General features: G+C 47.1%; 9 protein-coding genes, 1 long non-coding RNA gene and 1 pseudogene across 27 annotated transcripts; 8 read left to right on the top strand and 3 right to left on the bottom strand.

Moving 5' to 3' along the window:
- The first annotated feature begins 4,117 nt into the window (after positions 1 to 4,117).
- ZNF502 (zinc finger protein 502) lies at positions 4,118 to 27,933 on the top strand. 6 transcript variants are annotated; one of them, XM_088798224.1, is made up of 6 exons: positions 5,961 to 6,210; positions 10,183 to 10,261; positions 10,770 to 12,514; positions 17,829 to 18,080; positions 19,911 to 19,985; positions 22,596 to 22,818. In XM_088798224.1, the coding sequence occupies exons 2-3, from the start codon at positions 10,216 to 10,218 to the stop codon at positions 12,341 to 12,343; spliced, it is 1,620 nt and encodes a 539-aa protein (XP_088654350.1). In that variant the 5' UTR covers positions 5,961 to 6,210; positions 10,183 to 10,215; the 3' UTR covers positions 12,344 to 12,514; positions 17,829 to 18,080; positions 19,911 to 19,985; positions 22,596 to 22,818. The 6 variants fall into 6 exon arrangements, with proteins under 6 accessions (XP_088654349.1, XP_088654348.1, XP_088654346.1 ...); XM_088798223.1 differs by lacking the exons at positions 10,183 to 10,261; positions 22,596 to 22,818 and adding an exon at positions 24,247 to 27,933 and having other exon boundaries at positions 4,118 to 6,210; positions 19,911 to 19,929; XM_088798222.1 differs by lacking the exon at positions 10,183 to 10,261 and having other exon boundaries at positions 4,118 to 6,210; positions 19,911 to 19,929.
- ZNF501 (zinc finger protein 501) lies at positions 22,956 to 24,250 on the top strand. Its single transcript, XM_074312524.2, has one exon. The coding sequence runs from the start codon at positions 22,977 to 22,979 to the stop codon at positions 23,817 to 23,819; it is 843 nt and encodes a 280-aa protein (XP_074168625.1). The 5' UTR covers positions 22,956 to 22,976; the 3' UTR covers positions 23,820 to 24,250.
- KIAA1143 (KIAA1143 ortholog) lies at positions 24,492 to 30,718 on the bottom strand. The gene is made up of 3 exons (XM_019724096.3): positions 30,529 to 30,718; positions 26,902 to 27,046; positions 24,492 to 26,252 (listed from the first exon to the last, which is right to left on the bottom strand). Exons 1-3 carry the CDS (start codon positions 30,634 to 30,636, stop codon positions 26,041 to 26,043), a joined length of 465 nt encoding a protein of 154 aa, XP_019579655.2. The 5' UTR covers positions 30,637 to 30,718; the 3' UTR covers positions 24,492 to 26,040.
- Positions 30,719 to 30,751: 33 nt separating this feature from the next.
- Positions 30,752 to 77,353, top strand: KIF15 (kinesin family member 15). Its single transcript, XM_019724074.3, has 35 exons — positions 30,752 to 30,911; positions 34,419 to 34,461; positions 34,989 to 35,172; positions 37,547 to 37,623; positions 39,761 to 39,798; positions 41,581 to 41,678; positions 42,817 to 42,996; positions 44,071 to 44,280; positions 46,105 to 46,230; positions 46,397 to 46,519; positions 48,010 to 48,133; positions 48,675 to 48,751; positions 48,981 to 49,190; positions 50,027 to 50,204; positions 50,567 to 50,732; positions 51,451 to 51,592; positions 54,361 to 54,558; positions 55,376 to 55,483; positions 55,873 to 55,978; positions 56,937 to 57,102; positions 59,741 to 59,891; positions 60,105 to 60,190; positions 61,150 to 61,219; positions 61,574 to 61,660; positions 62,258 to 62,362; positions 63,186 to 63,308; positions 65,993 to 66,139; positions 66,757 to 66,858; positions 67,156 to 67,320; positions 68,718 to 68,827; positions 72,404 to 72,485; positions 72,974 to 73,011; positions 75,989 to 76,154; positions 76,421 to 76,552; positions 76,871 to 77,353. The coding sequence occupies exons 1-35, from the start codon at positions 30,893 to 30,895 to the stop codon at positions 76,928 to 76,930; spliced, it is 4,197 nt and encodes a 1,398-aa protein (XP_019579633.3). The 5' UTR covers positions 30,752 to 30,892; the 3' UTR covers positions 76,931 to 77,353.
- On the top strand, positions 75,390 to 75,498 carry LOC141567360 (5S ribosomal RNA; annotated as a pseudogene).
- A 4,752-nt stretch (positions 77,354 to 82,105) lies between the features above and the next one.
- TMEM42 (transmembrane protein 42) lies at positions 82,106 to 98,226 on the top strand. 3 transcript variants are annotated; one of them, XM_088798207.1, is made up of 3 exons: positions 82,106 to 82,318; positions 83,995 to 84,141; positions 97,191 to 98,226. In XM_088798207.1, the coding sequence occupies exons 1-3, from the start codon at positions 82,151 to 82,153 to the stop codon at positions 98,061 to 98,063; spliced, it is 1,188 nt and encodes a 395-aa protein (XP_088654333.1). In that variant the 5' UTR covers positions 82,106 to 82,150; the 3' UTR covers positions 98,064 to 98,226. The 3 variants fall into 3 exon arrangements, with proteins under 3 accessions (XP_088654333.1, XP_088654335.1, XP_088654334.1); XM_088798209.1 differs by lacking the exon at positions 97,191 to 98,226 and adding an exon at positions 84,900 to 85,404; XM_088798208.1 differs by lacking the exon at positions 97,191 to 98,226 and adding an exon at positions 84,805 to 85,404.
- Positions 87,525 to 133,497, bottom strand: ZDHHC3 (zDHHC palmitoyltransferase 3). Of its 7 annotated transcripts, none has more exons than XM_019724063.3 (9): positions 133,276 to 133,489; positions 131,186 to 131,270; positions 117,848 to 118,177; positions 108,712 to 108,836; positions 101,570 to 101,666; positions 100,802 to 100,883; positions 100,603 to 100,698; positions 98,221 to 98,351; positions 87,525 to 90,078 (listed from the first exon to the last, which is right to left on the bottom strand). In XM_019724063.3, the coding sequence occupies exons 3-9, from the start codon at positions 118,151 to 118,153 to the stop codon at positions 89,836 to 89,838; spliced, it is 1,080 nt and encodes a 359-aa protein (XP_019579622.3). In that variant the 5' UTR covers positions 118,154 to 118,177; positions 131,186 to 131,270; positions 133,276 to 133,489; the 3' UTR covers positions 87,525 to 89,835. The 7 variants fall into 7 exon arrangements, with proteins under 7 accessions (XP_019579622.3, XP_019579623.3, XP_019579620.3 ...); XM_019724064.3 differs by lacking the exon at positions 131,186 to 131,270 and adding an exon at positions 130,424 to 130,712; XM_019724061.3 differs by lacking the exon at positions 131,186 to 131,270 and having other exon boundaries at positions 133,276 to 133,415.
- On the top strand, positions 118,177 to 128,163 carry LOC148758215 (uncharacterized). The gene is made up of 2 exons (XR_016021262.1): positions 118,177 to 122,288; positions 124,577 to 128,163. It is a non-coding gene; the product is annotated as an uncharacterized LOC148758215 (long non-coding RNA).
- A 5-nt stretch (positions 133,498 to 133,502) lies between the features above and the next one.
- Positions 133,503 to 155,286, top strand: EXOSC7 (exosome component 7). 3 transcript variants are annotated; one of them, XM_088798210.1, is made up of 8 exons: positions 133,503 to 133,640; positions 137,996 to 138,097; positions 138,401 to 138,495; positions 145,431 to 145,596; positions 149,477 to 149,547; positions 152,880 to 153,003; positions 154,248 to 154,403; positions 155,002 to 155,286. In XM_088798210.1, exons 1-8 carry the CDS (start codon positions 133,584 to 133,586, stop codon positions 155,197 to 155,199), a joined length of 969 nt encoding a protein of 322 aa, XP_088654336.1. In that variant the 5' UTR covers positions 133,503 to 133,583; the 3' UTR covers positions 155,200 to 155,286. The 3 variants fall into 3 exon arrangements, with proteins under 3 accessions (XP_088654336.1, XP_019579628.1, XP_019579630.1); XM_019724069.3 differs by having other exon boundaries at positions 133,504 to 133,640; positions 155,046 to 155,286; XM_019724071.3 differs by having other exon boundaries at positions 133,504 to 133,640; positions 154,856 to 155,039.
- A 7,203-nt stretch (positions 155,287 to 162,489) lies between these two features.
- On the top strand, positions 162,490 to 171,120 carry CLEC3B (C-type lectin domain family 3 member B). The gene is made up of 3 exons (XM_019723705.3): positions 162,490 to 162,757; positions 166,660 to 166,758; positions 170,456 to 171,120. Exons 1-3 carry the CDS (start codon positions 162,649 to 162,651, stop codon positions 170,854 to 170,856), a joined length of 609 nt encoding a protein of 202 aa, XP_019579264.2. The 5' UTR covers positions 162,490 to 162,648; the 3' UTR covers positions 170,857 to 171,120.
- Positions 171,121 to 190,538: 19,418 nt separating this feature from the next.
- On the bottom strand, positions 190,539 to 240,109 carry CDCP1 (CUB domain containing protein 1). Of its 3 annotated transcripts, none has more exons than XM_019723716.3 (9): positions 239,534 to 239,748; positions 215,359 to 215,565; positions 210,007 to 210,369; positions 208,776 to 209,144; positions 202,070 to 202,291; positions 200,631 to 201,017; positions 198,503 to 198,865; positions 196,385 to 196,472; positions 190,539 to 194,058 (listed from the first exon to the last, which is right to left on the bottom strand). In XM_019723716.3, the coding sequence occupies exons 1-9, from the start codon at positions 239,613 to 239,615 to the stop codon at positions 193,626 to 193,628; spliced, it is 2,514 nt and encodes an 837-aa protein (XP_019579275.3). In that variant the 5' UTR covers positions 239,616 to 239,748; the 3' UTR covers positions 190,539 to 193,625. The 3 variants fall into 3 exon arrangements, with proteins under 3 accessions (XP_019579275.3, XP_074168613.2, XP_074168614.2); XM_074312512.2 differs by lacking the exon at positions 239,534 to 239,748 and adding an exon at positions 239,892 to 240,109 and having other exon boundaries at positions 193,490 to 194,058; XM_074312513.2 differs by lacking the exon at positions 239,534 to 239,748 and adding an exon at positions 239,892 to 240,109 and having other exon boundaries at positions 193,490 to 194,055.
- Positions 240,110 to 244,118: the final 4,009 nt, after the last annotated feature.

The following is a 244,118-nucleotide window of genomic DNA, read 5'->3' as shown; positions in this document are numbered from 1 at the left end:
TGAGTGGGGACCCAGGGGATGGGGCAGCTGGCAGAGGAAGAGGGAAGAGCCCGAAGTGGGAAGGTGTGCTGGGAACAGAGGAGGAGAGGGCCACGGTCTGGAGCGATGGATCGGGAGGACACGCTGTAGTCCAGCACTGGGAGAGGACGTGTTGGGAGGGAAAGCGAAGGAGAGGCTGCAACACGGGTGGGGAGTGAGGGAAGTGTTGGGGCTGAGGCCAGGGTCGGGCAGGGAAAATCGCCAGTGGGGATGGGGCAGAGCGGAGACGTGGAGGAGGAGGTGGTGTGCAGGGAAAGAGGGAAGACGGCAGGTGTGTGTGGGGTGGGGGTTGGAAAGGAGGGGCTCAGACCTGGGCAAGGGTATCTTCCAAGACCCTGAGACCCTCGTCCTACCCAGCTCATTTCTCTGGCCCGCGTTGTACGATGAAATTATGAGACCTCATGGCGGGGAAGAGGGCATTCGAGGCTGGGCCTGCCTCACCAACAACCCAGGACAAATCCCTAACCTCCCTGAACAGTCCTCCCTTCCCGCCTCCACCCTGGGTGTAAGGCTGGGATGACGTGAGGGGTTTGAAATGGCTTTGTAGCCATTAAAGAGGTGTCAGGTTGCACAGGCTCGCCATATTCCTGCTGGAGGACAGGGTGGACATAGATTAAAAATGAAGCCTTACTTGGGAAAACTTAACTTTCACAGTTGATCATGGGCACAGTTCCCTCTGACTGCCTTACGCCTAGTTGTCAGTGGGAGTTGCTGTGAGCAGCCATTCCTTTTGTCCCCTGGTGGTGGTGGGCCCTGAACTGGGCAGAGACTGGAGCCAGCAAAGGCTTCAGCTTAGCACAGTCCTTCCCATAGCACTGGGCTGGATTCCCCACCTCTGCTGTTGGAAGAGTTATGCCAATTTACCCAAAACTTAGAGAGTAATAAACAGAGGCCTTGGCTGATGAGAGGACAGGAAACAGGTCAGGGAGTGGAGATATGAAGATATAACTCCGGTCCCAAAAAGCAGAATCTGTCCAGAATCCAAGAACCCACCATGCTGAAGAAGGAGCCAGATGGTTCTGTGACCCCCTGAGGCCAGAATAAGCCGCAAGGGGATGTCTCAGGAAGTAAGAGTCTCTGGCAGGGTCTGGACCTGAGGCAGGAGCATGATGCGTGGTCCCTGATCCCAGAATGGCCACCAGAGGCCAAGATGGGCTGGAGCACATCTCCTTCCTTCCATCCTGGGTACCACTGGGTCTTTGGAACAATGGGTGCCCATTGTTGTGAGCTGTGTTCATAGGGGGTCCCAAGGCTGGCCTGGCCTCCTTCGGTAGCCGATGACCCTCAGATGGGCCAAGTCTCTGGTGAACAATGTTTACTGTCCCTTCAGGTAATACTCCATGAGTCCAAAGAGCCACCATCAGGAACACATTAGGCTTTCCTCTGCCATCACTTGGGGTCACGTGAGAATGAGATACACACAAATGAGGACAAGACTTGTGAGCCTGAAGGAGGGCCAGCACCTGGCCTTGGGAACCCCTCCAGCAGAACTGAGGGTGGGCATTTCCCATTGCAGCATGGTGGGTCACACAGAAGGTGAGAGGTGGGAAGATGGGCTGGCGCCAGGAGAGGGTGGTCAGAGCACCAGGGGTGCTGGGGTAGGGATGGGACTCATCTTCCAGCCCTCTCATAAGCTATTGTCCCATCATGGGCCCTTAGATGTGTGAGCCTAGATGCACTGGGCTTATTTCTTACTAACTCAGTGTCCAAGTGGTCAGCTGCTGCCAAGCTCCAGGCATCTGTGGCAGGACAGGTCTGTAACTTCAGGGCTATAGTATTGCTGTGATCATTCCCTAGACTGAGCTGCCCATCCAACAAGCGACGGTGTGCTCTTTGGGAGTGATGCTTCCATGAGTGTACGGGACCAGTATCCCCCCTCAGAGATGACTCTTCAGTATACGCCTTTTTGTCTTCCGGTCCCAGACCTTGCCTTGTACTGACTGTGGGTTGTTCCCACTGCACACCAGCCAAGAGAAGGAGAGAAGGTAGAGCCAGCACTTTGACCCTCTTTAGCTTCCCCTCTCAAGGCCAACTGTGGAGTTCTCTCCAACATTTCTTTTGAGGTGTCAGACCCAACCTAGCGACAGCAGCATGAGATCTGGGATGAGAAAGTCACGCTGAGAGCAGGGCCAGGACTTACTCTGACTTCAGCCCTCCGAGGCCACCTGCTGCCTGGGACCCATCTGGTTCCTGTCCCGAGGGCCAGTGCTGGGGAAGTGCTGCTGGGACTGAAGCGAGGGACGTAGGTAAGGCTGCAGGCTAAGTAAGGCTGCTTTCCACTGGCCTTGGCCTCCACCCTTCTGACATTTGGATGATAGCAGTGTGGGCCTCTTGGGACCCAGGTTTCTGGGCGTTGCCTTCCCCCAAGGCTTCTAGACAGGGTCCTTGTGTCTCAGGAAAGGCTATTTACCTCCTGGTTTGTTAGCAAATACCTCTTGGAGAATCACACCATCATGCCAAGCTGTCAGTGGATGGAGGCACCAGAGCAAATGTGGCCCACAGCTCTGTGAGCTGACCCTGCTCCAGATTCCAGGCCAGGCTGGAGGCCACAAGAGTTCTGTTTACCAGACACCAGCGGCCCATCACGGCACCATCATTTCACGTTGATTAGTCAGGTTGCTTTCCTGGGCTACCATCCCAAATTCTTTTTAAGGCACCCACAGTGAGACCTGCTCGGATCACTTAACCGTCCAGCAGGGGGCGCAAGACCAACACCAGGCCGAACTGGCTGGTGGCAAGACGCAGAGGACAATGGAAAGTTCTGACCCGGGTGGAGCATGAATACGGGCATTTGAGCCCAACCTTGAAGTTGGGGTAGGATTTCGAAACTTGCCGGGGAGAGTTGTGCCTAGGAGGATATGTCTGGAAAGCCAGGAGTATGTGGGCGTACAGTGTATGGTGGATACTGGAAGTGCTTGTACCGTGTGGGTTGGAGGGTCCAGGAGTCCCAAGCTCTTTCAGCGCTGGCTCCTTTTGTGGTGTGAAAGGTTTATGAATAAAGAAAATGTCTGTGCGTCCATTGTCACTAAGCAGTGTTTAGCTTGAAACACCAACGTGGCCTAATCTAGTAAGTAGAACACAGTCCAGTGTTCAGATGCCCTGGTTGCCAGTGATATCAGTCACTTTGAGGGCTACAGTCCTTATTCAGGTGTCTGTCCATGGCAACTGGCAGTTTTACACAGATGCCAAGTCTCATGCCAGCTAGAGTCAAGAAGGTGCACAGCCCATTTGTGCAAGCACACGACACTGGCTGTTGCTTTCATGAATGCCCGGGTGGGTGTACTCACCCTACACCTCTGCTTAGTAAAAGATGTTTGTATTGGATTGGTGCAAAAGTAATTGTAGTTGTTGCAGTTATTTTTAACCTTTTCAACCACAATTACTTTTGCACCAACCTAACAATAGGAGCAAGCACCCTGGTTCTTGCCCGAAGTAGTAAGGGGGAAGTGCTTTGCATGAAATAAGGATTTTTCTTACACTTTAGATGGTCCTTGAAATTCCAATTGCTTGTCTACTACACAGCTTGAGCCAACAGTCAAGGTTCTGGGGCTCTGAGAGGCTGACTCCTGTCCAGCAGGTTTTCCGCAGGTGCCCTGTGGGGTCGTAAAGTTAAGGCTTAGAGGAGAGCTGGTGGGGTCAGGACAGGAAGGGGGTGCCATGTTGCTTTTAATCCCCATGGCTAGGAGAGTCTGCAACTATGAGAAGGGTTGGTGTTCTCCCTTCATTTCCGATTAGCAACTGGACATAGTGTGATTAACCTACCCATATTCCACAGCAGGCAGACGGCAGAGCTGAGCCCAGAATGTGGGTCTCCTCCCTCCAGTGTTTCTGTACAGTAACACCCTCAAACCTCCATCATGTGGCTGTTCTCACATACCAATACCCTCAGGCTTCCTGGCACCTTCACCCTTTGCCAGGTCTGCTCCCTGCCTCAGTGTCAGGTAGGGGCTGTGTCACCAATAGCCTCAGAAAGGATCCATCCCTCTGGAAAAAATGGGGCTTGAAGAAAAAGATCCCTGTCTCTAAAGCTATGGAGGACGGTGCAATAAAGGAGGAGAAAAAATGGAGACCAGACTATTACAGGGTCAGGAGCTCCTGTCCTCTTTTCCCAAGGAATGGCGAGGATGGGACGCAGGGGGGGGTACCTCTCTTAGGTATTTTCCCAGGTTAACAAAAAGTATTAGCCAGCTAACAGTTGCCTGTCTTCCAGGAACTCAAAATGAAGTGCAGTGCGTTATGTAAACAGATAAAGTACAAGTCAAATTGAAATAAGGGAAGGCTCATGAGGGAAAGAAAGATTGCTTAAAGCTCAAAAGTACATAAAACAACTACCTAAGGCTTCCTGGAGGAGGTGGCATTTCAGCTGGGTTTTGAAAAGAGCTGGGGTTTCAAAGGGTAGAGAGCTTGGAGGCTGGCCATTCCAGGGTAAGAAAACAAGATGGGCAAAGACACAATGGTGGAAATCAGTGTGTTGGAAGAAGACTGTCAGTGTTATTTGGGGTGTAGTGGGAGAAAAAGCTAGAATGGGAGTGTGGGGACAGAGTCCCAGAGAGCAGTTTCCAGGTTCTTGATCTCACACGGAAAGGTGCTGGCTCAGTTATTAGATGGCCATCAGCTGTGATCAGATGGCCATCCGCTGTGGCTGGGTGGCCATCAGCTGTTACTGGTTAGCCATTAGCCACTAATACACCTGCTGGGATCAAGCTACGGGCTTCGTTGGTTGGCAGAGAAGTGGACAGCAGATGGCAGACCGTGTGGCTCCTGCTTCCTGTGTCTCCAACCCAGCCGCCAGTGAGAATATAGTGGTATGACTCCCCTATCTATGGCTCCGTGGGTGTTCCTTTTTGGCCTCACCATATCCTGCGTTCTTGTCCCGGGAGCGGGACCAGAGACCCTGCCTTACAAGGAGACCGGTGTCAAATCAGGTAGGGCCTGGAGTGCCAGGCAAAGGCCTTCAAATTTTATTTAAAAGGTCAAGAATTGTCACAGGGCAAGTTCTCTCTGGTGTCTGAACAATAGAGAGCCCAGAGATTTTTGATGGTGCTTAATGGTTTTCCTAGATGGTGTTCCTTTCAGATGTACAGCTAGCTTGTTTTCTGGAGTTAATCTCTGACACTTGCGTTTTTCAGTTTCTCAAAGATGCAAATCTAAAGTTTACGTGTATCTGATTAATGAATATAACAAGTTCTTATTGAATACCCTCTCTGCCAGACACTGCTAAACACTGGGTTATAATGGTAAATAATAGCTCCGTATAACTGGGTACCAGAATTGTGTACAAGTGAATTGGATCCTTCATAGTTGCCCTTGGGTGGAATGTTACCGTGTATTACTCCCTGATAATGTATGAAAGTGGACACGTGTGTATTTAGGAGGCCGCTGAATAGGAGGCCAGCTAGAACTGGAATTACTCATACAGGGTGATAATGGAGTGTAAAGACCAGTGCAGGCAACAGCCAAGGTGGTCAAGTAAGGATTGGCAGTGGCTTCTCAAGAACCAGTATGACTTGAACGGCCGAGATGGGGGAGAGTAGGTAGAGAGGAGGGAGAATATTCCAGAGGGGCAAATCCTGATAAAAAGATGTAGCATTAGAAACAGGCCAGAGATGTCAGGGGAATGAGATGGCACGGGGAATTCAGTTATGTTCGACGAGGACGTGTATGACAGCAGAATAAGAGGTACTTGTGATTGAAGTCAGTGTATGGAGGTCTAGATTGGGATTTGTCCAGTCTTCTAACTAAACGGGATCATTCAAGGTGCTTAAGGGCTTTTAGCAGGATATACCAGCACTAGTCCTTTGCTGAGATGGTCCATTCTGACTACTGCCCAGGACTCTTTCCAACCCTTACGCCCTCAGGTAGTTTTCCTTAGGGATGAGGTAGCCACTGTGTTCCAGGCCAAGGTGGTATTTAATCGGATATCAGGAACACTGCTGGGTTTGGAGAGAGAGCAACCCCGAATCCCCTTCCTTGAGGCCTCCATCGAGATGTTCCTCCCGCTTCCTAGAGAAGCAGCCCAGGGAGGCGGGAGAGGAGGGGCACAGGCCGCTGCTGACGCACTACCGGACGCGCCACTGCTCTTCCGGCTGCGGCGGGGAACCGGGCGTCCCGGGGTTTCCCGCACCCCTGAGACCGCAGTCACCGCTCGGAGGGTATCGCCTGGAGCTCACGGTGAGCGGCGGGGCCTTGGGAGGGGAAAGAGCGGATCCGCGGGCAGCGATTAGGGGGCGGCCGGCCGGAGGCTGGTGTGGGAAGCCTGATGGCTTCGTTCTCCCCGGGATCGCTGCCTGTGCGTGCGACCCGGAACTCCCGGCGCCCCCAGCACTGCACTCACCGGGGCCCAGCACCCGCCCCGGCCCAGAAGAGACGCCTGCGAAGATGGTGGAGTGAATGAACGGATGGATGGTGATCTGAGTGGTCCATAAATGATGAAGCGCTAGGTCCCGTGTTCGGAAACGAAATCCCAGGGCCCAGAGTTCTCGGTCTGGTACCAGCTACTTCCCCCAATCAGTCCTGCAGCTCAGAAACCTTCATAGGGACCCTCGTACTAGGAGACGGCAAATAGTGCTAAGCGCACAAGATGGGGAGTCTTGAGACCTGGGTTGTAATTTCCGAGGATACAGAGCCTGTTCGTTGATCTCTAAAGTTGAACAGTCTAATAATCCCTGCCTTCCTTTCTTTACAAGGCTCAGTCGACAGCATGCATGTGATAGCACGTATGCAGACGTCAAATGTTTTCCATCAAAATTTTACTATCCGTTACTTGCCAATATTGCAGTGAATTCAGGGGCGGGGTTACAGAATGAGTGACGCTGGAGCCTGCCAAATGAGAAGATGCTTCCAGTTAGTGCTGGAAGATACATATATGTGTCAGCAGATTTTTATGACTTTACACTGCATTTATTTAGCACTTAACATGTACAAGGCATTGTTTGAAGCAGTTTTGCTAATTTATTTAACCTTCCCAACAACGCATTATCTATAGTTTTTAATGAGGAAATGGTGAGAATACATAACTTGTCCAAGGACACATTGCTGGTAAGCAACTCAAGGTTGCAAAAGAGATAGATCCAGTGTGCAGCTGCAGCGTCGGTGAGTATGTTACTTTGGCCAACTGACAAATCCCAGAAAGATTTCAAAGAGGAGTACATTTAAATGTGGGCTTATTGAAAGAATGGTGGTTTCAAATTTTTGAAAAACCCTACTGGGCTTGCCCAGAATCCTTTGAGGGGGATTATTGGGGGATTAGGAGGTAGCAGTGGGGAGAAATCTTACAAGGTATCAGCTGCCTATTACTTTCAACAGGATGAAGCTATTAAAAGCTTCTTTCCTTTTATCCTTCACTGTAATGCGGATCTCACCCCAAATCTGGATTCAGACAGAGCCTTTTAGCATCTTAAAATCACTAAAAATCAGATTATTCCACACTAGGCATTTGTGGAAACATCTGTAAATTCTATTCTGGTGAACTTCCAGATCAAGGAGATAGCAAACGGTGGCCATTATTTTTGTACTACCTGTTTTTTTTTTAAAAAAGTATTGAAATAGCTTTTGTTTACATATTAGCTAGTTCTGTTTTCAGACGATAAAGGCAAAGTTGAATAGTAACACAGAGTGAGATCATATAGCCCGTTTAGCCCACGAAGGCTAAAATGTTTGCTTTAAGCCCTTTGCAGAAAAAGTTTGCAGTTTGACCTAAACAAACTTCTGACAGCTCAGATGATCCACAGTTGGAGGGGACTGGTCGTTACCAACATGTCTTTTCTTCATAGCTTTTAGTGTAAAACATAATAACAGCACTTAACCAGTGTTGAGTGCCTACTTTGTGGCAGGTTTTCATAAATGCCTTCTGTGAATGAACTCATTTACTCAGGGATTCACAGAATGTTAGAGCTGGAAGAACTCATGGATATTGTCTAATTTGTCACCTTTTTCAGGTAGCCTGTTATGTAGGCGCATTCACATGGGCTATGACAGAGCAAAGTTTCCTGACTCCCAGTCCAATCCACTTGAATCTTATTCTGAATGGGAGGTCAATAACCATATCCATTGGGTCTGGCTTTTGTTTTTGTTTCTGTTTTGGGGGGTATTGAAATCCATGAGTGAAATTTGTCATTTTTAAAATAACTTTTTCTGACTATAAAAGTAATGCACGTTTATTGTAGGAAAAGTGAAATATATAGAAGAGTATAAAGGAAAAAGGAAAGTAACTTGTTGAATGTCCTAGAGATCAGTGTGTTAACATTTTGATGGGTTTTCTTCTGTCCTTTGTGTGTGTGTGTTATAAATATCTCTATATATTAATAATAGTTTCTGTTTTTTGAATGCTTACTTAGTACTGGTACCATGTTTTCCCGAAAATAAGACTTAGCTGGACCATCAGCTCTAATGCGTTTTTTGGAGCAAAAATTAATATAAGACCCGGTGTTATAGTAAAATAAGACTGGGTCATATATAATATATATTTATATATATATATATATATATATTTAAAGATTTTATTGGGGAAGGGGAACAGGACTTTTTTTATTGGGGAACAGTGTGTAATTCCAGGCCTTTTTTCCAAGTCAAGTTGTTGTCCTTTCAATCTTAGTTGTGGAGGGTGCCGTTCAGCTTCAAGTTGTTGTCCTTTCAGTCTTAATTGTGGAGGACGCAGCTCAGCTCCAGGTCCAGCTGCTGTTGCTAGTTGCAGGGGGCGTAGCCCACCATCCCTTGCGGGAGTCGAACCAGCAACCTTGTGGTTGAGAGGACGCACTCCAACCAACTGAGCCATGTGGGAGCTCAGCCGCAGCTCAGCTCAAGGTGCTGTGTTCAATCTTAGTTGCAGGGGGCGCTGCCCACCATCCTTTGCGGGACTCGAGGAATTGAACTGGCAACCTTGTGGTTGAGAGCCCACTGGCCCATGTGGGAATCGAACCGGCAGCCTTTGGGGTCAGGAGCATGGAGCTCTAACTTCCTGAACCACCGTGCTGGCCCCGTGGGTCTTATATTAATTTTTGCTCCAAAAGACGCATTAGAGCTGATGGTCTGGCTAGGTCTTATTTTGGGGGAAACACAGTATATGTGCACATATTTTTGTCTTATGTTTTGTATCCTCTTTTAACATTGTATTTTCTCATGAATATTCTTTGAAAACATTTTTAGTAGTTTCAAAATCTATCATATTGATATGCCATCAATGTTTATTTGCCTGTGTTTTTACAATTATAGTAACAATGTGATCTTTGTACATAAATCTCTACTCATCTGTTTATATTTTTTCTTTTTTTTTTTCTGATGACCCAAGTTTTTTTTGTTTTGTTTTTACAGGAAAATTTTCAAGCATTACAAAAATATAAGCTTTAAAACAAAAGTTTACCATAATCTTATTCCTCAAACTGATCATGGTTAACTTTTGATATATACTGTTAAGAGATTTAAGACATTTTTGGATGCCCAGGTGTGATTTTGACATTCTGAACACCAGAAATTCTCTGTATTATTTTTGCAGCTCTTTTGTAAGTCAAGAACTATTTCACAAAGTGCTTTATTTAAACTGCAGCATACAGTCTTATATTGAGCTGTGCCTGAAGAAAAACTGTTTGATATGACTTTTAGAATAAAACACAATCAGTGTATCTCTAGGTTGTAGGAAATGGAGAGTTCCCTAACTACTATCCAGTTCCTTGGCACATAGTGGAGGTGGGTGGATCGGACTTAATGCATTAGCCTTGCTGTGAGGCCATTTTCCCATGCAACTTTTTATTTTGTCAATTAACTTTTCATATAGATTATAGTATAATGGACAGAGTATACTAACACGAATATTCCTATCCACTTTGTAGTTGTCTTTATCATTAAAATAACATTCTTGATTATTCATCAAGCACGGAGTGTTTGTTAATATATCAGTTTGTCTGGCTGTCACTTTTTAGACAGCTGACAAAGGGAGTTTGTAAACCTAGAAGGCTGAAAGCCATCCCTGATTCTTGCTGATGAAGTCACATTGCTATCCTGATAGGGTCTATGTGAATTATTAGATTGTATCCCTAGGCAACAACTCTTTCTCGTTTTTCTGTTTACTGGGACAATGATATCCCCTACCCCACTCCTCCCCTCCATGAGCAGGACTCCCAGTTTTCCAACCTTGAGGTATTTTTACAGTTAAAGCAGAGAGAAGATTTGTGGATATTGAATATGCAAGGAGCTGAAGAGAGAGAGATTGGAAAAGAGATTTGTCCAGGTGAGTGATTAAGGGACAACCCAAGGGAGAAAAGGCAGGGCTTGGGACGATTTACAAGAGGAACTGAATGAAGCTCAGGAGATAAAATTACCTTCTCTTTTTACGGATGTTGGGGCAGATGTGGGTAAGCATCTCTTGGGGCCAACTTTCCCCCAGGACTCATTTTCTCTCTCATCTCCAGCATTTGCCTTTTAATATTCTTTCACTATCCTCCATTCTTTGAATATAAACCATCTTTGTTTCTTGTCTTGCCCTAGTCATTAGCCTATTGTTGTTTTGCCCTTGTCTCCATTGTCTCTTGGTGTCTGTAGCTGCTCTTTCTGTGGGTTCTTCATTTATGGTGATCACCTTATAGATGTGGATCTATTTCACCACTTGCAACTTTGAATTACTTGTCCCACTTGCTGTTATTGGTCCTTACTGAGACCTGTCAACGTTAGGTCCCAGAACTTCAGGGGCCTCCACCTTGCTCTGCACAAGATATACTCATTCTGATGGTTTCTTTCAGGTTGGGTGAACAAGCCTGCACCAGAGCAGGATGCCTCTGAAATTGATTCACCAGGGATAGTAGAAAAGAGATTCCAAGAGGATGAATCGCAGGATTCTATATTCGAAGAAAAATATGCATGTCAGAGCATGAAGGAAAACTCTATGGGAGAGGTTCCTGGGACGTGCTTTTTTGAGGAAGGAGTTTTTGAGGGAATAACTTTCATCCACAAGGAAGCAACACCTGAAATGATTAGCCAAGAATATAATTTTGAGAAAAGGTTGCTTTTGACCTCAAGCCTTGTTACACATCTCAGGGTTTCTACAGAAGAGAGTCTACATCAGTGGGAGACAAGTAGCGTAAACACCAATGAGATTTCAGACCAAAGTAGATGCCCAACCCTCTCCACACGAAAAAAGTCTTGGAAGTGTAATGAATGTGGAAAAACATTTACTCAGAGCTCATCCCTTACCCAACATCAGAGAACTCATACTGGAGAGAGACCATACACATGTGAAGAATGTGGGAAAGCCTTTAGTCGTAGTTCATTCCTTGTTCAACATCAAAGAATTCACACTGGAGTGAAACCATACAGATGTGAGCAGTGTGAGAAAACATTTCGATGTCGATCCTTTCTTACTCAGCATGAGAGAATCCACACTGGAGACAAACCTTATAAATGTAATGAGTGTGGAAATTCCTTCCGCAATCATTCACATCTCACCGAACATCAGAGAATTCACACTGGAGAGAAACCTTATAAATGTAATAGGTGTGGGAAGGCATTCAATCAGCATACACACCTCATTCATCATCAGAGAATTCACACTGGTGAGAAACCTTATTTATGCAATGAATGTGGCTCTTCTTTTCGCAAACACTCAAACCTTACACAACATCAGAAAATTCACACGGGGGAAAAGCCCCATAAATGTGATGAATGTGGGAAAACTTTCCAAACAAAGGCAAACCTCTCTCAGCATCAGAGAATTCATACTGGAGAGAAACCCTACAAATGTAAAGAATGTGGCAAAGCTTTTTGTCAAAGCCCATCCCTTATTAAACACCTGCGGATTCATACTGGAGAGAAACCCTATAAGTGTAAGGAATGTGGCAAAGCTTTTACTCAGAGTACCCCACTCACTAAACACCAGAGAATTCATACAGGGGAGCGACCCTACAAATGCAGCGAATGTGGTAAAGCCTTCATTCAGAGCATTTGCCTTATTCGGCATCAGAGAAGTCACACTGGAGAAAAACCCTATAAATGCAATGAATGTGGGAAGGGCTTCAATCAGAATACCTGCCTCACTCAGCATATGAGAATTCATACTGGAGAGAAGCCCTATAAATGTAAAGTGTGTGGGAAAGCCTTTGCTCATAGCTCATCTCTTACTGAACATCATAGAACTCACACTGGTGAGAAGCTCTATAAATGTAGTGAGTGTGAGAAAACCTTCCGCAAGTATGCACACCTTAGTGAACATTACAGGATTCACACTGGTGAGAAGCCTTATGAATGCATTGAATGTGGAAAATTCTTCAGACATAGTTCAGTCCTTTTCAGACATCAGAAACTTCACAGTGGTGAATAAACCTGGTGTTAGGTTATGACAGTTTCCCTAGAAATGGTGGGTAGGAATCTGGCTGGGAGAGGGGCAGGTTGAGTTCCTGGAGTGACGGATGAAGGAGCCTTGGCGACTGCACTCAAAAGAGTATTTCCAGAAATGTCGGTGGGATCTTGGAGAATGCAAAGCCTACTCCAGGTGGGCATCTTGGGAGTACAGGGTAGAAAAGTTCCTGCTTTTTAGATAAATCCTTGCTGCTTGCCACTCTCCCTGTGACTCTCATACCTTGAGGTGCCGTTTGTTAAGTTAGCGCTTACTACACCCCTGCCCCACTTTCCCAGCTTGTCACGTATGTTCACTGACTAGTAGGATGAGGTGCCTTTTTCAAATACTTTGTCATTGAGAAAGTGGCAGCAATTCTGAGTTAGTGCTAAGCAGCCTCCAGATGTCTGAGGCAGCTCTCACCATGCTAGTGTGGGGGAGGCTGCTTAACCTGTGGAAGTGGTCCCAGGGATGGGAGACAGAAACAAGTGAAAGACAGTCCATATTCATTCAACAAATAAGGGGATACGTGGCAAGAACTGGGCTGATTGCTACAGCTACGTTGGTAAAGAAGGCTTTTATCAGGGTGAGGGAGATCTTTCCTGATCTTTTCAAAAAGCTGGAGGGTGATTTGGGGTTAAGAAGGAAATAGGTCAGTTGAGACTTCTAGATTGATACCAGGTTGTGGGAAGGGAGATTCACTCAGAGGGCCATGGAGAGGAACACCCAGCCTTTGTCCCAGAGGAATACTGGCTTACCCAGGAAGGACATGGCCTGTGCTAGGCTGCTGGCGATAAGAGGCCGCCGAGCAGGAATCCTGCATGTGACTGAGCAAACCACCAACATATCTCTGCGATGGACTGAGATGACTGAGATATACAATTGTCTCGTAACTTTGGGTGGATCGCTGGTTCACAGGGACCAGTGGGGAGGGACCCACGGAGATTAACAGTTTCTGAGTGAAGTGGGTTTTGGTTTGTTGGCTCTTACGGAGGAGAAAGCATTAGTGATGAAGGAAGACAGCCTTTTAGGTTGGCTGTAGTTGGGGGCTGCTGGACCAGTCCTTAATAATATGTTGATCACTGTAGCAGGGAGGGCTGGGTTTCACGTAATTATGCCATTGGTGCTATAACTATAGATTTGTTAGATCTCAGATGTTTCTTTTTTTTCTTGGGCCTGTCTTATTCCTGGATATTTAACCTTCCCTGCAGGTTAGGGGTGTGTAGGGAAACACTTCTCAGGGGATGAATTTGGAAAGCGTTATAGAGGATTACTTCTTTTTCAAATCCCTGAAAATCAAGATGTCACTGGTTGCTACTGACTTTGATGGTATTTTATTCTTTTGAGAGAAAGGGCATGCTTTTTTCTCTATTTCCCCACTCCCTTTCATGTTCTTAACTGCTACCCAAAGATTCAACTCGGGAAGATTAAGTGAGGATAACCTTTGACTGGTACTTGAAACCGTTCCTATGCTCTGAAGCTTATACAGTTTTAAAAATATATGATTATTAAAAACAAAAGTAAATTGATTCTGGAATGGTTGATTGTTTGGAACTGAGCATTGAATTTTTTTTCCAGAGCAACTATAATGCTTTGAGCCGTTAATTACCATTAATGGGAATGTAGCGGAAATATCACATACACTTGTCCCGCAGCTGTGAAGATTAGGTTCTCAAAACCTGGCACAGAGCAATTTATGTTTGAGTAAATTAATATTTTATGGGCAAAAATAACCCAATGAGAAGTTTATATTTTATACTCATAAAAATATACATACGAGTGCAGTCTACTGAAAGCAAATGTCAACATGTTTATACTTTCCAAATGAAAACTAACTGTAGAATTTATTGCTGGCACATAGTAAATGTTTGATATTTATTTTTTGAATTAATATATTCTAATAAATCTTTGCCCTCCAGAAACTTTAGGAACTTCCGGATATGTAAGTATTTAGCATAATATCTATACACTGCTATCTTTGGAGTCTTGAGTGGAGATAAAGAGGGTGTAAGAGTTTTCTTGAGGAAGAAATGGTAAAACCTTAAGGGTGAAAGATGTTAATGTTTTTGTTAGAAATATTTTCTGAAATGGAATGGGCACAACTCTTGAGTTTTTAATCTTCAGGCTGAGAATCTGGTACCATTTTCACTTCCTGGGGAAACAAGAAGGAAAAGAACGCATCATCTTTCCACTGCCCTTATCCTGTATTCTCACATTTGCACATATTTGTTCCTAAGTTTCTCTCAGTTGCCAGCCCGTTGTGTAGGTCACTCCAGATTGGCCCCAAGAGGAATTTCTCTCTTCCTCAATCTTCCTTTTTCTTCAGTCTTCATATTCAATCAACTATTATATGCTGTTGACATTATCTCCTAAATCTGGAAGCCATCTTTACTTCTGTTGCTTTAGTCCAATTCACCAGTTTATTTCCTAGAGAATTTTTATATTTTCCTAACCAGCCTTTAAGTTTCTTGCCCCACTAGGCCATCTTTCACATTTATTCTGGATGTCTTTGCAAAACAACTGTGGCAGTTCTAGTGTTCTCTCTCAGAATAAAATTCTAGCCCCTTAAAGAGGCTGCACAGGCCCCTCAGCTGGCCTGTGCCTACATCGCCGTTAGCTGCCATTCCTGCCTTGCACATTCTGTTCCATAGCACACATTCTTACGATTCTGCATCACTACTGGACTCTACTGTGGCTCCTCTGTACAAACTGCCTATTGCCTCAGTAACCTGCCCTGCTTCTGCTTGCCTGGAAAGCTCCCATTTGTCACTTATAAATGTGTTCAGGCAACATCACCTTAAAGCTGTCTCTGACCTTACCTATTTTTAATTATTTCTATATTTTGTATCTTCATCATTTTCATGTTACATACATTGGGCCATGTGCTATTTTATTCATCTCTGTATCCACAGTCTCGCACTTACTAGTTGTTTAATAAGTATTTGTTGAGCTCAACTAAAATATTGAGTCAGACAGTTCTCCATGCCAACTTGTGACTCTGGCCCACAGAAAGGAGGTGTAGTGAGTACATGAGTGTGTCATTAACTGTTTGCAAGGAGAATTCTAAACCTTTCTGTGAGATACAGAGTGTGTGGTTGTATTAAGCAGAGGATCCCATAAAAAGAAATGGTTTGTAGCAACAACAAAAAAATTTGTGTTAAAATTAGGCATTTGAAAGTCCCACCACAGTTTAACAAAGTACTTTCAGATATGTTAGTGTCAGGGTCAGCAGGAAGAGGGAAATTCATGCAGCTGTGGAAGCATAGCTATGTCAACAGGAATACCCATGAAATAGCACACGCTGGACAGTGATGCTGGCCCGGCAGGAGAGCAGTTGAGCTTAGAATTCCCAACATGGAAGTACTGAGCTCATGGTTTTCCTTAGGCTCTGGAATGATAAAGAAACGGAATGTGCCAGGGTGGCCGGTTAGCTCAGTTGGTTAGAACCTGGTCCTGATAACACCAAAGTTGCTGGTTCGACCCCCGCATGTGCCTCTGTGAGCTGCGCCCTCCTTAAAAAAAAAAAAAAAAAAAAAAATGTGTAGCTTATTCGGAGTATGCTGAAATGTAAGTAGTGACTTCAGAAGGACCCCAAGGGATGAGGCCACATTTGATTCTAAAAACAACAAAAGGGAAAACAGGTCATTGGAATTGCCAGGGTCACTTAGCTAGTAAGTGTTAAGTGAAGTTGTTCTTTCTGGCTTTTCCTTCAGATTTCTCTGTTGGTTGTACGTCTGCTACATGATGCCTTGTTACTTGTGTCTGTTATAAGACACAAGTATATTGGCCACGTAAGGCTCCAGCCTTGCCCTACTCCTAAGGAGGGGAGGAGCTCACTTTAGATCAAGAAGCTTGGGCTCTCAGAATCAGACCTTCCTGCATGTAAGTGAAGGTGAGAAATAAGTTGACTTTGCATTTTGATCCCACCATTCTTCCTACGTAATGCAGAAATCTAGCCTTTATCCCAGGTGGTTTCCATTTTGTGGAATGGTTTTGGTGTCCATCACTTCCATCCATTTTCTACCTTTCAGTGAAAGGAGTTCAGCCCAAATTGCTGTTAGCATGATTTCTGTTTCTAGTAACCTGTTCTGCCTCCAGATGGGGTCACCCTGGAGGGTGCCCCCCTCCAGGATTAGTTTCCACACAGCAGAACCTGTTGATTTAGAGATTCTTTGAAGCTTAATGAAAAAAATACTTAGCCCTAGCCTAGGCTCTCTGGCCTGTGGGATGTTAGGGCCGGGGTTAGAACTTGCTATCTGATTCCAACATAGACACTGGTGAAAAAGGCAAGCTCAACATTGTTCCCTGGCATTTCAGCTGACAATTCTACAAAGGGTCCTCTTTTACCGGAAGATGGTTAGTGATGGTTTCAGTCTGTGGCATCTGCACACCTGATTTCAGCTCCTAAATTAGGGGCTCCATTTTGGGAAATCAGCCCATCTGGAAATTTGCTGCATCTCATTCATTTATTCAAGTGTTGACTCGGTGTGTGCTGCTGCACACTAGGGATGTGATGCTGAGCAGACAGCCCTGTTTTCCTGAGCTTACGCATGGGTAGGAAGGCTTGGAAGTGGATCGGGTGCTCTGCTGCCTGTGCCTTTATCCTTGGGGCACATCAGTCAGGATTTGCCCTCACGTGCAAAGTGTTCCTGAATGAGGACCAGCAAGATCTGAAGTTTTGCAAAACGGCGGGTAGGGCCACTAACTTGAGGGCTGAAAAGCTCAATGCAGAACGACTGGCTGGAGCTGGGATTTGAGAAACACAATAGGATGAACATTACTGAACATTTTTTAAAAAAGGTTACTGTAGGATAACTTTTTTTTTTAAATTGGGGAATATTGGGGAACTGTGTTTTTCCAGGACCCATCAGCTCCAAGTCAAGTCGTTTTTTGTTGTTGTTTCTTTCAATCTAGTTGTGGAGGGCGCAGCTCACTGGCCCACGTGGAAATCCAACCGGGGACCTTGGTGTTCTGAGCACTGCTCCAACCACTGAGCCAACCAGCCTTCCACTAAACATGATTAAACACCAGAAGTTTTTTGTAATTTACACGAGTTAAACTTATTTATTCCTCACAAGAAACTCATTTATTCCACCCAATGAAATTGAGTACCATTACTATCTCTGTTTTATCAGTGAGGAAACACGCAAAGAGAGGTAAAGTGTAAACTTGCCCAAGTTCACACACAGAATCTGGGACTTAAGCCCAAAACAGAGCTCTTGTTCTTTTGCCTAGTTGTTGAACAAAGAGTCCAAGGCAGCAGGGTGTTTGGAATTGCTGTGAGGGAGCCAATTTTCAGGCAGGTGAGAATGTAAGGAAGGTTGAAGCCAATTTTCTGAAGGTGTTGAGAAGACCTCCAAAGGACAGTAACACGGACATTTTTAGGAAAATAAATGGAGTCGTATTACAGGACGAATTACCCTGTAGTAAGAGCTTCTTGTGGTCGGCCCCCACTCTCACTTCTGTTTAGCCTCCCTATTTCGGAAAGGGGCGTGTTGAGATGGGTTTGCGCACTTTCTGGAGCCGGGCTCTGCAGCTCTGCTCTAAAACCCCAGGCTCCGAGCTGGGAGGAACCACCGAGATGAAGCCGCTCCTGCCTTCCTAGAGAGGCGGTGGTAGTGGTGCCCGACCGCGGCGCGGCCTGGTGACGTCATGGAGGCCGGGAGCGTCAGGGACTTGTAGCTGCAGCCCGGGAACCGCAGACTCAGCGGGGTGTCGCAAGGTGCGTGTGGGTGGCGCCTCGGGGAGCACCTGCCCAGCGCTGTTACCCTTGCCCGGCTGCGGCGGCTCGGCTCCCGCGCCGCTGTTGGGCCCCGGGGCAGGCGGACGGCGGCGCTTCTTCCTTCCGGCGAGCAGGCACCTTGGGAGTGGAGACCAAGGGTCCGGGGCCCCTCGCCCTGGAGAGGGAAGGAAGAAGGCTGTTGGAGAGTCCTGGTCTGGGAGTCGGGAGACCTAGGTTCCATTTGTATGTACTTGAGCGGGCAAGCGAGCTTCTAAGTCCCACTTCAGGTTTCTGGTTTCCAGAATCGAATACTATTCCTTGCTTTGCCACTTCACAAAGTGGTGCAGGTTGAATGAGTGTATCACATGTGTTATTTCCTTCCTTTCATTAAGTTTTTATTCTAACAGCAACAGAATAGGTACTGTGTGAAGACTTATCAATAATGATTAACTGCTGAGGTACTATTGGTTGAGTGCTTACCAGCCTGTAATGTACATGCAGCCCACGTATTAACTCATTTATGCATCTTCACAATCCTATGAAGTAGTTACTATCTCCATTTAACATTTGAAAAATTGGAAGACAGAAAGGTTAACTTACCCAAGATCATTTAGTTAATAAGTGTCGGAACAGGGATTCGAACCTAGAGAATGCTCGCTCCAGAGCCCACGCTACACGTGCTTTCAAGTTTAGGAGAGGGCGACAGATTGTCATCAGTATTAAAACGCTGGAAAGAGCTACAGTAGAGACGAGTGTGAAATTCATAATTTTGAGGAGGAAGTGCCTTGGAACCATTAAGAAAACTTTTCCACAAGGAAAAGAATTGGTGGTTCACTTTTCACCTGAATATTAAAATTTGACTAGAAGTTTGAAAATAATTAGTTCCATATCAAGAGGTGCTAGTGGGTTGGGCTGTTTTAGACTGGAAACCAGGTCTCTGCCTTTTAATAGTGTTTGTTCCTTTCTCTTCAGAGGGCTTCTTAAAATCTTTCCTCTTAAGAGGGGTCCTTAACATCTTCCAACAGATGCCCCTTGTTCTTTTTGGAGATTCTACTTCAAACAGAGGCAGTCTTATTTTCCTGAAATCCCTCTACCTCTGATTTCGGGAAAAGAACTGCTGGGGAGTTTCCCTGCTGATGTCTCAGCCCATTCTCAAAAGGAAGTGGTCTCACTGCTTGACACATAGTAGCTGCTCAGTTAGTACTTTTCAAATAAAATAATGAACCAGGGTCAATCAAAGAGGGACTGGAAGGGCTTGATTTGAGGGTTTTGCTTTTTTCCTATCTCTTTTTAGAACCAAAGAATCACAGAATGTTGGTACGAGAAGAAGCTTTAGATACCCAGTTTTTCAGTTTCATTTTGCACATAAAAAAAATCGGTTGAAATTGAGTGACTTGCTTCAGGTCACTGAAGTGGCAGAGGGGAGACTAGAACCTTGACTTCTTGACTCAATCCAGGGCTTGTCTCACTGCCCTTTATCGCAGCCCCACAGTCTTTGACTTTTGAAGTAAGTGGCTTCTCTACTAGATTGGGGATGGGGGGCTTTGGGCTCCAACCTTATCTCCTGTAGAATAATTTTTACCGCAGGATGGTTAGTCTTTTGGTGCACCTGCCCTCTTTCTTTGTGCATTGTCACATTTCTCTGAAGTCAATCACCGACATTTTTGTGCTTCGTGATAATCTAGAAGAACAATGATATTCTTTCATTTAGACTTAAAATAGTCATTTGGTTAGGGATGGGATATTCCTGGGATCCCCCCCTCCCCTGAATCCAGCGTATGAAGGAAGTAGGCTGACAATTTATGAGTGTTCTTTCTCCTCTGTGTCTAGATTCCTGCTCATCCTCAAGGTGAGTCCCCAGGAGACAAACCAGTGTTACTTGTGCTTCTCACAGCTGGTCTCTGGGTAAGTGACATCTAAGTGGAAAGCCAGGATTGGTTGTCATGGAGGTTCTCAGCAGTGGTGGCAGACCTACAGTGGGACCCACTAGTGACCACTGTACCTAGACCCTTCAGACTGAAGACACAGAACCTTCCAGAAATGGGACCATCTTATTCAAATCAGAATGAGAGTGGCCTTGTGGAAGAAGGCTATGGAGTAATTTAATTGGTTATAGGACAGATCAGAGTGCATACATTTCTTACCACGTGTACTTAACCTGTAGCAAGACTAGCCATCCCCCTCTGCAGTCATCTGGTGGGACACCCTGAAACCAACTCACTGAACTTCTAAGTATAATGCCTTAATGGTATAGTGGTCAGATCAGGGAAAACTGATACTAAGTTACTGGAAGACTCAGTGCAAAGGTGATTAAATGTTTCCTTAGAGAATATGCAATGGGTTCCTGGTTCTCTTAAGTAATCACAACTGTCATTGTTACTGGCCTGGGTATCTGTTAAACTAGCTAAGAATAGTACTGGGTGAATTGGATTTTTAGATTATGGGAACTCTGTGAATACATCATGATTATGTCCTGAAAAATACAGTCTAGTCTAATATGTACATATAATATATGTACATATATGTCTCTATATATGTATATATGCATGGAGAGATGCCTAGAAGAAAGTTCATCAAAATACCACCTATTGTGGGCGGCCGGTTAGCTCAGTTGGTTGGAGCGCAGTGCTCTTGGCAGCAGGGCTGCTGGTTCGATTCCTGCGTGGGCCACTGTGAGCTGCGCCCTCCACAACTAGATTGAGGCGACTGGTTGACTTGGAACTGATGGGTCCTGGAGAAACACACTTAAAATAAATAAAAGTTTAAAAAAAAAAACACCAACTATCATGGTGGCAGGATTTCAAATAATTTCATTTTTAGACTAAGTGTTCCAGAATGAACATGCATTTTTTGTATGATAAAAAAGAAAACCTTGTTATTTTGGAACAATAAAAATAAAGGAAATAAAAGTGTGGTTAGAGTTTTGGTTTTATGTTTAGCTGTTTAAACCACTTGAAGTTTATTTTTATATATAGTACATCCATACTGGAAGTTTATACATGGCAGCGAGAGATGGGTTTAGGCAACATAGTATGTTTAACAACCACTGTGGTACAGGACTGCCCCATTAACTCAGTCTCTAACCATAAACAATTAGTGCAGATACACCAGTGTAAACAATTTGTGCAGATACACCAATTCATTCTCATCCCCAGTAGATCTGTATGTACCAACATGAAATGATCTCTAAGACACATTCTTTAGTGAAAAAAAGGGCAAATTGCATAGCAGCACCTATAGAATTTTATTTATGTAGAGAATCAAATGCCATATGTGTCTTGAAAAATATGTAGAAATAAAACTCAAAGAATATACTCCAAACTTAATGATAATCTCTGGGAAGGGAATGGGTTTGGGTAGGGTGGGGTAGCGATTGTTATACAAATTACTATTTTATCCTATATATTTCCATATTACCTAAATATTTTTAAATGCATATATATTCATGTGTAACATACGATTAGAAAACTAAAACAAAATGGTGCCTCACAGAATAACAATGTGTCACTGTCTCCAGCACCATCCTGGTGAAAGATGGCGCTGATGCGCGGCGCTTCAATATCTGTACTCTGATTCCGTGTGCCTTCATTCAGGGCACCAGGATTTCAATGTTTGATGCCATTAAGATTATCTAAGTATTCCACTCTCTAATTATGTGCTTCCTACAGAGTGTCCTGATGACAATGATTTGGTTCCCATATAATTTTTCTATAGTGGAGAGAATGTGTTAACCAGCTGAACACTGAGCATAAAATTTTTTCAAAAATTTTTAAATTTTCAAAATTTAAACTTTTCTAAATTAGTAAAGGGACTTTCTGTTTTCTGTGTCATTCTCCTTGTGAATTGATAGTATACATCAGATTGTGAACCATTTCTTTGGCTTCAAAAATGAGGGCCAATTCCTGGACCCTGATGCTACAATGAAGTTACTGTCCAAATGGGAGTTTCTTCCCTAAGGACCACCTGTATCTTACTTTTCTGTAAACAAAATACTGATCTTATTTTCTTTCAGTAAGCAGGACTTTAGTTTTCAAACCTAGAGATTTCCCAGTTATGCCTACGGGGAGAACTATAGATGCTGAATATATAGAGAAAGGTCCAAAGAGACACCTGTCAAGGTGAGGGAGTAAGGAAAGATTGATGAAATGATCCTAGTAAAAGTTATAGCCTGGATCACCTTTGAAATCTTGAGAAACTCTTCAGTTATCACTAGTCTACCAAGATATTGCTTATAAGCAACCTAAAGAAACATAATTACTTTTTACCTATTTTTTGAGGAGTAAAGACTATGGGTGGGTAGTAATTTTCCCCGACACTTAATTTACCCAAGATTAGTATATTTATCTCTTTCACATTCTGCTATTGTTTATCACTGTGTGATCCTAAATTACTTTGATTGGTTTTTAGTATTTGAGTGTTCCAGAATCAATCATGATAGGGAATTTTATAGATTTCCCCAAATCTGTCACTACGTAATCCCTTTCTCCCTATCACCTATTCTGATCTTTCCCCCAGGTCATGGTGACCCTTTTTATTATTGAGAAGAGGATAAAAATCAAGACTCCACGTGCAGGTCCCCTGTTCTGCACAGAGGACATTTTCCTTCATGGATTTTTTTCAGGCAAGACCAGCCCTGATGGCACAGTGTCAGATGACTCGAGGAAGATGTGGAGTCAGAGCCTGGTCATCAGGGGTTCACGTTTGGAGAAACTGAAGATGCATGCTGAACAAGGAACAGGAGGCGAAATCCTCCAGGAATGAGTGAGAGGACGACACTGCACACATACAAACATTTCTCAGGAGTGTTACTCTTAACGGTAGTCATCTTTGGAAAGTACCTTGTTAGTATCATGAATTTGAGAGAAAGTTTCCTCTAAACCTGTGTCTATTGGACAGATGCCCCTTCACCGTGTTACAAGTAGCATGAGTTCCAGCCAGATTTCACAGCAAATGAAACATCAGAGACTTAACATGCAGAAGAAACCTTCCAAGTGTGGTGAATGTGGAAAACTCTTTACTCAGAGATCATCTCTTACTCAGCATCAGAGGATTCACACGGGGGAGAAGCCCTGTGTGTGCAGTGAATGTGGAACTTGTTTCCGTAAACAGTCAAATCTTACTCAACATCTGAGGATTCATACAGGAGAGAAACCTTATAAATGTGATGAATGTGAGAAAGCCTTTCAAACAAGAGCAGTCCTTGTCCAGCATTTGAGAACTCACACTGGCGAGAAACCCTATAAATGCAATGAATGCGGCAAAGCCTTTTGTCAGAGCCCATCCCTTATTAAACACCTGCGGATTCATACTGGAGAGAAACCCTATAAATGCAGCGAATGTGGCAAAGCCTTCAGCCAGAGCATATGCCTTACTCGTCACCAGAGAAGTCATTCTGGAAATAAACCTTATAAGTGTAATGAATGTGGGAAAGCCTTCAATCAGAGTGCATGCCTCCTGCAGCATCAGAGAATTCATTCAGGAGAGAAGCCCTACATATGTAATAAATGTGGTAAAGCCTTCACTCAGAACTCCTCCCTTGTTGAACATGAGAGAACTCACACTGGAGAGAAACTTTATAAGTGCAGTGAGTGTGAAAGAACTTTCCGCAAGCAAGCACACCTTAGTGAACATTACAGGATTCACACTGGAGAAAGACCTTATGAGTGTGTCAGATGTGGGAAACCCTTTAGGCACAGTTCAGCACTTGTGCGACATCAGAAGCTCCATGCTGGAGAATAAACTTGGGCTATAACCAGAGTGGAAACACTTGTATGAAAATGCCGTTTTTCCTAAGTTCTTAGGAGTTTAATTTAAGACTCAGTGTTCAGTTGGGATGAATGTTTTGTATGTTGAGCAAGTGTCAGTGTGTACTAAAAGTTAAGGAAATAGACTCAGTACTAGATAGCCTTGAGTTTGATGCCTTCTCTGCCACTTACTGTGTGTGTGACCTTGTCCTCTGAGTCTCAGTTTTCCCCACCCCTTCCCCCCAAAGAATGAGGATACTTGCTAGGGTTGTCTTGAGAATAAAATGAGATGTATATTATAAATAACTGTCATTAATTGGTTTTGAGTAGTAGATGTTCCAAAAGTTTACAAATGTGGCTACTGCAAACAAGCAGAGTTCAACATTAGTTACTTTTGCTTCTCATATTGTATTCTTTCTTAGGAACATTCTTGACATTCCTGAGCCATTGCCATCTCCTAAGATTTTGGCGACTTCTGACTTTACTGTGCTGCTGTCCCTTCTCTACCCCAATACTTAGATAAACCTCTCATTCAGATGGTCCTTCAAGTAAGTGAGAAACAGATGTGGTTCAGGGACAATGAATTATTCAAGAAAAAAATATGTCAAAATAAATTCCAGAGGGAACAAAGTTTAAAATGTAAAAATAAAAACAAAGAACAAGAGAATATAGGTGATTCTTTATCCAATACAGAAGTTGGGAAACAGAACAACAACAAAAGACAGATTACATAATTTACAAATTATAAGAAAAATATGGCTATACTAATCGAAAATGAACAAAAAGTTAATTCAAAAAAATACAAAATAACCTGTTAATATATACAAAACAGTTTAGCTTCCCTGGTATATCAAAGAAAATGCCAATTAAATTTGACTGTTAAACACCATTTTCAATACGTCAAATTGACAAAAATGAAATGGCTGGTGCCAGCCTATGGCTGATGCACTGTTAACATGGATGAGGTAAGTGGGCTCTTGCAGATGATAAATGAATAAAACGGTAAAAACCTCTCTGGAAAGCAATTTGAAAGTAAGCATCAAAAGCTTTAAAAATATTCAAATACTTTTCATTTCACAATAGATGTAAAATCAAACCATTATGCTGATGCCTTAAACTTATACCGTGATGTCATTATTTCTCAATAAAACTGGAAAAAAATATTTCTAAGAATTAAAGAAAAAAGTTCAAATATTTTGATCCAGTAATTCTGCTCCCATGAATTCATCCTACGGAATCATCAGAAACACATTTTGAGGTTTTTGTACAAGCATGTTTGACCACTGTCTTACTTAGGCTGCACGTAGCACAAACTTGACAGGGGCTTAAATAAGAGAGTGTTTATTCTTCTCATGTATCAGTTCCAGGGCTTGGCAGCCCAAGGTTGGTGCTACAGCTCCTCCAGGCATGCTATAGGATCTAAGCTCCTTGAGTCTTTCCACTGTCCCATCCAGAGCAAGTGGCTGCCTTCCTTATGCCTAGAAATGGGCCTGGTACTCCTAGGTTTCATGTCTGGGCTCCAGGCAGGATGAAGACAGAAAGACAAAGGTTCATGCCTGCCAAATCTCTCCTGTATCAAAAAACCTAGAAGTTTTACTAAGCATACTTCCACTTGTATCTCTTTTCTTTAGTGTTATCAGCTATAGTCACCAAGTTGTACATTAGATCCTAACTTGTGTCAAGATCACTTGTATTAATTAGATCCTTACTTGTACGAGACCCACTTATATCTCCTAGCTTGCCAGGGATGTCATACGACTACAGTTAGCAGGAGCTGGGGAAGTATTCTTAACTACACACATGATCGTCTTCCCCAACCAAAGTGGGGTTCTGCTCATGAGGAAGTACAACAGCGATCTGTTTAATTACAAAATCTTCTGTAGCTATTAATGTCAGGAGTTTTATTGACCTGGAAAAATGCTCACAATATGATGTCAAGTGAGAAGCAGTACAGAGAACATACATAATACAATCTCAATTTTGTTAAATATAACTTACATACACACCCACATGGGAAATAACATGTTAATAGTTAACGTCTACAGAGTTAGCATTTCAAATCAAAGGTATATTGAGGGATGGCTATAGTTTTTATCTTACAAAATTTTTCTGTATTTTCTATGATGAACTTGTATTATCTTTATAATAGGAAAAAATAGTATTTTTAAAAACACTCCATAAACTCTTAAAGACCAAGTCCAAAATGTTTATACTTACTAATTTTCATCTCCACTGTCAAAAGAAAGGAGGCTACTGTTTTTTATTTGCTTTTGTGAGTTCTTTTTAACCGAGTCCTCCTTATTTATTTTATCTTCATTTGTCTTCTTCTTTTTTGAGCTTGCTGTTAAACCTAAGTATTTTTCATCTGGGGAACGCTTGACTGGTTTTCGATACATGATTCTTCCATCAGCGGAAGCTGGTTCTTCATCTGCAGCAAAAACAAAGAACTTCTCTCATTATTTTGCCTTTATTGGAGGATCAAATGGCAAGAAAATCTCATTCTGTATTTAAAGATCTCCTGGAGTCAGTTCAGTCTGGTCTTCTCCACTGCCTCTAGCTAGATGCCCAGAGACACGCAATCACTTCATAAAAATTCACTTACTGAAGTATCCATAATATTGCTGGTCCTCAATCACAATCAGATTATATTTTTAACTATTTTGAAAAGTGATTGTTTGGAACTGCAGCATTTTCCCTTAAAGCAATGTAATACATATTTAGGAATAATGAAAACTATACTGTATAGCATACCATACTTCAGGCACTAGTTATAATAGATCGATCTCTGTGGACTGGTTTGTAAACCTAACCACCTACTTTTTAAAAACAGGATGCTTTTACTTAAATTCACACTTAATCCTCTTCACAATCCTATATGTTAGACACAATGATTGTCTCCATTTTACTGACGAGATAACTGAGGCTGAGGTGAAATAACCTGTTCAAGGTCACACATCTGGTAACTGTTACAGGCAAAGTTCGAACCTAGGGCTGCCCCCTTGAAACAGTTATATAAAATAATTTCATACTCCAGTCTCTTTAAATTGGTAGAAAAGCCAGATTACTTTCAGACTTACCTGCTTTGGCAGCCTTTATTTCTTCTTTAATTTTCATGACTTCTTCAGCTGACAGGTCTCCCTTTTTTAAAACCACCACTTGGGGCTGTTCATCTTCTTTGTCACTGTGGTCACCATCTTCATCTGGGAGCTGGGGCTGGATTCTCTAGGGGAAAACACAAACATGATATGTAGGTTGCTGACCTTGAACCAAATACAACCATTGTCTCTGTGAGAAACTAATTACTAAAGAAGGGTAACTCTTGACTAGATTTGGCAATGAATTTTCAAGTACCTCTTAAGAACCTAAGCTGTCAGGTAGGGAAGAGGTCTAGCTGCCAGTTACCCTTGGGTGCCTGTCCTACGAGATGAGTTTCCATGTCGGCAGCATCCCATCTTAGTCCCCAGTGTCTATGAGGGGCCCTCTGCTTCACGTGCTGCCGGCGTTCCCAGCCTACGAAGGCAGTGCGGAACCCCATCAGTTCTCTGCTCTTTATCAACCCTTTGCATTTCCATCTCTTCTCAAAGTGTGCCAAGAAATAAGCAAACACCACCGAGGCACAGAAAGCAGCAAGTAAAAGGTGCTCTTTCTCCCACCTCTGCTTACCTGTCCTCCCTTCCAACAGCTTGTTTGGGAGGTATCCTATCAGCTATTTTCTAAGTGTATAAAAATAGAGAGGCATCTAAAACATTTTGTATAGAAACAGGATACTATAGATGCTACTATGTGATGTGCTTTCTTTTCTCTTTAAATTATGAAATTTCCCCAAAATAAAAAAGTATAGAGAATAACATAACAGAAAGCATGTACTCACTATACACATGTAACAAATGGTAACATTTGTCCAGTTGATTGAGATTTTTAAAAAATGTCAGACACCATAAAAGCCCCACTCCCCTAACCTTTTACTCAAAAAATATCTTTGCACAATACCTTGAGATACATACGCAATTATCTATTTTTAAAAATCACTGCCTAGTATTATATATATGGCCATCTCATGGTTTTTTTGACTAGTATCTTGTAAATAAAAATTTTGGTTGTTTCTTGTGTATTCTACTACGTTAAAAATTTTGTGCATTTTTAATTCACTTTTGCAAACTTATATGTAAGTAAGTTCCTGACAGTGGAATTGCTGAGTTGAAAGGCATGCACACCCATTACACATTATTCAAATAGCTTGTCAGTCCACCTCTCACAGCTTCCTGGTCTCCCAAACGTGACAACAACGCCTTGCAGGATCAGGCCTTGCCCTATAACCAGAGCTTTAACCACGCTCATGGCCTCTGGACTGCAGCCAGGTTTGCATACCGCAGATCCATGAACATATTAGCTCCTCTGCCTCCTCTCGTAAAGTTCCCAGTGTCTAGAAAGCCAACTCCTACTCAAGCTACCTTCTAGCCTGAGATCCTTCAGAAGTGCTTTCCTGATCTCACCTCTTCTTTCTCACATGGGGCCTAACTCTCACAGGAAGCATGTCCCACACTGTGTTATCAGTGTCTTTCTATCTGCCCCTATTAGGTGAGCTCCTCTGAGAGAGATACCATGGGTTTCATGCCTGTATCTAAAGGCAGAAAGCCTGGCAAACAGCAGGAACAAGACATAATTGTTGATCTCATGAATGACCAATAGGATGAAGCCCTGGCAAGTTACTCACAGGCACACTCATCCACTTTGTCCACAGCCCATGTCTGCCAATCACTTACAAGTGCATTCTCTTTAACGATATCCATGTGGGTTCACTATTTATTAGTTTTACCTACTTTTCTCTCAAGTTTCCAATAAATGACCACAAACAAGTAGATAAGTATTTTTAGCCAAGGAAGTGGGAAAGTGAAATGAAATCATTCCTGGTGTTCATTAGATTGAGAATCATTAATTCTGACTTTTTGTTTATGCAACGGGCTGGAAAACAAGAGAAACAGTCTAAGGAACAGTGGCAGCAACCACTTAGGACTTCAAAGTCACTTCCAAATTCACTCTCAAGAAGCTCAATAAAATGAGTTAGCTCAATTATACAAGGAGTTCCCATTAAACTCTTTCCCTTTTGTTAAGAGATCATTAGAATGATGATTATATTACCAAACCCATTAAGGATGAAGTTGGTTTCACAAATACAGGAACATGGGGTGTCTCTTCCAGAAATGTGTCTTGATTAAATAAGTTAGCCCAAATCACTGATACTAATTGGAAAGCTTTTCCCTCCAGAGTTCTCCTAAGACAGCATTCCAAGCTGTCATCTTCACGGTGTTAGCCATGAACACGTGATCGTCACTAGGACCTCAAGCAAACTGGAAAATTAGGTCTCACATTCTCATTGCTGAATCCATGTCCCTTTTCTCAAACCTCATCCTCTTTGTTGTCACCCCCTGATATGTTATCTGTAACCAAAAATGGCTGCTTGATGCCTATTGAATAGTCCATACGGCCTCAACCTCCATCTGCCCCTCAGTCCTCTGTACATACAATCCATAACTCACCATCTCTACACGTTACCATGCTGTTCCTTCCATCCCTACTTGCTGACCTACCCTTGCTCAAGATTCCATTTAAATAGCACAGTCATCTAATCAGTGTAACTTGTCACCCACTATTTGATGTCAAGCACTGCACTAGGTGCTGGGAAAACAGAGGGATTGAAATACTTAGAGTTCTCTTTGGTGGTGGACACACACACAGGAGCGCAAGTAATTGCAATGCAAAATGATGAGCGTTACAGATGATGTACGGACAAAGTCAAGAACAAAGGAGTCCTGGGGGCGCTTCGGAAGCTTCCTGGAGGCAGTGACCTCTGAAGGCAGCAATGAGGCAGGCAGGAAGGTGTTAAAGGATACGGCACTTGGAGATCCCATCTCGCTGTCCTTTCCGAGCCTGGCCCGGTGTATGTGGGTTTCGCACATACTCACCGGATTGAGTAATTTCACTTAAGTCAGTCTTCTCTGCTAAACTCTAAGTGGCTTGAGGGGTGGGTCTTAGTGCAAGTGCTGGACACAAAATGCTAAATAAATTCTTTATTTCTCCACACACCCCTAAGCACACTAATCTTCCTATTACATAGGGCGGGATGTGAACCAGGGAGGATGGAAGCCCGGAGGGCTCAAAACTTGACCGCCACCCATCCCATCCCTAAACTATTCAAATGTGGCTCTTTCCTGAAGCTTCTCTTCCACTCAGATCCAGGCTATTCAGGGCTTTTGCTTACTTTCTTTTTCTTCATTTTTTGGTAACAACAAAGCATAGCAACAGATAAAGGGCCTTTCTCGAAAGATGTTTCAGACTCAAGACCTAGGATATCGGGTCATTTGATCGAGTGGCCAGTTTCTTTATCTGGAAAACGGGACGACGCTACCACCCACCCTGCTAACTACAGGTTTTGGAACAAGCGAGTGAGAAAGAAACGACAGGACAGTGATCTTTCTTAACCATCTACCAAGGACCAGAATACAGCAGCCCTCTGACAAGCGACAGAGCTTCCTGGGCGCAACAGGCTGTAGTTGCTTGACCAGCCTGGGTCCAAAACCAACCCGGACTGGGGGCCGGGCGCAGGTAACAGGAGTGACCGGTCAGTACCTGGCCCCCGAGCCTAAGCAGAAGCCGGAAGCGGCGGGGCGGACCGCGTTTCCGGACCGTGACTGTCCCGGGCTCACCTTGGTCTCTACGGTGGGTCCTTCCCTGTAGCCGACCTGCTCCTTGAAGCGGGCCAGGAAGGCCGGCTCGGCGGGCCTCACGTACGACACCTGGTTCCGCTTGCTCATGGCCACTCGGGAAACGCTGGCTCCCCGGGGCCACTTCCACTGCAGAGACGCCGGCGCCCACTAGTGACGCCATGTCGAGCCTGCCCCCGGGCGTGAGGCCGGGCAACATGGCGACCTCCGTGCAGGCGTCAACGTCTTACCCGGGCGCCAAATTCAAATCCGCGGCCATCTTGAGCGGGCGGGGTCCCGGCGCGCAGCGCGGCTGGGGGTGTGGGCATCGGCTGCGTTGGTCTAGGGATCCGGAGGGGAGGGTGCCATGGCACCCGGCTGCAAGAGTAAGTATGGGGTCCAGGCTTCGGGACCCCGTCCCTGCCCCCAAATACAGCAGTGAAAGGACGGCCGCCCCCGAGGTTCCCGCTGGGCGAGGAAGGCGGGAGCAGACTGAGCGGCGGGGGGCGGCGGGACTCTCCCGGTCCCTCCAAGACACCGGTGGAACAGCTTTTCCCTCCCGTCTGTGTATTGGGCGCGCGCTAGGAGCCAGGCGCAGTCGTAGGCGCTCGGGCTGAACAGAGAACCGGGGACGAGGGTCCTCATCCAGGAGCGTGGCTGATTCTTCCCTCCCGTTCGCGGTCCTGCCCCTTCCCGGGTCCCGAGCCGGGCTGCCTTTCTCGGTGTCCCTGTCGGAGGGTCGGCCCTGGCTCTCACCCCCTTCTGCATATTTCCTCAATTATTGACCTTCCCGAAGGGGAGAACTTATCCATGTCCCAAGCACGTCTTTCTCTTTGGACAGCTCTCTATAGACTCTCTTTGGATAAGGGACTTTTAAAGCACAATTCAACAGCGTCTTTATACCCTCAAATCCCTATTTTCTCCTCAAGGAGACCCCCTCCGATGTCTTCCTTTTTGCATAGAGAGGAGCGCTGTCATTTTTGCTTTTGACAAACCCTTGAATTTTCACTAATTTGTTGGACCGTTGCTGTTCCTGTGTACTACAAACGCCACCTCTTAACATTGCCTAACCCTTTAAGAGGTTTTGTTTTTTAAGGTTAATTTTGAGCTGCTCTGATGGATCTCAGCGAATGGTATGATTGATAACGAGGAGAGGCCTATGTTAGAAGACTAAAGAAATTGTGATCTTTTGCTGTTTGCACATGAATGGTTCTAGCTGTCAGTAGTGATTCTCTTCTGATGTGTTTGTGGTTTCATATACCTTTTAGGTCAATCATAACCTTACCTGGACACCTCCTTATGCTCTCTTTTTCCACCTAAAATGTTCCTTTCACCACTTTTGGCATTCAAGGAATATTAGCACACAAAGTGATACATTGTTGGACCAAAATGTTCACCGTGCTTTCTGTACAACCACAGTTCTTGTTCAGTAAATCTGGACTCAAGGAAAAGCATGCCTGTGGCGTATGCCTGTGGTATATGCATGTGACTGTCTACCAACGGACTCTGTGCAGTGTGTATGCATCACTTTCTAGAGGTGATGGGAGCAAGGGTATTCACAGCTCCCCTTTGTGATGGGGGTGATTTCCACGGGGGACTCTCCCACTCCTTTCAGTTTGTTAGCAGAGTGGAGGTTGATGACATCCCAGGTAATCATTGTCAGCAGTGCAGAGACCTGGAGCATGAAGCGGGTGCCCAGGGGAGGAGAGAGCCCATTCAGTGTTCTCTGCAGCTTTGCCTTTTGTGCCCGCGAAGGTTATTTCTTATGACACCATTGGCGCTATGGGTTGCTGACTGAAATCAGAGAAGTGAGAATGTGAAATATAATCCTAATGAAATCGACTGAGTTTAAGATTCCCTTTCTGAATTTAAGCATATTTGGTCAGATGCTCCCTATGTGTTTATCTGGGCTGCAGAGTAAAGCGTCTGATGGTCTTTTTAAAGCAGAAAGACTCTAAAAAATGTACTGTTTTGTTGAGGTGTAACTTATAGTAAAGGACACAAACCTGAAGACCGCTACTCGCTGAATTTTTCTGTATGAATACACTCTTGTAACCACCACTCAGATCAAGAAATAGAATGATTCTTGTACCCCAGAAAGTTCCCTGTGATCTTTCCTCTTTAATAACTGCCCCACCCCTGACCATTATTCTCATTTCTATCACCATTGATTGGTTTTGCTTATTTTTAAACTTCATGTAAATGGTACAGTATTTATTCTTTTTGTTCTGGCTTCTTTTACTGAACATTATGTCTGTGAGCATTGCTTGTTTGTTGTATGCAGCAGCTGTTAATTCTTTTTCATTGCTGTGTAGTGTTCCATTATGTCAATATACCGTAATTTGTTTATTCTCCTATTGATGGGCATTTGGGTTTGTTTGCTGTGAATAGTCTTCAACATATTTTAAGGCGGACACATTGAGGACCTCAAAATTGAAAGAGTTTTACAGTGAATGCCTACAAGGGCCCCTCTGTAATGTCAACTTACTATGGCAGCCACCTGATACATTTTTCTACTCCCTTCAACCTTTGATTAAGATGCAGCATGATGACGTGGTTAAGAGTATGAGGTCTGGATCCAGAATGCCTGTGTTCAAATCCTAGCATTTCTCACTGACACTTCCTCAGACCTCAGTTAGAAATCATGCCAGATCTATTTACCTCCATGTAATTTTTCATTTTATTGTATCTCACTATTGGCATATTAGCTTTTCTCCTTGTTGTGGTTGCTGTTCTTCTTCTTATAAACATTTCATTTTCAAATCATTTTAGATTTGCAGAAAAGTACACATGTGCAGCTCAGTGTTTATCCAGTCACTAGCTTTCTCTGTGAACCTCTCTTCTCTGGGTTTTTTTACCTTACAAATTCTAGCCGCCTCAGCTTCCGTGATTGTGCGGTCTGCATGAGAACCTGATCACCTGCCCCTCCTGGGAAGCCAGTCCTCCAGCTGGGAGCCAAGGGGACAGGGATCCCCGTGTTCTTGGCTGTGCGGTTTAGAGTGGAGCCTCCACCTAACTGAGCCGGGAGCGGCCATCTGGGTTCAGGAACCACAGACTCTCACCTTTCTTAAGGGATTTTTCAGACTTTCTTGATTTCTCTTGATTTGTCGTTTGCCTTTAGGGCCGTTTCTAGAGGCTTTCAAATGGTTTTTAAATTTTTTTTTTTTATTTCACCAGCTCCACTGGGCAGTGGGTCAGTGGAGTTCCTCACACTGGAAGTTAATCTCTGACTTTTTGTTTTAACAATCAGACTACCAGCTGGGTTGAGAATGGATGTGAGTTGGGGGATGAGTGAGAGAAACAGGGAGACTGTTGTAATAACTCAAGTAAGGGGTGTTGCTCGCTTGCTTCCATGGTGGTCACGGCAGTGGATTTGACAAGAGGTGGTAGGATTCTGAATGTACTTTGAAGGTAGAGCCAAAGATTGGCTAACAGATTGGGCATGGAGGGGTGAGGGGTGGCTCTCGCGTGTTGGCCTGAGCAATTGGAAAGATGGAGTTGTCATGGATTGAGGTGGAGAAGCGTGGTGGGGGTGGGGTGATCAGTAGCTCAGTTTTGGGCATGTTTTATTGGAGACATTGCCCATTGGAGAGGTCAAGTAGGTAATTAGATGTAAGAGTCTGGGGCTCAGGTTTAAATTTGGGAAACATCAGCATATATATTATATAATGTTTACAACGATGGGACTGGATGTCATAACCAATGGATTGGGGACGGATAGAACAGAGAGGAATATGAAGGCCTGGGCCCTGGAACGCCTGCTGTCAAGAGGCCAGGGAGCTGAGGGGACAGAGGCACGTCAGCAACTGAAGAGCAGGCTGGATGAGAATGGGAATTTTATATCGCACTTAAAAAAACAAACACCTTTAATGACTTGTTATCTTTTTTTCTAGCTGAGTTGCGCAGTGTGACAAATGGTCAATCTAACCAACCAAGGTAAGGAAAAGCCTTGTTAATGACAGCAAAAGAATTAGGGATGTAGTTTTGCTAAAATAACCATTTAGCATAGTGCGGGGTCCTTGAAACAAGGGGTATTTGTTTCAGAATTAAGCTTGATCCTTGGCTACCTGGAAATCTGGAAAAATCACATCTCCTCATCCACTGCCCTGTCAAGTTCCAGGCTAAAAGATGGACTCAGTAACATAATTCTTCTCTGTTAGGATGACTTACTTTATTATTGTTATTAAGAGGGAAATCAGAGACAAACAGTGCTCGGAACTCCTTGAAATCAACACCCTTTGAGTTGATTTCAAGCAAAGGCTTGTACAGATGACTGTCCTGAAGCAAATCCGTGAAGGGTATGGGCCATGCAGGATTCTTTTAAAAGGGAAAAATGTAAATGGATAGATTTGGGGCTTTGTTGGGGAAACTCTCAGTATAGAACCTAAGGCACTATGAGACTCGGGGCTGTTTTTAGTTTTCTTTCCTCCAGTAAACTTAGCTGCTCCATTTTTCGTCTTTAGTAATGAAGGTGATGCCATCAAAGTTTTTGTGCGAATTCGTCCGCTTACAGAGGGTTCTGGCTCAGCTGATGGAGAGCAGAACTTGTGCTTATCTGTGCTCTCCTCCACGACACTCCGGCTGCACTCCAACCCTGAGCCCAAGATCTTCACGTTTGACCATGTCGCAGACATGGACACCACTCAGGTAATGATCATTCTGGAAACTGAACTTTCCACTTGGAACGTATGAGATTGTTACTTGGGAGGATTTCATTTCGGGTCTTTAGTCTGATCTCAGATAAGGAAGCTCAAACATTCCATAAATATTTTAAATTTAGTTTTATGAAGTAATATTCCTTCCTTCATTAAACTTTGTACCAGAATGAGAAGCCTGCTTTAGGTGTACTGTCCCTCTCCATCCAGTGACGGAGGTTAGTGAAGGGGTACTTTCCAGAGCCACTTGGGTGATGGATAAGTACAGTTGAACTGGCTAGTTTACGGAGAGTGTCTTAGTTCTGGCAACTAACAAATATATCATAGACTGGGTGTCTTAAACAAAATCATTGATTTTTCCATTCCTGGAGGTTGGCAAGTCTAAGATATAAAGGCCAGGAGATCCAGTGTCTGGTGAGGACTCCTTTCCTGGCTTGTAGACACTGAGTCCTCACTGGTGGAGAGAGGGAGGTTGGGGAGCGAAGGGGAATGGGACAGTAAGGGAGAGGGAGACCTAAGTACCGCCCAAAGGCCTCATATCCAAATCCCATCACGTGGGGGATTAGAGTTACAACACATGAATTTCGGGAGGGACACAAACATTCAATCCATAACAGAGAATGATAGATTTCAGATGACTGTGCTGTCAATAACTGAGTTTCTAATTAAGGACAATTTGGTTAAGATGTAGGGAGCACTACCAGTAGAGCTTTCTGCAGTGATGGGCATGTTCTGTATTGGGCTGTCCGTTACAGTAGCCTCTGGCTACATGTGGCTATTTAATTAGGATTAAATCAAACTTAAAATTTGGTTTCTCAGATGCACTAGCCACATGTGGCTATTGAGTACTTGAGTATCTAGTGTATCTACACACCTGAGTTTTAGTTCGTTGAAATTTAAATAGCCACATGGCTACTAGTATATGGACATCACAGGTCTAGGTTCTTTCCTAACACATATGCATGTCTTTGCTGAGACATTTAGATCTTCAGATATTTTCTCTTTTCATCTAGGGCACGGCTAGACAATGGAAATATAAAGTGAGCCACATATAAAATAAAAAACTTTCTAGTAACCACATTAAAAAAAATGTAAAAAAGACACAGGTAAAATTAATTTTAATTCTGTATCTTATATAACCCAGCATACCCAAATATCCTTGCAACATGTAATCAACATAAAGCAAGTTATTGATGAGGTATTTTTCCTTTTTTTTCCCATGCTCAGTCTTCCAAATCTGGTGTGTATTTTACACTACAACACATCTCAAGTTGGAGTTGCCACAGTTCAGGTGCTGAATGGCTACATGGGGCTCATGGCTACTGTGTTAGACAGTGTAGGTCTAGGAATTCCTGCCTTGTTGGTAAGCCTGCATCTACTTGCATGTAAAAATGAAAATAAAAATTGGATATTGGTTATTTAGTACATGCTTGTGAGAAAAAAGCACTGAAGAACATATAGGGCTATATATCTTATGCTAATACAGTATAACATTTGCATGTAATGTGCTAAACAAAATTCTGTATAATGTGTAGATGTGAGCTTTAAATCTAGAATTGTAGAGGAGATTGACATAGATATGTTTAAAGTTTTATCATCTTAGATGTTTTAGCCTTTCTTTTTTTTTTAGAGGAGCAAAGGTTTTTATTAAAGCGAAAGTACAGCTGTCTTATGAGAGGGGGTACCTGAAACTGGGATGCCCACTGGCTAAGGCAAAGGCTCTTATTTTTATCTATTTTAGCCTTTTTTTTTTTTTAAAGATTTTATTGGGGAAGGGGAATAGGATTTTATTGGGGAACAATGGTCAAATTGTTGTCCTTTCAATCTCAGTTGTGGAGGGTTCTGTTCAGCTTCAAGTTGTTGTTCTTGCAGTCTTAGTTGTGGAGGGCACAGCTCAGCTCCAGGTCCAGTTGCCGTTGCTAGTTGCAAGGGGCACAGCCCACCATCCCTTGCGGGAGTCGAACCGGCAACCTTGTGGTTGAGAGGACAGGCTCCAACCAACTGAGCCATCTGAGAGCTCAGCGGCAGCTCAGCTCAAGGTGCCGTGTTCAATTTTAGTTGCAGGGGGCGCTGCCCACCATCCCGTGCGGGAGTCGAGGAATTGAACTGGCAACCTTGTGGTTGAGAGCCCACTGGCCCATGTGGGGATCGAACCGGCAGCCTTTGGAGTTAGGAGCACGGAGCTCTAACCACCTGAGCCACCGGGCCGGCCCCTAGCCTTTTTTTAATAGTGGATATAATTTTCATGTTATTGTCAATGTTAAAAAAATTGTAAGCACACAGTTTTTATTATATTTTAGAATGTAGTTTAGGAAAAAGGTTTCCATTTTTATGAAATGCTAACTATCGGGCACTTACATTTGTAGGAGTCTGTGTTCTCAGCCGTGGCCAAAGGCATTGTGGAGTCTTGCATGAGCGGTTACAATGGTACCATCTTCGCATAGTAAGTTGCTGACTGTGTCCTACAGGGGAACAACGATGAGTGCTTCTGCATTTCCTGTGGCTGATGTAGCAAAGTACCACAAACTTAGTGGTGAAACAACACAGATGTTGTTGCATGCATCAATGGCATATTTTCTTTCGTTTTTTCTGAATAGTATTTCATTGTATGGATGTACCACAGTTTGTTTATTTCTCTGCTACAGAATATCTTGGTTGCTTCCAGTTTTTAATGATTATAAATAAAGTTGCTACAAACATTTGAATATCGGTTTTTGTGTGAACATAAATTTTCACATCACTTGAGTAACTGTACCTCGTTGCTGGGTCGTATGGTAAGTCTGTGATTGCCTTTATCAGAGACGGACAGACTGTCTTCCAAATGTATATTTAAAGTGAGTAATGATCCTGAATTTCTAAATGTTGACAGCCTTAAAATATTGCTAGAGATTTAATGTTGGAATGTAAGTTGGAGGTCCAGAAAGCAGTGAGATGTTGGCAGTTATACAAGGTGAATTTTAGTATCATTTCAGATTTGTTTCATAAATAGGAATATAATTTGTAGTGTATTTTTTTCCTTTTCTCCCAGCAATAGACTTTTTATGAGCATTAAAATTTCTTTAAAATTTATTTCAATTATAGTTGACATACAATATTATATTAGTTTCAGGTGTACAGCATTGTGATTCAACATTGATATATCTTATGAAGTGATCACAATAAGTCTAATAACTGTCTGTCACCGTATAGTTATTACAATGTTACTGACTGTATTCCCTATGCTGTACATTACATTCCTGTGACTTACTTTATAACTGGAAGTTTATACTTCGTAATTGCCTTCTCCTTTTCCGCCCATCGCTAGCAATGGACTTTTAAATTTTATTTATAACGAGAGGTTTTTAATAGGATGTATAGTGAATTATGCAGTTTATTTTGAGCAGCTGATTTTTTTTGTGTGCATGTGTGCCATTGGTTCATTCATAGTCAGCTCAAAACAAGAAAATAAAAAAAATGCATTAAGAAGTTTAAATATTGTACATATGTCTATCCTTCAAAATGTGCCTTTGACTTTTAAGATTATTTTTCAGTTGTGTTCAGAACTAAATGTTCCTTGAGCGGTGAGGCAGGTAACTGTTTTCTCATGTCTTCTCAAGAGAAAAATTATTTTTGTTTTCACGGAATATTTTGAGTGGTGAAGTTCAAAAATGAATTTGAAATAAGAGCCCCCATTGTCAGAGATTATATATCTTCAGAACTGTTTTCTTTCAAGACCCTGGAGGCCACTAATTGTCATGTTTAATTTGTGGCATTCATTAATAACTTAATGAAAACTGCTTGTGGTAGTGGAGGGTAGAAATGCGAAACGCTTGGAGAGACGTGAGTGTTTGATTTATTGGTTGGGTTAGCAAACTTCCTGGTTTACCGAAGGCAGTCCCAATTCTAGAGTAATTACCAATAGTGTCCCCTTTACTCTCAAGTAGGGGACTCAGTAATATCCACTCCTCATTCTGAGTTACTAACGTTTTTTTGTTTTTAGTTTTTTGTTAAGTCCTGTTTCACAGGATGACTGAGAAGCTATGACACTAACCACAAAAATCAAGCTCACAGCATAAGGATTTTTAAAAATTGCTTTATTTTTAAATGAAGACATTTTGGTATCTTTTAAAGGCAAAATTTAGGAAAGGAATTGCTGCATTATTTAGATTAGCAAAAATTAGAAACGAAAGTCCAGTTTGTTCTGGTTAAGTGAATTATGATATATTGAACAGCTGAAAAAATAATGAAGTAGATCTCTACTGAGCTGGGAAAATAGCTGAAGTAAAATTTAGGGGGAAAAAAGGTTGCAAAGCAGCATTAAGAGCATCATTCCAATGTAGTAAATAAAAATTTATTGAAAACTCTGGCGGCTGTGTTTGTATAATCTGGAAGCATTTATCAGACAATAACACTTGGTTAGCTCTTGGTGGTAGACCAGGAAAGAAAGAAAATGGATCATATGCTTTTTACCTAATATAATTCAAAACAAAGAAAATAAGCTCTTTGTGGGGAATATTTATATACTAGTAGACCATATTAAAGTAGAAGGGTAAGAGGTCTTCTAAATTTCATGTATAAATATATAAAACTTTTTTTTACAGTGGACAGACTGGCTCAGGGAAAACATTTACTATGATGGGTAAGTAAATTAAAGATTAATACTTGCTGGCTTAATCTACTTTCTATGATGATATTGTGTAGTACATTTTTGGGGAAGGCATAATTTCTGTACATATATGATGTGGACCTCATAAAATTAGGGCTATTTCCCAGTCTTCTCTCAGGCTGCAAATTCTATGATCGCCAAATCTGTGTTTGCAGCTATGTTCCCAGCTCAATGCTTAGCACAAAATAGGTTCTCAATAAGCAGTCTTTGAAGTGGTTTAATGGGTTTTTAATGTATTTATATACTTTGTAACCACTACCCAGATCCAGATTCCTAGTCAGTAACTACCCCCCTCCCATCCCCTGAAATAAGTATTACTCTGACTTCTATCATTAGTCTTGCTTGTTTTTGAACTTTTACAAATGAAATTTTACTGTGTGTACTCTTTTAGGTTTGGCTTCTTTCTCAGCATTAAGTTTCTAAGATTCCCTCATGTTGTTGCTTGTAGTAGTGATTTATTTTCATTGCTGTGTAATGTGTTATTGTATGACTACCATGATTGTCCATTCTACTGTTGATCGACGTTTGCATTATTTACAGTTTGGACCATGTGACTAATGCTGCTGTGATCATTTTTTCTTGTATGTGTCTTTTAAAGTCTTTTCTGTTGCATGTGTATCCAGGAGTGGAGTTGCTGCATCATAGTATATTCAGCTTTAGTAAATAAATACTGCCGGTTTCTACAGTGATGTGTGGAAGTGTCAGTGGCTCCGCGTCCTGGTCCACACTTGATGTTGTCAGCGTTTAAGATTTTAGCCATTCTGGGGCGTGTGTAGTATTATCTCATTGTGTGTTTATTTGCACTTCCTTGATGTCTGTTGACAGCCGAGCACCTTTCAGATGCTTACTGGACATTTGAATAGCCTCTTGGTAAAATGCCCATTCAAGGTTTTTTCCCATTTAAGAAATTGGCTTGTCTTTTTCTTACTCATTTGTGGGAATTCTTCCCTCTCACTCCCACACACCAGCCTTTTGTTAGTTCCTTTGATCTCTAAGGCATATTAAACCAACATTTATAGCAACTTCTAGGTCTTTTCTAGCTATATTTTTTCTGATATACCCATATATGTATATAATTAGTGTTCCGTAAATCCTGCTATTTACTTATCCAATCACATCTCCCCCTTTCCCTAATGTTTACAAAATTGAGATAGTATAACTCTGTATTTTTCTGTCTCCATAGAAATCTTTTGAAAGATTCCTACAGTATGTTCCTTACTAGCTTGGCTTTTACTGCCCAATTTAAAAAATATTAGCAAATGCTAATTTTTAATAATAATATATAAGGTAGTTATTACCATTATTACCCCCATTTTACAGTTGGGAAATCCAAGAGAAGAAGTACTTAGCTTATGGTGACACAACCAGTGGGTACAGGTCAGCCCATGAGATTGACTATTATATGTAACAAGTAAAGTACAATTGTTTGCTATTTCTGCTAATTTTGGTACTTGGCAGGAGGAGGAATTTCAAGGAAGGTACCTAGATGGATTTTTTAAAATTTATTAAACAACAACTCGTTTTTAAAGTGGGTTAGTGGCTGTTGTGGGCCTGTCCTTCAATCCTATCGCTAGGCAGGTTCTATTGTGCAATCTCTCACAGACCCAAGTTTAACTTGTTTGGGGGCACAGATAGGAGACTGATTATATAATGTGTCATCTTATTTCTGTATAAATTGCCTTTCAGTGTTGCCATTTTGAAGGACTCCTGTAATAAGAACAAAAATAAACAGCTATATATTTTACATTTTTTTAGGACCATCTGAATCTGATAATTTTTCTCATAACCTGAGAGGAGTAATCCCACGAAGTTTTGAATATCTGTTTTCCTTAATTGATCGTGAAAAAGATAAGGTAAAACTTACTGTAAAAATAAAGCAATTCTATGAAATACCTAGTTTTGAGTCTTTAGCTACTAATAATTAACTCATGCTACATGGAGGGGTAGTACTTTACAATGTGGATAGGCGTAGCGTAGTATAAAAAGTGTAGGATAAAAAAAACGTGGAATTCTTAAGATAAAATGAAGGATTCTGAATTTTTTTATTGTCTGAAAGTTTTTAGTTTATAAAACTTGCATCATCCGTGAACCCAGATTGCTGGTTTAAAGAAAGAAGAATGCAGTGCTTCTTAGGCGTTCAGATTTTGCAAGAGAGAAAGTGTAAAGAAAATCTCAACTGAGGAAAACAGATTCACTGAGCTCCATCACCCCGGTACTGAGGCTCGCAGTTCACTGCAGGTGGTGATAGCTCCTCCTGAGGTCCAGTAGTGATGGGCCCATCGTTCCCTTTTTTGCAGCACCTGCTACCACCTGACTGTGATCTCCTTGTTCCACATGTGGGGTGGCTCCATCATCCGGGGCTGTGGGCTTTCCTCTTCCATTGGCTCCCAGGTTGGGCCATTCTCACGACTGCTGCTCTAGCTTGCTAAATTCCAGGCTTAAGAGCTCTCAGTGTTCTATGTTCTATTACATGTGTACCAAGGACACTGATACATACATTGGTTTGCCACTTACTCCTTTGTGGAAACTATCCCTAACTCTTACAGGTAAACATGCGCGTAGCATGCCAGTGAAATGTTTAATGCCTTGCATTTCTGTGCTTGAAAATTCTACAGAGAGGCTTTTAAAATAAATTATTTTTGGTCTTTGAAAAAAGAATGTAACACTTGCTTCAAATAAAATTTTATGAGGAAGTCCAGCATATAAGAAAAATAATGGGATAGCCCATCTGGACTCCTCAGTTCCCATCTCCCTGTCTGGTTCCCAGCACTTCTGGAAACTTCAGGGATCCTGGGATCACAGTGGTGCTGCTTTAAAATATAATGGTGTGTTGAAACTAGTTATCGAGAGTTTTTGACTCACTTCTAGGTATCTCATGTGGGGTAAAGGATAATAGGAAATTTATACTTGCGAAGCAAGTGAAAGATTAATGCTCATGAAAGATAGGGATGAATGCATGAAAATAGTATCTAAACGAGGCTTCTCTTACAGGCTGGAGCTGGAAAGAGCTTTCTTTGTAAGTGTTCCTTTATTGAAATCTACAATGAGCAGATCTACGACCTACTGGACTCTGCATCGGCTGGACTGTACTTAAGGGAGCATATCAAGAAGGGCGTCTATGTTGTTGGGGCGGTGGAGCAGGTGGTGAGCTCGGCTGCTGAAGCCTACCAGGTGCCTGCCTTCAGCATTCTGATCCGTAGACACCGGAGCGTGCTGTGAAAAGCACCTCGATCTCAACAAAAGAATTGAGCCACTCAAAATATTTTGTAAAGGCATAACCCAGAATGTGCATGAGAAGAAAAGAGAAAAGAATATGACAGTTTTATTGCTCTCCCCTTAGTTAAAATAGAACTTTGAGCTTCTTGATTTTGTACTATTTTGGTGCTAGTCACTCCAATCAGACACTCTTAAAAACCACCCTGGAAGTCATGGGGAGACAGTTCATAGTGTCCATATTTCTTTAGTGGCTCCTCCTGGGAGCCGATCCTTTGAGGAGCTCTTGGGACCTCTGCTGTCTAAACCAGCTGTGCATATTATGACCTCGGTACTCAAAAATGTAGTTCTTAGACTATGACGATCACGTGGGCGCATGACACAGATGAAAATCTCAGACTCTCCCTCTCACCTACTAAATCAGAATCTGAATTTTAACAAAATCCCTAGGTGATTAGTATGCATATTACAGTTTGAGGTGTTCTGCCCTGTTGGGTAGGTACCCATATCCCCATTTTACAAATATGGGACTGAGCTTCAAAAGGGTTCAACTGGCACCAGACCGTACAACTGATGAGCAGTAGAACCAGGAGTTGACTGCGTGTTCATCTGATTCTAGAGCCTGCGGTCTGAGCCTTCATGTACCCTGCTTCCCATAGGAAATAGGGGCGGAGAACAAATACTTTATAGACCGAAAGAGCTGGCAAAACTTGGGGCTTGAAGGTCATTTTGAGATTTATCTTTCTAGCTTTCTCGTTGTCTAGGTAAAGAAAGGGTTCGGAGAGATTTTGTGACTTGTGTTAACACAGAGAATGGCAAGACCAGTTCTAGATCCTATGCCTTTTGATTTCCTCTTTGTTCTCTTTCCATAACATGGAGAGGGGACAAAACAGGAAAAGGAAAGGAAAGTACCTTGAGTATATTCCTCAATGGACCAATATTTTTCTCACTACTGTTTACGAATTTCCTACTGATGTTAGTAGCTCTTGTGGCCACCTGGATGTTGTGATGATGTAGTTTCCTTTTGCTTAGGTGTTGTCTGGAGGATGGAGAAACAGACGTGTGGCATCAACATCAATGAACAGAGAATCTTCTAGGTCTCATGCAGTCTTTACAATTACAGTAGAGTCCATGGAGAAAAGCAGTGAGACTGTGAATATACGCACCTCCTTACTCAATCTGGTGGATTTAGCAGGATCCGAACGGCAAAAAGACACCCACGCAGAAGGGATGAGGCTGAAGGTAAGAATGGAATTAAGGTCTTCAGTTGAACTTGCGTGTGAATTCTTAATAGAAGTCAATACCAAGCTAAGTGTTGTGAGAACTACAAAGGAATAAGAAATTACTCTCATCCAAAATATACAGAACTTTTTGTTGTGGGGTAGGGATGGTGAACATACATGGGATAGGTCCGTCAGTAGCACACATATTGAATTCATGCCAGAGGGGACAATAATACAAGTGGCAGCAGCGGTCAAAGGAACAAGGGTGTGACATGGACTGCTCAGGGGAAGCATGGAGAAGTAGCAGTTCTTGAGTTTTCTCAGAGGGCAGGGTTTGCGTAGGGAGAGAGTAACAGGGACCACATGCCCCACAGGGCGCATCCTAAGGATTACTGTGGATGCCAAGGGAGTGTGGCATTTGGCATCTCAGCACAGATCAGTGGGTGGGTCCTGTAGGAGGCGCCTATTGGCCGAGATCATCGAGGACCAGGAGTGCCGGCCACGTTTGCTCTCCACTCCCTGGGTGCTGGGAAATAAGTCTGGAGTGACTTTGTGCAGAAAGCCTGTTTTATAAGAACTTAGCCATCTGGCCCACCACTACCAGATTCCTAAAGAGAAAGGAGAGCGCTTGTGCTGTTTAATGTTTCGGGGGTGAGGGTTACGGACCTCGTCTTAGTACCAGTGGGAACAGCGGTTCCTGTAACATACGTACAGCCAATGTGTATGTGTGTATGGTAATAATATATGTGTGTGGCTTCTATAGCATACGTGAGGGCTGGGGAACAGTCGGAAACGGTGGAGGAGAGTCTACTTTTGCATTAAAAGCGAGGATTTGAGTTCTCAGGCAATCCCAGGCTCGTGTTTCTATTGAGACATGAAGCAAAGAAAAATAGCATATGCGGGACATACTCCGGGTCTGTTCTGAATGTTTCACATATATTAACTCATTTATCCTTCCCAACAACTCTGGGAAGTAGGTACTATTAGCCTCTCTTTTCTAAAGTAACTGAAGTAAGTTGGCGGGGTGGAGAGGAGAGCTGAGATTCAGACAGCGCGTGTCATTCAGCACCACAGACAGCGCTCCCAGAGTCCCGATTTACTGATGGGTAAAGCAGGTGGTGGCCATCCGGAACTCTTGCTTTATAATTCCTACTCGTCCTCTCCCTTTCTTTAAAGATCTAATTGGTTTTATTGAATGATTCATGAATTGGGCAGCATCCCATCTAGTAAACAGAAAGTGCTCCTTCCCTTTCTTTTTCTGATTCCTCCACTGCAGACCCAGTTATTGAAATATGCTCCTATAGTAAAAATCCAGTAAACATTTTTTTCTCCCCAAACCACTTTTTAAAGGGGGTTTTATTATGCTTTACAGAATTATACTGGATGTCCTCTTGTAGTAAGTTCATCAGTGGCTTTGTGGGACATGGGGGTGAGTTACAAGTTATCACACCCTCATTATGTAGTAAACATGTTAACATAAAAGCATTGAAAAATACGCCTGGTAATGCAGTACTCCAACTTCTCTGTTTTTTCTGGTTTTTATCCCTATCTATAGGTCAATTTAAAACTATTACAATCATGAGGTGACATTGATTTTTTCCCCCCCTTCACATGATTTTTGTGTCTGTCTTTGAACACTAAAACTGCAGTGTGTGTCAAATAGGAAAAAGTTAGGGGCTAGTTGAGGACAACTTTTTGCTGAAAAGTTAGTTATCCTTAACTAATATTGTCCCTAACTTCCCTTTCCATTCAAAATTGTCACCTTGCTAGGCATATTTTAATTCAAAATACTACAGTGAAACTAGTGCACCTGAGTTTTTGTTCTTTTTCGCCCATGCCTTAGGAAGCAGGTAACATAAACCGATCGTTAAGCTGCCTGGGCCAAGTGATTACTGCCCTTGTCGATGTGGGTAATGGCAAACAGAGACATGTGTGCTACCGAGACTCCAAGCTGACCTTCTTACTTCGGGTAAAGTAGCCCGCTGGGTTCCCGGGCCCTTGTTTTGGTTATGCTCATGGAGGCTGACAGCTGGATAATTTCTCAGCCTCAGTGGTCAGACCATACATTATCTTTACTTAAAAAAGATCTTGTGGTTTCTTCTCTGAAAATGTGTACCATTCATATCATTAAACAGGATTCCCTGGGTGGTAACGCCAAAACAGCCATAGTCGCCAACGTCCATCCCGGACCCAGGTGCTTCGGGGAAACCCTGTCAACGCTGAATTTTGCTCAAAGAGCCAAGCTGATTAAAAATAAGGTAAATATGGAGTGCAGTGATTAATTTCCGCTGTCTTTCAAAGGAGAAATTGGTCATTCTTACCCCAAAGGTAGACTCCCTGATCATATTATCACGGTAAGAGTGGAGGAGTCCACGTTGTCTCTTCCCCTGGGTAAGTCAGAAGAGTGTACCCTGTTTCCCCGAAAATAAGACCTAGCCGGGCAATCAGCTCTAATGCGTCTTTTGGAGCAAAAATTAATATAAGACCCAGTATTATATTATATTATATAAGACCCGACCTCATAGTAAAATAAGACTGGATCTTATATTAATTTTTGCTCCAAAAAACGCATTAGAGCTGATTGTCCGGCTAGGTCTTATTTTTGGGGAAACACGGTAGTTGTAGTCATTCATTCATTTTATTGAATTATGACCTTCTGGTGGGGTATTTGTTATATGAGGAGGAAAATTCATTAGAGCATCCTGACCCTGTGTCTTGGGACTTACTAGAAGTTTTAGAGTGTGGAAGATGGCAGGAGTAATTCGAATTATGACGTCACTGTGATGTCAGAATGTACAGGAGTGCCTTGTAATGAGGCCATAAGAATCAGAAGCAACTGGAAATGGCTTCTTAACACATAAAACAACAAAACTGGGAGCCTTACACAAGTCACTATCAATGGTAAGTCCTGTGCTACAGCAAAAGCAGCTGAGATATCTGGGACTTGTTTAAGGGTGAACTATTTAGATCTTTCCCAATGGGCAGACCTGGCTTAAGACAACATGGAGACCTTGGGGCTATCAGAGGGCTTTTTCCTTCACTTGAGCATTGGGTATTTCACAACTGGGTCCCTTTGATCTGGTTGGTACTCAGCTTTTGGCTCTTGTTATCACCCTTAGGTTTTGTGGGTCTTTTTGAAACTCACAGATGTCATCTCAAATAAGACATTTCTCTTAAAAGAATTTCTTAAAGAGACATATCTTTAAAATAGTAGTAAGTGTGGTGATAAAACAAATGGAGCTGTCACGCCAACCCTTCCTTCCAGGAGGGCTGTTAGGAAATACAGGGTTGGACGCCTTGGGAGAGAGTGGTTTCTACCTCGCTGATGGAGTCCAGGGCCAGCCCTGCAGTTCTTCAGTCTTAGAATGAGCTGAGGCAGACGGAACGTCACACCCACTGAGGGCCTTGCTCTTCACCGTGGGGGCGGGCTGTCCGTTTCAGGAAGAAGGCAGGTTCCATGAACACACCCAGATCCCAGGGCTGACCCAGCCCAATGGAGCCCAGGCTAGTCAACAGCGGAGACCTGAGTGGGAGCGTAGTCTCTGGCTGCGGGTATGAGCACAAGGCAAGGAAGCGTCCTCCCCACTACAGCACATGGTGGTCCTGGCGGCCTTTTGACCACTGTTTGTGAGACAGAAGTGCAGTTTGGTTTGCTGTCCATCACTCCAAATCATACAAACAAATATAAAACAAGACTGTACAACTCAAAAAACGTTCTTTTCATGCTTCTTAAACAATTCTTGAACAGGCAGTGGTAAATGAAGACACTCAAGGAAATGTGAGCCAGCTCCAAGCTGAAGTGAAGAGGCTCAAAGAACAGCTGGCCCAGCTTTCTTCAGGGCAGATACCACCAGAAGGCTTTGTGTCCAGAGGTACGATGAGCACAGTGATCTTTCTCCTGAGGACGTGTGGGTATTAGTGTGAGAACCCTTCGACGACAGGCACAACACAATCAGGCTGCTCAGACTTCCCCACAAGTGTTTGTTTGTGTTTATTTCACCTACATGGGAACATGGTACTTGGTCTGTTACTAGATACAGATTCTGTAGGCACTGAATTCTGTGAGATGTGTGGGAAGGGGGAGTAGAAATAATTTTAAATAGTTCATTTCTATTAATTGCCAAAAAGACATACTAATAAATTTCATTTAGATCCACTTCTAAGATTCTGTTATATCGTATGTAATCTATGTATGTTTACTAAATAGGATGAGAGAGGCTTATGTTCCTTCAAAGAAGAGCTACTAGGTGGACTGGGTTAATTTGAAATCCGTGATCTGGTGATAATAGTTTGGGTGTTTTAGATTAATTGAAAGCAGTCAGTCAAAGGCTGTTTTAGCTTGTGTCTTGGTCTTCAGATTTGAGAGCTAAACATTTTTTTTCCTCTTTCCGTTTCTTACTGGATCAATTACAGACAGAGATGAGACTAATTACGTGAAGTATTTCCAAGAGGCAATGTTATTCTTTAAGAAATCTGAACAGGAAAAGAAGGTAGGAAACTGGATTAGTATAAAGGGGATGTAAGATATTTTAGGCTTTACTATGTGGTGCCTTTCTGAGTGGAAAAAAATGGCACAAGTAAATAAAGCAAAGGAAGGCTGTGAAAAATCAAATTTTACCTTTGAGATTAAAGGGGAAGTTAGTGTATGTTGCTTGGTTTGTGAAAATTTAGGGGAGCTGATTTCTTTTTCACGTTTAACCAAATTATGAATTTCTTAAGTCTCTAATAGAAAAAGTTACCCAGTTAGAAGACCTCACTCTCAAAAAAGAGAAATTTATTCAGTCTAATAAAATGATTGTGAAATTCCGAGAGGACCAAATCATGCGTCTGGAGAAGCTCCACAAGGAATCGCGGGGAAGTTTTCTGCCAGAGGAGCAGGATCGTTTGCTGTCGGAATTACGGGATGAGATTCAAACTCTGCGAGAACAAGTGAGTGCATGACATTTACAGTATTTCTAAAAAGAAAAGAAGTCCAAGGCACATATAAATCTGTCACCCACTTTTTGGAATGCAGTGGAATACAATGGAAAGTGTTTTAAATGAATTGAACTGACCGTATGATTACATCAGTGGTTTCCTCCCATTTTCTAAAATAATACAACCTGAAGGGAAAAGGGAGGAAGACGTGATGTTGCTACCACAGTGCCCAACCCCAGCAGGCAAAGCCTCATCATCCCAGGGCTCAGTAGAGGTTATATGATTGGGTATCACTTTACAGGTCAGCCCTCTGAAGTTGTTGTTTTCTTTTTCCCTGGGAAGGCTGGGTAGTTCATACAGGCACATCATTGAAAACCAAAGAGAATCGGTTTTCAGTTCTGTATATCTTCCCAGAGGTTCTATGCATACACAAACTAGTATGGCTAGATATTTTTACTTTTATTCCTGTTGGACCCAAAAGGCAGCTTACCGTATCATGGAGGGCGTTCGATCCTGGTCAGGGGAGTTTCCTTACTCTTTTCATCACATTAATGTCAGCAGTCGCCTTTGCATGAAGAGTCTGCCGTAGTGTACGCCCTTGTGCTTATCTCCTTAGATGCCTGGGTGAAGGTTTCAAGGGTACAGACCCAGGCGGAGAATGTGGAGTTGTGGGAGGTGCCCGTATTCAGTCTCTGATCACAAATGCCAGGCTGCTTTCCGCAGGGGACACAGCAGGCTATCACCAGCAGTGCACGTGGCATTCATAGCATTTCTCACGGCTTTGCAGCAAGACTTGTTCCTTAAAGACATGTTTGTGAACTTGTAAGTGCCATTCTTCTGTGTCACAGATAGAGCACCACCCCAGAGTTGCAAAATACGCTATGGAAAACCATTCCCTCAGGGAGGAAAATAGAAGACTGAGATCATTGGAGCCCGTGAAGAGAGCCCAAGAAATGGATGCCCAGACCATTGCAATGCTAGAAAAAGCTTTCTCCGAAGTATCTGGCACAGAGCAAAATGACAAAAGTAAGAAGTGATTGTTGCAGTACATGCCTTCTATGGGCACGGGGGCTGTTTTAAAGGGCTTTTTATTGCCTTGCATTGGGGGGGTCTTCATTTTAGCCTCCAGATCTGGTGTGTAAACATCTTACATACAGACTTATTCTTCTAAGTTATCAAATGGTAGTTTCTCTACTTTTTTCTCAACTCTCAACTTCTAATACTGTTTGCCACACTGTGTTGTGTACCTATATCTCCTGCTGAGTTTATAGGCTCTCGTATTTTAGGGTCCACCTTCCAACCCTTTTCTCATTTTTCCTTCTTGTGCTTCATAACAATACCTGGCAGAGAACTTAGGAAATGGATTCTGTTATTTGTATCTTTCACAGACCAAGCTGTTCCCTTATTATCAAGTCAGCAAGGATTCTCTCCTAAAGTTGCGAAAGAGCCACGTTCATTAGCAAACACCGAGAAGCTAAAAGCACAACTCCTGCAAATTCAGACCGAGCTGAATAATTCAAAGCAAGAGTATGAAGAATTCAAAGAACTAACCAGGTAAAGTATAAATACACATTCATGCTCACCTATTTCAATATCTTTCAGTGTTTGGTTTAGGACTTGACAGTGGCGATTTAATTGAGTATTTTACTTAAAATATTAAATTCTCATATAGCAACTAACGTGTTTTGACGTGAGGGAAAAGGGCTTGCTTCTAGTTTTGCTCTTTTTTTACTCATTGTTTTTAAATTGAAGTATAATTGACATAGACTTCTAGCTCTTTAATAATATATTTAATGAACTTGGTGATAGGAATGCTTTAAGGGATATACCTGTTGAGATGAATAGCTATTGAACTTACATAGTAAATTCTTTATCCAGCCACCAAATTTAAACCAGTGTTGTTATGAATTATATCTGTAGTTTTAGAAATTTCAGATTTGTTAATGTTCATACTTGATGCTCTTTGTGTAAAAGAAAACAAAGATACACCATGTTCATGTTATAACTGAGGTTAATCCTCAGTTACTTAAAATATAAAGAAGTATTTGTTTTAGAAATAATGTATCTCAAAAGGAGTCATCATGGACTGTTTGGGCTTCTGAATTGGAGCCCTGCCGTTTACTCATCAGCTGACATCATCAGTCTCTGCGCTGTGTAATAGAATATCTCTGATTTAAAGAGCTAGATACAAAGTTATGTGAGTGCATAAACTGTAAAGTACTTTACAAATGTGTGACCTTACTTATTACCTGAAATACTCAATGTCTACTAGGAAAAGACAGCTAGAATTGGAATCAGAGCTTCAGTCTTTGCAAAAAGCAAACCTTAATCTTGAAAACCTTTTGGAAGCAACAAAAGCCTGCAAGCGACAAGAAGTCTCTCAGCTGAATAAAATTCATGCTGAAACACTTAAGGTAGGTAACCTGAAGCAGTACTTCAGTCTTAAGTCACTGCTATCTTATTTTATTAATAATGGAGTTTGCAAGTTCCCTCCACGTACGCTGGAATCCCTCGCAGGCAGACAACCCAGGGTGAAACCAGTCCTAGTGCGCTGATGTGGGGTCAGACCTGGATTCAGATTCCAATGTATCACTATCCTCAGGCAGGGTTTCCTAGTGTCATATTTGTTGTCTTTGAATTGGAGATGACGATCGTTTAATTGTTTTTTTTCCCTTTGGGTTTTTTGGAGCATTCAATGAGATAATAAAGTACCTGGCACCTGGTAGATCTCGGTAAATAGCAGCTGTTGCTCCAATGTGTCATGTGTTCAAAGCTTGCAGTGGAAGAACAGAAATCCTAAGACACAGACCATACACTATAGGGTCAAGGGGAACACTGGGGGTAACAGGAGGGTTTTCCCCCTAAATTACCATAGCCGTCATAAAAGGAAAAACCTGTCATCATCTGGGATTGAGGAGAGAGGAGAATACGCAAAGAAAGCGAAAGGTTAAGAGCTGATGCTGCTCGTGATTTAACAAGCTTTTTGTACCAAATTCTCCAAAGGCTAATCAAAAACTTCCTCACACATCTTAAATTTACACTTTAGCAGTGATGCTTTTGGTGTCACTTAATAAGAAACTGCTTTTCAAAGTGATTTTACTCATTTGTTTGCATAGGTAATTCACGTGACTGGAATATTTAAAGGCACAAAGCGTATACAGTGACAAGTCTCTTTCCGTCCACTAGCCTTCAGCCAGCCAGGACCCTATTTGGAGGCAGTGTCACCGAGTTTTTTTGTTTTCTTTCTTTTTCTTATTTTACACGAACATTTAATATACATCATTCTACATCTTGATTGGTTGTTTTAAAATACAACCATATTTTAGAGTTTGTCCAGTACATGAAGGGAAAAAAGAACCTTCTCTTCTTTTGGTTTTTGTTTGTTCTGGCAGCTGCATAAAAACCTATTGTATGCATATGTCATGATTTATTTAACCTGGAAAATGCTATTTTTTCTTATAAAGGTAGAATATTTTTCTTTGCTTTTTAAAAAGGATAGCCTTTAAAATCTGTGTAGGAAACCATTTTTAAATACTTGTGAATATTGGCGAATGTTTCATAATTTGTGTCTGTCACGCCTTAGCACAGCGGCATTAGAGTTTGAAGCACTGTGACATTCTAGTCCTATTTTCATTTTATGGCTGAGGAAGAAGGGGATTAAAATATTCGCCAAGGTTCGCTTAGCAGTGCAGAGCTTTTGTTGTTCATTTTTAATTATGTGAGTGCTTTACGAGTACATTCTCCTTGCTTAATAAAAATACACATATGTTCAAGTGTAAGTTAGGGTTCCTACTGAGCCCCACTGCCAACTGGGGTCTAATCTAGTCCTTCACCCCCATCCCCGGGGGTCATTTGTTATCAATTTGGGAATCCTTTTTCTTAACAATTTTGTGCTGCAGATATACATGGACTGAGAAAGATATGTAGATTTATTTCATAGATTGTTTTTTGGTGTGCCTTGTTTTTATAAATAAATGAAATCATCCTATGTATGTTACTCTGCAGTGGGGTTTTGTTAACTTAGGGATATACCTTGGGTCTTCCTATATTAACTCCTGCCAAGAGCACTACCTCCTTTTACACTGAGGCTTCCGTGTTTTGGATGACCCATGGCTTATGCAGATGGTTTCCAGTGCAGGCATTCTCTGGGTAGTCTTAGGACGTCTCAGATTGGAATCAGTCCTGCTGAAGGAAGGACCCGCTCCAGGGGGCCGCAGCATGTGCCTCTCCAGGAAGTCGGGGAGCACTCGTTCCCCAGCACAAGCCCCCAGAACTGGCGTTGTCAGGCTCTTTAATGTTTGACAGTCTGATGGGTGAAAAAACGGTGTCTTGTTAAGGTTTTAATGTACATTTCCCTCATTTCTAGTGAGGTCGAACATCTTTTTCTATGTTCATTTCCATTTGTATATCCTTTTCTATGAAAAAAGAGCCCCTTTTCCTAGTACTTGTTTATCTTTTTGTTCTGATTTGTAGTTTTTATGTGTTAGTCTTTTATTTGTTGTGCCTACTGCGAATATATTCTGCCTTCATGTTAAATTTTTGATACAGCCAGGTTTATTGTTCTTTTATTCATTTTTAAAGACCCAATCTCAAGATCGTCAGTATATTTTACTTTCTTTTTTTTATAATATTACTATTTTTATAATTTTGTTTTTACATTGAGATGTCTAATGCATCTATTTTATTTTTGAGTGGTATGAAATAGGGATTTAATTTTTTAACGGTTTCTATTTTTCTCGCTGTTTTGAACTTTCCACATATAAATCGTTCTATTTCTGGACTTTGTGTTTTCTTCCAATATTATATTGGACAATTCATATGCTAATAATGCATTTTTTAGATGATCATGGCCTTCTAATGTATTTTTATATTGGCCAGGGAAGTCTTCTCAATCTGTTCTCTTTTTAATTGTCTCTTCTTACACATTTATTCTTTGTATAAAGTTTGGAATTGGCTTATCAAGTTTCATCTTTCTAAATCTTATTAGAATTTTGCTTGAGACTACATTGAATTGATAGATTTGTTTCCACTTGGGCATTTCTATGCTGCCTCTCAAGGACACTTGTTCTTTTCTTTTGATTAATGCAGTTTCAGTTTTATCCTTTCTGTTCACACAATGACTAAATGTGGTATTTTTTTCATGTGTGCTAATGTTGTTTGTTATAATTATTTTTTGCTACAGATTATAACTACACCAACCAAGGCTTACCAGCTTTGGTCTCGACCAGGACCAAAATTAAGTCCCGAAATGGGGAGCTTAGGCACTATGCACACTCAGCATTCTAGCAGATTAGATGATGATATCTTAAATGAGCCAGTTCCACCTGAGATGAATGAACAAGCTTTTGAGGCCATCTCTGAAGAGCTTAGAATGGTGCAGGTAATGTTTAGTTTTAGAAAAAAATAAATAATTAGACAATCATTTAAATGAATTTTCTTTGTTTATCATTTTAATTCTCTATAACTTGCAGTGTTCCAACCTGTTTAGTATCGTTTTTTAAGTATGGTTGTGTAAAGGTCCCTGGCTTAGAAATCAGCCCACTCTTCTTCTTTTAATTCACTTTGCAACATTTAGCAAGTCACTCTGCCATCTCCTGGGACTTTGCTTCTCATATGTAAAAAAACCAGTTTGCCACTAGCTTCACGGTCCAGAACTGGTTTCTATGAAAATTAAAGTAGTTGAAAGAATCTTATTATGGATGAAATTTTAGACAGTTTTTGGTATATTTGAAATAATGTGAGATTTCTTTATCTCAGAATTCTGGTGATTTGCTTATTTTTTGAAAAGTTTTTCTCTGTCTAGTGAAATTTAGAGGGATCCAAACCACCTCAAATTCCAAAATTTTGCCCTTTTTAAGTCATGGAGTACTTCTGGTGAAGTCACTCCATGCAGCCCTGAGAAAGCTGCTGTGGTTCAATGGCTCTATAGTTCAATCCATGATTTTAATTTTTATCACTTCTTTGCTTTATGTTTCAAATGACCCACTTTGACGGACCACAAATGTCATTCTGCAATATGAGAGATCATTCGTGTTGTCTTTTGAAATTGCTTTCTGGTTCCAAACTGGCCTTTGGTACCTTTGTCCCGCATGAGGTTGTTTTATATTTGTGTGGTTTTTTTTTTAATGTGAAGAAATGGTGGAATGTTTGAGATTTCCATTAAAAGCATTTGGACAACTGAAGTTTTTGTGTTGCAGGAACAAATGAGTGCCCTTCAAGTCAAGTTGGATGAAGAAGAGCGTAAGAACCTAAAGCTTCAGCAGCACATTGACAAACTGGAACATCATTCTACACAAATGCAGGAGGTGAGACCCAGAGGACGGCCCAGAAATGTGTGAAACAGATTCCCAAAGGGAGAGTCTTACAGGAGGAAAGTGACTTGGCGAAGCCTCAGTTAGGGCTGCTTGGAGCTGTATGGTCTACTTTGTTACTTTGCATCCTGCCCTGATGGGGAGACACACACCGTAGCCCGAGTTCTGGCCCTCGTAGTCGATGGTGCCAAGGGGCCCCTTGCTGTGTGTCTGGCAGGGGTCCCTCCCTCTGGTGGGCATCCTCACTGTAGCTGATGGGAACATCCGGTTTTCTTCTGGTCAGAGACCTTAAAACTAGATTTGAAAAAAAACATGATAATGATTTGGAGTGTAGCTCAGCGTGCCAGTATCCCTGTTTCAGTAAATTGATCTCTTTCCCACAGCTTTTCTCATCTGAGAGAACAGATTGGACCAAACAGCAGCAAGAGCATCTCTCACAGTTGAATGCCCTTGAAAAGCAACTTCAGGACACTCAAACTAAGAATGACTGTAAGTTTGAACAACTGGGAGCTTTGGAGCTCAATACTATAACCCAGTATCTGTTTACTTGTATCTGTGTTTTTGGTTGGTGGTATTTTGGATTATTTTAATTCGATGACCAGACTTGAGTTTGCATGGCAGTGGGTACTAGTGACATATCATAAAGGACAGTTTGCTTCCGGACCGCTCATAAGCAAATGATACAGTTGTTTGCTTAAAGTCTTAATACTGCTTTGAAAATGGAGCATCTTGAATTCATAAGATGAATAATGTTTCAATAGTGACAAAATAAAGCATAAATTATATTTTGGTATGTATTTGTAGATGTGGGAATATCATTTGATTCCCAGTTTTTTGTTTTTCTTTTCAGTTTATTTCTCCTTTCATCCAAGTATTTGCAGTAGTTGGTAATAAAGCTAAAACAAAAAAAGAGCCATTCTATTTTCTTTGATCTAAGAAATTACCAAATTTTACTTCCAGTTGGAGTTTCCTTAGAAGACCAGAAGCGTTTAAGTCATTTTGGAAAGTCTGGCACATTTCCAAGAGGTTTTCTTTCAATAAGTAAGATTAGGTCACTTAAAATGTGTTAAATCTCTTGATTTTTTTCCCCCCACTTATATTGAGTTTTGATGCACACTCTACAGGAGAAATGTAGAAAATTAGTGACCTACAGGTCGGGGACAGAAAGATGTTAATTCTTCCTTTTTCGGTAGAAATATACCAAAAACCATGAGCAAGGGAGAGGAAGAAAATAGAAATCTCAGTGCTCCTAGGTGCCTACCACTTAGTTGTTCAACATCTTTACTGAAAATGGTCTCTTCGGCTTGATTTTGCTGATTGTGTGAAGATACCTATCAAATTTATTTGCCTACTTTGTTAAAAAAATATGTGTGTGTGTGTGTGTGTGTGTGTGTGTGTGTGTGTGTATATGGAAGCCTGTTGAGGATTTATTTTGTTTGCCTGTTAGTTTTGAAAAGTGAGGTGCATGACCTGCGAGTAGTTCTTCATTCTGCCGACAAGGAGCTGTCTTCGGTGAAGCTGGAGTACAGTGCGTTCCGAGAGAGTCAGGAGACAGAACTCAGTAGCCTTTCCGAGAGACACGTGCACGTACAGCTCCAGCTGGATCATGTCAGGTACCCTTGTTCTGCTGGGGTTTCACGTTGCCTGGTTGACCGCTAACCCAGGACTGTTTGCAGTGAAAGTGCTGGAAACCCAACTCAAATTAGTTAAACAAACAGAAAGGTAATGTATTGGCTCACAATGTTGGGAACCCTGGAGGTGATTTTGATTTCAGGGACAAACGAGACTGAGTCTCAAACAGCATAGTCAGTGTGCATTCTCTCTGTCTCTGTCTCTGTCTCTCTCTCTTTCTCTCTCTCTCAGTCCCTGTCCTGCCTCCCTCTGTGTGTTGCCCTCCTTCTGTCCTACTGTTGAGGGCCTTCCTCTATGGGACAGGGAACAGATTGCCTCGCTGCTCCATATTCTGTCTCCTCGCATAACCACCCCTGCGAAGAAGTCTGCTCTGCCCACAGCCATTTATCGATCCCCGGAGAATTTGAATTGGCCTTGCTTGAGTCATCTGCCTGCCTTTGGACAAGTCACTTCCTGAGGCTTGGAGCTGGTGTTGGCCCAGCCCCGGTGATGTGCCTGTTCCAGAGGGAAAGGTGTTCTTTCTAGAGGAAGGGAGAGTGCAAAGTAGACCAAATCAATAGTCGTCACCATCGTCCACTCCTGTGGACGGTGAGTCTCTCCAGAGGCTGGCCAGTTAGTCAAGTACTCTAAGAGGTAAATTGTTTTTTCACTGTATTTTTCCTTGCTACTTTCAGCCTCTTGTAACACATAACTGAAAACAATTTGTCTTTGGTACTGTCTCCTAGGTCTTCAGCAATAATTAATAATGGACGTGTTGAATGTGGTGCTTTGAATGTGATATGAGTGTGATTGCTCAATCTAGAAAAGCTGCTCATAGACAACCTTGAATTTAAATTTTATAGAAGTTGCACACATTAAAATCCGTAGCTCTTGAGTGTTTTCTGAATATACAAGAAGGAATTAAAATAGAGGAAGAAAACTTGAGATCTGCAGGCCAAATCGATCTCTGCACATTTTTATTGGGCATGCCCAGTATGGTTTTTTAAAAGTTTTAGCATAGCATTTTTAAAAATGAGAGTTTTCTTGTGAAAATCATATTTCAGCATCCTCTTAAAAACCAGTTTGGTGGCACAGGGCGCACATTCCTGCATGGCAGCCATCACTGCCATGTGAATCACTCGGTCCCTTTAGAGAGCGTTAGAGCGGAGCGTGTGCTGTGTCCACATGGCCCTCATCACCCCCCACCCCGTTTGCCAACACCACGGCTGCCACTTATTTTTTTATTTTTAGATGTATTTGTTTATTTTTTTATTAAATTTATTGGGGTGACATTGTTCAGTGCAATTATGTAGGTTTCAAACGTATAATTCTATAATACATCATCTATATATTCACCACCCAGAGTCAGTTCTCCTTCCATCACCATATGCTTGACCCTAGTTTCCCTCTTCTGCCTCTCCAAGGCTGCCACTTACCATCACAGGTGCACTGCTGTTTTTCTTATACCCAGCATTTGTTTTTAAAGTCGGAATCGCTGAACCTCATCTTAGCTCTGTCATAATTGTGTGGGTTTGTGTTTTTTTTTTTTGTAAAGTCACTTTACTAATCTTATAGGATCTTAATTTCCTCACGTTTACATGTCAGAGTTGAACTAGATCTAAAATGTTAAGAATTCACTATATTTGGCTGTGTGTTTAAATTCTATTTTAAAAATAACAACTTTTCCTTGCTTTTTAAATTTGATATAATTTAATTGTTCTCAGTGCATCACTTATTGGGCTGCTTATACTCCACCGTGGCTCTTCCTGCATAAAACAGCACAACACCGCTCTGTGTTTCTTGAATTGTTTTGCCTCATTTATATATACAGTTTGTGTCATAAATACGTATGTTCCCCCTCCCTACTATCTATTTTTTATACATCTGTCTTTAGCAGCTGATTTATATCTCTTTGTAATTTGCTACTTCTGCTCGGTCTTCAGTTAGTAAAGCAGACAGATCCCTATCTAATAACCTCCTGTAATAGCTGAGGCATTTGCTTTGGATGGTCGACAGGTCAGGTTCATTGTTCACTAGTTCTTGGCTGAGCTCTGGATGTTAGGGCCTGTCACAATATGTTCGGGGGCCAGAATAAGAGGAGGAACACCTAAAAAGCAGTAACTAATCACGTGAATGAAAAGATAGTTCTGTCACGTGGGAGTTTACTCTCTTGCTCAGATCAAAGCCACATTTGCCATCTTTAAAACCCTTTGTAGCGTTGGGAGACTATGTGATGAGAGGATAGAGGTGAGCGATCAGCAAAACTAATGGCCAGGCCCTAGGTCACATGAGGGTCAGGTCTGGAACCCCCTCAATGAGTGCCATCACTCTAGATTGCCCATCAGTGAAGCATGTCTGGTTGACACACGGGAGAAAAAATGAGGAAGGAGGTGGCTACAGGCTAACACGCCCACCCTGTCTTTTACATCCCCGTCACATACGCGTGGCCCATCTGTCTCATATGTTTGTGCGTCATGGACATTTCACATAAGTTCTCGAGGAGCTTTATTTACGTCAATCAAGGCTTCTGTAAGTTGGGAATGGTCTGTAGATGGGATAAATTGAACTGCAGATAATCTGACTAGCAGAACTACATTTAATGTTTATGTTTACCTTTGTAAAACTGTTTTCCTGATAAAGATTAGAAAATGAAAAGCTTCTTGAGAGCAAAGCCTGCCTACAGGATTCCTATGAAAACTTACAAGAAGTAATGAAGTTTGAAATTGACCAACTTTCAAAAAACCTCCAAAACTGCAAAAAAGAAAATGAAACTCTGAAATCTGATCTGAATGTAAGTTAAGAAGGGTATTTATTGATTACTCATGAACTTGTCCTAATGTGTGACTGTTCCTTAGAGTGCCGGGCAAGCCCTGCTTTGACCTCTTCCTAACTTCCTGACTGGCCTGGCCCATAGTACCCGCCACACAGAAAGTTCTTGATGCGTCTGTTGACTACACCTGACTAGTAACAGTTACTGAACATCTAATGTCACATTGTCTTTTAGAATTTGATGGAGCTTTTTGAGGCAGAAAAAGAACGCAATAACAAACTATTATTACAATTTGAAGAAGATAAAGAAAACAGTTCTAAGTGAGTGCTATTTATTTTTTCCGCTAGTTGACCTAAAATACCAGTTACTACCACATTCTTTATCTTGTTTTTTTTTAATTGCTGATACCTCTAAAGTTATTTTTTTTAAGCATTCCAAAATGAATATCAGATTCTTTTATATAAATCACTATGTAGAGGAACTTAATTTTTTAAAACATTCAATAACTACTTATGGTACTTTTGAAATGAACAGTGGTGATCAGAACTCAGGGCCTTCTATTAATAAATCACAGTATTTATTATTGGAATATGGATGGGGATTGGTTATTACTTCTGTCTCTCCTCTTTTTCTAGCTGCTCTTTTTTTCCCCTGGTCCCTTAATACGAATGCCATTTCTTTCTTTCCTTTCTCTGCAAGTTCTTTTCCTTGGTGACCTCTGTCAGTCTCTCGGCCTCAGCCCACCGAGTGATATTACTCTAATGAGAAGAATTTGTATTTGTTTATTATTCTTGTAGAGTTCTTACTATGAGATTCTCATCTAGGCCCTGGTATGCAGTGGCGAATACATCTAGTGGGTGCAAACATCTAGTTGGGAAACAGGCAGCTAACATTCAGTCACTCATTCAAACACTTAGTGGCATCCAACAAGCCAGGCACTGTTCTGGCAAATCCCAGACACTCAGAGATAAAACAGTGAACACAATAGCCCCATCTTCATGAGTTTTATATTCTAGCACAGAGAGATGGGTAATAAATAAATCCTATATGTTATATGTTATGCTAGGGAGTCCTAAGTACTCTGAAGAAAAAGAATCTATTGTGGCACTGAAATGGGTTCTTATCAAATAGTTTCTGACTTGTACTGGGATACACCTAACACCAAGTTTGTGCCTCGTAAAGTTTGGCTGCGTTGCTTTGAATCTCTTTCGTACAAATAGACTCAGTTCCTATTTCCAATGAATGAAGTCACCAGTAAAAGATAATTTCTCTCTTCCAGAGAAATCTTAGATGTTCTTGAGGCTGTGCGTCAGGAGAAACAGAAAGAGATGGCCAAGTGTGAGCAGCAGGTATATTCCTATAGGCTAACTCTAATTTTTGTAATTTTCCCTGATATCTAAAGAAGTTTATTATAACAACTGTTTTCAGATGTTGACAATTGGTAATAAAAAGATGGAATGTTTGGTTTGTTGTATTATTTTTCAGCTCTTATTTTCTAAGTCTCAGGTGGCTTATCATGATTCGTTGGTGGTCTCATGATAGAGACCACAAAATCATTGTCTTTTAACCCAACTTATCATTTTCAAGTACTCCTGTTAGTGTACACTGTATACTGTGAAAGCAGATTTCAACTTTTTTTTAAAGTATATGTGGTTAATTTTATGATTTAATTCTTTTTTCTAAAAATATTTTTTCCCCCATAGATGGCAAAAGTACAGAAACTAGAGGAGAGTTTGTGTGCTACTGAAAAAGTCATCAGTTCTCTGGAGAAGGCTAGAGATGATAGCAAGGTAGGTAGAAGCTTCATTTCCCTGTTTTTTCTGTGTTGGTTTTTTTTAAATAAATGTGCCTTTACCATTCTGGTTTCCTGCTCCCAGGGTGACTGATAGCTGGTATTTCTGTCTGCCCTTAGGCCTTGTTCACCTTCCAAGGTTGCTAGAATGAGGTTTTTCATTTAAGTGAATTATTCACGTGCAAACTATTCTCTCTCTCCATGAGAATGTTTCTAAAACACGTCTCACCTCTTTTAACTCAGATGCTGTTAGTGTGACCCTTTCTTGTTGGCTCTGAGTCCCATGATAGAAATTCTCAAATCCCCAGTGTTAACTTTAATTAGAATAATCAACGTAATATGTAAGTCCAAGTAGAAAATCAGGTATAAATTTCTTCTATATCTAGTTCTTATTCATTCATAAAACCAAAGCAAATGATTACATCAAATAGTATAAAACCATTAAAATATAAATTGATCTTAATAATGTGATGTGACATATTTTGCTAAAATAACACTGGCTTCTGTTGTCACTAGGAAAGCTACATAATCTCTCATTTAAACATAATCTCCTTAATGTCATTGTGTGTGAAGATCCTATTTCTGTCCTCGTCAGGAATTGGTGACCGACCTCACGAGCCAGATCCAGGAGCTGAGAACATCAGTCTGTGAGAAAACAGAAACTATCGACACCCTGAGGCAGGAACTGAAGGACGTAAATGTAGGTTCTGTCACCAGCAAGATGTTAAATTTGAGCATGAGACACACTTCAGAGACTCCTCACACAGTAAATAAATGCTCCACCACAAGAAGGATTCTGTGGTCAAACAGATGTGGAAAAACTAGTTACCGCTCAGCAGGGTCTGTATTTTCAGACCCGGCAGAGCGGTTACTGTGTCACCATGCAGTGTGCGTCTCTGGGAGGCAACGCGTGTTGTGCATTTCTCAGATTTCACTGCCCTGGGAACACTTCTCTGCATTTTTGGGGGATTGATTATCCAAACTAGGTCAGAAAAAGTCTGGTTGTTGCCTGTGATAGTTAAAGGTATAGTGTCCTTAATCGTTTCAAGAAAACAATGTAATACATTTTAGTTAAGTTCAGAGACATTTGTTACATAGAAACAGAGTTTGTTTTTCCATTATTGGACTTTGTTGTTTCCTAAAGTAACTACTTTCTCCTGCATGTATCTAAGTTAAATGTTGCTGCTTCCTCTTTCTGTTGGGTCAAAGTGAAGGTTTTTGTCAGTGTTCCCCACTCCTCACCTCCAAAGGGAGCTTGCGGCACTCCACCTTTCTTTCTGAAGGCAGTCTACTAATAGAGGTGACAAAACCAGGTGGTTTTTCACCGATACCTGTGGGGCTTCTCCACCTTTTTTTTTGCCATTCATGTATTTATTCTCCCATACCTTCATCCAATAAGTAGTTATTGAATTAATTTGTGTTGATCTGGATATCACCTTAGAACTCAGACTCAAATTATTTTAATCTAAAAATACAGAAAATAAAGCAGATAGCTCTTGTATCATGACTCTTTTTTTCTGCAGTGCAAATACAACTCTGCTTTAGCTGACAAAGAAGAGAACAAAGAGTTGATTAAGAGACAGGAAGTGGAGATTCTGAATCTGAGAGAAACCCTTAGACTGAGAATACTTTCTGAAGACATAGAGGTAACTTAACAGAGCATGCCTCTTATTTTGCTTTATTACTTGTCAATATGCATGTGTGTGTGTGTGTGTGTGTGTGGAAGTTGTTAGTGAATAGAGGATTTTTTAAGGGGGTAAGTCATTGTTACAGCCATTTTCCTCAGGGTAGTTAGACAGTTAATAGGTAACAGTAACATTGTTGTGTATTTTCATTCATTTGTGCTAACAGCATGGTAAGTTCCTATCACTGACCCTCTTCCAAAGGGTTGCAGAGTGGAACTGCGTTTCTTTGGGTGCAAGGAGCAGGGAACAAAGAGAGGGCCAGTTCACAGGTTAACCTCAGGCTTGCTTCTAGTGTTTCAGCCAAAGCAAGTTTTAATTATTTTATTGTTGATGTAAATTTATCTTTTTAAAAATTAAGCTGTACCGTCACATGGTTCAAAATTCAAAATAATGTAAAGCAACGTACATTCCCCCTTGTGTATCCTTCCAGGGGTATTTTAGGCAAATCCTATGTGCCTTTAGTTTTTTTTTTTGTTTTATTTTTTCACACAGATGGTAACCGACTGTGTACACTGCTCTGCACTTGCTTTAGAAGTAAAGTTTTCTTGCTAAACTGTGCTACCCATGAAACAAATTGGATAAATATTTATTGAACCCTCCTGTGCCTGGTTTGGCATTTGGGAACGGAAGAACAACTGAAACTCTCTTACCTCAAAGCATGCAGTCCAGTGTACAAGATAGATGGACTGTGTAATAAATGACCTGGGAGCACAGAAAAGGGAGGGAGGGGCATACTTGTGCCTGGAGAATTCCAAAGAGCTTCCCAGAGGAGAAAGGAGTTGTACGAGACAGAGAGGGTGGCTTGGCAGCTTTGAATGTCTGTGGAGCATCCCCCACAAGGGGAACCGCTGGGTGTGACCAGCTTGAGGCGCGACAGTTGAGATGGAGCAGACCGAGCCTGTAGTGAAGGGTCTTGAGGGGCAGCAGCTGGAACCTTCAGGAAGAAACCTGGATGGCACAGACTGCGCCCAGCTGGACGCCGGTAAGGTGTGAACCACGAAATGCCAGTGGGACTGTGGACTGGGATCAAGCTGAGAAGCGTTCCAGCGCAGTCGACAGGTGTTGGTGTCCAGTTGGATATTTGCTGTAACTGGAGGAAGCAGTCAGAGTGGGCACTGGTTTCCTGCCTGAGTGAAGCAGCAGGGCTTAGACTGCATAGGAGTCTGAATTCTGGCTGTGCGATCTCGGGCTGCAAGTTACATTTCTCTCTGTGCCTCACTTGTCACATCGCAAAGTGGAGGTAACAATACCTGCCTGTCACGTAAGATGTTGTGAAGGTGAAATGGGGTAGCACATGGAAAGTGCTAAGAACACTGCCTGCTACCGTATAAGTTCTCAGCGGGGAGTCTTTTTAGGAGGCCAGCTGAAAAGTTAGTGCACCCTAAAGTCCTAGACAAAGTGTAAACTGTGGACGAAAATTCAGTGCCACACTGCCGAGTGGCAGAGTGAAAAGGGAGACCTCGCTGTTGGAGTGGGAGGAGCTGAGTGATGAGCGCCTGGCGATTTACCTCGCAGCTCCTCACTTCCTTTGTCTCTGTCTTTCTTTCTTAAAAAAAATTGTGACTACGCATGTTGAAGTATCTTAGATTCAAGTGGAATTGACCCCACAAACAGCCCGTTCACATTCCCTTTCTAGTTATCGCTGGTCTTCATAGCTAAAATCTAGAATTATGGCTATGGTATGTGAATTGTCATATAAATTGTTTTTTAACGACACGAGTTGCCAGCCAATATAATGAAATGGGAACCGAAGGTGAGATACAAATATTATAAAAACTGAGGGAAAATGACTTATTGGAAGGTGATATGGATGTCTACACGGAAACGCCAAAGTATTGCCTGAATATCGATTCAAATAATGAGCTTAGTAATCAAGTAGTCACAAAAACAACAGCATATATGTGCTATATCCAGCATATGTTACACACACACACACGTCTCTATGATGTATGTGTAATACTGTATGTGTTGTGTGTATAGCATTCTATAAGTGCGTATATACACACCTTTGGAAGGTCAGGGCCAGTGGATTCTTCTCTAATTCGGTAGGGATTGCATACGCTGTGTGTGAAGGAATTCCAGTTGCAACCTGCGGGCCTTGAATCCTCTCTGTCACTTTCCATCAAGTTACTCCCCTGAAACTGATGCCCTGTGACAGTGGGTCACAGCCTGGTGACTGCCCAGCCCTCCCCAGCCTGCTGAGGAGTCCTCATCCTTATTTGGTGCAAAAGTAATTGCGGTTTTTGTAATTTTTAACCTTTTAAACTGCAATTACTTTTGCACCAACCTAATACTTACCTTCCGGTGTGTAAAGGACTCACGTCCATCGGTGAGAACAGGTAGGCAAGGGCCCTGTGCCCGGAGTCCTCCCGAGGAAAGACAGGTCCGCTTTGAGAGGCCGGCAAGGGGCAGGGGAGTGGGTGCAGTTAAACCTCAGCTGGCTGCCCGTATGAACTTCCAGTCGTTTTTATCTCTAGGCCTGTTCCCTAATCTTGTCCTGGAATGGATTCCCATGCAAGCCAAAAATAAACGTTCTCATTTAAAATGTTCTTAACCTTTTAGAAATCGCACCTAGTACTGGTGTGCAAATCCTTGTTGGAGTCCCACAATTAAATTCTTCTTTTGTGGGGATGATCCCCTAACAGAGGGATATGCTCTGTGAGGACCTGGCTCACGCTACGGAGCAGCTGAACACGCTCACCGAGGCCTCGAAAAAGCACTCGGGGCTCCTGCAGTCCGCCCAGGAGGAGCTGACCCGGAAGGAGGCCCTCATCCAAGAACTTCAGCACGAGGTGAGACAGACGCAGGGGCAAGTGTCACGCAGGATGGGAAGTGTGGTTGTGGAGGTCCCTGCTTCGGCACGTAGGTGGTCGGGCAGCTGCCCTGTGGGCTCTTGCTGCCCTGTGGGCTCTTGCTGACCTGTTGCTCCCATGGGTTCAGACGTGCCTGGCTGTCCTCCCGCCCACCCTCAACCCTTGACATGAGCCAGCAAGTTCTAACCACGGTGGGAAGGTTATGGCTGATTTTCATCTTCTTTTTGGCTGCTGTTGTTTTATAGTTGGTATTTTTACTCCAATGACCCTTTGGTCATTTGTGAAGCTTAAAAAGAAAGTTTTTCTTTTGTTTGTTTTGTTTTTTTAAAGTGTAAAGAAATTAGCAAACCGGAGATGAGAGTAACGAAGGTATACAGACACAAACGGCAGCTCCAGATATTACCATTTATTACTTTAAAAATTGCTGGGTTTTTTTGGTTTGTTTTAATCTTACTGCTTTGCAAATTATTAATCAAGTAAAAAAAAGATGTAAAAAGCCTGTTTCCACATGCTTTGGGAAGATTGGCTCTTCTAATTGGACCATGTGCCCCATATTATTTTCTAACTTACAACCTTACATCTGTTGATTTTCCCAGCTAAACCAAAAGAAAGAGGAAGTAGAACAGAAAAAGAACGAATATAACTTCAAAATGAGACAACTTGAACACGTGATGGATTTTGCTGCCGAGTATCCCCAGGTACTTTTCAGAAAAACGATGCATTTCAGGAGGAATAAACAGTTTTGTGAGTGGTAAAAATTTGGAAATTCCTAAGACTGTAGCTTTGTCTTTTTATAGAAAAAGATTTTTACTAACACCTTTCTGCTTTTTACCTGATAAAAAAGTACCAGTGTTTTATATGTTTTACTTGGACAAGAATTAGAATAACAAGCTAAACAGACCAAGGATTTTCTGTACGCTTGGCATATACATCTAAAATGAACTCTGTAACAGTCACTTAATCAGGTATTTGGATGGCATTTGATTTTATTTTAGAGTCCTAAAACACCACCTCATTTTCAAACACATTTGGCAAAACTCCTGGAATCACAAGAACAAGAGATAGAAGACGGACGAGCCTCTACGATTTCTTTGCAACACCTCGTAACAAAGCTAAACGAAGACAGAGAAGTCAAAAACGCTGAAATCTTCAGAATGAAGGTAACTGGGTAATATTTTTTTTCCAATAAATTGGATGTTTTAAAATAAGTAGTATTTTTCATGTTTGTTGAGGATGCAGAATTCAAAAGGCACAAAACTAAGGGTGGACAGAGAAAAGTTTTCCTCTCCCCTGACTCCGAGTGGCCTCGTCTGTTGTCCCTGGACGCTCCCAGGGTAGCCAGTTTCTTAGTTGTCTTTCTAGAGCTTTCCAGCGCATGTGTAACCAAGCCTGTGAGCATTGCCTCCCTGCCCCCTTGGTTTTTATATGATGGTATCGTCATACAGGCTGCACCAGCTGCTCACATCACGATGCTGATTTTTAAATCTTTGCCAACTTAATAGCTAAAGCATGTTGTCTACTGGTAGTGTTAAGTTTGTTTTTGTCTTCTAAGGAGTAAGATTGGGCATCTTGTGTTTTTCTTTGTTTAGGAACTATATCCTTCCCCCATTTTTCTACTGTTGGACTTTTTCTTAATGATTTGGAGGCATTCTTTATGTATTAGAGAGATTTGCTTCTGTGAGAAACACCAAAATGTTAAAAATTCTTTTGTTTGCCATTCTTTTAAACTTCCTTCTGGTGTTTGCCCCGGGTGCGTGGGGGGTCCGGTGTTTGTGTGAGGGGAGAGTGTGTTTAGAGTAGCACTGAGGGATGGGAGGAGCGCCTGGGAGGCGACGTGTGGGGAAGGTGGCTGGGGAGGGTGCTCCACAGGAGGTCGCAGTTCGCCTGGGAAGCCCTTGCTCTGCAGTGAGTTTCCCTTTAGGAATGAAACCAGCTGTAACCAAGCAGCGTAAAGTCCACGAAGACAGAATCACCCTTAAGCTTTGTTTCTCGTGGAGGGGATCATTCCTGGCCTTTGTGTTGAGGGCCACTCAGTGTGCTGCTGTCTCAGGCACATGGCTGTCACCCAGGTCGGCACGCGCTTGGTACTTCGAAGAAATCGTGGCGGGTTAAACGAAATCAAACAACAGACAAGTAGAAGTAAATGAAAAAGGAACTCCCTGCCAACAAGTAGTTTTTTCTTCTACATGGTTATGCTCATGATTTTCAAGTTAGAATCCAGTGAAGTATTTAAATTAGAATCTGTTAAATAGAATCAAATAGAACATTTACCAAAGTAGAGGCTTTTTGTCATCTTTTCTCATAAAGAAATGCTAATGAATTATGTGATACTGATAACAGACTATGTTTGAGACACTCTGGGTGTTAGAATGAATTCCAGTTCCAGGCTCCCAAGAGCTTGTCACAGTGGACTTTTTATCCAGCGTTATCCAGTGCAGTGTTCTGTGCATAAGAGGAGCTTAAAAGAGGAATACTGGTCTCAATCATGGCCTTGGAGAGCAAAATAACATCTTCTGTCACACATTTTATGGAAAGACATGATTTGATGTGTTATTAGGGGCAGTTGAGTGAAATGGAAAACCTACGCCTGGAAGCCGAGCAGTTAAGAGAAAAAAACTGGCTCCTGCAAGGTCAACTGGATGATATTAAAAGACAAAAGGACAACAGGTGAGAAAGACCCACCCAAACTCTGTGGGCTCGATCTTGGCCGATCTGTGTCTAGTTAGATGAGTGAGGTGGGAATGCACACTGGTTTCCTTCCCATCCGCTGCTTTTGCACCAGATGGGATGAGGGTGCTGCTGTTTCCAGAGTAGGAGAATAAGGCATCCGTCCTCTTGCCTACGCTGCGAAACTTCGCGTTATTGTAGAGCTACTGAAATGCATTCCAGACATGTGAAATACTGAAACCAAACTCTTTACTTCTACTGAAAAAGGAAAAAGGGAGCAAACCCATTAACAAGGTAAGGTTCAAGAGGCCCTGCAGAAAAAGGGAGAATCTCCTGCCACTCGGTGTTGCTTCATGACTCATGGTCCAGGGCAAGCTCCTGGGCAAGAGCTTTCCAGAAGAGCCTCCCCTGGGTTTGGATAGCTCTGGGTTTGTGTGTGTTTTGGCTTCGGCTAAGGTCGTGTTCGAGTTGTATTTGCTAATGCACAACCTGGAGTCGGGGCAACCACACCCAGGCTGTGTCCTGTCTGTGACACTGTAAAGTCCTATGACTTTGGACACATTTTTTTAACCTCTTAGTGCTTCAGTTTCCTTCGCAATAAAATGAAGAAAATGAGAGCTCTTACAAGGTGTTTCAAAGACTGAAAGTAACGTATGCGAAGTGCCGCGTCCAGTGCTTGGCAGAGGGCGGTCACGCAGTAAATGGTAGTTACCGAGTGTACGGGGTACCATGATGACCCTGCCTGTTGTCAGCTTTCTGAGGGGAAGATTGGTGGTGAGGGTGGCCTGGAAAATTAGGCAGCAAGTTGAGGTGAATCAAAGGGGATCTCTATTTGGGATGGAGGCCCTTGCTGAGTTCAGCCTTCCAGATTAGGGGTGTCTGCTGTTCCTCCTGTTGCAGCAGGCCTTTGACAGATGCTTGCCCACTCCTGCAGCTCCCCACCCGTGTCCAGAGCAGCCCAGAGACGCGTTGTCCAAAACCTAAATGAGACAAGAGATTTGAGACTGGTGATAGTGGCTGTGCTAGCAACTGCAGGTCAATGACAGACGCGTGTACCACGGTGGTCCCGTAGATTACAGAGGAACTGGAAATTTCCTATCGCCTAGTGACGTAATAGTGGGCATAACATCATGGCACAAGGCGTTACTCACGTGTTTGTGGTGATGCTGGTGTGGATGGAGCTACCACGCTGCCAGTCGTATAAAAGTAACACATGCAGTTACGTACAGTACATAGTACTTGATAATAAACGACTGTGGTACTGGTTTATGGATTTATTACACTATACTTTTTGTCATTATTTTAGAGTGTACTCTTTCTATTTATTTAAAAAAAGTTTGTGGTGAGCGATTGAGAAAATTTATGTAGTAAAAAATTAAATTATAGTATTTCTGATTTGGGGGGATAATTTTAATTTTTAGGTATTCTGGCAAATATGATATAAGAAACACACCAGATCTCTACTTTTATATTATTTCCTTTCAAATGCTAAGTAACATACATAAATAATGACTCAGATTTCTTTTTAAGTGTTAGGTTATTTTTGTATGAGAGATTTACTGAGGTGGAAACTCTCACGTTTAACTTATGCAGTGAGGCATAATTTCTTAGGAAGCATATTTGACAAGTTTTAGTTGTTGTTCTCCTCTTTCTCCTTCTTTTATGGTCTGATTGAAATAGCAGATTTAAACAACACGTAGTCTGCATCAGAATACTGCATCTGATTTGAAACTTGATTCCTTCTTGTTGCCATAAAGATTACTAAATTAATTGAGTTTTAGTGTCTAGCTGTTAAATAAAAAGAGAAGGGAAAGTAAGACTGTAGTATCATTCCAAAATTTCTGTGAAACTGGGTCTAGGAGCTAAAGTTTGTAGGGGAATTATTTAATAAGTGTGATCTTTTTTTAAAAAAAACTGCTATAGAACAGGACGCCATGTTGCAAAGGCAGCAGCCTCGTGCATCTCATGTTTATTATGTCTCTTGGTTGCATCATTTTCTCTTGTCCTTGATTTACAGTCATGTTGTCGTGCACATGTTTTGTGCCGCACGGTCTTGCAGCCTGGGAGCAGTAGGCTCCCCCAAACAGCCCAGTGCGCAGCCGGCTAGAGCGTCCAGGTTGTGTAAGTCACTCTGTGATGTTCACACAATAATGAAATCACCTAACGGCGCATTTCTCAGAACGGATCCCGCTCCCTCAGGGGCACGTGACTATTCCTGAATGGCTCTCTTCCAGTTTTAGCGAACACTGGACATGCTTGTTTCAGCAGCTTCCTCTTCCAGGGATTTTGCTTCCCCTGCTGGGTGTTTCTGACGCAGATAGCCCCTAGGGCACTCACTGAGCTTCCATGTGCTCCACCCCGTCCAGCCATGAAAGAAAAGCATTGTACTCGGTACCCTGAATTTTATCAGGAGCTAGTCTGAGCATGGAAAATAGAATGTCTGGATTTCATAGCCTCATGTTCTTTATATGAGGAGCCATACAGAAACTTCTTCATGAAACGTTAGGGTAGGAGAAAACGAGCCCAGGAGTCGAGTCTAGCCCACAGCTTGTTGGGTAAATAAAGTTTTATTGAAACAGTCACGTCCTTTCATTTAAATATTGCTGTGGCTGCTTTCGCAATACATTGCGGTTGCCAACCTGAATAGCTGTGACGGAGACCTTAGGCTCCCGAATCCTAGAATATTTTCTGTCTGGTTCCTGATTAGAGCACAGAAAACACATTTTCCCTAATGATTTCGGTGCTGTCTTCGTTGAGGTCTCATTTTTGTCTAAGCTGCCAGATTGCTTAAGAAGCTACTGTAGCTTCTGTTCTTCAGGAAACCATCTTCTCACCAGTGAGCGAGATATTCCTAGCGAAGCCTGCAGCATTCGAGCAGGTTCCCTGGGGGGTGTCTCCCTGGTCCAGGGGCTGTCCACCTATTATCCTGACCTGCTCAGGCTCATAGAAATGGACTCACATTAGTCAAATTCATGTGATACTGACGTATGGTTCAGAATGTAATCTTCTTTATATAGATGAACATTCCTTTTCTGCGAAGAGATTTCTCTCTGGTGCCTGGGGAATCCCCTTCCTGGTATCAGCATACGTGAGAAGTCAGAATGTCGTCAGAAAAGTGCCAGCTGGCTATGAAATCCAAGCGAAAAATCCAACTGCTACGGGCTCTACAGGCCAGGCCAGCTTGAGGACACCTCCAGCCCCCAAAGATGCCCCCTCCCAACTGATCACATTCATACAAGTTTCCTGCACTGCCCTTCCTCTCAGCCCCTTTTTGCTCACATTTGATCTTCAGATGGTAGCACTGTCTACTAAGTTTCTACTTTATTTTCCTTTCAACCAAGCCTTTATTAGATTTCCTAGCTTTGCTCGTCTCACTTTCGTGTAGCAGGAACCCTGGATTCTGGGGAGGTGCCTTATTTCACCCCCATGTGTTGATCACATTTATCAAGTGCGCTAACTTGACTTCATCACCATTGAGTTGGCTTTTCTTTGCACAACTGGGCATTGCTGCACATAATAGACGTGAACTTGATACTTAACTCTACTTGACAATGTTTCCCCATCCTCCCTCCCCAGTCTCTGCACGGAACAGAATCATTCAGACAATCAACAGCTGAAGAGTGAACAAGAAGAAATTATCAAAGAAAGACTTGCTAAAGTATGATTTTGATTTTACATAATTTTTCTTGTCTGGGAGTGCTTTTTAAAGTTAGCATTTATGGTTGTGTATTTTAGAAACCACTTACTATTGAAATTTCTGTCTTTTTGTATTCCCACTGTTAGGTTTGATGTTTACTGTCAGTATTTAGACCCAGCTGAGAATTAGAGTGCATTTGTCTTATGCCTGGGTGGTCAGCCTACATCAGCATGCCCACACACAGTTGCCCATTTAGAAGCAAGGATCGAGTGCCTATTTGAGGCATTAGAGGGCACAGTACACAAAGTCTTGTGACTAGGTACCCCCTTTATGTGTGGGTAGCTAGGATTGTGGGAAAGGATGTTGGTTTTATTACCATGAGGGAGAGTGGACTGGTTAGTTTCATACATATATATATGTGTGTGTGTGTGTGTGTGTGTATATTTCATATATATATTAAAATGTTAAGAGTTTAAGCTTTCTTTTTTTCTATTTTTTTAATCTTATAGAATAAATTACTTGAAGAAATGCTGAAAATGAAAGCAGAGTAAGTGCACTGTTTTGTAATTCAAGTTCTTATTGGTCTTTTCTTCTCTTCTAAGGGAAGAAATATTTATATCCACAGGGTAAGTAACTTCTTTCCTTCAGTAATATGTGAACATAATAGATGTTTACAAAGTGGTTTTCTGCATACCACTTGCTAAAGGGGTTCCACACGTAAAGCCATCCCCAATACAAAATCGTAAAGAAATAAGTGCCAGGAAAAGCTTAGCTTCCCTAGACAAATTGCTGGCTTTTCTCCTCATGGACAATGAGAACAACACAATGACCAGGTTTCCCTTTTCCACTTCTTCTGGTTTCCTCTGATTTAAAACCTCGAGGCGCTCTGAGACCCATAGATCAATGCTCTGATTTCTTCTGGTCTGGACCTTGGGTATCTGTATTTTCTGTAGACAAGATTTTAATTTATTCATATAGTTTTAATATTAATTTATGTAATCTTTAAACTGCCTCATCCTTTGATGAACAAAATACACTGTATTTTCTATCAAGCTCAAAATAAGTAAGCTAGTTGATATCAACAAAATAATAAGACATTAGAAATGTATTGTACTCTGAATAGATACTCCTCATTAGGAAAATAGATCCTCGAAAATGTTTTCACTTGTTATGCCGCCTAAAAGAATTTTGAAACACCACGTAGGCTCTTGCACATTTTTGGAGTTGAGTATATGTGTAAACTCCTACGTTTAAATTGTTGCAAAGGATGGATGTTCTGATATACAGGCAGACCTCAGAGATACTGCAGTTTCGGTTCCAGACAACCGCAATAAAGCAAGTATCTCAATAAAATGAGTTGTAGTCTTTTTGTAGGTGGAGGGTCTTGCCTTCAGTTTGTAAAAAGCATAACATCTGTGAAGCACAATAAAGCGAAGTATAATAAAATGTGGTCTGCCTGTGCTGCAAATGGTGACATTTAGAAATAAAACTCTGGTGGTGGTCTTTTAACTTTCCATCCACTTAAAAATACATGAAAACATTTCTAAGTCTAAAAGTTTATATTGTTTTCTTTTCCTTTGAAATTGAATTTTTGTTCTATATCCATGCTGAATTATATCCTAATTTAATATATTATTTAGAAAATGTTTTGTTGATTACTGTATCACATACCTTAGCATGAAAATATGTATACAAATTAGAGTAATTTGTATAAGTTTCTTATGTTCTTATGGCTCTAAGTGTTACATTTCTTCTGGATGGAGTTTTCATTACAGTTATTTATCACAGTATCCTATTTATTGTAAGTTTTCATAAATAATTATTACACCTAGTAAAATTTTAGTGGTAATGCATCTCTGAATGCATTTGATCTTAATTCCTTTTCTTCAGTTAGCTCATTCCGTTATACTTAATTCTGGAATGAGATAGTATTTAGTATCAATTCTATTCCATTTTGTTTTTATAGATATAAATGCTGAGAACTCTTATTCACATAATAAGTAAATGGCAACCGAAGGACTTTTGTTAGAGTACTATCTATCATTCAGTCATTTGTACTATCATTCAGTCATTTGACCCCCGTCCAAGTTAATAAGCGAAAAATTACTTAGTGATATGTCATCAGAAATTCTTTTTAATGATCAGCTGACAAAGACCAACCAACTTGTGAAAGATTTGTTACCGAGTCATTGAATCATTTGCTTCCTAGAATCAGAGTGTGGCTGTGGAACAAAGCTTACTCAGCACTTTGATCTCCAGTTTGGGGACTGGCTCCCAGCCAGTTAGTTGGAAAGCTGGACAGAATCTGGGTTACTTACAGGATCTATGAGAATCCAGCTGTATAGTTTATAGAATTGCCGCTATTTTAGAAATAATATCCATTTGAGACCTTCTAGCAAAAAGAATAAAACTAAGTGGGCGTGTAACTTATTTCATAATCTAGTTACCAAGAGTCTCAGTGATACATTGTCCCTTGAACGTAGTCCCTGTGGCAGGTGAAGCACGCTCCAGAAAATGGCACGTGCACCTTTATCAGTCCCAGCCTCCAGCAGCTGTTTTAAACATTATGTTATCCAGTGTGTCTGGGAGGCCCCAGGAATCAACTTGTGTCTCCTTGGCGACACTGAGCACACCTGCAGGGCAAGCTCAGAAAGGCCGGGGAGAGAGTACCGTGCTCACTCAGCTCTAGCTCGGTTCTTACTAACTGACCTTTGGGAACTGGGTGTGCATCTCCTCTCCCTTTCCCCCAAATAAAACGAGTTTTTATAAACTCTGTGTACTTTATAAACAAGTTTATATATTAAACTCTGTGTACTACGTCATTTAAATAATCAGCATTCTGTTCCATGTGCATTGTGAAATTAAAAGCATTTTTTTTCTTTTGGGAATCTTACAAGATTCAGACGCTTTTATAAAATCAGTGAAGTCTACAGCCATACCACCCTGAACACGCCCGATCTCGGAAGCTAAGCAGGGTCGGGCCTGGTTAGTACTTGGATGGGAGACCGCCTGGGAATACCGGGTGCTGTAGGCTTAAAAAAAAAATAAAATGTGAAATTCTATGTAATTCTGTAGTAACCTTTTTTCTTATGTTTCTATTCCATTGACAGTTATATGAAGTATATAAATTTCTCAATAGCACATCCTTGAAGAAATGACTAGTATCCCACTGAGAATCAGGTTTTGAAATCAGAAATGATGACTGTTACATATGGGGCACTGTAGTAATACTTAAATAACCTTTGCTCCACGTGGACTGAATCTGAAAGTTTCCATTCTGAATTTTCGTTGTTTAAAAGAATGGCTTGAAGAGTTTGCCAAAATGAAAGTCTTAGTTAAAACAACAACAAAAGAAGCCTATCTACAGGTCCTGTGATCTTCCTGTGCTGTCAGAAGGGGAGGGCTAAACATTTGGTGATGCTTTCAAATCAAAATTCTCGGCTCCGGTGGAAAACGTCTCATTCGAGTACTGTTTTGCACTTCTGTCTCTGTGGACTATCATAACATGGTGTTTATTATTATAGCCTGGAAGAAGCCCAGTGCGCCCTTCAGAACAAAGAGACAGACTACCTCAGAATGACTGAGGAAGTCGAAAGAACCAGAACTTTGGAGTCTAAAGCATTCCAAGAAAAGGAACAACTGAGATCAAAGCTGGAAGAATTATATGAAGAAAAGGAGAGGACATTCCAGGTGCATATTTATTCGTGTGTTTATTTTTTCCTGTCCTTAGGACATGTGAATTAATAGAACTCATCAGAATAAGACTCCTGTCTGTGCGTGGGTGTCCGGTGGTTCAGACTTGCTGGAGCTTAGGCAGAGGTGTGTGGTCATTGGTCCTGAAAGCAGGGAGCCTGGGCTCCATCTCTCCCTGTGCTCTTAGAAGCCAGGAAATGATGTTATTTTTTAAAAATAATAAGACCAGCTCATTTCTCCTCCCTGGGTTGATTTATCTGCAGGAGATGGAAGTGTTAAGAAAGCAGGTGGAGTATCTCGCTGAGGAAAATGGAAAACTGGTGGGTCACCAAAACCTACATCAAAAGATTCAGTACGTAGTGCGGCTGAAGAAGGAAAATGTCAGGCTCGCTGAGGTAAACTCTGAAAACTATTCTGATACACTCACTCTGGTTTTTTAATGATTATTTAAACAATATTTAACTTAATTAGTGAATCACTTAAGAGCATCCTTCAGGGAACTTCCTGAATTCAGAAGAATTCAGTCACTGCTATTTCAAGCGTAATTCAGTCAGTTATCATACTGTTCAGATTCCTGTTTAATGTTTCATTTACAAATTGAAAATTGTCATTTTAATTTGGAATATAAACTTAATGAATGCCAAAAATAACTCTTCCTGTAAGAATAAGTGCCTCAATTCTTTTCTTTTCCTTTTTTAAAAAACAACTACCAGGAGGTAGAAAAGTTGCGTGCTGAAAATATGTTTTTAAAAGAAAAGCAAGAGAGCTTCTGATGAATATTCTGCATCCATACATGTCCTGTGGCAATCAGTAATCTGCTGTTTAGAGGGGACCACGCCGTGTCAAGGCTCTAACTCGGCTGTAAATACTGGGAGAACCTGTTTCCTTTACAAAATAAAAGGCTGTAGCTAATGTTTATAGTGGATCTTGGCCAGATCATTTTTTCCTTAGATACTACCAGACTCTCCTCCAAGTCTTATGCCAGAAGCTCTAAAAATATTTGACGGTTCCAAAACTTGCTTGAGGTTTATGACTGTGCGGTGTGTGTGAAAAGCAAATTTGTTAATACAGATTATTTTTTTATTTCTTCTTTGAAGTATTCTCGTGAGTGTTTTTATGACTGTAAACATGGCCATGTTTCAAAATGTAGTAAATCTTTAAAATAAATAGTCATGTTTTTTACTATAGGCACCCTAGTGTGTGTGTACTGGTATGTCACATTTTCCTAATGACCAATGACAATAAACACTTTTACATGTTATGGACATACTACTCAGCAATAAAAATGAGATAGACTGATGTATGCTACAACATGCGTAAACCTCAAAAAAATATGCTAAGTGAAAGAAGCCCAACCCAAAAGACCACATGTTGTATTGATTCCAGATGTGTGAAATGTCCAGAAAAGGCAAAAGTCTGGAGATAGAAAGTAAACCATGGGTGGCTGGGCTGGGAGTGGAATCGACGGCCTGAGCACAAGGGAACTTTTTGATGCAGTAGTTTGTGGTGATGGTTGCACAAGTATAAACTTACTAAAAATTAAACTACATTCAAAATGGGTTCATTTTATGGTTTATAAGTTATACCTCAGTTAAAGCTAAAGAAAAACAATTTTAAACCAATGCGTAGCTGAACTCAAGGAATAGTAGTAAAGCCCTAAGAGCCAGAAATGAAAAAGGAACTGAAATTCAGTGTACGGTAGAGTAGACATCGTCTGCCTTCGAGGTGGAAGAAGGTGGATACTGAAGCTGGTAATAAGGAAAGTTGGGTCTTTGTTGCCTTACATCTGCCCGACCGTTGGTCCCGGATTTCACAAGGCAGTGCTTCAGCAAACTGAGGCTCCACGGAAAGATGTCGATAAAGCTCCCTTGAGGGGACGTCTCAGCAACTGAGACCGAATGGAATGATATCGGTCCCTCCCCTTTAATGGACCCCCTGGAGTTATGTGTGTGTGAAGGCACAGTAAGTCCTGGAGCACCATGGGGACTTTCGGAGAGACAGCCAAGTAATTCACAGATGTTGAGATTAACAAGCTTTACTTTCTCATTTGTTAACCAAAAAGGCTATAATTACGGGCTCAGTCCTTGAGGCTGGAGTCCCTTGGCCCCGCTCGCACTCTGTTCTTGGCTACTGTCTTTCTTAACCCTGCGCCGCCCTTCTCACTTCCCACAGCTTTTGCCATGCAGGACTCGACAGGTCTTATCACCTGTATGAGTTTCCCAGGCCTGCTGCAAATTCCCACAAACTGGGTGGCTTAAAACGACAGAAATTGTACTTCACAGTTCTGGAGGCTGGGAGTCCAAAATCGAGGTGTTGGTGGGGCTGGTCTCTGAGGGCTCCCGGGGACAATCTGCTCCCAGACTTAGCTGGTGGTGTCACCAGCGATCTTGGGCATTTCTTGGCTTGTAGGTTGCATCACTCCAACCAAGGTCACGTGGTATTTTCCCCTGTGTGTCCCCTTCTCTTATGAAGACATTAGTCAGGTTAGGGCCCACTCTAATGACCTCATCTTAACCTGATTATATCTGCAAAGACCCCCATTTCCCAAGAAGGGCACATTCACAGGTACCTGGGGATAAAGGCTTCAACATACCTTTTTTAGGGACACAATTCAACCCATAACATCACTCCTTGCAAGGAAAAGGAGATAAGGCCTCAGGACGGAGTTACAACTGAGATTTTTGCAAAAAAGCGGAACCCGAGTGCAGGGATCTTTGTCATCCTGCAATGCTGCTGCCTGGAACGGGGCCAGGCCCAGAATGTGTGCTCATTTGTTTCACTGAACAGAACAATGAAGGGACAGAGGACACAGTGAAAAGAGGAAGAGCCTGAGGTAAAGTTGGGGCAACAGAGACAAGACATTCACTCCCTAGGTAATCACAGGCCCTACCACCCGTCCCTGTTTCCCCAAAAATAATACCTAGCCGGACCATCAGCTCTAATGCGTCTTTTGGAGCAAAAATTACTATAAGACCCTTTCTTATTTTATTATAAGACCGGGTCTTTATAACAATATAAGATCCGGTTTTATATAATTAATTTTTGCTCCAAAAGACGCATTAGAGCTGACGTTCCTGCTAGGTCTTATTTTCGGGGAAACACAGTACTATCACCCCAGGAGCTTCACACATTTAAATTCTGGCCTTGGCGCCAAGGCCTCAAATTTGTGACTTCTAGCTTTTAAAGGTGAGGGAGAATTTGAATGGGTCTCCCAGAACTCGCGGCATCTTGCCATAAGCCATCTTTCAGGTTTGTCTTGCCTTTTTAGTAAATGTAGGATGAGGTATTCCTTCCCCTCCGCACTGTCCCGGTTCAGGGTGCTCCTGTCTGAGTCAATTTGCTGTTTGTCAGTTTTTTAAGTTTTCTGTAATTAAACCATAGTCTGTTCAATCATATTTGTGGTCAATCAAATATGAGCTGGTCACAGTACCCGGCACGGTGGCAGGAGCAAACAGAAAACATGCACAGCTCTGCCCTGACAGCGCAGCTATGGAGGCCCTCGCGCTGCCAGGTGTGCGAGTGCACTGAGGGCAGCAGTCAGAGCCTTGCTATTGGTGTTGTGTGCTGACCTAGGCATTAGCACCACCTGGGAGCCTGTTAAAAATGTGGAATCTCAATCCACGTCCAGACTTAAATCAGAATCTTCATTTTAACAAGATTCCTAGTAGGTGGTAAGAGCTTTTGTCTAGGAGGCAGAAATCACTTCCCAGCAGAGGGCCAAGGATGTCAATTCAGCCATTATCCCCATAACAAGGCCCTGTGCTGGGCACGGGACGTAGAGAAGAAATTTCTCCCTGCCCTCAGAGAGCTTGCAGGCTGCCAGGGAGTCAGATAGGACTGGTGTGGGAACAGCACAGACTACAGAGGAAGTGTGTCATGCAGGGTGTCACGCGGGGTCTCAGCTCCTGCTCCCCACACAGGAACACAGGATATGGGGAGGCCAAAAAGGAACACCCACGGAGCCATAGATAGAGGAGTCATATCACTATATTCTCGCTGGCGGCTGGGTTGGAGACACAGGACGCAAAATCCTCCAGTACCCCAACAAGGGGTCTTCCTGCACCCTCGTCTCACCAGCGACTGGGCGAGTTGCACACAGGAAGTAGGATCCCCACGATCCGCAATCTGCCAACCGCTTCTCTGCCTGCCAACCAACCAACCAAAGCAGTCATGGCAGTTACATCAGTGGCTAATTGACTAATTGGTTACAGCTGATGGCCAACCAGTCACAGCTGACAGCCATCTACTACCCGAGCCAGCACCTTTCCATGTGAGGCCAAGAGCCTGGAAACTGCTCTCTGGGACTCTGTCCCCACAAAGTGGCTCTGAGATGCTAGTAGATGTAGCATTTGTTCTAAGAAGGCTCATTTTATATTTTTTAAACCATGCAGAGTTGATCAAGTGCAACACTGCTTGATTTCCTGTAGGTACCAAGTAACTGAAGAGCTTTCAGAGGGGATCATCTTTGAGCTGGGTTTTTGCAGCTCTTTTCAGTGGGATGGTGCCTCTCTGAGCCTCAATTTCCTTTACTGCAAAATGGGACAGTTTATACCATATAGGAGTTATCAGGGTTCTCCGTGCTTGTATCTGAGCCACAAAACCACCCTGTCAGAAAGGGTGGCAAGGCAGGACTTCATGAAAACTTCCTGAATGGAAAAAAAAAAATGCTGTGGGGACAGAGGCAGGAGTGCAGTTTCCAGGCTCTCGGCCTCACGTGGAAAGGTGCTGGCTCAGGTAGTAAATGGCCATCAACTGTGATTGCATGGCCATCAGCTGTGGCTAGTTGGCCGTCAGCTGTAACCAGTGAGCCATTGGCCACTAATATAACTGCTGTAGTTAGGCTAGCAGAAAAAAATGGGGGCTAGCAAGAAGATGGTGGTTAAGCTAGCAAGAGCGGATTGCAGTTAGCTTGGCGGAGTGTGGATTGAGGAATGCAGAAAGGCGGATTGCAGCTCGCAAGTGAGGTTGGTTGGCAGAGAGAAGTGGACGGCATGTTGTGGATCATGTGACTCCTGCTTCCTGTGTCTCCAACCCAGCCGCCAGCGAGAATATGGTGGCATGACTCCCCTATCTATGGCTCCGTGGGTGTTGCTTGTTGGCCTCACCACATCTTGCGTTCTTATGTGGGGAGTAGGAGCTGAGACCCCGCAGGCTGCCCTACATGACACCCTGCATGACAAATGCTGAACAATGTTCACTCTGAAATCATGATTTAAAAAAGCCCCATACATATATGTAAACTTGAACGTGTGCTATATATAAAACTAAATATGCATAGAGAAAAAGTACTCTAATAACAGTGATTTTCCTGGAGAGTTGATATAGTCCATATACATTCCAACAGCATTTTGTTTTCAAAGAAATGTACTACTTTTTAAACGAAAACCTTTTAAACATATTTAAGTGCATAGGAAATGAGAGATGTTCATCTTAATTATCAGAGCGGAGTGATTATGGATGACATCTTTTCTAAATTTCCTGCAATGAGCCTGTATCCACCTGGACCTTTCGGTTTGTCCGAAACCCTAACTTGAGCCCGCCTCCTTGCTGGGTCTGGAGGTCTCTAGCGCCCTCGCCCGAAGCACCTCTCCATTTTGCTCTCAAACTGGCAGGTACAGGTGAATCCCTGGGGGTCTTGTCAAAATGCAGATTCTGATTCAATGGGTGTGGGGTCCCGGCCTGGGATTCTGCATTTTTAACGAATTCCCAGAGGAAGCCGATGCCGGACACACCGAGTGGCAAGGATGGAAACTGCTAGGCCGAGAATAGTCTACAACAGCAACCACAGTGCCACCGAGTCCGGGCCTCAGACGCGCTCCCGCGTAAACCTAAACCCATCACCCGGGGAGGCCGCGTGGACCTCGGCCCCGCCCCTGCGAGACCCTCGCGGGAGCCGAATTGGCCTCCCCGCTCACGTGAGCGTTGTGTCACGTGAGGCTGCCGTCCAATCGTGACGCGCGCTCGGCCCTGCAGGGGCGGGCGCGGCGGGCCCCATGGCCGAAGGCACCATGGCCGTGTACCCCGACAGCCCCGCGGGATTCCCCCGGCACCTCCAGGCCGGCGCGATGCGGCGCCGCTTCTGGGGCGTATTCAACTGCCTGTGCGCCGGCGCGTTCGGGGCCCTGGCCGCCGCCTCCGCCAAGCTGGCCTTCGGCAGCCAGGTCGAACCCAGGGCGCCGCCTGGGCGGGCGGGCGGGCCGGGCGGAGGGGGGCGCGGCGGGCCAGGGCGGGCGGGCCGGGCTGGGGGCACCGGGCGGCGCCTCACCCCCGCGGGTCTGTGGGGCCCGGTCCGCAGCGGGGCTCCGCCGTCCGCTGGGACGGAGAGCATCCCTCCTAAGCCCCCAGTGTAGGCGGTAAGAGACGTCATCCCTGGGGACCCAGATCTGTCCTCTGATTGGCCTAGTTCGCCCTCGGGGACGAGGCGCCCCTCCTACATCTGTCTACCTCGTATTTTGAGGCCCTTGTGCCTGAACATGTCTCTCAACGTGACTTAATATGAGAAGCCTGTCGCCCGTCTCATTACGCCGTAATTAACGGGTGCTTTGACCTGTCTGCCCCGCTGCCAGGAAGCCTGGGAGTTTGGGAAACGTCCTGGACGTTGCCCTGACGCTGAGAATCCTAAACTGCCTCCCTACATCTGCTAATGTGTACTTTGCGTCTGCAACCCAGGGGTAAGCCCTGACCTGGGCAATAAGAGAGGCAGATTCTGGGGGTTTCAGCCTCTTTAGGGCTAATCCAGTGGGAGCTGCCTGCGGGAGGTTAGTGCCCTGCGGGAGGTGATTCCTGGAGTAAGTGGTCCAAAATAAGAGGAGTATCTCTATGACACCTGAGGTTTTTCTGGTCTTTTTAATTGTGCACCAGGCCTTCATAACCCTTTATATAAGCAGGCTGCCACTGGCACATACAGTGCTTGTGTGTAAATTATACGAAGACACCCCTTCCTCGAGACACTGCATATTCAGCTGCTGGAAAACTGTTATGAGAAATAAGAGATGATGTTTAAATGGACACAATGCCCACAGAAAGCAGCTTTATCTGCGGGTGGGGTGCTGACTGGGAACCGAGCAAGGGGGTCTGCATATCCTTTGTGTAGGAGGCTTCTAAAGATCCTCTCTTCTCTCAAGGCTCTCTGCTTTAAAAAAAAGAGACACAGAGAGATAGAGAGAAAGAAAGAACTTGGCACATTCCCCAAGCGATACCTGAATCACCAAATAGTCTCAGGGGGGTTTCCCTAGGCAGGGCTGTGTCCTGGTTAAGGGCTTGGAGCCACACAGCCTGGGTTTGAATCCTGGCGGCTCCCACCAGCTGTGGCACTTTAGGCAAGTGACTTAATGCCTCCGGTGATTTATCTGTAAAATGAAGTTAAGGAATAAATGAGAATGCACTTAACCACTTAGCACAGGGCCTGGCACAGAGTGAAAGCTCAGGAACGCCCAGTGGGAGCAGAGTGGGTTGTAGCCTGCACAGGCTGGGGGAGACATGATTAATTGGTGCTTTACCGGATCCCGGGAAGTGAGGACTCTGCCTGATGTGCTCATACGACAAAGTAATAACTCGTTGGGCCTGTGGGACCAACCAAGCACTGCTGTTCAGGAAAACACTGGTGATGGAGTAGCATTTTACTTCTGCCCAAGGTCACGTGGCCAGCAAGACGGCCAAATAAGTGCCATCTCTGTGTGTTTCAGCTGTAAAATGGGTGTGCTGCCCACTGAAGGCCTGGCAGGAAAGTTCTGAGGACCCCTAGGCTGTGTTGGGATCTCAGGGGCCCGGCTGCCAGTAACCACGACCCTGGTGTGTGGTGAGGGGCTGCTGGTTGCAGTGACACCTTCTCCTGCAGGCAAACGTGGGCTTCTGCACCTTAGGCATTATTGTGATGGCGACGACCAATTCTCTGATGTGGACGTTCTTTAGCCGGGGCCTCAGTTTCTCCATGTCTTCAGCCATTGCTTCTGTCACGGTGACGTTTTCAAACATCCTCAGCTCGGTGAGTAGCCTGAGGGTATGGTCCCCCTGTCCCAAGCCCAGGTTCTGGGTGGGTTGTCCTTGGGCAACTCCTGCCTCCCAGAGGAGAGAGGAGAAAGGACAGGACCTTAAGTGGTGGATGGGCTGTGGCTTGACCCCTGGTGGCTGCCCCTCTAATCTCTCAAATGGGAATTCTCACGATAGATGGGAATGAAGTCCAAGTGTAAAGCCAGCCTGCTTGCTGCTCACCCAGGCTGGAGCCCTCCTGGTCTGCACGACCCAGCTGTGTCCTAGGGGTCTGTGAGCTCCAGCATGAGATGTGGAGGGTCTGGGTTCTTCCCTCTGGTAGCCCGAGGTCACCCAGGTGGGCTGAGCCCAGTCTGTCGTGCAGTCCAGGGAAGGGGGATGAGATAGGCCCGCTCAGATCAGCGGACCCCGGTGCCAGCCGCTGGGCCTCGCTGCTGACCTCGTTCTTGTGCACTTTGCTGGGGTCCAATGCTATGAGCCAGGTGGCCTCCCCGCTTCCACCCGTGAGACCCAGATGAGTCGCGTCACTTGCTGAAGGTGGCAGCTGGGTTTCAGCCCGACTTGTGGCTCCAGACCTGTCCTCCCGCCCTGGGAGGGCCTCCTGCCCTGGGAGGGCCATCAGCTGCAGGAGAGCCTCACAGCTGTCTCTGTCCTGCAGGCCTTCCTGGGTTTTGTGTTGTATGGAGAATGCCAGGAGGTCTTGTGGTGGGGAGGAGCATTCCTCATCCTCTGCGGACTCATCCTCATCCACAGGAACCTGTCGCCTCCCAGGAAGGCCTTTCCACACAAGCAGCAGTAGCGTCCGTCGGCTGGGTGGACCCGCTGGAAAGAGCGATGGTGGCTCACGTTGGCGGAGGGGACGCCTCCCCAGGGTGATGTGCGGGTGCAGGGAGATGCTGCCGAGTGCAGCTCCGGCCTCTGTGAGGGGCAGCGTGCAGTGTCCCACCGGAAGCGGTCTTCATGCGTCTGCACGGTGCTTTTGACTCTCACCCTCCCGGACCCGCCACGGAGCCTTGGCAGAGAGGCTAGAGACCCTGGGGTCGGTCTGCTTGGTGTACACACTTGAACCACGCTGTCATTGTAGCCTGTGGCCTAACAAAGCCAGTCACGTGACATTGGTGTCTGACCGGTGGGGCTTTCCGACAACTTCACGTTGATGTTTCAGGCTGTCTGTGTCCTGCTTCTGTGTTATGGCAGGAGAAGGAAAATGCGATTAATACTTTTTTGTAAGTTAAAACTACCAGCTGTGGAATCCTAATTCTTTCCTACATGTTTTTTCTTTCCTGAGTTTTTGGAGCAGCCAGGGTGAGTGGCACTTGCTGGAGCAGAGTTGAACCCCCGCTTTCCCTGGCCTGCGGCCTGCCAGGCCCAAGCGTGTGGTTCCTTCCTGGTCTCCAGGCTGGTGCTCTTCAAATTCGGGAGGCTCTGGCCATTCTCGGTGCTCAAGGAGAGAAACTTGGCCTCGCTTCGGGGACCTGGTTTTATTTTACTTATTAGGAAAGAAAACTGGCTCAGAGGCAGCTCCCGCCCCTACTTCACCTCTGCCCCCCCCCCATGATTGTCTTTCCCAGACCCTTGTGACTTGTGCGCGTCTTGCACCATGTGAACAATTCCTAGTTCAAAACCCGTGTTCTGCCTGCAGTCTCCCCGTGCGTCGCTTCGATTGGATGCTCTCTGCTCCAGTTCCCTGGGGCTCCCCTGGATGTCCAAACCCTCGCAGCTCTCCTGAGCTTGACGGCTGGCCCAGGGGCATCCTCAACATTCTCTGCAGTAGGGCTGGGGGCCAGTAGGCTCGGGGAGAAGAGGGTCACGTCCAGGCTGGCCCCTGCTCTGCGTGCACATAGCACCTTCATTGCCCCCCTCCAGTCCTCATTGCAGCTGACAGATGGGCTTTCTGAGACTTCCATGGCTTCCACCGACTGGATGTGGCCCTAGCCCACCCTGCCCCAGCTTCCCTCATGCTGCCTCCGTGGGTACCCCCAGGACTGACCCTGGGCACGCCCGTGTTTAAAAGTCAGGGAGACATGGAGGAATCAGGGAGACGAGTAAGCAGACAGTCGGTGAGGTAGGAGGAAACCAGGCGAGTGTGGTGTCCTGGAAGCAGCTCCAGCAAAAGGCAGTGATCACCCAGGCTACTGCTGCTGAGGTGAAGGCTGGGAAATGGCCATTGGACTAGTAGAAAGAACTTTGACAAGAGCCGCTTTGAGGAGTGAGGCCGAGAGCCTGAGATCAGGTTCATGAGGCAGTGGTGGGTCATGTCCGTCGGTGCAGAAAAGACATCTGACAAAACTCAGCACCTTTTCATGATAAAAGCATTCAGCAAACTATGAATAGAAGGAAAGTGCGTCAACATGACAAAGACCACCTATGAAAAACCACAGTGGACTCCACAGTTAATTTTGAAACACTGAAAGCTTTTCCCCTAAGATCTGGAACAAAACAAGGAAGCCTGCTTTGACCACTTCTGTTCAACATGTCCCTGAAAGGTCTAGCCAGAGCAGTTAGGCAAGAAAAAGTCATGCAAATTGGAAAGGAAGAAGTAAAACTTTTCTCTGTTCGAAGATGACATGATCTTATGGGTAGAAAATTCTCAAGATCCCAGGAGGCGGCCCCCTTTCTCAGAAGCCTCGGGCAGGCCCAGGGGAGCCAGCACCCTGCGCTCAGCAGCACCCCCTTCCCTTGAGCAGGGGTCCAGCCTGGGAGGAGGCACCTCCTGTGCCAACGGAAAGCCCTTGTTAACGGAAGCCCTTGTTCTGCCCTCCACAGACCTGCTCAAATGATCAGCATACTTTTACTTACACTGACTGCTGCAGGATACCTGTGGTTCCCTGGGTCACATGTTTTCTGTGAACACATTTTTTAAACATCTTGTGCTGGGGATCACGTGGGCATCTGGGGAGCCAGCAGATCATCTGAACTCCCAGGGCAAGGGACCCTCTCCGAGGGGTTGGGCTTTTTAGCCCCAGTTGGACATACTCTGGCAGAGCACGTGTGTGGGTTGAATGAAGCTTCTTTTTTGTGTAGTTTACATGCCATTCAGGATTGGTGGGCTGGGCTGTAAACAAAAACCCTCAATCCTTGTCACTTTTGCCCCAAATGCCTGCCTCCCTGGCATACAGTAGGTGCTCAATAAATGCTCATTGCATGAAAGGTGATTGCTGCTTCTGCTGGAAATACCCCATGGGAGATGACCCAGAGAGAAGGGTGTAGTTAGTAACTCCTCACATGCAGTTTGGTGCCTGTATGTGACACTTGTCTTCACACTGGAAATGGGAGAAAAGGGGCTTTCTTTGAGGTGCCCTCCAGGTGACCCGAGGAAGGATGCTGTGCAGGGGACTGGACTGGGATCTGCTGCTGAAGATGGGACACTCCAGCCACTGAGGTCAAGCAGAGCTTTTATTCAGAGAAAGGCAGAGGACTGCGCCCGGCCTCCCTCCCGGGAGCCCCTTGTTTTGACATCAGCTGCAATGCCAAACAGGATGCTACGGTACCAACAGCCGCCCAGGCCGCAGAGAGGCCACCGTGTCACTGGTGTGAGGACATGAGGAACAGGTTATTACCCACAGGGGCCCAGACCAGGCCTCCCAGAACTGGACATGGTTGAGGTCTAGCACAGAGCTGAGCTCAGCGAGGAGGGAGAGGCCCAGTGTGACTGCAGGTAAAAGGCCTCCCGCCAACTGATCTGAAGACAGAATGGCTTTGGGGCAGGTGGGTACATCTGCTTTCAGGCCAAGCTGGTCCCAAGAAAGCAGTTTCAAGCCCGTTGTGCAAGGACACATCTCAGGGGCCCCAGCAGTTAGCACACCCCTGACCTCAGGCCTGAACTCAGCAGAGAGCAGCAAACCCTCTTCCTTTATTCTAACCTCTAACCCTGCCTCCTTGGGGACTCCAGGGGGTAGCACTGTCTTGCTCCCAGGTGTGGAGTCTGGTGCACAAACCACCATGCTGACACCCCAGGGCTGCCTGCTGGGTTAGGGCCTCGACTACCGGCCTCTGGGTCAGAGAACAGCGCGCTCCCAAAGTGGGCAGCAGCTGCGCCCTGCCTGACGGCGTTAGTGGCTGCTCACATCGTCATGAATAAATATTAAAGCTGACGTGGACCGAGAACATGCGTCCAGCCTGGGTGTGGAAGCCCGTGCCTTTGGTTGCTCTGCCCAAGCTCGAGTCCTGCCTCCACCCTTCTGCTGGACACGACCAGAGAGCTCTAAGCAGGGACTCGGACAGAGCGGGTCGGAGTGCCGGCCCCTCTCAGTAATGAACCCGAGTCTGATGGGTCTTCTGTGGTAGGCAGGATGTCTCTGACAGAATCTCTACCCTTCGTGGACCACCCAAGGGTGCTACTCCTTTCTTTCCCACGGTCCCCACCGCCTTCCTTTCTAAGAGATGTGGGCTGCGCCTCCCAATGCTGTCCTTTCTCATTTAGTTGGGGCTACAGGCCCCGCTGGACCAGGACCATTGCTCTCCCGCCTGGAGCTGGGAGGGGACCCGGACACAGACTGTGCATGGGCAGGCTCTCCACCCATACTGGTGCAGCTGGCACTGGGGCAGTGGGCCCGAGAGGAAAACAGAGGCCCACCCTGGGGCGCGGGGGCCACCCGTCGGCCAAACCTGGAGTGAACCCTTGTGTTGGACACTGCGTAAGGAAGATGCTGCTCCAGCAACCACTGGAGTGGGGCTCCCCTGCTCAGGCCTTCAGGCTTCAAATGGGGTGACCAGGGTCCAGGCTTCCTGGTGGAGTGGGGGGTGTCTGTCTGTCTTCCTGGTTCATCAACCTGCAGCTCCTATCCACCACCCATCTTTTCAGAGACAACATGGGCACTATCTTGGGAGAGATGGCCAGATTTCTGGTCAGTGCTGCCCAAGGGGGTTGTTAGACTTCCTCCAGGAAGGAAAGTAAAATGAAGTTCTCGGGGGAGGTCAGAGAGTCCCCAGCTGCTCTAACTAGGCCTTTCCCACCCCTACCCCTGCCTGTGAATGGACAGATTTGTAGCTACAAGGAAAGACAGCTCCAAGCTGTCTGACTCAGCGAAAAGTCAGGAGCTGTGGAACAGGAGCTAAGTTGGCTGTTACTGTCACCACTGAGGCTTGTTTCCATTCTGGGTACGTCCCGCACGTATGTGTGTGTGTTCAGCCTGGTGTTGGGTCCTCAAACCCTGACCCTTCAAGGGAGCTGTGGCTGCCATGCCTTTCTCCTGACAAGCAGCAGGGGGAGCCCTTTCCAGGCTTGGTCTCCTGTCAGTGTCCCCCCCACCTGGGTCCGAGGCCATCCCTGCTCTGCCCTTCCCTTGTAACGTCCTGGCTTTAGTTCTCAAAAGCAAGAAGGCAGGGCCCCAACTTTCCTAAGAGAAGACAGACACAGGCCAAGAGAAGCCAAAGGCAGGTTCTCTTCTGCCCTGGGGCTGCCCTGTTCAGGGATAGGCCCGGTCATGGGGAATGGCTGCTGACAGGCTGGCCCCGGGCGCTCTCCATACACGAACTTGGGGAGTCTCTTGTCCTCTGTTGCCCCTAGTCCGTCCCCACCCCCAGGCCTGGCCCAGCACGGGGAGAGGGAAGAAGGGTCACAGAGGCTGGCAGTGTGAGGGGGTGGCCTGAGGGGAGCAGGGGTGCAGGGGAGTGCTGCCCTCCGTGGGCCCCGAAGCCACACCACCAGGTGACAGCGACTGCAGCGCCGGCCCTGTCCCCAGTGGCATCACTCGTCTGTCACCTCCACAGAGTCCTCGTCCTTCCTGTCCTCCGACTGCTCCTCCGTCTCCGTGTTGGTGTCTGCCACCTGCCGCACCCAGTCCTCGTCACTGAGAGGCGCTGGGTGACACGGTCCTGAGAAGGGGTTGAACCAGTTCAGGGAGAAGGGCCCGCCAAAGGCCTCTTCCACCGCCTTCCAGCTGCCTCTGTGCTCCCTGGGCTGGTGCTTCCGTTTGAGGCGCTCGATGCCCTGGGGGAGAATAAGAGGGTCAGCATGGCACGGGCTGTGCACCCCTAGCCCTGGCAGAGCCCCGCGGCCCCTCAGAGGGCTGACGGGCGCGTAGGGAGCAGCTCAGGGGCAGGCCTCCCTCTCCCCCCACAGGTGCAAGTTAGCCCAGCCTCGCTGAGCAGGGCCAGCTGTGCACAGGGGCCAGGCCGCCAGAGGCCAAGGAGTCACATCCCAGGCCTCCCCAGTGTGAGCTGGGCCACCTGTCCTAAGACCACTAAAAGGTGACCCTCACTGGGTATTCTGGGCCACTCCCCCCATGGTAGGCACAGCCAACATGAAGGATGACGGGGGAGGGGAGAGCACAGGATACAAACAGCAGTGAAGTGAGGAAGCAGATTGTGTACAGCTGGTGACAACATGCAGCGGGCAGCTGAGGGCACACAGTCGCTGTGGGGAAGCAAAGGCTGGCGTCAGGTCTGCTCATGCAGGAGACACAGCCTGCGGCCCACTCACCTGCCTCTGGTGTGGCTGCAGAAAGGGTGCTGGGGAAGGGGAGAAGCCCCCGAGATTTACAGTTACAGGCGCAGCCAGGCCAGCTCTGCAGGCCCACGATACCCTCCAGAGGCTTTACCCCGCTGGGGCCTCTGCTTTCTCCATTTCTTCTGGGAGCCAAGGTTCAGGAGGAGCCAGTGGGGTTACTTTTTCCTGGAGGGACTCAATTTTGAGTTTTGTGTGGATTTAAAGGTGTCCCGAAGCCAAGTTCTTAGGCGGAGGTTTGCGGAGGCCACAGTAATACCCACTTTGGGCTCAAGCGAACCAGAATGGTCCCATTCCTGGTAAGGGGGTAATGGCCCAAACCAGCACCTCTTGCAGGCATATGTGACTTGGGCCTTTGGGGCCTCGTCTTCCTGGGTGACACATGAGCTGTGATCTGTAAATAAAGCCGCCAGCGCCCCAAAATGAATGTACCAGGACTGTAGTTCCCGAGGGAGACAGAGACCCAGTTACATGCTCTGTTAGCACCCAGCTGAGAGCCTCAGAGCAAGAGCAGGTCACACCCTGCTCCCCACATCACGGGATGCAGAAAGTCACATGCTACAGCCGGCAAACGCGCCCCCCGCTCTCAGATGGCCAGGGAACACACTCCTTGTCGGTGGCTTCACATCTGTTTATTGCAACCCACAGTACAAAATACTTCTCTGTTGCCGACCCACCCCGCCCCCCGCAAAGTTTCATGAAGCAATACTTGTCCTATACTGTGTAATGTGCTATTTTTTGATTTCTTTACAAAAATGCTGTTGCAAACCAACAAACTCATCTCACAAGTCATGAACAGTTGTGGCCACTGTTTGACGAGTGCAGCTCTAACAGGTGACACTCACTAAAGCCACATGACGCACCAGACACCACGCTGACATCCACATTCATTACCCTCATGGAACTTGTGATTCAGACGATCATCCTGATTTTTACAAACGAGAAAACTGAGGCGGAAGTGGCCCAAGGTCACAGCAGGTAAGTAGCACAGCCAGGATTTGGCCCAAAGACTGAGGCCAGGGCCCCACACCCCTCACCAGGCCGCATTACGTCAGCTGCAGGATGCAGGGTGCCCTCATGTCCATGTGCCGCCCCAGTTTCTGCAAAGCTTCTCTTAATTCCTTGGATCAGCTTCATCAGCTCCCGTGCAGGCGGAGAGGGGTCCCCGGGGCCACTCTGCTTTGCTGGGGTAATGACACCACTCCAGTCACCATTGATTTTTTTTCTCTTGAAGGAGAGAGAGGGTGGGGAGATGAAGTCTTCAATTTGGGAGAGTGGCCTGGCCAGCGGCTTGTCTGTCTCATTGAATTCCTTCTATGAGGCGGTTCGCAGCTCAGACATGTATTTAAAAGACGAGAAAAAGCCCCGTGGGTGTGGAGGCACCCAGATGGAAACCAAAGGCCAGGACGTGCGCACGTGTCCACCCCAGGCTCCAATTACTCACCCCCATGCCATCTGGGGGGCCCCGGCTCTACTCTCCCCTCGCCCTTCTGGGCCCATTCTTCACCCAAAGGGCCCCTCGGTCCAGAAGCCAGTCAGACAGATGAGATGAACAGAACTGCTGGACAGACCAGTAATTAGTCTCCCTGCAAGCACTTGCACTGTTTTCTCAGCATTCATCTGCTGGGGAGTCCATGAGCACTCAGGACCACAGCAGCAGCATCAGGGGCCACCTGCAGGGCAACCCCCTCCAGCCCCGAGTGGATCCTCGGACTTGAGTGTGCCTGCGCCAGAATCCTCGCGGGGCTGCTGAAATCCAGATGGCCGGGCCCCACCCTCAGCGGGGGTCTGAGAAGGTACATTTCTAACAAGCTCCCAGGAGATGCTGCTGGCCTGGGTGCCGCACCCTGAGAGGCACCGCCTCAGGGCAACACCAGCCAAACAGATTCTCCAGAGGGCTGTTAGCAAAACCTTCCTCCACATGTTTGGTATGTAAGGGCCTCTTCTGGGTTGGGACTCTTCAGCTCTGCTGGCTGGCTCACCCTGCAGGCTGGTGCACTCTAAGTCTTGAAATGAGAGAAACTTAAAACCCAGGGGCCTGGCCGGGAAAGCCCCATCAACCTCCCGCGGTCTGGAGCTTGTGTGTGATGCCGTCCTCACGCAGCTGGTTCATAAACATTCCTGAATTGACTTCATCTGAACGACTCCTTCATCAGGAAGGTGGACTTTAACTTTCTAAGCAGCGTAGCCGGAGGGAGCAAAAGCTGGGAATTCAAGCTGTCTTACTTTTGGTTCTTTCAAGAAAAAAGTTATTACAAAGAAATGGTTACGAGTAAAAGGAGACATGGCACATGCATTTCTACCCAAATTCACTGTGTGCACGAGGTCCCCAAGCTGATGCAAATCTGCACACATTTGTTTGGACCTAGGCCTTTTGCATGTTCAGTCTGGTTGCTATGAACACAAACCTGAAGTGGACAGGTGGGAACAGGTCCAATCCAACTCGCCATGTCTGTCATCTTCCTCTTTATTTTTCACTTGCCTCTCCAGCGCCCATGTTCTCACTCACTTCCCATGTGAGCACCATTCGGTCCTGTCAGAAGTCCTGGCCGAAGCCCGAGGCTGGGCCGCCTTCATGTAGACGGACGTCTTCTTTCGTTAGACGTCTGGGAATACTGAGAGCTTGGGGGAGGCCCAGGTCTTCCCGTGTGGACACCAGGCTGGAGACCAATCACTACCCTGCAGGTGACAGCCACGGTCGCTGTCACTGTGCTCTTGACAAAACGTTTTCTGTCTCAGTGAAAATGAAACAGGAAAAACACAGGGAAGCTTGGGGATATTCCTATCTTCTGAGGGTAGCACTGCGCTCTGGCTTGAGAACCGGGGAACATTCATCCTTTCAGCGAGAGGGCTCATAAAAGCCCAGAGGTAGAATCACACCAGCTGCTGGCAGGAGCCTTTCTCTGGGAAGGAGGCATGCTCAGGTTTAAACAATGAGTTTCGAGTTTTAGGACTCACAAAGAAAACCAGAGACCATCAGCACTATCCATTGCATTCCTTAGAAATTCCAGAGGAGAAAAGGACCAACTTGGGTCACTTTAAAAAACGCCCTTGAAGATGGGGTATTTAGAGGGCATCCTTAATACTTAAAAATATTCCCTGGGTCCCCCTCGTGTGGCAGGAGGACCAGAGTGGCACAGCTGCCTCCCAGGGGACGGATCCCTGAGGGGTTTGAGCAGGACCAGAGCCTTCTACCCTCGCCGTGACTACAGCACACACAGCACAGCAGGCAAGGCCAGGGTAACTGACGCAGCGTCGCAGAATTCTTTGGTGAACGACTGAAGGGATGCCGGCGAGCTCCTCAAAGCAGCGCCTCAGAACTGTTTGTGGACGTTTGGCTTTCAGCTGGGTGGGCAGAAGCAAGGGGGTCTCTCCCCCAAGCACAGCCCTGGAAGCAAACTCTGCAGGCCTGATGGCTTTTTCTGGAGCAACTGAGGACCCATGAGCACAGGGAAGGGATTCGGGCTATAGAAACCTGAAAGCCTGGTGGGGAAGCTTGTTCAAGAGGGAGACCTCCTGTCCTTTAGAAACAACATAAAACCTCATTCCAGAGAGGGAGCAGAAAGAAATGTTCTCTAAAGAATGAAAACAAATGCCAGAGCAAACACATGTTGACTGGACAATCGTCTCTCCCCACAGGGTAACACGGGGAGAGAGAAGATCTCAATCAGAACAGGTTTTGGAAAAATTTTATTGCATTTTGTTTCCATGTGGAAGCACTAACAGAATTGAAAAGAGGCAGCATGTGCCACTAACTTTTCTGAAAAAATCACATGGCTAGATTCACGGTCTCCCTATCCAAGACTGTATTTAAAACCTTATTCCCCCACCCCAACCCCAAGCAAAAGCTGAAAAAACAGGTTTGTGGTGATTCCTTATAAAAACAAATCCATGTGTGAGAATTCAGATGGTCGGTATTCAGATTTCTGTGATTTCTGCATTTCATGGGCACTTCCTGTCTCCTCACCAACCCCACAATCGTCAGGCCTTCCTCTTGCAAATGAGACAACAAAGGAAGTGCCTCCAAGTGGAAAAGCTACCCAGTCCCTGCCAATTCCAGGGACTGGGGTGGCCATCCACCAACTTTCAAAAGTTGGGGGGCTGGAATGTCACCCATGTGTCAGAGTCAGCCCCATGTCAGGACAACCGTCTCCCAGGTTAAAATATAGGCAAGACGTGGGTATGTGCACATTTGTGGGTCTAAAATATCAGAAAGTGAACCCACTTTGGTGACTTACAAAATGAGGAAGAAAGGGTTGACGTAGGACTGCAAGTGTGGGGACTCCAGCTGTCTCACTCAGCATTAACACAGTGTGTAACTGAACTCTCTCACTAGGAGGGAAGGAGGGGGACACTGAGCAGACATAACAGGACAACGGCGCTTGCCTGAAGCTGCGTCATTTTCTTCTTTTGATTGTGTAAGGCATTTGGAACCGGAAAGGCTTCTTTCCTTCACACTCTTCCAAATAATCACAGGGAATATAACTGGTGATTCAGAAAACAAGACCCCTTTCATCTCCCTCCCACCCCACCCCGGTCACTCCAAACACCCAAGTCCATAAAGTACAAGGCAGGCAATTGATTTCGTGGATTATGAGGCAAACTGTCCACCTGGGGATGAGGCCCTCCTGGGGGCGCCAGCCCTGATCCTGCCCCTCCAGGCCACAAGGGGAAAGCATCCATCTTCGCTGAGGTTTTCAGTCCCGTGGGGCCCCTGTCACTGCCTCCGGGACAGTGGGGGTCGCGGGCCCTCCTATGCTTCCCCTGCCAGGCATCCGGTCCGGTCCATCCAGCACCAGCGTCACGTCTCAGTTAGTAGAAGTGGGCACGGCCCGCAGACAGCACCCTCCACGTTAGTCATGCCAGACAGACAGCAGAGAGGAAACCAGAGGCCAGAGAAGTGATTTTAAAAAGGAAAAAAGGAGAGCAGCTTCGGTCACCAAAAAATAGGATGATCTTTTAAAAATAAAACATGGGGGCATTTTTTTTTCTCTGCAATGCTCAGCCATTTTACTCGAGACATAAAAAAAAGTTTTAGAGTAGTTGTTTTGCTTTTCGGTTTAAACATTCATGAGAACGGGCCGGACGGTGGTGCTGTGATGTGGTTTGTGTCTGGGTGGCAGTGCTGGTCAGGGGTCCTTCAGACCACGTATTGGGACGGGTCTGCCTTCCCTTGGTCTGGCGTGGCAAAGGGGCTGGCCCAGCCTAGAGAGAAGGGGTGGCCAAAAACGGCTTTCATGTTCATCCATTTTGTTTTTTTAGCCCATCTTCTCTCTTCCTTTTTCAATTGTTCTATTCCCTGAAAACAAGAACAATCAAACTTTCAGTCAAGCACTTTATTGCTGTGGGTTTGGGGGAGGGAAGTCCATTAGCTTGAGGTGAATGGAGCACTGCTTCCTTTTCAAAGCCGTAACGCTAACTACGTAACACATTTTCTTCCCTTTCTCTCCTAAAAAATGTTTTTAAAAAAATCCTACATTTTTTTGGGGGGTGGGGTGGGGTGGACACATGTTTACAAGTCCGTCCAGGAAGAGTGGAAAATGCGCACCGTCAGCAGGCGCCTAAGCCGTTATTCCGTCTGCCACCCCGGTGCCCTTTAGGTGACAGGGACACCTGCGCACTCGGGGTCCTCACTGGCTCTGCAGAGGCGGTTCTGGCCTGGCGCTGGCTATGTGTGACGTGGTCGGGAAGCCTCAGAGCTGGCGATCATGACAGCCAACGATGGCTGTTCACTTGGGATCAGTTCAAAGGAGGTGTGAAGTTACTATGACCACTTTGCAGACAAAAAAAAAGGAACAAATCAGATGGCTGCTCTGGCGCTGTCAGTCTCGCCAGCCTGGGACGTTGGGCTGGCGAGGCACAACCGAGAAAGCAGAACAGGAGGGAGAGACAGGGGTCAGGGGAGAAGTCAACAGATGAGGAAGGAGAAAGGATTAGTACAGGTTAGAGGGGCCAGATGGACAGACCAGTCAACCTCAGTCACGGCAAAGGTCTTCCCAGGGCTCTTGTGTGGAGACGTGTGACCAGAGGCCACCTTAGCAGTTGTCACTGAGCCCGCACCGCTCCCCACACTAAGTCTTCACGGGAAAAATGGGGGCTCCAGAGAAAGCTGGTCCCCCTCTTCTCCCTTCTTCCAATGGAGCTGGTCAGTGGCCAGGGGGTCTGCCTGCCGTGGTCTCTGGTGAAGTGGGGGGGCAGGAATGGGGCCCGAGGGGACAGCCCTGTCTGAGTCTCTGTTTACAGCCTGGGGACGTGGGAAGGACAGAGGTGAGGGGAAGACACCATTTCCCATGAGCTGTGGGCCTCCCTTCCTTTCCCCTTTCTTTCCCAACACGACTCCCTTTAGGAATGGCCTTGAGGTGAAAGAACAGCGAGGGCCAGTGCCGTGTAAGCTCTCCTTCAGGTCCCCCAGAGCCCGGTCTGTGTGGTCTGGCAGCACCCCAACAGCGGGCGGGGCTGGACAGTCACCTGGGTTCCCTGCAGGTCTTACGTGGAGAAGTTGGTCATGTTTACTGCTTGCATACACAGCTGGATCTACACCACTAGCGACTATTTTTACAAAAACTCTTTCACAATGATGTTATTTTTTACAAAAGGAGAAAGTTGCTGAATGCCACACAACCTTCTACATTCGTTGGGAATTGTCGCAGAACAAAGGATGGCGCCTGGCAGCCAGGAGACCGTCCTCTTCTCTGCACGCCGACTGCCCACACACACAGGGCAGGGGCCTCAGCAGAGGTTCAGACTGTTTTCCTGTGAGCCACCATCTACAGCTGACACCCACCCGGCCCGAAGCGACCCCACAGGGGACCTCGACCACTGCTGAGAGCTGCCACTTGAGGGGACCCAGAAGCCAGGACGGGCTCAGGACCTCATCACTCTGCACCTTCCTTGGACCCCAAAGCCAAAATGGGAAGAAACGCCCACATCACAGCCATGGACTGACCACCTTGAGGCCCTGGGACACCTTAGGAAGGTGGGGGGGGGGGTGGCAGTGGCCCCAGGGGAGCGGGCTCCCGCCCAGCCCAGCTGGCAGCTTTGCCGCTCCCAGAGAAGGAGCCGTGAGTGGGTGGAAGGTGGGGGCAGGGAGAAGGCCAAGGGCGAGGACCAGAGCTGAGCCAAGTGGAGGTGACCTAGAGAGCTCGCTCCATGGATCTGGGGGCTCGAGGCAGGCGTGTCTCCTGACTCTGCCCTCGGGACGAAGTCATGAAGTCACGTCCTCTGGGAAGCAGACTGCCTGTGCCAGCTGGGTTACGGCACCCTTTGTCCACCACCGTCTCCAGGCCAGTGGCCCTGGATGGGAGGGTGTCCCAGGGGCCAGCAGAATGCCTGACACAGAGCAGTGTGCAGACAGAACCATACTGGGAGAACGGAAGGACTTATGGCAAAGGGAACCCTTCACCAAGGCTGCTGGGCCCATTCCTGCTATGACCTGCCATGCCAGCCCCAAGGAGGAAACTTATGTGTAAAGATCCAGTGTCACTGCCAACGGGGGAATGTGCCCTGCACACCAGGGCCTGGCCATGGGCTCTCCGGTCTGGCCTGCAAGCAACACCCCCAGCAACACTGGCCCCGGGCCCCCCCCAGATCCCAGGAGCAGAGGTGGGGGGCAGGCTGGCTGCTCACCGTCTCGTCTGTGCAGATGGAGTGCACCTGGGTCCCAAACATCACCGACGTGAAGATGAGGAAGAGCAGCCCCTCGAAGCACAGCAGGATGAGGAGGATGACGGTGGTGGGCGGCGAGAAGGAGCTGCACTCTGGGAGGGAAGGCACAGGGGCTCAGGGCAGTGGCCTGTGGCCCCCGCCCCAGGGCTCCCACGCTGCCTCCAGGCTCAGTGGAAACCACCTGCCACAGCCCTGGCTGCACAGCCCCGAGGGGAGCGTCCCTGGCAGGCCTTGTGCACTGCGCTGTCTGCCCCCAGCCAGCCTGTGATGTCTGTATCCCAGGGCCGAGCACAGCGCCTGGCACACGGAAGGAGCCGGGAAGGACCCAGGGCTGAGGCACGAAGGCCTGACGACACCACAGGAGGCACAGGTGCAGGGGCCTCCGTCCAGGCCTGGCCTTGAGACTCCAGGGCATTGCTGTACCGGTCATGCTGACTGGCGCGTGACCCAGGCAAGGCCCTGTCCCGCTCCAGGCCTCCAGGTTTGACTACAGGTGATTGTGCTGTAAGCAGTGGAATCCTTTGTCTGAACAAAGTCTAAATCAGAAACCCCACCCACCGAAGAGAAAAGCAGAGGTGCTGTGGGAGATGGTGGGGAGAGCGGGACGGAGCCCCTTCCCTGGCTCCCCGCCATCAAGGCAGCTTCTCGGGAACCCCTGGGGGAATGTGGCCCACACCAGGAGACGGGGCCCCGCTGATGGCACTGGCAGCACACACCAAGCCGGGGGTCGCCCTTGCCGACAGCCGCTGTGCCTGTCAGGCCGAGCTGTTCCTGCATCTGTCTGCTCCAGCGCTCAGGCTTCACCGGGCTCTGGGGATTCAGGGAGTAAGCACCCCTCGGAGCCGCCCTGCTGGCTCCTTCCCTCGAACATCAGGAGGCACAGAGAAGGTCAAATGTGGGAACGACCTTGGAACCCAGCCCCCCAATCTGGGAACTCAGCACTGACTGGGTGGCAGGGTGAGGAACGTCTTGTGGAAATGCCTCCATCTCCTCATTTTCCCTCGGATCTTAATGCCTCCAGATGGTCCCCTTCATGGGTCCTCGTTGGGCAGGGCCTGGTTGGGTGGCCACAGGTGTGGCAGCTGCCTGCCTGGCCTCGGGGCTGGGCGGGGGGTAGAGTGGGGAGGGCGAGGGCTCTGTGGTCAGGCAGACACGGTGGGCTGTGGTCCTGGCACCAACTTCTGCCCTGAGTTCTCATTAAGGTGTCCCCACTAAGATTCCGTCCTGGCCCCTCGTGTCTTTCCTGTCCCATGCATTGTGGAATCACCTGTCCTTTTTGTGCTTGCATGCTATCTGCCTCTCCCATGACACCTCCAGCTCTAGGAGGGTGGGGACTTCGTTTGGGTCCCTGCTGTCCAACCAGCCTTGGAGACCTGCTGACAACAAACGAATCTGGGCTCTGGGCTCTCGGTCACCCTTCTGGACAGTGGACTGACTGAGAATTCCTGAGGGAACATTGGCACAGCGTGGCCTCGTCCCAGCACACAGGGTGCTCACCCGGTGAAGCTGTCTTGCTCTCTCCTTACCCACCTCAGTACAGCTGCCCTCTCAGTGTACTCATGTGGGGGACAGTCCCCCGCCCCTTCTTACACAAGCTGGATGGCCCACCAGCTCATCCAGGGCTGAACAGTGATGGCAGTAACTGTCATACAGCCCATCTCAGGCCTCCACTTGTGGATTGTCCGGTACCTTCCCTGTCCAGCTGCCACAGGGACTGGGTGCCTCAGGCCTCCTCCCTCAGGAGTCTTGACCAGAGACGACCAAGAAAACACTGGGCATGGGAGTTGCCCTGACAGGGCTGGAATCCCTGCTCCACCTGAGGCTTGGATCTCAGGCCTTCTTCTTAGCTGTGTGAGCTCAGGAACTTGTTCAACCTCTGTGAGCCCGGGGTTTCGTCATCTGCAAGGTGGGGAGCACCCCTCCCTCGCTGCAGGCTCGTTATAAGGTTGAAATCAGGTTCGGCTCAAAAAGCCCTCTGGGCCAGGCCTGGCTCTCAGTGGGCAGTACGAAAACGGCCCGTCGGCTCCATTCCAACGACACAGGCATTCCGCCTCATCCAGGCTGTGTACTCTCATCACTGCCCAGGTCGTCATGTACATTGGTGATGAAGCAGTTAAAAAACCACCACCACAAAAAAACAGTTTAAAAAAGCTTCACCTTCTAGCCAGAAAATTAGAAATAGATTTCTGCAAGATTGGAATAAAGTGACCTTTGAATAAAGTGTTTTGCTGAAAGACACAGAAACAAAAGTCCTCCTGTCAGGGCAGGGCTCCCACTCCCTGGACACGCCTCCTGCTCCCTGGGCACCTCAGGCGAGCGGCTCTGTCCAACTCACTACTTTACCTGTGGAACTGACTTTAAGGGGCTGCTTTTTATCCTGATGAGAGACTTGGGGCTCTGCTGTTTCTTTCCTGGTCACTCCAAAGGCTTGCAGGAGATCTAATAAAATGAGGTTGGCTCCTGGCACCATGACAGAAATAAAGCGCCCGCCCCCTCGGGCCACCCCCCCCCCCGCAGGGAGGGATGCCTGGCGCATACTCACTTGTCCAGTCTTCTTCAAAGCAGTGCAGGAAGTGGAATCCCACCATGATGAGGGCGTGCAAGGAAATGAGAGCTATGTACATCTGAAACGGGAAGGCAATGCAGATGCCATTGTTGCGGGAACATTCGGACCATGCAGGCTCCCGGGATGGGGTGCTCAGATACCCCACTAGGCCCACTGAGCTAGGTGGAGGGCCGACCAGGAGCGGGGGGCCACAGACGCATCTGGTGACTCCCCCGCTGCCCCTGCCCCCAGCCCTGGGTGTGAGGTGAGCAGCCACTCACTGGCAGCGTGTGGGACAAGAACAGAAACAAGTGGCAAATAGCCATTGGCAGGGTGACCTGGGCTGTCCCGGGCAGCTCCACCCAGCTGCCTCTCCTCACTTGCAAAGTCAGGGTGCTGAGAGCCCATGGTCCTTCCAGCCCTCACACTAACCCCCCCCCCCCCCCACCTACTGCTGCTGGGGGAGGGCTAGCTCTTCACCCAAACTGTCCTCTTCAGCTCCTTAGACTGGACCCTGGGGATGGGAGCCCAGAACGCACAGCCCTTGCTTTGAGCTAATCAACTCGAGCCAATTTTCTAGATGCTCAGTGAAGGGACAGATGGGTCCTTGTTGAGCTGAGAGCCTGGCAGACAGGTGGAGGTCCACACGGCCAGGCAGTATTGTGAACAGCAGCAGAGACCACGGTGAGTGTTGAGGATTTGGGGGAACACAGTGCCCCACTGCTGCGGGGGGGTGGGGGGTGCAGAATTCCGCGGCTGACTTACTGTAAACAGGACGAAGTACTTCTGGTTGTTCTCACCCACGCAGTTATTGACCCAGGGACAGTGGTGGTCCATCTTCCGAATGCACCGCTTACAAACACTGAAAGAAGCCACAGGCAGGCTGTTGGGAGAGAGCCCCAGAAAGCAATTTCCAGGCTCTCAGCCTCACATGGAAAGGTGCTGGCTCAGGTAGTAAATGGCCATCAACTGTGATTGCATGGCCATCAGCTGTGGCTAGTTGGCCGTCAGCTGTAACCAGTGAGCCATTGGCCACTAATATAACTGCTGTGGCTACGCTAGCAAGAAGATGGTGGCTGAGCCTGCAAGCGGCACAGTGAGGGTTGAGAATTGTGTGGCTCCTGTTTCCTGTGTCTCCAACCCAGCCGCCAGCGAGACTATAGTGGTATGACTGCCCTACCTATGGCTCCGTGGGTGTTCCTTTTTGGCCTCACCATGTCCTGCGTTCTTATGTGGGGAGCGGGAGCAGAGACCCCGCAGGCCGCCCCGCATGACACATGGCGCAGCGAGCAGGGTACGGTGCTGTGCCGGCCAAAGCTCTCCGAAGTGTGGTGGAGCAGTTTGTGCGTATGAACACTCAGTCTCAGGAAGACCAGGAGGAGCAGCTGCCGGAGAGCTGGACCCCCGTGGAGGGGTGGAAAGACGTGGACGGTTCCCCAACCAGCAGAGGCCGGAGAAAGCAAAGGACATTGCGGCCCTGTGGGCTGGGAAGTGCTTGCTGAGGCAGCCCGGATGCAGGACCTGTAGTCCCAGGAGGAAACACTTGCTGAGTCCTCCATGGGAGATGCCGGTGAGGTCAAGGTCGTCCCTCATCCCCAGGACAGTCCTGGCGAATGACTGTGGACTATGGGGAATTGCCTTCCATCCCTAATTTAATGGACCGCTTGACTGTTTGCTTGGGAACATACCACCATGTAGTGGAACTGGCTGATGTTTGCTTTTGTGTCTTGACCGGCCGCCATTGAGAATATGTAAACACCTTGACTGTGAGCCGCTGTTGTTCCAGCACGGTACCCTGAGAGGCCCAGGAGAGTGGCAGTGCCCTGAGAGCCCTGGCTGAGCCCAGGAAGTCTGGCTGTGCCCAGAGAGAGTGGCAGTGTCCTGAGAACCCTGGCTGAGTCTGGGGAGACTGGTGGTACCCTAAGAAGCCCAGGAAGTCTGGCTGTGCCCAGAAGGACTGGTGGTGCCCTGAGAAACCCTGGCTGTGTCCAGAAGGACTGGGGGTGCCCTAAGAAGCCCAGGAAGTCCAGCTGTGCCCAGAAGGACTGGTGGTGCCCTAAGAAACCCTGGCTGTGCCCAGGGAGTCTGGTGGTACCCTAAAAAGCCCAGGAAGTCTGGCTGTGCCCAGAAGGACTGGTGGTGCCCTAAGAAACCCTGGCTGTGCCCGGGGAGACTGGTGGTACCCTAAGAAGCCCAGGAAGTCTGGCCATGCCCAGAAGTACTGGTGGTGCTCTGAGAAACCCTGGCTGTGTCCAGAGAGCCTGACTGTGTCTAGGATATTGCATTCACCTCCAGGCTCCTCGCACAGGGCCCCTCGCGGAAGATGCTTGTCGCGTAGATTGTGAGGCGAGAGCCTGTAGGGGTGGTGTTGGGAGAGAGCCCCAGAAAGCAGTTTCCAGGCTCTCAGCCTCACATAGAAAGGTGCTGGCTCAGGTAGTAAATGGCCATCAACTGTGATTGGCTGGCCATCAGCTGTGGCTAGTTGGCCGTCAGCTGTAACCAGTGCGCCATTGGCCACTAATATAACTGCTGTGGCTACGCTAGCAGAAGATGGGGGGCTAGCAAGAAGATGGTGGCTGAGCCTGCAAGCGGCGCAGTGAGGGTTGAGAATTTTGTGGTTCCTGTTTCCTGTGTCTCCAACGCAGCCGCCAGCGAGACTATAGTGGTGTGACTCCCCTACCTATGGCTCCGTGGGTGTTCCTTTTTGGCCTCACCATGTCCTGCGTTCTTATGTGGGGAGTGGGAGCAGAGACCCCGCAGGCCGCCGCGCGTGACACATGGCGCAGCGAGCAGGGTACGGTGCTGTGCCGGCCAAAGCTCTCCGAAGTGTGGTGGAGCAGTTTGTGCGCATGAACACTCAGTCTTAGGAAAACCAGGAGGAGCAGATGCCGGACAGCTGGACCCCGTGGAGGGGTGGGAAGATGTGGACGGTTCCCCAACCAGCAGAGGCCGGAGAAAGCAAAGGACATTGCGGCCCTGTGGGCTGGGAAGTGCTTGCTGAGGCAGCCCGGATACAGGACCTGTAGTCCCAGGAGGAAACGCTTGCTGAGTCCTCCATGGGAGCTGAGGGTGAGGTCAAGGTCGTCCCTCACCCCCAGGGCAGCCCTGGCGAATGACTATGGGGAATTGCCTTCCATCCCTAATTTAATGGACCGCTTGACTGTTTGGGAACTTACCACCATGTGGTGGAACTGGCAGATGTTTGCTTTTGTGCCTTGACTGGCCGCCATGGAGAATATGTAAGTACCTTGATTGTGAGCCGCTGTTGTTCCAGCACGGTACCCTGAGCGGCCCAGAGAGAGTGGCAGTCCCCTGAGAGCCCTGGCTGAGCCCAGGAAGTCTGGCTGTGCCCAGAGAGAGTGGCAGTGCCCTGAGAGCCCTGGCTGAGTCCGGGGAGACTGGTGGTACCCTAAGAAGCCCAGGAAGTCTGGCTGTGCCCAGAAGGACTGGTGGTGCCCTGAGAAACCCTGGCTGTGTCCAGAGAGCCTGACTGTGTCTAGGATATTGCATTCACCTCCAGGCTCCTCGCACAGGGCCCCTCGCGGAAGATGCTTGTCGCGTAGATTGTGAGGCGAGAGCCTGTAGGGGTGGTGTTGGGAGAGAGCCCCAGAAAGCAGTTTCCAGGCTCTCAGCCTCACAAGGAAAGGTGCTGGCTCAGGTAGTAAATGGCCAACTGTGATTGCATGGCCATCAGCTGTGGCTAGTTGGCCGTCAGCTGTAACCAGTGAGCCATTGGCCACTAATATAACTGCTGTGGCTACGCTAGCAGAAAGAAGAGAAAAATGGGGTCTAGCAAGATGTTGGCTGGGCTGGCAAGCGTGGATGGCGGTTTGCGGACAGTGTGGATCCAGCCTCCAGTGAGAGTATAGTGCCGCCAGAGAGACTATAGTGGTATGACTCCCCTACCTATGGCTCCGTGGGTGTTCCTTTTTGGCCTAGCTACATCCTGCGTTCTCTTGTGGGGAGCGGGACCAGAGACCCCGCAGGCCGCCCGCGTGACACATGGCGCAGCGAGCAGGGTCTCCCGCACGACACAGGCTTTTAGGGGTGTCCTCATGGGGACGGGGCGGGGGGGCCGTGGCAGCCCAGACCCAGCTCCAGCTCCAGCTCCTCCACACAAGTGGCCTCCTTGGGCACCTGGCATTTGCTTGGAAGGCAGAATCACAGTCATTCCAAACAGGGCCAGTCCTTCCCCTCCATCTTGTTTAACATAAAAGTAGGGTGGGATTGACATGGCCACTCTCCTGAGGAGCAGAGCTGAGAATTTAGTTTACTGAGAGGACACAATGAAGAAACAGTTTCAAAATGTGACAGGAAGAGATGGGCTGCAGAACACAGCTGCTTCCAATTTCCCCAAAAGACCAAAACCCAAGGGGTGGGTGGAACTTCCCAGCTGGGTGGAGCTTCTCTGCAGAAGCTTCCAGGGCGGGTGTGGCTGATGGAAGGGAGAGCTGGATGAGTTCAGAGCTGGGTGAAGTGCAGGCCGTCGCAGGGTGGCGGGAAGCCCCCTCCAAGGACCTTTCAGCTCTAAGATAACATCCAAACAGCCAAAAGCAAAGCAAAATGGTCATTGAGTTTAAGTGTTGATCTGATGATCTAATTAATTTGCAAATTACTAACTTGTTATTGGGATCGTTTTTTTGGATGGTTTCAAGCTTAACTGATAGCAAACAACCCTCCCCCCCTTTGGACAACACAAAAACTATGACAGGAATGCACACGTATGATGGGGGCTTGAAAGCAACTGCCTCCCACAGGTCAAGTTCAGGAAGACCCCCTGCCAGCAGATGGGTCATCAAAAGTGTTCCTTTTCCACGTCATTGATCTTGGGGGCATTATTAGTTCAAAACAGTTTGAAATACGATAAATACGAGCTTGGAAAGAATACAGTGTTTGTAACAATTAGATTTCTTTTTTAAAAGTTCTTTAGTTCCCACTAGCTCTTCTTTCCACTAGTTTCCATGACTAACTTTATCTCAGGTTCAAGTGCGCAGTGGGCTGTGCTGGGTGGCCCTCCAGGAAGGGTTGGCCGTAGGGCCCTGCGGGGGGAGAAGCTGTCTCTGTTCACACAGGCTGCCTGCTGAGCTGTCGCTGACCGACAGCAGGAACATGCAGGGGGAGGGGCTCCTGTGGGTGTGGGGCTGAGCTGCCCCAGACTCCAGGCCAGGAGCACAGACTACTGTGAAGGAGGGCTCCCCTGCGAGGCCCCCGACTCTGAGCTGCAAGGAGGAGGTGTGGCCGTTTCTAAGCATGGCATGAGCTTTGGTGGCAAGGCAGACCTGGGTCTGCTGCGCTGCCTGGTCAGGCTGGCCAAGCTCCGAGCCTCAGGTTCCCCATCCATAGGAGCTAAGTTAGTACTAACATAAGGAAAAATCGAGACCAGACCCTGGGCCTGGCTCTGAGGAGTGCTGGAGTCATTCTGGGCTCCGCCCTTGTTCTTCTCTACAACTTCAAAGGGCCTCGCTAACAGCACAAATGGGCACATCTTGGAGAGGCTGGCCCAGCTCCAGAATCTCCCTGGGGCCAGGAGGGCAGAAAGGGAGGCATGGAAGGGGCATACATGGAGAAAGTAAAGAAACAGTCAGGTACCAGCAATTCCATCACCTGGTGTCTCTCTCTGCATGTGTGTTACCAACTTAGAAAATACGCATGAATAACATATAACACAGGCTTTAGTTGGTGACACTTGTCCCCGGTGTAGTTTGAAAGGTCCTGACAAGCAGACAGTGAAGAGCGATACCCCCTGTACCCTGGGCCTCAGCCACCAGGAGCCCCCTCCCCGCCATGGAGCCACCCTCTCAGCCCTTTCTTGCTTGTCCTTCCTGAGACAGTCGGCTCTCAGGCCCCTCCCCGTCCGGGGAACAAACTCCTGAGGGTTCCCACCTCCCTGCTCCAGGCTCTTGAGCAGTTTCTCTTCCGTCAGCACTTATTTCTAAAAGAGGTTTCAAGTGGGTGCTCTGGGGCGTGTTTGGTCAGCAGCAGAGAGGGGCCCAGTGGCCTGACACCCTCTGAAAGCTGCCCAAGAGTCACACAAGCTCTCTCGGCCGCTCACCCTTTGTTCTCCCGGCCCCTCTGAAGAGACCAGGCGTGAACCTGGGAAGCTGGGATTCACAAGGGGCTAAGTCTCACGGGGCAGCCAAGTTAGAAAACTATGCAGCCTTCAGGGAGCAGGGAAAAGTGAGTCCAGAGTGCTGCTCTCTGTTTCCTGTTTGCAAAGACACGAAATGCCAGGCTGGCCCCCTGGCTTATGGAGCGGGTCAGAAGCAGGCTGCAGGCCTGGGCGGTGACGGCCCACATCCTGCCGAGCTGTTTCACCTCAGGCACCATCTGTCATGACGAGGAAGAAAAAATGTGGGCCTCCCACAACCATAACACCCCATTGGGCAATCGGTCACCTCAGAGGCAGCCCCCATGGCACGGTGGGCAGGGGGCTCAGCCTGTGGTTGCAGAGTGCCTCTCCTTGGAAGGAGGACCCACCCACATCCCACCGGCTGGAAGGAACTCCTACAGGTTCAAGTTCAGGGAGTATCTGTGCCCAGCCGAGCTCAGGAATTGGAGAGTTTTAAATTCCATAGGCTCCTGGGAGGAGAGGTACCGACAGCTGGTCCCCGGCACACGCGTGTGTACAAACTCCCTCGCCTGAGCAGGCGAGACTGACACCAGCCAGGCAGCAGGCCTCTTGGCTCAGCCAGTCATGAACCCTGCTCTGCTTGGGGTGCTGGGGATTCTGCTTGTCCAAAACGGTGGATCCCCAGATGGCGTGGGCCACCACCAGCCAGCACAAAGGAGCAGTTGTCAGCATGCACTTCCTGAGTTAGGAGCAGGCAACGCACAGGCAGCCCCGTCAAGTTCATCCGAGTCAACAGCGCAGTGCTGCCCAGGCCGGGGTGTTCACTGCACTGAAGAACACACCCTCGGCCCGTCCCGAGGAGCGAGGCCAGGGGGAGGCGGCGAGGAAAATGTCAGGCGGCGGAGGCAGCCGAGGGCTCAGGGAGGGCAGAGCAAAGAACCACTTAACCCCTCTGAGCCCCAAGTCCTGCCAGGAGTCAGTCCTACAGCGCAGCCGTCTCTGACCGTGACCGAGGGGACGAAGACAAGAGGACTGGGGGTGAGAGCCAGTGGGCACGGTGCCCGAGACACAGCAGTGATCAGGGGCTGCATGCTGCCCTCCGAGAGCCAGGCAGGGACCCCACACAGTAATGACCCCTGCAGGATCTGTCACAGGACCCGAATGTTCCCACAGCCGCAGGCTGGCAAGGAGGACTTCCCAGATTCCTCACAACCTCTCCCCACCCCAAACACGCTCCAGTCTGACAAAGGGACCAAGCGACATGTTTGTGATGGAGCATTCAAAGTACCCTTGTAATGACAAAGTGCAATTTTTAGCTAGCTGTCTTCAAAGAATTCTGAAAACGAAAAGGGGAAAATCATCCAGATAAGATGGGGAAATGGCTTTTTTGGCTGAATTCTACAATTGTCACAACCTCTTGAAATTTTGCTGTAAAGAAAAGCCTTCATTCAAGGATGACTCTTCATTTCCCTATGAAGTTTAAGGGGACAGGGCCTGCCTCTTACATGGGTCAAGTACCAGCCCTTCAGAGAATGATTCTCTAACGCTCTGTCCTGAAGTAAGAAAGCTGTGAGGGAGGGGCAGCAGGATTTCCCGGGTCACCATACATATGGAAACAAAGGCAGAGATGTCCCGGGCCTGCCCCTGGCCCCCCGGGTCCTATGCCAGGTGTGAGACAGGTGTCACATTGGAAAGATAGTGAGCTCATGGGTATTGGGAGGGAGGCTGACAGTGGTCACTTGGTGCCCAGGGCCGGGGGACATTCAGAGCCCAGCCACTGAAGGCACCCACGGGGGAGCATGTGTGTGGGGGGCAAGCCCTGGGGGGTTGCGTGTACCTGCAGTGGTGCGCTCGGTCGGGCTTGATGCTGCAGCACTTGGGGCACTTGTACACCACCTGTCCCGGCTTCAGTTGTAAACTCTCGATGAATTCTTTAGTGGCGTTTCCTTTGGGCACTGCCCCCTGTAAGAGAGGAAAGGTGTCACGGTTGGGCTCGGGCTCCCGTCAGCTCTGACATTCCACAGTGGACACGGTCACTGGAAAGTGGCAATGACACACACAGGGGTAGGACACGTTCATCAACATGGGGACTCTGTTCAGAAATAACAGATGAATTTTATTGACAAAGAATTTTCCTAAGGAAATGCCAATGGGTGAATGTATGGGTGGGCACCATATTATCCTTTCTACCCTTTCAAGTGTCCAAAGTGGTTCATTACAATTTTTTCTAAACGTTCAAAAAAGAAGTAGGAAAAAAAATCTGTTCTGCAAAATGCAGTCAGATGCCAAAAACCAAAATTTGAAAGCAAACAAACTTAGGGAGGCACGGACTATATGGTATGTACAGTGACACTGAGGACATAGTTTTGACACTAAACAGGCCATAAAAGTACACAGCTACTGACATGGGAAACACCTATGACAGATTGTTAAAGGGGAGTAGATTTCCAAACAGTATGTAGAACATAAGCCTATTTTGGTACAGACTTTATATATATGCATATATAAAAAGACAAAAATATGTGCAAGGGCACTAATGGTTATCTCACATAGTAGAATCACAGGTCATTTTTATTTTCTTGACTATATTTCTTAAATGCTCTAGTATGAACATGTGGCTTTTGCAATAAGAAAAAAACTCATTAAAAATACAAGCAAAAAATTATACCAGGGAGGAGCTACCCAAAGCAGGAATATAACCAACTTTCCTGAAGTTTGTAACCAAAATGCTTTGACCATCACATCTTGATTCAGCTGAGGGTTCCCCTTGAGGCACCAGTGAAGGGTCCCAGTTAAGGTCTGATTCACAAGGCAGGGAGGGCCCAGCCCACCCCGAGGAGTGGATTTTAATAAGGGCTTGGGAAGGGCACTGGCCGAGGCAGAGGACAGGGTCCTACAAAAGCCAGGAGGGCCTTATTTTTAATTCTCTTTAATGTAAAAAGTGATTGAGTTCAGGCAACTTTTATGGATCCTGAAGCTATAAATGGAAGTCTGTATTATCACATGTACAAGGGCAAAGCACGGAGGAACAGCATCCCCAAGGAGACGAAGCGTGGGGCTAAGTTTTCCTAAAAGAAGGCCCAGGTTGGGTTCCCCCTGCCCCCAATACCTGGTTTTTAAGGTCCCAGCCACCAGAATTTGCTGTAAACCTCAGGAGGCCCCACATAAAGGGCTGCAAGAGGAAACCCCTCCACTGCAAAGGGCAATCTGAGCTCTCACGTGGTCTTCTCATTGTCACCTGCTACTGCACCCCAAGATTGGAGAGGAGACACCATGGAACAGCTCAGCCTTTCTGAGAGTTGGTCCCCCTAGTGTGACCCATTTACGTAAATCTGCCCATTCCCATCCAGGTTAAGTCCCCTGGATGGACTTTTCAGGCTCTGCCTCAGACGTCTTTTTCTTTCTTTTTTTAAAAAAAGAATATGCTCTTCTGGGCGTATGTCCACCAATTTCAGAACTTCCTGTTATTAGTTCATGATAGGGAATTTTGTTCTGTCCGAAGGCAGGGAGCCGGAAGGCCCACTGAGACATGTGCCAATGTCGTCAGGCTTGCATTACTGAGAAACCCCCCGCCCGCCCCTCCATGCTTATACTTCTCACAGGGGTCGCTCAAAGCACCTCCCTGCAGCCTGGCAGGCCAAAATTACTGACTCTGCCCCTCATTTCCAAAGTAATACTTGTTCATGACTTTTAAAAACATACAGATGAGAAAATTAAAGGGGAAAATCCCACCTTTTGATTCTATATCACCCAAAGAGAAGTACTATTAGCATTTTGGAGTATATTCTTCCAGACTTTTCTCTGTGCATATGGTAAGCTAAAAACATTTTTGCAAAGCTATAGACCCACAAAAATTCTCATACACTTCTAAAATATTTATTCGGCCTTAGTGGGATCCATTTAAATCTAGGAGAGGGAGGTGTGATGTGGCTCCATCAACCATTTCCCTTAGGGGCGAGCCCAAACTTCCAGTGCCTTCCTCAGCCCCTCCTCACTTCCATTTCTATCTGAGAGAAACTCAGCGTAACCCCCCTCACAGTCCTCAGCCCCCTGCCCCAGCCCTAGATGCACAGGAACCCGCCATCTCGGAGGACGAGGGATCCAGGTCATCCTGACCCTCAGGGCCCACACTATCACCTCAGAGCTTTTCCCTCGTGGTCCTAGCAGACTCCGACTCTCCCTCCCCGTCAGCTAAGCGTCTTGCTGTCTCTGCTCACCTCTCACTTACTCAAGCTCACTGCTCCCTGGCACCTGCAGCCTCCACACCGAGAACGGCTCTCACCAGGTCACTGAGCAGCTAACTAACTCCCTGTGGTCCGATGCAAATGTTGATGCTTAGCCCTCATCTCCCTGGGGTCTCCTCACGGACCCCCAGCCCCTCCTCTCTGGATCTCCACGTCTCCCCTTTTCTCGCGAACCTGCCCATCCTGGATACTGATGTTCCTCAGGGTCCCCCCCCCCCCCCCCCGCTCATGTGCATCCCGTCCCCCAACACCCTTCCCCGCTCCCCACCCAGTGGTGATGCACGATCGCCAGCTCCAACTCAGACCCCTTTTGGAGCTGCGCATAATTCCACCTGACTGTTCAAAAGGAATTAAAAGCAACCCCCCAAATTAAATATGCTAGAACCGAACCCATTACCACCTCCCCAATCTGTCCCTGCCCTCCTCCCTTCCCTGGCCCATGGCATCCTGGTACAAGTCCAGCAGTCACCCCCAACCCTTCTGCCCACAACCTCACCTACCTCACCGTGTGAATTTGGCCACGACCGGGCCTGGAGACCCCCGTCCTCCCTTCCATGTCATGGCCTGCGTTCGGCTCCACTGTCACGTGCCCCAGGTTGTAGGGAGTCTCTGAGGTCTTCCTGCCTCCAGTCTCTCCCTTGATCCTGCAGCCCCACCTTTATCCCTTCTTCCCACTACGTTCCGGAGGAAGCTTTCTAAAACACGAGTCTGATCATGTTCTCTTTGCCCAAAAGCTTTCGCAGGCTGCCTGGGGCCTTCACCTGGTGCAGAGTCCAAGCCCCTGGCCAGGCTCAGAGAAGGCCCTGGACCACCAATTCACTGTCACCTCCCGCCCCAGACAGTCGCGCCCTGTGGACTCCCCAGTGGCACCGTGCTTTCCAGGGAGAGCCCTCAGGAAGCCCGTGTTAGCACCTCCCTGCAGCCTGTCAGGACCTCCTTGCCTCTTGCACCCAAACCAAAACCCACTCATGTCACCCCGTCTGCCTTTCCCTGGTAGCCCAGGCCACTCCCAGGTCAGATCCCCTCCCCTGGCCTTTGTGCTCCCACGACCTGTACTTGTCGTATAACAACTATCACTTAATTACACATTTAATGAATCTCTCCTACACAACTACAAATTCCTGGAGGATGGAGAGAATGCCTTTCAACTTGCTGCCCAGTGAATTGCCCAGGGCCTGGCACGAGCCTGTAGTCAATAAATCGAAGGTGAATAATAATGGTGACACAACAGACATTGACTGAGTGCTTACATGCTGGCATAGTTCCAAGTGCTTTACTGGATTTTGCCAGTTAATTCTGACAATAAACCTTCGAGGTAGAGACTGTGATCTTCCTCATTTTATAGATGAGGTAACTAATGCAGAGAAATTAAGCAACGGCCCAAGATCACGTGGCTCATAAGAGGCGGAGCCGGGTTTCAGAACCAAGCGATCTCCGTCTCGGACCCATGCGCTACCAGAAGACAGCTTACGTCTTCATCAGATATTTTTATTAAATGACTTGAAGAGGCTTTGTTTTAGGGCCTCGATGCTGTAATACCATTTTCCTGCCAACAAGTGTATCATCACACTACCATGATTCAAACAGGCCTAGGAAAATAAGGCCTGTTTCAGTATCTAGGATGACAGGACAATGCAAAAAGGACACAATGGAAAGCAGCGGAGACAGGTTCCAAAGAAACACCAGTGGTGCCGAGGACTCAACTTTCCCATTCGTTTCAAGCAACAGGGATGAAACTTGCTTAAATTGCTTCAGGGGCCACGGGATCCAGGCGTGTGCTGGTCGGGGCCCTCTCACAGTTCTGCCAGAACGCGATGACCAGCGCCCCAGGCCTGTGTCACAAGGTCGCCTGTCTCCTCCACAGACAGGAAGGAGGCAGCTAATCCACAGCTGGCCGCTCTCCTCTCTGTGGAGCCAGATGCCAGATTTTTCGGTCGGCATTTGTAAGTTGCTCAGTGGCAGGTCTGAGAAGTTGCCTGGCATGAGAGAGAACGCAGCCCCTGACTCCAACAAACCCCGAGGCGAGGCCCCTGACCTCACACAGGGAACGGGCAACACCCCTGGGCAAGGTGGGCCTGGCGCTTCTCTGGCTGCACCTGGCCCTTCACCTGTTACCCAGCATCATTCCTCCTCTGTGATCCCGACGGCCTGACGTCACGCTGCCATGCTACTGGCCCCAGGAAATACCTGCTACTTGGTTCTTACACACGGTGCTCAGTAAGGTCGCCTAGTGACACTCCAGAAGGGAATACCAGCTGCACGCTGGAACGAGCCCCGATAGGTCCCCAGATGAGTTTTGGCAACTGAGACCAAAATCAGTGGCCTGCAGTGGCCTGTCCGAGACAGTTGTGTGGAGTCTTTACAGGGCTGGGCTCAACAGGAGTGGGGGCAGTGGCGGGCAGACAGATGGATTTTCTTTTCATTAGCAATGTGGTTAAATCAAATTGATTTATCATCCTCCTTTTCTAAAATCTGAGATTTGAGATAATTTATAATGAGGTTAATAGATTATCAGGTCCAAAGAAAGGAGGGGCAAAAAGTGCTTGCTTATCATAAGCGTTTGCATAATTGCTGTGCCTGTGTAGTTCTTGGCTTTGAGCGTCCTCTCAATCAGGACAAAAAGAAACAAGTGATGGCTCTCAGCTTTAAGCACCTTCTGGGAGAAAGACATCGTCCCAGATCTACAATTTAAAGGGAATCCCTCAGGAGTCCTAAGGGAGTTCAGAGGATGAGGAATTAAACTGTATTTGTAACTGGAAAAGAGAAAGTGGTGAGACTGGGAGAGGGAGGAAAGGAGAGAAAGCAGGTCCAGTATAAGGGTTTGTGAGTTCAGGCTGTTTTCAAGGGCTGCCTCCTCTGAGCCACTCCCGCCCTCCAAACATCTGAAGTGTTTCAGGAACACAGACAGTGCCTCTGATGAATTACACAACCTCAGAGCAGGCAAGGAGAGCACCCCGAGATCCAACACCAGTCTGACCTGTACTCAGTGCCACCTCCAGGCCAGCCCACCTGCCAAGAGAGGCACCTACCTGTCCCCTTCCCTCTTTCCAGGCCTATATCCCTTTTATCCCATTTCTCCAATGGGAGCTTCCCCTCTGAGTGGGCAGCTTACACATTTGTCAGTCACTTCCCTCTTCCCTTTTCTGTTCAAGCTCTATGTGGGCCCATGTACTATTACATGAACCCATGTACTAAATGCCAGCTAAAGGATCCAGAAAACTGTGGTGGTTGCAATTGTTCTGATGTTATATTTGAAATAAGAATTTCAAAGCTGGAAGTGGTACAGTAACTATTTGAGGGAGACTATTAGATCTTTTTTTTTTACTAGTAATACTAGAAAACCAAAATGATACACAATGTGTATACAGTTATACATGGTTTATAACCTTAGGATGTAACTTTCTCTGAAAGTTATACACAAACATTATAATCCTATTAGGGAATTCCTTAGAACCCTGCAGTGACGCCTTCCCAAAAACAGACTCCCCTGTGGCGTCAGTAAGGAACCCCTACTCGATCTGCTTTCAGTGTGAGATCGGGGCTCCCGCTACTGCAGCTCCCCATCTGTTGATACACTTGGTTTTGCATAGGATGTCACATGCTGGGAGTGGGGAGAGGCAGGTGGTGGCAAGGAGAGCAGAGACACGGCCTCTCTACAGGACATGCTTTGCATTGCCCCCCTTAACAATGGTAGATATTTGACGAGTGCGTCATTTTTTTGCCCAGTTTTCTTTGGGGCCACCAGCAAAACAGACCTGTGAGAAGTTGACTGGCGTTTAGGATACAGTCTATGGCTCTCATTCATCTGGGATCGGAAGCCAAGCAACACACCACACTGAGGGTCATTTCCTGATTCACAGGCCTTTGAGAAACCAATCACCTCTACACTCCACTCTGATCCAGACCCTCCAGCAGCCCCAGACCTAGCTGGCTGTCTGCTGCCCACCTGGCATCTCTGCTGACATGTAATATAGACATAGTTTGGCCAGAACAAAAGCCTTGATTTCTTTTCCAAAATCTATTTTCCCCAGACTCTACGATTCAATAAATGGCACCAGCCACCCTCCAGCTGCTCAGGCCAAGACCACCCTGGAAGGCACTCTACGATGTCTCTCCATTCTGTCAGCTCTTCTGAACGGAAGGTCTCAGGGATGAACCTGAGGGACTCACGAGAGTTTCAAAGCATCCCAATATCCTGGGTTCCGCCCCAGACAAATTAGAGTAGGCTCTGGGGGTGGGGGCAGGCTCAGTCATCAGTACTTTTTAAAAGCTCCCCAAGGGATTCTAACATACAGCCAAGTTTGAGAATTAGTGGCTTAAAATATATCCCTTCTCTCCAGCTTCACCACTCCCACCTTGGTCTGAGCCACACATCTTGTATGGACCAAGTGCAACACCTCTCATCTTCCTGCTTTTATTTGCTCCCCATCCAACCCCCATCCCAAGCACAAGGCATGTCACATCATGCCTCTGATGGCTTCCCAATGCACTGAGAATAAAGACCAGCGTTCTCCTGAGGCCCACAAGGCCCTGCGTGATCTGGCTTCGGCAGCCCTCCCCACCTCTTCTAGCCCGTCCCCACTCACTGTGCTTCGGTCACCTGGTCTTAGACCTGTTTCTCAAATACCCAAGAGCTCCCACCTCTGGGCCTTTACCTCCTCTCTCCTCTTCCTGGAAGGCTCTGCCCTCAGGCTTTCATTTGCCGGACTAGCAACCTCACGTGCTCCAATGGCACTGCCTCAGAGAGGACTTCTCAGACTACCTTGATGTAAAGTAGTCCCCTTGGCCCCTGATCACACTGCTTCACTGTCTTTACAGCACTTGTCACTTTCTGAAGTGACCCAGTTCAATCACCTCTGCTGCCTCACCCCTGTGAGGATGTGAGTTTCGCGAGGGCAGGGGTTCCGTCTGTCTGCTCACTGCAGTATCCACTGCTCAGAATGGAACCTCTCCCAGGAAACCTCTCCCTCAATAAACAGCCATTCATTTTGTCCCGCCCATCAGTGCCCCCAGGGCTCCTCCTCACTGCTGCCAGAGTGACCCTTGTAAAGTGACAATCTCCTCACTCGTTTAACATCCTCAGCGGCTCTAGAAGGTCCCTCAGCATGCCCACCCTCACACCAGCGCAGACCCCTTCTCCTCGGAGTTCCCACCACGCCCAACACCTGCTGATTTCCTGGGGGAGCCCCCAGTGCTGCACCCCTGTGTCTGTGCAGGCTACTCCCCCTGCCTGGACCGTCCTCAGTGCCTTCCTGCCCTATTACCCTCCACCTCCCCTGCTCATGTACACCACGCTCACGTACACCGCTCTAATAAAAACTGGCCTGGCATCACCTCCTCCAGGCAGCCACCCCAGCCTGGATTGGTTAACCTCCCCCTCCCCTGCTTGCGCTTCCTCAGCAACCCTGCTTCCTTTTGCCACAGCAAGGGAAAGCTACATCCAATTCCAGGAACCTAACCACACAGGTTGGCCTCACCCACCTTCTCTTCTAGACAGAGGGCACCTTGACGGTAGGAATGGTGCCTGGGGCTTAACAGAGACTAAATGATAAGTGAGCAAAATCATATCTTTTACGCCCGTGTCCCCAACAGCAAGGGCATCATAAAAATTTCGGAATGAACCCTTAACTTGTTTCCAGTAGGACCAAGTTGATGCTGTTGGGAAAACTCTTATATCCTTGAGTTTTGGGACACTTCCGATTGTAAGCAGGTACTTTTCCTTCAGGTGACAGCTGTTCAATGACCCCTAAGCAGCACTAGCTCTGGGCCAGCAGGCCCCGCCCTGCCCCACCTGCCCGCAGGTGTGTGGAACTCCCCAGGCACATGCACTGTCTGGACCGGTGCTGACAGGTAACTGAGCTGGGAAAGCTGCTTTCCCTCGGGATGGGACGGGTTAACATAACAATCCAGCACCTGAACCAGCAAGAAATGGAGCCCTTCGGGAAGGGAACTAGCTCAGGACCCAGATCTTTACTGAGCTTTCCCTGGGGCTCACAGAAGGGAAATCTGCGAGATGCTTTCCCTTTCTTAATTTAAACACACTCACAGCCCCCCAAACAACGAAGCCACAGGAGGTCTTTATCAAATAACGCCCTCCCGCTTTCCCATACAAGATAATGAACAGCAACAGAGGATTTAATAGCAGGTAACGACATTCAACAGCCACTGGCACAACTGGGTATATTTAGCTAAGTCACTGGCTTTCCCCACAGATATTCACCGGGAGGCACTTGCTTCGGCCTAAAACAGGCTCGCCCGGGTTTTCAGGAAAAGATGAGCCTTGCCCAAACAAAGTGAAGGCCGTTTCCGTGCAGGTTCCTGGAGCTGGCTACGGCTTTCATTTCAAATCCACCTGGTGCCAGTCCTGTCTTCACTGCGAAGCTCTGTCCTGAAACCCCATCCTGCTTTCAGCTCCAGTCACCAGGCCCAGGCTCCATGCTTACCTGACTGCACCTTTCTAACTAGAGGCGAGGCTTCCCTGGGACAGAACCCCTCCCACTGCAGGCTCCATTAACGTACACACCACTGTATGTATAGTATCTTCACCAAGACCGAAGGGCTGTGGCACAGATGGCACCCCCTCAGTGGGGCCCGAGGCCACTTGCCACCCCAGCCCTGGCTCTCTGGTTCTCCACATTCCTGAGGCCAGGGGCAACATGCAGGCAGCGGGCACGCCAGGGCCAGAGGAGGAGCGTGTGGGCTGGTCCAAACCAGCCCAGACATACTCACAGGGTCCGTCAGCATGGCCCGGCAGTGGGAGGCCAGGGCCAAGAAGGCCAGCAAGTTGAACAGAACCCCGTTGATGACGCTGTATACGTAGTCTCGAGATGGAATCAGCATGACAAAGAGGACCACAAACTCCGCGTACAGGACCAGAAACCAGGTGACAACGGCACAAGCAATGCCACAGCCGTCACGGATAAACCACATGGTTCCCACAGGGCCAGGGTCGGGAGGCGGGATGCACTGCTCCGGCTGGAGGTATTCCGGCTTCCGCTCAATGTCTCGGAAGTGGTGGGCGGGCACAAGCATCATAAGCTAGTCTGTCCATACTGGCATCTGGAAGAGAGAAGGAGGACCCCGAAGTTTAGTGTTGTCTTGTCATCAAGGAGACTTGACCAAATTACCTGTCCGGAGTGAGCCAGGTGTGTCTACATATGAGCCTCCTGCTGAAAAGCTGCCCGAACCTTCTGTTCAGTTAAACCGTGAGTTCTCCTCCGTCCTGAGCATCAGCTTTGGGAAATCTGGCCACCTTGCCTACAGCCTTCACGTGACAGACAACGGAAAGGGAGCCTTCCAAGGGCAAATGCCTTGCCCAAGGCCAGCCAGAGCAGGTCTCCTTGCTTTTAGGGACCTACTGGGCAGACAGCGTCTTAGTGGGCATGTTCAAATAGGGACCTAACAGCCACGGCGGGGGGCGCCCGCGCCTGCTGGGAGCACTGTCTCCGGCAGTACCACCGCTGCCTCTACACCCAGGACAAGCCCAGAGCCGGGCGCTGAAGCTGCCTGCAGTTAACGGGTGAGTAGGAAGGAGCAGTGGTCCCAGGGCTAGTGCTGAGCCGCCACCATGAAGACGCTCTAACTCACCGTCCTGCTAACTAGTGGTCACGGCAAAACGTCACCAGCATGGGAAAGAGGCTGAAACAAGCCAGGGGTGTTAGCCCTACGGCCCAAAGGGCTTCTCTTCCAGGGAGAAGAGACTCTGAGTTCTGTTTTTTGTGGGTGAGGGGGCGAAGTGTAGGAACGGGGGGCAATGGGTCCAAGGATGATCCTCCACCCCCTGGGTGGGGGCTCCGTGAGTTTTTGTCTCACCTGTGAAAATAACACAGTCCAGCCCCAGCCACCCTCTCACAGGGTTGGTGTGAGGGTCGAGTTGGGGTTGCTGGTGAGGAACTCTAGACTGTGACGCACTGGACAGACCAGGCGGTGCGCATGTGTGCTCTCCAGGGACGGCCCCTGCCTTCAGAAACACGTGCTGAGCAAGGCACCCTTTCTCCCTCACACTGTAGCTCGAGTCCTTGCAGACACTAGTGAAGTAACTAAGGCCCAACAGCGGAAGTCTGTCTGTCCCCAGCATGTGCTGCTGCAAGACGCGGCAAGTACAGACACCCCTCCTCTGTTTTTCATCTTAAACTCTGTGGTCACTGCATCACAGCCAGGTTTCTCAGTCAGCAACTGTGATGGCTCCCCGACAGAGGTGACATGGAAAAGCCACCAGCAGCAAAGACAATGGCAAAGCAAGTGACACCTCAGGCTTCTGAAAACTCAAGTCACTTCCCAGCCAAGGAAATCACTCAAAAGCAGCACTGGCTGTGTGTTTTCTCCTGAAAACTGGTGGTTCTGCATCCAAGGTCAAGCTTTCCATGGTTGTGCTAGGTTATCCCCACCCTTTTGCCCAATTTTCCTTCTTCCGCCACTGTCCTCACCCCCAACAAAGAGAAAGCACCTGGACTGAATACAGCACATGAAAAGTAAAGATGTGTCCAGAAAGCTGAGAGGGCAGAGCAGGAACTACTACTCAGAATGAACATTCTAGAGTCAAAAGTTACAGACTGGTAATGAAAGAGGAAGGCCAGGGCCTCTGGTCCCAGGGTGGCAGAGCAGGAATGGCTGAGAGGCAGTTAAATGTGTACCATGTACCTGTCCAAAGACACATCAACTCGCAGATCCTCGGAGTGCCCGCCCCTCTGGGTACGCTGTGTTGGGAGCTGGGGAAGCAGAGGTCATGACACCGAGAATAATCGTCCCGGGCAGAGTAAAAGCGGTGGCTCCTGATGGTCCATCAACCAGAATTTCCTAATAAAGCAACCCTGTGCCCTCCAGAAACAGTGGCACTTAGTGGTGGCAGTGACAACCCAGAGACCTTAAAAGATGCAGGGACACCTTCTGAAGCACCAAAGAGGACAGCAGATGAGAGACCAGGAGTGTCTGGACCTCGAACTGTGCCCAGCAAATTCTAAAACGCTAAACTCTGTTCTACCAAACCCAAAGAAACAAAAAGCTGAAATCCCACAATGATTCGAAAGCTGATTGAAGCCCAACATTGACAACCTCCAGATGCAGCCACTCTCTTGGTTTTTCTTGCTGCCTTACGGATTTGTAGGCATGTCACCCACGTTCCCACAATTACTGTCTAAACTTTAAACCAATGAAGTTTGCTTTTGCATGATAATGGCCAAGCTGAGTAGCTCTGATGGAGAATGCGTGACTAGACGGCCTACAGTATTTACTCTCTGGCTCTCACGACCCTGGTTCTGGGCAGTCGTCACTCATCCCTACTCCTGCTCCCCTTGCAGAACAGCTCAGTGTGACCGAGATGGTCAGTTACAGTTCACACCACCCGTCACACCACCCGACGCCTCGGTGACAGACAGCATAGCCTCTGGCGTCTGCAGCCTGCGGGTCCTCTCACCATAGCCTGGGGACTCCATCAAACTGCTCGCTCTTCAGTGCTCACAAACGGTGTGGTTTTCAGAAACGGAGGATCACTGCAAACGTGTTTTAGAGCAACGCTCCCGTTTAGATCCTTCCTGTATATTCAGAGTGGATCACTGTTCCACTCAGAGTGGATGACAGTGGCCCAGTCTTGGTTGTATGTACAGCAATGGCTCAACTAAACTAGAGTTCTGTTTTGCAGGTGTGGTTTTTCTGAGAAATAGACTCTTCCAAGAGTAACTTTCCCAGGGAACGGTGGCTAGTTCTTAAGCAGAAATACATTTTAAGCATTCGGATGGTTAAGATGGAAATCTTAAAAAGAAAAGAAAACCAGATATCCTAGCGGTTCCTGTGTTAAGTACAACACCACCCACTTCTTTGGAAGGATTCAGAGCCCTTACAGGAAGCTCAATCACTGGATGTGTGAGGCAGCGGTGTCCTCAGGGGTATGGGGGTCACTGGGCTCCCCATTCGCACCGACAGGCCTGTTCACACTATTATAATTGTAATTCCAGCATCTCCTTTGTCCCTTCTCCATTTCTGTGTCTGCAGTTTCCAATCCTCCCAACATCCCCTCTATTTCCAATTGCTAATTGGCTGTGGACTGGACAAGCAAATGAAACGAAATCTTGTCAGATTTGTTTGTCTGTAAAAGGGGACTCAGGGAATGCCTGCTATGCTCTCCCACCATCCGGTTCATTAGTCCGGAGCCTGGCACATAGGAGCCCTCACTACACGTGTGCTCATTACCTGAGCACGTGGGCAGCGTGCATGAGCCATGTGACCCCAGGACTACCTCGTGGAGCCCTGTCTGCTCACCTTCAGGGTGTGGCCATATTGCAAACGGTGGAGGTCCACCGAGTAGGACCCTGCAGGAGGTGGGCTGTGACTCTTACTCAAGCAGCCAGATGGTCCACCCTTGGACAACGTGGGACCAAAGCGTGTACAGAGGAGCTCTGCTTTCCTACTGCCCCTCAGGGTGAGAGAACCTGTGATCGGGACAGCACCCTGCCAAGGGCACTCCTGGCAGAGCCAGACACTAACCTTTGAACTGACGGACACATTCCACTCCACGCTCTAGAGTTTCAAAATATCCCAATGAAAACCAGTCGAGGCGTACTACTATGAAAAGTTTGCTTAACCCTCAGGCCGCCCCAAAAGCAATGCAAGTGGCTTTCCAATAAGGATGTGTTCCTTAAATTAGCCAACTGAAAATCTGAGAAATATGGGGAAAGAAAACCACCTTGAAACGGTACACACTCCCTTCACTCTGCCCCCAGTAAGCATGGAAAAGGCAAATATTTACCTCTTTCCTTTTTCTGTTTTGAATTAGGGAAACTCCACCCTTGGGGCTGAGTGGCTCTTGGCCAGTGATTCACCCCCACACGAGTCCTTGCTTGTGAGGAGCGGGCAGGACTGGTTGCTCAGGGCTTGGGGCAGGGGGCACACAGGCTGGTGCGTCCCAGAACGCTCCGTACCACTCCTGCCAACCAGCTCATGCCCTCAGAGGGGCTGCCTCCTCCAGTGCCCCTCTCCCGGCCCTTCATCCCATTCCCTTGCCCTGTGTGCTCTCTAACGTGTCCTCACTTCGTTTCAGTTCAACCCAAAAAGACATTTATGGGGCAGCCACTGACTGCAGGGACTTGTGCTGGGGCTCACACACCAGGCCTAAGGAGGACAATGAGGTGTGTGCTGCCAGTCGGGCGCTGCCATTCCCCTCCCAGCTCCCAATCCGGTAAGACCAGTCTCACTTGCTTTTTTCCTACTAACCTGCATGTCCCATTTGTTTAGCTTTGTGGCTTGGTATCTGGCACAAGTATGTGCCAGAGTAAGTGGATACATAAATCAGACAGATACACCCCACAATAATCCTAACACATAGATTTCTAATGAACAGCTCAACAGAGAGGCAAATAATAGCCCCCAAGACAACCCCCCCACACAAAACCCAGAAGTGAGATAAACAGCTTTTTTGATGGCCAGGACTTCTGAAGGGTGGGCTCTCGGCAGGGCACCGAGCCAGGTGAAGTGCAGGCTTAGATAACAGCAGGGGGCGAGCGGAGGGAGGATGGAGCTGGCTGAGAGCATGCAGGTGCTGGTAGCGGGGCTGGGCGTGCAGGCCTGTATGAAATATCTGTACACAGACCGGTCCAATAAACTCAAAATTAGGTGCAATTACTTCCTTTGGCTTAGAGAATAAGGATCATCCAAATACTCAAAAATAAAATAAAGGATTAAGCTTTTTGGATCCCTACTAGTAAGACCTACATAATTAAAACTCAATTTCTCAATTTTATGAACTCCTTAGCCAATGTCATGAACATCAGCATGGTATTAGAAACCCTTAAATGGAGGCTTGTAATTAGGTCAAAATTTGTTTCAGGTGAATATTTAACATTTTAATAAATCTAGTATTATGATGGATTTCTGTTGGGGGGCTGGTCTGATAGCCTCTTGAACTTGCCCTAAAGATGGGATTCTCACCTAAATGAATTGTCACTAGTTAGCTCAGTAAACAATCACTTGAAAGGGCCACTAAAAGGTTGCATCTTTCCTGCTATTTCTATTATAATGCCAGACTGAAATTCAGCCTAATGATTATATCAATAACCTTCTGTGGTTTAAATCCTGTGGTCTTAAGAACATGGTGTTTACCTTTTACAATTTCTCACATTTCAAAAGTGACAGACTTAGTATTCACAGGCCAGCCCCACAACTTCAAAGATGAATAAATGGGCCACGCCCTGGACGCTTTAGAAACAAATCTGATCAAGTAGAAAATTAATTTATTTGGGCTATAATATTTTAATTTGTGTAAGGATCCAAAAGAACTGTAAATTTTATACCGATTTTTAGATAATTCTCAGAAAAACAAAGAATGAACCATGAATCACTATGTTTGAAATGTTTCATAAAAAAACCAGAATGAGTCACTACATTTTCCAAAAGGTGTGGTCCAAAGGAAAGGTAGCTTATCGCCTGCATCACACCTTGCCAGCCAAGGAAGGTGTGCAGACAGGCAGAGCTTGCTGGCCTTTTCTGTAAGATTTTTACCAACGAGTCTACATTGTTCCTCCCTCTTGCCTCTTATCTCTGTCATACTCAACCTTCAACAAAAAAACTTGAAAACAGTAAAACATTGCACCCCCAAACCAAATGCTATACACATTAAAGTTCAGGGGGGACCAGGAAGTGGTCAGTTAAATTTGCCTTCTTACCTCATAACTGGCCACTTCCTTATAAAACCCACTCGTGTACACACTCCACTCCTAACAATGGGTCTTCATTTCAGAAAACAGTTTGGGATTTGGAGAGCTCGTGGAGGCTAACAGTCTCTCCACTTACTGCAACTATTTATTGTCCTACAACTGGCCAGTTGACCACCTTCCAGCTTCCTAGAACTTCTAAAAAAAATACACACCCACATATAGGATGACAAAATATGTGACACAAACGTTAAGCATCAGTAGAAACAACCACTCATTTGGGTAACACATTCTGCTTTCCCTTTTTGTGGATGTGCTTTATCCTATGTTGCAACAATGAGAAAAATTAATGAGACAACTTTAAAACAAGACCACGCCTAAGAGTAATTGGCAAAACAAAACAAAAATTACTGAGTCAGAATTTTAGGGACGATTTCATAGATTTTAGCCAAACTCTTCTGTTGGACAGAAGAGGAAATCAAAGTCCATTTGGGATTTTTGTCTAAAACATAAGATTTTGGACAAAACCTGCCGCGCTGTCTGCAGGAATGGAGACAGACACCAGCATTAACTGAATGCCAATTATGACTGAGGACTCATAGAAAGCAGCTCCTTTCAATTCTTACAACAACCCAGCACAGTAGCTTTTATTATTCATGGCACAGAAGGAAAGAGTGGGGTGCAGAGGTTTGGGATGTTACCCCCAAATCTCAAGGTCATACAAAGTGAGAAGTGGATTTAAAACCAGCTCTGCTTGCCAAAAAGATCACATTTTGAGCACAGCACATGGCTTCTTCTTTTTTTATATTTTCACAAGAGGAGAGGAAGAATGAGCAAGCAAGCAGGAAACACGAGTTCTACTTCCTACTTCCTCACACACATTTGATGGACCTGAGGAGAAGTCACTTCAACTCACCTTTAATGTCACCTCTGAAGTGAGCAGGAAGGACCAGCTCTCCAAGCTCTGCGACTCATTTTTAACAACCCAAGAAATTGACTCTAAGCAGACTTTCCTTCCACTAGCTACTGGGAGCCTATAATACCGGTGCTTTAAAAATAAAAAAATAAAAGAGCATTCTTTCTTCTGTGAGCAATGTTACTTCTGTCAGCTGTCTCTTTAATGGACCATAGTGGTGCTAGGCTAGCTGACCTCTTCCGAACTCTGGTCCAGCCTGTTCTACAGATGGGTAAAAACACGAAGCTCAAGGAGGCAACTGATTTTTCATAAACTGTTTAGGGTGGCTAACTTCTTTCTAGGTCTAATGGGCGATATCTGCTAGTTGCTTTTGCTGCCATCTCCTGTATTAACTCTTCCTTCCACGAAGTCTGCAACTTAGCAGGAAAATCTTTATAAAGGCAACAATACATTACTGATCTAGCTCCCCAACTAGTATCTGTCAATGAGTGTGACACTCTCATAGGTTGCAGAACCCTTTGTAATCGGGTGCATCATCACATTTGACACTGAACTGCCTTCTGGCCTCTGTCACCGTAGGTTCCAAGATGGGCATTTTGCTTGCCTGTTGCTACCGTAGGGATGTGCCGAGCGGAGAGTGGGGCCCGACTCTTCTTGAAAATCTATTACCTGCCAGCTACTGGGCTGTACGCTACATACACCTCATCCTGTTTGATCCTCAAGTCTACTGTGTCTTTTTTTTTCAATTGGGAAATATTGTGTTTCTCCAGGGCCCATCAGCTCCAAGTTGCTGTCCTTCAATCTAGTTGTGGGGGCGCGCAGCTCACTGGCCCATGTGGGAATCGAACAGGCAACCCTTTTGTTCAGAGCTCGCGTTCTAACCAACTGAGCCATCTGGCCTCCCCTCTACTATGTCTTATAGGTATAAATCTTGAGTTTCCTACCCCTTTTTAGAGATGAGGAAACTGAGGCATGAAAAGATTTGCCTAAGTTCATACTTCTAGGAAGCAGTGGAGACAGGACACACTCGCAAGCCTGCTCTCATTTCAGAGCCTCACTAGAATCTTCGTTTTAACTACTCACTACAATCACTAATTTTTCCCAATAACTAGAAAACAAAAGGGGGAGGGGTGCTGATGTGCCCACCAGTGACCGTGGGTTACTTACAGTTCAGTTCTCTTGCCCACACATGGTTATGCAGAGATGGCACCATCTGGAGGGCCATGTGCAGCGGCATTCACAGACCACAGGCCTGAACTTACGCATTTGTGCTGAGCTAGGGCCCTAGCTGAACACCAGCCAACACTGAGAAGACTGATCCTGCCTCGCCCTAAGGAGCAGGAGGGCTGTGAAGGGTCAGCCAGGAGTCCCTCTAAAACTGAGTCCCTAAAATCTGCTTCTGCTGGGGAACACTTTCTGTGGGGCCAAGTTCTAGCACACTACTTTTTCTGAGAGAAAGCCCACCCATGCTAGTCAGAGACCAACCAGCAAAGGTTCCCACGTAAGGGTGTTGAAATGGCACCTGACTCCACATTGTGCCATATGCAGACATGCAGCCACTGTGACATCACCCAGGCAAGAGTTTGGGGTTTTTTTAGGGACTAAAAGCTAACATGCTTGGAGGGATCAGAAGAGGAGAGAATAAGAGAACCAGTTACTGCAACTACACCAGGCTTCAAGAAGGGACACTACTTGAACAAATGATGGATCAGAGTGAAAATGAAAGGGAAAATTAAAAAGTTTCTTGAGACAAATGAAAATGGAAACATAATGTGCCAGAGCCTATGAGATGCAGCAAAAGCAGTTCTAAGAAGTTTATAGCAATAAACCCCTACACCAAGAAGCAAGAAAGATCCCAAATAAACAACCCAACTCTATGCCTTAAGGAACTAGAAAAAAAAAAACAAAAAAAAACTGAGCCCAAAGTTAGCAGAAGAATAAATATTAGAGCAGAAATAAATAAAATAGAGAGCAGAAAAATAACAGAAAAGATTAACCAATGTTACAAAATGATACAAAATGAACATATAAAATCAGTAGTGTTTCTATATGTTAACAATGAATTTTCTGAAAAATAAATAAAGAAATCGATCCCATTTACAATAGCATCAAAAGCAATAAAATACTTAAGAATAAACTTACTTATGAGGTAAAAGATCTCTACTCTGCAAACCACAAGACATTGACGAAAGAAATTAAAGCAGACACAAATAAATGGAAAAGTATCCCATGTTCATGGATTGGAAGAATTAATATTGTTAAAATGTCAACACGACCAAAAGCCTTCTAAATATTCGATGCAATCCCAATTCAAGATTCTAATGGCATTTTTTACAGGAGTAGAAAAAAAGCACTCCTAAAAGTCATATGAAACTACAAAAGACCTCAAATAGTCAAAGAAATACTGAAGAAGAAGAACGAAGTAGGAAACATCACACTTCCTGATTTCAAGTTATACTATAAAGCTACAGTCATCAAAACTGTATGGTACTGGCATTAAAAATAGACAAATAAGCCAATGTAACAAAATCAAGAGCCCAGAAATAAACCCAAGCATATCTCGTCAACTAATATTTGACAAGGGAGCCAAGAATACTCAATGGAGAAAAGACTGTCTTTTCAATAAATGGTGCTGGGACAATTGGATATTCACATGTAAAAGAATGAAACAGGACCCATATCTCACAAAAATTAACTCAGAATGGATTAAAGACTTAAATGTAAGACCTGAAACCATGAAAGTCCTAGAAGAAAACACAGGAATAAAGCTCCATCATGTGAGTCTTGTAATGATTTTTCAGATATGTAACCTAAATCATAAGGAACAAAATAAAAAATAACAAGTGGGATTACACCAAACTAAAACATTTCTGCACAGCAAAAGAAACCATCAACAAAGAGAAAAGACAACCTATGGAATGGGGGAAAACAAATCTTAAACCATGTATCTGATAAGGGGTTAGTATCCAAAATATATATAAAAAAAAAAACTCATACAACTCAATAGCAAAAAAACAATCCAATTAAAAAATGGGCAATGGACCTGAATAGACATTTCACCAAAGATATACGAAAGGCCAACAGGTACATGAAAAGATGCTCAATATCACTCGTCGTAAGGGAAATGCAAATTAAAACACAGTGAGATATGCCTGTTAGAATGGCCATCATCAAAAAGAGATAACAAATGTTGGCATGGATGTGGAGAAAAGGGAACCCTCGTACACTGCAGGTGGAATTGGATTGGTACAACCACTATGAAAAACAGTATGAAGGATCCTTAAAAAATAAAAAATAGAACTAACTACCTCATGATCCAGTAATTCCACTTCTGGGAATATATCCAAAAGAAACGAAAACACTAACTTGAAAAGATACCTGCACCCCATGTTCATAGCAGCATTATTTACAATAGCCAAGACATGGAAACAACCTAAGTGTCTACTGATGGATGAATGGATAAAGAAGTTGACACACACACACACACACACACACACAGAGGAATATTATTCAGCCATAAAAAATAAGGAAATTCTACTATTTGTGACAACATGGGTAGACCTTGAAGGCATTATGCTAAGTGAAATAAATCAGACAGAGAAAGACAACTACTATAGGACCTCATCTACACGTGGAACCTTAAAACAAACCCAAATTCCTAGAAAAAAAAAGTTACCAGAGGATGAAGGTGGGAGGAGCAGACATTGGAGGAAGGTGGTCAAAAGGTACAAACTTCCAGTTTTAAGCTAAATAAATAGGGATATAATGTACATGATGACGATAGCTAACACTGCTGTGTCATATACAGGAAAGTTAATCCTATGAGTTCTCATCACAAAGAAAAATTGGTTTCCATTTTTCTTTCTTTTTATTCTCTCTGTATGAGAAGATGGATGTTAGCTGAACCTATTGTGGCAATCATTGCACAATATCTGTAAACCAAACCATCATACTGTACACCTTAAACTTATGTGTGTCAATTATTTCTCAATGAAACTGGAAAAAAAAAAAAAAAAAGAAAGAAGGGAAGCCAATTTTACTTCCTGGTCTCTGCTGATCCCATCGATCCCAGGTACTGTAAGTGGTCATGTGAGAGCAGAGCCTTGGGAGGAACCTGGGACCAAGGAAACGCCCAGGTGAGCTGCTCTCTGGCATAGGGAGGCCAGTGATAAACAGAATGGAGATAGCTTGGCATCAAGAGGCCACAATTCTACCCCAGTCCTGCTGCTCATTAGCCTCAGGACTTCAGGCCAGGCAGTTACCACCCCTGGGCCTCAGCTTCCTCATCTATAAAACAAGAGGGAAGATTGAGCCGATTGCTCAGGTCTTTTGCAGGCTGAGATTCTGATTCCTCCATTGTCAGGAATAAATTCAACATTTTCTTTGTTAATTTCTTGGATTTTTATATGTTTGTCAAACGCATCCCTTGAGGTCCTTTCCCCATTCTTTGTTAATATTAAAAAAGAAATGCACCAATAACTGTTAGCAATTTTCCTGAGCATGTTCAGTTTTCTCAATCAAATATGGCATCTAAAGTACCATTTCCTTTTGTTCATTCATTTAATTTTTTGTTCAGAGTGGAAAAAGCACTATCAAAATACATCACATGGTACCAAGTGGTGAAAGAGAGAAGCCTTAAACGCCGAAGTTAAACATGACCATTTTTCAATGTTTAAATATTTGCATATCCAGGATCTATTCTGACTTTTACAACCTGGTAAGATATGCATTTGAGGATAAAATGAGGCATAGAGAGGTTAACTGACTTGCTCAAAGTCACAAAGCAAGTGTGTCCAGATCACTGGAATAAATGCCCAATAGTCTTTCCACCATAGATCCTTATCTTCCCAACCAACCTGCCTTTCTAGATTCCCTGCTACTATTTCTTGGCTTAGAAATGCACACTTTGTACATAACCAAGTTAAACCTTACTGCAACGGGACTGTACTTATCCCATTAGGCTCATTTTCCTAAGATGAAAAATCGATCCCACCCAAAGGCATTCCATTCCCCCTGATCCTACCTCATTTCTCGGTAGCCCAGAAAATCCAAAGAGTTCAATCACCAAGCCTCTACATGCCAGGAAGGTTACAGTTTGTAGGAGACTGAAAAGATGGCGTTTTCCTGGCATTTCCTGGATGAGTGACTGAATTAGGTGGGACATGCACCTGTAGTCATCTCACCTTCACGGTTCACAGCACCTTCAGGGCCAAGAATGACCCAGCCATTTGTCTGGAAATCTGCTTCCAAAGAGGAAGGCAAATAAAGAAATGCAAAAACAGGAAGAAACTAGAGTCCACATGGGATTAGCCTTTTTTCCCCCCCAACAGGTCAATATTCAGACATCACTCCTCTATTTCTACTTCGGATTCTGTTGCTGTCTATGGCTCTGCTCTCAGGGTGTGTATGTGTCTTTAAATATTTCCAGATGTGCTCATTTGGAAGCATGAGCCCCTTTTCTCACACATGCCCCTAACGAAAGACATGGCAAGCACCCAGCCACTCGCTCAAAGTGAAACACACGTGAAGACCCTTCCTCTAAATGAGAATAAACTTTACCCATGTATTCATATCAATTTTTCTATCACTGTAATCACAAGTTATAATTTGTAGAGCAGCAAGACAGATACAGCCCTGCTGGCCAGACTGTGATAGGTTATAATGAAAATTCTTTAAGACAAGAAACAGGCAGAACAAATGCAAAGTGTTTAAAGGAAACAGATCTATAGGGAAAAAACAGCAGCTTACTTTTGCTTTTTTGAGGTGCGAGGCTAATTGTGAAAATGCAAAGGAAAAGGCCTAAAACTTGGCTCCCTCTGTTTAAGATTGGGAATAAAATGTTCGTTCCTCGGCTGGGCTTTTAGGAGTTCTCTGCAACTTCAGCACCACGGACGCAGCACGGCATCGAAGCTCTCCTGTCACCGGCTTTTACTGCTTTAATGAAGCAAGGCTAGGTGGACAGATGGACTCCATCTCTGTAAGGTTCTCGTTGCCCGCTAGTGGCTAGCAGCAGCTCTTCACCTCTTGCCCTTGACGCCTGGATGCACAATTAGCACCTGATTATTGGCTGGCCTCTTGTCTAATTACCATGCGTCTCAATCGAGCAATATTTTATTGTCTTGGTCATGCACTAGTTCAAAGTGCCTGGGCTCCCCGGCTATAATAAATCCTAAACCCCTTTTAGGCAGGTGTGTGTTTTCAGTTTATTACTTCAGGCCCTCAAGAACACAAGGGACTCACGGGCACATAAACAAGTACTTCCTGATTGTTTGAAGAGCTCCTAGATGTCTATTCTGGGTGTAGGGCACATGGTTGGAATCTGGGTCTGCACGCCATCTCCGTACCAGATCCGTCGGCCTTCTCTGCCGTTGAGGGCTGTCCTCAGCTCCTCTGAGTTAAGCTCCATCAGCCTGTATTTAACCGTTTCCCTTATCCAAAGGGGTTAGACATAGGAATTTCCCATTAGCACCACGTTCTATATTAGCTGTGCAGGTATTGGAGCTAGATTACCTGGTCTCAAATCCTGGCTCTGCCAGTTACGTGACCTGTAGCCTTGGTCAAGACAAGTAACTTCTCTGCACCTCAGTTTCCCAATCTGTAAAATAGGGATAATAGTATCTGTCTCATAGAACTATTGTGAGGACTGAATCAGTCAATCTTTGTCAAGTGCTTGGCACATAATAAGCACTATGTAAGTTAGAGTTAAATAAAATTAATAGGGTGCAGAGATTAAGAATAGACAGACCTACAAAACAGTATAAGCCCTAGAGAATCTGACAGTGATGGAAAAACAAGCTGGTTTAACGGAATAACATGCCATTCTTGGCTTCTTGATTTTCTGGCTAACATACATTCTTTGAATGGCTTAATAAACCAAAAAGGAACTCTGAATTTATGGGTTTAAAAAATGTCTAATGTATTATCACAACAAATGGGATAAAAATGTTCTGGCCTTACCGAAGTAAAACGATCAGTGAAGGTGTCGTTGTTTTAGTAGAGAATGTAAAATGAATATTCTACTATTTATACCTCTCACACCTACTTAGCCTATTAAGTCAGACATCATTCATAATATTACTTAGCAAATACTGCCAACCCTTCTTCAGCAAGGAACCTTTAGTCAGTTGTCAGGGGAACAGTTCAGATAGAGCTTCTATATTTTTTAAGACATACTGATTTTTATATGGAGATGATTCCATGGTATCCAAACTCAGACTTTCCTTTCTGTGTCTTTTCTGATCTGTCCATTTGCTGCCACTTTTTAAATCCTTAATCCTCTTAGATATTCTAGCTACTAAAATTCGGTGTCCAGGGTCTCTCCTTTCTGAGCAATCTCTATCACAAAATCCCATTTTTAACATCAGCATCCCGTTATCTCATCACAGAGTTCCTCACATGGGATCCAGAGTCAAACCACACAGAAAAACGTCTATTGCCACAACAGATGGGGCACGTGTGTTTTCATTAGGGAGGAAATCCTTCCTTCCGGCTTCACCCTTCCCTGTTTCCCTGGAGGGCAAAGTCCAACCCTGCAATATGTCTTCCCTGTAGGTGCACCTGTAAAGAACTACGTAGAGACATAAGAAATAACTAATGTCTAGTCTACTAAGAAGTGACCATCTATTTTAGGAGCTTAGCAGTTTAGTGCTTAAGAATGTGGACAGGTATTTCCTTTCTGCACCTTCCTGACCCACCTCCCTGTCCCACTGTGCCCATGGGTGCCACCATCATAGCTCTTAACCACCATGTTCTGTGATTATGGTGGCCCTGGAGCCTTCCCTTCTGCCTGGGGAGCTTCTCTGGGCAGAAGTTGTGTTGTACTTGCCTTAGTGTTCTAAAGCTAGCCCAAAGCCCACCCACAGGAAGATCCCAATAGTCATCTGTGAAACTATATTGAAGACAGTATCTGGGGAACACCAGTCGTTCTTTGGATGACCAAGCCATCAAGGGTTACTTTCACTTTTGAGAACAGGGAGGGTCCTCAAATATGGGATGTTTGGAAAAGTCATCAGATCCCCTCTTTGCTTCCATCACTTTCGGTTAACTTTCCTCCGTTTATCCACATGGCTCCCTTAAAATCTGTGCCATACCCTGTCTGCCCCGCCTTGCTGGGCTCCTTCAGTGACCCCATATCCACCTTGCAGGTGAGAGAGAGAGAGAGAGAGAGAGAGAGAGAGAGAGAGAGAGAGAGAGAGAGAGAAATGGGGGGAGGGGTCCGTGGGGTGGACTGAGGACGCCTCGGGACTAGTGGGCATTCACTCCTGGCCCGGAGCCTTTCCACCGAGAAGCTAAAAAGGGCTTCATCGCCTCTTCTTTTCAACCATCCCAGGGACCAGGAAAATGCAGGACCGGGCGGTGGGGGTAGGGAGACCGAGACAGCCCCCGGGTCTGTCGGGGAGACAATCACCAAGTCCGCTCCCCTCACTCCGGTGTCTCTCTCTCTCTCACACACGCACACGACCTGCTCCTTCCACTCCAGCTCTGAGCAATCTGCGCCGCGCGCCTCTCCCACTACGAGTCCTCCGGCTTCGGCCCCGGCCCCGCGCCTCTCACCTCACCCCAGCTTTTCCAACCAACTCCAGTTCCGCCTCCCAACTGACCGTGAAGTCGGAGGCAGTTCCCCAGTCCCAGGCCCCTAACGAGGCTCCCGCCGCGGCCTCCCCCTGCAGTCCTCGACCCGGGCCCCGGCCTCGGGCTGCAGCGATGGCTCCCCGGCACGAGGCCCCGCGGCTCCCTGGACTCTGCCAGACACGCGGCAGCGCGCAGGAGAAGCCCATCGAGCTCCCGGCAGTGGCGGCAGCGGCGGCTGCAGGAGCGGCCGCCGCGCAGGCTGATGACGCACAGGAGCGGGAGGCGCGGCCCGCGCGGGGGCGACGCGGGCTGATGACGTCAGGGCCGGCTCGGCAGCATGGCGTCCGTGACGCTGAGCGAGGCGGAGAAGGTGTACATCGTGCACGGCATCCAGGTAGCTCCCGCAGCGGCGCCGGCGCCGGCCGCCAGGTGTTCCCGGCCCTGCGGGGCGGCCGGTCCCCGTTCGCCCTTGTGGTTAAACAGCTCTGCGGCCGGCGCGGGCCGCCAGAAGCCGGCAACCTGGGCGCGTTGAGCAGCGGGCGGCGAGCGTCGGGTTTGGACTGTGCGTGTGCTCGCAGCCTTCGGGGTCTCCGAGGTCCCGAACCCGGGTGGGGAGCGGGGCGCCCGGTCCCGGAGGCCTTCTCGTAGCGAAGGAGCGCGGCCCCAGGGCCCTCTCTCCAGCCTTCGCGAGCCGCTTCGCTGCTGGGTGGCCTCTGGCCCGCCTTTCCCCCCTCGTGGTCGGGAGTCGCAGCGACAGAGAAGGCGCCCGAGGTGAAAGCGCTTTGGGACTGTAAATCGCCTTACAAATAAAGGAAGGGTGTTTAAAAAGTGGCTCCACAGGCAGTAGCATAATTTTTGCTGTTTGACATTTGGCCTCCGGAGAACTAAGCTCCCTAGAGGCAGCTGTAACTGTACTAAGCTCTTCTGTGCTCAGCCTTCAGTCCCTGGTTTGGACCACGACAGAATCAGAGCCTGGTAATTAGTTACCGAGGAAAGCCGAGGGCGCCCTTCTTGTCTGTAACCTGCCCAGGTTAGAAACGTCTCCCCAAAGCCTAGGCAGAATCCTGTTCTTGCCCGTATAGACCTGAACGTTTTGTGTTTTGCTTTTCACTTGTGGTTTATCGTGGTTAATTTCATCTCTTCTGGCGTTCCTTTTACATCAGTCTTCGATTCCTTTATTATTTCTAAGATGAGACAAAGCAGTGGGATATAAGGTGTGTATATCAACTGGGTGCTGTAGTTCCTGGAAGCCAAACGAGCTAAAGCAGTGGGGGCTGATGCGCTGAAGCCTTCCCCAACGAGGTGGAATTACTCTCCTAAATCCACGTCAAGTGCCCCTTCTGTGTGTCCTCAGGACTCAGTATTTAACTCATTCAACGGAGCTAGACTCCAGGGGTAGGAAGTAGCCTGCCCTTATATAGCTCTCCTGCTAGGATGAAAAGACAGAAATGACTTCTATTTATTTGTGTGTTTATATATAAAATTATACTGAGTGCTGTGAAGGGAAAAAACAAACAAACAAGAAACCTGCCTAGTCTGGGAGGTCAGGGGAGGCTAAGGAAATTGCTTGATCAAGAATTAAGTACGCTTGAGCCTTCCAGAAGGAAAGGATGGTGAGTCCACTCACGCTGAGGGTAATGGTGGAAGATCAGGTTGCAGAGGTAACCAGAAGCCTGATCCTAGGGATCTTAGAGGCTCAGCCACTCCCTCATCATGGATCTTGGAAGGTAATTATTGACCTGTCTGTATGATACCTTAAGGCCTAGCCAGTGTCCAGCACTTAGTAGGTACTCAGTAACATTAAACAGTAACGTAGGCCTTCAAGGGGAGATGAGTTGGACAGTGTTTTCATTTTTTAAATCAAACCTCTCTCTCACCAGTCACCAGTACCATGGACACATTAGGGCCACAACTATTAGTAAATGTTCAGCTCTGTATCACAGAGCCATGTAGACTAATAGACGAAATAAAACTCTTCGTAAGGATTGTTAATATTGGCCACAAATTTGCCGTGTTTGTGGAGGAGCAGAACAGAATTTACACCTTTTGAATCAAGGTCAGAATGCAGGTGAGTGAGCCTGCCATGGGATATCTATCCACTGACTCAGTTCTAAAACCACCTACACTGCGGTTAAGCTGGTCACCGAGTGCCAGCAGTGCGCCGTAAGTCTAGCTGGAATCCTGTTCCTGCCCCTAGAGACCTAATCATTTTGTGTTTTACTTTTCACCTTTGGTCCTGTTTGGTTTTAGCTTCTGGCTCCCTTTCCCTCAGCCTTTGATTCCGTTACTATTTCAGGGATATTTTATCTTGGTTTGGTGGCGGTTAGAAGCAGTTGAAATTAACCTCACAATGTGTGTTGAGGATTCAGTTGCTAGTTATGTTAACCAACAAACTGGCTCAAGCCAAAAAAAGTACATATGAGAAGGCTCTTAAGTGTTTCTCCAGGAATTCAAGGGCAGTTGGATTTTCAGCCTTTCCCTTGCCCATCTCTGCTGCTTTTTATGCCTTTGTTTTATTCTCGTCGCTCTTCAGTTGGCTTTCTATTTCTTGGGCCATGTGGTAGTGAGACTGTGGTTATCTCTCAGCTCTTGGGGTTACAGTTTCCCTGTATAAGAAACCAACCCTTCTACTTCAGTTCCAGATTCGTCGATGGACAGAATCATTAGGCCCAAACGTGGCCACTGGGGGATGAGGCCACTTGAGAGAGAGAGAGAGAGAGAGAGAGAGAGAGAGAGAGAGAGAGAGCGCGAGCAATTTGTGGACAGGAGGATGAATCATTTTATGTTCTGGCAGAAGATGGGACCCAATTCAGATAACTCAGGGGACTTGCATAACCACATGCGTGCGTTTCAGGGAACCAAGAAGAGATGTGGAAGAGCCCAGCGACTACTGGCCACAGGGAGTAGCTGCCACCTCTAGGCCAAAGGGGCCAGAAAGAAGCAGAGTACAAGAACATCTGGAGTAGGCTGCCCTTTATATAAGAAGGGGATATAAAAAATATTCGTGTATCTGCTCATTTGTGCAAAGGAAAAAGGGGAACCAGGTTACCTACCTGGTGTGGGTGGGAAAGGGGCAGGAAAAAGGGGACATGAAAATAGGGATGGGGGGGGAGTGACCTTCCTTTGAGCACACCTTTTCTGAAAGCTTTGACTCTTAGAGCCGCGGTGAAAGTCCACACATCCAAAAAGTAAGTGAGTAATTAAAAGTAACGAGGTAATTAAAAGTAACCGTACAAGTGAGTAACAGAGCCACCCTGAGGATGGGGGAAGACAACTGGAAAACAATATTTTGCTTGCGTGGATAACTTGGATAACATATGACTAAAGACAAAAATAACTCTACACAAATACTGTGCTCTATTAGTAAATTTGTTTCTCCCACGGGTATGGGTTAGCAATTCTGAAACTATGATTATACTAAGATTTAACAAATACGTAAATACATTGTAGATAATGAGAGCCATGTTTCTCCCTGTCTGAGAAAGAAGTTACAAGTAAGACCAGGAAGATTACAACCAAATATCAGTATGAATACGTGGCTTTTTAATAGATACGTGGACAGGTACAGATATAAATACAGGTGTGTGTCTGTGTGGGTTAGTATATGTACATGTATTTTCTAACTTTGTCTGCCGAGAAACTAGAAGCAGTGATACCCCGGCAGCAGTGAACCTACTTAGCACCAGAGTCTGGTTTTTCTCCAATAAAAGTAACCAGGGCTCCTTGGAGAAAGGGCTGATCGCAGGGCTGAGGCAGGGGAAATATAAGAGGCTGGAACATCTTTTGTTGTCGGAGAGTAAAGAGTGCTGAAAAAAGATGGGAGGCACGTTGAAAATGCAGGAACCCACCCAGAGGAGCTCCCAGTGGCCAAATCCGGAACACTGAGCAACAAGATGAATAATGGCAGTCAGTATTGGGTTATGACCACAGCATAAAAGAGATCCCTATAAGTTATACTGATATAAGCAAATAATTGAAGAAGTAAGCAAGGATAGGGGACATGCAGTACCTAGACCCCTCGGAAACCCATCTTCGGCATCGGGTCAGCAAACTTGTCCTGCAAAAGGCTAGATAGGGAAGTTTTGGGGCTTGCAGGTCATACGGTCTCTGTCACTCCTCCATTCTGTCATTGCGTGAAAGCAGCCATTAGTTACTTAAACGAATGGACACGGCTGTGTTCCAATAAGACGATTTACAAAAACAGGTGGCCCTGCAGGCCTGGGTTTGTTGACCCTGTTCTAGAGAATGTGTGTTTTAAAAGATAGGAGCTAGTTGTTTTTAGCTGTTCGCAGAGTACATCCTTTTGAGTTTGGGGGTCAGGAGAGGTACAGCTGAGATGGTTGTGCCCGGTGGCTCTGACAACACATACTTCCTGGTGCAATTTTGGAGTTGCAGATTGGGAAAGGGGCAGCTTATTGTTGTGTCTCTTGTTGAGATTTTGTTTGTTTTGTGTGCCTGTCTGTCTAGTGGCATGTACTGTGGTCTTTGCATCCCAGGACAGACGTGGGGTGCACACCTAGCTTTGCTCTCCCTAGCTGTGGGACCTTGGACAAGTTGCTTAACTTCTCTGAGTCTCCATTTTCTCATATGTAAAATAGTAATATTGTATCATCCAGAAGTGGGGCTGATTCTCTTAGAGAAAGAGCTGTTGTGCTGTATGTGTCTCTCGAGGAAGGACAGGGAGTGATCGGCTTAGGAGTCCGTTGTCGCCTTGGGATCACAGCCTTAGCATTGTGTTGTCGCACTCAGGAAGACCTTCGGGTGGATGGCCGTGGCTGTGAGGACTACCGGTGTGTGGAAGTGGAAACCGACGTGGTGTCCAACACCAGTGGGTCTGCCAGGGTCAAGCTGGTGAGTGCCGTGGCCGTAGCCCGTGCCCATGGGAGGAATGGGTAGGCCCTAGGGAACCCGCCACGGGCCCTTCCAGGCTTTCGGAGCACAGATTGTTCTGAGGGAAATCTAAAACCCAAAGCAAACTCTGGGAGAGGGTCTGTCTAGATCTGAAGGACCCCTCATCTCCTTCAAGGGCCACTTTCCATGTCCCAGCGCTGCTCTTAAGAAAGCCTCCCCGGGGGGGTGTCCAGGAGAGGAGGGAGGTGGTCGGGTGCCTGGCTGCCTGCCCTGAGTGGGGACCCACTTTGCACGTGTCTACAGGGTCACACGGACATCTTGGTGGGAGTGAAAGCCGAGATGGGGACGCCGAAGCTGGAGAAACCAAATGAAGGTTACTTGGAGTTCTTTGTTGACTGGTCAGTACTGTGCAGATGTTTTTAAAGAAAAATGATTTAAAAGCTGAAGATTGAAATGATTTATTAGAGTCAGAGAAAGAACCTCTGGTTTCTGGCTAAGCCCACTGTTAGTTTGTGTTTAATCGTCATTCATCCAGTGAGCAGGTATTTACTGAGTTGCTCTGTGCCAGGAGCTGGGATATGTGGAAGGAGGTGCTGGGTCAAGTTCTGTCCTTGTCGCTGGGCCTCATTTTCCCTGGCTGGAAAAGCAGGGTGTCTGCAGGCCACCCAGCACATGGTAGTCATGAGAGTCCGAGGAGATGACGGGTATCACGGTGCTTTGACAAATACCAAACATGGATGATAAGGGTCATCTAAAATGCCCTGTTTCCCTTTCTGCTCTGTCTTTGCAGTAAACTTCTCATGACTTGCTTGGCAGAGCAAGGGCTAGAGCCTGCCAAGCAGACTGGCAGGCTGAGGGAGCGGCCGCTAGGCAGGCACTGTGGGTGCTGGGAAAAGCTACGACTCAGCAGTGTCTGCAGCCAGCCCGCCAGCCTCTGCTCTGGCCAGCTGTGTGACCGACCTCGGGCTCAGTGGTCTCTCTACGCCTACGTTTCTTTATCTAAAAGATGGGGATAATAATACTGTTGTCATGGTGAGGAAATGAAATAATGATGATACAGAGAGCACCTGGCACAGTGATTGGCTCCCAGGGCTTTCAGTCAATGTTATTTCTCGCCCTTTTGTCACTTCCCTCTTCTAGGGGTTGGGGCTTTTTGTTGGGCTGCTGGCCCAGTCGCCTCTCCTGTCTGTAATTCCACTTCTAGCCAGGCGGGGAAGCAGGCCTTCCTGAGGTGGGTAAGGCTCTCTATGGCCTCATGCTAGGTGCAGGGATGTAATAGTGATACTGTATTGGGGGTCCCCAAGACCACCCCACATTCAGAGATTTGCTGGGTGGACTCACACGACTTAGCATATGATTCTACTCATGGCTAAGCTGTATTACAGCAACAAAAATGCAGCAACATGTGTGTGATGATTCTGCCCAAGAAAACTCATTAGAGACGTAGCACCCAGGATATTTTGGGGGCTGGTCATGAGAGCACCTTCTGCTTAACACACACCAAAATTCCAGACTCTTAGAAGGAAAGCACGTGTTGAGCATAAACCATTTTTCTGCAGAGATGCTCTAGGCACAGTGGGTTTACTGTTGACGGGGAAGAGTCTGAGAGCCAGGTTCCAGAAGCCAGCTGAGAGCCAGCCTTGTAAGCAGGCCCTTGCACAGATAGCCGCCTTGGGGCTGCTGGTTCAGCCCTTTTCTGCACAGATGCTAACCCACGTTTGTGTAGCAAGTTCCGGTCTTCCAGTCTTCCTTTCCAAACTGTTTGTGAGACAGATGAGTTCAGAGAGGGTGAGTGACCCTGGGTCACGTAGCAAGGTCATCCGACCGAGTCTGTGCTCTTTCGACTTCACGCAGCCTCCGGAGGCCAGCTTTGGAGGGTTATTGTGCTTCGAGGTCCCAGAACGTATCTGCGTGCATCTTTCTGGCCAGTTTTACTTCTAGCCCATTCCTGCCCCCTGCCCCGCCCCGCCCCCCAGAGCAGTCTCGTCTCCTGGTTCTGCTCAGCTGCTCTCACCCGTCTGAGCTGTGCAGTGGAGTCGGCCCATTCTTTCAGTTACTGCGCGTGGTCGTGACCTTGTCCAGGCTTCCAGCTTTCCTCCTCCTTTGCCCTTGGAGGAAGAAGAAGGCCTCTCCTGGCCTTGATCTGCCTAAGTCAGTGCCATAAACAGTCACTGAGGAGCAGACCCCAGTGTGACGAACTGTAGTTTGTTTCCTTTTCTTCCTCTTCGTTATCTTCTCCCTCTTCTCCTTACACAGACGAAACAGTCACCGGGCACACCAGAGAGGGTGTTTGCACTCAGTGCTTGGGGCAGCGGACGCGTCAGTCGCTTTGTGACTGAACATGACTCCAGGTTTGCTTGCTGCTCTCATCCCTGTCTAGTCCCCCTTTAAAGGGAGGGCGGCTCTGGGGTGAGAGGAGCTTTGAGCTAGCTGCCTCTTCCTGAGACCCGGCTTCTAGGAGTAAGCCCCTCTCCTGGCCGACAGTGGCTGCCTGCTGCTCTCTGCCCCCCATTGTCAGGCTCAGGAGAACCCCAACAGACCTAGATGCTCCAGTTCCCAGGTAGTTCTCCTGAGTCTCTTTCTCAAAATGGATAGTCTCAAGGTGGCAAACTGTAGCATCTGTAAGTAGCCCAGTTAGTGTGTGATCCAGCCAGAGGTAGAACTACCCTGAGAGAGTCACAAAACCCCATTTTCCTATGGAGAAGGGACACATTACCAAGCACCTCTGGCTGCCGCCTTTCCCAGAACCTCATTTGAGCCTGCAAGGAGCACCTCTAAATCGCACAGACAAACCCCTCTGTTCCAGTCCAGCGAATGGGAACGGCTTCTAGGCACCTGTGGGTGTGCCCAGCGGAAAGGCTGCTGCCCCCGCCCCTCCCCAGGCCCTGGTATCGGGGCCTCTGCCGAATGCTCAAGGCACTCCCCCATCCGCAGGCTGAAACAGAGTTCTGACCCAGCGGGAGGAAAGTAATTGGAGGCGGGGGTTCCCTCCTGCCAGGCTGAGCCCGGCTTGACCTAACTATTTATCAGCCACTTCCAGGTTTTAATTATTTAAATTCCCAGAGATAGAGAGGGCTCGGAAAACAAACTGCTTTTCTGCTAACTCATTCTACTTCGGTCTGTCCACTTGGAACAATACATGGAGCCTGAGGTAGTAGACACTGCCTCCCACCCCATCATTTTCCCTGTGTCATGGGAATGATGCCTTTTGGAAAGGGTGCCCTGTTGCACCCAATCGCCCCATATCTGTGGAGGAGTAAAGACTTGGGGTTCCTGAGCTCTGCTCCAGAGATGCCTGGCAGCACTTTCACTAAACTGGGAGCAAACTCGGACCTTCTGACTTCTGTCTCCTGTCTTTGGTTTGTGAGTCGTTGCCTGAGAATAGGCCATTTTAAATAAGAACTTTGAAACTTGAGGAAAGATGCTTTCTATCTACAGCCCAGAGGAAGGTTAAGAATTGAATGAGCTGGTGTGTCACTCTGGGTTACCACCAGGTGGCGGCCCATCAAATCGCTTCTCAGCGCTCTGACCACCATGTTGATGGGCTTAGGAACTGCGGTTTAGCTTCGCTTTTTAACTGGGAGAGTGGGGAGCGCATGTGTCATTCATAGGCATCTCAGTAGGCCCGACGCTGGTCGCTGCCTTCTGGGACCTTAACTACTTGTCAATGAGATTACGTGTTTTTCACTAATATGGGCCCATAAGCTTTGAGCCCTGACTTGGTGGGTGGAGCCACTTGATCTCTGTTCCTACCTGCTTAGTGCTGCTTGAAGGGCGCACTGTTCTTGGCTGAAGGGCGGGGGTGTGGGCAAAGCAGACAGGACACCTGCAGAAGCCATTTGAGGCTAGCTGTATTCTGAAAGCCTCCAGCGGTGATGAGATAACTCTCCCAGAAACTTCAAACAAGGGCTTAGATGACAGAGTGTTCAAAATGTGCTACTGCCCCCATACCCATTTATGGGGCCGCTTCTGCAGGCTCAGACACGAGCGCGTGCAGAGGAATCGGGAGCCGGATGACTGCTGAGGGGGAGCCCGGACCCGGGCACCCACTACCGTCACTCTTCCTGCCACAGCCTGGCCTGACCCGGCTGGAAGGCTCCATGGATTTGCAGCCTAGATTGATTGTGAGGGAAACAACAATGGGCCTAGTGTCTGAAGTCCTGTTGTAGGTAGACATGGCCTTGAGCTCTGCATACCCCAGTTACACCAGACAGAGATGTGCCAAGCAGGAGGAGGGGGGTGGAGGTGATGAGTCAAGAGGGGTGAGAACTGGGAGGGGCAGCGTTCCCAGGATTTTTATTAGTGTATCCAGCTCAGTAAGCGATTTCCCAACAGCCCTGGAAGAGGGGCGAGGTCATACGTTATGAAGGCACTGAAATGGTTTGTGTTAATTGTAAAACCAAAAAAGCACTTTTATGCTGAAAAACCAAGTATATACTCACCTACTGGCAGAATATATTGTGAAACCTGTGAGCAGGGGGCTAGGATTACCAACCTGTGTTCTCTCAACTTTATACCTAATAGAGAAGCTTTTTTGTAGGACTCCCGTGGTCTGCATTTCTTGACTCTCACATTTGTGACCTAGTAACAAGGCTCAGACCAGCGCACCCATTCGTCACTGAGGCCCACGACAGGCCCCAGGAAAGCTAACCTGCCTGAGGTGAGGCTGCAGGTCTGCCAAGGACACATTCAGGGAGAGTCCAGCAAAGCCTCGCAGAGAGGGCCAGGCTGCCTGGGTTAGAAGCTTCCTGTGACTCAGTCACGTCGTCCCTAAGATGGGGCCAGCAATACTGCCTCCCTTGCAGGGAAGTGAGAGTTAAATGAGTTAACACGTGTAAAGTGCTCAGAGTGGAGTCTTGCACATGGTACACATTCCAAAAAGTTGTTCAAGTTTCTCTTCTTGTAAAATGAGAGACTTGGACCATCTCTGGTCTCACAGTGTCATTCTGAAGGCCACATCCCACCCGGGAGGTTTTTCTTTCATTAATGGAGGTTTTTTAAAAAGGTGAATTAAAATGCTGTTAGAAAAGGCCGGGAAGTTTTCCACAGTTGCCACCTCTCCCTGTTAATTACGTATAGCCTTTCGTTGAGACACCTGCAGTTCCCTGGCTGGCCCCTGCAGGCATTTGGTTTCTTGTCCTCTGGAAATGGCTTCTAAGTCCCTCTCCAAGTCTACATTTCTACCCAACACTATCAGAAAGGGTCCTTGTGCTATGAGCACCCCTAGTAATGAGGTAGAACCCTCATTTTTCTTCTTCAGCTCTTCATCCTTTGGCAGAATACAGGGGCTCTGGCTTTTCTCATCTTACAACACACTACACCCTATTCCCTACTCTGAACTACTTCCTTCTTTCCAGCCTCCTCCCCAGAGTTACTCCATGGCCAGGGCACCATCCAGACCCAAGAGCTTTCTATGGTCTCATCTGCTTCAACCTTCTTCTCTGCCTGGCTACCAGCTGTGCCGAAAGAATGACATGGTTAAAAAGGAAAAAAAAAATCTTTTCAAATGGGAAAATTTTTCCACTTTAGATTAGCCCACGGTCAAAAAAATCGATGGGTTGTGGTTTTATAGGTAGATTAATTTAGCCAGTTGGACCGGGAAGTTCTGTAAACCATCCCTTAGGGCTGTGGAAGCGTTAATGCATCATCCCCGGCAATCAGTCACACCCAGGAGGATGTGACCCTCTATAATTAGAAAAGGTAAACATTTTAAGCATAAGCATCTCTGACTGGATTTGTCTACATAGAGATCTATATAGATGTGTTTTTAAACACTTAAAATATGGAATTTAATATTGATTGCTTAGTGTTTAAATTAGGAACAGGTTGTGTTTTGCTGGCTGTGCAAAATAAGCTTGGTCTCTGGTGACTTGTTTATTTCACCAGAAATTAGCTTTTTTTCATGGCTCCATGCCTGAGACTGGCAGAGGCAGGGAGGGACCAGTCAGGTTGCTATGGCGGTAATGAAGTTCCTCCTGGGGATTTTAAATTGGGGTGCTGGGGGCTTGTGGTGGTAAGGGAAGACTATATGATTCGAGAAGCAAAGTTATTATGTAACAATACACTCTGATTGTTTTAGGATTCATTAGAATGGACTAGACAAAAGGGACATTTAAATATATTAGGTGAGATTTCTTTTAGCATTTCACAATTAGGGTGGGCACAGCCTTGAGCCTTCACACAGATTTTGCTTTGCCTGGTCCCCTGACCCCCGCCTACCTGTGGCCTCACCAGCTTCTGCTCAGCCTCGGGGTTGAGGTCTCCGGTAACCCTCAACACTGACTGAGATCCTCCCTAACCCCCCACTCCTGCTGTGCTCACGTTGGGTCTGCACCCGCCTTGCATGGTCTCCAGGTCTCTAGTGCCCAGCGTGGGGCTGAGTACCTCCCAGATGGGTGAGTGGATGGGCAGATGGGCCGGGGAACAGAAAGCTTCAATATGTGGTTTTGTACAGACCCTACTGAAGCAATGGTTTCTTACCTTTCTGGGCCTTTTTCATTATAGTAAAATGATTACTTATCTCACAGACGTATTAAGGGTTTGTTTTTGTTAAGCCAAAACCCTCAAAAATTTCCTGTTAAACACTTGAGTAGCACTTAAGAGTGGCAAATGTTGATGCCTCTTTATTCTTTGTTGAGGTAACTGGGCATAAGATTCAAGAGGCCAAAATGGAAAAGGTTTCCTCTTGAGCAATACAAGTAAAGTGAAAGGGAGGGCCTGATGTTTCATCAGCCAGCACTTTGTCTCTCCCGTTTCATTGTCCTGCTTTTCAGTGCAGTGATAATGTAGCGTTAATGACGTAGCTCTGGCATACTATCACGCATGCCTTCTAGATCATTCCAGCAAGGTCACTGTGCTTCACATTGTGGCTTTTCTTCTGAGAATATCATCCTGTAATCGAAAGCTGTAAAAACTAGGGATGGTGTATGTAATGTAACCCCTCTGTAAGCCAGACTCCGGTTCTCTGGGCTTCCCGGCTGCCTGGGCCCGCCAGAGAGGAGTGTTTCTTCTCCTCTCCAGGAGAGAGAGTGAATTATTGCTGGCCCCAGGTCCCTTTGCCATTGCTCTCTGTTCTGTGGATAAAGATGGCTGTGTCACGAGTCAGGAAGGACTCCTGTCACACACACTGACAAGGCCAGGGCCGGCTGCGGTCAGGCTCGTTCTGTGTCTGGAGGCTGGGACAGTGGCCAATGCCGTGCTTTCCTCGTGTCAGTGGCTTTCCTCAGAGTGCCGGCTCTTCCGGCCTCCCTCAGGGCAACTGGAATAAAGCCTTGCTCCGGTGCTCTTTGCATCTGAGAAGACCCACCAGCTTTTCTGTCGCCCTTCTGTATAGTTCAGCCAATGCGACCCCTGAATTTGAAGGTCGAGGAGGCGATGACCTTGGCACGGAGATCGCTAACACCCTGTCACGGATATTCAGCAACAAGAGCAGCGTGGACCTGCAGGCCCTCTGCATCAGCCCTGGGGAGCACTGCTGGGCTCTCTACGTGGACGTGCTGGTGAGTGTCACGTGGCTGTGCCGGCCGCCGCTGCCTTCGCTCAGGCCACCTGGCCTGCTTTCCTCCCAGCGCCTGTTCCCTCCTCGGGGATACTTTCAACTTCCAGGGTGAGATTAGTTGGGAAAAGATTGGTCTCCTGTGATGGTTCTTTTCTTAAACACAGCACGTGTATAGTAGCATGTGTGTAATGCCACCCTGCAGTACAGTGCCCGGCATATCATGGAAGCACCTAAAACTATCCCGAGGTTGTCAGGGCGGAGATGCTGTCTCGATGGCGCCAGACAGAGTTTGGGCAGAAGCAGGACAAATGGGCGTCTTCGTCTGTGTGGCCGATGCGTTCTTCACGTGCATGTTCATTTAACCCTTACTTCGTTTTGCAAGTGGACACTGTTATTTTCCCCAGGAATAAGTAAGGCAACTAAGGCACAGAGAGGTCAAGGAACTAGCCCAGGAAATCTCAGCTTAACAGACACATTTACTTGAAATCTACTACAGTCAGGTTATCCACTTATTTCCGGTATTGTCTTTTTCCCCACTTGGGTTATTTTATGAGAGTAGGAATTTAAGTTCATGGAAACTTTACGCTTCACGCTTCCTAGTTCTTTAGTGGCTTTGGTGTTTGCCAAGTGGGTTAACTGTGAGGATTCTGTCACATGGCCATTGTACAGGTGACCTTTGGTGGGGAGATAGGTCACAAGGCTGCCTTATGATGGGCCCCGGGGGTGGTGACGAGGACCAGGATGTGGTCTGTGGCTTTGGGCGTGGGAAGGAAAGGGGCTGTGGACGTCGCCTCAGCACCTGGCAGCGGCTGTACATGGTGCCCGAGGCGCTGAGCCCGGGCATCTGAGAAAAGTGCGGGGAGACGCAGGAGGAGCGGGATTTTTGTGAGGAGACATGCTTTCTTCTTGGTGGGCTGTACTTCCTAGGAGTAGGTTTGTGGGGGTTGCCTTATGAAAGGGCTCCTGGACCCAATTCCAACTTGGGGCTGGAGTCCCCCACACCAACAAACAGCTCTTGGGCAGCAGCAGGTGTCTGAGAATTCAGCTCCGTTCTGACACTGTCTCCAGGGAGGTAGCATCCGATCGCACAGGTGAAGGGTTCAGTTACAAGACTGTCCCGCACCCCAGGCTGTTACCTGTGCTTCTGACTGACTGGCGACAGGTCAGAGGTTCCATGATTGCCATCTGGCGTTCGATTAATTTGCTAGAGCGGCTCACAGAACTCAGAAACATTTTACTTGCTAGATCACCGGTTTGTATAAAAGGATGTAACTCAGGAACAGCCAGGCGGGAGAATGCGTAGGGTGAGGTTGTGGGAAGGGGCGTGGAGCTTCCACGCACAGAGCAGGCCACCCACCTCGCACCTTCGCTTGTTCACCAGCCCAGAAGCTCTCCAAAGCCTGTCCTTTTGGGTTCTTATGGAGGCTTCAGTACACAGCATGATGGATTAAATCACTGGCCATTTGCGGTTGATTCAACCTCCAGCCCCTCTCCCCTCCCGGAGGTCAGGCAGTGGGCTGAAAGTTCCAACCCTCTAGTCAACATGATTGGTTCTTGGCAGTTGGTCCCTGTCCTTAGGTGGGGTCCAGAAGTCACCTCGTTAACATAGCAGAAGACACTGCTATCACTCTCCTCACGAGGAAATTCCAGGGGTTTTAGGAGCTTGGTACCAGAACCAGGCCAAGACCAAATATACGTATCTTATTATGAATCACAGTATTCTACTTTGTGAAAAGAAACCCCTCGTCCCCAGAAGGCTAACAAAATAAGCTGTGCTGTTCCCCTAAGAGAAGCATTCTAGGATTCGTGCATCTGACGGGGAGGTGTGTTTGTGAGCAAACCTGTCTTCGCCTTCTGCTCCTGCCCCAGCTTTGTTACAAGGAGGGACTTTCTTCCCCAAGAGGGTGGCACCTGCGATCTTCTCTGGGACCCCAGCCCAGGCTCTCAGTCACCCTGGCTGTCCTGCATCTCCCGCTCTCCCCCCAGCTCATCTGGGCTTATTTTGACAGCCCAGTTGGCCCGCTTTGAGCCTCCACATCCCACCCCCTCTTCCCTCTGCTTCTTGGCTCTACCACTGTGTTTTGCAGAAAGGTTCTTGCTAGGCTGGGCCTGCTTGGCAGCCAGAGAGAAAGGTAGTCTGTGAGCAGCTGTTACGTGCCAAGGATGCTAATGACATGATCTCATTTAAACCTCCTGGCCGCCCTAGGGAGAAGTCTGACTGCTTTACTGAGGGGGAAACTAACGCTCAGAGGACAGCAAATGGCAGAGGAGAGTGTCTGACCCACGCTGCCCGACCTGGGCTCCCCTCCGTGTGGTGCCCGTGAGGGGCCTGGCCAGGCAGCCTGATGCCCAGAGTGGGCTCACCCTTTGCCCCCTGTGGAGGACGGCAGCCCCCTCAGCAAATCAGCTAGAATGTTAAAAATCAGAGTTGGGGTCTGGCCTTCTGAAGCACAGCCATCGTTAGGAACCTCTGCTCGCAACGATGAGGTTGGGGAGTTTGCAGCAGGCACCCTCAGTCTGTGAGGACAGCTGGAAAATGAAAGAGCAACTCAGTATTTATTTAAAACACCTACTAGTGCCTACTATGTGCTAGGCACACTTCTAAGAGCCTCACAAACACTCATTCACTCTTTATAACAACTCTGTGGTTTTCCCCTCCATGAGGCACAGAAGTTTAGTGCCACTCACTGTCACTCTGCTAAGTGGCGAAGATGACTAAAACACAGACAGTCTGACTCAGGAGTCTGGCTGGAGCCCTTTGCTGTGCAGCAGACAAATCTGACCCAGATTAGGGAAAGCTAGTCCAGCTGCGGAACAAATGAGCTGCAGTCCTAAAGCCAGGTGGTCATATAGGCTGGGGGATCATATTTTAATAAGCAGTAATTATTCAGGGCTGTAGGAAAGATGGTGTCTGCACGTGAGGTTTGCTTGGAAAGCATAAATAAAGGTGGGAGTTAGCTTTACACTGGGCGTGAATGAGACGGGCCAGGTATAATTGTGACTCGTAGCTGAGTTTGGAAGGCCCACGCCTAGGGCCTTCCGTAAGAAATCGCCAAGCTCCTTCATGGCAGAGCTTGTGCTGGACACTGAGGATACAGGAATGAGCCAGCTCGACAGGGTCCAGCCCTCAGATGAAGAGGAGACAGACTTTGAGCAAAAACACGGGAACACACGACTTTTCTTTCCCATCCTCTCCTTTCTTCCTTGGTAGAGCCCAGTTGGCTTTATTCCATAAACTCAGGCCAAGGCTTCTCTAAAATCAGGACAGAAGGATGTGTCATCTTCCACTTAATAATGCTCTACCCTTCCTGCTGAATGAGCACACATAAGTGCAGGCAGCACTTCTGCTCTTGGGCAAAAATTTGTATGAGAGACCTTAGTAGTTAGTACACTTAATGTAGAACATGGTAATGACGTGCGGTAGGTAACTACACTAAACGTGAACCTGGTAGCAGCTGCAGCATCAGTGGCCACCTGTTTTTACCTGTTTGGAGGCCGGGCACATGCTGGCAAAGATGCGAGTAATGCTTGCGGTGCAACTGGGAGCTATCAGGGGCAAACTAAAGGTGATCGCGTCCTCCTTCAGTGCAGGCCTGGCTGGCTGCAGCGCCTGTTAGAGGAGATTCCCTGCAAGCCGAGGCCTGAGTGGCGGTACCTCAGCCAGGGCCAAGGGTGACCTCGCACGGGTGGCCCATGAAAGCACAGCCATGACAAGGCCGTGAACACGCCATGTCACTGAGCCAGGAGAGCAGCCATGCGTTCTTATCTGTATTTGTAAACAGTCAGCATTTCTTAGGAACCAGTGTCCTTTAATTGGGATAATACTTAAGTAAGACATGACGCTTATTTTTTCTTTCCTGCTCACTCCTTGTCTCCCTTAGCTGCTGGAATGTGGTGGAAATTTGTTTGATGCCATCTCCATTGCTGTGAAGGCTGCTCTCTTCAATACAAGGTAAATCTCCCTGGAGCAGTCCCGGGGGCCTGTGGGGAACCTGAGCAGACGCATGTGATGGAACAGTGAGGAAATTTCTCCTGAAGCTCATAGGCGAAGATAACAAGGGATTTTACCATTGAACATAGTGGTATTTAATGGTAAGCTCCAGAAAACAGAGATTTCCCAAGTTAAAACTAAATATATGCATATATGCAGCTCACTGGCCCATGTGGGAATCGAACCCACGACCTCAGCGTTAGGAGCACAGTGCTCCAACCACCTGAGCCACCAGGCTGGCCCCTGTATTGTTATTTTCATAAGTAAACAGGTTCCATGTAGAAAAATATTAAAACACTGCCGAGTAGCAAAAAGAGTAGAAACCAACTACAGGTCAACTGTCCAAATCCTGTTACTGGATAAAGCTCCATGGGGGCAGGGGTTTTCCTGTTTTGCACTCTGCGGTACCCCCAGCACCATGGACAGTGCCTGATACATAGTAGGTGCTCACATAGTCTTTGACTGGACATGTGAATGTTCTGAAAGCAGGGTAGCAACCTGCCATCTGCTTTATGTCAAGAGCAGGAAATGCTTAGGTCTCTGGTTCAGCTTTCCAGACAGGCTGTGTAGCAAGGGACACGGTCCTAAACGGTGTTAGACTTGACATTTTCTCTGTTTGATGCTATAGACTTTGCCCCGCTCTGTGCACCAGCTCCTCTGAGGAAAGTTTGCAGCATTGAAAATAAATATGTGGGTGGGGTGTTCGTTCCACAAGAGAGCTTACATGACAGTACTGGAGGCCCTGGGGCATTAGGAAATGAGGGGTGGATGCTTCTCGGATGTAGCCTGAGGGTTCACTGGGTAAGTGAGCAGAGAGATTCAAGGCATGTTCATCACAGCTTTGTAGTGACAGATTGGAAAAGACCTGGTGTCCCAACGTAGGGGGCTGGCACCTACACAGCCGAATACGTAGAGGTTTGTTCATGTGGAAAACCAGCCACTGAATACAGTCCTTTCATCCTGTTGTTGGTTGTTTTGTTGTATTTTACTTTTGGTAATTCTCATATTTACTATGTCTGGAAATAATATATATCACATGATGGTCGTTGTGATTATTTTTCCAGTGCTTATATTATGAGCAATTTAACATTTATCTGTATTTTAGAGTTTTTCTATGGTGAATTTAGACTACCTCTGTAATTTAAAACAAAAACAAAATTAAATAAATTTAGGTCAGAAATGACAAGATGGAATATTTGCTGATAATGAAAACTGTGGAGTCCCCGTCCCTGGCTGTGCCACTACACTCTTGGCTCAGACAGTCAAGGGGTGGGCCTGGCACTCGTGCCCACTGTGGGGGCTTGAGCAGCAGATGCCAGCAGCATCAGACTGGGCTTGGGCACCATTGGGGAAGAAAGAAAGTTGCCATCTGTTGTACCTCAGGCCTGTCTGCCAGCTGGTTTCCATGGGCACCGGGGCAAAAAGAGAGAGTGGAAGCAGATGAGGCTGTTTAGCTGTGGGGAGGTGTTGGGCCAACTATGCAGCAGGCTGGTGAAACTCAGCTGCTCAGGTTGGGGGGGACACCTGTCACAGGCGCAGCCATAGTCTCCCCAGAATAGGAACAGGCAGCAAGGAATGGTGACTGTGCGAGGCCGTGGGACCCCTGGAGTAAGTCAGGCCCCTTTAGAAGGAAGGATAGAGGGCATTCTCTAGCAGATATTCCCTATCGCTTTTCCCGAACCATGTTGTGGCCAAAGAGTTGGGAAGGGTTGTGTGTGTGTGCACGTGCGCTTATGTTTTAACATACCAAAATTCAAACTGATTTGTCCAAATAGGATATCACTTAGTACTTCCATCCTGGGGACTTCAGCCAGGACTTCTTGGTCCCTATGGACATTCTATGGCTGAAATTCATCTGCTCTGGATATTGGCTTGTGTAGGGATGGCCAGCATCGGAGGCTTTTGTTAGAGGCACAGGGAAAAGCACTACCACTGTTTCTGTTACACACCACCTCCGTCTTCCCGGCTCCTCCGCCCCAGGCTGGAATGAACTGACTGCTTTCCAGCACCCAGCTTCAGAAACAGAATATTACCAGTCCCCCAAAGCCTTCCCACCCTGTACCCCATGCCATCGCTACACCCACTGAGGATAACCACTGTCCTAAAACAGGTTGGTTTGGTCGTGTTATAAATGCAATCACGGTGTCTTCTCTTTTGTGTCCGCCTCGTTTTCTGAACATTAGGTTGATACAGCCCCTGGTGACCTTGAGTCACAGTGTGCTTTTTGCTGTGTGCTGTTCCCTTGTGGGCTTATGCCTTCGTTTATCCAGTCTACTGCTCATGCGCGTCATCTACGACCCCAAGTAGTGACGGACATCATTTTTGTACATGTCTTTGGGCACACATTTACCATCTCTGTTGGATGGGGTGGAAGTGCTGGGTCACAGGGTGTGGCTGTGTTTAGTTTTAGTAGATACCACTGCAACACAGTTCTCCAAAGTGCTTTTGTTAAGTGATACTCCCACCGGCGCTGTGTCAGAGTTCTGGGTTGCTCCTATCTTTGCCAACCCTTGTCTTTTTAATATTAGCCTTTCTGGTGAGTGTGTCTTGGTATCTATCACATTATAGTTTTAATTTGCATTTCCCTGGTGAATATTTAAGTTGAGTCCCTTTCTGTGGTTTACTGGTCACATGAGCAGCCTCTTTTATGAAGTCCCTGTTCAGGTCTTTTGCCTATTTTTCTATTGGGTTGTCTGTCTTTCTCTTATATTTAGTAGGAATTCTTTGTGTAATATGTCAGTTTATACACACACATGCACATGCACATTTGCAAATATTTTCTCCACTCGGGATTATCTTTTAGTTCCTAAACGAAGTCTTTTGACGAAGTACATAATCTTAATACACATTGTGTTTGTGTGTGTGCGCGCGCACATATTTCTGTATGTTTCAATTACAATATAACTGAATCTATCATTTTTTTCCCTTTATTGTCAACACTTTGTGTCCTGTTCATGAAATCTTTGTCTAATCTCATGAAGATGTTCTTAGTTTTTCTTCTAACAGCTTTATTGTTTTATCTCTAACCTTTACACCTGCAGTCTATTTGGTACGGATTTTTATTCATGGTGTGAGGTAGGGATCCAGGTTCATTTTGCGTGTCAGATTGACCAAGCATCAGTGTTTAAAAGCCCTCCTTTCCTCACTGCACTGCAGGGTCGCCTGTGTACTTTTGACAGGAATGATAGACAGTATAGGCATAGCACAACTCCATATTGTGAGACACAGGCATTATTACTCCCGCTCTCAATCTCAAGAAAAAGTGGGAATTATAACTGTGCTCCTGCTTCCAGGATACCAAGAGTTCGTGTCCTGGTGGATGAAGAGGGGTCGAAGGACATCGAACTCTCTGATGACCCTTATGACTGCATCCGGCTCAGTGTGGAGAATGTCCCCTGCATCGTCACCCTGTGCAAGGTATAAGCTTGTATCTGATGGTGCTTGTCTTCCCGGTGGGTCTCCTTCAACCCCAACTCGTTCAGGATACTTCATAGGTTGAAAAGTTATAGTTTCACAAACCGTATAGAAGTAGTTTGATTATATTAGAAACCAATAGTTTGATTATATTAGAAACCACTGCTGTGAGCAGCTCTTTCTTTTCTTGTTCGTTTTTTGTTTTGTTTTGTTTTTTAATTTAACTGGGCGTCCTGTGTTTTTATTTGCTAAATTGGGCAACCGTAGTTTGAGGGTATCCGGCAGGTTCCTCCGTGTTGTGTCCTCAGTCTTTGGTCTTAGCTTTATCTTTCTGAGCAGTCATTAACTGTCTCTTTCTTTTGTTCTTAATTAAAAGATGGTGGAGTCCCGGGGGCACATGAGTGGGTTCGTAGTCATATGGCCAGAGTTTGTTAGCTCCTTCTGCATACTGGGCATTTCACCGAAACAGCCTGCAGGCATATTTCCTTTAACTCCCTCAGCTCTATGGGGTCTAGGCTGCTTGTGTAGGGATAGGCTGGTTGAAAGGTAAACCCCAGTGTCCTCATACGTGAGACGAGGGGATTGGAGCGGCTCCTGGCTGTGTAATAGGTCACGTGTGGGTCTCACATTCGCTCCAGGCCTGTGGAGCCTGACGTCTGGCTGCTGATGCGAATGTGTAACTGGCATTGCCCAAGCTGTGCAAAGAGCCCGTGTGGGGTGAGAGTGTCACTGATCCCATGCAGGATTCATTACATAAAGAGAAGACTGAACGGGTCAGGTTTAATTCCATGAAAATCACTTCATAAACCTGGGCTATGGTGCAGCGTTGGCACTGGCCAAAGCCACCTGCACTGGACTGATTGTTGGGCATGTCCCTTAGCATGGACCCTCTTGATTTCATCTTTGTCACCAGTGAAACATCCACATGGCGTCATGTGAATTTCTTCCTGTGCCCCTCTGTTGGAAACCCTCTGTGGCTTCTGACTTGGATGGTGTCTGAATTATACTTCTAAGCCCCTCACCCCATAGTTTTGTTTCATGCTTCTGTTACACGGCTCACACAGTGCCCTGCAATAGAATGGTTGAACATTGCTTCCAGTACTTTCCACGTGAGCAGAATATTAAATCTTGGTCCTGAGTGGGCAGTGCAGGTTCTTTGCTGGCCCAGATGTTCCCTCCGGGAGGCTGTCAGGAGGGGGTCTGGGGTGTGCGTTGCCCACCTGTGTGCTCTGCTGCCCTCACTGCAGATTGGCTACCGGCATGTGGTGGACGCCACTCTGCAGGAGGAGGCTTGCTCCTTGGCCAGCTTGCTGGTGTCCGTGACCAGCAAGGGAGTCGTGACGTGCATGAGGAAAGTGGGGAAGGGCAGCCTGGAGCCAGAGAGCATCTTCGAGATGATGGAGGTAAGGCTAAGGCTCCGTCTGAGGCAGGTGTGGGGCCTGGCTGGGAGTGCCTGCGGCTCCCTGCCCCCTGGGTCACATCGTGGAATTCTCCGTTTGCACCCTTGACCCCAGACATGGAGCTTGGAGAACAGCTGGTGTGAGCCGGAGGTCTGCTGTCTTAGCCAAGGGGGGCTGGGGGGCGGGGGGCTTCTGAATGGGAGGTAAGGAACCTGCCAGAAACAGTTGCTTGTCTTCTCCCTCTCTGACCCCAAGTTTCTATGTTTCTAAATGGAGTATTGGATTGATAATGTAGAGTCACTTGTAACTCCCATTTGGCGACAACCAAGTCCAGATTTGGCTGACAGTTTTGCTGCTGTTGTAATGGCCACGGGACTGCTAAGCGTGAGCCTATAGCTGGGGCGTCTTTGCTGCTCGCTGCCGGGGTCTGCGTGTGTTTTCTTTCTTTTTTTTAGTGTGGAGGTGTTTCCAGAATGTAGCTGTTATGTTGTTGGGACCTGTGTGGTGTTTTGGTATCGATTTGTCTAATTGTGGAGCAGATAGACTGTGTGCAGTGTTGGAATGGCCAGCTGGCAGAAAGCGCAGCTTGTCCTGGCCAGAGGACGCCTCACATGTGCCCTCTCCCACCCCTTCTCCGTCCCGCAGACTGGCAAGCGCGTGGGCAAGGTGCTGCACGGCTCCCTGCAGACCGTCCTGCACAAGGAAGAGAGCCTGGGGCCCAAGAGGCAGAAAGTCGGGTTCCTGGGGTGACACGCACATCACCCCAACGCTGGGGCGCGGGGCTCACTTTCCCTTTTAAGCTGAAGTTTGTATTTATTTTTCTGAAGTGTTATGAATTGGAGGCAGCATTTGTACATGTAAAATTAAAGTCTATTTTCTGGTCTGGTTTGGTTGTGCCTTGAGTTCTTCAGCTGCAAGCCAAGACGCCGCCTTGTCTCCTCAGGTCCAGACATCTGCTCCAGGGCAGGGGGCAGGGGGACCTGGTCATGGACCTTCCCAGGGAGACACATTTATCTCTTGCTGCAGGAGTTCAAAACAACAACAAGCACGTTGGAATAGGGACCAACTGGAAAAGTGGTTTAAAGGAAATGCTTATGATACGTTTTTTGTGAAATTTCCTTTCTGTCGAGCTTTCAATGTAAGAATCACACACACACACACACACACACACTTTCATTTCTCTGCGCTTGGGTGCTCCTGGGGAGGAGAGGGGAGGACACACGCTGCCGGGTACACACCCAGGGCTTCTGCCCGGCTGCGGAGCCTTCCCAGGTCCTAGGGAAGCCCCGTTCTTGCTGCCTGCCCTCCGAGACATCCAGGCCAAGCTCCCTAGGGCCACTTTGGTCCTTAGCCAACCTTTCTTTTCATTGTTTTGAAATTGCTTTGTGTTTTCTAACCACTCCCTGGTGTTTTGTAAGATTTCCTTGTTTTGCCAGCGTTAAGAAGGCTGCTTCACAGATGTTGTCATTGGCTTCCTCAGCCTGCCTTCAGACTCTGGGGACACAGAAGGCCACCCTCGACGGCCCCCAGAAGGCTCTTCCCAGAAGCCTGTGTTCTGCTGAGAGTGCAGGCTGTTGCAATTCCGTCTGTTCCTGGGTTGAGCAGCGTTTGTTTTTCTCCAGGGGCTCTGATACTCCCTCATCAATCATAAAGGACCCTGGGGAAGGAGCTGCTTTACGAGGGAGAGTATTTTAGCTGTGGCATTTGCTCTCTGCATTACAGTTAGACAAACAGGGTAAGGAGTTAGGAATTTATTGCCTAATGGAAAGAACATAATGGGAGCTGAAGCCCCTGCAGACGGGTTCCAGAGGTCCTGGCATGGGCACCTCTTCCCGGCATGGCTAGGTCCATCCTTGTGGAGAGAAGCAGCTGCCTGGCCTGGGCTTGGAGCTGCTGCCCTGCTGAGAACACAGCCTGGGTTTTCAGTAGTTTTCAGTGTTTTCGCAGTGGTTCTTCCTACAGGTACCATGACTGCTCCCGACGACAATGCAGAAACCAGTCTGTTGCTCCTCCCTGTCCCTGGTTGACTGCCTGTCATGGAACACCGACGGTGGTCAAGGTGCAACTCGAGTTTGAACCAAGTTTAGAAGCCTTGGGTCTTAATGATTTAAGACATCAGACAGATGACACACAGGTGAGGCGTGGCCAGGCCAGTTGTACGTATGACAGCTTCCCAACTAGGCTGGCTGGCTAAGAAGTTACAGGAAGCTAGAGGAAGGAGAGGGCTAGGGTAGCATCTGTCTCTGCCACCCCATACCTTTCCCTAATGGCTACCCCTCCCTGGAAAGAATGTACATCACAAATGAAACAAAACTCCAAACGCGCAACGTCTCTCCAAGAGGCATTTCTTGGAAATGTCTGATAACTGCAGCTCTCAGAATAAGGGAAGAAACAGCTGAAGGCAAAGGCTTGGAAAAATACTGTCCTGGAGAAACCCACGCTTCATCTGATGACCAGCGCTGCCGTTAGTGGCCATTAAATAAACATCAGGGAGAGAACACTGAAGTCAGCCAAAAGGCAACTGAGAGCTTGGCGGGGGGAGGGGGGGTACGTACGGACAGAATGCAATGTTGTAGAATATTCAAATTAGTTTTATTGTATTTGTGATTCCTTGGTCTCCCAAATCATGTAAAGTCAAGCCTGTAAGACACATGAATTTAGAATATTAACAGTTGTTTGCACATTGCTCACCAAGGCAGTGGTCTCACATATAAACTGCCAACGGCATAAATTTATGCTATTCCAAACTTTTGGGAAATAATCTGGCAGCGTGTATTATAAGCCTTGAAAAATGTGCATTTCCTTTGACCTAGTATTTCCACTTCTGGGAATGTAACCCAAGTAAAGAAATCAAGATGCAAGGGAGTGAAAACATGAAATATAAAGAAGTTTATCCCAGTATTAGTTCCAGCCCTGCAAAGAATGGCCACAGGGTAAGCACCAGTCAGTGGGGAAATGGTTGGATAAAGCTTCACGCATCAGATGCCCCTGGCCAGACACAGCTGCAGGACAGGCTCCGATTCACTCCGCGCTGGCAGCCTTGCTTCCAGGGCTTCCCGTAGACCTTCGGCTTCCTGCTCTTCCTTCTCTGACACCAGTCACGGAACACGGGCGGGAGCTGCTTGGCTTCAAGTCTGCAGCCCGGAAGTGTATCGCCTCCCGAGCCAACCCACAACCGTGGGGGGCAGGCGCCAGTGGAGAAACGCTGCTCCATTTGACCCTTGGGTGGACAATTCTGAGAGAGAATTCCATACACTTGTCTAGACGTGCTGGTGGGGCCACGCCCCAGCGCTCAGGACTCATCAGCTCTTCTCCGTCCTGTGTCGCTCTCCCCAGCCCTTCCCTCCCGCTCCCTGTGGGACCACCTCCCAGATGAAGTATGAGCACGAGTCCTCATCTCAGGCTTTGCTTCTGGGGAGAAACCCAGCCTAAGCAGCTGGCCCTAGACATGGCCTTAGACTAGGGTTTGGGACCGGGGTCAGTCGTTGGCAGATGGCAGCAGAGGCCCTTGGGGGGTAGTCAGCGGGTTGGCGACAAGCCAGGACATGCTAGAGCATCGTCATTACCAAGACTTGCCTGTGGTGGGTTGAGATGGGGTACAGGGGGAGGGTGAAGCGTTGGGTGACACAAAAGCCCCCACCACACAGTGGTATGAGGCCAGTGGTAATTATAACAATGGTTGCGTTGGCCGGCTTATTAACTGCTATGAAAAGCCTTAAAAAAATGGCAGGCTCCTCATCCAACTGTCATCTTGCGGTATGCTGTAAAAACCAGGAGACCTTCACGGCATGGTTCAAAGACCTGCAACTACAGGGTGCAGTGCGCTGGCATTCAGACCCAAGGTTTCTGCTTGTATAGGACGGCACCACTGCAAAGGACACTGAAGGTGCAGCGTTGGCAGGTTTCCTTTGCCAAAGTCAGGGCTTTCATCAGGAAAGAAAGGGACATACCTGGGATAAAGACAGGGTCTTGGTCCCCTGTTCCCCTGAATGCTTTAGGCAGCAGAAGTGCCCACCCCTAGACCAAGGATTAGGGTCCGACTACAGCCCAGCCCGCGCTGGGAGATAAGTCCCTGCTGTGGGAAGAACTAGGTTCCTCATCAAAATAATTGCAAGACCTGGCATGGCACGTACCAGGGCAGTGGAGGTGGGAGTGGCCTCAGGGGAGTTGGACCTGGGCCATGGCTGGAAAGGGGGGTTAACGTCCTGGCAAGGAGGTCTGAAGTTGCTCCCAATTCACTGCTGGGATAGCTCCCTGAAGTTTGGACCTGGCGATCACCTGGGGTCATTGAGGGGGAGATGCTAGAACTGAACAAACTGAAAAAGCAACTACTCTTAGATTGTGAGAGAGGGGAGGGCACAGGGCCAATCACTGCTGCCCAGGTGGGACAGACCAACAGGCAAAGTCACAAATCACAACTTGCCTGAGCAGAAACCCATGGAAACCTCCGCAGGAACCAGGAGGAAGAAAAACCTGGACTAGAACTGCTGAATTGCTGCAGTGAGCATGACTCCGGGAGCTGAAAACTCCGGGCAACCTAGTCTTTTGTGTGTTTTACCTCCAGGGGCTCCACCTGGTTCTCAGTGAACTTCAGAGGAGAATCCCCATTGTGCTTCTGGTGGGAGGAGGGAAAAAGGAACCATTTTGAAATATTCCAGCTTTGGTCTTTTTCATAAGGCCTGCCCTCAGGAGGAACTGTCACCAGAGCCTACTGTCATGCAGGGTGTCCTGCGGGGTCTCTGGTCCCACTCCTCACAGTAGAACACAGGACATGGTGAGGCCAAAAAGGAACACCCACGGAGCCATGGATTGGGGAGTCACACCCCTATAATCTTTGCTGGCGGCTAGGTTGGAGACATAGGAAGCAGGAGCCACACGATCCGCAACCTGCCATCCGCTTCTCTGCCAACCATCCTTACTTGCCAATTGCAAGCCACCTCTCTGCAATCCATAATCCGCAATCCGCGCTTGCTAGCTTAGCCACGGCAGTTATATTAGTGGCTAATGGCTAACCGGTAACAGCTGATGGCCAACTAGTCACACCTTTCCACGTGAGGCCGAGAGCCTGGAAGCTGCTCTCTGGGACTTTGTCCCCACTCTACCCTGCTGGGGTTTTATCAGAACCTAACTGACCCAGAGGAAGGGAAATCTCCCAACTCCAGTCCACTCCAACCATCCTGTCCCACCTGCAGGCGGTTGGACAGAGAAGCCCACGTGAACTGCACAGACCAGAGGCCCAAGCTCACCAAAAGACTGAGCCCTAACCACAAGACCGCAGACCTTGAACAAATAACAGCGCCAGGCCAACGAGGTTTGGAAAGGAACAAAAGACTCTTCCTAATGGGGGTTGTGGAGGTCAAGGTGATACGGCCTTTGTCTTTGGTTTTGACTAAGAGCTTAGGCTGCGCTCACTCTCTCGCTCGCTCGCAGTATTCTTGGAGCTGTGCACCTGGATGCTCTTACCTTTGAAGAGAGTGTGGAAAGTTCTCTGCCGCCATAGGCGGCCACATTTCTGTTGACACGGGGCCAGTGAAGCCGAAAGGAAACATCTGTGCAGAGCGACAGCAGGGGGTGGGGGACGCGCCATGTCGGGCCAGAAGTTTTCATGCTGTTTGGGCTGACATGGGTGGGGTGGCCAGAGCTTGTTTTGTATAATTCAGACTTGCAACAGCTTTGGAGGAAAGCAAAACAATAAAACAACAAAAACTTGAAAACTGAAATGTGTCTTTTAGGACTCTTCTGATTTTTCTGCCTCGGGGCTTTGTTATGAAGATTATTCTTTGCGTTGGGAAACTGGTATGAAAAGAGGGGGCCCTGAGGGTGGTGTGTTAGTGCATGGGCGTTTCCTTGTGGGAGGGTCACTTGCAAACATTAACCCAGAACATTCTCCTGGCTGAAGCAACCCACCCATTTGCTGCCCGCCTGGCTGGCAGAGGCCTTGGGGACAGTGCCAGCAGAGATAGATATCTCGTGCTGGGAGGACGAAATCCATGGGCTCCCCCAGAGCCATCGATGAATCCATTGCAGTTGACTGCAGTGGTGGCCCTCCCCTGGCCAGGGAGAGCTGCTGGGGACAAAGGGATATTAATGGCCATAAGCTCAACACTGGCAGCAGTGAGGCATGGCTGCTGCAAAGAGCCCGTGCATCTGAAGAGTGTCCAGTCTGTCCACAGGAGACACGGGCCCCTGCCCACAGGCAGGCCCCTCGAGAACATGTTTTGTGAGGACAATCACAAGCAAAATTCTATCCAAAGGTGACAAAGCCCTGGAACCATATCGTAGAGGAATAGTTGGGAGAAAAGGGGGAAAGAATCACGGAGACAAAGGACACGATGGCCGGTTTCAATCTTTTCTGGCCTCTTACGTGATTGCTCCTCTTACATGATTCCTCTAACAGAGGCTGGCGCCAGGAACCACGGTGACGCTCCGTCAGCCTGCCTGTCTCACCGGGGGGGACTTTATAACAAGCTGAGGGTCTCATGGTGGAACCAGCTGCTTTGCAGAGTCATGAGCTGCTCATCCCAGGAAGGGTCTGAGCAAGCACGGAGACATCTGACAGGGTCCAGGGGAAGCGACATCCCATATCGAGGGGTCGTTGTACCAGACGGCCTCTTCCAACTTGGGTTTAACGCGGAGGTTGAGACACAGTGGGCCACTTGCATTTTTGAGGCCTGTTGAAGCAGTTACAAAACGATGACATGCCAAAACAGGGTTACAAACAATGGTGATATATTTTTAATGTTTACATTTCATGACATCGCGCTTTTAACGCACACAAATATGATGCAAGGCAATGTGCTATTCATGAGCCAGGACTACCTTTGAAAGCATCATTCTTTTTTCTTTTTCTTTTTTGTATCTACATCACTGCATCATGAAATGAGATCCAACAATTTTTTTTTAAAGATTTTATTGGGGAAGGGGAACAGGACTTTATTGGGGAACAGTGTGCACTTCCAGGACTGTTTTCCAAGTCAAGTTGTCCTTTCAATCTTAGTTGTGGAGGGTGCAGCTCAGCTCCAGGTCCAGTTGCTGTTGCTAGTTGCAGGGGGCACAGCCCACCATCCCTTGCAGGAGTCGAACTGGTAACTTTGTGGTTGAGAGGACGTGCTCCAACCAACTGAGCCATCCAGGAGCTCAGCGGCAGCTCAGCTCAAGCTGCCATGTTTAATCTTAGTTGCAGGGGGCAGAGCCCACCATCCCTTGCGGGACTCGAGGAATCGAACTGGCAACCTTGTGGTTGAGAGCCCACTGGCCCATGTGGGAATCGAACCGGCAGCCTTCGGAGTTAGGAGCATGGAGCTCGAGCCACCAGGCCGGCCCTGAAAGCATCATTCTGATGGTGCTACAGGCACCGGCGATGGACACAAGTTTACAAGGCAGGATGAACTTGTCCTTCTGCAGGGCGGTTGCTATATCTTCCTGGCTGTGTAGACCCTCCTTGGGAGACAGGCCAAGCCTAAACCTGTGGAGACCCCCAACCCAAAAAATACCTCCCCCCTATGATTTTACATAAGTCATTTTACAGCACGGGACTCCCAGATGCTCTGTGTAGTGCATGCATGCACACACACCTGTGAAACCTGCAGGATGAAAAAACCAAAGACACGCCTCACTGCTGATGGAAAGCTCTCTAAGCAAGCTTCCTTCTTGTGGTGCAGGCTGTTCGCTTGCCAGGTTATGTAGGAAAGAGTGAAGGTGTGGGCTAATGTTGGACAGAGGCTTAATGTCCTCTGCCACTTCTCTGGGTCCCCCAACCCGTCCCCCACTCAGCAGCCAAAATGCTCTCTCCAAAGTGTGGCCTGGGTAGCATGAGCAAGTCCCTTAACCCGAGCCTCAGTTTCCCCAGCTGTAAAATGGGGACATGACCGGACTTCCCTCATGCTGCTGGCGGGAGGCCTCTGTGAGCTAATGCCAGGGAAGGGCAGGACTCTGCACCTGCCCAAGACAACGGCACAACAGATGTGAGCTCTGACGACTACCATGTATTTTTCAGAATCCTAGAAATCGATGACTATTTTAGAAGGCGGGGCCAGGATGCTGGCTGGGTTTTCCCTGGGAGGCGAGGCTCTGGGGCTCCCAGGCCTTCCCCCTTTTGCACGCCCACAGCCGAGTCTGGGAGGGTTTCCTGGATAGAGGTCCTCGTGGCAGCTGCCTTAAGACGTGCAGCCCTGGTCACGGCCACTGCTCTCGACCCAGGCCCTCTGCAGGCAGCAGCAGCAGCAGCAGCCCCCACCGGTGCAGCAGCATGGAGTTTTGGGGGGCCTACCTGCTTCTCTGCCTCTTCTCCCTCCTGACCCAGGTCACCGCGGACTCACCAACCACCAAGGTCAAAAAGGCTGCAAATGCCAAGAAAGGTAAGGAGGGGTCAGGGCCCCTCTCCATCTCTTAGGGAGCCGGTCGCTTTCTCCTTCGCTGGTCCTCAGGCCCCTTCCCTTCATTTTACTTCTGGATGAGTCCAGGGAACTTTAGTAAAGTTCCCCCTGGGGCCGTTGCCAGAGCTATAAGGGTCACTGAGTCTCAGAATCAGAAAGAATCTTCCAGATCAAAACTGACATCCGCTTTACTGCTCTCCGCCCCCACCCCACCCCCAAAATTTTAGAGAAATCAAACCTTTGGCTTGGCAGTCTGGAGATGCGCAACTCTCATCAGAGTGCCAACAGGCTCTGCTTTGTAATCTCTGAACCTCGGGTTTCTCAACTGTAAAATGGGGATCGTGGCATTTGCTCAAAGGGTTGTCGTGAGGACTTAATGATATAAAACAGGTAAAGTGCCCAGCCCAGGGCTGGCACATAGGATATGCTTGATGCACAGAGAGCAGGGCAGGAACAAGTTAATTCTGAGTTCTATAGTGTAGCCCAGTCTTGAGGAAATAAAAATGTTTAAACAAACAAGGACACTGGAAGCAGCTTTGTTCTCCCTGTCGCCTCTGGAGTTTGGGATGTCCTTCAGTCGCCTTGGCTGTGGCAAGGTCTGCCCTTGGAGCTTTGCCTGCAGTGAAGTCACCCCAGGCTGTGTTGAGACAACATTACTGAAGCCATGGCAATGAACCGGGCTGTCACCCCCACAGGGCTCAGAGGCTGGGAGAGAGTTCCAGGCAGAGAAGCAGGCAGCCAGAGCCAAGAGCACAGAAAACTTGCAAAGCAGGGAAAGGGACGTGGGCCGCCCTCAGGCCCCTCTCTGAGCCTCCTCTGTCAATGGACAGTTGCCATTGGCCATCGAGTAGTGAAGTACCCATCAGGACCCATAGGGCTGGCACAAAGAATGGGGCCGACCTGGGTGCTGAGGGAAAAGATTCTCCACGGTTTAGTTTATAAAGTGAACAAAGGAAAGTTCAAAACAGAATGGATGCTATGCCGACATTTGTTTTGAAAAAGGGATTTATATAAAAATGCATATTTACTTGTGTGTGCTTAGAATTTTTCTGGAAGGATCCACCAGAGTTAGTAACAGTGGTTACCTCTGAGAAGAAAACCTGGGGAGCTGACGGCATCTCGATTGGGAAGGAGACTTTAACTTTTTGAGCTGTTTGGTTTTAAAAAAAAATTATGTATATGACCTTCTAGAAAATGTCCGTGAAAAATAGAAGACTCAGTCGCATGCATGGTTATGTCCACAAGTGTTAGCTAAAATCGCCGCTGAGGGATATTCTTTGTAAAGGGTGCACCGTTCCAAAGGCAAATAGAACTTTTAAATGAGGAAAATAGTTGCTAATTTCTCCGTCACCAAAGACTTAGTATTTATCCAGTTTATCATGTAAATCATGTACTTAATCATGTGAAAAAGGAGAAGCTCAGACCCAACGATGGCTTGGCTGGCTCCAGCTGTCACCCTTGAACCCTGGCCCCGAGTGGTCCCCAGGTAGGTGGCCCCCGGAAGCCTGCAAAAGAGACCATAGCAACAGTGGGGCATCCTGTCCAGCCCCCCTCCTCTCGCAAACCCACTCCAATGTCTGACTCACCTTGCTTTTTCTTTCTTCCGTCTACTGCACACAAACACAGCAAATGCTTACGGAGCTCTTTGCCCACGTAAGCCAATATCTATGCTGAGCACCCCATGAGGGGGTCCCCATCCCTGCTCTAGCGATGCCAACCGATGTTGGAACCCCGGGGGTTCTCTCTCAGGCATCAGCGCCATCTCAGGATTACATTAAGATCCAGGGGCCTGGGCCCCACTGCCGGAAATGCTGGCTCGAGAGCTGGGGTGGGCCCAGCATCTGCGTTTCCCACAAACCTCCCACGATTCCTACGAGCAGCCAGGACTGAGAATCACAGGAACAATCTAGTTGTGGGGGCCGGTGCACAAGAGTGGGGGACAGGGTTCAGGGGAGGGACTCGTGCCCGAGGAGACCACTGTGTCTGGCCAAGTGGTGGGGAACAAGTTGGGGAAGGGAGGAAAGAATGGCACGTGTTAAGCCCCGACCTCAGCCCCAGGGCAAGGTGAGAAGGGGGAGAGCCCTGGGTGCTACTGGGAGCTCATACTCGTGGTGTGGGGTGAGGCCCCAGCCAGCTGTATGGGGGTCAGCCAGAGGTGAGGCATGCAGGGAGGGCCGAGGAGCTTAGGTGGGCAGGATGGCCTCGTAGGCGGTCAGAGGCCCTTAGAGCAGGGACCGGGGGAGCTGGAAGACATCTGTTTCGATCACTCGCATCAGGAATCTGAGGCTCCGAGACAGAGAGCAGCAGCGCCGGGGCCTCCTGGCTCCTCACCCAGAGCTGCACAGACGCCCCCGACCTCCACACCTTCCTTGGTGGAGCACTGTTAGCGCCTGGCTCCTTGGCCAGTCCTGCAGTTTCCTTTGTACACACGGGCACCTCGGTGCAAATTACAAAGGCACCCTTTCTCTGGCCTGACCCAGCACAGCCAAGGCAAGGTTTAGGGGCTGGACATGCGCCCCTACTTGTCTCGTCCTGAGTGCCTTTGTGCAGTGTCCGACTTGCACCACCTCACATGGTACCCTGTTTGGTACATCATGTGACCAGGTACAGAGCTGCTGTGAACTGGCTGAGGTAGAAGCCCAGTGCGAGGCACACAGAACCCCAACAGGCTCGTGCATCAGCCCCAAACCCTCCCTTTCTGCCTAGCTCACCTGGCCATCATTTTCCTCAAGTCTGATAAGTCACGTCACTCATTTCTGTACATACAAGTATGTTTTTGCCTGCATTTGTTCTCTGAGACTCCCCGGCAAAGGCATCTTATGGCTGGACAAAGGCTCTGTCTGACCTCACCCCTCATGACCATGGACTTCATGCAGACACAGCCAAGGGGGTCACGGAAACCCTTCCCCACCCTGAGTTGTGAAGCCCCTGGAATTTCAGAAGGACTGGGGTCCACCCACCGAGCTCGCAGCTTCCACACACACAGGAAGGCCTTGACGAGATGCCCTGCCGACTCACGTCACCAGCTCCCAGCAGAACCCCAGCAGGCCCTTGGTGCTCAGGAGGGCTCACTGGGCGCCGTCAGGTGGGAAGAGCAGGCTTGGAGCCAGGTGGCCCTGGGTTCCAGCCAGCCCTGCCGGCTGCCGGCTCTGAGATCTTCCACGAATTGCTTCAGTCTGACCTCGGTTTCTTACCTGCAAGAGACAAGTGGCCCGAGTCACAGGGCAGATTACGAGCCCAGCGCTGTTCACGTGCTTTATTTCTCTTAGTCTCTAGTCTTCTTCAGAGTCCTCTGAGGTGGGGCTACTGTCATCCCATTTCACAGATGAGAAAACTGAATTCAGAGAGGTTGAGCAACTGACTCCAGGTCCCCCACATCCACGTGACCTCAGACCCCATCGCATGCCGTACTCAGCCCCAAGCCGGGGTACCTGCTCTGCCCATCTGTGTCATGTTCCTCCGGCCCGGGGAGCTGAGCGCAGGAGGTCGCGAGGGCCCAGCCCTGCTTCCTGTGCGCTGTTCTCTTCTGGAGCTGCGAGGTGATTGAGTGGTAGGGGGTCACTGAAGGCTCTGCCTGCACCCCCACCCCAGCCCTTTCTGATTCCCAGCAACACTCCTAGATAAATGTAACACAGGTCTCACTTTAGCAGGAACAGGGGAAGATTGGGTCCCCCTGGTAGTAGGACTGTCATGAGCAATTACTTAGACGACCGTCAGCAGGGACAGAGAGAGAGGATCCTGAGATACGAGGTCGAGGGGAGTCGTTTCCCCTTGTCCCATTGTGGTTGACAGAGGTAGGGTCCACCCCCAGTCCCTGCCCCACCCCTTCCCATGGCCTTTCTCACAGTTGTGATCATTTCCACTTCCTTCTGACTTCACCCTAGATGTCGTGAGCCCGAAGATGTTTGAGGAGCTCAAAAGCCAGCTGGAGAGCCTGTCCCAGGAGGTGGCCTTGCTGAAGGAGCAGCAGGCACTGCAGACGGGTGAGTGCAGACGGCGGCCTCTCGGGCTGGGCGTGCGCCAGACAGAAGGGCCCTGGCCAGCAGCCAGCCTGTAGCCTCCAGCCAGCGCCAGGGCCCCTGCTGGTTCCCTAAGGCCAACCCTGCCGGCCAGGGCACCCGGTTCAGGGAACACCCGCCTCAGCCTGCTTCCTCTCGGGGAGACCCCCTGACGTATGTGGCAGTGGGAATGTGCCAAAGGGCAAAAGCTCTCCCACAGGCTCCATCATCGCCCGGCAGAAACAGCTCCCACCCTAATGAGCTCCCAGGAGACCCCCACGGGGGGCATAGCTTCACTCCTGCATGTTAGCAGCTTGGCTGACGCTGTCACTCTTCAGCATCATAATTATGCCGGAGATGGGGAAACGGAAGCAGGCAGGGGTCCTGTTCCTTGCCCACACTCGCCTGGCTGCTTAGTGCAGACGACGATCTGAATGGAAGCAGTTTGCTAGTGTGTGCTGGGTGTGAGGCGAGGCGCGCTTTGGTCTTCCTGGCCCTGTGCTAACCGGCCAAGCAAGGATGGACAAAGTCACACAGCTGCAGAACCTGGCGCCACTGTCAGGGCGCAGCCACCTGCCCCAGAACTACCTGGCCAGTCTCCCTCTCTCTCTCCCCACTATGCTTCTCTCATATCATCTCCAGTTTTCCGCCCATCTCAGCCCTTCCTACTCTTCCGTGACCTCGCCCTGGAGAGCACAGAGAATATAAGCCGACAAGAATAGGTGACTCACATGCGCGCTACGACAGGCCTGGCACTGCTCTAAGTGCTTTACGTACTTGCCTCATTCTTCACAGAAAACCCATGCGGCGAGCCATCGGCTATAACCCCACCTCCATTTTCCACATAGAAGCTGAGTGTCTTGCCAACAGCCGACAGGAGCAGGGCTTTGCTCTTAGCTCTGCCTCTCAAGTCACCACCTGGGAATCACCTTGGCTCCTCCTTAGGAAATCTGCAAACCTCCCTGTGCCCACAGCCACCCTCTCACCTGTTGCTTCTCTGACCAAGGTACCTCCATCTCCCCTTCTGCCTCCTCAGAAATCGCCAAGATCCTTTTCACTGGGCAGTTTTCACTCCCACTCAGATGTTTTCTTTCAGCGTTCACACTGCCATCCTTCTGTCCCTCTGATGTGCCACCTGTACCTTCACCACAGGGCCTTTTCTCCTGCTGCTCTGGCCGCCTAATAAATGCCTCCACCTTCACCGTGTCCAGAATCTCTCATCCCTCTTCTCAATCGGGCTCCTCAGTTATAAGCTCTCACAGAACACGTTTTCTCCTTTCTCATTTTATTGCAGTTTGTAATGATCTGTTCATTTGTCGACTCATGTCTCCCTCCCCCACTGGTCGATAAGCCTCGTCCCCCGGAACACAGGGGCCGTGTTTGCGTTTGGCTGCCTTTCTCCTCCCACCACCCTGCCCAGCATAATTCCTGCCGTGTGTCAACTCTCAGTGAATCTCTGTTGAAGGATAAACACATAACTTTGGACAACTTAACATGGCAGGTGGGGAAAAGGGGTTGTAGAAAGGAAGTGTCCATGTTTTGGCTTCAAGTAACAGAAAACCCAGCAGTAGCTTGAACAAAAAGTGAGTCTGGAAGTAGGGAGTGATAAGTTTTTGTTCAGAAGCTCACTGCGTGGTGCCAAGACTGCTGCCCCCACTCCAGGCATCACGAATGCATTCAAGGCAAGAAAGAGGAAGACGGCCCAGACTCATCTGTCCCACTTATCAGGAGAGAGGTCTTCCATTTCCAGCCTACGGATCCGAGCTCTGTCATGTGACCACAACCTGTAGATCACCTTGCCAACGACCCTACCCAAAGCACTCCTGAGCTCTGTTGACCTAACCAAAGAGTTGAAAAAACCAGGGGTTAGGGCTGCAACCCCCTGCCAACTGCCCCTTCCCTCCCCCAATCAGCAGCCACGTGTGAAGTCCCCACCCAGTGTGCCTCTGCCAGGCAGGAGGCAGAAGGGACCCAGCCAGGGCCCTGCTCTCCAGGAGTCTCCATACGTTCATGGCATCAGTGTAGTCACGGGAGCCCTGAGAGGAAGTAGAGGAAGATAAAGCGGCCTCACAAGCAGAGGTCACAGCGGGAGCAAAGGGAGGGAGGCCATGACCCGGCCAGAGCAGCAGAATGGCAGTGACAGTGATAAGGCGCTGAGGACTCACTAGTGTTCGTTCAGGACTAAGTCTGTGTTGGAGGGAGTGTTGCAGGTCTCAGGACTCAGCTCTGAGATGGAGTTTAGCTCGCAAGAGGTTTAGTAGCTTCTGGGGGAGGGACGGAACAGAAGGAAGTAGCAGTGGGCAGAGAGAAATTCAGCTGTCCTGTGGTCTCAGCAAAAGCCTCAGCCGACTTGGGGGAGCCCCGATAATAGGAGGACCCTCCAGAGCTGTCCTGAGTTGGGTCAAGAGGGCTCAGTGGCCAGTCACTGGGTGCAGGCTCCCTGGGAAGGGGCATGACCTTGGGTGAGGTGGCTTCTTCCGTGGAGGCAATTGCAATTCCAAGGGGGCTGAGAGCTAAGAGCTGTCTTCCTGCAGTGCATCCAGCAGCTGGGGTAGTAAGTCTTTCATCTCCAAAGAGGGTCCAGGCATCATGTCACAGGGTCCCCAGCAGGAAGGAAAGAAAGGGCCAGGCTGGGAAGGACAGTGAAGGCTGGCTTGATCAAGCTGCAGGACAGCAGGAGGCAGGCGACTGACCTGGGACAGTTTATGAGTAAAGACAGCTCTGTAATGCTTCAGGCCTCAAGCTTCCAGTTCCAGGACTGTCAGGTGACCACGGGGACATGCAGACGTTTGTTGAGTGAGTGAGAGGATGGGATGGGGCAGAGCCACCCCGAACATTTGTGGGGTCAGCAGGAGGACAGATGGAGTCATACACCCCATCTGTCTAAATATTTAAATTATAAGCCAAGGTGAAAAGCCAAGTGTTAAGTAAAAACACATTCTATGCGCCTAACTTGACCAAATATCTCCTTCAACAAAACCTTTGAGACCAAATTCAGAGAATTCTTGGACTCCTCGGAGTTCCATGACTGAAAGAGCCAGCCGGTGGCCCACAGCCTGTGCCATCTCTTCTGTCTGAGGGGTCTTGCAGTCTCAGCTCCATCCTCCCAGCCCTCAGGGGCACTGAGATAGGCTGAGGCCCTGGCAGGCGCTGGAAGCTTGCTTGGACCTCTTGGACAGGGGTTTGGGGTCCTGGGTACCTGGAGTGTGGTACCTGGGTACCTTGGATCCACCCAGCTCTTGGATCCACACCTGTGCAGGGAAGGGGGGAAGCAGACTTGGGCAGAGCTGGGCTGAGCAGCCGAGCAGGACTGCTTCTGCCACCCCACGGAGTTCCAAGCTGGAAGAGCCCTGTCTCAGGCAGCGATGACCCCTTTGCTCTCCCACATCCCTCCAGCTTGGCACCCAGGGAAGGGGTGTGACCTTGAGCAGGGGCTGTGTGCAGCTGAGGAACTGACCTCACTCCCAGAAGCAGGCGCGCCAGGGCCTCTTGAATGGGGACCTGGGCTCTGCGGTGTCGCCACAGCACGGCCCTCTGGCCTGGGTCTGGGGGTCGTGCAGGATCCATGGGGAGGAGGGGGGAGGGGAGGAGGGGGGTGGGCCCGCCCCTGGCGGTTGGCTGTTTGGCCCAGGAAGCCGGAGGAGACCTTCCTGACGGCTGTTTCTCTTTCTCCCCCTCCCAGTCTGCCTGAAGGGCACCAAGGTGCACATGAAGTGCTTTCTGGCCTTCGCCCAGGCGAAGACCTTCCACGAGGCAAGCGAGGACTGCATCTCGCGTGGGGGCACGCTGGGCACCCCGCAGACGGGCTCGGAGAACGACGCGCTGTACGAGTACCTGCGCCAGAGCGTGGGCAGCGAGGCGGAGATCTGGCTGGGCCTCAACGACATGGCGGCCGAGGGCACCTGGGTGGACATGACCGGCGGCCACATCACCTACAAGAACTGGGAGACGGAGATCACGGCGCAGCCCGACGGCGGCAAGGCCGAGAACTGCGCCGCCTTGGCCGGGGCCGCCAACGGCAAGTGGTTCGACAAGCGTTGCCGCGACAAGCTGCCCTACATCTGCCAGTTCGCCATCGTGTAGCCCCGGGAGACAGGAGAGGGGCGGGGGGGGGGGGGGGGGGGCGTCCCGCGGGGACCCAGAGGAGGGGCTGTGTGGGGCCAGGAGGAGGAATTATGGGAGCCTGGGGGAGGGGCGGGAGTCTTGGGGGGCCGGAGAAGGGAGGTAAAAGGCTGTGGGGAGCCAGGAGAGGAGCCGTGGGGACCTTCCATCCCGGACCCTGCTCGCAGGCACCCTCCGCGCGCTTGGAGCCTCCTTTTGCAAATAAAGTTGGTGCAGCTTGGCGGAGAGTGGCTGCTTTTGTGCGGGGTGTGCACGGCAGGGAGATTTCCTGACGTGGGTGGCTGGCTACCTGCAAGAAGGTCCCCGTGCCCCTGTGCGTGGGCCTGGGTCCTGGGGGAGAGGCACCCCTTGCACCGGCAGCAAGCATTACCTACGTCCAGCAGCAGGTGGCAGTATGGTCAAGAGAATCGTTACCCATCTTTACTCACAGAAGCTCTCACCTTTGGGACACTGAGACCTGTGGACTTCAAGCTACGGTCCACCTGTCCTGGGATCTCGTTCTTATTCTAAATTTTGACATTTTGTTCATCATAGGTTTTTTGCATCAATTTTGATTTTTATCACATTCAAATATTGTTTATCATGATCCCTGAGTTTTTTTTTGGCTCTTCCTTAAATTTTGTACCGCAGGTGAGTGCCTCATTCATGTCACTAGTCCTCGTCCTATCTCAGAGGTAGGAAACTTGGAGAATTTTCCACGGTTTATCGGAACTATGACAGGAAGTTGGTTTCTCGAGCTTCACCTTCCGTGTTACTCTCCTAGTAGAAGTGACAGTTGCGGCCTCTTTTCCCTCTACCATGGGGAGTGGGGATGGCAAGCAAAGGGATGATTTGAAATATTGATGTAGTTGTTGAAGAAGCAAAAAACTGGGTAAAAACTACTTTTGTAAGGTTAGTGGTTTCCAATGATAGAGCACATTTGACCTGTACCTGAGAAGTTCAAGTATTAAGTGACATCACTCTTCGCAGTCCCACCAAATTTTATCTCATCAAAGTTTCTCAACATTTATGACTCTAAAAGTGAAGAATTGGAAGGGTGTTAGCGCTGAATGCTGCTTCATTCTAGGATGCATGAACCAATTAAAAAAAGAAAATCCCATCTGATTAAGAGAGTCCTGTTTATAGAAATACATACTCTACCTGTGATGTTTTGATCAATTGTGCGCTAACAGTGAATGTGTTGAGAGAATGGTAGCAAAATAAGTTTGAACAGCACTGGCCTAAACCCTTTTTCTGAGAAATGCCCTTGAAAGGTGAGTGACTGTCCAGCAGAGAGAATGAATGGCTGAGCAGGAAGGCGGTTTCTGTGAAGAGTCTTTCTCTGTTGGCTTTTGGTCCTTAGACATGTGCTGGGGCCACGCGCTCAGATCCCCATGGAGACTTGCTCTCTCCTCCTTGTCCCATCACCACTGCTGCTCCTCTTTCTAACCTTCCTTTTGCATTTGGCCATTTCTTCAGCCTTTCCAGCCAGCGGGAGGGAGAGCCGAGGGGGGATTGCAGATGGAGAACCCCCGTGTGGAGAAGGGGTGTGTTGGAGACAGGGGGCGGGGGGCTGGTCCTGGTGGCACCTGCTGTGGGATCCTGGAGAAGGCCTGTGGGGCATCTCAGCCTCCAGTTTCTTCATCTGCAAGATGTGGTTTAGACTAGATGATCTCTGAGACGCCCCAGTCCAGGATACTGCCCAGCTGTTCTTGCGACTCTTTGTAGAATCCTCTCCAGAAAAGATAAAGTTATTTGGTGCCTGTTTCCTCTGCCCAAGCCAGGCTCATGCCCTACACAGGGCATCTCATTTTTGGTGGTGACCGCAGGCCATTGCTCTCTCTCTTTCTTGAAACCCAAATGGGTACAAATTGAGGTGCCTGGTAAATATCTCCACCTAGAAGTCCTTAGGCGTCTAAGTCAACATGTTTGAAAGGGAACTCAGCATCTTCCCACTCAAGTCGGCTTCTCTTCCTGAGTTCACCATCTCCAGGGGAGGTCCCCACCTACCCACTCACCCAAGCCCCAGATCCGTGTGGCATCACAGGCGCCTCAGTGCCTGTCACATTGGAGATCCAAATAATCATCAAAACTCCGTGATTTTACTTCCCAAGGAACTCTCCCATCTGTCCCATTCTCTCCAGTTCTATCGCCACTGGGATATGCAAATCATATCCTTTCTGGTTCCCCATCTCCCCCTACTGCTCTCCCACCCTCCCTGAACCACAGCCTTTACTGCATAACCACGAGTTGTCAGGCAGAGAAGGTGGGCTCAAGCCTCGGTCAGAGCTTCTCTCCCACACACATACATACAGATCTTTGCTTCAACTGAAAACGTCGCTCCACTGCTGTGTCCCTGAGGCCTTAAACCTCTAGGCACATTCTTCCTTTGAGTTTGGCTTTGCTAAGAGAAAATGGAGATATTAATAAAAACAAAGAAAATGAACAACTTGTAGGCTCCTAATGTGTGCTGGGCACTGATCCAGAAGCCCTTTGCCATGTCCTGGTGACAATCCAGAAATTAACTCATTTAATATTCAAAGTAACCTAGGAGACAGGTATTACTAAACCTTTTTTACAGTTGAAGAAATCAGGTAGAGAGAGGATAATTTTTCAAAGACGGTCCATTGATGGGGCTGGAATTCCAGGTCTGTTGAGTTCCAAAGCCCATATACCATCTGTTATCTATACTAAGTCCTTCCCGAATCTTGAAGAAAGTTTTCAGACGTTTCATGACATGAGTGAAAGGTTTGTAAAAAGGCATCAACACTGGTATGCATTTGTGATTGGTGGTAGGGAATCTGGTAGAAACGCATTTTTCCTTCCAGATTTTCTAGGGCTATTTCTGAGGCCTAACATTAGGTTTTGCTTCACCTGCTTCTCATGGGCGACTCATTTATGAGTGTGGTTTATGAATGTCTCAAGCTAAGAATCACGGCACAACCTACAAAACAACTAACCGTTTTCTCCACTAGAATGCACTGCTGTTCCATGCCAGGTGAGAACATAGCCGGGGAGAAACATTTCAAAGATCCATGCCATCTTCAGATGAAAGAACTGCGGTACAGGGACGTTAAGTGACTCGTGAGGGGAAGTAGAGTTTGTCTCCCCAAAATATGCCTTTTGGGTTATGGATTATTTTAAGCTGGTTATTTATTTTTAAGAAACAAAGACTCAGAAAGAATCCTTGCCCCTCCCCCTCACCTGCCTAAAGGAATTCAGATAGAAAAACCTGCTTAAAGGAAAGGAGTATCACCTTAGCATCATAATAAGATCTCAATGTGGAAGACAGAAAAGAATCTAGAAAGACTGACCTCTGTGTCCCATTGCTTCCCACATGTCTGCTCTTTCTCATCTACCTGGAAACTGCGTGCTTGCCCTTTGAAGACCCAAACCCCCACTCCCCTGTCCTTAGTCCAGAATCTCATATAAGCCTCCACTGCCTGAAATGTCCAGAGTTCCCATAGTATTAGGGAGTCCACGTATGTACATATATAATAAACGTGGTTATTTTTCTCCGGGTAGTCTGTCTCATGTTAATTTGAGACCAGCCAGAAGAATTTAGAAGGGTAGAGGGAGTTATTTTTCCTCCCCCACACCAGCCAAGGTTACCCAGCTTGCAAGAGAGTGAATTTCACTTTCTTAGAATAAACTTTTTGCAAGCAATTTCTCCAAACAGCCAACTGGTAAGTATTGGGTGCCTACCATGTGCCAAGCACTCTGCCAGGAGCAAGGGCATGAGGCCTGGGTCCTGTTCTTGACGTGCTCACCCACCTGGCGGGGAACTTGGCATTTTAAGGAGCTCCAAGACAAAGAGATGGGGCTGGTTTTGCCCCTGAGAGTAGCTCTCCTCTTTTGCATTGTTGGGAAAAGAACAGGACGGTATTGGTAGGAAATTGTGTTTCAGGTGAGGACAGTCAAACCAAATGGCTAGGTGAAAGACAATTACTCACTAAGTTTAAGCAGGAAAACCTTCAACCCAGCTGAAGTAGCTCATTGGCAGTGACACAGGGTCAAGAAGAAACTCTGGATTTAGATTCCAGCTCTGCCACTTTCTAGTCCTGTGACCCTGGGGGAGTCACACCTCCGAGCTGTGGCTTCTTCACTGCACAACTGGAAATGGATGAACAAAGCATCAGGGCCTAAGCTCACAGACACAGAGGAAGGTAATTTTCTTCGCCTGTCATGTCAACCACGGCTGGTTTATCTGTGGTTACCACAATGGGGGGACAGAGCCAGGAGTGCAGTTTCCAGGCTCTCACCCTCACATGGAAAGGTGCTGGCTCAGGTAGTAAATGGCCATCAACTGATTGGATGGCCATCAACTGTGGCTAGTTGGCCGTCAGCTGTAACCAGTGAGCAATTGGCCACTAATATAACTGCCGTGGCTACGCTAGCAGAAAATGGGGGGGGGGGGGCTACCAAGAAGATGGTGGCTGAGCTAGCAAGAGCGGATTGCAGCTAGCAAGTGGGGTTGGTTGGTTGGCAGAGAGAAGTGGATGGCAGGTTGCGGATCGTGTTGCTCCTGCGTCCTGTGTCTCCAACCCAGCCGCCAGCGAGAATATAGTGGTGTGACTCTCCTATCTATGGCTCCGTGGGTGTTCTTTTTTGGCCTCACGATGTCCTGCGTTCTTATGTGGGGAGCGGGACCAGAGACCCTGCCAGATGCCCTGTGTGACACATGGTGCAGCAAGCAGGGTGTCCCGCACGACACACAGTCTCTTCAAATCCCCTCTGAATTCTTTTCTCCAAGGCCATGGGAGAGGGCAGCAGAGAAGGGCCTGGAATCAGCATTTGTGAAGCTTCCGTGAGCCAATTCAAGTTTCTGGGGTGAGGAGAGGATGTGCATTGAGCGTTGAGAGCTGAAGACAATCCCTTGGGGATCCTGGTGACCCAGGCTTAGGATTACTGTCTGAGGCTGTTTCCCCATCTGTAGCAAGGGCATGACACCTTTCTCACATCACTGTTGTGGAGGGTAAATACATGTAAAGCCTCTATCTAGCCCACTGCTTGGCACACAGTTATAAAGACTGTGAGACAATGGTACTGTATGGAAAAGCTTTGGAAATAAGACTGCCCTACATAAAAGATCCTAAAAAGCTATGATTTTCACCTGGATAGGAAACAAAACCCCACAGTGAGCTCAACTGGAATCTATTTTATTATTAATTATTATTACTATTATACTGGAAAGAATTCTCTTGGGAAGAGACTGGCAATGTAGTTGGGTGGGAACTAACATGGACCAGGCCAAGTTGAAGGTGAGGTCAGTGATTCTTAAGCCAGACATTAGAATCACCTGAGGTGCTTAAAACAACAACAAAAAACAACGGTGCCCAAGCTGCCCTCTAGACCGAATAAATCAGAATCTCTGGTGAGTGGAACCAGGCATTAAAAATGTTTAAAGCTCTCCCGGTGATTCCAAGCTATGGTGGTTGAGACTGGCTTAGGTGGAGCTAGCTGCCTACTAGGTGAGGAGTTTGGAAGAAACCCGTCAGCCCCAGACTATCTGCCCCCGGGTCTGCCTCAGTCTGAATTTCCTACCGCTCTACGCATCGAGCGGTGGTGTCACGCACACTAATCAGGATTGGCTACAATCAATTTGGTTACTATTTTCTATTGACTTTGACAGGGAGTAGAGAGAGGTCTGGCTGGAAGGACTTGGGGTAATAAGTTAATTTCAGTAGGAAGTCAGCATGTTTATCAGTTAGAATTCGATTTGGTTGCATATAATGAGAAATTCAAAATAACAGGGCCTGAAACAAGACAGAAGTCTGGACGTAGGTCATCCAATGCCAGTGTGGCAGCTCCATGGTCACAGGGGATCAAGGTTCCTTTGACTTTCCCCCTCTACCATTCTAGTGTGGGCTTTCCATCTTTGAGGTTACCTCATAGCCCAGGATGGCTGCTGGAGCTCCAACCATAATTAACTACTCCAACTATAATTAAATTCCAGGCATTACGTAAAAGAAAAGGGAGAATGGGCAAGGAAGGTCCAGTCAACTTACTTTAAAGAGCCTCCATTTTCCTTGTGTCTCATAGGCCAGAACTCTGTCTGTGGGGACAGAACCCCAAAAAGCAGTTTCCAGGCTCTCGGCCTCACATAGAAAGCTGCTGGCTCAGGTAGTAAATGGCCATCAGCTGTGATTGGATGGCCATCAGCTGTGGCTAGTTGGCCGTCAGCTGTAACCAGTGAGCCATTGGCCACTAATATAACTGCCGTGGCTACACTAGCAGAAAAGAAGATGGCGGCTGGGCTGGCAAGCGCGGACTGCAGTTAGGATGGCTGGTTGTAGATAGTGTGGATCCAGCCTCCAGTGAGAGTATAGTGCCGCCAGAGAGAATATACTAGTATGACTCCCCTACTTATGGCTCCGTGGGTGTTCTTTTTTGGCCTCACCATGTCCTGCGTTCTTTTGTGGGGAGCGGGAGCAGAGACCCCGCAGGCCTCCCTGCACGACAAATGGCGCAGCGAGCAGGGTTTGAACCTGCGCGGGGATGGCACAGCGAGCAGGGTCTCCCGGCACAACTCTGTCAAACGCCTATCTGCAAGCAAGGCTGAGAAAGGCAATCCTTTAGATGGGTACCGTGACACCCCAAATAAAAATTAAACTTCTTTGAGGAAGAAGGGGCAAATGATCGGTAACTAGCATTTTGTGCCACGGAGCCACTATAGACCCAAAGTTTGAACATGGAGGGAACTGGAAACTAGGATCCAGAAGAACAAAGAGATCTTAAAGAAAAAATTATGATTCATTTTTCTGGTTCCCCAAAACTCACTTCCATGGGTCTTTCAGTAGAAGAAGCTTGTTTTCAACTGAGTAGCTGGGTCAAGCTCTTGTTTATTTTCAACAAATTCCTAGTTTCTAAGCATGGCTGTTTCAGCCTTAGTTTTGGATCAGGCATCTCATAGGCCAGCTTCCTTCTTGACGAACCTGGACCTAGGAGGGTGTTATAAACAGGTGTCTTCCATCTGCCTGTAACTGGACGGTAGAATCATTGATTGCTGGTTCTGAGTCAAAAACCACAGGATGTATCTTGGCAAACCTTGGCTGAATTCTATGACACTTTTTCTTTTGCACTTTTCTTCTTTTCCCCCTTCCTTTTATTTTTCTCTTTTCTATCTTCTTTTTGTTTATGAAGCTTTTTCTTTTTCATACCCCTGGAGAGTTAGTTGTACCCTGTATCAATTATGGTCCCAGAAAGAAGCAGAATCTAATCAAAGGGCTGTGAAAAAAGGACTCCAGGCAGTCTTTGCTTTGCACAGTTCTGATATGCATGATTTTCAATGATCAATATTTCAATTATTTTAAATAACACCAGTGTGGGGACAGAGTCCCAGAGAGCAGTTTCCAGGCTCTCAGCCTCACATGGAAAGGTGCTGGCTTGGGTAGTAGATGGCCATCAGCTGTGGCTGGGTGGCCATCTGCTGTAACCAGTTAGCTATCAGCCACTGATATAACTGCCATGGATACGTTGGTTGGTTGGCAGGCAGAGAACCGGTCTGCGAATTGCAGATCGTGTCGATCCTGCTTCCTGTGTCTCGCCCGGCCACCAGCGAGACTGGGGTGCAGGAAGACCCCTTGTTGGGGTACTGGTAGATGTTTGCTTTTGTATCTCCAACCCAGCCGCCAGCGAGAATATAGTGATATGACTCCCCTACCTATGGCTCCGTGGGTGTTCCTTTTTGGCCTCACCATGTCCTGCGTTCTGGTGCAGGGAGCAGGACCAGAGTCCCTGCATGACAGCCAGTCCCTCAAAAAGGTGGTTCCATTGGTATACTGTGTTTCCCTGCAAGTAAGACCTAACTGGAAAATAAACCCTAGCATTATTTTTCAGGATGACATCCCCTGAACATAAGCCCTAATTTTTTGGAGCAAAAATTAATATAAGACCCCGGTCTTATTTTTGAGGAACACAGTGGTAACTGAGCAATTGCAAAAGGCTGCAATTGCTAAAGTACAATTGAACTGCTAGCTCTTCGGTCCACAAATCACTATGTAGATAACAGGTGCAAAGCCTGATCACTGACCAGTCATGTCGCCTCTTTCAAAGCCTGTTGGTGACTGGTCACTGCACATCTGTTATTCAGTTCGTGCACAGATAAGCAGAGTGTGCGGTTGTGTTGCTTCCTTGTCTCCCGGCGATAAACTCATGTGACATTTTACAAAAATGGATCATTAAATAGATCATTTCCATGAATGGCCAATAAAGATGAAAATGCAGCAAAGAAATGAAAAGTGATAATGTGGGAAGTGAAATTTGAAGAGACTGTAAATGGAGTTACAGAAGAAAAGATAGCCACCTGTGGGAGGGTGGCCACTGCTGCCATTTGAGTCTCTGGATATGCAGCTGGAGGGACTTGGGGAAATTGAACTTAATACATTAATGAGGAAGTGAAGAAAATGACAAAGGGCATGAAGATGTCCCAGAGGAAGTGACACCAGCAAAAACCTGCATTAAAGGAACTCTTGGGGATATTTTGTGACATTGAAAATAAAAAGGACAAAATGTTGGAAGCTGATCCAAACTTAGAAAGGAGTCTGCCGATTTGCCCAGGCTCACTCCATGTAAGATGTGACAAGTAGGACCAGGCAAGCACTGTTCAAACTGCTCTTGATAAGACTTTTACAAAGAACTACTTTCATTCTCAATATTTCGAATGTTTCAAATTAGTGTATTTAATACTAACTTGCACTACTTTTCTCTAACCGGCCGTGAGAGGGTTGTAATCTGACAAAACTTTGAAAGGTCACAGCACAAATGTGACTTTTCCATTGATTATGAAGTTGGTTTTGCATGGTTTCAGCTTGTACGGTCATGTTTTAAGTCCCAAAATGACTCTGCAAAGTGAGAACTCCTGTATTTACAGAGGCGTGGGCACGATCAGCCAACAAGTAAGGAATAGTGGGGTGTTCCAGGCCAGGCACAGCAGGAGCACCCACAGGACAGAAACGGGGGCAAACAGTGCTGCGGGAGCCACAGCAGGGGCACCCGGGAAGAGGGACATGGGCCCCAGAGAGAAATGCATCCCCGAGCACAGAGGGGATGGGAGACATACCCCAAGCCCTGTCTCTGCCCGGCCTCCTGACGTTGCAGATGCTTCCTCCTGGGTGAACTCAGCTGAAAGTCAGTAGGCAGAAGGTCCAGGCCATGCAGTCAGTCTGGTCAGACTCCCAGGACATATTAGACAACAGGGTGGAGGCGGGTGGCGTCCGGATGGGCGAGTAAGTGCACTTGACACTGTACTATCATTTTTAGTCCATGCCCTGCAGTAAAGGACAAAGTCACTGCGTCTCTGATGCTGAGTGCTAACACATTACCTTAGGGAAGCTAAGTGAACAGAGATGGGGATCTAGGTTTCCATTCTCTCAATGTAGGGTTCCTCCTAACATCTGCTGTGCTCTAGAATTCCCTTGTTATACTGGCTGGGTCGCCAAACACAAAGCCTGAGAGGTCACTGGGGAAGAGAAAAGCAAACTCAGTGTTTTTCAGGCAGTGCTTGTAAGAGAATTTCCCCTCGATAGCCCCCCAACCTCAGTAGATTTTAGGCAACATGAGCTGGGAAAGTTTCAAATCACGTTCTAAAAACGACTGACAGAACGTCAGGGCAGGCGTGGCTACATCACTCTCAGATGTTACTGTGTTCAAGTATATTGCTTGGGATTAAGTTTTAAAGTGTGTTACCTTTTGATGTGAGAGTTTCTGTAAATTATGTAAGGGGGAAATTTCCGTGAATTCGTTACAGTTTTGGAAATCTATTAGGGGTCTGGGGCATTTGTTAAACAACACTTGCTGTTTAAATTGGAAAGAGGCTGTGGTTGCTTGTTGGCAGGATGCTTCGTTTCTACGAACGGTCTACTGTTAGGTGCTGACTGCGTAGCTAGATTGCTCTGGGGCTGGTTTATGGATGAGTCGCTCCATCCAGGAGGTCCCTGTCCCTGGGCGGGGGGGGTCTCCCCACTAAGCCCATTTAAGTCACCCATGCTGCCAGGTTCTTTGCAAGAGGATGGAGAGGTTTGGCAGGGCAGCTTCTCACCCTCGGCGCTACTGACAACTTGGGCAGGATAATTCTTTGTGATGGGGGCTCTTCTGTGCATTGTAGGGGGCAGTGCTTGGTAGAATTCCTGACCTCTACCCACTAGATGCCAGCTGTGATGGCTAAAATGTCTGCAGACGTTGCCAAATGTCCCCTGGGGGGCAAAATCAACCCCCGCCCCCCAACTGAGAAGTTGAGAAGCAGCGAGCTGGAGGCTACCTGTGAAGCCCACAGGAAGGAGACCTGGGAAAAGTGGTAGTTGACGCAGACTTTGTTTGATGTTTCAGATTCCAAATTCGTCACTTTTCTCCTGTCATCACTTACTCAGCATCTTAGGGTGTCTGTTCAGAGAGGGGTCCAGGACCATGTTGTACAGAAGCTCATCTCTGGCACGGCCATTATCTTCGTTACCCTCTTCCTGATTCTGTGGGTCTTCAAAGAACTTGGGAAAGGGGGACCTGGAAAGCATCAATTCAGACTTGGGATGGGAATAACGCATCACAGAAGTGCCCACCTTCTCTGCCCCAAACCCTGGGTATGATGACATGGCCCAAGAATGCCCCCCGAGTGCCACCCTCCCCAACTGAGCCTGTTGGCTCTTTTTTATTCCCAGGGGGCCTGAATATGGGTTTCCTCTCCCCTTCAGGTAAGAAAATAGTAGGTTGCTATTCTTAAAGAAACAGTAGTTCTCTCTGCAGAGGTTTGGAACCAAGGTTGGATCTTGAGATGAGCCTGTCTCTGACAGATGCACACTCTGTAATCTTCTAGCTGCTCTGACCTTCAGTACTTCTGAGGGCCACGATGGAGTGCCTGGTTTTCTTTTTCAGTATCCAGTATCGTTATTAAAGAATAACACTGAGAAACCATTGCCATATGTTTTAATTAGTTTATAGATTAATATAGCTTGTTTGCTAAATAACTTGCAGTGTAGTCTGTTGCCTAGGGAACAGGGGTAGGAACAACAGCTCAGAACTGGGAAAACCGAATAAAAATCGGCGAAGAGTCCTTGATGCGTTTTATTACTGCCGCTCCAGCCACTGTCCCACATTCATTCTTCTTCTAGTTTGGAAGTGTCTTAACAGCGCAAGAAAGCACGTCGTGCTTGTTGAACGAATGAATGGCTGCTGCCACCTGAGGTTTGTAACGGCCTCCCTCCTCCCCACCCACGCCCCTGCCTGAACCCTCCCTCACAGCACTTTCCATGTCAACTTCTTCTCCACCAGCACTTAGCCTTAGCATAATGTCTTGCACATAGTAGGTGTTCAATAAGAGTTAATGGAAATAACTGAATTGAATTGGATACCCAACAGAATAAATACCGCACAATTTCGTGCTACCCATGTGAAAATTCTTCATGCAGACCAAAGCAGATGTGATGCCATGTTCAATTATTGCTCAACCCTTGGCAGGGATCTGAAGACAAATAGAAATATCTTGATCTATGTGGGCAAGAAATCTACTGCAGCATCTGTAGCAAGTGCAAATTTTCATCTTAAAAATCATTGACCCTGGCCTGGAGAAAATAAATTAGATTGATTTTTTTTTTTATTTTTAACCCCAAAGCTCCTTTGTGATCTCAAAAGGAGCTTGTTATCCGTGTTATTTAAGGAAAATCCAATAACTGAAAATACAATTTCATCTTGGATATGCTTGAGTGATTTGACATTAAACGTTTTTTAAAAGGTATAAGCCATTCTTTTACATTCTTTATGGGAAGTAGCTCTTTTGCCAGTGTTTCTCAAAAACACTATTTACAGAAATATCACTGGGTTGCCATTCAAGAGGAGAGGGAGATTTCTGGAAAGATCTAACTCCTGATGGGGAAGATCACCTCTGAAGCACACATTTCTCAATTCCTTCAGCTGGGCCTCAGTTTCGTCATTTGTAAGATGAATGGGTTGGTCACTAGATAATCTTTAACATTCCTTCTAATTCTAATTCTTCACAATTTTTTGCTTTTCGCCAACTGAGATGAAGGGCAGTGGGTCAGCTAATTCCAAATTATGAATCCATGTTCATTTTTTTTTGGTCTTCAAGGTGATTGTGTAAAGAAAGGCTTCTGCCTGCACTGGATCTCCCAAAGTTTTTGTGTTTATAAGTAGGCATTTTCTTTTCAAATAGAAACTCAGAAAATGGCAGGAGAGTGGAATCTGGCCTCTGTAAACCAGGCATTGCTTAGAATGAGTCACAGACTATTTTTAAAAGGCAGGAAATCCTGATTAGTATTTTTCTTCTTCTTAAATCAGTCTTATTGAGGTGCAATTTAATACAATAAAATTGCACTCATTTCAACTGTAATTAAGTTGATCAGTTTTGACAAATGTTTGTCCCCATAGTACCTACCACTCCCATCACAACACAGAACATTTCCATCATCCAGAAAGTTCTCTCATGTCCTTTTGTAGTCAGTCCTCGTCCACCTGGATCTTCAGTGTAGATACATCTTCCATTAGCATCCTGTTTTCTGACTTTCCTAGGTGACAAAGGACAAGTCCCTGCTCTCAGGGGGCTTACACTCTAGTGAGGGAGGGTAAGCAGCTCTTCAGCTAGCACAAGCCCCGGTTTAAGTGACTCAGCCTCTGGGCCTGGATGAGGAGACGAGACTCTGTTTAGACCTTTGGAGGATGCCCCGTATGGGGACGTTCTACTTCCCGCAGTGTCCCCAGCCCTTCCATGAGCCATTCTTGGTAGTCTCGCCTGCCTCTAACCCTTCCCTTGGAACAGCTCCCTCTCTCAACAGGAGGAGGAAGCTCCTGCTGGGTCCCCTGCAGCTGAACACCAATGATGTGTTCTTCGGTTCCATTTTTCCTGGGAACAGTGCTGGGAGCCAACTCTGGAGCTCTGAGTGGGTCACAGTGGATAACAGAATTGTTGGGTGCTTTAGATGCATTTTGTTCTCCTTCTCTTGAAGGTGGAAGTTTGTTTTAGAAAAACGCTCAGCCCACAAGACCTATTTATTTTTCTGAAGAATAATCTATAGTAAATGTAGACTCAGTGGGAAATATAATGGTGACTACAATAGCAAAGTTAGTACAAAACTGGCTAATGTCCCACAAGGCAAAAAATCCATAACTTTGCAGGGTATCTTTTCTGTTGGACAGAGTTCATTTGCATCTCTATCTGACAAAATCCACTTATCAACTTTTTATAAATGAATGTATATTCTTACTGAGTTTGTGGGTCCCAATCAATAGTAAGTCAACCAAAATCTTCATTTCCCAAGAGCACTACGCGACCCTTAGGTGACCATGCTCTGGGATACTCTGAAAAGGACATTCATTCTGTCATTTTGCCTAACTTTCAAGTGTGGGTCATTTTTCTTCACATGATTGCTTATACTCCTGCAAAATACTAACCAAGCCTGACTAGACTAAAGGGACAAGTGCCTCTTCCATGGCCTGTCAAGCTGTTGCAGCTGATGGCACGATGGGCATACAAATAAATTCTCTCTATCCCCAGATTTCTTCTCAGTAACCTGGGGAGGGGAGAGTGGGTGATGTCTCAGTACAATCTGATGAATGAATTTCTTGCAGCTTCCTTTTTCATGTTGTCATATGACAAAAATAATACAATTCAGTAACAAGTAGGATGTTCTTTATTCAAGGGAAAACAATCCGTGGATGGGGGCGGGGGGGGGGTAGGACAGCACCTCTCAAGCAGTAGGGCATCTTCCCGAGGGACATGGGGCACGAGAGAGTTCCATGCAGTTAGAAGAGGCAAGTGGAAACAGGGCAGGTTGGCGAGGAGGTTGCGGATTTCCATATAAGGCGAGCAGGTCCTATTTTCTAGGGTAAGTGAGCTAGCCAAAGCTGAGTTGGAGGGTTGTGATGGGTGTGTGCTGGTTTCCTTGACAGTGAGACGTTTCCAGTAAGTGCAGACTGGCTTAGGTTTAGATTTGTGATGTGGGCGGGGCCTCCCTTTTGTAGGTCTTGATGTACGAATTACCTGTATCAGTGTCTTTATGAAAAGGAAAGAACCAGCGCTCGGGGATGTTTGGCTTTCCTGGAATATGGGGTTCTCAGAGTCAAAAGGCTGATTCATTCTCCTTTGGCAAGTTTAAAGTGAACTTTTGGGCTCCTTCTGACTTTACTTAATAGAAAAACATCGAAGCAAAAGGGGAACAGGCCTGATCTTGAGTCACAGTGATCCCAACACAAAGGTCCCCCCTTTCCTCCCCCCCCCCCCCCCCCCCCCCCCGCAGAACACCGCCCTAAAGCCCTGGGGGGCCTGTGCCCTGCCATCACCTAAATACTGAGTGAGAGATCAACAGCCACCACCAAGTTGTGTAAACACACCTGGGAGTCACTCACCTGTGGTCGAAGGGGCCCCAGACCCCAAAGCAGGAGGCTGGAGTCTGCCCGCCCTTTCTTGCCATGGGGTCCTAGGCAAATTCACACATTCTTTGGATTTCATATGTAAATTTTAGAAAGGAAGAGACTTGGTAAGTGCCAGGCACAGTGCTGCCTGTGGGATAAAGTGAAACCAGGTTTGTGAAAGTGTTCTGTCACTCAAAGGAGGAGGTGTAATTAGATGACAATCCGTGAGCTCATAGACCCATGACTATTAGCCTGCAGGCTGGCCCTGATAGGGCTTATGTGACCGGGGACCAGGGGTAGGAGGTGGGGTGGGGGTGGCAGCCTTGGTAGCGGGTTAGAGGGTGGTCCTGAGGTGGAAGGCAAGGAAAGAGACTTAACCCAGAAATACCCAATGATCCCGCTGGTGCTCAGCCTGTAAACCAGCTCAGGCACCGCTGTGGGTGGCAGGTAGCCAAGCAACTAGTGTCTTGTGAAAAGAAAAGGGTGGAGAATGGCATTGGCCCTGCTGGTGTCCTGAGCGCCCCCCCCCCGCCCCCCACGAGCCAGCTCAGGGCCCAAAGTACCCAGAGTCCAAGCTGGAGGCAAAGTGGGTCCTCCACTTGCTCCCACACAGCTGTGGACTTGGATTTGGGCTAAAACTATTTTTTCCCCCTAGAATTACATCACAACCACCAAACGATTTGCTCTCTGAACTCCAAGGAGCAGCTGGACCCCCCACAACCGTGGTGCCTGGCTTAAGGTCTGAGCAGCTTCTAGCCCGACCCCCAGCCCTGCATGATCGAAAAGTCCCTGGCAATGTGAGGAACCCCTGAAGAAGCTTGAGGTCACTCTACCACCTGGTGCTGGGTCTCCTCTATCCAGAGGGAGGGAGCCCATCTCCTCCTCTCCCCGGCCTGGCTGTCAGCCCCCTGAGGATATCTTGGCCTGGGAATTCCAAGATTGAAGGCGTGCAGGAAGGAAGTGGAGAGTCCCCTGAGGTGTCTGAAAGAAGCTTCCTGCAGGGTTTTAGCAGTGTTTCTGTTGTCACACCTTCCAGTCTTTTCCAGCCTTTAGCTTCTAAGGCAGTAACCTGAGATCTCTCACCAGAGGGGGTTGAAATCTGGCCAAACTGGTCACACTGCCCACACTGCTCTGTGTGTGTGTGTGTGTGTGTGTGTGTGTGTGTGTGTGTGTGTGTGTAGAGAAGGGGGAAGCTTAAAGTCTCTGAAAAGCCACACTCACTGGAAGTGGACAGGACTGAACGAGACTGTTTTTGAGACATTTAAGAACCAGAGAAGCTTGAATTTTAACAAGTTTTGTAAGGAAGTTTTCGGGTTTTTTTTTTTTTTAATTTAACATAAGAGATACATTCTCAAGGTTCAAATTCAAAAGTTACCAAAAGGTGAATAGTGCCAAGTTTCCCAGTCACAGTTTCCTTCCATGAAGGCAAACACTTTTCAGTTTCTATTTAACAAGATCTTTTTCAAACGTTTCGAATGCTTAGACACTATTTAGAGGCACTGACTTAACCCTACATTGGAGAAGACGTGAGGAGTCCCCCCATATCCCTCTTTTAAGGGAGTGGTTGGTTGGTAGCTCCTTGTCATCGAGGATAAGTTTGCGGGGTGGGGATGGAGCAGGGAGAAAAGACTGAACAGTTGCTATGGTTACTTTAAGCCACGTTGTTGGGAATGCTGTTGCCCTCCCCCCAACCACCAACACGTCTCCACTGGGGCCCATCTCTGATGTGGGTGCCCCGTCAGGCAGGCCCAAACATCCAGGGCTGCACAAATGTTGTGGGATCATGGGCCAGCGTGCTGGAGCTGACAGCTAAATGAGATCGGAGAGAATGAGAACAGCCTCTTCGGATTTGACACAATCAGCTCTAGAACTGTCAACTCACCGGGAAGATAACCAGCTTGCTGAAGATGAGACCAAGCGACTGTTGATGATGTGTTTCCTCTTCAAAGCAGATGTAATACAAGTGGCTGCTAAATCAGACATTGTCTACACGTCATCTCTCCCACCGTCGCAATCACCTTAAGGGGGCACTAGGGTACACATTTGCTGGCGTGGAGTAGTCAGGTTGCTTGCTTGGGTCACAGAGCTGGTACTTCACAGCTGCCTCTCAGACATTCTGAGGTCTTCTTCAGTCTGGGGACAAGCGGTTCCTGAAAACAAGATAGGCTGCATTTAATATGCATAGCCATGTGCACAAAGTGAGAGACTGGCACCATCAGCTTGAAGCAAATGCTTCTTCCGTGGGTTTGCTCCTGGAACACGTTGCAGCGAGGGGCCATGCGACAGTGAGCTCCTCGAAGACCAGCCCTCTCCCCAGCCGATCCTCTGAGGCCACTCGAGGAGCAGCAGGCAGTGATGAAGGCACAGCTGGACTGGGAAGGGAGCCCCGCCACCCTCTCTGTAAATTAGAGTCTCGCACGAGCTCACAGCCGGCCCAAGAAGGGAATAGTGACCTTCATCATTTCTGGTTGCCTACTATCATTTTCAGTTCCCAATGGCCCTCTGGTTTATTAGGGGCATTTGCCTGGATGCTGCAGGGGTTCAGTCTTTCCTCTCCCCAGTCTAGTACACTGGGGTGGACCTGTTACCTGGGCTCAGCCAATGAGACCTGCTCTGTGGGACTTGAGGTCTGGAGGGAGCCAGCTGAGACAAGGCTCATTCATCACTGTGGCGGAAGGCTCAGCAGACAGTTTTTGTGTCAAAATGTAGTTTAAAAAGTTATAAACATGACTTTTGTAAAAAATAGCATGAACATGAGCCACAGGTTTTATTCGATTTATTAAATAACGATGGACTCCAAAGGTTTTGGCCTTAGCAGCTGGAAGGACACAGCTGCCACCAAGTGAGTGGGAGCAAACCCGATTCCTCCACCCTTCCCCTCAATGGGGGAGAGCAGATTTTCAGGGGAAACAACAAGAAATCAGTTTTGGATGTTTTGAGATGCCCGTTAGATGCCAAGTTGAGATGTTGCAGGAGATGTTGAGGAGAGATGGATACACGAGTCAGAGGAAGAAAAAACGGGGCAGACGAGGACCCCATGGGGGCCCTGGGCCATCCCTGGCAGCCCTAACCTGACCTTGGATCCCAGGACTGGGTCATCCTCAGCTGAGCTGAGCAGCAGCGCACTGGAAAGTCCGTTCAGTTGCCACCCCACTTCTTGCAGGTTTGTGTCCTTGGGCAAGTGACTCCATCTTCCTGGGCCCGTTTTTCTCATCGGTAAAGTGGAGACAAAAAGTTGCCGGGCTCATCACAGGCTGACCTGAGACAAGGTTTGCAAAGCTCCTAGCACAGGGCGTTTGCCTGGCATCTAATTCCTTCTCTCTGGCATGACACCTGCCTTAAATCACTGGGGAATGTGTCGCCATTCTGACATGCACATGTAACAGGCATTATTTCCAGGGCACCTGCTGTGTGATGCAATGTGAGGCGCGTAAAACACAGACTCCTACCTCTGAGAAAAGTACCATCTTGTTAGGCAAAGACCTGCAAGTACAGACTTCTAAGTAATGAAATTAACGTCCCTAAGTGCAGTAGGCATCACACAGGCTACTGGCATTTAGAGGGAGAGATTTGTGGGGCTGGAGGGCTTCCTGGAGGAAGCGGGCTTGTGGTAGACTCTGAAGTGCTGCTAGGATTTTCATCAGGAGGGAGGGAGGGAGTACAGCTTTTGCTTGCAGGTTGTCCAAGAGCAGGGGCACGAGCACATATATGGGCAGTTGTGCCTCTGATACACCTGAGGATTTAAGTGGTGTTGGGATGAAGCTCTGAGGCCATGGGTTGAGAGGAGGGAGAGGTTGGAGAGCTAATGAGGTAAGGGGTAAACTGGGTGAGCCATACCTTGGTAGGAGATTGAGGACTTTGTTCTGGGGGACAAATCTGGAGGTAGAGGTTTCAGAGCAAGCGAGTCACATGATGAAAAATGAGTGGTGGAAAGGACAGGGAGGCCGGACAGGACAATGAAAGCCATCAGGGGGAGAGTCAGGGAAGAACCAAAGTTGGGTCCAATACTGTGGGCCTGGGTGACGGGAGGAATCAAGGCATTTTAGAGATGGAAGTGATCTCAGAAGATTTAATCTTGTGCAGGCATTGAGAAAAAGATCCAACTCAAGGATACACAGCTAGTCGTTACGGAGCAGAGTCAGCAAATGAACCCACATGAAAGGGGCAGAAGATTTGGAGAGAATGAATTTCCCTCTGGAGAAATCAGGTGGAGAAATGTACCAGGCTGTGAAAATGTGGTGCCTAGGTGGGTATCAGCTAGGATTTGGGGCACTATCATCATAGAAGAAAAGACACCATTGGAACCCCATGGGGTAATGTGCAGAGAGAAAGGGCCAGAAGCCCTAAGACTGAAGCTTCAGGTCCAAGAATGGGATTCAGGAGAGGGGCAGTCAGAGGTGGGATATGGCCCAGATGTGGACACAGTCAGTGCTGTCCAAGGGCACGGCCACGGGGCTGATGCCCCCAGCCCCACTACAGCATATTAAAGACGGCTGCCAATTCTTTGCCCCTCCCACTGAGACGTGTGGGCTTTGCTCCTTCCCCTTAATGTCTGGGCAGGCTCTGTGACTGACACAGCCATAAACACTGCCAGCTTCCAGGCTCAGGCCTGGCGAGACTGGCAGCTCCGCCTTCCTGACTCTGGGAATACTCAGTCTTGGAACCCAACCACCATGTTGTGAAGAAGCCCCCAAAGCCCTGTAGACAGTTCAGGGTGACAAGGAATCAAAGCTCCCAGCTGCAGCCAGCACTAACTTACCGGCTGTGTGATACTACCACCTTGCAAGTGGATTCTAGTTGAGCTGCCTGAGAGGCCACACGAAGCAGAGATAAGCCATCGCTGCCGAGCCCTGCTCACATTAGATATTGTGACCAGATAAACGATTGTTAAGTCACTAGGTTTGGGGTGGTTTTCAGGCAGTAACATCCGGTCTCCTCCGTGTCCTTGGGTCTCCTTTCCAAGTGCATGGAGGAGGGTGGGGGCCCCCCTGGAGCTGCCCTCTCCCACCACCCTCCCTTTGCTTCTGTTCTGGTGGCTGGTGACCCACACTGGTGACGACGGTGGCCCCAGGCCTCTACGCGGGTCAGGTATCGGGAGTGGGTCACACAGAGGGGCTCATGTTGCCTAACGGCAACAGAACAGGACAAGCTCTGTCTGCTGAGCTACCCTCGGGCAGCCCAAAGTCGGCTTCCTGGACCGTAGCACAGAGAAGACAGCATCTGCTGAGACCATATTGAGTCTGTCACAGGAAACTAGTGGGAAATTTGGGCCTCAGCTGAGCCGGGGGACAAAGCATGCAAACAACCCATTTTTTTTCTGTACATTTGTTTATTTTAAAAAAGTGTAGGAAATGAATAAAATGCTACCTAAAAAGTATCTACAACAAATAAATTATTTCCAGTTAAGCACTGCAGATCCACACAAACCAGTCTGCTAATCGTGACCAAGGTTACATCTCACGGACTTAAGCTTTTCCCCTCTTCTCTTCCTTGAGACTTCCCCCTCCCATGCAACAGGACTGCAGCATTAGAGACTGGTCCTGTATGAGCTGGGTTCTTCACAGGTATGGCAGGTGGGCAGCAGCAGACCCAGTGGGCAAGGCACAGTGCTAGCACACGTAAGCGTCAACAAATGCATTTGACTGGTTTCCAGCTACCCTGAAATAGTTTACACACGTGGGGCCTGGGCTTTAAAGAAAAGGGCCAAGGATATGTCAGGCTGACACTTTTCAGGAGGCATATCTTCAGAAAACATAACACCCACCTGGTCTCAGGAAGATGGCAAGTTGGCCCGGAGTTTCGAGCTCTCAGTTAAAAGGAAATGGCCATGTGGGGCCCCTGTAAGTAAAGGTGATGTGTGTGACGATGGCCACAACAAAGATGGCCTTTCACACTTTGGGGTGGAAGGAAGAGCACTGGCCGGTGAACCTCAGAAAATGCCAGGAGGTCAGAGAAGGAAGAGAATGGAAGACCAGGGCTCCAGCGGTGATTTTAAATAATGATACAATTTCAGTCAAGGGAAGGAAGCCACAGCCCTCCTCTGGCCCTTCACGGAGGGGTTTGTCAGCATCTCAGTTCAAGAGCCTGCGGGTAACTGGGCAGGAGCCAGCCTTTCAGAAGGGAAGGGTTCCTAGGCAGCACCGAGGGCATAATTAAACAACAACAACAACCACAAACTCTTCCTTCTGGAAAGGACTTAGAATACACACCATTTAGGAGGTTGCAAAACTCCTTTTCACAGAGGCAAAGTAGCACAGAAACAAGCCAAGGTAGTGCATTTTCCAGGGTGAATTAAATGAACTTGATGAAGGGCATTCATTTTCCAAAGGAGGTTTTGCCACAGAAATATTGGAGCTTTGGATGGTGCAGACAAGCCATCATGCAATCCTTCTCTTCCCAGATGAGAGAGGGCAGGGGCCACAAAGACAAATGCCCACAGGAGCGGGGCCGGTCATTAGTGAATGAGGGATGTGGGCTGTGTGTAAGAAAACAAACTTGCCTGAAACACCCACCAGCCTGGAGGCCTGTCTGCTCATTGGATACAAGATATGGGTTCCAGACTTTCCATTTCAGCGTGAGGAAAGCAACCCTGCCGGGGCACTTATCAATGGCATCAGACACGGAGCCTCAGTGTGGGAGGCGACAGGGAGTGGTGGGGACTTCAGGGAACTGAAGAACCATGTTCCCCACCTACAGGTGAGCTGCTTCTCAGTGGCAGCCAGGTGTTCTGAGGTGACAACGTGAGCCCCAGCACAGCCAGATCTTCTGATCTGGGTTTGTATGTAAACGTTTTACAATTTTAAATGTTAGTAACTAATTCTTAAAAAAGATTCTGCCGGCTAAACAAAACCCTGTGGCTGGATCAGTGTGTCATGTCTCCTGCAGCAGCAGGAAAGTGTGGTAAACAGAATAATGGCCTCCAAAGATGTCCGCGTCCTACTCCCCAGAACTCGTGGATATGTTACCTTCCACGGCAAAAGGGACTTTTTCAGTGTAATTAAATTAGAGATTTTGACATGGGGAGAGAATCAGGGATAATCCAGGTGGTTTTACAAGATAAAGACTGAAGCAGGAGGGGGCGTGTCACAGTGCTGGGGTGTGACCGACCATCGGAGGCAAGGAATGCGAACAGCCTCTGAAAGCTGGGAAAGGCACGGAACGCTCCCTCCGAGAGCCTCTCGAAGGAGCTTAGCCCTGCCGTCCCCTTGATTCTAGCTCAGTGAAACCCATTTTGCACTTCTGATCTCCAGAACCATAGACAAGAAATTGGTGTTGTCTTAAGCCACCATGTTTGTGGTAATTTGTTACAGTAGCAACAGGAAACTAAGACAGGGGGCCACTTTCTGCTGTATTTGTAAACATTTTCAGAGGATGAAAATACTCCCTAAATTTCTGTTTAAATGCAGAAGTATTGCTGAAGCTGGGAGAGCGACAGGTGGCAATTCCAAGAAATTTCCCTTATTTCTAGGACTAAAGGATAATGGGATTCGAGATGAATGTCAGCAGTGGGATAACCACATGCAGAATGAAAGAACCAAGGAGACTTTCCTCACAGAAGATACGTATCACTGCCCTCAGACACACCCACCCTTTCTGGGTAGACAGACTGCAAATCCTTCCCACTTCCCACGGCACAAACACATGTTCATTTAGTGGCCAGTAGAAGTCAAAACCCATCCATCCATCCAGTTAGCGTGAATTGTCACTATGTCAGGTGAAAATAGCTGTGTGGTTACACATCTGACTTCTTAAACACACAGGACCACTAAATAAATAATACTAAAAAGGCACATTGTCGTTTTTGCCCAGGGGACCCAATGAGAGAACAGAGACCTCGGGTGGGTTCCTAGGGGTTGGAACAGTTGACCCAAAGAGGTCCAAATCCAAATCCGGGGCTGTAGTAGCCCTGTACCTGGTCACTCGCACGTCTTCTCTCTCATGATGGGCTGGTTTACAGCTCAACCTGAGTTTAGAGGGACATGAGATATGATGATTCTGTGTTTCCCCAAAAATAAGACCGAGTCTTACATTAATTTTTGCTCCATTAGGGCTTATTTTCAGGGGATGTCTTATCTTTCTCATGTACGACTATCTACATTTATTCAAATACAGTCATGTCATCTTCTGGAACATTGTCATAACGTACTAAATGTGTCTTAACTGGGGCTTATTTTAGGGGTAGGTCTTATTTTTGGGGAAGCACAGTTATATCTGGATCAGAATTCATCATTTTCAACATCTCACCACGGAATGAGTTCACTTGGAAATCAGAAGTTGGTGTTATCCAGGGAGACCTTCTGCTGTTCCTTCCATATAACTCTTTAGGATTTCTGGTGGGCACCCTCCAGCATGTGTCAGTGCCCTGCTTTATGAAAAGTCTTTGGGATGGGTCCAAGTTATTCCACAGACTCTGCTGGCTCGTGGGCATCCAGCAAGGGAATGTCTGTGTCTCTGTTGCTTTCGTTCCCCTTGTTGGGGTGGGAGAAGGTGTATGGCTCGCTCTCAGACTCAGCACTGGAGCCAGGGGGTGGCTCCTCTGTGGTCAGCTTTGCAGTCGGGGCCCTGGAGTGTATGGGGGGTGGGGAGGGAGGGCAGTCCCCTCTGGGGCCCTGGAAGGGCCGGTAGGTGTCCACCTCTGGCTGGATGAAGGACCCGTTGGAATCCAGTAGCAGATGCCCATATACGATGGTGTCATCGATGTCCGCATACACGTGGGATTCACTGTCCTTTCGTACTTTCTGAAGCTTTTTTGGCTGCATCGGCATCTGGGTGTTGACGTTGCCATTGTAGATACCTACAGCCAGGCCCTTGTTTTTCTTCTTTTTCCTACTGAGAAAGAGAGGGGGCAAGAGAGAAGTCAGGAAGACAGCGATCTTAGGTGTGTACCACTGTACATCCCTGTTGGGACTGAGATCTTTCGGGGTGCCGACCGCGTCTCCCCCACGTCCCACGAATCACTCAGCTTTTGAAACTGAAACCACTGTCTCCAGTGAACATTCAGAAGCAACCAGCTTCTGTCTCCAGTTTTCAAGGAGGAAACAGGGAGTGGACAGTGGTTTAGAGAGGGCACTTTTAACACTATGTGCACTTGAATTCACTTCGATAGATGCAGTGTCCAATGGTGGAGACAACCCCTCTTTCCCACTAGAAAGGGGTGGTATCCCAGCCAAGCCACATCAGGCAGGGCATGTCCTGGCCAACCTTCCGTGGCTCTCTCAGTACTCTCCCTGTAGCTAATGCTCCATCCCTCTCTTGCACGGGTGAAAGCTCTGATCACCTAGCTCCTAAATGATAACACATGAGACTCAGGATGGAAGGTGGTTCCTTAGTTTTTAGCTGGAGTTGGGGACAATAGAACTCAGCATTAGCAAAGGGATCCAGTGCCCTCAGCAATAACTGCCAACACGGACGACAACTAAAAAAGAAGACAAAATTCAGGCTGGGTGGCAGAGTTCCTCTGTCACACCATTCACGTTTGGTTTGGAATGTTCTTTGGTCCTTGGGTGTGGATGGGCATTAGCGCCCTCTGCTATGGAAAACAAAGCTTTGCCCTCTGTCTCCACGAGCCAAAAGCTGACATTTAGGTGACCGGTGACTCCAATGGAGGATATTATCTCAATGAACATAATGGACCGTATGATGCACAGGCTGGCGGTTCACCAACTGGGGACAGGCTCCCTGTACTTTTCTGAGATAAAAAGAAATCTAGTACATTTAGCTTGCAACACTGAGTCTCTAGCCAGGATGACGGGTTCCAACCACTGTGGCCTGAAGCCCTGTGACGGATGCCCCTCCTTTGTGCTCCACAGTGCCGTGCTTGTCCCCACCAAAGCCCTCCTCGTGCTGTCCTGGCCTGCCTCTGTGGTCCCACCACCCTCCTGGGTGGTGGGAGAAGACATTGGATCTGGTGCCCAGGAGGTTCTCAGAAATACAGGCTTAATGAACAAGTTCAATGGCACTGTCTTTCCTCATTCTCACTGCACAACCCGTGCGCCCTCCTACACCAGCTGGGGGATGGACGGGCCTTAATGCAACCTGCCAGCCAATAACCTGCCCCACAGCAAGCCTGGGGCTGGTGACTCTCCGGCCAGAACTGGGGCAGTTTAGAGATGGAGGCTCCCCTTGTCCAATTCCCTCCTGAGGAGGAAGCTGGGGACCAATGTCAATGCCGCGCTTTCTGCTCTGGGTGAGACATACTATGCACCCCAGGCAAGAAAGTTTCCTGAGAGAAACAATCAAATAATGTTTTATCAAAAGAAGTCCTTTCCCCCCATGTGATCTATGTACAACCCCATTTCACCGAGGCGAGGCCTCTCCCTGGATCTGCGGTGGGCAGGTCCTTCTTTGTCAGTGGAGACATTTCTAGACAGTCTCGCTGCTGATCAGAATTTCAGTTGTTTGCTCATGTCTCCTGTTAATAAGAATTTTCTTTTCTCTTTGGCTTTTGGGAAGGTCAAATCATGCTAGGGGAAACAGGTCTCCCCCTTCCCGCATGGCTTTAATCAGAAATATGAGCAGAATTGATAAAATCTGGTAGGAGCGTGTCCTCTGTCTAAAAAGGTCAACACTTTCCTTTCATAAAACAGAGGCTGTCATCCTGAGGGGGTGGAAGGTGAGACTGAGTCAGTTAACTGGATCTTCCTTCCTCTTGCCCACAGGGCTGGCTTTTTGGGGTGCTTGTCTGGAGTCCAATAAGCAAGCATAAAACACACAGTTTGTTTAAGAAACTGGAGAACCAGCTGGGGCCGCCCGCATTTGTTTGCCTCAAGGTGACGGAAGGAGCAGGTACCGAGGCCTGGTCTGGCGGGGGCCCATGTGAGCATTTTTCCTGCCAAGACGGTGATCACAGTCTAATGAGGAGACAGTAAATGATTCACAGGGGACTTGTGCTGAGGCGGCCGCATAAAACTGCAGGTTAAAATGTCATCGCACATGTATTTTTACTTTTGGGTTTTTTCCCCCCACACTAGGTATGAAGCTTTTTGCTTTACCCCCTCCAAGCATAAGTCACATGTGGCATTATGATTTGACATTGATCTTTGGGGGGGGAGCAGGGGAAATGGGAAGTGAGAAAAAGGTTAATAATTAATGACAACTCTCTGTAATCTAAGGAGATGTCAGATCAGCTGAAAACAATCTGAGAAATTCCACCTACTTCTTTTTCACAAAGAAAATGATGAGTCCGAGGGCAAACAGCAGAAAGACGCCACCTCCCACCACTGCAGTGAGGAGAACAGGCAGGTCTGTGGGCAGAGACACAAGGGAGAGAGGGGAGGACACGTGTGGGTTAGGTCTGTGATGAACTTGAGTGGAAGGTCTCCAAAGCTGGCCACCACCCATTCCTTCCCTCCCTGTATGCTCATGCTTCTCCTCATATCCAGAAAAGCCTATTTCCCTTCCTCCTGAATCTGGGCTGTGCTGGTTCGGGGCCTAACCCTTGAGAGGCCTGGCAGCTTCTTACACTTTCTCTCTGAAGCTGGCCGCCATGTAAGAAGTCTGACTGCTGAGAGTGCCATGCTGTGAGGAAGCCCAAGCTAGCCACGTGGAGACTCCATGAGGACACATCAAGGAACCTGGACGACAGTAAGCATCAAGGCTCCAGACATCTCTGTCTGGGCGAACCACCCCAATCCTGTAGCTGTTCAGGGCACCTGGCTGAGGCGCTGGATGCCTCAGAGCACAGATAAGCCCCTGTGCTGCGCCTTGTCCAAATTCCTGACCCACGGAATTGTGATCACACACAGCGTTACTGTCTAAGCCACTAAAACTAAAACAAACTGGGGGACCTACCAGATCCGCTTCAAAGGCTACTCCTGGCTATACTGGGCATGTTCCCCCAAACGCCACAGCCTGCTGTGGAGGAGAGAAGAGCAGAGGGCTGCAGGAGAAAGGAGGGAGTCAAAAGTCAGAAGCGAAGGAGTGAAGGAGAAGGCTGTTTCCTTCGCGCCGTCCTTTTCCTACAGTTGCACAAAGGAAAGAGAAAATAAATCAGAGAGGGAGCCCTGCATCAAAACAGGGATTTAGAATTTCTTGCTTGTTTAACAAGAAAACAAAAGGCGAGATTAAGAGAAAACAGGAATAGAAACAGATGACAGAAAAATCAATGTCAGAGAGGAAGAAAACCCAGGAGCTAACCTGAGAGCATGGGAGAGCTTTTCACGTGTGGCTTTTGGTCCCCATCAGTTCTCTTGCCGCCAGCCAGCTGTGTGCCCTTGGGCGGGCACTCAATCCCTGACTGCCAGAAAGGGGAGGGGATGGGAGAAACAACCTCCACGGTCCCTTCTGGTTCCAACCCTCTGTGATGCTCTTTTACTCTCGGAGTAACGGGCACACATGGCCCCACCAGACTGCCCTGCCACACAGCCATTTGCTTGCCTGAAACTCTTCAGAGGATCCTACAACATTGAGCATAAAGGCCAACTCCCCTCTTGGCTCTGAGGCCTGCCATGGGGGCGTTTCATGGAATCCAATGTTTCACTGGACTAAATTGAAAATCCCAGCACCATGTATCTGTGTCACACTGGCCAGGTCCCCACATTTTAATCACCAACACTGAATGCCCAACGATACTTTTATGAGGTAGTTATTATCATGTACTCTAGACAGATGAGGAACGTCAGGAGTAAAGAGACTTCTTTGTCAGCAAGAGATTAATAGTAAATGACTGTGGTAGGTTGACTACCAAAATGCCCTCATTCTCTCCCCTCCCTGAACCATGTCCTCTATTCAAGGGGTGAACCATGTCCACCCTTTGAATCTGGGCCGGCCAAAAGAATGCTGTAGAAGGGATGGTGTATGAGTTCCTAACCAAAGCACAAGACACCTTGCGTACCTCTCCAGCCTCTCTTGGATCTCTCTGCCTCTGCCATGAGGATAGGTCTAGGCTGGAGGATAAGAGACCACATGGAAGAGAGCCGAGGGAGCCCACTTATCCCAGCTGATCTTGCCTGGGCTGCAGATATGTGAGAATACCCGGCCAAGATGAGCAAAGTCCTCTAGCCAACCTGCAGCTGCATGAGTGAATGAACCCTGACAAGCCTAGCTTAGACCAGATCGCCCAGCCAACATGTGAGCACTAATAATGGCTGTTTTTAAGCCACTGAGTCCTGGGGTGCTTTGTTATGCAGCATTACTGAGGCAATAGCTGACTGATACATGGACAGCCAGGACTCAAATCTAGGTTTTCTGTCTCGCCTCCCAGACTTGCTCCTTACCCCTCAGCCCCCCAATTTGCCATCCACCATTATCCCCGAAAAACCTTTAAGGCTCTTACCAATAGTCCTTGGGGTAAGTGACACCTGGAAGAGCAGATTCAGCTGCTTGCCATTCACAGGGCTGCAGTTGGAGACGTTGACCCAGAAGTTGTGATGGTGGAAGCTTGGTTTGGGGAGCATCTCCTCCAGGGTGAAGACCTCTTCAGCTTGGGTCTTCTGGTCCTGGATGATCATGAACGCACGCCCCGTCTGGCAGACCAGGCCGGTCTGCTCCTTTACGAAGGTCAGGCAGGCCACCTGGTCGTTGGGCACGCTGATGTTCCAAGACACTGAGTTGAGGGAGGGCAGGCCCCGTTCCCAGTTAGGGGTTCTTAGGTAGACCTTGCTTTTCGTGTCTGGGGTCACTGTGAAAACACCTTCCTCTGCAGGAAAGGGAAGAAATGCCACACAGACATGTCACTCAATCAGAATGGAGAGAAAAAGTTGTGGTGGAGGAGACTATGGTCACGTTTCTAAAATCAGCGGTGTCCAACAGAGCTTTCTGTGATAGTGGAAATGTTCTTTATCTGCATCGTCCAATAGAGTAGCCACAGCCACATGTGTCTGTCGAAGGTGTGACATGTGCTCGGTGTGACTGAGGAACTGTACTTTAAATTGTCTTCACTATTAATTACATTTCAATTGCCACGTGTGACCAACGGCTACTGTATTGGCCAGCACAGGATTAGAGTCTCAGTCACATCAGGTCTTTTCAAGGAAAACGAAACAAAATAAACAAGTGAAAAACAGGCCAGTTTGCCAAGCTGGGTGTTATCTCAGCTTCTTTTCAGAAATGCCCTCAACACAGCTAACATTCATCTGTGAGCCACAGTGGGATGGGTGGGTATACACTGATTTCTGTTTCAGAGGTTAAAAAACAAATTTTGGGTCCTGGGAAGAATTCTAGAATTGCCAAGCTGAAGGAATCTCTGACACGTCAACTAATGTATTCCTTACCTTCAGGCGAGGTAAGCCCCCACATGCCAAATTGAGGAGAGTATGTCTTAATTCCAAAGATCCCCCCAGAAGGCATTTTTCTGGTAACCTGTGGGGATACCTGGCAGCCTGGACTGACTTTAATCGTACGGCCAAACATTCTTCTCTCTCCCACTCATGCCTCTGAGAACAAAACTACGAAGTAAACCTCAAAAAAAGGTCTTGGCCAATTTTAAAATGGCCTCTAACGTTGAGCAACTTGTAATGGTGACTGTGACTTTAAAAATCAGTCATGTAAAGTTGAGACCAATTTAGACCTCATTTCTTGCCTCAGGACATGGAAGGTCACACACTAGCCTCCCAGGAGAACAGGACCCTGGCACTCTAGACTCCTCTCTTCCAGCATTCCTTCCTCGGTGCTCTCCACACCGCATCCCGAATGGTCCGAGCAGAATCATAAACATGTCTGCAGAAGGATGTTTGTTACCACCTTAAAAATCCAGCACTTCGGGGAGCAGCCGGATGGCTCAGATAGTTAGAGTGAGAGCGCTGAACAACAGGGTTGCTGGTTCGATTCCCACATGGGCCAGTGAGCTGTACCCTCCACAATTAGATTAAAGACAACGAGCTGCCACTGAGCTTCCGGAGGGGTGGCTGGATGGCTCAGCTGGTTAGAGTGCAGGCTCTCAACAACAAGGTTGCCCTTCAATTCCCACATGGGATGGTGGGCTGCGTCCCCTGCAACTAAATATTGAAAAACAGGAACTGGACTTTGAGCTGAGCTGCACCCTCACAACTAGATTGGAGGACAACAACTTGGAGCTGATGGGCCCTGGAGAAACACACCGTTCCCCAATTAAAAAAAAAAAAAATCCAGCACTTGGGAATATTTGGTTAGTTCTAATTTATATCCTGCCTGCTTCCAAAAAACACTCGAACCTGATTATTTGTTCCACTGCCATCAACCATCGCCTCCCACTGTCAGAGAGTCTTATATCTAACTCCTGGAATTTTCCATGCTAGATTAATGGCAAAGTCAGGATTGGGACTCACCATCTTTCATATTTCTTATGTGAGGACCAGCCCACACAGCCATCTCTCCTCTTCAGGTTGACAACTTAATTAAGACGATCACAAAACCAAAATAAGATGAATGGCCAAACGAGGAAGGCTAAGGGGGCATGGAGACGGGAGAGTGAAAGATGCCCTTACCTTTGAAGTACGGTATGAAGGACACCTTCAGGCCCTGCTTGGAGACCTCTTGTTGGAAGCTGGGGGAAAAGGTGCGCAGGGTCACCGACATGTTCTGCTTCACCTGGATCTGCTCGATGGAGCCTCCCGAGCAGAAGTAGCCGAAGTAAAGGTCCTGGCCGGGGCTGGAGCTGGAGCTGGCCATGAGGTAGCTGAAGCTAGTGTTACAGATCCGCTCCCGTGTGTCCTGCTGCAGCTTCTTGGCCGGCACCAGGGCCAGGCTGAGCTTGTCCTTGGGCACCAGGAGCTTCCAGGAGAAGTCGTGCAGCTGCACCGGCAGTTGAAGGATGTCCCTGGGCACCTGGAGAAAGTAGGACTTCCTGTGGCAGGAGCGGTGGTCCATGCAGCCTGCAAAAGAGGGGCTCGTGGTACCCAGGCAGGGAGGCGACTGGAAGAGCATCTTCCCGGCTCTCAAGGCAGCCTGAGGCTTTCTTGCTTTCCCCTTTGGTCTTCCCTCTCCCACTGTCCTCCATTCCTGGCTCCTTGATGCCCCTTTTCTAGCTTCCTCTGCTATTCTCTCCTATTCTTACTAAACTGGCAGACCACCTTCTGGGGATCTTCAGGGTTGGAAATGTCTCTTCTTGTTTTTCAAGTTCTCGCCTCTGTGTGTGTGTGTCTTAGATGCTAAGTGCCATGTGGGCAGGGCACAGGTTTTTCCTTCATCAAGACCTGTTGCCCATGAGTCCCCATCTGTAGGGAGGCAGTTCTGCGTAGTGACTAGAATAGAGTGGAACTGGGGAGATCTCAGCTTGAATTCCAGCTCTGCCACTTCCTAATGGGGTGGCCTCAGGCAGGCTGCTTTGTCTCTCGTGGCCTCAGCTCCTGTATCTGCAGAGATTCTAGGAGCATCCATGCCAAAGATCATGTGGCCCAGCAGGGAGGCGACTTGGTTTTGCTGCCCTCCATGCATCACATATTTATTACATGACTAGCACATGTCCAGCACTGTTAGGGGCTAAAGGGATAAGAAAACGGAGCAAAGCCAAAGTTCTTGACCTCAAGATTCAGAGTCTCACATGAGAGAGGAGACAAGTGGGCAGTAAGTATGCAAGGAAGAGGTCATGCGGACGGGAAAGGATGGGGAAAGCTACACAGAGGAGGAGAGGGTTTCACAGGAGGGAGACTGGAAGCTGGACAGAGGACACAAAAACATGGACACGGGGAATACACTGCACTCCTGAAGGTGCTCGTTCCAACGGAGGCTGCTGGTCCCAGAGCGGGAGTGTTCCCACCTCGCTGCTTGCTTCTTGGTTGCCCCATTGCTCACCCTGCACTGTGGGGGACATTTCTGATCATACTACTTACAACCTGCCCAGGGGACCCCATCCAGAAGACAGGACAGGGAGAGGAGACCTGCCCATGGCCCACCCGGGAGGAGCGCGCCAACCAGGGGGCCGTACTTATGGTTTGCTTGGCGTTCATCCACAGGCGTGTCAGGTCGTCACAAAGGAAGGAGATCTTGTGTTTGGAGCCAGGTGTCAGGGTGAGGTTGGTGCTGCAGGCCCGCGACTCCAGACACACAAAACAGCCGGGGACAAACTTTCGGCTCATCTTGACGGGCCTTGGCTCGATGGTGAGCGACGTGGCTCGCTCATTACTCAAGTCAACCGTGTAGGTTATATCTGGAAACACACATAGAAAACCGGCGTGAAGAACGGGTCAGCAGCACCCCAGGAAATGGGAACGATTCGCACAAATACCTCTCACGGCCGGGGAACTCGGGAAATATTTTTGAACATGAAGGCAACATCACAATCAACGTTAAAAGAAATTTAAAAAGAAACATAGTGGACCGCGCGTCTACCTCCCTTATTATAAGAACTGCTTTCATGTCTTTAAATTAATTTTAGTCCTGTTCCTATGCAGGCATATTTTCACCTACTTAAAAGTAGAGTGAATGCAAAATTTTACTCAGCTTTTAGTTTATTATTTATATAGTTTTACTTATTTTACTATCTATATGCAAAGGCACTCATCTTTTAATATATTCATTAATCGCACTGGTTGCCTAGTAGTCAACCTAGTGAGATTGACAATCATTTATGTAAATACTTTTCTACTATGACTAGTAATTAAGAACAGTGTGGTACTAGAAGACTCACAGACAGGATGAAAACAAAACCTTTAATGGATGTCTTAGTCAGGACTTTTTGGTCGTGGAGCGCAGAAAACCATTTCAAGCCAGCATGGGCTGAGGGGGAATTTGCAGTTGAAGCCCTGGACGTTAGGGCCTGTGGTGGGGCTTCGGGCGGGGGACAGGAGCTAAGGCTCACTCACAATTCCCTCCCTCCGCCTTCCATTCCTTGTGTCTGCTGCTCTTGGCTCCTTGTCTGCCTTCACAAGCCCGGAACCAACTTCACAGCACCCCTCACCTCGCTCTGGCTCCCCACACTGCCCACTCCACAATAGCTCCAGGAAATGCCTACCTTCCAGTCTTTGCAAGGGGTAGAGAAGGGTGAGGTCGCAGCAGTGACAGTAGTTGGGGGCAGAGGTGAGGTAGGGGATGGAAGTAATTACAGCTCATTGCCCTTGCTGGGGAAACAGACCCCAGGACACAAGCTGCAGACATCGAGCAGGGAACACAGTGAGAAGAACCAATACTAAAGGTGCATCAGGTGAACTTACACCTCAAACCCCAGAACCAGTGGGAGCCTGCAAAGAAAGACAACTCTGCAGAGCCTTCCGCAACTGCTGTCATTTGCGAGAGGAAAAGGCTGGGGAACATACCTTCCTGAGGAGAAAGGGCCTCATTAGGGAGTGTGCACTCTAAACTGGCTCAAGGATATAGTTATATAAAGGTTGTTTTGGTAAAGTTTTTATTAAAGGATCATAAGTGTATGCATGTATACACACATAAACACATACACACATACATAAACATATGATATACTATGTATATGTATGCACACATATACACACACACACTTGGAATTTACTACATATGTAGGATGAGTTCAGCATTGGTGTTAGGTTAGGGAGAAAATGCTGAAATGTTTGTCTTTTGCCTAAGCCATGGAGGGAGGGCTCTGTACCAATCAAAATGACAATGACAGTCATTTTTCTGTTCAGTAGGCTATCTCAAAAATTCCACATTTATGTTTTTACTCTAATATTAAGTACCCAAGTCAGACATTTTCTCAATTAAATAGTCCCCTTTATTTCTACAGGGCTTTGAAATGTACAGATCTTTTTAATATCCATTATCTGGCATAGGTACTAAATACATGCGAGCCAATCAATGAATGAGTTCCATCGACTCCTCAAAACAAACCCATAAGGTCGGCAGAACAGGAATTAACATCGAGTTTCATTATTCCCATTTCACACATGAGAAAACTGAGAGCGACTGAGTTAAACCGTCTTGCTCAGAGTCATACAACTAATGAATGGCACAGCAGGACTCAGCTTAGGTCTTCTGATTCCCATGTCAGTGCACTTAAACTACTATTGCAGATTACAGGGAAGACATTTTTAAAAACTCCATACTTAGGGAGAGATCATATTGCTGCAATTAATTCTCTTGCTTTCACACCAGATAATTGGTGCTTCTAATTATGGCTTATTTGTATATCTCCTCTGTATGATAACCTTTAGACTTAATTTAGTTTTAACTGTGAAATACTTCATGCCCCAAGAAATCCTGTAAAAATGGAACACAGCTATTGATCAAATCCAATGCCTACAAAGCAATACATTCAGTATGAATTAAACCGATTGTCCAGATAGATGAGCATAATACACATATGCCTACTAACCCCCCACATCATTCTCCCGTTTTCCCAGTAGTTATCATCATATTTTTGGTTGACTGAGTTTCTCTGGAGGATGATCTGGCCAGAATGCCTCCTGGAGGAATGCATGACATCAGTATCTTAAGGTCTCTTCTCTTCAGTTGGTCAGATTCCCCCAGAGAAGAACCCACCATACACCAAATGGAGGAAACACATGGGCCACCCATGAAGGAAGTAGATGGGGCCTCAGTAGTCAGTACCTCAACTTTTACTCAAACCTTCTGTGCTCGGCTTACTACCTTCACCTTCAGTGCAACTGGGTGGGATCTTTGGTACAGTAACTGTCTTATCTTTTTCGGAGAAGAAACTTCTATCTTCTGTTGGCTGGGGGAGGGGCAGTCACCTGGCTGCTTAGTGCCAAGAGGATCTGGGGGGGTCTCGTGGCTTCTCCCACTCTTCATCCAACCTTTGCCTGGCTTCACACTGCTCACGTATGGGTGACACACCCACTGAAAAACATGCCAACTGCCATCCTATTCCAAGACGACAGTGACGTTCCTTGACATGCTTTAGAAATGCACATTTGAGATTTGGTGTCTTACGGCAGCAGCTCATCAAATATTTACAGAGGGCCTACTTTTATGACCAACACAAACTCCAGTGCTGATTTACAAGAAATAGGCCTTTCCTTTGGGAAGTTCAAAGTTTACATTTGTTTAAGGGAATACTACTTTTATTATCTCCACTTTACAAACTACGAACCTGAAGCTCAGAAAGGTCAAGTCCAGTTACCTAGTCAGTGGGACCCAAAGCACTCTGACTCCCGAACATACCCTCTGAACCGTTTGATATATCTTCCCTTGATTTTTTTGACGTATAATTTACACATAATAAAACGCACAGATCTTAAGTGTTCAGTTGGATGAGTTTTCACAGTTTTATGGATCCACTGTATCTGCCACCCAAAGCAGCATCTAGAACATTCCAATTATCCCAGAGAGTTCCTTTGTGCCCCTTTGCGGTCAATTCCTCCTGACTTCCAGTCATGTCCCCAAAGGCAGCCACTTTCGGATTTCTATTACTGCAGATTTTGTCTCTTTTGGAACTTCCTACAAAATGGTATCGTACAGTATGTACTCTTGCGGCTCTGCCTTTTTTCACTCAACAAATGTGTTTTAGAGTCCTCCATGTTGCTGTGGATATTAGTCACATTTCCCTTGTCATTGCTGACTAATAGTCTTTTACAACTCTTGGACTAGACGTATGGGGTTGCTTTTCTCGGGTAAACACTGAGGAGTGAAATTTCTGGGACACAGGTAAGTCAGTGTAAGTTTAACTTGTAAGAAACTGCCAGCTGGTTCTCCTAAGTGGCGTCACCACCGTACACTCCCACCAGCAGTATATTCAGGTCAAACGCTCCACACACTCATCCTCATTTGGTGTCACCATCCATTCTAGTGGGTGTGAAATGGCACTGTGGTTTTATAGCTTATATTTGCTTCATAAGTTCCTGTATCAGGTGCACAGAAACGAGACACCAGCAGCTGAGCCCAAACGGAGCGCAATTTTTTGAGAAAAAACATTCTGATTCTGGGGCAAGACAGACGTCCCACTGCGGGGAGTGTTACTAACCCTGGATCTCAGTGCTAACTCTCCCACTTTCTAGTTTGCATATGCATTTCATTCATTAGTCATTTGACATGCCCTCTTTCCACAGATTCTGGTTGGATCTCAAAATAACTCAAGGGGCAGGGACAGACAGCAAATTTACGTGCTGCCTAAGGAATGTTTCATGGGCAGCTTCAGCAGGCAGAACAGGATGGAAATGTGCAGCCTTGCCTCCCAGAGATGAAGTGTTTTAAATGTAAATGTCACCTGTTAACATTTATAAGTCTATGGAAAGACAAGACAGATTTTTACTGTATCTTCTATGTGCCTTGAGAAGTAGCCTTGTCCCTCCTCAAGGAGGGGAGGGGGTTGTGTGGCTGTCACTTGACAGATCAAAGAGACCACAGAGAGGTTCAATTAACTGCTCAAGGCTACTTAGCTAATAGAGGGTCAGATCTATGATTTGGACCCAGTTTCCTGCCATAAAAGAACGGTATATTCTTTCTACAAGCTGCAGAGGTTTTCTTCATGTAAAAATCATTCAAGCCTGAGGTTTAAAACAGTTCCCGACACAAAAAAGACAACCTCTCACCATTTGATACGTATTGACACTGGAACCTTTGAAGGGATTAGGTTATTGACTGAAGTTTCTGTGGAACCTACAGAGATTTCTTACTTTAAAATGAAAATGGGTTCCTTGGGAATAAGTCAGAGGCCATAATATGTGTCAACGCCGCCAGGATAAATTCCAGACTCCCGGGGCCTGAGGTAGAGTGCTTCCTACCTGCCAGGCACTGAGCTGCCTCTTTTCAGCCTCACAACACCCCCTACGAGGGCAGGCTTATCATCTCTATTTTAAGAGGAGGAATTGAGTCACACAGAGGTTACGAGACGTGCCCATGGCCACACAGTAAGTCGAGGAACCGGGTTCAACTCCACACAGGCCAAACCCAGAAGACGTGGCCTTAACCACTGGGCTACGCTGCCTGCAAACAAGCTGCCCACACATTTTCAGCAAGCGAAGGATTGTTCAGAATGGATCAGACAAATGCGTGGGTGCCCAGGACTGGCTGCCTTGGGCAACCCCTTGAAATTTAGGGTCCACGTTAGGCTTCAGAGGATCCAGTTGGCGCTGTCTAGAAATTGGAGCTCTTAATGAGTCCAGGCCAACCGAATTTTATCCCCAGAGCCCAGAGATAATTCTGCTGGCCCAGTCCATGGACTCCTCTAGAAAAACGTAAACCCTGCCTCACGCAAAGGTCTTGACACGGTCACACACCTCCACACTGCAGGTAGTCACGCTTTATTTACCTCAAAACTGAAGCCATACCCTTCTTGATGCTGGTGACAGCATGATGACAATTTGCTTAGTCTTAGACATCAGCCCAGCTGATGTTACAGGAAACAACCAGCAACATTTCCCACTGACTGAGATAAATAAGGACTCGGTCTTCTGAAACTCACACCCACCCCATTCTAAATCCTTTCATGGCTGTTTCAGCATTCTGATTATAAAAAGGTGACAGTGGAATCATAAAATGTGTCAATACACACACACAAATATATACGCAATGTTATACCTTCTACATACTTATTGTGAATTCAAAGGAATCTCGGGTCAAGATATGGGTGGAGCTGCAGCTTCCCGGGCAGCCATGCCCCAAGTGGGCGGCAAGGGGATTCCCAAGACAGTGCCGGTGGGCAACCCCTTGAGTGGATCCCACATGGTCACTTTTCAGACGTTTCTCAGCCCTACAAAAATAAACAGCATGCCACTCCACACTCCTATTTGATTTTTCTGCCTGGCTCTGCCTACTTCCTGGACGGAGACAAGAAAAACAAGTCTGAGAATCAGCCCTCTGGATAGAACCCATCCTCAGCACGTGTCAGAAGTGTCCTGACCACGTGTCACCACTTGCACCTTCGTGAATTCCACAGATGAGTGCCAGGAATAACCAGCCTGAGCTCACCTTGTATGTTATCTCACAATCCATGCCATTCCCCTCAGTGCCAGGACGCAGGTTAGGCAAGTGAGGCGCCCAGGAAGCAAAGTTTAAGGAGGGGCTTCCTCTCAGGGGCTGACCTGTACTGACGCCTCCGTAAGAGTGAGCACTTCAAAGTGGGTGTCCTGGGCATGTTGCCTTACCCTAGTCCTGGCCCTGGCTCCCCTTCTCTAGGTTCATGATGTCTTAGTCATTGTGTGTGGAATGTTCCGGAACCTCATTCTCATCAACCTACCTGGGGTTCAGTATGGTCCACAGCACAGGCTCTGGATTCTGAGCTTGCTCTGCTCCTGACAAGCTGTGTGATATTAGGCTAGTTCCATAACTTCTCTGAACCCTCTGGTTCCTCATGAGTAAATGATAACAATTTCTGCCGCCCTTAGTGTGTGCCCAGGTAGGGGGTGCTCAGCCAGTAAAACAATGTTGGCTATTGTTATTGCTGACGACGTGATGACATCCCAGCTCACAGTGTAGGGTCAAGACATGCTGTCTAAAAGGCAACTTTCCAGCACCTTCATTAGCACCCTGAGCACAAGTTCATGTTTGCTTCTTATTGTGTTGAGATGGAATGGCATGCCAGGTGTTCACCAATGAGCCTGTCTCACTGCCTAGCAACACACTTCCTGCAACTCTTACAGGGTCCAGAGTCCAATGGTCTAGAAGCCACAGGTGAGAAACAGGAAGGGAACCTCATTCCAAGCAGACTACCCAGGAAGGAAAGAAGATGCTAGAAGAGGAGGGGAAAGGAAAGTGGGCTCACTTACAGCTTTCATTTTGTGGATGTTGAACCAAAACTTGAAACTTCAGCCGGAGGATCCCTGGATTTTGGACATCTTGGTCACAGCCCTGCAGGGAGAGGTTGAAGTTCCCGGCCATGTTCCCGGGCTGCTTGTCCGCCAGCTTGAACACCTCGGGGTTGGTGGTGGAGCCCGGGATGTAGTACTCTACCCGCTCCTCCTTCTTCTCGCAGTTGGAGACGTTGAAGTGGAGGAAGGAGACGCTTGCCCGCAGGTGTGGGGGAATGACAAACTGCCATGTCATGAGCTCGTCCTCAGGGAAGCCATCCGGGTAGTTGGCAGACATCAGGGTTGCTGAGCCTTCACCCTCAAACACAGATTCAATGATGCATAGTCCTATTGGGAGTGGAAATCAAACACGGCAATTAGATCCTGCCTTTGCTGTCCACAGCTGAGGGGCAGGGGGGCGAGGAGAGGGGAAGGCGGTTCTCGGGTCCTGAGCTGAATGCGCTATGAGGAGACATCAGCAGTGGGTGAGTCAAGGTTTCATAACTGAGTCAGTGGGGGAGAAAGCCCTAATCGGTAGGGTCTGCCCACTTCGTTGGTGTAAATACTCCCAACCATAGCTGATATTTCAAGCTACCAACGTGAGCTGACTGAACGTGGAGTTGGGAGGAGTGGCAAAGCAGCTCATCATCATATAGTATTTCCATCTCCAGGTACAATCGGCATAAATGACCTCAAGAGCACAGAAAACAGGAAAATGTCGCGAAAGAATTAGGTGATGAGTTTTTAGTATTTATTACCGTTTTTTCTAAACTCATTTACTTACTTGTCAGTTCATGAAATTTTATTTTTAGGAATGGCTCTGTTTACCACGAGCGCACAAAATTCCTGCATATTTAAACATCAGCCCTCGTGAGCCCGTGTGGGCCAGCTCTCATACACCACTGACACAATTAGAGAAACCATGCAAGAGATAGAAGACAGGACAAAGAAATTAGACATGGAGCGATCACAATAGGTCTGCAGAACCAACCCCATCTCATTTCTTGCAAACAAACCTCCCATGTGCAAAGGACAAAGAAAAGAGAGTGGCCACCGGGTTAATAGAGACGTATGAGTCCAAACCCAGCGTGGCCTGTATGATTCGGGTTGAATCATACAAAACTGCTGACACCTGACCCTCACTGACCTAGAACACGGGTGATTCTGAATGTTTCAGCCTCAGCAGAGTGGGGAGGGAGTGCGTGCTCACGTTTTATGGACGACCGGTTTGCGATGCTGAAGCCGGAGACATTTCTGTCATGGAACCACGGCAGGTGCAAGGCCATTTTCACGCGCTCCTGCATCTTGATCCGGGACACGGTGCCATTGCTGCAGAAGGTTCCGATTTTGACCATGGCGGCATTGGTGCGGCCGCTGATGGAGTGAGTGACTCCGTCTGGGCAGCTCTCCCCGGGCCCGATCTGCCTCAGGCGAGGCATGGAAAACTGCAGCTCCAGACCGATGCTCTTGTGAGCTTGGATGTCCCAGATGAAAGTTCTGTTGAGGGTGGGCAGTGCTGACGTTGGGGGCTGCAGCTGGACCTCCCCAAAAGGACATCGGCCTGACACGCAGTCTGAAACACAGTCATAAAACACTCTTTGTCACAAACACGACCAGGCCACTCACTGCTCCGCCTCACCCCTGTACTAGACCCTTTGGGAGCTCCACTAGGTGGGCGCACCCGTCTCCAGGTTGCATGAGTGTTGGTTGAGTGTTGGTGGCCAGTGGCACACAGATGCACCCTGTTCTGGCCAAGTGCCTCGGCTGGTGGGGGGAGGAGGGTGCCACAAAAGCCCAAGTGGTTTCGCTGCCCTCTCCCTCCCATCCCAACAACAGCAGCAGCCCACAGCCAATCACTGCCCATCGCAGAAGTGAAAAAGCCTGACCTCCCGGCTTCAAGTGACACAACCTCGGGAGGCCACTCATCAGCCTGAGGCTACACTTCAGCTAAAAACGACATCTTTGCTTACTTCTTCCCTTGCTCTCTCCTGCTTTTCTCATGTCTTCATAGGCTGCTTCCAAGGGTACTCTCTTGACAAATGACTTGAACACAAACCTGCCTTCAGTCTCTGCTTCCAGGGACCCAGACCCAAGACACTCCCTAACTGCTGTGTTTTCCAGATTAAGTGGAGTCCAGTTGGTGGGCCCCTGCCCAGGCCTTCCTGGACATCAGGGTCGCCCTCTGCAAGGGAGCCTGTGCTCTGAGATACCCTACTCCCTCTATTCTGAGAAAGTCCTGGTTTCACAACTTTCAGGGCACAGCGCCAATGGCGAAACTCCACCTTTCAAAACTGGTTTTCCCATCAGCATCCTCATCAACACACTGAGACACTCAGAATGTCCAAGCCCCTTAATGACTGGGACCCGGAGACACAGTGACCTTCCTGCCTCGTGGCTTTAATGCTCATATTTTATTACCACGGCCGCGAATATTTTAAAAGGCTAACACCTAATGACATCCTTCGATGTGCTTGTTCTGAAGGCTTTTAAAACAAAGGGAGAAATGCTGCTGCTGTCGAGGAGGAAAGAAGAGGAAAGCATGTGGAAGAAGTAATAGACAGCAGGTCATGTAACAGTTTAAACTTGTTGTCTAGGGCATGTGAAAAGTGCGGTGGATGCTGGCCACTGGGATCATGGTCTGTGAATCTCTATTGCTGCCGCCGTGGGGTATTTGAAAGTGCTGCCAACTTGAAATGGAATTATGGGAGAATTTCAGAGTTGTCTAGGACCTCTGAGGTCGTCTACACCAAACCTCTCACTTTTGCAAAGCAGCCCTGGAGTCTGGGGGACGAGCGTGGTGCTTGCAGTACACACTATCTCAAAAGCCCAGCTGTGTCTAGTCATGCCAACCCACTGTGCCAGCTAACCCATAAAACAGGGTTAGCTAATAAGAGACAAGGGTGGCTTGGATTAGATTTTGTGCATCAGTAAAGATAGTACCTACTATTTTAGGAGCTTATGGAAACTTGTTTATATCAAGCCACCTCTTTCCTTCAAAAGCTGGCCTCGTAACTTGCCACCTACACCTCCAAGGTGCCCAGGGCCATGTGGAGTGGCTCCTGCTGGGTTCTGTGCTCTTGTGGGATCACTTCACCCCTTAAGGCAGTGGTTCTCAGCCCTGGTTCCACTCTAGACTCACCTGGAAGACATTTAGAAAATACACAAGCCTGGGCCACCTGAGATATTTTGATTTATTTCATACCAAGATCTTGGAGTCATAAAGCTCCATCGCCCAGCCAGTCACGGCTCTACCACCAGTCACGTGAGAGTCAGGTTGTAAAAGCGCTTTTTAATTTGTTGCTAAGAGCTTTGGTTTTGAGGATGGGCACAGGGAAGAATAGTCACAATGATTGGCATGCCTCCAAGTCTCCTGTCCCCCCGTGCCAAAATGTTAAATAACTAAAATGATTCCCACGCAGAGGATGGAGAAGGGTCCTTTTGGAAGTGATTCACAACTCACACGGCCCCAGCAGACTTCTACTTTCAGTAACTTTAATAGGACTATTCAAGGAAGGATGAGAACAGAGGTGTCAAACTTTGTCCGAGACTTTTCACGAGGCTTATTCAGGGAAGGTTTGAAAAATGAGGGGCAGCTAGAACACTGGACTGGATTTCAGTGTCTGGAGTTATTATTTTAGAAATTAATATCTTCATAAATTTAGAAATCAGTATCTTCATAAATATTTTCAAAAATTGTGAGCATGTGTCTTTACTATATGGTAAATTTTGCGTTGCATCCCAGGATTGACAGACTGATGCATTCTAACACTTGACTTGTGAGATGAGCTGTATTACCCATTTCCTTTTCCAAGATGGCAGTCTCTTTATTGGTTTAACTGATTATAATAAAGTAATTCATGCTTGTAAAAAACAACAAAAAACAAACACACAGTATGGAAGAACAGGAAGAGGAAAATGAATGTCACCTGTTCCCCTCCCCCAACCACTATAGAAATAATGCAAGGTCAGCATTTTGGTGTTTATCCCTCCAGACTCGGGGATCTATATGACTATGTGTACCTGTGTTTGTATTCAATAAAGTGGGACTGAACTGTTCTCTTACTACAAGCTGCATTGTTTTCAATGAAACAAGATTATTTGGGGCACCTTTCCATGTCAGATACACAGATCTCCTTCTTTCTTTTAATAGCAACACACCCTTCCATTGAATTCTTAAGTATATCAATATTCTCCTCGGCTCTGGAAAAGCTTCACTGAGATTTTAACTGTAATTGACTTAAACTGATAAATTAATTTGTGGGAGAATTGACATTTAAAAAGTACTGAGAGCTTCATCAAGGAACATAGTATATTTCTCCATTTATTTACATCTTTTGTCTTTCAGTAAAATTTTATATTTTGCTTCATATACATTCGATGTATTTATTCAGATGTTCCCTAAATATTTAATTAGAACTTCTGAATAATGGTGACCGATAGTATGCAGAGTGGGAATACTTGTTGTTCCCTGTGTTATTCTCAGTGCTTCTCTCACTGTTGTATGATATTTACTATCAGTTTTTGATAGATATACTTTATTGAATGACATCCTTCTAGTTCTGGTTTACTGTTTTATTAAAAACATGTAATGTCATCTAAGATGACCATATGTAGTTTTTCCTCTCACCTAATAATGCAAAGCATGACATTAACCAATTTGTTAATGGTGAACTACCCTTACAGTCTTCCAGGGAACCCTCTCTGCTCTGGTTGCATTATTCTTTTAATGCATTTTGCGGATTTGAGATATTTTATTTAGGAGTTTTTTGGATGTAAAATCATGAGATTGTGGGTTTTTTTTTTTTTATGCTTTGGCAGATTTGGACATCAGAGTTGTAAGAGGCTTATACTACTGAGCTGTGAACCTTCTCTTTCTATGCTCAACATGGGGGGTTGGCAAACTACATACAGCTCATGAGGCCAATCCAGCCAAACACTTGTTGTTACTGTAAATAAAGCTCCACTGGAACATTCATTGCTTATTTGTTTACCTGTTATCTATGGCTGATTTCATGCTGTAACAGCACAGCTGAGCAGTAGTGACAGAGAGGAGGTGGCCTTTTACAGAAAAAGCCTGCCAAAGCTCCTCTAGAGTGGTTTAAATAGCATAGAAATTATCTGCTCCTTGATGGTTGATAGGATCCTCTATGAAACCATCTCTAATTAACCCAAACCCTGCTCTCCTCCATCTTGGACATTTTTTCTAATCTCCTCCCTGGTTATTTATTTATTTAGGTTTCCTACCTTTCTATGAGTCAATCTGGCTCATCAGGTTTTCCCTGAAAATCATCGATGTCATTCAGATTTTTATATTGAATACCATAATGTTGTACACAGTCTCTTACAATTTTAGAAATCGCCTTTGTGTATGTCACTAAACCCACATTTATTTCAATGCTATATATTTCTATTTTCTCCTTTATCCCAGGAGATTAGCCAGAGAGTTGTCTATTTGATTGTCTTTATAGAGAACAAGGTCTTGGTTTTAGTTATTAAATGTGGTTTTAAAACGGCTTTTAAGTATTTGAATTTCCATTATTTTTCCCAATTCCTTTTTCCTAAGATTTATTTTATCCTTTTTTCTTTTTCTTTTATTAAAATTTATTGGGGTGACAATGGTTAATAAAATTACATAGGTTTCCAGTGTACAATTCTGTAATACATCATCTATATATCACATTGTGTGTTCACCACCCAGAGTCAGTTCCCTTTCCATTACCATATATTTGACCCCCTTTACACTCTTGTATTATCCCCCCTCCCCATATTTTATGCTTTTTCTTCCTTCATGATCTATTGCCCAATCCATGTATTTTCAGTTAAAGTCAAATAAATTTTCTGAGAATGGCTTTAATTAGATAACAAATAGTGTTCTCACTGTTATGACTGCAGCTATTAGTTCCTAGTTGGCATGCCTACCTTAAAATGATTGGGAAAGTATACATTTGTTTTTTTTTCTGCCCAATTATAACTTTTTATGTCAATCTCCTATCCCAAGCTCAAGTTCTGAATGCTAATAATACCAAATATCTACAGTTGGTTGAATTCTTAAGTGTCATATATTCCCAATCCATTATTTCATTTCATCCTCATAACAACCCTATTGGTTGGTACAAAGACTCTTATTTTATGGACTAGAAAACTAAGTCACCAAGGAGTTATGTAACTTACACGAAGTCATGTGACCAGGTCACATGATCAGCAGTACGAGCACGTGAAGCCAAACCCAGCGCCCTCAGCCTCCAAAGCTGCTGTTTTTCCCACTTTGCTTTGTGGACCCATTTCCCCACTCTTATCTCCTCAACCTTCCAATCTTTTGTCCTCCAACTCCCTTGACATTTGCTCCACTTCAGCCAGGTGTTTTTAACCCATCAGACTGAGCATCACAGACCTGAAGGCCTGCAGTTCTGTTCAGAGATAGTGTGGCTTTGTGGTTACAGGCCAAGACTCTGGAGTCTGAGAACTCAGATTCTGGCCCTGTTGCTACTTGTTAGCATTGGAGGCTGGCTTAGCATAGGGAAGAGAGGCAGGGAGGCCAAACAGTCCCTGAGCGCGTACTTACCAACAGTCTTGTGGATCTCAATGACAAAGTGATTCTCTGGATTCTGGCACATAAAGGAAAAGGTCTTTTTTTCTCCAGATTTGATGGACAACATGATTGTAGGTGTTTTAGAAAAGAGGATGTAACAGGGCCTTGCCAGAGTCGAGGTCCCAGGCTTTATGGAGACTGTAAGGCCACTTCCAGGAGGCAGAGCAATCTCAGAAGCTTCTGAAGGGATGAAGAAAAATGGAGGGAGCACAATGAGTCAGGGCTGCAAACCTGCCGTCTTCCTCTCAGGGAGGGTGCCCTCTTTGACAACTTGGTTCCTTGCCCCCCGTCTGATGATGTAAGATGACAGTGCTGCCCCCCCAGTGGGAAAGAATCGGGCCACTGTGGGCTGTGCATGGACACGGGTCTCTTGTTTGGCCTATCAGTTTTGCTAAAAATTAAAACCACTATACCACGTCGTAGATATCCATATTTTCAAATACCCCATCTGTGCCGGACTGGATAGCAATGAGAGAAACTGCCACACCACTTCTCACTGTGAAAGTCCACATACAGAAATTGTCGAGCTGTAGAGGGTCGTGTGTACCTGCAAAGGGCTGCTGTCTCCTGCCCTGGGCACTTCACATGCCCAGTACACCATTCATACATATATACATACATACATACATGTATGTACAGTAGTGGAGGTTAGGAAAATTTTTGCAGAAATTCGATATAAACATACTGTGTCAACAAGCTTGAAAGTTAGAGCAAAATAATGCTCATACCTCAGACTGGGGTTCAGCAAAATAATCTGAACAAACAAGACCAAGCCAGTGAGGTGGGGGTCGGTTATTAAACAGAGATGTGCACCCTGGTCAGGATGGAGCCTCGTTTCATGAACAAGCCCAATCTCCTTCTCATTCCCTTTGCTTTATCAATTTCTAAGTCTTGTCAGACTACAACAGAAGAGCCACCATCCCTTCCCTGACTCGGGTCCCGACTGTGAGTCTCTGGGCGGCTGACAGCCTGGGAGCAGTGGATGAAGGGACGGTCATCTGCAGGTGGGTCCCGTGGAGGGAACCCAGGGGCTCACAGACCCACAGGGCAGCAGGTGGTGCCTCTGTCCCACCGTGTTCTGGAGCAAAGAGAAGGTCAGTACCTGTTACGGTACCTGTACACGGAAGGCGATGGTACCTGTACACAGAAGGCGACGGTACTTGTACACGGAAGATGCTCAGTAAGCATTTGACCAATGAATAGCAACCCAACCCAAAGTTTTTCTTTGTTTTCCAGCTGTGCTTTTCCTCCCTCCTTTTAAAAAAATGTTTTTAGTTAACTTTATTAAGATATAACTTATATACATTAAGAAGGACCCACTCATTTTAAGAGTTCTGACAAATATAGATACAGGTGACCACCCCCACAATCAAGATACGAAAACAAAAAAGTTTCCTGGGCACCCCTCTGTAGTCAACCTTCACTCCGGGTCCCAGAAAGCTAGCAATGAGTTATGTCTGCTTTGGACCTTTCTATAAACAGAATCTGACAGAATATTCTCTTTTGTACCTGGCTTCTTTGCTCAGCATATTGGCGAGATTCCTCTGCATTATTGCATGGATCAGAAGTTTGTTCCTTTTTATTTTGCTGAGTACTGTTCCATTGTCTGGACAGGCCACGGTTTATTAATCCATGCACTCGTTGAGTGACATGTGAGTTCCGCCCAGGTGTTGACCAGCCATTGCTTTAATTTTACCAGAAGGTCTAGTCTGCATGAGAGGTGCACAAATTTCTCCTCCCACAGTATAGGAGTGCACCTGTGTTCCCAGAGCCCAGCAGCTGTTTGTGATCAAATGTCTCCATTTTGGCAACCTCTTCTGGTACCTCTCTGCCCCTCACTCACTGTGCCAGCCCTGCCAGCCAGCAGCTCTTTATAGGGTGTGGAAATTGGACCCTCAACCTGCGATAATGAACTGCAAGTGTTTTACCCTGTTTATCAGGTAAGAACTTTACCCTCTTTGGGCCTCTGTTCATTCATTTGTAAAATGAGGGGGTTGGGCTAGAATAACTCTCCGTTCCCTGTCCAGTCAGATTCTGTGATCAGTACTCGTGTAGTAAGAAGTGACTTTGCAACTGTAAGCATTGACAACTAGTGCCCAGCAGTGACACCTCTCTCGGAGTACCAGAGCATCAGCACAGCTGCTTTTGTGACTTAGTTTTCAACATGGCTTAGGTTTGCATTTTTTGGAACAAAACTTCTTATCTCTCCAAGCTCACCTCTCTTTGCCTTGGTCACTGTACTCGGTCACCTTTGCCTTCTTTTTGAACACATCAACCCCTTTCCCACCTCAGGGCCTTTGCACGTGCTGGTCCTAATTCCTAAAATGCTCTTTCTCTAGCAAGAGCCGGGTCCTTTTTGTCACTCCAGCCTCAGCTCAAAGGTCACCTCTGCAGAGCGGCCTTCCCAAGCCCCAGCCCTGTTATCCTGTACCTTCTTTATGTCCATCCCTGCTCTAGTCCCTGACTCAGAGAACCATGTTACTTGGTCATTTGTTCTTGCTTCCCATGATCAGAACGGAGTTCCTTTCCTACGGGAAGGCAGCAGGAACTTGCCTTTTTCAGTGGCAGCCTCAGGGCCCAGACAGTGCGCGGTGCCCACGTGGAGGTGGGAATTACAAGCCTCCCAACAGCTCCATTGAAAACTGTAATCTTCACATCCTTGTCTTTGCTGCATTTCATTTCTTATAAACACACTAACATTCCTACATTGAAGTTTGGGCTAATAAATTTGGGTGGGAACCAGGAACTCTGAGCTTTTAAATTAATAGCCTCAGAAAAAGAAAACACTCCCTGAGGCAGAAATTTATTTACACAAATGCTTCATCTTCAAGCAGTGCAGCCATTCAAATCTTCTGAGATAGGTAGGAAGGTCCAGGGGTTCTTTAAGACACCTGATTAAAAATGAATCTACATCTGTGTTCAGAAACTCAGTTGTCAGATTTATGTCCAAGGTGTGTATGTCAACCCTTGTGTTCTTTTTCTGTCATCATAAACATGTCTTACCCTAGTATTTGTAAAAGATTCTTGGAGCACCAGTCTGTATCTTGATCAGTGTGGTGATTATACCTTGGCCACAAATGCCACAATTAATCAAACTATACACTTAAAATTGGTGATGTTTATTACATGTAAGTTATGCCTTAATAAACAAAAAAGAGGAACAAACACCTGTGTTAGAAAGATTGTGTTTCTACACAAAATAGGCACTTAATACATGAAAAAAAATCAATCATGGCCATGGTTAAAATATGGCTTCATATTTTCGGGTGGGCCTAGTTTCTCTCAGGGTATGTGCGGTATTTTCAAATATCATTAAATTAGATTTTGAGAAGAGTAAGGCTGATCTCACCAGCATCTCTCCACTCAGTTCTCTCCTGCTTTTGGGCAGGTCAGTCCCCCCAAATAATTCTGGGGATATGACAATGTGTTCTATTATTAATGACAGCCAAAGAAAAATGTATAATCTCTTTAGAAAATTATTTTTTTTCCTTTTAGAATCTTTGAAATCATGTATTCATTCAACAAACATTTTCTGGGTTCATCATATGTTCTCGGGGCCATACTTGGTGCATAAGATTTAATGACAAAAACAGCCAGAGTCCCTGTTCCCAGGGAGTTAATAGTGTAGACTAGAGGATTTCTAGGTGCATGGAGGGCTTTAAAGATGATAAGTACCACATCCCAGTAGGGCCACCATGGGACCTGGGATCTGTATTGGAAACACTTTTTTTGGTCCATGGTATAGCGGTAGGGATCCACTTTTTTTTCTTTTTCTGTATGGAAAGCCAACCGTCCCAATTGTAGTTATTAAATATGCCAATTCTTCCTTCATGAATCACTAATGTGGCCTCTGTTACTTATATTTTTTTTATTTTGGGTCTAAATAATCCTGGATTTTCATCCAAACTCATTTTCCAAAGCAAAAAAGACAAAGCCTTGCAAGGGTTAAATGACTCACTCGGGGTGTACTTTTAGTATCTTACCACGCTTCTTTGTTCTGACTTCGAGATCACCAACTGGGCATGTTGTACTGCCCAGCCATAGTGCGTATCTCTCCTTCTGTCCCCCAAACCAGAGGAACTGGGTGACACAATCTCCACTTGGCTTTCAGCACAAAGTCCAGAGGAAACACAAAGCTAACGACACATGTGCACAAAAGCCAAGTCTTACCCACCTTTGCAGCAGGAGTGGACAACTTATAGGCCGTTTCCTAGAGTCATAGCCAAGGACACATCACCCACAGGACTGTTACCTTCAACTGCCCCCGCCCCATCCTCCATGATAAATACACCAGCTGGAGGGAGTGAGAAGATAAGGATTCGACCATGTACAAACTTGAAATCTGGATTGCCCTTACCCCCAAACGCCCCGCCAATTCTACCACTAAAGAGGCACCCATTTCATTGTAATAGAAATAGCAGAGAGATCAATAACTTATAACTCATTTGGGTAAATAATTTATGAACTGTTGGAGTAAATAACATAACTTATCACAAATATATCGAGTTTGAGAACGTCTAGCTTGCACATTTTTCCTCTTCCCCACTCACCACCACTAATCATACCTTGAAATTGGAAATCCCAACACTATGGAATACATCTCGGCCTCCCACCACTGCCACCCCCAGTGTCTGGCACATCTGAGAGCTTGATAAGTGTGCTGCCATTTAAAGAAAGTGGATGGGCATTTTCTTCTTCACCATCTCTTTCTTTTGTCTCCCCAGAAACTTGGTATTTCACTGGTGTCTATTTTGAGAGATCTATTACCCAGGTTTGCAGAAACCCAGACAGAGCTCCATATTCTGGTGTGATTTTGAGGTCTCACCAGCTGAAAGGAATCCCAGCCGACCCTCCCAGTAGCAGCGCTCAGAGCGCTCCAGAAAGCTTGCAGGCACCATACCTGGGCCCATGAGTCACAGCTCTCTTCCCTCTCCTGCTTCCTGACTTCTCCTTATTAGGACACCTTTGCTAGTTTCTGCCTCACCAGAGGATTTTTGGGTGGGAATTTCCAGTTGTTTTAATCACCATTCATTAATCACCATAGCACATATTTCTTCTCCCTGCCATCCTATTTCTTTCTAAGGCAAACGACTGCCAGGAAGGGGATTACACCAAATACACACCAGGGAAGTTATGTGTTCCCAGATTTGTCAAATACAGGTTAAAAGACTAAAAAATGTGATTAAAATTTCTTAGATGGGCCGAACCAGCTGTCTTTAATCTGGGTGTGGTTTCCTGGTGGGCTCGGCTGTCATTCACTCTCTCTGTCGAATGAAGGTGAACCGAGCAGCTCTCAGCCAGGGACTGGGCACAGCCTGGGCACCAGGAGATGGAGGCATATTAAGCCGAATGGAGTCCTGGAGGAGTGCCTAGGATGTTGAGGGAGACAGACGCAGGAGCAAGCTGTATAATCATGAATCAGCCTGGCTGATCAGTCACTGTCTGAGTGGGAGTCAGATTCCAAAGCAAGCCCACAAGGGGAAAATCACTTTGGGCAGCATAGCCCTGTCCTCTTAGGAAGATGCCACACTGCATGCCAACATTTCGTTCTCGACAATTTCTCCAGCTGTGGCTGGGTTTGGCTCATCCATGGAGCAGATACCTCCCTGCTTCTTGGGTTGGGCACCAGATTCAATATATAAATTGTGGATGTTCCTTTACAGCATGGGATGCTCACACATAGGAGCCTAAGAAAGTGACACCAGCAAAAGGGACTGTGATTCCACCCGCCTTTATTTCCCTGCAGGAGCAACTGAATTCATGTCAGTTGAATGTCCATTGGCCTGTCTGTCCCACCAGACCCCACCTGATAGTCAACAACTTGAAGACGCCAAGGAAGGTCAAGGTTCTCTGAAGACATGGAGAGTCAGCTATTAACACTCTGGGGTTGGTGGTCAAGGAAGGCTTCATGGAGGAGGCATGACTTCAGGTGGGTCTTAGAAAATGAATAAGCGTTTGCCAGCCAGACAGGTGTCAGGAAGGGTAGGTGGAGGGAACAGCAGATGCAAAGACACAGAGGTATGAAGAACATGGCCTCCTTGGAGCCACTCCAGGGAGTTTGTTTTGGCTGCAGGGCAAGGAAAATGTGGGTAGAGGAGGCTGGAGACAGAGGCAGGGCCAGGCTAGGAGGGGGCTTGGTTGTTGGTCATGGAGTTTGGGCTTCACCCAGTGGGACCAGCCTATCTTAACATCTCTGTGTAGTGGTTAACAGTTTGGATTCTAGAATCTACCTGCCTGGGATCGATTCCTGGCTCTACCACGTACCAGCTGTGTCTCATTGGGCAAATTCGTTAGCTCCTCTGTGCCTCAATTTCCTCAACTGCAAATGGGAATAGTAATGAAATTGTTGTAAGGACTAAATGAGTTAATACCTAGAAAGTGCCTAGAACCGTGCCAGGAGTCAATCAATGTTAGCTGTTATTATTCTTGATATTATGAATGATAGCATATTACAACTACTAACACTAGTGATGGGTACCATTGAAAGGAAACAACTATAGCAGCAGCGTGGCTCTCAGTCTAAAGCCCGGGGTCCTGGCTGGCTGGGCTGGGAGGATGTGGGGCAGGTAAGGCACCTAGGGGCAAACTGTAAGGCGGCACTCACTCTCTGGGTTGTGCAAGTTTGGGTGCCTCCTTCAATTCTCCACGCCTTCCCAGCCCTGCCCTGACCCTTCTGCATGTACTGACTTGGGTGACTCCAGCACCTCTTTGAGGCTCAGAGAAATGAACTCACTTCTCATTCGCTGAGTTCAAGAGGCAGCTGGGACATTCTGGTGTGACCTCAGCACCCCTGCCCTCTCCAGTTCCCCAGGATACCACACTGAGCTGCCCTCACGGCAGCTGCCAAGGCTTGTCAAGTCAATCAGCAGAAGGGGAGGCAGTGCTTCCACTCTTACGAAGTACATGGAGTTGCTGGCTGACAACAGGGGCTGGGCAGCACCCCCAACATCACCCATTTAATGGGACCTGTTTTGGGGAGGGAGGTGCCAGACTGTTACACCACCAAACTCTGGGTCTTACCAATCCAGTGGACCTGGGGCAACAAGGCTTGCAGGCAGTGGAGGGACAATTGATTTAGCCACCTTAACTCCACTTGGCATTGACTTGGCCCGGTCTGTTCACAGACTGGTAAATGGAAGTGAACGTCTCACCAATGGCAAGAGGTCTATCCATCTGCCTACCTGGAAATAGTTCATGTTCCACATCCCCATGAAGGAGAACCACAACACAAATTGCTGTTTCAGGAACTCATTGGTCTCTCTAGGATGAGAAATCTTTGGAACCTAGACACCAGGCCTGCCTAAATAATAACTGCAATGAACATTCAGTGAGTGGTTTGTAGGTGCAGGCTCTGTGCTTACATTTGCTATGTATTTACAAATCCCCATGACCATCCAGGAAAGTAGGTTCTCATATTCATCCCCATTTGACAGATGAAGACACTGAGGCTCAGCAAGCCTAAGTAGCTTGTCCAGGCATAAATGATTAGTAAGAGGCAGGGCCAGGTTTTGTGCCCAAGTCGTCTGACTCTGGAGCCCAGCACATCATAAATGACTATTCAGCAGAGAACTGGCCCTGCCCAAGGAATTCCACACACAGCCAGGAATGTTTTAAAAATGGTTTGTGTTCACCAACAAAGTCAATCAAGATGGAATAAAACATTTCCCAGAGGCTGGCTCTCCAAGGGTTCTCCACAGGATCTCAAAAGGGACAGATATGTGTTCGAAATGGTGAAACGGGCACACTGCATTAATACAAATCCTTCTCCATTTCAAAATAATTTGAAAGCGTCGTTTGAATTCCCTGGAATTCAAACTGTTTGGGGTGTGGTTCTTCTGTTGTGCATTTTTGGGGCAGCGCCTCAGTGCAGCGACCTGAGACATGTTTAGCTGCTGATGGCTCTGCAGCTTCATGAGGCTTTGCCTAGGGGATGTGGGCATGAGAGGCATGTGGCCGGGTTGGTGGCAAAAGAAAAGCAGCCATGATTCCTGAACGAAGCTCTGGGTGGAAAGGGCTAGTGCCCGGTCTTAGCAGAAAAACATCCTGCAGAAGTTCCAGCCCACGCAGTTCACTTCTCCAGGCCACTGTCAGTGAGACTCATGGGCGACATCAACCTAAGTTTAAGAGAATTCCCCAAATCCCCATCTATCCAATTTCCTTCTCTTTTAGTTGGGGTGAGAGACCCACAGCTCCCTTTAAAATAGTTTACTATTTCCATAGCTCTTAGAACAATCATAGAGGACAGTCAAATCAAGTTCAAAGAACAACGTTAAAAGGAACTTGTGTGCACTTCTAGTCAACCCGACTTGTTGGAACCGTTTATCACAACGAGACTGTTGTGTCCACCTATTCCACTCCCACCCTCGATCCCAAAATTCCTTAGGAAAGAAGTCTAGATGCAGCGATGCAAGTTCTTTATTTTTCTAAAGTAACTGAACTACCCTCCACAGGGGACACTGGTGAACAACTGCCTGCAGGGCTTGTGCTGGGAATTGTTTTTCTGAAGAAGTGAAGGGTTTGCAGGGAGCCACCCAAACGCGACTGTTGTATCTTCCCTTCTAGGATGACAGACACACGCCACGTTAGAGATGTACGTAGGTTAGAGACCCACGACTAGGCTGTAGGCTCTGCCGGGGTCAGTCGGGAGCAAATGGACACATCTAGGTATAAATCCTTCAGGGACTGTGGCCACTTTAAGGCTTCTTGCCAACCCGAGACACGAACTTTAACTCCAGATCGAATGGAACTGTGCTGTGTGGATGGATGATTTCAAAGAGAACCACAGAGGGAGAGAAAGCTGCATAAAAACAGACTTGCAACAGGGGAATTGCAAAATTAACAAATATAAGTCAGTTTATGACCACTGTAAATAATTCATGATATGCTAAAATGCCACAGGGCCAATTTAAATCATATTAATATTTTATGAAATGTTAAAAAGCTCCATTTTGTCAGACTTTGAGGTGTGTGTCATGACAACCATGAAAGTCACTGAGGATCACAGGGACGGATGGGGACGAGTCACAGGGTCAGATTAGAAAACCCATCGGGTATACAGGCTCAGGGACATGCACAGATGGTGGCCCACCTACTAAATGTTTAGAAGTTACTGAATTTCCAATTTCTTTAGTGTTCCCACTCTAGAGGACTTCAATCCAATGGTCCCACCTTGCCACCAGAGATTTAATAGTTGTTTAAGGTTTCCTGATAAAAGTTAGCAGGGAGATGGTTAAACAAGAATCCACACACAAAAAACGACATGTTGTATGATTCTATTAATATCAAGTTCAAGAAGACAAAACCCTATTTATTGCTTGTATAAGAGAACCTCTGGGGGGGGCAGGTATGAACTAGGAAGGGGTGCTGGAATGATACACACACAAGAATATTTGTGTATATATATATGTATCTACATATGTAAAATTTATCAAGCTGTACACTTAAGATCCGTGTACTTACTGGACTCAATAAAACAATTTTAAAATTCAGGAAAACTGTGGCTATTTGAAACTTTCTCTAATAAGACGCTCAACCCTTCCTCTGTCCCTCTATGTACACACCAAACCCTCCCAAGTCCCCGTCTGTGCCTGCAAAGTGCTGGCCATGGGGTCTCCTGACAAACGATTCAGTCTCTGCTCTTAGGGTACAAGGTCCTGCAGAGCCCACAGTTCCGCTAAGACAAACTGTTTGTTTGCACAACTCTGAAGATGGAGGAGAAGAGGCTGTTGGCTTCTGATGAAACGGTCCTCACCTGTGGTCTGAAACCTGCGTGCAGTGATGCTGGGGCAGGAGGCCCATGTCCCCGGGCCTCATGAAAGGAGGGGCCCTGGGGTGTGACAAGACTTCCTCCAAGCACAGGGTTTGAGTCAAATACACTAGGACGTTTACAAAGCAAGCACTGGAATTGGGAGGTATGCGTCACTTTTGTGTGTAAGGACGGGGAGGGTGAAAAATAAATAAAAAACAGAAACAGTGCACTCATCATTCTACTTCTCACAAATAAGCCTGCAAACATTTCTTCCCCATTTTTTTTATTGTGGTAAAGTATACATAACATAACCTTTACCACGGTAACCAGTTTTAAGTGTACAGTTCATTGAGTCCATTCACATTGTTGTACAATCATCACCACCATCCATCTCCATAACGTTTTCATCTTCCCAAACTAAAGCTCTGTACCCACGAACCCTAACTCCCCATTCCCTTTTCCCCAGCACCACTGTTCCACTTTCTGCCTCTAGGAATCTGATGGCTTCTGGAAACCTCATCGTACAAGAGGAATCATACAGTATTTGCCTGTTTGTGTCTCATTTATTATTACTTATTATGCTACGTGGAGCATAATGTAGGTGTGTAACGTAGGTGTGCTTCACTTTTAAACCTGAGCATTGTTAACCACTGATTTGAATAATGACCAAAAATTGAGCAAAACTACACAGGCTTCAAGTCATGCCGATACATAATAATCGCTTTGCTTGAGAAGGGGGAGGAATTTTTCTTTAAGCCAAAAATGATGTCAATAACTAGAAAATTCAAAAGATTATGAAAAATAAACCGGAGCCTTTCCCTGAAAAGTGAAAATCTGCCAGAAGGTCACTCAGCCTGCTGGCCACCAGCGCTCAGAGAACTTTACTTTCCATTCGTGGCTACAGATTGAACAATGGGTTCCAGCTTGGGGACAGGCGCACATAGCTACTGTGTTTCCCCGAAAATAAGACCTAGCCGGACAACGTATCTAACATAATATAATATAAGACCGGGTCTTATATGAATTTTTGCTCCAAAAGACGCATTAGAGCTGATTGTCCGGCTAGGTCTTATTTTCGGGGCAACACGGCACCTCGAGAAACGTCCTGACAGGCAGGATTGCATTCTTTGGTGATTGAGAGCAATATAAAGGAAAACCTTCCTACTTGTCTGAACATCAGCCATGAGCTGCTTAAACTAAAAATAAGTTAATTTAGAACGGGCTTTTCCAGATGCGTCTATCAGCCAATTTCTACCTTATTATTCATCATCCCTCAAAGGACAATGTGAGAGTCGGAGGTCGGGGGTGGGGTGGGGTGGCAGGGAAATGCTTCATTATTAAAACTCCCACCTTGGATTTAGTTCAGTCTGCAGCTTTGAAAATCCACTTACGAGGGAATGGGGAGGGGTTCTAGCAAGACAGAGACCTGTTCTGGGGGCCATTCGAGCACTGCCCTCCATCACTCAACCTGATGTGAGAACCACTCCCTGTTTCATGAGCAGGGTCATTTCAGTCATTGGTTGGGCCCATGCTTGGCTGGGCCACCTTAGACACGCCACCTACCTTACCTCTCTAAACCACAGGTTTCTCACCTGCAAGATCAGGCCAAATACATGAACTGTGTGGGACTTCAAGTACTGGGAAGAGACCATATGTGTAGAGCACAGAGAACGGAGCTGTGAAGGCCAGATCCTTACCATCCCCACAGAGGGAACAAAGCTCCCAAAACCTCTGAACCCTGTGGTCTGCAGAATCCTAAGATGACCCCAGTGACCCAGGCCTTTGAGCATGGGAGGGACTCTGAATACGATTGCACATCGCTTGTGTTATGCTGTGTGGCCCAGTTGACTTTATTTATACTGGTGGGGCTGGCCCAATCAGATGAGTCCTTAAAAGAGACTGAGCCATTCCTGGAGAAAGAGATTTGAAGTCTGAAAAGGATTCAAGATGAGTGAGACTCGCTGTACTGGTTTTGCAGTTGGAAAGGGCCATGTGGCAGGGAATGTGAGTGGCCTCTAATTGCTCAGAGCTGCCTTGGCTGTCTGCCAGCAAGGAAAGGGGGACCTCAGACTACAGCCACAAGGAATTAAATTCTGCTACAACCATGGGAGCTCAGAAGAGGACTCCAAGCTCTAGATAAGAACGCAGGCTGGCCAACATCTTGATTTGAGCCTTGTGAGAGATTGAGCAAAGAACCCATCCACGCCTAGCTGGACTTTAGACCTATAGAATGGTGAGCTAATTAATGGGTGTTGTTTTAAGTCCCTAGTTTGTGACAATTTGTTAAGCAGCAACAGAAAATGAATATGGAACTTGTAACTAGATGGGGTACCAGGCAGGACCTGCTGAGCTGCTCAACAAAAAGGGTTTAGACAAGTGTAAGGTACTGTGTCTGACACCAGGTCTCCCCCTCTGAGCTGAGTTACCATTATGGAAGGGGTTATGCCAAGTAGACAGCCTTTATGGAAATGTCCATCAATGAGGATGTCTAAAAACATTGTATTTACTATAAAACTTTAGCGTCCATATTCTGGAAGGTGACAGGGAGAGAGGTGTGTGAATGGGTCAGGGAGAAGGTGACGCTGTGGCCAGAAGAGCTCATGGCTGGTCACTTCACCTAGCCGTGTAGGCAGCTCAGGTGAAAACCAGAAATCAGGGTGAGATCCAGTGGAAACCTGGCCTCAAAACCCAAAAAGCACAGAAGTGTGAGGCTGTGGGGGCTGGTGGAGACTGAAGGCTGGTGGGAGGCAGCATCTAGGAATGATGGCGATAACTTACCAGCCCCCAATTGTTCAGCATTTGCCATGTGCCAGCTACTTTCTATACATTTCCTTTAAGTAAACTTTCAAATTCACAACTGGGAAGGCACACAGCTGAGATTCAAACTCAGGACCCCCTGACTCCCAAGCCCACGCATTGGCTGCTACTTTAAGATGGCCACCCTCAATGTCATAGGCTGCTAGGCAGCCCGGGTCCAAGTACTCATCCCAATCCTAGCTAAGGAGAGGCAGATGTCAAAGAGACTTCTTTCAGCATGTACCATTCACTCAACACCGCCAACACAGAGAGAAGTGTGGGTGTTTTCCCAATACCCGCTCTGAATAACCACCCCACCCTTTGCCCTCAAACAGAGGCTCCTGTGATCACAGAAAATGTTCCGTAGGTAGGAAGGAAGCCAGTCATCCCAAACAAGACTGCCTATAATGAACCTCTCCACTGACCTGGAATCTTGCCCCTCAGCGCCCATACTCCAACTCTTCCTCATGACTGACAGGTCCCGGACAACTAGGGATGGCATCTGCCCATCCTCTCTGCATCTCTACCACCTCCTTCCCTACCTTTACTCCTGATACGTTGGCAGCAATCTACACTCTGCCTTTACCATTGTCTGGAGGATGACCACTAGCTGACCTAGTCCTGCCCCATCCTTGGGGCAAGTGGAAGAACAGACTGCAGCATCCGCCCACTGCGGCCAGGATGTGAGAGGAAGTGGCCATCTGGGACGTCAGCCTCCAGCAAGTGTCAGCTGAAAGAGGGTGAAACTGGTCTTGGGGGGAGTCTTAGGTCTACCTCTTTCTTAACTGCGAAGGCCCAACCTCTTGGTCACTTAGGGGAACATGCTTTTCTCACCCAATGGAACCAGGATGGCCCCTAGGTGGTCAATGAGGAGGGCCACTATGGAACATGTTACATCAGAGGATGGTTCTTATGGAAGGTGTTATGTCAACAAAATTACAGGTGTCATATCAATGAGAAGGGCCATATATGGAAGAAATTATTCAACAAGGACAATCATTATGAAAGGTGTTATGTCCATAAGGATGGCTGCTATGGAAGGTATTGACATGGAAGGTGTGAAATGAACAAGAATGGACATCATTGGTGTTTGGCCATCATGAATAAAGTTATCTCAACTAGGATGGGCATTATTGGCACCCGGACAGTACCAGTGTTGGAACTAGCCAGGGATCTTAACATAATTATGCCAAAAATTCAGGGAGGTAAAAACTAAGTTGAGGGACCAAGAATGCAGAGACAGGGGGTTTTGAGAAGCCTGGTCCCAAAGCGCATTGTGTTGGCAGTTGGAAGGAAAAAAGTAGATGGTTATTCCTGAAAGAGAGAGAGATTGTGGTTCAGAGTACTTTCGTTTTCAGGAACCACATTTCTTTCTCCCAGTAGGAGTTGTTTCTAATACTAAGTACTATATTGCCAAGGAAGAAAGAGGAGGCTGGAACAAACCTCAACTAGAAAGTCCAGAGTAATGAGGCATTGAATCCTCATTTTACTACACTCTGCTTTGCTCCAATAGCTGGTCTCCAGTTATAAATCATACACTAAAGAAGTACACTTAATTCCATTTTTCCAGCTGGCGGATCAATTAGCAAGTTGTCTTTTCATAGATATCAAAACAAAACAGCCTGTAGGATGATTGGTAATGAACGACAGAGTCCCACTTGTGCTCCAGGGCCCATCTCAAGGTTTTGTTATGACGTCTCACAGCCCTCAGACAGCAGGAGACCATCTTGTCCTCCTCCTCCTCTTGTCCTGCCTACAGAAGCGAGTCTCCATCCCCAGCCTTTGCTGCAGTTCTTATACACATGTCTTGTGCTGCACTTATCACACTGTACAGTGTCACAAACTCAAATGCTTTCAAGGGCCCAGGCAGGTCACATAAACGAGCAAAGCTAACATAGTGAGAAGGGCCTTTGTTGACTCAGAGGGTGCATGCCCTACTAAACACTTTGTATTCTTCTTTTTTCACAACACATCAAGCAGAACAGGGTCAAGGCCTCCAAGCCACCTATTTGTATCCCCCGGTTCACATGCTTGGTTCCCTTCTGGGTAGTGAGCCCCTGGAAAGCTCTGTATGTCCACCATCTAGCACAGGAGACCTCCACTATCTGTGAAATGAATGGAATTCATTACCAAATGACCTAGCATTGGGCTAGATAATTTCACGATATTCTAGGCCAAAATCAAATTTGTTCGGTCCATTCGGTGCTAGGCCCTAAAAGTGGACAGAGATTTAAAAATACAGTAAGTTGCTCTTCAGGAAAAGTTGCTCCAAGTGGAGAAGGCAGCTTTGGTCCTTAGTTCCTTGATTCCTAGTGACTTAGTGCTTCTGCTCCCCTCCTGCAGAACCAAATTCTTGCAGGAAGCAACTGTAAACTTTTTTGAAGCTAGGATCTACATTCAAGAAATTTGTTTTTTTAACACAACAAAACTATTGATTGATTGCTATACTCATACCTGGATTTGATTTTTTTTTTAATTTAAAATTATTTTTAAGGCAAAACTGTGGTGCTAAAAGGCAAATCACTTGTTGCCAAGAGCCAAGGGGCAGGGATTGACGGCAAAGGGGTCTGGAGGAAGTCTGCGGGGTGATGGAAACGTCATGCCACGCGCTTGAGATTGCTCACTCAATAGTGCAATGGAGATTGGTGCGATTTTATGGCAGGAACGTTATACCTCAATAAAGCGGAAAAATACATTGTACATTTACATAAATAATACATGAAGCACAAAGTAAAAAAAAATGAGACGGCCAGTAAAACATCTTTGTCTTACCTTGAATCTGGTGGTGTTGCCAGAGGCAACCACAGATGGGAGTTTCTCATGTGTCCTTCCACAGGTAATCTATGAAGATGTACCTGTAATCTATATGACACCCCTATTTTACTTTTTCATTTCATTTTGCCAAAAGGTAGCACACCATACTCACTGTTGTGAACTTGTGAACCTGGTGTTTTCCTCACCATAATATATCTTGGGGGTCGCTCCACATCAGTATACTGAGAAGCTATCCCATTTAAAAAAAAAGTTTGCACAGCCTCCCACTGTTTGGATGGACCATAATTTATTTACCCAGGCTTCTAACAACATTTGGGTTGTTTCCAGTCTCCAGCTGCCAGGGCAAGGAGCAGCAGATGCTTATCTAGAGTTTCAAAGTGCCAGTGGGACACACCGTTCCCTGCGTCCCAGGTTCCTGGCTGGGACTTGGATTGTATTCCCACAGAGGCAGAGGCCAAGGAGGCTGGAAGATGCTATTTCAAGGGTTCACTGGGTTGTGGTGGGCTTCCAACCTCAGCGCTGTTTACAATTTGAAAAATGTCTTCCATTTTTCTGACAACATTGAGAACTTGCTCCTGACAGATTTAGCCCAAGGCTGGAGTGCCAGATAAGACTCAGCAACTTTCAGGCCAGTTGGGCAATCCTTCTCTTTCAGTGGGATTAAAGGCAGGAACCCTGCCAGGCTCCACAGAAAGATCCAGTTCTGGTTTCACAGCCTGGCACACTCCAGCCTCATATCGGTTTATGACACCCGCTTACAAGGGTTGCTGTAATCCCCAAAGCCCATGGGGGCGTTTTCATTCGTTTCTCCCGTGCAGTTGGGCATGACATGTAAGTTATGTAAAACTGGTCTGGTTAGTTCCTGGGCTAACAGGAAGTGTGTGTGTGTGTGTGTGTGTGTGTGTGTGTGTGTAGGAGCTCCTGTGCAAACGATTTTTTAAAATTATTTTAAAAAATTTTTCAATTACCGCTGACACACAATATTATATTCATTTCAGGTGTACAACACAGACTTGCAAACAATTTTTAAAAGCTCGTTCCAGAGTCACTGAGAACATTTCTTGCAGTTTTCAATCTAGCAGCTACACTTGTAGGCACTTCCCCCAGATGTCCTCATCAGCGACCAAAGGCAACGGCGCTGTTATAGCAACGGAAGTTCAGTGTCTAGTAGCAGAAACCTGAAAACAACCTCCCGGCTCCCAAGAGCAACCTGGTCACACAGACTCTGGCCTGGCAGACTGGTTCTGATTTTCAGCTGTTGAAAATCTCAATGTTCTTCTCAGGCCCGACTCAAACACTCAAAGGTTAAGAACAACTACCATTAACTGAGGAAACTGTTCTGGGCCTGACACTGTGCTGAGTGATTTACAGACCTTATTTCCTTCAGACTTCCAGCTGCCCGCCAGGTGAGGCCATCCCTGAGGACACTGAGTCTTAGTCAGGCTAAGTAACTCGCCCACATCACCTAGTTAGCAAGTGGTGGAGTCAGGATTTGAACCAAGCTTTGTCCAACCCCACAGCTTGTCTGAATGAGGTTGTTTCAAAAAAGCCGGCAGGTAACTGTGAGCCCCGTGAGATCTCTGGCTGAAGTCCTCCCATTTCTCTGTCCCTCTCCCTCCATCAGTTTCCAGTCAGGCATCTGAGCCCTTTGGGATGCGCGGTCTGAGGAAATGAGAAACGCACTGGTGAGCAAGAACCTAGAAGCCAACAGTGACTGAGAGATGTTGGGTCTGTGCTCAGAGATGCTTCAAAGCCAAACTCCAGGGACACTTGTCAGCAGGGAGGTCAGCCGTGAGGACGGCCCACCGCCACTGGCTGAGTCCTCCTGAGACAGTGTCCCAGGCCACCTGAGCCTCCAGCATAGGAGTAGTATAGACTTCCAGGGGGAGCAGCAGCAAGCTTGTGGCCTCTCCTCCGTGGCTGGCGTGCCACTGCACAGGAGTCGAGTGTCTGTCTGGGTCCAGGAGATGCCCTGAGCCCTTCCAACTCAGGGGCTTCCTCTCACCACCTCTCCATCCTCCGTGATGTCCTGGGACCCCTCACAAAACACCTGTGAATTGTTCTCAGAGTAAATATTGTTGCAGCCAAACATCCTTATTTGAAATAGCACGATGTTCCTGCCAGCAGACCACTAACAGACCAGTATCTGGATGAATCTGGCACGTGTCTGGACAGACACCATCCTAGCCCAGCTCCCAGCTGACCACACACTTGTTGCAGAAGCCTCCTCATGGCTCCAAGCGTCATGTGACATCACGCATGGCCAACTGGGCCGCCCCCAAAACAAAGACAACAGCCTGACAAACTCTGCGTGATCTTTGGAAGCAGAAACATGATAAAACTCATTTCTGGAGCCTGTCATTTATCGTCCCAGATAAAGGCAGCAGATTGGCACCTCCAACCTTTCTGCAGAAATGACACATTTTACCCAGAATACTTTGATCTCTGTCATGGAGGGTAGGGAGTATTTGCACTTCATTTAAAACTTGAAGTTATACCATCTGTGCTTGTGGAACAGTTTTAACTTGTTTTTTCCCAAGCCATTTGCAAATGTATTATTTAAAGATGTTCACACTCCGAAATGAGGCATTGAATGGCCTCGTAGTCAAGCTGCAGTTCCTTCTGGCATAATGGATGGCAGGTCCAAGAGGACAGCCCCTCCCCGGCAAGGTCAGACCAACAAAGCTTTCAGTGGTGCCCTTGGCTTGGGCTCCACTCAGGAGAGAACTGATATGTGCAGATTCTTTTTTAAGTGCAATCATTGAAGAAAGAACTTTACATTTCATAAAAGTTTGTGAAGTGAAATGTCTGTGAAGCAAATTCTGATTTTGTGCTGTATTCTATCACCAGTTCAGTGTTACTGTTTAGAGAAAACCAAACCAAACCAATGGAGTTGATATACGTGGAGCGACATGGTTATAATGGGAGAGCACGCAGGACAGTGCACAGTCCCTGTCATGATAATAGTGCTCCCAACAAACTGTCCTTCACATGGGAGGTCTCTGCAGAGCCACACCGTGACACCAGTATATCCAGGGTGAACTACTTCCTTCCAGGCTTTTATCCTAACCTCACGCGAGATATAGACAGAAAGACAGCAGGATAACATGACTATAGAGTCACACTGTACACACACACTACTTCACACCCTGCTTCTTTCACTGGTTCACAAGCAGTTCTCCATCATTTGTGGATGCCCTTGAAAGTTGCTGGGAATGGGGTGGAATTCCTGCAAACCCACTACATCCCCACCCACTCCTTCAAAGACACGCGTGTACAGAGACCAGCAGAGACTTATGAGCTTGTTCTATGCAGTGAAAACCCAGGTGCTGGGTAAGGCAGAGATGAACATGGAATGCATGGATGTGGGTGAACACAGAAGCCACCTGGTGACGCTGGTGGAGCCAGAAAATGGCAGGAGGCTGGGTGCCCAGATCCCTGCTCGGAGGAGATACCCTGTTTGGGATCTCTTATATGAGCAAGAAATAACCATCTATTGCTTTTGAGTCATCACACACATTTGGGTGGGTGTGTTACCGCAGCTTAAAGTGTGTGACACCTTAACTATTCGATTCATAAATGTAAAAAGTCAGTAAGAACAAATTACTCATCAACATAAAACAGGAGAAACTACCAGAACCCACGCCTGTCTTCAGTCTTCTTGATACGTAGTGCACATTCTGATCACCTGACCAAAAGTAAACATTTGAAAGGAAAACCAAAACACTTCCCTCACCTAAAGCTTAGTGTTAGTTTCAAATGGAAAGATGAAAGGACGCAGTGAACCGCAGTGTAGGGTTAAGAGCCTGCACTCTGAAACGAGACTGCCCAGACTCACAGCACCACCACTTATTAGCTGGGACCTGGGGCAAGTTGCTTCACCTGTGACTCACTTTCCTCCATTTTTCTTTGGCACTTTCTGCACAAACCCTTTTACCCAGGAATTCCTCCTCCAGGAGTTCCACCTACATCGAAACTTGTCCATACACCCAACAAAGTCAACGGCAAAGATGGTCACTGAGGCTGTACTTATAGTAACAAGAGACTGAAAACAAGCCATCAGTAAGGGGCTGCTTAAATACAACCTGACATTCCCACCACAACAGAGATTACGCAGCTGTCAAAAAGAAAGTGACAACTCCTTATGTTCTGATACGGAGTGAGCACCAAGATGGATTGATAAATGAAAAAAACCAAGAAGCATATGGGGACATCCTATACTGTACACTATATGAGCCTGCTTGTGTAGAGAAGGTGATATATTTATAAACGTCTACATGCATAGAATTGCTCAGGAACAATGCACAAGAAACCGTGGCTGCCTCTGGGAAGAGGCCCGGGGTCAGAGATGGAAGGGGAATACCTTTTCCTACACATCGTTTTGTTGCCATGTACAGGTAATTCTTTTTCGAAATACAGTTTTTAAATTGTCTGAATATTTAAAAGCACATCTGCATCCCTAGAACAAATATGAACACAGTACTCAGTAAGTACTGATTTTTATTTTTAAATGAAAGAAAACGTCTGGAGTGCAGACACTGCCTCTAAGACTAGCAAATGCCCACCTGGCACAGGGGCACAGCACATGCACTGGGGTCGGGCTCCCTGGGCTGCCACCTCAGCATCACTACACACCAACTGGGTAACCCTGGGAAAATTACTTCACCTCTCTGTGTCTCTCTATACAGGGAGGCACTAAGAGTACTTGCTTGAGGATGGAGAGCTAAATGACTAGCAGGTCTACTACACAAGATCACCTCCTCGGTTTACATTTTCTCAGTAAAAAAAAAACCTTAGTTTTTATTATGCAAACACTGCAGATCTTAACGGTTTCATCCTCCAAAGTTATTTTTGGCCTATATCTATTTAGGAAACATGTATACTTATCTCTCTGAACACAATGCAACATTTCCCCCCCCTTTTTCCTTCCTCACCCCTTCTCCGGTTGAAGCTGTTGTTTCTCAGACTAGTTATGTAGGACACAGCTCGCTGGCCCATGCTGGTATTATGAGCCTTGCACACCCCGGGGCTGAGGCAGTCAGCACACAGCAGCCCACGATGGTTGCCAGCCACTCACGCCAACCTCCACTGCTGACAGCAGCCCAGCTCCAGGGAGAGCTGTTGTTCACAATCTTAGCTGTAGAGGGCACAGCTTACTGGCCCATGTCGGAATCGAACCGGCAACCTCGGCATTAGGAGCACGGCACTCCAACCACCTGGGCCACCCAGCTGGCCCCTCAACGCAACGTTTTAAACAAAATGATGGGAAGAAAGTTGTGACTTACATTTCCAATATAATAGGTAGAGTGACAGGACCAAGTGGAGGTGCCGGGAATATCAGCGAAAAAGGTACAGTATGTTACTCCACACAAATCAACTGTTCGTGAAGAACACTGTAAGTGGTTTGGCAATCCAGAAGTGATGTCTTCTGTAAAATAGAAGAGTGCCTGGCACAGAGCAGATGCTCGCTATGTGTTAGCTGTGACAACTGGGAGTGAGTAATTTTAAAAACGGATGTACTGGATACAAACCCAAGGCTACAAAGAAGGTGAGGAAAGGAACTTGGCTCTCCTTGCCTAGTTGTCTAGAATGTTGCCAGCTGCCCAGGAGAAGGTGATGGGCTAATTACAAGGTTGTAGGAAGTGGTCTGAAATAATTTGATTGTGGGATAATTTTTATAATTTAGAATGATAATTAAAGGGTGTGAATTTTTCTTATCACCCAGGTAGAGAGCCTTAGCCGTCTCCCACGTCAGGGGTCTTTTCATTCCCCACAGCATCCACCCACCTTGACCTCAATCAGGCCATTCTGACCCGCAAACCCTGCACACTGCCCACCCCCCCTGTTCAAAACCAGGTCAGCACTGCCGGGCAAAATCGCAGGTGAGGCTTGTGTTATAAGCCAAAGGACTCAGTTCTGTTTTCTTTTGGCAAAATAAACACTGGGGACTATCAGTACCATCTAGCTGGGGTGCTCCTAAGATTCTTGAATATCCATGAACACATTTGTGAACTAGAGGGAGGTAAATGCTTCTTCCATAGATGCTAGTGAAACAACAATGATGACAGCCTGGGAGAGTGTAGAAAACAGGCATTCACACTGTTGGCCCGAATATACACCAGAACAACAGGACAAGCTCTCCACAGGACAGCGTGGAAATATGTAAACGCCCTAACATTTTCTCTGTTCTTCATCCCAGCAATTCTACTTCCAGAATTTTAGCTGGACAAAATAGTTGGGAATGCGCAGAACAATACAACCGCAAGAACACACTCTCAGATATATCAAAATGGGACAATCCAGCTTATACTATTTTATAACCTTGACACAAAGGCAACATCATTTCAAGTCGTTATGAAACCTGTGCTACATACTTTTTAATGTCTTTTCACTGAACAGACCTATCAAAATTGATATATGCAGTCTCCTATTGTTGGACATGTTCTATTTTTAATAGGAAAAATGAAAAGCAACCTAATTGTCCAACAACAGGGGACTGGATAAGGGCATGGTCTCATTTTTCATTTTACACACACTGAGACTGTGCACCAAAATGACCATGATGGTTTGCTCACAGATGATTTTTCCCCCTTTTGATTATACTCATATTTATTGCCAATTTTTCTACAACAACTATATATTAATATTACTTAAAATATTTTAATTACTGTTTTCAACTTCCTTCCCCCACACTGAAGCCTGGGAGAACCCCTAGAAAGGTTGTGTGTGTGTGAGGGGGGCAAGGTACAGTCATCAAAGACGAAAGGGCAGCATCTGAGGTGAACCCTCTGACTCCAAGTCATGCAAACCTGTGGGGGTGAGGGGGAGGGTGGGACTCATCAGTCCTGCCAGTTACACATTCCAGACAATAGCCAGCAGCTCCTCAATATTTGAAGAATGACGAACACACACTCAGGGTGAGCAAACACTTCATCTGATGTCTGCTCACATTTCTGGCACAAAGCAATGGCAGCAAGAGTGGGGTCACTGACCCTGACTTTGGTATCTGAGTGGTTCTTGGAAAGCCACCAAGTTGAGGTTTTAATAAGGCTATGATTCCAACGTAACCAGTCCGTCACTCTTGGAAGTGGGGGAGCTGGTAAGAAAAACAAACTCACACAAATGCACCACACCAAGACACAAACTTTCCTTTACTCTTCAGCTCTGCCGTGAGGCCAACTTCATTTTCACTCTGGCTTTCTCCACCCTTTGAGGACCGACACCAGTAACTTCTCAAAGGTCCCACGGGAGCCAACCCCAAGACCTCAACAAAGCAGAGGGACTAGGCGAATGCTCCAATCACAAAGCCATATCCCTCAGTTAAGTCTGGCAATGTAGCCTCACCGGGCCAGCTCCTGAGACCACAGACAGGAGCTAAGAATGGGAAATGGAAAAATTTTTAGGCTTCCTTGTATTTATACACGGAACCATGAGATATGGCTCCCACAGTCAAGAAATTCCTGGAAGGGACTCCACTGGAGCTACTGGAGGCCAAATGCCTGCCTTTCCAGGCCACAGGGAGAAATCAGCCGGTAACAGAAGCCAGTTCAGGACAGGCTATCCTTGTCATTAGTAATGCTTTGATCACACATTTTTCTCACACACATTTTCACTCATTAAATTACTCTTTATTCTGAAACTTACATTTTTCTTCAAAGGCAATCTTGAAAACTCAGTCTTAAATGACAGTAAATATGCACGCAATATTTTAAAGGCCACCTTACAATGTTCTATGTACTTGGCAGCAGTAAGTATGTCACCTGATGCTGTAGGAGAAAGAAACCAGGAAGCGTTCCTGTCTCGGATTTATGATGGCAGTTACCGAAAGGCCCAAGTTCACCTCACCCGCTCAGTTTTATTCCTTAATTTAATGTATCCTAATTTACCTACCTGTCAAATACAAACGCCCCCCTTAGATTCAGCAAAGGGTAATAATCGAAGACCCAAATCGCTTCCTGGATAGCTCTTTACAAAACACCAAACCTGTGCTAGTCTCAGGAAAGGCCTCAAGTTCTGACAAGTAACCAGGTTATTTACTGTCTTGATACTTCCAGCACCCACGGGGCACCTCCTTGCGCCCCCCCCCCCCCCAACTTGGAAACACAGACAACTGGGATGCGGTGGTCCCTCCTCCAACGGGAACAGCTCGAAATTCACACATATCTCAGGGACGCCAGGCTCTACCGGCCCCCTGGTGCGTCAAAGTTCACTACACCAGGTGCGAGGGGCAGGGGCATGGGGGGGCCTCGGCGCTTTCCTCTTCTATTCATGCTCTTGAACTTCAGGGGCGCGAGAATGGAGCGGACGGAAGAGGCGATGCGATGGGATACTGAGGCGCAAACTTTCCTCGCACCTTCTCCCTGGCCCAGGCGAGGAGGTAGAGGGTGGGCCAGAGAGCAAAGTTCCCTCCCACGCCCAGCCTGCCCGGAGCCCACAGTCATGCAGGTAAAGACCCGGAGCGCGCGGCGCGCCACTTCGGGCGTCCGGAGGCTCCCCTTCCGCGCGCTCTTTTCTCTTTCTGGGTCGGCGTCGGGCTCATCCTCTCGACTGCGGGTCTCCTGGCTCGGGGACATTCCCACGTGCCCCGGCCTGCGCCCAGGTCGAGGTCGCTCGGAATCCAGGAGGGTACCGCCACCGTGCCCGACGCGGCGCGCCCCGAGGCCGGGAAGTACCGGGAACCCCGCGCCATCTGTGCATCCCGACGGGGCTGTCCCCGCTCCTACTCTGCACCCTCCTCGCCCGGCGCACCTTCGTCCCCTCCCCGCCTGACGCAGGCTAGCCGGCCATTCGGCCACTCAGCGCCGCGCGCGCTCGCAGATCCGCACTCACCCGCTCGGCGTGGCAGGAGCGCGGCGCCCAGCAACAGGCCCCCCAGCAGTGCGAGTGTAACCCCGCAGTTCAGGCCGGCCATGGCTCCGAGGATCCTCGGTCGTGGTGGGGAAAGCGACTGTGGCCGGTGGTTCGGAGCGGCGACCGTGGGCGCCCGAGCCTGGAACCGGCTGCGCGGCGCCCCGCCCCGACTCGCTCACCTGCGTGCGGGCGGGTAGTCCTGGGCACCGCCCTGTGCCAAGGGAACTGGAGCTGGCGGGACCTTTCCCCTCCCCTCTTCCCTCCTCCCCTTCCTGCTTCAGCACCCGCCTTTCCCGCCCGGGATGCTGGGACTTGTCCCCACCTTCCCGGGCTTTACCTCCCTCTAAAGGCCGAGAGTGATCAGGTCTTTTTGTCTGAAGGCGTGAAGGTCCTGCTTGGCGGAAGCCAGTCTGCCTTCCCTTCGCGGTCCTGAAGAAGAAGGCCAAAGTGCTCCCCATTTTGCAGGGAATTTTTGTAGATCACCCAAGCTCTGGCTTCCTCCTCTGTTCTCTTTCTTCTGCTACCTGACCTGGGTGGAGGCTCACTGGGTTTTAAAGCCGGTGCCATAGCTGCTCTTTGCAGGACTAGGAGCCGGCAGCCTCCTCCAGGCGCTCCATCTGCAGCATTTCTAACGTGCACAGCAACCCTTCCACATTACGGCTGAAACAGACATGCCGAGTTACGCAACCTGCCCCGGGTCTCCAGGCCAGTGAGTAATTTAGAGGCAGGATTTGACAAGACAGGAAGGGTTTTCCACAGATGGAACGGCTTTGTTAAATTTATGAAGGACAAACGAATGAGTGAGTGAATAAATGCACGAGATTGGAAAGGGCCAAGAGAAGAAACCCAAACAGGTCCACAAAGGGCCCTTTCTTGAGTTGTGAGTGGAGTACTCCGTGTGGTGTGGACGGTGGGCATTTAAGCCAGTAGTTGGGCTGCAAAAAAATCAATGGCACAGGGCTCCTTTCCCTCCTCCCACCTGCAGGGGTACCTCCTGTCTCTGGCTTCTGTGGGTTCTCTTTCGGTTCTGTAGGCTACACACCAAGTCCAGGGTCGCAGGGCCACAGGAAGCGGCAGCGGATGGTTGGGGACTCTCAGCTAGCAGACCATTATTCTTCCAAAATGACTCCATGGACTCCCTGGGGCTACCTGTGCCTGGGGGCAGCCAGAAGCTGGGCCAGAGTCACCAGAACAACCTGGGAGGATGGACACAGGAACCAGATCATGTGCAAGAGCATCAGTCTATAATCCACCCCCAACTTCTGTTTAATTCTTGGGGAAACTGAGCCTCTTCAGGCTATCCCTACTCTCATTGAACAACAGTGATACATCATTTCTTAGGAACTTCACCTCCTTCCTTCTCTGTGTCTTCAATGATGAGAATAAAGCAAACTGCCCTCAGGAAGCCCACAGTCCATGAGGGAGGCAGAGATGTCCAAACTGTGTGGGACATGACGCTACCCAGCCTCAACCTATGGAAGGCACTGGATTGTGAACTGAGGGGACCTCAGAGTGTATCTCATAGTCCACTTTCCTCATCAGGCAGATAGATGAGGGAACTCCATCCTAGAGAAGGAAAAGGATGAGAAAAGTGGGGAGGCTCGCCCACAGAATCGAAGGAAAATTCATCAAGAGAAAGAAATCTTGAATAAATCTAACATCCTTTAAAACTGTTTGTGCTAAAGGAGAGTGAAAGCAGATTTTGTTTTTTTCTAATTCTAAGCAGGCATCTATACCCCAGCATCTTTTCCTAGCATTCATAACACCATTGTTTCCCACACATAATAATAACGATAATCATAATAAAAATAATGATATAGAGTGACAGTGTTGAATTGAAAATATTAGAAATATTGCTTGACAACTTTAAACCTAGTGAACAAGTTATTTCATTTCTCCAAAGTTTACTTAACTGGCCTCCCTGGGATAATGAAATTAACTTTCTGTAAATGACTAAAGAGTCAATAATTCTCAGATGTGAAGGATTAGTGATGGTCCCAGACAATGGCAACAAAGAGAAAGAGATAAAAAAAGAAAAAAAAAAGAAAAAGAAAAGGGAGGCATCTCAGTATCCTTTGCATGACAACCTAACTATTATACGTAGTTGAAGTCAAGATGTCTTGGTTCCTGGAGTGGAGTGTGAGCAAGCTTTGCCAAGGTGTGGAAATGGTTTGTCTTTACAAATATGGCTGAATGGAAGGAGTCAATTTTAAAAGATTATTTCTGAACTAGAAAAAAATTCAGGCAGCTACAGTCTGTTGCTAGGGGGAAAGAAAGACAGATTAAAGGGTGAGGTTTTTTTGCTGTTTTTTGTTTTGTCTAATATAAGTAACATTTTATTGCAGTAAACAATGAAGGAACATATTGGGACACTTCAGGCTAAAGCGAGTTAAAAGAGCTAATTACTCAGTTTTCTCAAGTTGCTCAAGGGGGTTTCCCTCAGCTTGCTGGTGATGTTATACTATTAAAGGGTGAGTTTAGGAACAGACTGTTCCATGTGATTTTGACCCCTCCAGAAACCCTACAAAAGCTACAAAACAGGGATTTAAAAAGAAAGAAAGAAAAGGCATAAGCCTACAAAGATGGGGAGAAAAGAGAGAAAACAACAGCAAAATCTTCTTGGAAGCTGGAAAGCAGATGCATAAGTGGTAATTGACTTAGGAGCCTGGAGACAGCAGAACCCTAAGTCAGTAGTGGGGGAAATAGAGAAATAACATGATTTATACAGTGGGATTCTTTAAAAAACAAAACTAAACTAACAGAAACAATAACAACAACATCAAAAAACAACTCAGGAACTAGCAGCACAAAGTATTCTGGGTTAAGAGGGTGAGGGAGGGGCTAAAACGAAGCCAGGGAGAAAGCTGTCTGAGAAGTATGACAGTGAGATTCCTGGAAACTGTCCTCCATTCCCTGTGGCTGGGCAACTGCTCCCTCCTTCATCCCAGCAGAAGTCTCAAGTGTTGTTTTCTAGAGAGTTAAAACTGAGGGATTTGGGCTGAGGAAAACCTAGGAAACATTCTGAAAAATAGGTAGAGAAAGGGAGCATATGCATTCTAAATGCTAAGGTTCGCAGACCCCTGGCCCCTACTTGCCTCCCAGAATGCACCAGAGAGGGCTTTACCATCCATACTGGAGATGAAAAGAGTATTCTGGGTAATCTGACCAGCCCAAGAGGCAAGACTTAAAAAATACACACATTAATCCCCACCAACAGGCTAACTAGAGCCCTACCATAAAGCTCCCAGTTGATAAGCCCCACCAATTTTTAATCTCTTACTTTAAAACATGACCAGACAATCAGGATTTCAAGACATCTGAGCAAAGTGTCTAACATGATAGCGTCAAAATCAACCAACTAACCAAACAGAAAAAAGCAACGAGGAAAGAGACTATATAAGGAAAAGAAATCAAACCAAAACATTCATTAACTTCCTTAGATAGCCGACAACACTGCATCTGTGAAGCAAGAAAAGCATGTTATAAAAAATGAATATTCAGGGACCCACAAAAGAGTTTTTGGGAAATTTTAAAAAATCATAGTAGATATTTAAAAGAAGAAGAAGAGTTGGAATATCTCCCAAATAGATAAAAATAGGAGAGAAAGGTAAAGGAAATTGGAGGCTCAATTCAGGAGATGGGTTTCCTAGAAAGAGAGAGCAGAAGAAACAGAAGACATTCTCAATGATAGAATTCAAGAATTTCCCCAGGCCTGAATAACATCAGTTTCCACATTTAAAGACTCATGGAGTGTCAGCACGATGGATAAAATAGGTTCACATCAAGGCACATCACGGTGAAATTTCAGAAAGCTATGAACAAAGAGAGGATTCTGTAAACTTCCAGAGGCAAGAAATGGGTCTCATGCAAAGGAACAAAAATCAAAATGGCTTTGGATTTCTCAACAGCAACAGTGGAAGCTGGAAGACAATGAAGCAATACCTTCAAAATTCTGAAGGAAAATAACTTCCAACTTAGAATTCTATACCCATCCAATCTATCAATTAAGTGAGAAGGTAGAAAAGGGGCACTTTAAGACATCCAACACCTAAAACGAAAAAAACAGAAAAACCCCAAACAACAAACTCTCACACAGTTTTTCTTAGGCAAATACTGGAGTATGTGTTTCATTAAAACAAGAAATGCATGAAACACAGAGAGGAGTGGATACAGTTTTGTGGGGATAAACTTAATCACCTTAAGAAAAAGAATACAGAGTTACAAATAGAAATGTGAAAAAACGATTATTTATTTAGAATGAGGAAACAAATCACATAGATTATAAATTTGAAAAAAAATGTCACAAATCCAGAAAAATACCATTATATTCTTACTATTAACTTGCTGGTAACTTGCTTGCCACATAAGTTCATTTCTTCAGATCATTTTACCTCGTTGATGCATTTGCTGTTTCTTCTGGAACTGTCAGACTTCATCATGACAAGATGCATCAGATAAGCTAAGATGCAGTTTTGACTCATTTAGACGCATAAAACATGTGAATCCACACAAATACTCACTGTTCATAGAAACACTACAGTGTTGTGCCCTACAAATGCAGGAA

Source organism: Rhinolophus sinicus, chromosome 5, assembly GCF_057876585.1.
Source record: "Rhinolophus sinicus isolate RSI-liver-muscle chromosome 5, RSI-T2T, whole genome shotgun sequence".
NCBI classification, from domain to species: domain Eukaryota; kingdom Metazoa; phylum Chordata; class Mammalia; order Chiroptera; family Rhinolophidae; genus Rhinolophus; species Rhinolophus sinicus.
This window is presented reverse-complemented; position numbering and strand designations above follow the sequence as displayed.

Excerpts from the sequence above, each read along its gene's own strand:
- ZNF502 (XM_088798223.1), top strand. The coding sequence starts at position 6,027 with ATGTTCCTCCCGCTTCCTAGAGAAGCAGCCCAGGGAGGCGGGAGAGGA. Across the intron at positions 6,211-10,769 it reads GGTATCGCCTGGAGCTCACG|GTTGGGTGAACAAGCCTGCA; the intron begins GTGAGCGGCGGG and ends GGTTTCTTTCAG.
- ZNF501 (XM_074312524.2), top strand. The coding sequence starts at position 22,977 with ATGCCCCTTCACCGTGTTACAAGTAGCATGAGTTCCAGCCAGATTTCA.
- KIAA1143 (XM_019724096.3), bottom strand. The coding sequence starts at position 30,636 with ATGAGCAAGCGGAACCAGGTGTCGTACGTGAGGCCCGCCGAGCCGGCC. Across the intron at positions 27,047-30,528 it reads GACCCACCGTAGAGACCAAG|AGAATCCAGCCCCAGCTCCC; the intron begins GTGAGCCCGGGA and ends GTTTTCCCCTAG. Across the intron at positions 26,253-26,901 it reads AATAAAGGCTGCCAAAGCAG|ATGAAGAACCAGCTTCCGCT; the intron begins GTAAGTCTGAAA and ends TTTTTGCTGCAG.
- KIF15 (XM_019724074.3), top strand. Across the intron at positions 44,281-46,104 it reads CAGAAGGGATGAGGCTGAAG|GAAGCAGGTAACATAAACCG; the intron begins GTAAGAATGGAA and ends CCCATGCCTTAG. Across the intron at positions 46,231-46,396 it reads AGCTGACCTTCTTACTTCGG|GATTCCCTGGGTGGTAACGC; the intron begins GTAAAGTAGCCC and ends ATCATTAAACAG.
- TMEM42 (XM_088798207.1), top strand. The coding sequence starts at position 82,151 with ATGGCCGAAGGCACCATGGCCGTGTACCCCGACAGCCCCGCGGGATTC. Across the intron at positions 82,319-83,994 it reads AGCTGGCCTTCGGCAGCCAG|GCAAACGTGGGCTTCTGCAC; the intron begins GTCGAACCCAGG and ends CTTCTCCTGCAG. Across the intron at positions 84,142-97,190 it reads TTTCAAACATCCTCAGCTCG|GAGAAAGTTGCTGAATGCCA; the intron begins GTGAGTAGCCTG and ends TTTTTACAAAAG.
- ZDHHC3 (XM_019724063.3), bottom strand. The coding sequence starts at position 118,153 with ATGATGCTTGTGCCCGCCCACCACTTCCGAGACATTGAGCGGAAGCCG. Across the intron at positions 108,837-117,847 it reads GGGCCATGCTGACGGACCCT|GGGGCAGTGCCCAAAGGAAA; the intron begins GTGAGTATGTCT and ends CCTCTCTTACAG. Across the intron at positions 100,884-101,569 it reads AGTACTTCGTCCTGTTTACA|ATGTACATAGCTCTCATTTC; the intron begins GTAAGTCAGCCG and ends TTCCCGTTTCAG.
- EXOSC7 (XM_088798210.1), top strand. The coding sequence starts at position 133,584 with ATGGCGTCCGTGACGCTGAGCGAGGCGGAGAAGGTGTACATCGTGCAC. Across the intron at positions 145,597-149,476 it reads CTCTCTACGTGGACGTGCTG|CTGCTGGAATGTGGTGGAAA; the intron begins GTGAGTGTCACG and ends TGTCTCCCTTAG. Across the intron at positions 153,004-154,247 it reads GCATCGTCACCCTGTGCAAG|ATTGGCTACCGGCATGTGGT; the intron begins GTATAAGCTTGT and ends CCCTCACTGCAG.
- CLEC3B (XM_019723705.3), top strand. The coding sequence starts at position 162,649 with ATGGAGTTTTGGGGGGCCTACCTGCTTCTCTGCCTCTTCTCCCTCCTG. Across the intron at positions 162,758-166,659 it reads GGCTGCAAATGCCAAGAAAG|ATGTCGTGAGCCCGAAGATG; the intron begins GTAAGGAGGGGT and ends ACTTCACCCTAG. Across the intron at positions 166,759-170,455 it reads GCAGCAGGCACTGCAGACGG|TCTGCCTGAAGGGCACCAAG; the intron begins GTGAGTGCAGAC and ends TCCCCCTCCCAG.
- CDCP1 (XM_074312512.2), bottom strand. The coding sequence starts at position 240,012 with ATGGGGAGCACTTTGGCCTTCTTCTTCAGGACCGCGAAGGGAAGGCAG. Across the intron at positions 201,018-202,069 it reads GAACGCCAAGCAAACCATAA|GCTGCATGGACCACCGCTCC; the intron begins GTACGGCCCCCT and ends CCTCTTTTGCAG. Across the intron at positions 194,059-196,384 it reads ATTTTCTTTGTGAAAAAGAA|TAGGAAAAAGAAGAAAAACA; the intron begins GTAGGTGGAATT and ends TCTCTTTCTCAG.